The sequence below is a fragment of the Haemorhous mexicanus genome, chromosome 29 (genome assembly GCF_027477595.1).
Source record: "Haemorhous mexicanus isolate bHaeMex1 chromosome 29, bHaeMex1.pri, whole genome shotgun sequence".
Classification (NCBI taxonomy): domain Eukaryota; kingdom Metazoa; phylum Chordata; class Aves; order Passeriformes; family Fringillidae; genus Haemorhous; species Haemorhous mexicanus.
The window spans coordinates 3,012,835-3,291,164 of record NC_082369.1 but is presented as its reverse complement, the minus strand read 5'-3'; the positions used below and the strand labels follow the sequence as shown (position 1 = coordinate 3,291,164).

General features: G+C 52.6%; 8 protein-coding genes and 1 long non-coding RNA gene across 21 annotated transcripts; 5 read left to right on the top strand and 4 right to left on the bottom strand.

The window, feature by feature from the left end:
- Window positions 1-73,938: 73,938 nt before the first annotated feature.
- On the top strand, window positions 73,939-103,781 carry LINGO3 (leucine rich repeat and Ig domain containing 3). Its single transcript, XM_059870035.1, has 3 exons — window positions 73,939-74,032; window positions 86,807-86,910; window positions 101,527-103,781. Exon 3 carries the CDS (start codon window positions 101,560-101,562, stop codon window positions 103,372-103,374), a length of 1,815 nt encoding a protein of 604 aa, XP_059726018.1. The 5' UTR covers window positions 73,939-74,032; window positions 86,807-86,910; window positions 101,527-101,559; the 3' UTR covers window positions 103,375-103,781.
- Window positions 103,782-110,130: 6,349 nt separating this feature from the next.
- On the top strand, window positions 110,131-114,114 carry PEAK3 (PEAK family member 3). Its single transcript, XM_059870008.1, has 4 exons — window positions 110,131-110,272; window positions 110,941-111,068; window positions 111,421-112,055; window positions 112,553-114,114. The coding sequence occupies exons 1-4, from the start codon at window positions 110,166-110,168 to the stop codon at window positions 113,531-113,533; spliced, it is 1,851 nt and encodes a 616-aa protein (XP_059725991.1). The 5' UTR covers window positions 110,131-110,165; the 3' UTR covers window positions 113,534-114,114.
- Window positions 114,115-116,605: 2,491 nt separating this feature from the next.
- On the bottom strand, window positions 116,606-120,251 carry OAZ1 (ornithine decarboxylase antizyme 1). The gene is given in 6 exon segments (XM_059869708.1): window positions 116,606-117,046; window positions 117,154-117,239; window positions 117,703-117,875; window positions 117,981-118,067; window positions 118,069-118,126; window positions 120,058-120,251. Coding segments are annotated over 6 exon segments (651 nt in total). The 5' UTR covers window positions 120,174-120,251; the 3' UTR covers window positions 116,606-116,915.
- Window positions 120,252-120,536: 285 nt separating this feature from the next.
- Window positions 120,537-157,323, top strand: LOC132339529 (cilia- and flagella-associated protein 251-like). 5 transcript variants are annotated; one of them, XM_059869833.1, is made up of 7 exons: window positions 120,537-120,594; window positions 153,086-153,136; window positions 154,230-154,393; window positions 155,300-155,452; window positions 155,547-155,609; window positions 155,745-155,884; window positions 156,002-157,323. In XM_059869833.1, exons 3-7 carry the CDS (start codon window positions 154,297-154,299, stop codon window positions 156,650-156,652), a joined length of 1,104 nt encoding a protein of 367 aa, XP_059725816.1. In that variant the 5' UTR covers window positions 120,537-120,594; window positions 153,086-153,136; window positions 154,230-154,296; the 3' UTR covers window positions 156,653-157,323. The 5 variants fall into 5 exon arrangements, with proteins under 5 accessions (XP_059725816.1, XP_059725814.1, XP_059725818.1 ...); XM_059869831.1 differs by lacking the exon at window positions 120,537-120,594 and adding an exon at window positions 150,617-150,709; XM_059869835.1 differs by lacking the exon at window positions 120,537-120,594 and adding an exon at window positions 150,678-150,709 and having other exon boundaries at window positions 153,045-153,136.
- Window positions 142,747-147,407, top strand: LOC132339689 (uncharacterized). Its single transcript, XR_009489711.1, has 2 exons — window positions 142,747-145,594; window positions 146,498-147,407. It is a non-coding gene; the product is annotated as an uncharacterized LOC132339689 (long non-coding RNA).
- Window positions 157,324-158,178: 855 nt separating the features above from the next.
- Window positions 158,179-164,061, bottom strand: AMH (anti-Mullerian hormone). The gene is made up of 5 exons (XM_059869838.1): window positions 161,677-164,061; window positions 160,477-160,655; window positions 159,756-159,876; window positions 159,405-159,609; window positions 158,179-159,241 (listed from the first exon to the last, which is right to left on the bottom strand). Exons 1-5 carry the CDS (start codon window positions 162,224-162,226, stop codon window positions 158,326-158,328), a joined length of 1,971 nt encoding a protein of 656 aa, XP_059725821.1. The 5' UTR covers window positions 162,227-164,061; the 3' UTR covers window positions 158,179-158,325.
- A 134-nt stretch (window positions 164,062-164,195) lies between these two features.
- Window positions 164,196-176,350, bottom strand: SF3A2 (splicing factor 3a subunit 2). The gene is made up of 9 exons (XM_059869837.1): window positions 176,241-176,350; window positions 174,541-174,708; window positions 173,540-173,611; window positions 171,993-172,039; window positions 171,126-171,235; window positions 169,838-169,887; window positions 168,037-168,177; window positions 165,748-165,816; window positions 164,196-164,671 (listed from the first exon to the last, which is right to left on the bottom strand). Exons 2-9 carry the CDS (start codon window positions 174,664-174,666, stop codon window positions 164,339-164,341), a joined length of 948 nt encoding a protein of 315 aa, XP_059725820.1. The 5' UTR covers window positions 174,667-174,708; window positions 176,241-176,350; the 3' UTR covers window positions 164,196-164,338.
- Window positions 176,351-176,395: 45 nt separating this feature from the next.
- Window positions 176,396-184,314, top strand: PLEKHJ1 (pleckstrin homology domain containing J1). Its single transcript, XM_059869813.1, has 6 exons — window positions 176,396-176,554; window positions 178,502-178,569; window positions 179,611-179,677; window positions 181,315-181,405; window positions 181,589-181,652; window positions 182,113-184,314. Exons 1-6 carry the CDS (start codon window positions 176,440-176,442, stop codon window positions 182,176-182,178), a joined length of 471 nt encoding a protein of 156 aa, XP_059725796.1. The 5' UTR covers window positions 176,396-176,439; the 3' UTR covers window positions 182,179-184,314.
- A 1,075-nt stretch (window positions 184,315-185,389) lies between these two features.
- DOT1L (DOT1 like histone lysine methyltransferase) lies at window positions 185,390-270,790 on the bottom strand. Of its 9 annotated transcripts, none has more exons than XM_059870177.1 (29): window positions 270,625-270,790; window positions 253,759-253,802; window positions 251,344-251,418; window positions 249,072-249,135; window positions 244,908-245,136; window positions 242,380-242,474; window positions 239,720-239,782; window positions 230,383-230,438; window positions 227,162-227,241; window positions 225,585-225,653; window positions 221,126-221,232; window positions 220,054-220,095; window positions 218,052-218,135; window positions 215,737-215,971; window positions 214,864-214,977; window positions 212,516-212,607; window positions 209,639-209,740; window positions 208,944-209,081; window positions 207,963-208,088; window positions 206,587-207,068; window positions 205,810-205,933; window positions 204,917-205,063; window positions 203,546-203,672; window positions 201,623-202,212; window positions 199,696-199,817; window positions 198,322-198,386; window positions 196,478-197,437; window positions 194,743-195,340; window positions 185,390-192,297 (listed from the first exon to the last, which is right to left on the bottom strand). In XM_059870177.1, exons 1-28 carry the CDS (start codon window positions 270,703-270,705, stop codon window positions 194,778-194,780), a joined length of 5,076 nt encoding a protein of 1,691 aa, XP_059726160.1. In that variant the 5' UTR covers window positions 270,706-270,790; the 3' UTR covers window positions 185,390-192,297; window positions 194,743-194,777. The 9 variants fall into 9 exon arrangements, 8 of the variants coding, with proteins under 8 accessions (XP_059726160.1, XP_059726157.1, XP_059726163.1 ...); XM_059870174.1 differs by having other exon boundaries at window positions 199,696-199,901; window positions 270,625-270,789; XM_059870180.1 differs by having other exon boundaries at window positions 199,696-199,901; window positions 201,623-201,837; window positions 270,625-270,789.
- Window positions 270,791-278,330: the final 7,540 nt, after the last annotated feature.

Here is a 278,330-nt window from a genome sequence, read left to right as displayed (position 1 = left end):
TTGACAAGGGGAGGATTTGCTGTCTGGAGCTGGTGCAGTGCCAGCCTGGGCTGCTCTCAGGGCACAGCCTGGCCTTGTCCCCATGTCCCTGCTCTGTGCTGCTCTGCCTAGCCAAACCAAAGGGGGTCTCACCTCTCACATCCTGAGGGCCACTAGAGGCCATCCTAAACCTCAGAAAACAAAGCAGTAAAACGTGGAAATAGAAGAGAACATCAATCATAAAAGATTAACTAAAGCTCAGGCAGTTTTGAAGCTGGGCCAGCAGTTTCTTTCAGGATTGGTTGTCCTGTACTTGCACCCTCAGGAGTTTGGGGTGGTTTTTCCTGCTGGATTTGCTGCTGATGGAGCAGCTCTGCTGTAAGGAAAGGCTGAGGGAATTGGGACTGTTCAGCCTGGAGAGGAGAAGCTTTGGGGTGACCTCACTGTGGCCTTCCAGTGCCTGAAGGGAGCCTGCAGGAAAGATTTTGGAAAGGGAGAGAGAGACTGATTGATGGCTTGGAGGGACAGAACCCAGGGAATGGCTCCCACTGCCAGAGGGCAGGGCTGGATGGGATCTTGGGCAGGAATTGTTCCCTGGCAGGGTGGGCAGGCCCTGGCCCAGGGTGCCCAGAGCAGCTGGGGCTGCCCCTGGATCCCTGGCAGTGCCCAAGGCCAGGCTGGACAGGGCTGGGAGCAGCCTGGGACAGTGGGAGGTGTCCCTGCCCTGCCCTGCCCCAGCCTGGGCTCCCTTTAGTGGGATAATCCAACAGCACCTCAGCTGCACCAGGTATTGCTGTAGTTTCACAGCAGAGCATTGAAAACCTTTCCCTCTGCCCATTCCCTTCTGTCTGGCTGTTCAACTACAGATTAAATTCCATGCTGGATCCATTCCTTCTGGTGGAGGCTGCCAAGGGATAGAGGCTGAAGTCACACAGAGCAGTCTGGGGTGTGAGGGAAGAGAAGGGAAAGCCAACAAGGTACAGAGCTCCCAGGTCATCCCTCCTTAGCAACATGGAAACACAAAAGCCTTTGAGGGAGGAGGGCAGGGAGAGGTTGGCCCTTGTCACCATGCAGCTGAAAAAAACAAAGTGTTGGGGCTTTTCACAATGAAAGGGGCAAACATTTACTAGAAGGAAAAGGCAACAAGGAACAGAGGCAGCTCTGCTTGGCTTTATAATGAGATTTTCTGGTATATTTTACATCCGGTTTTTACAGATTTAACTAAAAATGGTCACCACAATGTAAGAAGGATCCAAAGCTGTTGGAGACTGCCCAAAGGAGGGACACGGAGCTGGGGAAGGGGCTGAGGAGAGCTGAGGGCACTTGGCTCCTTCAGCTGGAGCACAGGAGACTGAGGGGAGGCTCCTGGGGGGCTGCAGCTCCTCCCCAGGGGAGGCACAGGGCCAGGGGCTGAGCTCTGGGACAGGGACAGGAGACCAGGAAGGGCTGGAGCTGGGCCAGGGCTTGGCATGGAGCTCAGGGCAAGGTTCTTCCCCCCGAGGGTGCTGGGCACTGCCCAGGCTCCCCAGGGAATGGTCCCAAGGCTGCCAGAGCTCCAGGAGCCTTTGGACACAGAATTCACAGAATTCACAGAATTCCAGAATCACTGGGTTGGAAGAGACCTCCAAGCTCATCGAGTCCAACCCAGCCCCAGCACCCCAACTGAACCCTGGCACCCAGTGCCACATCCAGGCTTTGTTAAACACCCCCAGGGATGGGGACTGCACCCCCTCCCCAGCAGCCATTCCAGAACTTCATCATCCTTTCTGGAAAAAACTTTTCCCTGATATCCAACCCAAATTTCCCTTGGCACACCTTGAGGCTGTGAGCTCTGGTTCTGTCAGTTCCTGGAGAAAGAGCCCAGCCCCAGCTGAGCACAGGCACCTTCCAGGAGCTGCAGAGTGATCAGGGCACCCCTGAGTCTCCTTTTCTCCAGGCTGAGCACCCCCAGCTCCCTCAGGGGTTCCTCTCAGGGTTTGTGTTCCCAGCCCCTCCCTGACAGAGCTCTCAGGGGTGCTCTGGGTGGGGTTATTGGGGTGGCTGGGCAGGCACAGGGGCTGGATTTGATCCTTGAGGGTCCCTCCCAGCTCAGGATATTCCATGGTTCTATGATTCCATTTCAAAGATTCAAGGGACCTGGCAAACCTCGTGTTTAGCTTGTGAAACCAGAGCTTGGCTCTTGCTCTCCCTAAAGCCCAGCTGGTGCAGTGGCACATCCAGTCCAGCTGGGGACAAAGCAAAGCATGGCCCTGGTCACCATCCCTGGGCCAAAGCCCAGCCTTGAGCATGCCAGTATTTTAATTCTGCGAGGCTTCAATCCCTCCCTAATGAAACATCTTTCAAATGCTCTGCTAAAGACATGTATTTAAAATTAGGATCCTAGTGGTGATTTTATAATTAATTAGGACCATATGATCATAGAATGGCCTGGGCTGGGAGGGATCTTAAAGACCACCAAGTGCCACCCCTGCCATGGCAGGGACACCTCCCACCATCCCAGGCTGCTCCCAGCCCTGTCCAGCCTGGCCTTGGGCACTGCCAGGGATCCAGGGGCAGCCCCAGCTGCTCTCGGCACCCTGGGCCAGGCCCTCACAGCCAAGAATTTTCCCTAATATCCAATCTGTCACTACTCCCTCTCAGCTTGAAGCCTTTCCCCCTTGTCCTGTCCCTCCAGGCCCTTGGAAATTGTCTCTCTCCATGATTCCTGTAGCTGCCTTCAGGCACTGGAAGGCCACAATGAGGTCACCCCAGAGCTTATCTTCTCCAGGCTGAACATTCCCATTTCTCCCAGCCTTTCCACACAGCAGAACTGTTCAATCCCTCTGAATATCCCGGTGGCCTCCTCTGGATTTGCTCCAATTAAGCAGAAGTGAGAAACTCAGAGAGCAGTGACAATTCCCACAGTGGGGGAGTTCCCCTCGGCGTGTTCAACTCACTCATGGAAAACAGACAGTCAGATTTGATTGGAAAAAACTCTTCATTCCCCTCAGCTCCTGTAGTACTGAGATTGTGGGATGAATTAGAGCTTTAAATATCACCCTGAGCCTGGCTCTGCACAGCCCCTGCAGGCACAGAGCCAAGGGACAGATTGGGTGACACACGCTGCCTTGAACAGGCTGATTTTCACACCACCCCCTGCAACCAGCTCCATGTTTTTTCCAGCACATTGTGGAATAAATAAAGGTCTGAGTGAATTTGTTTGGAGAAAAATATAATGGGGAGAGCAAAGGTTTGTTTACTTTGAAGAACTTCAATGGAAAATACAGCATTTGGGGGGGAGGTTGGGTTATTGTGCCATCTTCAATTCTTTAATCTTTAATTCTTTTTATTCATTTCATATCAAAACATCTCTCATATGGAGGCTTCTCCCTGCCAGCAGTTTTGTTCCTGATTGAATCATTAACCTTGACATCTTTTGTGTAGAGCATTAAATTAATCTTTTTGCCATCATCTGGAATAATTAAAGTAAGGACACTTTGTCTAATGAGTTATAACAGCACAGTTCAAAGGGAGTCTTTCTTTTGTGGCATCACTGAATTAGCTGGATCCTTCCAGTCTGTTCCAATGCAATATAAAATGCCAGCCTGCAGGAGCTGATGGATCCCAGGATTATTCCATACCTGGCACAGACTCTGTGGAAAATTCAGTTCTGCTCTGCAGTTTCAAAGAAGGCTGGGATCCCTCAGCTGATGAGCCCAGCTTTGGGAGGTTCCACCAGGCCATGGGCCAGGTCCTGGCCTTGGGTCCCACCAGCTCCCTGCAGCTCCAGGCCCAGGGAAGAGGGGCTGGAAAGCTGGGAAAGGTCCTGGGAGAGCTGGTGACAGTGTCTGAACGGAGCCAGGTGGTCAAGAAGGCCAACAGCACCTGGCTGGTGCCAGCCACGGTGTGGGCACAGCCCCAGGGCAGGGAGTGACCCTGTGCTGGCGCTGCTGACACCCCCTTCAGTGCTGGGGTCACTGCTGGGGCTCTCACAGGACACTGAGGGGCTGGAGCAGGTCCAGGGGAGGGAACAGAGCTGGGGAAGGGTCTGGAGCACCAGGAGAGGCTGAGGGAGCTGGGAAAGGGGCTCAGCCTGGAGCAAAGGAGGCTCAGAGGGGACCTTGTGGCTCTGCACAGCTCCTGACAGGAGGGGACAGCCAGGAGTTGGGCTCTGCTCCAGGGAACAGGGACAGGAGGAGAGGGAATGGCCTCAGGCTGGGCCAGGGGAGGTTTAGGTTGGAAATTGGGAAAATTTCCTCACTGAGAGGGTTGTCCAGCCCTGGCCCAGCTGCCCAGGGCAGTGCTGGAGTCTTTCCTTTCAGCCCTGGAAGGATTTAAAAGCTTTGTGGATGTGGCACTTGGGGATGGGAGTCCTGGCTGAAAGATTTCTTTTTCACTTGGGTTTGTAGGGAGCTTGGCAATGCTGGATGAACAGCTGGACTGGATGACCTGAGAGGCCTTTTCCACCCCCTGTGCTTCTGGGATTCCTGGCAGCCCTCCTGAGTTGTCTCTCCCATGTCCCAAAGGTGTGAGACTTGTTTTCCCCCAAGTTCCAGCCAGGCTGATCCTCCTCCCCTCATCCCTGAATATCTGATTCCAGTTCTTAGCTGACTTTGCCCTTCCTTTCCCACCCTGGCTGCACTTGCTGAGATACCCATGCACCTGCCATGATCTCAGTCCTTGCTCTGCTGGGTTTGGTGCACTTGACATCTTTAATGTGCCCAAGACAAAGCACGAGCAAAGAGACCAACAGAGAACAGATCCATGGAATCACAGAATCCATAAGATTGGAGAAGACCTTTAATTGCTGATCCAAAACCACCATGTCTTGGAGAATCTTAAACCTGGCATCATTTTTGACAGTAGATATTCTCCCCTAAGGCTGGTTGAGAACTTATCCTATGGTTTTAGGCTTTTACCTATTTCCTTACCTTTTATCTGAAGAAAAAAGGGGGAGATTTTTTTTACTCTGAATGTTTCTAGTCTAGCAAATGATTTGAAATTCCCAGAAGTCTTGTCTTGACTCCTTGGAGGAGCCATAATTCCAACACCAACCCACTTTTGCTGGTGCCCCAACCCACAGAGGGCTGAGCCCACAGCAGGGACATGTGGGAGCTCAGCACATCACTCCTGATGTCCAGAGCAGAACCCTTGGGGGGGCTCGGGAGTCTTGGAATGTTGCCAAAAGCACTTGGTGGCTTCATTTTGATCCATCTAGAGATGTGCCACCGATGTATGAGGAAATGGAACCTGTGAGAATCACTCGGGTGTGAATGGTGAAGGGAAGATATCATTATAGGGTGAATCACAAATTTTGGGGTTTTGCTACAGGGGGGTTGTAGAGACAAGATGGAGGAATCAGGATGTGCCACCAGGCTCTTCTTTCTTCTTCCTGTCTTCCATCTTCTGCAGTGGTGTTGGCATTTGGGGATTGGTCTAGGGTGAGGGTGTACTTGGTGACGAGGGTGATAGGTATTGGGGACAAAAGGTAAATATGATAGACGTAGTTTTTGTTATAGAAGATGTGACCACCTTGGGGGTGGGCAGAGTGCCTTTGGCTGCCGTGCTGGTCAGATCCTTTGGGCAGAGAAGGGACTTTTTAGATAAGAAATAATAAACAATTCTGAAGACCGAAAAAGGGGGAGATTTTTTGTCCAGACTCATCTTTTGAAGCCCAGCGTGCAAGAACCATCCTGAGCGTGTGTGGGGGCAGAGACAGACAGCTGACCCCATAGGGACATGTGTGCAATGTTGGGATGTTGGGGACATAAAGACAGATGATGGACTTTGGACCTGGTTAGCATAAGAGATTTGATAACAGGATGCCTTGGCAAGAGCAAGCAGAACTTTGAGAATTAAATGAAGATAGCAAGAAGATGAAATCAGAAAGGTTTACCAGAAAAAGACAATCTCATTAAACTCTGCGAGCAAGAGATGTTGTAATTGCACGTTTGTGTATGTGATTTTAACCTAAACATTGCAGTAAACATTACCAGACTCCCCAAAAAGGTATCAAAGTGTTTGTATCCCACAAATAAATCAGATTCTGATCACCAAATCAGTCTCTCTTCATTGCTGACAGTGCACAACCTGGTGGCACAGACTCTTGGTTTGTGCTTTGGCTTTGCTTCCTCAGCCCTTCCCACCTCCTCAGCCCGTTTTTAACTCCCAGCTAAAACTGGAACTCCTTCATGGCTGTTCCAAGGCCCAGCTCAGCTCGAGGTGGGGCAGAAGGTGTTGGGATGGAGGGAGGGGCAGGTGGGGTTTCAGCCCTGCCACCCCTTGGTGATCTGGGACAAAGCCCCACCGAGGGCAGGCTCAGAGCTTGGATTTGATCTCTTCCAGCCATAACGATTCAGCTCCCAGGCTGGGACATCACAAAGACATTTGGGGGATTGGAGTGAAAATCGTGGGCAATGAAAAGAACAAAACCTGGTGGTACAGACACCTCCCAGATGTGAGTGTCCAATCCAATCCATTGTGCAGATCCAATTCCTGAATTTGTGACAGGTTCTTGCACTTCTGCTTCCTGTTCTTCTGCTGGAAATCAGAGAATTATGGAGTCCCAGAATTGTTTGGGCTGGGAGACACCTTAAAGCCCATCCAGTACCAGGGGTGGGAACACCTCCCACTGTCCCAGGCTGCTCCCAGCCCTGTCCAGCCTGGCCTGGGACACTGCCAGGGATCCAGGGGCAGCCCCAGCTGTGCCAGGGCCTGCCCACCCTGCCAGGGAACAATTCCTGCCCAAGATCCCATCCAGCCCTGCCCTCTGGCAGTGGGAGCCATTCCCTGGGTCCTGTCCCTCCATGCCTTTGGAAAGAATCTCTGTCCATCTTTCCTGCCAGCTCCTTCAGGGACTGGATGGTGTTAAGCTGTACCAAGGCAGGTTCAGATACTGGATATTGGATTTTAGGATAAATTTGTCACTGTTTAAAGCACTGATGAGGGTAGTGGTGCAGTCACCTTCCTGGAATTGCTCAGAAAAGGTGTGGATGTGGCACTTGGGGACATGGTTTGGTGGTGACCTTGGCAGTGCTGGGTTAGTGGTTGGACTGGATGATCTTTAAGGTCTTTTCCAACCTTAATTGTGTGATTTTGTGACCCTGTTCTATGTTTGTCTCTTAGCTCATGCTCAGGTTCTCCTGGGCCACGTGTTGTCCCTACAGACTCGTTCCGACTGGGAATAAATAAATGCAGAAAGCAAAGAATTCTCCAAATGCAAGAGTTCAGATAGCATTACAAAAAACTCACTAAGCCTTCCTTGAAATTAATATATGAACTGACATTTCTTGCCTCTTGCAGTTCTCACAACAATAATCCAGCAAAAGTGTAAGAAGAACAATCAGTCCACATTCTGCTTGTCCTGTTTCACCTCCCATTTTACATTTTTAAACTGGAAGGATTTTTTTGAGCCCCACTAAATGAAATATAAATGGAGTTCAAAGGAGCAGAGTGTCCCTAATGTGGGAATGATCCAAGAAAGAAGCAGGAAATGTCTTAAAGAACTCTCTGCAGTTTCTCAGTGTTATTTACTCAGGGGATAAAAGCACATCAAAGGATGTTTGTTCCTCTCTGGTTGAACATCAATCTGCCTTATATCACATTACTCTGAGATTCTGTTCACACAAACAGAAATTAGTCCAAGCAAATCTCTGCTCTGAGAGTTGCCAAATACATTTCTTCTGTTTCAGACAGCAAAGACTGAGGAAAAGTTGGAGATAAAACCTCCCATTTCTGTATTACCCTTCAGTTTGGCTTCCTATATGTACTTGATTTGAAATTAGTCATGATGAGGCCAGAACATGATGCTGGGTGTTTGTCCTGCTGACTGAAAAAGTAGAACCCAAAACCTGCAAGGAAGGCAATTCCCCTTCAACTTAAATCCACTTTTAATATCAAGAAAGTTGTGGGTGATTTTTATATCTGGAATCAAAGGACAGTATTAACTGAGTTTTTTCTTAGTTTTAAGGAAATCTGTGGAATGCACAGCTCTTAATCTCACTGCCATCTGAAACAATTGGTCAGTTCAGCAAACAAAACTAAATATTTCTACAAGGAAAAGTTTGTGTTGGCCCCGTGTGGCCCTTCAGGGATAGAAAGGACCCATCAGGAAACGACGACGTTCTAAACTCAAATATTTGCCTTGCTTTAAGCCTCCAGTGAATCTTGTCATGACATTGTCCTGGCAGAGATTTAGGGATGGGGAGGCCCCAGGGAAGGAGCTGCTCCTGCAGATTTTGAAATAAATGTGAAGGAATTCATCTCCACTCTGCTGATAATGAATTATCTGAGGCTCTTCTTGTCTCAGCCAAGGGCCAGCACAGCAGAAATCCCCCAGCTGTGCTGGAAAATGCAGGTGGACAGAAGAAATCCACAGCCCTTTCCAACCAATTAAATCCTTGAGGTCAGTAGGGAAAGAATCCAAAATCACAACGAGTTGTGCTGATGTCACCAGCTCAGCAATGCAGATAAATGATGATATTTTACCCAAGCAAGTTTAGAGCCAGTAAGGACCAATTTAGCTGGAGGCAAAGACTGTTCCTGGAGCTCCTGTGGGCCATGGCTGCACACACATGGATGTGCTTCACAGGGTCTGTGCTCTGACTGTGCTCATTCCTTTCCTTTCCCAGTACATTCCGTGCTGGGATCAGCTCTGCAGTGAGCAGAAGTATTTAAAACCTCCCTGCAGTGTGAAATTCCTACACAAATATAGAATTATTGCACAGGGAGAGAACGTGAATAATCATGGCAGTGATGCAGGAATGCACCTGCTGCCCTTCTCTCCTGGGAGAAGATCCAAGTTTAGCTGTGGAGTTTGGGATGTTTCAGAGAGGAACAAAACAGCTTTGATTCTGTCCCTCTGCCCCACTCTGATGAATCCCCCTTAGAGCAGCAGGGCCAGCTCTGTGTTCCCCAACAGAGCAGGGACAGGGACTTGGAGAGAGCCCAGAGGAGGGCACAGACAGGACTGGAGTGATGGAGAACCTGGTGTAGGGAAACACCAAGGGAATTGGGATTGTCCAGCCTGGACAGGAGAAGGCTCCAGGGAGAGCTCAGAGCCCCTGGCAGGGCCTGAAGGGGCTCCAGGAGAGCTGGAGAGGGACTGGGGACAAGGCCTGGAGGGACAGGACCCAGGGAATGGCTCCCACTGCCAGAGGGCAGGGCTGGATGGGACCTTGGGCAGGAATTGTTCCCTGGCAGGGTGGGCAGGCCCTGGCACAGGGTGCCCAGAGCAGCTGGGGCTGCCCCTGGATCCCTGGCAGTGCTCAAGGCCAGGCTGGACAGGGCTGGGAGCAGCCTGGGACAGTGGGAGGTGTCCCTGCCATGGCAGGGGTGGCACTGGGTGGGCTCTGAGGTCCCCTTCAGCCCAAACCATCCTGGGATTCCTCAAACAAGTGGCTGAGCCCACATGTCTCAGTGTTGGGGCAAATGAGCACCAGGCTGTGCATGAAGGGAAGGGGAATAAATGCAGCAGAGCAGGGATTGCCCATGGGCCAGGCTGAGATTGTCCATGGACCAGGCTGGGATGGATTGCCCATGGATCAGCCTGGATTTGTCCCTGGATGAGGATGGGATTGTCCATGGACCAGGCCAGCATTCCAGTATCCAAATCCTGTGCAGATGCAGCCCCCAGAGCCTGCTGGGGCTGCAGCCCAGGAGAGGGACTGGATTTGCCTCTCTCAGCACAGGAGGATTTGGCACAGCCCCAAAACTGAGGAATTTTCTTCCTTAATGCTTCACTGACCACCCCTAGGTCAGGGGAGTTACATGACCATTTCACAGCCAATTATGAAGAGATTTAATGACAAAGGGGCCTCCAGAAGGATTAGGAATCTTTTGTTACCTGGCTTCTTACTCAGCTCTGGTTCTGGGCTTGGGTGAACTCATTCCAGGTGGAACAGCTCCGGGAAAAGCAGCCAGAGGTCAGCAGGCTTGGCTGGCTGGAATTGTCCTTTCCCTTTGCCAGTGGATCCCTCCTTTTGCTTGGAGGGATAAATTAATTCTAAAAAGAACTCGAGCATCCTTTTGGTTTCCTTTCTCACCTAAAAAATCCAGGTGGAGCATCTTGGTTCCTCCAGCACCCTTGGGGAGAAAATACCCAAAATTCCCATTTATGATCCGCTGTGCACTGTGGCTGTGGCAGCAAAACTGCACAGATCCATTGGGACTGACACCCAGAAAACATTCCTGCAGCCTGAGGGGGAGGAGGTGTCTGAGGGTGTTGGAGCCCTGGCTGCTGGGAATTTCAGACTTTCTGTGCTGGCAGGCACTGACCCCCAAGAGAACACTGCATTGACCTGAGGCCGTGGAGAAGCTTCCAGAATGGAATGACAGAACTGGGATTGTGGGTGTGGAGTTTGGATAGAAGTGTGTGATATCACAGGGTGGGAAACTTGGAGCTGGAGGGTTTAGAATACAGTGATAGCTATAAAGCAAGATGGAGGTTTTAGGGTGGAGGCTGGTCCTTCTTCTCCACCTTCTTTCACCTTCTTCTTCACCTTCTTCTTCTTCCTCTTCTTCTTCTTCTTCTTCTTCTTCTTCTTCTTCTTCTTCTCCTCCTTCTCCTTCTTATTCTTCTTATTCTTCACCTTATTGTCCTTCTCCTTCTTCACCTTATTCTCCTTCCTCTCCTTCTTCTCCTTCACTTTCTTCTCCATGGGTTTGGGTGGTTTTGTGTAATTGGATAAAAAAGTGCACATTGCGGCCACGGGTGGTTGGTTATTGGATTAAAAGTAAAAATAATTTAGGTGTCATTTCTTAATTGGACAGTTTATCCTTAAAAGACCTTGTAACCAAAGACAGTTGGGCATTTTGTACCTTGTTAGTGAAATACTGCAGAACTCACTGCTGGGGGGCTGTAACACAGATAAGAAATAATAAACATCTAAGCCTGAAAGCAAAATATCATCTCAAGTGCCTTCAACCCCAACCTCGACTGAGGCAGAAAAAAGAAGCCCAAAACCAGCATGAGGGAATTCCTTGGAAGTGTCACTGAAGGCAATGAACCTCCAAGGCTCCTCCAGTTCTGCTGAAGGTCCCAGAAATGCTGTCAAGGATTGCCAGCGTGGATCCAGGGACCTCTGTGGATCCACATCCAGCCTGCTCCTCCAGGATTTGGGGAAAAGCCCTTCCAGTGAAGGATCTCAGACCTGTGAGTGTCTGCTTTCCACAGTATTTGACCAGAAAATTATGATATTCAGAGTTGCTTCAGTCCCAGAGGGGTCACTCCAACATAGAGAATAATGAAATAAATCCCTTCTTGAGAGTCTCATCTCTCCCACACATCCCTGAAAAATATCCTAAAGCTTCCCAAAAGCACCTTTCAGTGTCTTTAGAGGATGCACAAGAAGGACTGAAGTTTCAGGCCTGAAATTTGAAGGTTTTAGGCAAAAGTGCATTAATTTTCTTTTGAGAAGCTTCTTTTTATAGATAGAAAGCAATAAAACAGTGAGACAATGCTCTTCCAGAAGAAAGAGAGTGGTGATGTCAACCATTATGATGGTGCCTACACATAAATATATTTTCTCTAAGAGTCTTTACAGCCTTTATTTCACACTAATTACAACAATAAGGATTTTAATAACCAGCTACTCTGATGGCAACCTTGAAATTGCCATTTACAACACTGACTTCAAAGAGTGATTGGAAAAAAGCTGCTCCTTGATATTTCCATGCAAGTTTTCAGCAAGAATATCTGACCAAAATACAAGTATTTCTTTAACCTTCCCTCTCAGGATCTCTGCAAACATGACAATTATTACCAAACCTTCACAAGTTTACAACAAAATACTTAAAAGGAATTACAGGTGGGAATATAGCTCAAGGCTGAAAGGTTTTAGAGGTAAATTGTTCCTTGATTAAAACCTTGAAGTGCTCCCTTTTTTGGAGCATTTATTCACACATGGATCAGCCCATCACAACACCCTGAAGCTTTTCCCACATCTTTATATGTAAATTATTATTTTCTGGCCACTTACTGACAGTGGGATTTTGAGGATTAATTGTTCCTATGCTAATTTTAGAATTATTTTAAGCTCCTCTATCAGAAAAGCAGCTACAGTGAAACTGTGCAGAGTTGCCTTCAATAGGGATTATTTGCAGGTAACAAATATCTAGAAAATAAATTCTTGATTTATTGGGATTTTTTTAAAATTCACAGGGACAAAAACCCGGAGAAATTATTATACAGGAAAGCTTTGGGGAAAGAAAGATAATTTGATTGTATAATATTGAAAAAATATTTGATTACCAGTCTGACTAATTAATGGATTAAAGAAAATTATTTTTTTACCTGCTGTGTGAACCTTGATGGGAAGTAGCTCCTGAAATCCCCTTTTCCCCAGGCCATTCCAGGGGCAGCAGTGATATTACTGCTGGAGGTGGGAGAACACAAAAGTCTCAAGGCTCTGGTCCAGCAGCACCTGCCCCAGAACACAAAAGATCTCAGATTTGCATTTGTAAAGCAAAAATGATCCCGGGAGGTCCCAAACTGCAGACTGGAAGGGCAAGGCTGGGCTGGGCCTGGCCTGGGACCAGAAAATGGGAGAGAATCACAGATTTCCAGAGTCATTTGGGTTGGAATGTCAGGTTCCTGTGAATGGAATCACAGATTTCCAGAGCCATTTGGGTTGGAATGTCAGGTTCCTGTGAATGGAATCACAGATTTCCAGAGCCATTTGGGTTGGAATGTCAGGTTTCTGTGAATGGAATCACAGATTTCCAGAGTCATTTGGGTTGGAATTTCAGGTTTCTGTGATTTTAAGATTTCTGTGATTGGAATCACAGATTTTCAGAGTCATTTAGGTGGGAAGAGCCCTCCAAGGTCATCGAGTCCATCCTGTGCCCCATCCCCATCTTGTCCCCAGCCCAGAGCACCGAGTGCCACATCCAGGAATTCCTTGGACACCTCCAGGGATGGAGACTCCAAACCTCCCTGGGCAGCCCCTTCCAAGGCCTGATCACTGTTAAAGATACATATTATATATATATATATATATATATATATAGTTAGTTAGTTGCTTAGTTAGCTAGTTTTATAATTATATTTATATTTATTTCTATATAATATCTTATATATAGTTTATCTTAAATATATTAAATATTATAATATTTTAGAATATGTATCTATATTAGAATCCTGGCTTTTCACAAATATTAAAATAGATGCTATATGTATCACGTTACAGCAACTTTGCTATAAAAATATAGTTTTAATTTCTATTGTTAGCTAAACTTAGACACAGTAGTAAAATAACTAATATAAATGGACTTGTATTAAACACCTACTTAGTTAACTTTCAATAAACATAAGATGAAGACCCCTGCTACAGCCATGCCAACTACCAACACTTACCATGTGTTGAAAGTATTGACCAAAGCCCAAAAACTGGAGGTGATGGTAAGAACAGACTAAAACAACAGCCAAGAAATACATGTGCTCTAAAAAGTGTGTCTCCAAAGAGAACACATACTAAACAATTCTCAAAATATGCAAACTAGTTTAAGGAAAAGTTTTAGTATTGTTTATGAATATGTAACCAGCTGATACAATAGAAATAGTATTAAATAGTATTAATAGCATATCAAAAGTGTTTCTAGAATAACAAGTGTGCTCTTGGTGGAATGCCAAGAGGCACTCAACTGTAAATTTTTACTTTATTGTCTTTATCTCTTATTGTCCTTTATTAAACTTTTGCGTTTTACCAAGAGAGTAAACCTTGTTTACTCGGCTGTCCCCTCCTGTCAGGAGCTGTGCAGAGCCACAAGGTCCCCCCTGAGCCTCCTTTGCTCCAGGCTGAGCCCCCTTAGCTCCCTCTGCTGCCACTCACATCCCAGTGTTCCTCAAGACATTCAGTGAACTGGGGCCCTGGATATTTAGGGTGCAGAATTGATGTTTAATTCTCCATTGTTTAATTCTCCATCTCCATTCTCTCTTTGAAAACACCCTGTGCTGCACTGTGTCCCCATGGGCTCCTCAGTGGGAAAAACATGGAAAACACAAGGGGGAAGGTGTCACACAGCCAGGTGGCACCCCCAGACACAGCTCAGCTCTTTTCCCTGCAGGATTTCTTGGAAAGGTCGCTTGATTTGAAGGCAAGGAGGAAGGATGTGCTGCCATCCTCTGTGGGCACTTCCACCTCACAAGAAATGAGGTGTGAACTTTGCAGCAGCCCAAATAACCTTTCCCTGGTGGTTCTGAGGTGCTCTCAAAGCACTGGCAGGAATTTGGGGTGGCAGGGCTGTGTCTCAGGAGGTTCCCAGCCCAGCTGGGTCAGTGTGAGCAGGGGCTCTGCATTGTCTCACCCAGGGCCTTTCCAGCCTGGAAATAATACAGTTAAATCCTAGACCTGATTACAGATCCAAAGGGCTTTTCTGAAAGAAAACACCACAAATGCCTGGAGTTCTGTGGGATCACAATCCCACACAGGAGATTAAGATTTTTCCAAGTGCATTTCCAACCCTCCTTGTAGAAAGGCCCAGGCAATGGACTTGGATGTGGATGTGTGAGCACTGTCTTGTCCTGGAGGCCTTGAACCCAAACCCTGACCTAAAACCTGAGTTTCACTGAAATCTGTCACTCATAAGCCCAGCTCAGCCTCTCGTTTTTCCAAGTGTCACCTCTTTCCCTGCTTCATCACACTGGAAAAGGCCTCAAGCTGTACCAGGGGGTTCAGGCTGGATATCAGGAAAGATGTCTTCCCTGAAAGGGTGGTCAGGCAGTGGAATGGGCTGTCCAGGGAAGTGGGGGAGTCACCACCCCTGGAAGAGCTCAAAACACAAGCAGATATAGCACTTGGGGGTGTAGTTTAGAGGGAATAGGGGAATTTGGTCAAAGGCTGGATTTGATGATCTTGGAGGTCCTTTCCAACCTCAATGATTCTGTGGAACCCAGCCCAAGCCCCCTCTGTGTTTTACAAATATTGAAATTCAAGGTCTGCTCTGCCAGTGGTGATCCCCACTCCTCAGCAATCAAAGGTTAAGAGGGGAATAAGGAAGGGGAAGTGTGAAAAACACCAATCACTTGTTTTTTAAAATGTTAAAAGTTTAATGATATGAAAATGGTTATAAAAATAGCAATATAATTAGAGTAATAATAATATGGACAGTTTGGTTTAGGACAATATGAGGCAATAGAAACAAAGAGTTAGGGACATCTGGGTACCTTTTTCTGGGCAACATAAGCACCAAAAAGGACACAGTTAACAGAGGATTAACCCTTAAAAACCATAACCTGTTGCATATTCATACACCTCATCCATGATGCATAAATTCCATTCAAACACAGCATTCTGTCTGGGCAGTGTCAGCTTCTTCCTCTGAATCCTAACGGTGTGTTCAGGGCTGAGCAAGGTGGGAAGAAGTTCGTTTCTCCAGACAATGAAGCAATAAATTCTCTTTCTCTGAAAGATTCAGGTGTCCTGTGGCTGCTATCTCAGCATGAGTCCTTTCTTTAAAAAAAAATCTTACTTAAAATAGTTTCTATTTTAACATTTTGTTATAACCTAGAACTATATTTACCACACTACTTAAGATAATTAATACAACATCACTTTCTAACGCAGCACATATAATATTCTTTTGAATATTTGCAAAAAGCCAATCATAAAACATGCATTTTTCACAGGAAGTTTGGGAAGACAAAAGGCAAGAGAAGGGAAGAGCAGCCAGAGAGATGAGGCAGCTCAGAGGGAAGAACAACCCCCGAGGCATGAGGTTCTACTGGATGCTCCTGCCTTGGGGTGTGGTGAGCAGTGCTGAGTGAAGGTCAGGGTTCAGGGATCCCCGTGGATCCTGCACTCCCGCATTTCTGGCATTGCATTCCTCACCAGGGCTTTTCTCTCGGGGTGATTAACACCTCCTGATTGGGGCTTTGCTCTGGGAGGTTGCAGGGTGTTTTCTTCGGAGGGATTCCCTTGGTGGGACCTCCCTCAAGGAGCTCCAGGGATCAATTAGGATGTAGTTATCTAAATTGTGAGTGTGGTACCAGGCCCAGGCAGAAGATTTGCAGGTGTTCTGTTTATAACAGGCTCAGAAAGGCCCTGCCTCAGCTTAAATTACAGGTGAAGCAGATTCCCTCACCTGTTCCAGCAGGATGTATTCCCTGCAGGAAGGGGGAAATCTGTCTTCCCTTCTCCTCTCCATCAGCAGGAACAGCTCCAGATTTCACAGAGGGGCTCTGAGCAGGGGAGGGAACAGAACTGTGTCAGGGTCATTGCCCCCATGGTTTATGGTCTGGTTTTTAGGCTCCTGCATCTCCTTGCAGACATCCCCGAGCAGTCTGACCCCAGCAGCCCATTCGTGTCGCTCCAGCCCAGAAATTCTTGCTGAAATGATGCTGCAGGTGATGTAATGTTAATACAAATTATCTTCAACCCAAATTCTCTCCTTGGCTGAGCAGGAAATAGCACAAACTGCAGAATTTTGGCCTCTGTGTGACACAAACCTGTGCTGAGCTGTTTGAGGAAGGACAAATTCAGTGACCCCAGCACAGCTTTGAGCCCCTGCCCACACCAGATCATTCTTGGTGTGAGAGGAGTCAGAGGCCAACCTTGTAAGGAATGAGAGGTAACAGCAAAAATCCTTGGAGAAGGAGCAGCACCAGAGTTCATGGGGCTGTGAGTCACAGGAGACTCTGTGTGTGTCTGCCAGGGGGGTGAGAGGAACCAGATCATTATTAATGACCCAAAGTTTCACAACATTCATTCCTTCTAAAATCTCTTTTGCCACCTTCAAGGGATTAATCACCACAAAGGCCTGGGAAAGTTAAGTTCATGTTTTTCCAGATGTTGAGGAATAGAAAGGATGCCCTGAACCTGGAAGTGTCCAGGGCCAGGTTGGACACTGTGGCTTGGAGCAGCCTGGTCCTGTGGAAGGTGCCCCTGCCATGGAGGAGGTGGAATGGGATGAGCTTCAAGGTCTCTTCCAATCCAGAAAGTTCTGTGACTTTATAAAGGGAAGAAGATCTTTCTTTCAGTTTAGTCCTGGCAGGAGGACACTGAGGGTAGGAATGGCCTGTGGAGCTTTGGCAACTCACAGAGCTGCTTACTCCCTCCTTCCCTGGCTGGGGAGATCTCAGGTGAGCTAATGACCTTCCTCTTCAACTGTCACCTGGGCCACAACTTCCCAAAACATCCTGAGAAGAAAGGGACACACAGGGATCAAATCTAGCCCCTGCCCCTGCACAGCCACCCCAACACCCCCACCCTGAGCAGCCTGGGGACAGTGCAGTGACAGGGTTGGGGCTGGGGGAGTCCCTGGCATGGGAAAGCCTCATGCTGGGACCCCTGCTCGACCCAAAGCAGTGGGGAGCAGAACATTTCAGGCTCCAAATGCAGCTGCCCCAGGCTGCCTGAGCTCAGGGGCGTTGGGCAGCAGGTGGCTGGGCTGTGGCGTGCACTCTAGAGATGATCACCTCAGATTTTACCCCCAACACTTTCCCTTCTTGTCCGCTTATTTTTATCAGGGCTGGGGTGTGCTTGGCACAGCTGTGGGGCCATCCTGGTGTGGATGGGCAGGACAATCACAGAATCCCAGAATATCCTGAGTGGGAAGGGACCCTCAGGGATGATCAGCCCAGCCCCTGTCCCTGCACAGCCACCCCAACACCCCCACCCTGAGCAGCCCTGAGAGCTCCTGGAGCTCTGGCAGCCTTGGGACCATTCCCTGGGGAGCCTGGGCAGTGCCCAGCACCCTCACAGGGAAGAACCTTGCCCTGAGCTCCATGCCAAGCCCTGGCCCAGCTCCAGCCCTTCCTGGCCTCCTGTCCCTGTCCCAGAGCTCAGCCCCTGGCCCTGTGCCTCCCCTGGGGAGGAGCTGCAGCCCCCAGGAGCCTCCCTCAGTCTCCTGTGCTCCAGCTGAACCAGCCTCTCCCTGGGGTCCTGTCCCTGTTTTCCAGAGAGTTCTTCCACGTGCAGAGCTGCCCATGGAAGAGCTGTGATCCTGGTCCTGCTGATGGATCCTTCAGTGCTGGGAGACCTCACCTGGAGAAGATCCTCACCTGGAGTCCTTCCCCTCTCCCTGACCCTGCTCCTTCAGCAGCAGCCAGAGCATCCTCTGGGGGTTCCTGCAGGCAGATTTTTATGGGCATTAAGTTCTCCCAAGGATTTAACAAACCCCTGCCAGTTTAGAGCCTCAAAGCTGCAAGCACCTGGTTTAGATAGGCTGAGATTAGCTGAGTGAGGTTTTGTCCCCACGCTACAAAACAGGTGAGTTCAACCAGCCCAGAGCAGGGAGGCTGTAAAGCACAAAAATGAGAGCATTTACTGAGCTGAAATGAGATGAAAATGTCACTGACACCAAGGATTTCTTGGCATGCACCTCCATCTTCCACCTGTTTAATTAGGGCAGCACGGGCTGGTGCTCTTCAAAAGAGAGCTGTGACTACAAGAACCAGCTGTGTCACACCCGAGGCTCTCAGTAACACAGCAAGGCTTGGTACTGGAAATATTTCGTATTAAAGTGGCCTTTTTTAGGTTTTTTCCAGCAGGGATCATCCAAGAGCAAGGCAGGCCTGACGTGAGCAGGTTGGAATCCTCCAGCCCTCCCCAGGGCATCTTGGACTGGTCAAGGAGAAGAGATTTTTAATCCCAGGTCCAGCCAGCCCAGAGCTCCCCTGATGTGGGCAAGCCTTCCTTGGGCACTACTGAATACATGGGATATTTGAGGTCAGCCTCTCCCACCTGACCTGAGGAGGGTTTGTACCTTCAAAGCCAAGGCAAAGTGGCAATTTTTTAATTTGGGATTGGGAAATTCCCAAAGGATTTGGGAATTGCCAAATAGGATCAGTCAGGAACAACTGAATCCAGAATCCTTGTGTGGCCAAGGGGAAGAGATTTTCATTCCCAGCCAGCCCAGAGCTCCCCTGATTTGGGCAAGCCTTCCTTGGGCACTACTGAATACATGGAATACTTGAGGTGAACATCTCCCACCTGACCTGAGGAGGGTTTGTACCTTCACTGAGAGCAAAGCCAAGGAAAAGTAGTGGGGTTTAGCTTTGGGATTGGGATTTGGGATTGGGAAATTCCCAAAGGATTTGGGAATTGCCAAGTGGGATCAGCCAGGAACGATCAAATCCAGGATCCTTGTGTGGCCATGGGGAAGAGATTTTTATTCCCAGCCATTCCCAGGTCCAGCCAGCCCAGAGCTCCCCTGATGTGGTCAAGCCTTCCTTGGGCACTACTGAATACATGGAATATTTGAGGTCAGCCTCTCCCACCTGACCTGAGGAGGGTGTGTACCTTCAAAGCCAAGGCAAAGTGGCAATTTTTTAATTTGGGATTGGGAAATTGCCAAAGGATTTGGGAATTGCCAAATGGGATCAGCCAGGAACAACTGAATCCAGAATCCTTGTGTGACCAAGGGGAAGAGATTTTCATTCCCAGCCAGCCCAGAGCTCCCCTGATGTGGGCAAGCCTTCCTTGGGCACTACTGAATACATGGAATATTTGAGGTGAACATCTCCCACCTGACCTGAGGAGGGTTTGTACCTTCACTGAGAGCAATGCCAAGGAAAAGTAGTGGGGTTTAGCTTTGGGATTGGGATTTGGGATTGGGAAATTGCCAAAGGATTTGGGAATTGCCAAATGGGATCAGCCAGGAACGATCAAATCCAGGATCCTTGTGAGGCCATGGGGAAGAGATTTTTATTCCCAGCCATTCCCAGGTCCAGCCAGCCCAGAGCTCCTCTGATGTGGTCAAACCTTCCTTGGGCACTACTGAATACATGGAATATTTGAGGTGAACATCTCCCACCTGACCTGAGGAGGGTTTGTACCTTCAAAGCCAAGGCAAAGTGGCAATTTTTTAATTTGGGATTGGGATTTGGGATTGGGAAATTGCCAAAGAATTTGGGAATTGCCAAATGGGATCAGCCAGGAACAACTGAATCCAGAATCCTTGTGTAGCTGATCAGAATTTTCTACATTTTCCTCTTTAAAAATAAAAATGCTGCTTTACTGAAATCCAAGCTTTCAGCAGGATTGTGTTGGGTTCTGCCCTTTATATTCTGAATGCAAAGTCAAACATGCAAATAAGGCTGAAATGTTCCATTTTCACATGACAAGAACTTCGCATTTCCACTTCTCCTTTCAAAATAATTTTTGCTGTGAAAATTATTGCCTGATGTAATGAAGCACAATAAGGGCATCAAGGAGGGCTGTCAAAATGACAACAGAGTAACTCGGAAAAACTTTTTGAACACCACATTCCGTGCTGAATTTTTTAAATATGGCATTTCACTCCACACTGGAATGAAAAGAGAGTTTAAAATTACAGAAAAAAAAAAAGAAAAAAAAAAAAAGAGACATTTCAACTCCCACATAGGTGTAGCCTTAATGCATCAAACATTTCAAACCCCAGACTTTGATGGGGTGGCAGCAGGTATTCAAAAACAATTTCTGAAAGCTCTAAAATATCACAGAGAAAGTACCAGCTGGAGATTTTTAAAACCTTTTAAAACCTTGAAAATTTTTCTGCATTAAAAACCAGAGAATATTTGGATTTTTAAAGGATAATATTGGCTTTTTAAAGGACAAATGTCCTTACAAAAGTCCCCAGCCACGTCCTCAGCTGAGATTGCAGGATTCTCTTCCCCTGCTTGAAGCTCAGTTTCACTGAGAGTGAACTTTAGAGGTTTTTAAGCTCAGATAATATTTAAATTCATGACTTCATCTCTTAATCACTCTACAGCCTTGGGGAGGCAAAGGGAGTGGCTCCTGTGCAAGGCTGGTTTCCAGCAATACCCAGATGGAAACTTTTAATTTGCATTTTTCTGTTTCGTGTTAATTCCCTTCTATACGAACAACTGAAAATGGCTCCTTCCCTGAATGTATAAACACATGGAAATTGGATCAACTTCCAATATTGTCATGTAAAATGTCTGTAAATGTTTTTAAACATTGAAATGAAGTTTGTTTCACCAGACACTGAAAGAGTTTCTTGGGGGCTCAAAGATAAAAGAGCTGGGGGTGCTCCCCTGGACAAGAGAAGGCTCCAGGCAGAGCTCAGAGCCCCTGGCAGGGCCTGAAGGGGCTCCAGGAGAGCTGGAGAGGGACTGGGGACAAGGCATGGAGGGACAGGACACAGGGAATGGCTCCCACTGCCAGAGGGCAGGGCTGGATGGGATCTTGGGCAGGAATTGTTCCCTGGCAGGGTGGGCAGGCCCTGGCCCAGGGTGCCCAGAGCAGCTGTGGAGTGTCCAAGGCCAGGCTGGATGGAGCTTGGAGTAACCTGAAGGTGTCCCTGCCATGGCAGGGGTGGCACTGGATGGGCTTTGAGGTCCCTCCCAACCCAAACCATCCTGGGATTCTCTAAAAGCTGGATGAGACTCAAGGTTTCTCCTCCACAGCCACAGTGAGGTCCACAGAGAGGACAGAGAGCCCCCTGTGCCCTTAGGATGTCCCAAGGTCAGCTTTTCCAAGATGATCTTCCCAGTTTTAAACAGGAATTCTAAAGCTGCATTGCTGAGGGAGTTTTGCAGCAGCTTGAAAACGAGTGGGGTTCCTGCAAACCAAAGGAAAATCCCAAACAAAATGAAAACAACAACAGCAAAACTAAAATGAGACAAGAATTCCCTCAGCAGAAGGGCTTGGGAATATTCTCTGGGAAGGAGAGTGGCTTTTGGAGCCTGCAGATTGGCAGGGAGGAAAACTGAGTTTGAAATGTGTTGTCAGGGCAGCTCTGTGATCCTGGGGGTGTGGATTTCTCTGTGAGAAACAAAAACCTGTGATGGTAATTCCTGAGGATTGTGCAGAACGGGGGAAATCTGCAAACCAGAGGATCCTTTGGAGAGTTGATTGGGACAAATTGTGACACTGAGACTTTTTTTGTGTAATCCCCACTGTTCCCATCCCTTCTGAGCTCTGGAGCACCCCAGAACATTCCTTTGCTCTTTCTGCTCCACCTGGTTTTGGGAACACCCAAATTCCAGAGCTCTCCCAGGATTCAGCTCCAGGCCTGTGGCTCTGGAAGGGAACTTCAACCACCTCCTGGAGGAAATCCTGAACATTTCTAGGTAGAACTTGAGGCCATCTGACCTCACTCATGTCCCTGTGGGTGCCACAGCTTTGTCATGGTCACCTCGTACCACAGGTACTTGCTGGAGCATCCTTTAAAAGAAGGTACATTTGGGGTAGATCTCACAAATTTGCCTAAATCCGGCCTTAAACTCAATCCTAAAACTCAGCATTTAGACTTGGGGGTAAATTTCACATGCAATGCAGCAGAGGTGTCCCTAAAAAAACCTGCAGAACCCCTGGAATTCCCTGCAGGGGCTTTTAAAGGTTCCCACCCAGGTCTGGCTCTTCCCTCAGGCCCAGGAGTATGTGCAGTTGGAATGTCATGGATTATTCTTCCAGGCTGTAAAAGGAGTAGCTGGAGGTTTGGGAATTACCTGAGATAAGGCTGTGAAAGTCAACTGAATTTTCCTCTCCTTAATTGTTCTGTGTGGAGCTACACTGGCAGGGGATGGCAGCAGCCCTGAGTGGGATTTTTGGTGTTCCAGAGCTTTCCTGGATGTTTCCTGGAGGAACTGTCCTGGTAAGTGAAGCCCAATTTCAGTGGTGCATTAGGAGTGTGAGCTCCAGGACTGCAAATTCCACAGGAGCTTGTGCAAGAGCTCCCGTGAAAGGAGGAGGAAACTCTTCCTGCAATCCAACAAAGCTCCTGAGCACGAATTACTGAGCTGAACTAATGAGTTTGCTGATCCAAAGTGCCTCATCTGAGTTTTAATGGTGCTCGACACAAAAGGGTTATTTGGATTTATGGCAGTGTCTCCTCATCCTTGTGGCAGAGTAGTTTGGAAGATCATTTTTAAAACATCCCATCCCATTCATTAATGAAGGAAATTCAGTTTTTACCATGAGTAATGTCTTATCTGAAGTTGCAACAGAATAAGAAGGCTCTTTTCATATGGAAATCCTCCAAGTCTTTAGCATTTCTTCTTTACTCTTTGAGCTTGATTTACATTTCCCCAACAGAACTGACTGAAAACCCTGTTTCAGATGAGGAGGGCTCACCACTAATGGAATATATGGCTCTATAATATTTTCATCATTACATAAAGCCCACATTTAAATATCCTGCTCTTCTGGCCAGAACGCTTTGCTGAGCAGATGCTTCTTAATGAGCTCTTTCCAGTGACACTGAGGCCTTGGAGTTGATTTACAATGCATGAAACCCTGGAACACTTCAAGCTCTTCCCTCCCACAAGCATCAAATTGCACTGACTTTCATCTGCCATCCTATTGCCCAGCTGAGCCTTTCTTCTGTCCTTTCAAAGTTCCTCCAAATCCTCTCATATCAGGGACTATTCAAAACTCTCTCACATCAGAATAATTTTCTCTAAGCCATAATTTGCTGCCATCCCCCATTCACTCCTCACTAAATCTGTGCAGGAATTCTGCCTCTTGCAAGAATTGCTGGGCTCTGGAGCTGCTCATCTCTTTCCATGCTGAAAGTTTGCCTCTAAATTCTACATTTTGGGGATTTATCTCTTGAAACCTGGCTGGGAGAGCTGGGGGTGCTCCCCTGGACAAGAGAAGGCTCCAGGGAGAGCTCAGAGCCCCTGGCAGGGCCTGAAGGGGCTCTAGGAGAGCTGCAGAGGGACTGGGGACAAGGCCTGGAGGGACAGGACCCAGGGAATGGCTCCCACTGCCAGAGGGCAGGGCTGGATGGGATCTTGGGCAGGAATTGTTCCCTGGGAGGCTGGGCAGGCCCTGGCCCAGGGTGCCCGAGCAGCTGGGGCTGCCCCTGGATCCCTGGCAGTGCCCAAGGCCAGGCTGGACAGGGCTGGGAGCAGCCTGGAACAGTGGGAGGTGTCCCTGGAATGAGGGGAATGTTGGAATGAGCTGATCCTTCAGGTACCTTCCACCCCCAACCATTCCATGACCCTACAATGATGCCATGACTCATTTCCAACCAGCAAGAGAAGATTTCCCTGTGGAGATCTTCAATCACACAACTGGGACAGCACCACACTGCTCTCATCTGAGCAGCTTTGAGCCTCCACCTCCTCACCAGTGGTCCCTGGGCTAAACCAAGGATCTAAAAATGCCCATGAGATGTGGCAGCAGCTCTCTGGCCACAGAGAGAAACACAGCACTCAGAAACACACTGAGAAAATCTGTGAGAAGATCAGAGATAAGAATGAGAAACAATTCTTCTCTTCACTTGCTGCACCTGGTTTTGTGAACGTGCAGAATGTGTTATGGAGATTTATTTACCAAAGGGTGGTTTCTTAATTAGCCAGTGGTGTTTAGACTGAAGGACCAGTTAGGTCTACCTATATTCTAACTGTCTATAAAAACAATAAGTTTCTTAATAAAGATTATGATTAATCAACCTTCTGTGAATCATAGAGTCAATGCTAATTATTGGGGGGACGCCTCGGCGTGGCAATGAGGAGCTGTGGATGGAGCAGATTCCCATCCTGTGTGGAGCACTGGGCTCGTGGTTGCCATGGCCTGTGTTCTTCAGGATTCCTTCAGCACTTGTCATTTATTTGCTTTGCTGGAGTTGGAGGCTTTGGGAAATCTCCGAGATGAAGAGAGCAAACAGGAGCACAAACAGTGGCTCCTCCAGCTGGCTCTGGGATGCTCCCTCCTCCCAGGATCCTCATTCCCAGGGCCATGCAGAGAACAATGAGTGGTTCTCAGAGCTCTGTTTGGTCAGGGCTGAGCTCTCTGTATCTTTGGGGTGGTTTCAGCTTGACAGGCTGGGCCGTGCACCCTTCAGCCTCTGGTTTCACTGCTTTGGTTCTCAGGAGGGTGCATTGACTGCAGGGCAGCTTTGGAGGGAAAAGAGGCAACACCTTGCTCAGGGGAAAAGGCTTTTGGGGAGATCAAGGACCTGGTGGGAGCTGGGTGTCAGAACAGCACCTCAAAGTGTGGGACTGATGGAGGCCAGGTGAAGGTTGGAGTCAGGAATGACACGCAGCAGGGCTGGGACACAGGGGTTTGCTCAAGGCCACATCTCAGGTCCTCTCCCAGAAGAGGAGGGGTGAGAAGAAGATGTGCACATCCTGAGACCCCGGTGAGTCCAGTGCCCCCATTGGCAATGACCCAGGGGAGGTTTGGCATGGAGCTCAGGGCAAGGTTCTTCCCCCCGAGGGTGCTGGGCACTGCCCAGGCTCCCCAGGGAATGGTCCCAAGGCTGCCAGAGCTCCAGGAGCTCTCAGGGCTGCTCAGGGTGGGGGTGTTGGGGTGGCTGTGCAGGGACAGGGGCTGGGCTGATCATCCCTGAGGGTCCCTTCCTTCTCAGGAGATTCCATGGTTCCATAATTGTCACATATAATTTCCACCACCCACATTCATCTCTTGCCTCTCCTTTTGCAGGTTTCCTGGCCCAGAGTAGCTGCCAATTGAAGTACCTCAGAATACCTTATATTTCAATATTTTCCTTTTTTTTTTTTTTCCTTTCTATCCCTTTTCTCCCTCTTTTCTGTCCTAGCCAACAAGAACCACAGGAAAATTCTTCAAAACATGAGTGGTCTCAGCAGCTCCCTTTGGCCAGAAGATGTTATAAAACTGCTGCAGGTTTTTGTCTCCTCTCCAATAAATGATCTGAATCCCTTCATCCTGTGTCCACTCATCTCCAACTGAGGGTCTTCCACCCAAATTTTAACTTCCCAACTGGCCTTCCATTCAATATCTCACTGAAAGTCCAGGATGAGTTACATTTACTGCTTTATTTATGGTGCAATCAAAGGAGAGGGAGCAGTGACTGCTTTGCCAGGGCATAAAAAATCCCTCTTTCCTTTAGCCCTGGATTAGACACATTGGGATTGCCAGAAAAGCAAATGGTAGGAAACTCTGTCATCTCACATTTGGGTTTGTGGGGACCATGGGAAAGGACAGCAGAATTGCCCTGAGGATGGAGAAGCTTGAAATGAGCAGCAACAGCAGGAAAAGGGACCACAGAGGCATCAGCACCATGAAATGTAGTGGAGAAAGGAGATTTTTGCCAAAAGGCAGCTCCATGGGAGGCAGGCAGAGCTTCCGTGCCCAGATCCTTGTTGGGAGAATCCCGAGCTGCAGGAGCTCCAGCCCACACCACATCTGTTCCTGGATGGTGTCCTGGATGCCTTTGTTCCTTCTGATTAATATTCTTTCATATCCTGAAAATATCTTCACTGAAAGAGTGGCCAGGCAGTGGGAGAGGCTGCCCAGGGAAGTGGTGGAATCCCCATCCCTGGAAATAAGGCTTGGATTTGGCTGCAGGTTGGACTGGACAATTTTGGAGGTAATTTCCAACCTTAACCATCCTGTGTCTCTCTGATATCAAACTTAGGGGATTTCCTTATCCAAAAAGGTCAATTGAAAAGCAGGAATAAGGTCTGGATAAACCTCCCAAGCTGAGCTGCTGGTACAGGAGGGCTGGCACAGCACAAAGCTCCCAGTTGAGGTGACATGAAAGATTTCAGCTTGCCCGAGTCTGAATAATTGAGCTGACATGATCAGATCATCTTTTGATGGTCTAATTGAATTATTTGCGTTTCTGAAAGCTTTTCTCAGTGGAGCTAATGAGGTTTGTGTCTGTACTGAGCCAGGCAGACCCAGCCAGGGTTCCAACCTTCCTGTAACGGATCTAAACAGGACAAGGGCTCAGCCAGGAATTCTTACACCAATTATCAAAGGTTCAATTCAATTCCTCCCCTCTGCTGACTGCTCAGAACCTCGTCCCAGTAGGATTCCCTGTGACTTCCTTGGGATGTGGGATATTATTTACCTGGGTGTTTCCTGGGCAGCCTGAATGGCTGAAGAGAGAAGATGACTTTGCTCTTATGGGATCCAAACTGGTTCCCATGATCCCAAGGGATGAGTTCCTAAGCTCATGTAACTAAAAGAAGGTCAATGAGATAAAAGAAAGAAGATTTTTTAGAAGGAGAGTGGTGAGGCCCTGGCACAGCTATGGCTGCCCCTGGATCCCTGGAAGTGTCCAAGGCCAGGCTGGATGGGGCTTGGAGGTGGAAGGTGTCCCTGGCCATAGCAGGGGGTGGGTCTTTAAAAATCTTTTAAAGATTCCCTCCCACCCAAACCATTCCATAACTCAATGGACATTGTGAGCTGAACAGGAACCCTGCAGGAACAGATTCACTCACTTTTGTATTCTTGGAGTAGACAAAAGACAGCTAGATATAAAAATCAGCTTATTCCACCAGGAAGAGTGTCTACAGAGAGGGTGAGGTGCCAGTTCCAGCACATCCACCTGAACTTCTGCCCCAGGAGGCACTGAAAGTGTTGAAACCTTTGTGGTGGGGAGAAGTTTGCTCAGCCCAGAGTGCCAGCTCGGAAATCCACCTGTGTTTGCCTTTGGATGAGCTTTGTGCCATCAATCGCTCTGAAAACAGGGATTTACAGCCATGGGAACCCTGGGGGTGTGAGAGGAGGCTCACAGGTTCCTCCTCCACCTCCCAGCCTGATGGACACTGTCCCTTTGGCCACCCAAATCTCTGCTGGTGGAAGCTGGAAGTCGTGTGAAGCTTCAGCTATGAGGGGAGAGTAGAGGCAGGTTCCTCCAGGGTTACTACAGAGTTACTACTGCCACACACAGCCCTGTGTCTGTCTTGCTGTCATTGTCACTGCACCTTTGTCTGCTGCAAACTGAGCCCAGCCACAGCCTGGCCAGGATGGAAACACTGCTGGAATCAAAGCCAATGTTCAGGGAATTTCAGAGGATCCCAGAGTGGTTTGGGTGGGAAGGGACCTCAAAGCCCACCCAGTGCCACCCCTGCCATGGCAGGGACACCTCCCACTGTCCCAGGCTGCTCCCAGCCCTGTCCAGCCTGGCCTTGGGCACTGCCAGGGATCCAGGGGCAGCCCCAGCTGCTCTGGGCACCCTGGGCCAGGGCCTGCCCACCCTGCCAGGGAACAATTCCTGCCCAAGATCCCATCCAGCCCTGCCCTCTGGCAGTGGGAGCCATTCCCTGGGTCCTGTCCCTCCAGGCCTTGTCCCCAGTCCCTCTCCAGCTCTCCTGCAGCCCCTTCAGGCCCTGCCAGGGGCTCTGAGCTCTCCCTGGAGCCTTCTCTTGTCCAGGGGAGCACCCCCAGCTCTCCCAGCCTGGCTCCAGAGCAGAGGGGCTCCAGCCCTTGCAGCATCTCCGTGGCCTCCTCTGGCCTGGCTCCAGCAGCTCCACGTCCTCCTGCTGTTGTTGCCCAGGGGCTGCAATGGAGGGTCCCAAGGCAGCAGCACAGAGGGACAGAATCCCTCCCTGGACACTTCAGCCCAGCACCTGGGAGGTTTCTGGGCAGCCAATGCACAGCTGAGACCCCTGGAGGTTCTTGTCCACCCTCACCCCCAGGTCCTGCTCCCCAGGGCTCCGATTTCCCTGCTGCCAGACCCTTCCCTTCCTTGTCCTTGGTGTTGTAGCATCCCACTATCAGCTTCTCTGGGTCTGGATTGAAGGCACTTGAGACAGTAGTTCATGTTGGGACTCAGGTGTTTATTATTTCTTATCAGTAAAACACTCTCACTGCTGTGAGTTCTGCAGCTTTTCATTAGAAGGCACAAAATGGCCAACAATCTCTTGGTACAAGGGCTTTCAAGACTAAACTGTCAAATTAAGAACTGACACCTGGATTATTTTCCCTTTTAACCCAATAATTGATCCCACAGAGCTGCAACGCAGAATTTTCTGCCCACTTACAAAATGCCACCCAAACCCATGGAGAAGGAGGAAGAAGAAGAAGAAGCCCAGGATGACACCCTGTGCCCTCCACCTTGCTTCCATCCACAACATCCTAAAAATCCCAAACCCTCAATTTCTCACCCAGTGACACACCTACACTGCTCTCTATAATCTATTTCACACTTTTGTGGATTCCAGTCTGCCTTGAAATCTAGGAAACCTTCTCCATGGATGAGGGTCAAAGTCAGTGCTCCCCTGGGGGTCAGGGCACCCCAGAGCAGACAGAGAAATAATCCCTGTGCTCTGGGTTTGCACATCCCACAGAGATCTGGAACCAGCACAAGGACCAGACTGCAAAGTTCATGGAAACATCTGCCATATCCTTAAAACATGGGGAATTATCCCCTCCTGCCTCTCCAGAGAGCTCTGCTGCCTTGGAAAAGAGAGATCCAGCTGGAATTTTAAAAACCTCTTATTTACAGTATCAAGGTAATCAAGACAGGATCCATCACCTGACATTCTCCTCCACTGCAGAACCAAGAAGTTTTCCTTGTTTTTTTGTCTTTCTAGGAACAAAGTCAGTCTTTGGAACGCTCAATTTCAGCGTGAAAAGTCCAGATGGATTTTGACAAGAGCCTTGAAGGCTGTTGCAGTTTGTCATGGTTGTGATCTCGAGACATGAGTTTGACAATGGATCAGTGGGGAGTTTAACAGCATAACAAATGACAAAACCCATCCCCAGAAAATGACACCCTGAGGTAAATGGAGGCTTTTCTTTCAGAGGAAAAAAAAAAAAAAAAGCCTGGACAGGAAAGGTGAACCTTATCATCTTGTGCAGAAGAATTCAGAACATTTGCATGAAATTCCTGTTGAAATTCTCCTGAGGTATCACACTCCTATAGAGACCTGTCATTGCCAGGCACTCCACAGGGATTAGCAATTCCATGGGAAGGAGCCAGGGTGATTCTTGAGGTTTGAACATCAACAGCCTGAATGAATAAATAAAAGCAGATAAAGTTATGTTCTCTGAACAGGGCATGTTCCTGCATTTACAGCCCCTTGTTTCCACGTGGGCAGAGGCCACTGGATCTTTACAAACCAAGCCAGGTTTTCTCAAACTGGTCCAGGGGCTCATGGAGTGAAAGGTCACCTGGGCATACCCAAAGGGATGGTCCTGGAGTGCCCTGCCAGCACAGGGAACCCCCAAACCCTCTGTTCCCATCCCCAGCAGGAAGGGCTGTAGCTGTTACACAATTTATCTTCTGGTTTGATCTGCTGGCAGTGTCTGGTCAGAGGTGGGGGGGTCAGTGTGACCACAAGGGCCCAGGCCACTGATGAGCAGGAGCTCTCCTGACCCTTTTACCCAAAAATCAATGTTCCCATCCCTTCTGATCCTTCAGGTTCCCTCCAGACTGGCTTTTACTCTTTGTTTCAGAGACCAAACCTTCCAAAGCCTTTCCCACGTCAAGCCTCGACACCGAAGTTCCAGCTCTTTCTGTAGCTCCAGCTCTCCCTACACAGCTCCCTCCTCTCTCATTCCCTCCTCTCTCACTGCTCGTGGCTTCCCCAGGGACACTGCAGATCTTTCCTGCTCCTCAGCACTGCCTTTCATCTCCTCCTGTTCCCTTGGACCCCCTTTCCTTCCCACGTCAGCAGGAACACTGCAGCAAAGAGCCAGTGCCCTCCAGGCCACATCCAGGAGGTGGAATCATCTCTCCAAAACTTGTGTCCTTGGAAAAAACCAGCTGAGTGGAGGTGCTGGCACGGAGGGGACAGACCAGCCCCGTTCCATTTGCTGACTTGGCCCTTGCCTGGCCCTCCCCGGGGTGGGGACGCAGCGTGACAAAGGTGACAATGCAGGCAGGCCCTGCCTCAGTCAGCACTTTCAGAGAGGAGGTCACCTCTGCTCCAGCTCTGGAAGTCAGGTGGTGTTTGTTCCACGACCTTGGAGAGACCTGCTAGCAGGCTCAGGGCCTGGGAGAGCAGGACACTGGGAGCCAGGAGACAAAGGGAATTGTTGTGGTGGGATTTCAGGGTTTACCTCGGGTCCCTCACCTGATAATTCCCTGCCAGGTGTGTCAGTCACCTCTCCTTTCCCCTCCCAGCACTGTCTGTCAATCCTGGCATTCCAGAAGGGCTCCAGTGACTGGCAGATTCAAAGGATGCCCTCTACCCCTGGGGGGCACTGGGCCATCCAGGTGTCCTTTGTCCCTTGAGACCTCCCCTCCTGTACCTGGCTGGTGTCTCCCTACCCCTTCCCTGCCCTCTCCCCGGGGTTAAAAGGAGCAGCACCCACGGGGTCAGGAGTTCTGCTGGAGCTGGGGCTGGGTTCAGAGGCTGTGGGCCAGAACAAAGCTCTGGATCCAAACCCTCCATCAGAACCGACTCCTTCCCTTCCCCATGGCCCTAAAGCTTCTCCACAGAGGGAAACCTGAGGAGCAGCCCCTGATACAGGGGGAAGCTCCATCCCACCACCACCAGAGCTCCTGCATGCCTGGACTTGTCCCCACGTGCCCAGCTGCAGCACCCAGCCAGCCAGAAGTGTCTGTGGGCTGAAACACCACAGAGCCAATGTTTGGTTCAGCAGCAGGGCCAGCCAAGCCAAGGCATGTCCTGTCCTGCAATATTGGTCATATTCCCATAGGGGATGCTGGCAGGGACCTCTCCATGCTGTCCTCCACAGCCTGGCTGGCTTGGAGCAGCTGTTCCAGCCAGTCCCATGCCAGCTCCCACAGTGTGGGACACCTCTACATGTGGGACAGCCTTGTCCAGGACTGCAGAGCTGTTGTGGGGTGACCCAGCTGTGTGTCCTGACATCTCCTCACCTCTGGTGATCACTTGACTGTCCAGCTGGTGTGGGGCTGCCTCTCCAGCTGAGACACTCCATGGGACAGGGCCCCATCCTTAGAAGGGCAGGGTTAGACAAGTATTGAGAAGGAATTCCATCCAGATCCTCCTCGTGCTGGTTACAGATCATTGTGGGATGCCACAACACCAAGAACGAGGAAGAAAATCTCAGGCAGCAGGGAAATCACAGCCCTGGGGAACAGGACCTGGGGTGGGGGTGGACAAGAGGCTTGAGGTGTCTTGGCTGGGTGAGAAGCCCAAAACCCCCCTTGGGCTGGGTCCAAAGAAGTGCCCAGGGAGGGATTCTGTCCCTCTGTGCTGCTGCCTTGGGACCCCCCATTGCAGCCCCTGGGCAACAGCAGCAGGAGGACGTGGAGCTGCTGGAGCCAGGCCAGAGGAGGCCACGGAGATGCTGCAAGGGCTGGAGCCCCTCTGCTCTGGAGCCAGGCTGGGAGAGCTGGGGGTGCTCCCCTGGACAAGAGAAGGCTCCAGGGAGAGCTCAGAGCCCCTGGCAGGGCCTGAAGGGGCTCCAGGAGAGCTGCAGAGGGACTGGGGACAAGGCCTGGAGGGACAGGACCCAGGGAATGGCTCCCACTGCCAGAGGGCAGGGCTGGATGGGATCTTGGGAATGAGGAATTGTTCCCTGGCAGGGTGGGCAGGCCCTGGCCCAGGGTGCCCAGAGCAGCTGGGGCTGCCCCTGGATCCCTGGCAGTGCCCAAGGCCAGGCTGGACAGGGCTGGGAGCAGCCTGGGACAGTGGGAGGTGTCCCTGCCATGGCAGGGGGTGGCACTGGATGGGCTTTGAGGTCCCTTCCCACCCAAAGCATCCCAGGATTCTCACATCCCAGGATTCTCACATTCACTGGTGCAGGAGGCAGCTCTGTGTCCTGAGGAAGCCTCACTCTGCCCTTAAATATTAATGATGATGTTCAGTGGAGCTGCCTCACTCTGAGCTCACATCCAGGGCAACAGTCAGGCTTTTTTTATCTTCATGTGCCATCTGCTCTTTCATCAAATCATTTGTAAAGGAGAGGCCCTCACATTCAGAAAAATCATCTGATAAATAAACACCCTGTTACACGGTGATACCTTTTATTGGGCTGTTAAGTGCTCGAGCTGTGCAAGATAAATTGGTTTAATTAGTGGTAAGACATTCCTTTTTTAACATTTACATGAGCCTAATCATTATTCCTCTTGCATAGGCAGGCTCAGAATTTTAAGCAGACTTCTCTCCTGTGTGGCAAGCGCTGCCAGGAGGGTCCCATGAATAATTTAAGACCGCGTTGTCTTCTGGCCCTCAAAGAAAATACCAATATTTTACTCCCACTTTCTGAACTCCTGTCCAAGTAGGATCAATTGTCTTCCCGTGGGAGGTGGCTCTGCTGGGAGATGCACTGCCCAGAGTGGAATCTCTCCTTTTTCTGGGAAGATTTTACAAGTCTCAGGAGGAGCAGGGTCAGCCAGAACAGGGCAGAGCAGCCACAGGGACATCGAGAAGGGTCTGAACCTCCAACACTCCCACAGCAGCTCCTGCTCAGCCCCAGCAATTCTGTTCTCTTGAGGCAGCACCAGGACATTTATTTACAAAGGGCTGGGGACAACAAGGTCCCTCAGGTCACTCAGCTGCCACAGGGCTTTGTTGTAGCCTCTCCTGGGAGATGGAGTGTCCTCAGGGGCAGCTCCAATCTCTGCTCTGGGACAGGGACAGTGTTCCCCTGTTCTTCTAAGTTCTTCTAAGCCTTCTGAGGTTTACATTTTTGTAATGGAGCTTCTCAGACACTTTTCATGTAAATAATGATTGTTTTGCATTCCTTTCTGCAGGAAGAGAAATTTGATTGACTGTTAGTTTGACCAGTGTGGCTGGAGAAGTGGCAATTTCATCCTCCAATCCATGGTCACTTTTGAAAGGCCTATAAATATTGGAGTCAGAAATAAACTATTTTCTTTTTACTTTGGACGTTTCAGCTTGTGCTTGTCATTCATTTCATGTCCTATTGCAACAGGACAGGAGGTCAGGAAGGGCTGGAGCTGGGCCAGGGCTTGGCATGGAGCTCAGGGCAAGGTTCTTCCCCCCGAGGGTGCTGGGCACTGCCCAGGCTTCCCAGGGAATGGTCCCAAGGCTGCCAGAGCTCCAGGAGCTCTCAGGGCTGCTCAGGCTGGGGGTGTTGGGGTGGCTGTGCAGGGACAGGGGCTGGGCTGATCATCCCTTCCAATTCAGGAGATTCCAGGATTCTATGATTTGGCAGCTGCCTGTTCTGGCTCCTTGCATTCCCACAGGCACCAACCAAAAAGTGTTGAAAACTACAAACAAATTTAGGGACACTCAAGTTCCAAAGACCTTGGAAGTGCCCATATCCCACCCAAACCAGTGTCCTGCCTCTCGTGCTGGCCGCAGCAAGGAGATGGAGCAAAGCCCTTCCCTCATGGGAAAGCTGAGGAGCAGCAGGAAATGTTGCTCCTCAGGAAACTTTTCCTAGGAAAATCAATCTTGTTCATGGAAGCTTTTTGTCTTGGTTTGGAAAGCCAGGTGTCTGCTAAGGAAGGCAGGAGCCTCCCCTGAAATATAAAATGTAAACCCTCCCCCCCCACTCCAAATTGCCATAAAATTTAAATTAGGGGCTCTCAGGCAACAAATATGGGAGCAAGGAATAACAGTTCTGTAATAGGGAAGGAAATAAAAGGATAAAATAAACAATGCAGTGAACTGAAACACTGATGGAGTCAGAGCACAGCCTGACAGCCTGTGGGTCAGGGTGCTGGCAGCAGTCCCACTGGAATTGTGGCTCAGCCCTCCTGCAGTGCCAGGGGTGGTTCTGCTGGAGCAGGGATCCTGGAGAAGGGTGGAGTCTTCCCCTGAAGGTCCAGGGGAAGAGGCAGCTGTTTGTTGGGATGTTGGGGGACACAAGACAGATGATGGACTTTGGACCTGGTTAACATAAGGCATTTGATAACAGGATGCCTTGGCAAGAGAAAACGGAACTTTGAAAATTAGACCTGGATTGCAAGAAGATTCAATCAAATGGGTTTGACAGAAAAAGAAAATCCCATTAAACTCTGCAAGCAAGAGATGTTATTATTTGCATAAATTCATGTATGTGATTTTAACCTAATCATTGCAGTACACATTACTAGTCTCTCTGAAATAGTATATAAATGTTTGCATCCCACAATAAAATCGGATTCTGGTCACCGAGTCTGTCTCCCTGTCTCTCTCCATCACTGACAGCTGCTCCTCTGGGAAATCCAGTGCAGAAGCTGTGCTGGTCTTCCAGAACCTCCAGATTATATCTGGGTAGGAATGCTTGGCTCCTCCCTCTGGGCTCACATCTCCCAATGGGATGCTGTAGCCCTTATCAGTCGTGCAGTGACATCCAACAGCCTGTTATCAGCAGATGTCCCCTCCCAAGGGAGGAGTGGGTGTGGAAGAGATAAAGAAAACTGCCCACTTGACAAAAGACAACTGCCATCCAGATGGCAAATGGAATCCATCTTGCCTTGCAATCTGGGACACTTTTCCTAACAAAATCAATCTTTCTCAGAAGATGGAACATCCCACCCCAAAGAAGGTTTCTCCTGATTGCTTGCCTGGCACAGAAATGCTGATGGAGCTGAGTGCAAACTCCTTCTGGAGCAGAGATGGGTTGAGAGCACTTCCAGGGCTGGGGCTGGAGCTGAGCACGGGGCAGGGTGATCCCTTCCCTCGGGAATGGCTCAGGATCCACTGAACTTCTCTGCAAAGGTGAATGAGGATGCCTGGGAGGGAGCAGCTGAAAAGGAGATTGGGGCCTCACTGCTGCTCCAGGCAGCTCCTGGAGGAGAGGTGTGAGGAGGGTTTTTCTTAAAAAAACCCTGATCTGTGCCTTAGCTAAAGGAGGGTGGAGTTAAACTAGAAACGGAGGGGAAAGGAGAAGAAAGAGAAGGAAACAGTGAAAGAAATCACTTATAAGAAGTCGGAGGTGAGAAATAAAACCAGAAGAGGGACTCTCAGCTGATCACAAAGATGAAAAACCCACAGATATTTCAATTGTAGGGCAAGCAGCAATTTTCCTCTCTTGGCTCTGCTGGAAAGCCTGAGCCAGGGACAGCAGAGGGCAGAGAAGGGCACTGGGGAGGACATTGGGACACAGAGCCAGGGATGGCACCAAGGGAAAGGGGGGATTCTGCCCCTCTGCCCCCCCTGTGCTCAGGTGAGACCCCACCTGCAGAGCTGCCCCAGCCCTGGGCAACAACAGCAGGAGGACGTGGAGCTGCTGGAGCCAGGCCAGAGGAGGCCACGGAGATGCTGCAAGGGCTGGAGCCCCTCTGCTCTGGAGCCAGGCTGGGAGAGCTGGGGGTGCTCCCCTGGACAGGAGAAGGCTCCAGGGAGAGCTCAGAGCCCCTGGCAGGGCCTGAAGGGGCTCCAGGAGAGCTGGAGAGGGACTGGGGACAAGGCCTGGAGGGACAGGACCCAGGGAATGGCTCCCACTGCCAGAGGGCAGGGCTGGATGGGATCTTGGGCAGGAATTGTTCCCTGGGAGGGTGGGCAGGCCCTGGCCCAGGGTGCCCAGAGCAGCTGGGGCTGCCCCTGGATCCCTGGCAGTGCCCAAGGCCAGGCTGGACATTGGGGCTGGGAGCAGCCTGGGACAGTGGGAGGTGTCCCTGTCATGGCAGGGGTGGCACTGGAATGGGATGAGATTTAAGGTCCTTTCCCATCCAAACCATTCCAGGATTCCATGAGCTCACACCTGCACACTCTGGGAAGGCAGGACCCCATGGCCCTATCAAAACAGGATTAATGATCCCTCTCAGCAGAGTGAGGAGCTCTGTGTGTAAACAATTTTTATTTCCAGGCCCACCCATCCATCCCTGGCTGTTCTGGCAGTGTTTCCCCAGTGCAACTCAGGGATCAGCAGTTTCACCTGGCTGCCCAGGGACCCGAGCTGTCCCCTGGCCCGGCCTCCTGGGGACATCACCTCTGGATTTGTTCCCTGGCTATCAATCACTCTGTTCCCTCCTGGGCACTGTGCCTGGAACCACAGCAGTAAAACCCCACCATAAACTCCCAGCACTAAAGGGCCAGGATTCCTGCACTGACTGGGCAGGCTGGGAAATGGAAGGGCCAGATCCTTGAGATGCTGCATTGTCTGGCCAGCATCCAGCAGAAAAATAAACTGCTGTTTCATCTCCAGCCAGTGAATGGCCTCAATAAAAATCAGTACAATTAATCTCATTAATTGGGAAGATATAGGACCCAACTGGTAAATATTTATTGATATATATGAATATCTATTCCCAGCCCCTGGAGCAGCCTCCAGTGGGGTACAGAGGGAAGCTGGGCACAGCAAAGCGCAGCTGTCACCGAGGAGTGGTTTGGGTTATTTCATCCCCCAGCAGCTCCAGACTCTCCAGAGCTTCACCAAACATTGTTTTGATCAGGGACAGAACAGCCCACACCACCTCTCCTCCTTTACCCACTAATGAAAACCATCTCCAGCTAAATTAAATTCTCCCTCACAGCACACCCAGCCCTGAGGGCAATTAAAAAACGTAATGAATCTGCTTCTTTTTTTCTTTTCCTTTTTTCCTTTTTTTTTTTTTCAAGGCAGTTAATGTGAAGCAGCTACAAAGGTGAACCTTGTATCTTTTAAAATGACTCATGACTCCAAAAATGACTCCAAAATGGCTTTGGGGGAGGGGGGAGCACTGCTGGTTGGAAGTTCTTGCAGCACTTCCAGGTGCAGCTGCCCATGTGAAGGTGGGGAGGAAGCAGCAGGTGGTCTCTAGGGGACCATAATTCAGCCTTGCTGATGGAGATGTGCAGTTGTCACCTCTACTGAACTTCTCAATTCCCTCCCTGGCTGCCCGCACACGAGTCCTGCCAAGGGATGCAGAGAGAAGGCTGAAGGGCCAAGGTTTGGCACAGACAGGGAGGGGACAGCAGCTTTGGAGAGATCCCAGGGACACAGGAGTGGTCAGAGGTTGGAGATAACACTGAGAAAGGCCAGCAGGATCTAAGGATGAGCTAATAGAATAAATTAAAATTACATTTTTAACTTAGATCTGTTCATATTGGTTTCTCTTTGGTGGTGGAAAGGAATGGGTTAAAATGATAAGGGAAGGGAAGTAATTTTACAATGTCCAGCTCTTAAAACTGCCTGGAACCAAGGCAGCTGTTCACACACTGCAAAAACCACCCTGAAAGGGACCATTAATCCCATTTCTGTAGGAGCAGAGCTGTCCCTGGGTCTGGCCCTTCCAGGCTGTGAGCTCAGGGAATCCTGGAATGCTTGGGTTGGAAGGGACCTTAAATCCCATCTCATCCCACCCCTGCCATGGCAGGAACACCTTCTGTTGGATTATGGGATTTTCTTTTTTTTTTTTTTCTTTTTTTTTTCTTTTTTTTTTTTTTTTGAGTTTTTAAGATGCCTCTCAATTGCCCCATCCCTGGGTCAGAAAAGGGCATCATCCAACAACCTTCCACCATCCCAGGCTGCTCCAAGCCCTGTCCAGCCTGGCCTCGAGCACTCCCAGGGGTCCAGGGGCTTTGGGCAGGTGCCCCTGGCACAGAGTGGCTCTGCAGGAGGAGGGCTTAGCTGGGACACCCAGAGCAGGATTTGTCCCAGTTTCTGCATTTGGCAGCTTTGCCCCTCAGGTTCTGGGGCACACAGGAGCTGAATTCCCACCTGACTTGGTTTGGAAAGACTGGTACCTGCTAAGGAAGGCAGGAGCCTCCCCTGAAATATAAAATGTAAACCCCCTCCCTTCAAATTGCAATAAAATTTAAATTAGGGGCTCTCAGGCAACAAATATGGGAGCAAGAATAACAGTTCTTTAATAGGGAAGGAAATAAAATGATAAAATAAACAATGCAGTGAACTGAAACACGGATGGAGTCAGAGTACAGCCTGACACCCTGTGGGTCAGGGTGCTGGCAGCAGTCCCACTGGAATTGTGGCTCAGCCCTCCTGCAGTGCCAGGGCTGGTTCTGCTGGAGCAGGGATCCTGGAGAAGGGTTCAGTCTGCCTCTGAAGCTCCAGGGGCAGAGGCAGCTGCTGTTCCTCTAGGAAATCCAGTGGAGAAGCTGTGCTGGTGTTACAGAACCTCCAGATTATATCTGGGTAGGAATGCCTGGCTCCTCCCTCTGGGCTCACATCTCCCAGTGGGATGCTGTAGCTCTTATCAGCCATGCAGGGACATCCACCAGCCTCTTATCAGCAGGTGTCTGCCCAGAGGGAGGAGTGGGTGTGGAAGAGATGAGGAAAGCTGCCCACTTGACAAAAGACAACTGCCATCCAGATGGCAAATAGAATACACATTGCCTTGCAGTCTGGGACACCACCCACCCCTGCAGCCACAGCCGGGTCCTGCTGGCAGGGGACTCCTCCACCTCCTCTGAGCTGTGCCAAAGCTGCTCCCACTGCTGGGGGCTGGAATTGGCCCAGGGGAGGCTCCAGCTCAGCCAGGGAAGCGTCTGCAGGGGCTGCTCCTGTTTCCAGCACAGGGCAGATCCAGGGAGCTGGATTTCCCTTTTTATTTGCTCATTATCCATGTAGATAAAACAAGCTGGAAAGTGAAATAATTTTGTCCGACACTCTGCCTTGGCACCTCCCACGGTTTGACCCTCAGAGGAGCAGGAGCTGCTTTGTTCATTTGTTTTCCTTCCTCCTGAAGCCTCTTCCATGAGCTTGCCTGGACATGGGGGAGTCACAGCCCACATCTGTGCCCACCCTTGGGAAAACCAGCATTTGCAAGAAATCATTTTCCCAGCCTTGGGGGTTTTTTGCACAGCCTGGAGACCTTACAATGCTGGAAGAGCCTCTCCTGGTGTTAAACCAGGAGTTTTTCCAGGAGCACAGAGCCCTGGGAAGCTCTGTGGTGCTCCTGGTGCTGGTTCAGCATGCCAGGGTGGGAGAGGATCCTCAGGAGCAGCTTCACAACACCACAGGTGGCTGCCCAAGGACAGTGGGAAGGAGGAGGATGTGCATTAATCTGTGTCAACTGCTCTTTTTCCTGTGTCCAACAAATCAATAAATTCTGGCTGGAAATAAAATCATTACTTGCCTCCTCTTGTGTTCCAACTCAGCACAGAGCTGGGGATACCAAAGGAAAGGGATGTGGATTGTTCCAGCTGGATTTATGGAATGGCTGGAGAGGGCTTGGCATGGAGCTCAGGGCAAGGTTCTTCCCCCCGAGGGTGCTGGGCACTGCCCAGGCTCCCCAGGGAATGGTCCCAAGGCTGCCAGAGCTCCAGGAGCTCTCAGGGCTGCTCAGGGTGGGGGTGTTGGGGTGGCTGTGCAGGGACAGGGGCTGGGCTGGATGGTGATGGTGAGACCCCACCTGCAGAGTTACCCCAGCCCTGGGGCCAGCACAGGGAGGAGCTGGAGCTGCTGGAGAGAGTGCAGAGGAAGCCCCAGGATGGGCAGAGGGATGGAGCAGCTCTACTGCAAGAAAGGGCTGGCAGAGCTGGGATTGTTCACCTGGAGAAGAGAATCTCTGAGGTGAGCTCAGTGCAGCCTTCCAGGATCTGACAGGAGCCTGCAAGAAAGAAGGAGAGAAACAATTTCCAGGGGCCTTGAGGGACAGAAAAGGAAGGAATGGCTCCCCACTGACAGAGAGGGGGTGTAGATTGGATATTAGGAAAAAATTCTTCCTTGTGAGGGCAGTAAGGCCCTGGCTCAGGGTGCCCAGAGCAGCTGGGGCTGCCCCTGGATCCCTGGCAGTGCCCAAGGCCAGGCTGGACAGGGCTGGGAGCAGCCTGGGACAGTGGGAGGTGTCCCTGCCATGGCAGGGGGTGGAATGAGATGATATTGAAGTCCTTTCCATCAAAAACCAGTCTGGGATTCTGTGAAGAGCAACAGATGCTCACAGTGAGGTTTGAAGCAGGGAGCACAAGGAGGATTTTTCCTGCTCAAAAGAGCCAGGGTTGGATCTCTTGGAGCATCTGAGGGGAAAAGCACAGAGCTGGCTGCACTCCCAGTCGGGGACAGAGGTCCTGCAGCTGAGCCAGGCTGGAAAAGTGGTTTGTGCCTGTGAGCAGGGCTGAGCAGAGAGCAGCTGCTGCCCTGAGGCTCCCAGGGCTCTGCCCAGCAGGAATGCTGAGCTTTTCCCAGAGCCACCAGCACAGCCCGGCTGCCAGGTGTTTGCAGAAATGGAAAAAGGCAAACAAAGCCATTCAGGGAACAAATGAGGATAAATCCAGGCACTTCTACCCGCTCACAAACAGCCTGCCAGCTGAGGAGCTGAAATGCAAACCCCTGGAGAAGCTGGAGCATCCAGGCACTGCTGAAGCTGCAGTGCAGGAGTGGGGCTGGCGGTGCTGGAAGGCAGAGAAGGGGTGTCAGGGGGGTCAGAAGGGTGGAAGGTTGGATAAACTGGGCCAGGGAGGTGCACACTGGGGAGCCAGGTGGGAAACTGGATGCCCAGGTCCATGGGAATGAAGGATATCCAGGTGTCCATCCCTGTGTGCTCAGACTGGGACTCCAGCCTGCAGCAGACTGGGTTATAGCCAGAGCCTGACCTTTGCAGCCCCAATTAGCTGGGGAGGAGCTGTGCAGCTAATGAGCCAGTGAAGGGATTTATCTCAGCCCCAGGCACTGCCTGTAAATTCCTGGCACAGGCAGCAGCTCCCTATCGATCCCAGCAAGGCCAAGTGCTCCCCAGCATAAAAATCACAGGGAAATGGGATTTCTCCATGAGAATTCTTTGCTGCTGCTTGGGTGCCTGTGAGACCTCCTTGTGCCCAGTGTGTGGCCAAAAGCCACCTGCAACAGGTGACATTGGTGGCACTGGAGGTTGTGACAGTGAGAAATTGTCACCACTTGGAGGGGCGTGTGACCTGTGATGGCAGCAAACTGGTTAGGGGGAAAAGAAGAGAAGGAAGAGATCCTGACTTCCATAGGATTCAGTGGGAATTCTGGAGAACAGGGAGGAGAGAACCTGAGGGATGCACTGGAGCCCCTGAGACCAAAGGGAAGAGAGCTGTCAATTTTCCTGATACAGTTTGCAGGAATGAGGCACTGGGAAACACTCTGGGTATCTGCCCAGTTTAACTGGTTTTCTTGAAATAAACTGGTGCCAGAACATTCCAGAAGGGTCACAGGGAGGGAAGAGGGGTCTCAGTCTCACAGCTGGGGACAGGGGACACAGGGGCTGGGGAGCTGCAGAGGATTTAGAGCCCAGTGCCCATCCCAGCCCCCCAAACTCAGGAGCTCGGAATTGGTTCCTGCTCTGATTCCCCCTCCTTGCAGCCAGGCGTGGTTGGAGCTGCTCAGAGCGTGGGATGAGGAGGGGATAATTAGCCCTGAGCTTTCCTCTACCTGCAGGAGGCTGGAAGGAAATTCTGAGTCAGACCAAAACAACATTTAGAAAATGTAGCAGGCCCAGGCAGGATGATCAGTGGCTGGTAATGACAATTTATCTTGTCACATCTTGATACCTCCTGTTGTAATGTCCTCCCTGCCTGGTTTGCAGGGAAAGGGCAGCCTGTAAATCTCAGAGGCACTGGGAGAAACTGTCCTTCTCACTTCACAGGCTGGAGAGGTGCCTTGAGCTGGAACCTGGCAGGCAGAGGCACAATTCCACCAGAGAGCACCTTTGCTGGGCTGCAGGGAATTTGTTTCCATCCTCATTCAGCCCCAGCTCCACTCCTGCCAGGGAACAACTCCCACTGCCAGCAATTCCCACTGCAACCATTTGAAACAATCCTAGAACCCGTGATTCTCTCCAGGCTGATCATCCCCACGCTGGCACACCCAGAGGAAATTCATCTTGCACCATGGCAGATGCAGGAACACAAAATATTTCTTCCCTTGGGAAATCCTGCAAGGGTACCAGAGAACTGGGAACTGGAACTGGTACTGGGAACTGGTACTGGGAACTGGAACTGGTACTGGGAACTGGAACTGGTACTGGGAACTGGAACTGGTACTGGGAACTGGAACTGGTACTGGGAACTGGTACTGGGAACTGGAACTGGTACTGGGACTGATACTGGGAACTGGGACTGGTACTGGGACTGATACTGGGAACTGGTACTGGGAACTGGGAACTGGTACTGGGAACTGGGACTGGTACTGGGAACTGGTACTGGGAGCTGGTACTGGGAACTGGTACGGGTACTGGGAACTGGTACTGGGAACTGGGACTGGTACTGGGAACTGGGAACTGGTACTGGGAGCTGGTACTGGGAACTAGGACTGGTACTGGGACTGGTACTGGTACGGGTACTGGAACTGTACTGGTACTGGGACTGGTACTGGGAACTGGGGCTGGTACTGAGAACTGGTACTGGGAACTGGTACTGATACTGGTACTGGGAACTGGAACTGGTGCTGGGAACTGGTACTGAGACTGGCACTGGAACTGGTACTGGAAACTGGTACTAGGAACTGGAACTGGTACTGGGAACTGGTACTGGAACTGGTACGGGTACTGGAACTGTACTGGTACTGAGAACTGGAACTGGTACTGGGAACTGGTACTGGAACTGGTACTGGGAACTGGTACTGGTACCGGTACTGGTACAGGTACTGGACTGTACTGGTACTGAGAACTGGTACTGGTTCTGGGAACTGGTTTTGGGAACTGGTACTGGGAACTGGTACTGGGAACTGGGACTGGGACTGGTACTGGGAACTGGTACTGGGACTGGTATTGGGAACTGGTACTGGGACTGAGAACTGCTACTGGGAACTGGAACTGGGAACTGGTACTGGGAACAAGGATGAACAAAGCCCTGCAACCCACCTGGGAAGCAGAGTGGATTCCTTCCCATTCTGCAGACAAGATAAAGGACATTTTAAGAAGTTCCTGGGAGCTCAGCAAGGTCCCCAAAAAGGAATAAAGCCCAGGAGCTGCAGCTCCCGTGTCCAGGTTTAACTGGCAAATACAGCAGGTTCAGTCAGCTCCAGGGGAGTTGTTTCCATGATTTCCCCAGGAGATGCTGAGCCAGTCAGACAGAGGCACTGCTCTGCAGCAGCTTGAGCATCAAAGGAGAGAGGAGAGAGGGTTACAGGAGCGTGGCTTAATTCTGTCAGCTCAGAGCACGCACATGTTCAGCTCTCTCAGCCCGAGTAACTGATAAGAGCTCGTTTATTAATCCCTGGTAACTCAATCTGCCCTCCCAGCCCCAAGTGCTGAGCAGAGCTGATGCCCTCAGGAGCTGGAGATCAATTTAAATTTCCAGAGCCTCCGTCCCTGACTCACTCCGTAGTGCCAGTACTCCTCAGAATAAGCAGGGAGTGGATTTTCTGTCACATCCCTGATCCCAGCTCCCCTTCCAGCAGTGCTGGCTGCCACATCCTGCTGTGTTGGAGTCGTGGACAGGAGCTGTGCAGGGGGACACGTCTGACCAGCTCCCACCCCCTCCACCAGCACTGGGATGGATCCTCTGGGTGCTGCTGCTTCCATGCAGCCCCATCTGGAGGGGAGCAGGGACTCCAGGGCCCTTTGTGCTCATCCCTGGTGCTCACTGCAGGAAAAGCTCTCTTGGAAGTGGCAGCTCCAACACAGAGTCAAACCAGACTGGAGGGATGAGGAAAACAAAGGCAGTGACGTGGCTCAGGTGACACAGCCATAGAGGGGTGGGAGGCACACGGGTTAATGACTGCCTGCTTAATGGCCCACATGCAAATCCTGATTGCTGCTTCTGCAGGGGCCTCAGCGACTCCCAGCACCCCTGGACTGGCTCCAGCCCTCCCAGCTGCACCTCTCATGGGTCTCCTGGAGAATCAGAGCCCTGGAAGGGGAGCTGGCAGCAGCCCAGCACTCTGCTTCAGCAGCCCCCAAACACTGCTGACCATGAACTCTTTCATTCTGGCACTGCAGGTTCTGCTGCTCAATAAAAGCAGAAAAAAAAAAAAAAAAGCCATTTATGAGGGAACAGTCAATAAAGTGAGACTTGCTTATCACAGCTGGTTAGGAGTGGTTGGAAACTGCACCCTCTGGAATGGTGAGGGGTCACTGTTTCAGGACAGCTGCAGTGTCCTGGAGCTGGGGTCCCTCCTGCAAGGCTGGGACAGGGACCCTGACACGCTCAGACACCCCAGGTTACGGCCACAAAGCTGGAAAGTGGATGTGGTCACTCTTCCCTCCTGGCCTGCTGCAGCTCCTGGGGCTCAGTGTCCCCTGCTTTGCATTCCAGCAGTGTCAGCCCATCAAGAACCTGCTCTCAGGAGCTGCTGAGCCTGGGGGTACAACAGGAGAGGGTGCTGGGGCCACCAAAACACCCTGGTGACAGCTGAGTGCTGCTCAGAAAGAAAAGAAAGAAAAAGGAGAGGATGACAGCTCAGATGAAATGTTTGCATTTTTATTGAGGCTCTGAAGAGTCACAAACTCACAGCTCCTCTGCTCCCCAGCACTGCTGTGTCCCTCCCAGCTGTGCCCTGTGGCAATGTCACCTCAAGGCGGTCCCCTCGAGGAAGGTGACACCCTGATGCTCTCAGCGCTCATTGACAGAAGTGTCTCTTCCCCAGGTCTGTAGGGAATCTCAGCTCCTGGGAGCTGCTTTGCAGGATCAGTGGAGAGTGAAATGCCCAGGCTTGAGCTGCCGCAGGTGGCCAAGGTGCCTCCTGAGGATCCTCTGGAACAAATTCTTCCTGGCTGTCGCCACGGGGAGCTCCAGGGAGCTGCTCCCTGCACAGTCCGTGCCCGGGAGCCTCCTGTCCCTCTTCCCTGCCTCTTGGCTTTTCAGAGCCTCTGTTACTCGGATGTCTCCGGAGCATCTGGCCAGGGAAAGCCCTGCTGGGGTCGTGCTGCTTCCATCGTCCTTGTGACCGCCGGCTCGGGGACTTGGCTGCTTGTGGTGCCTCTGGCTTCCTCCCATCCCGGAGTCTCCCTCAGCAGCAGGAATCCCGGGATGCCTGCAGGAGGGACGTGTCCCGGCAGCGGGACCCCGAGGGTGGCCTGAGCCCGAGTGAAAGAATGCCTCTTCCCTGGTGACCTGCGGGCTCCGCGCCAGGGTGACAAAGCCGTACGGGGTGGTGACCTTGGGGAGGTGCGGCAGGGACAGAGCTGCCCAAGCGGTGGGGTCTGTCTTGGAGCAGGATGGGTTAAAAGAGGATGAGTTAAAAGAGGATGAGTTAGAGCCGTGCTCATCCTGCACCGCTGGGTCCCAGCTGCTCCTCCGAGCCGTCCCTTCCAGCTGCCCCGTCCCCTCCCCCGTGCCCTTGCCTGAGCATCTCTGCTTCTTGTGGCTGTCCAGGGGCGGGATGACAAACTGCGGGATGCGCTCGGGGGTCACCACGTGGAAGAAGATGTCGCTGGAGCCGCAGCCCTGCAGCGCGGGGGGACAGAGGGCCATGGTGGCCCCGGGGGCTGGCCGGGCGGCGCTGGCCATTTATGCTCCGCGGCCCCCCCCGGATGGTGACGCGCGGTGACGGCACCGCCAGGTCCCTGCCGAGGTCAGCGGCCGCCGGGGCACGGGGCAGGCGGATGGAGGGGACAGGTGAGGACACGGCGCTGCCGCTGTCGCGCAGGGCCACCGGCGGCTCAGTCACCCACGAGGCGGCGGAGCGGGATGAGTCACCGGCCGTGGGCATCAGGTGGCAGGGGCAGCCGGGAGCGGCAGACAAACACCAAACACTTCAGCTCTGTCTAGCAAAGCTCCCGTCGGGAAACGCTCCGGCCCACGCCATCCCCGCAGCCAGCGGCGGCTTCAACCACGGCAGCCCCGGTCCCTCCTCCAGCCCTGCCCGGGCTCCTTCCCGCAGCATCCCTGTGCTCCCATCCCGCGGGGCTGGGGGTGAGGGGGATGGATGCCGCGGGACAGAGAGAGAGGCTTGGGAGAACTTTCAGGGAGCTGTAAGGATGCGCTAACTTGTTAGTTAAAAAATCTGCAGGTGGTGTTTGTGAAAAACGCCAATCACTCGTTTTTAAAATTTTAAAGGTCTAATAGTAATAAAATGGTTATAAAAATCGTAATATAATTAGAGTGATAATAATTTGGACAATTAGGAATAGGACAATAGAAACAAAGAGTTAGGGACAGTCCGGGTACCTTTTTCTGGGCAGCACAAGCCCGAAAAAGGACACAGTTAACAGAGGATTAACCCTTAAAAACCATAACCTGCTGCATATTCATACACCTCATCCATGATGCATAAATTCCATTCAAACACAGCATTCTGTCTGGGCAGTGTCAGCTTCTTCCTCTGAATCCTAACGGTGTGTTCAAGCCTGAGCAAGGTGGGAAGAAGTTCATTTCTTCTGATAATGGAGCAATAAATTCTCTTTCTCTGAAAGATTCAGGTGTCCTGTGGCTGCTATCTCAGCATGAGTCCTTTCTTTAAAAAAGTATCTTACATAGCATAGTTTCTATTTTAACATTTTGTTATAACCTAAAACTATATTTACCACACTACTTAAGAGAATTAATACAGCATCACTTTCTAACACAGCACATATAATATTCATTTGAATATTTGCGAACAGCCAATCATAAAATACACAATTTTCACAGTGTTTTTCTACTTTGTTTTTCTGTTCTTCTCAAGGACGGTGTATGAGGAAGGTGTTTTTGTTAGTTAGCCAATCAAACAGAATCTATCCTATCACTCCCTAAAAGCAGCACGGTTCTCTTGAATAAAGCCTTTGCTTTCTACAACACTGCCTCCCACCTGCTCCCGTGTCACTCTCGGCACAGGAGTGACAAGGGGACAGCCCCAGGCAGTGCCCAGGCCATGGGGAAGAGGCTTTGTGCCTCCCGCAGGAGGGATGATGAGGAGGATGAAGCTGTCCTCTCGGCTTTGTGTCTCCCGCAGGAAGGAGGATGAGGAGGATGAAGCTGTCCTCTCGGCTTTGTGTCTCCTGCAGAGGGAGGATGAGGAGGATGAAGCTGCTCTCTCGGCTTTGCCTTTCCCCCTGTGCAGCGGGGCAGGCGGATGGGGAAGCCCCAGGTCATGGGGAAAAGGCTTTGTGCCTCCTACAGGAGGGAGGATGAGGAGGATGAAGCTGTCCTTTTGTCTTTTGCCTCCTGCAGGAGGGAGGATGAGGAGGATGAAGCTGTCCTTTCGTCTTTTGCCTCCCGCAGAGGGAGGATGAGGAGGATGAAGGTGTTCTCTCAGCTTCGTGCCTCCTACAGGAGGGAGGATGAGGAGGATGAAGCTGCTCTCTCGTCTTTTGCCTCCTGCAGGAGGGAGGATGAGGAGGATGAAGCTGTCCTTTCGTCTTTTGCCTCCTGCAGGAGGGAGGATGAGGAGGATGAAGCTGCTCTCTCGGCTTCGTGCCTTCTGCAGGAGGGAGGATGAGGAGGATGAAGCTGCTCTCTCGTCTTTTGCCTCCTGCAGGAGGGAGGATGAGGAGGATGAAGCTGCTCTCTCAGCTTGGTACTTCCTGCAGGAGGGAGGATGAGGAGGATGAAGCTGCTCTCTCGGCTCTGCCTTTCCCCCTGTGCAGCGGGGCAGGGCAGGGCTGGGAGGGTTTCCTGGCACTCTCCCCCAGCTAAGGAAGCTCCTGCACTCTCAGGGTGGCTTTGGGGTGGATCTTGCTGGGAAAATGATGCAGAGAGGAACAGCAGCTCCATCTCTGTGCAGGCATGGAGCAGAGGGCCCTCCCTTCACCTGGATCAGTCTCTCCCACCCCTGGGGGGCTCAGCAGGGCCGGTTCTGGCATCTCATCACCTTCAGCTCTTTGCACCCACACAGAGCAAGGGGAGAGATCTCAGATCAGAGCCTTGGCAAGCTCCAGGAGGAGACCTCAAACCAAGAGACAGTGAGTCCCCAACTGAAAGCCCTTAATTGAGGCCCCAATGCTGATGACAGAGAACCTCCAGTGGAGGGTCCTGGGCTGCCCCAGCAATTAGCAGGGCCAGCAGCTCATCAGGGTAACAAGCAGCACATGGGGCAGGCCCCATAAGTACCCTGATGGCCACAGAGGGGTTAAGCCAGGTTTGTGTCTGGTCTGGGCTCTATGGAGCAGCCCCCAACACAGGTCTGGGCACTGTCCAAGGGGTGGCCTGTGCTGGGGGCACTCTTGGGGTTGGGCTGGAGGCTCTGACCTTTCTCCTTCTCTCTCTTCAGATGAGGCCACCCACTAGCAGTGATTCCTTCTCCAGCAGGCTCCTGGGCCAGATCCTTCAGCTCAGCTTGGTCAAGTACCCAGTGAGTGATACTGAGTCTGGGGAGGGGTGGCTAAAACCTCAACACTGGCAGTTTCTGGGGGTTTTCTGCCAGATAACTTCTTTTCTTTCATTTTTTTACATTATTCAATATTAGGAAGAACTTGTTCCCTGGGAGGGTGGGCAGGCCCTGGCACAGGGTGCCCAGAGCAGCTGGGGCTGCCCCTGGATCCCTGGCAGTGCCCAAGGCCAGGCTGGACAGGGCTGGGAGCAGCCTGGGACAGTGGGAGGTGTCCCTGCCCAAGATAAGGTGTGGAATAGGTTGTTCTTAAGGTCCCTTCCAACCCAAACAATTCCATGATTTTTCCTCTGCTTTCCTCCCTATCCCAACTTTTTCTGCTTGGCCTTGCCTTGCTCCCCTTCAGCTGTTGGTGGCTGCAGCATTCCCATTTCTCTCCCTCTCTGGGCTGGAAGAAATGGGAGGGTTTTGGGACTAAAGTACAGCCCAACAAGTTCTGGCTGAAGCTGGTCCCAATTTCAGGACAGAGCAGAGTTTAAGGCTTTAATCACCTGGAAGTTCTCCCATGTGACTGATGACCCTCTCTTTGCAGCTGAAGCTCCTTCAGAAAGCATCTGTCTGGATTGGATTGGTGCTCCCTGCTGGGACCCTCAGGAACAGACTCTGCCCCCCACCCCAGCCCCCCTCCAGGCCTGGGCTCCTGGCCAGGAAGCGCCGGGGGAAGCTCCTGCGCCTGCTGCTCTCCCTGACTCCCACCAGCATCCAGAACTTCCTGGGCCACCTCCCAACCGACTGGGGCCAGAGCAACATGTCCAAGGGTGAGAGCTGAGGCCTCCTGGAACACCTGGAGGCTTTGGGGCTGGGAGGAGCACAGCATGGAATTCCTGAAAAGCACGGTGTTAGTTCTGGGTGTGGTGATTGTGCCTCCTGTGAATCCCTGCAGAGATCCGGGAGGCTCCCATCAACCCAGCCAGCAAAGCCAGCAAGAGGAAGAGGGATGATGTGGCTCTGGAGAAGCAGGAGTCCTGGTTTGTGGTGCTGGAGAGGGATTTGCCAGAGGATGACCCTGAAGACCTCTCGTATCAGGTGAGATCTTGGGGCTGCTGAGCAATTCCAAGGTGGTTTGGGCTCTGGGTGGGCCTGGGAGTGTTCCTGTGGAGGAGCTTGCAGAGGTTTCCTTCCCTGTTGTGGTGGTGTTCAAGGGCTCCTAGAACGAGGGAAGAGATGAGAATCTTGACTCCATGTTTCAGAAGGCTGATTTATTATTTTATGATATATATTATATTAAAAGAAAATTATATATTAAAAGGATAAAAGAGAGGATTTCATCAGAAGGCTAGCAAAGGAAAGCAGAGAATGATAAAATCGTGTGACTGCTCACAGCCTCGACACAGGTGGCTGTCATTGATCATCAAGTAAAAACAATTCACATGCTGGGTAAACAATTCTCCAAAGCAGCAAAACATGGAGAAGCTGAAGCTTCCCAGCTTCTCAGGAGAAAAGATCCTAATGAAAGGATTTTTCAGAAAATGTCTGTGACACCCCATCCCCTCTTTGAGGGCACAGGGTGTCCAAGGAGCCCTTGACCACCAGCCCAGCACTGTCTGAGAGCTGGGGGTGCCCCACTCACCCCTGAGGTTTCCCTTTGGTTGATGTCCCTGCAAGGCAGCACCTCTGTCACCCTTGGCTGTGGCGCCCAGTGCTGTTGGGACAGGACTGGTGTGTCTTCCCCAGGCTGTTCCTTCCTCAGAGCCCCCCTTTGCCTCTTTCCCCCCAGCCCTCGGAGCTGGAGTCAGACAGTGACGAGTACCAGACCCAAAATGACACCGACCTGGAGCTGGAGGAGCAGGGTGGGGTCCCTGTGCTGGAGCTCTCAGCTGTCCAGGTGAGTGCTCCTGCTCCATTCCTGGGGACAGCACCAACCCTGCCCTGCAGGGATTCACCTCAGCTGCAGGAGGAGGCAGCCTGGGCTTGCTCTGCTCTGAATTCCATGGATCCCTGATGGACTTTGTGCTGCTCTGACCCTGTCCCTGTGCCACACAACCCCCAGGGCTCCGTGTTGCCCCCAGAGCCGGGAGCAGAGGATCCAGCTGTGGCCAGAGGTGAGGGAGATGCTCCAGATGTGGCCAGTGGTGATGCCCAGGAGCCACGAGGCGATGGCAGCAGTGAGCAGGAGACTGACACAGCCTGTGACACCAGCTCATCCCAGGATGGGGTAAGGACCCTTGGGACAATCCCAGCCTGAGTGTGGGGCAGGGGAGGTGTCACAGGTCCCCTGGATGTCCCCAGGCTCTGAGCCTTTGTCCCAGAGCTCTGCTGCCAAGGCAAGGGGTTGGAGGGGCTCCAGTCCCCGTGCAGGGACACAGCCTCAGTCCCCAGGTGTTGGTGGGGTGGTGCTGGGTGTGCCCAGTCACCAGTGTGTGCCAGCAGTGCCAAATGCCAACTTCTGGCACCTCTGACCCAGGGCCACTGCCAGCAGGTTGCCACAAGCCTTTTGTGACTCCCTGCCCCGATATTTTGCAGCAGAAAATGGGAGGATTTGTGGGAATTCTTCACCACAAGCAGCTTCCCCCTCCCTGCTCTGGTCCCAAAGCACTGCTGGACGCTCTCCTCATTCCCAGGAAGCTGCTGCTGCCCTGGGAAGTGGAGGGTGGGGGGGTGGCTTTGTCCCCAGTGTCAGTGAGGGACAGTGCTATGGGAAAACCTTTTTTTCCAGGAAAACCAGGAAGCCTGACTTGTGCACCTGGACCTTCTGGGGCTGCAGAGTGCCTGATTCCCTGGGACAGCTGTGTCCCTGAGGAAGATGTGCAGTTAAACGCTGTGTTCATGTTGTTTGTGTCCTTTTTCTGAAGCTTATAATAAAATCACCCTATTTTTTCACATGAACTGGGCTCTCTTGGCTGTCTGTACCTGGAGCTGGCATTATGGGATGTGGGCTTTCTTCTGATCCTTCCTGGGGAATGGTTCCTCAGGGTGCCTGGGAGGGGGGTGGCTCTGGGAATGCTGGAATGGGATGGGAGGGGGAGAACTGAAGGTGCAGGGTGAGGCTGGGCAGCCCTGGGGCTTTCTACAGGGCAGCCCCTGAGCTGGGACAGCCAGGCTGCTCCCTGGTGCCTCCAGGGAATGTCCCTCTCTTCTGGCATCCCCAAGAACACTGCAATAACCCCTTGGAATAAACCAAGGAGTTTGACTCAGAGGCTGTGTTTTGGAGTGAGCACTCTGAGATTTTCAGTTGGTGTTTTGTTGGCTTTACCTGGGAGCTGTGCACAGAACTTCTCCCTCTACGTGGATCCAGGGAGCCATCCTCTGAGGAAATAGGGATGCTGGGGTCTGGAAAAGCAGGCTGGGATCAGGAACTGCCTGAGTGTGGCCCAGAGCTCTGGAGAGACCTGAGGTTGCCCAGTGCTGGAGCTGTTGCCTGGATCAAATCCCCTAATCTGAGGCTGCAAAGAGCAGCAACTCCTGTCACTGTCATATTTTCTGAAAAATCTTTGCCCAGGATCTTCTCCTGGGAAGCTGAGAAGCCTCAGAGGAAAATGAAAACAATAATTATCTGATTTGCTTCTCCTGTGTTTTGCTGCTCTGGAATGTGGTTTGGACATTGTTTACCAACAGGTGAATGCTTCATTGGTTTCATGTGAATTGTTGTTATTTCACGGCAAATCATGGCCCAGCTGTGTCAGGGCTCTGGAAAAAGTCACAAGTTATCTCATTATTATCTTTTAGCCTTCTGTCTGTATCCTTTCTCTATTCTGTAGTATAGTTTAGAACAGCATTTCTTTAATAAAATAGAGTATAATAAAATAATAAATTAGCCTCCTGAGAACATGGAGTCAGATTCATCAATCTTCCCTTCAGTGGGGGTCCTCAAAAACACCACAAACTCCTCCAAATGTGGGTGAGGGAGCAGGAACAGCTCAGGGCTTGAATCCCTTGCTCAGGGCATGCCTGGAGGCTGTGCCTGGCACCACAGCCTGGAGCTGGCTTTGTGTGGGAATCCACTGGGAAGACAATGCTCCAAGAGCTAAAATGAGCTGTGGCACCCTCCAGCAGGGCTGTGGGGCTCAGTGAGCTGAACCCTTGGGTTGGTTTAATCAGGGTGGGCCAGGCTAGCTTAGAAATTCTTGTGATTGTATTGGAATTTTGCCAGTACAGCCAGATGGAACGTGCCTGAGCTTGGCTGGCCCTGTGGTGTTTCAGCCCAGAGACACTTTTGGCTGGCTGGGTGTGTGGTGTTTCACCCCAGAGACAGTTCTGGCCAAGTGTCTGTGTGGTGTTTCAGCCCAGAGACACTTCTGGCCATGGGTGTGTGGTGTTTCAGCCCAGAGACACTTTTGGCCATGGGTGTGGGGTGTTTCACCTCACAGACACTTTTGGCCATGGCTGGGTGGTGTTTCACCCCAGGGACACTTTTGGCCATGGCTGTGTGGGGTGTTTCACCCCACAGACACTTAGGGCTGGCTGGGTGCTGCAGCTGGGCACGTGGGGACAAGTCCAGGCATGCAGGAGCTCTGGTGGTGGTGGGATGGAGCTTCCCCCTGTATCAGGGGCTGCTCCTCGGGTTTCCCTCTGTGGAGAAGCTTTAGGGCGATGGGGAAGGGAAGGAGTCGGTTCTGATGGAGGGTTTGGATCAGAGCTTTGTTCTGGCCCACAGCCTCTGAACCCAGCCCCAGCTCCAGCAGAACTCCTGACCCCGTGGGTGCTGCTCCTTTTAACCCCGGGGAGAGGGCAGGGAAGGGACAGGGAGCCACCAGCCAGGTACAGGAGGGGAGGTCTCAAGGGACAAAGGACACCTGGATGGCCCAGTGCCCCCCGGGGGTAGAGGGCATCCTTTGAATCTGCCAGTCACTGGAGCCCTTCTGGAATGCCAGGATTGACAGACAGTGCTGGGAGGGGAAAGGAGAGGTGTGTGACACACCTGGCAGGGAATTATCAGGTGAGGGACCTGAGGTTCTGGGGTAAACCCTGAAATAACAACACAACCCAAGTGTGTCTGTGCTTGCCCCAAGCCTCTGAAGGAGAAAAACCCTCTGAGAGGACAGAGGAGTTGAGCTGCCCCAAGGTTGTGCTGGTGTCCCAGTACCTGTGGGCTGCAGGAAGAGTGGGAGTTCAAAATCCCAGCAAGGGAAGGGGGATGGAGGGGTCCTGGCCCCAGACTCTGCTGGGATCAGGGATCTTAATGTCAGGTTTATTAAAGGCTGTCCTGCCTGTCAAAGCAGCCCCAGGGTGGCTTTTTCTGCTGGATTTCACTGATGTTTCCAAGGCCTTCTCTGACCGGTGAACTGTGGGAATAAATCACATGGATTCCATTTTCTTCATGGTGGAAAAAAAAAGGCTATTCCTTATTCTCATAACTTCATTCCTTCTTCATATAACTCATTTTAATGCAGTTTTACAGACTTCATGTGTGACTCTAATTGGTTTGTAGGTTTCTTTCTAATTACTTTTTTATTGGTTAGTAACAAGTTGTTATTCTGTGTTGACTGGTCACTCAAACTCTCAATGTGTGTCTCTGCAGGGAAATTTTGAAACATAGAAAGTTTTTATTTTTTGATCTTTCACAAACCTATCTAACAGTGTAAAAACAGTTTATAAAGGTGTAAGTTGCTTTTTTAGCAAGGAATAGATTGTTATGTTAATGAATGCTCACCACAAGATTGCTTTCAAGTGGGAACTTGCAAAATGCTGGCTTGACTTAGAAGAAATTACAGGCCAGCCAGAGCAGGCCTGATTTTATAAGGCTTTTCTTTATAATTTTTCTACCTTACTGCCACAGTGAACCCCTTAAAGGTGGAAATTCTGGACCTTTAAACCTGTGGCTGGGTCAGGACACCTCTCCTGGAGCTGCAGCCCTTGGACTCCTCCCTGGCCCTCTAAAACTGGCTTTACAGCTCTGGCCAGAGATCCAGCACTGGCTCCTTGTGCCTCTGCTCCAGTGGGGCATGGTTTGGAGCAGGCAGGGCTGTTTTTCTCTCAGGTTGGTTTTTGTGCACCATTTACAGTCCTGAGTGATGAAACTCAAGCATTCACAAAGCTGCAGTGCCTCATACCTGGTGTTATCTGCAGGCACAATAGCTCTGCTTTCATTACTGCTGAGTAACAGCAAGAACTTTTTCCTTGTTAAAGGTTGATAAAGGAGCTGATCCTGCAGCTCTTGGAGATTATTCCGGGCTCAGCATTAATTCAGGGGCTCCTTGTTTGTGTACAAGAGCTCTCCCCTACTCTGCAGCAGAAATTAATAAAATATCCTTCACAAGGCTCTCTCTGGAATCTGGGCTGGCTTTTCCTCTTGTTCCTGAGCTTTAGGAGCCCTGGGTGTGGGGATGAAGGGCAGGTTTGGCTCCTTGCCTGGGGGTCAGGCTGCAGAGTGATGCTGTTCTGTGCTGAGGAAGGAAACAGCCCTAAATCTGCCTCTGAGCTTCCCTGCAAATCAATTCTGAGCTGCCCAGGCTTTAAGCCCTGCTTTAGGAAGAAGAGACCTCCTCAGCTGAGCATGGAGGAGTCAATGGCTTGGAGCAGCAGCTGCAGAGCTCTGTGATCCCAAGGTCACCCCTGAGTCCAGCCCCAGCAGGGGGGTGGTGCTGTTTGTGAGGAGGAGGAGTGGGATGATGGCCCTTCGGGGGGTGAATGCTCAGCCTGGAGAGGTGCCCCATCACCTGGGGGTGGCACTGGCTGTTGGTGGCCTCAGGGCATCACCACTGAGCTGCTCAAAATGCTGTGTGCACGTGAGCCACGTGCCTTTGCAGAAGGATGGGGCTGGTACATCCCAGAAATGCAGGTTTGGGGCTAAAAGGCTGTTTGGGGCCATTAGTGGGGCTGCAGCCATGGGAGGGGATCTCTGTGATCCTTTGGGGACTTCTGGCCCCTCTCCAAGTCTGGGTGAAGCAGAGCATGGATGGAGAGCCTGTCCTGCCCAATCCATGAAGTCCCTCTGAGATCCCTTCCCTCCCTCTCCTCATTCCTGTTCTTCCTTCCTGGCCTGTGGGGTTTTTGCTGTTTTTCCCTGCAGTGTGAGGAGATGGAGCACAGGGGGTGGTGCAGCCCCCTTGGTTTGGCCTTGGAGGGTGCCAGGAGCAGCCTGGTGCAGCAGATGATTGAATTCTGGTTGGATGGAGATGCCCTGAGCCCTCCTTGGCATTTTCATTTCCAGGTGTGAAAAACACCTTCACTCTCCTGTGAAAATTTAAAAAGTTTAATAAAGGACAAAAGGAGACAAAGACAAGGAGAACAAAGATTATGGGATGCATCTTGGCACTCAGCCAAGAGCACACTGCTACCTTTGGGGATACCCCTTAAATACCTTTCCCTTCCATCAGCCTGTTGCATATTCATAAACCCTCATGCACAGTAAACTTTCCCCACACTAGTTTACATGTTCCAAGAACTCTTTAGCCTGTCTTCTTGGCTCCTCCTTTTAGGAGCAGGTGTATTCCTTGGGTGTGGCTTTAGTCCTTTTTTTATCACCTCCAGTTTCTGTTCCTCACTGCCTTCAGTCGGTGAGTGCTGATGGGTGGCAGATCCGTACAGGTGTCCTCATTATATTTTTATTGGATGTTATCCCATCCAAGCAGGCATTTTAACACAAAAACACTTATTTCAGCAATTTCACTGAGCTTAATTAACAACAGAAATAAAAACAACATCCTTATAACAAAGTTACTTTAACATCACACATAAAAAATCCATTTTAATATTTGTGGAAAGCCAATGTTATAATATGTACCTATAGCACAGGGAAAGGCTGTGGGATGTGCCCAGCTGAGCCTCTGCTGCCCCTGGGTGTCATCCAAGCCCAGATTTTGTGTTTCCCCCTCACCCTTTCCCTCAGTTCCTGCTGAGGAGCAGATTCCCTCCCTCCACTGCTGGAACCCAGGGCACAGGGAATGTTTCTCTGCCTGTCCTGAGAAGTCCTGACCCCCAGGAGAACACTGCTTTTAACCTTCATCCATGGAGAAAGCTTCCAAGACTTTGGGATGAATGGGAATCTCTGAGTGTGTGAAATAGTGGCATTGTTTATCACATGGTGAAAAATGCAGAGTTCTGGGATTTTAGTATGGAGGGGGATAGGAGACAACACGAGGATTTTGAGCATTGTCTGATCTCCTTGTTCTTCATCTCCTCCATTTTCTGCAGTGTTGGTGGCACAGAGTGATTGGTTAGAAAGAACAGCAATGCAGATGTTGCATGGACAGACAAATAATTAGTTATTGGTAGAAAGGTAGAAATAAAATACAGTCTAAGGGTTAACTGGACAAAATAGTTTTAAAATACCTTGGATCTGTGTCTGGTGACTTTTGGTGCCTTCTCTTTGTACACTGAGTCAGAGATGTAGATGGTGTGCAGAACTTTTGATAAGAGAAAAATAAACAACCTGAAGAGCAAAAAAACCAAAAGTCCTGTTTGTCTCTCAATCCTGGCACAGAACTTTTTTGGGGTTTCCCCATCAGGGGATCCACGGGGGGGGGGTTTCCACACTCCACCTCTGCACCCTCTGGAAATCTTTAGTCACCCCTGTTAGGAAAATTAATCCACAAACACCAGAGGTTTATGTCCAAAAAGGAGACAGAGGAGACCTTTTTGCTTTATTCGAATAAAGGCAGAGGCCATGGGACATTCCCCTGGGATCCCTCAAATTTTTGGAGGACACAGCCTCCTTTTCATCCCAATTTCCCAACCAGATTTCCCTTCTCTCTTTCCCCATTTCTGAGGTACTTGAGAGGTTCAGACTTTCCAAAACACCTGATACCAGAGATTCCCCTCTAATGCGTAACCCTCCCTTTTAATTTTTAATTCTTACTGAATTTAGGAGTTTTTCTTCCCCATTGTTTCTTTCATCTTTCAATGTCTAATTTCTTTTATCAGCAAAGTTTATTTGTAAAGGCAAATCTCTTTTTCCACTCATCAATCAGTGGAATCCTTCCCATTATTTCTTTTATCTCCCAGTGCTGGTTTTATCCACCAGCATCCCCACAGCTGGTTTGGAAAGACAAATCTGCTATTCCTCTCACCACTTTTCCCAGGGCCACGCTTTTCCAGGCCCCATTTCACAGAATCACAAAATGACCAGCTTGGAAGAGACCTTCATGATCATCTAGTCCAACCCATGCCCTAAACACCTTAATTAAACCACGGGGTGGGGACAGGGGGTGGCAGCGAGGTCCCCTGGGGCTGGGGCTCATTGCAGCCTCTCCTCCTTGGGCTGCTGGCTCTGTGCCCTGGCCTGGCCTAATTAGGCCTGACAGATTAGGCAGTCTGTTTTTGAACACATTTCCCTGCCCCTGCTGCAGCCCAGAGGGGCTGGGATGGTGGGAACTCCACGGGATGTGTGTCCCAGAGCTGAGCTCTGCACCCTCCTGCCCTCCAGGGCCTGTTTGGGCTGGGTGGCTCTGAGGGTGACACCAAGGCTGGCCCCATGTCCTTGGCAAGGGCCACCGAAGAGGGAGGCAGGTGCTGTGGCAGGGTGGGAAGGAGAGGGAGAGAAACTGAGGGGTTAATGCCATGTTTGGGGCATGAGGAGATGAGTGTGGACCTTGAGGGATGAGCAAAGGTGACCCTGACAGTCGGGAGCAGCGAGGACACGTGGCCCGAGCAGCCTGCAAAGGGCTCAGACCTGTGCCCAGGGAGCTGTGTGGGAACCAAATGGCTTAATTGAGGCGAAAACGATCATAATTAGCATAAACAAATCCAATTAGAAGCCGGGGGCGGGTTGCCTTGGGCCTGGCATGGGCAGCAGGGAGGGCTGGGGGTCCCAGGGCTGGGACAGGGGGTGGCAGGGGCGTCCCCCGGGGCTGGGGCTCGCTAGCATCCCCTCCTCCTCGGGCTGCTGGCTCTGAGCCCTGGCCAGAGCCTAATTAGGCTGGAGCGATGGATCAGGCAGGCTGTGCTCAGCCAGGGGGAGCAGCAATCGCTGCCACTGTCAATGGAGAGGGGCAGGAGCCCCATTCCAACCCTGCCCCAGGGCTGGAAGGAGCGTTTTGCTCTTCCCGATGAGGAGCAGAGGACAAACTGCTCCAGTCTGTCCTTTCTCCTCCTGCTGTGGGAGGGGGGACATGCTCAGCTGCAGCCCTGGCATGCTGGAAATGGTGAGGTTAAATATTAACTGCGAGATCTGATGTTGCAGCAGGAATTTTTTTCCTAGCAAAAAGGCATTCAAAGTGTTCATTTCCAGCAAAATCATCTGTATGGGGCATGATTTTAGTTACAAAAATTTCCCCTGTTTTGGAAAAATGTGAAACCACGCCACTTGTCACTGAGTTTCTCTTTCCTGTTCAGTCTCCTGCCCCTCCAGGAGTTATTCCTGGAGGAATAACTCAAATATTAATAAAATTATTTATTTTATTTTATTTAACTTTATTTATCAAATAAAGTTATTCCTGGAGGAATTCATCCTCAAATCCCCCATTCCAGCAGTGAGGGGCAGGCACTGAGCACCCCCTGAACCCAACCCCTGCCTCTTCCAGCCCCACCTTCTGTGCCCGACTGCTCCCACAGTGGGGAAAGCAGAGCAGCAGAGTGGGAATCTCTGTGCCTGCTGTGGTCCCAGTAAAACCAGTAGAGGCACCAGCAGGAGGAGCAGGCAGGTGCTTCTGCCATTCCTCTAAAGCTTTGGGGGCTCTCAGGGTGGGAGATCTCTGTCCTCACGGGATTGGGGTAATTTTGGGTCTCTCTGTGTGTCCTGCTCAGCCTCTGGTGGTGATCCAGCCCCTCCAGGTGCTGTCACCTGTGTGAGGCTCCTGCCTGCAGCTGGTGACTGCTCCCAGTGATAATCCTGCCTTTCTCTTCCCCCGTGACAGCAGCAGGAGCAGGGAGGCTGTGATGTGTCCCCGGGGAGCCCAGCACCAGCCCCAGCCCGGGGGGAGCTCCACCTGCCCCAAACCCTGCAGGTTTTACAGATGCAGGGGACAAACATCTGTCCCCACATCTGCTCATCTCCCAAAGTAACATGGATTCAGGGAGAGGTGCCCAGCCCTGGTGCCTGGGGAATGATGTTGGGCCTTTCTGGGGGCCCTGGGCAGGGACAGGGCAGGTGCTGGCTCTGCTTTGCTCAGGGATGCACAGGGAGGGACCATCCCCTGTCTGGAGTTGCCCTTTGGGGTTTTCCACATGCCAGGGGGGGATTTGCATCAGGGCTGACCCTGCTCCCTGTGGGTTATCTGGATCTGGGAGCCCAAAGGTGCCTCGGACCAGCTGAGCAGTGCTTTCCCCTGAGGAGGGCTCCAGCACCTGGGAGCAGATGGTGACAGCAGTGACAGAGCACTCTGGCCATCCCCAGCATCTCTGGGCACGGAACCATCCCCTCAGAGGTGCACAATTCCCAGCCCAGATATTTTTGGAGGGCTGTGAATGTTGATGTTTTCCACAGGCTCTGAGCCCACGTTTGTGTTGCTGCCCTTGTTGGCATCTCCAAGCTGTTGGTCACAGTTGGGTGGCAGCAGGAACTGGTGCTGCAGCAGATGCCACGGCTGGGCTGGCGTCCAGCTGAGGCCTGGAGAGTCACTGTGTGTCACACTGTGGGAAAAGGGATGGAAAAATGAGGGAAAATGGATGGGAAATTGAGGGAAAAGTGGTGCCCAGCAGGCCAGACCCCCCTGCAAACAGTGCTGTTGAGCAGAGCTGGGAGCTGAGCTGTGCCTCTCTCCCAGTGTCTTTCCAGCTCAAGCTCTTTCCAGTGAAAGCTCTGGGAGGCACAGCTGGGAAGGGCAGCATTAACATGCACATACATTAGGTGTGACTCACAAAGCAGAGTCATTTTCAGGTCTGATTATCCTCAGCTCTGCGCTCCCCAAAACTCACTGGTTTTGTTCCTATTTCATTAAAAGATGCTGCAAGGTATTAGCTTAGAAAAATGGGAGGTGACAGGGGAGCCTGGGAGCTGTGGATGGCTCCCCTCCCCACCCCACAGAGGGAAGGAGGGACGAGGTCAGTGCCATCCAGTCGAGCTGCTGGTGCCAATGTGCGACCTCCTGGTACCTGTGCCCTCCAGGGGCCTTCAGGTGGGGGGTGCAGAGGAGCCCCCAGGGCTCAAGGATGAGCCAGTCTAGAGAAAGGTTATTTATGAGAGTATGTAGTGACAGGGGAATGGTTTCAAAGTGAAAGAGAGGAAGTCTAGATGGGATATTGGGCAGGAATTGTTCCCTGGGAGGGTGGGCAGGCCCTGGCCCAGGGTGCCCAGAGCAGCTGGGGCTGCCCCTGGATCCCTGGCAGTGCCCAAGGCCAGGCTGGATGGGGCTTGGAGCAGCCTGGGACAGTGGAAAGTGTCCCTGCCATGGCAGGGGTGGAATGAGATGGTCTTGAAAGTCCCCTCCCACCCAAGCCATTCCATGGTTGCACTGAGTTTCTTGGCTCTGATTCTTGTTTCTTCTGCCTGCAGGGGAAGAGGTACCTGTGGCTGGTTCAGGGCACCAAAAAGGTGGGAGTGTAGATTGTCACCTGTCCCCTCCTTGCTGTGACACTCCCTTCTCCCCAGGGACCTCCCTGAGAGCTGTGGATGCTTCTCTGCCCACAGCAGGTGACTCGTGCTCCTGCTGTGTCCCCACATGCCAGCCCTGGGAAGGGGACAGCCAGGCAGGGTGGGGGCTGCAGATCACTGCTCTGTCCCCAAGGGACCCTGGCTGGCTCAGCATCACCCCCTCAATGCCATGGCTGCTTCCAGGAGCTCCCAGCACCTGCCCCATCCCTGCAGAGCTCAGTGGGCACTGCTGGCACCTCAGGGACTGCTGGCAAATGACCAGGGATGTGGCATTTGGTGACACAGTGGGCATGGCAGGGGTTGGACTCCATGATCTCAGAGGGGTTTTCCAACCTTTCAGATTCTGTGACTTGCAGCTCCCAGCTTTAGCACCAAAAATGCCAAGGGGGGGAAGGAACCCAAGGCCCACCTCGTTCATCAGCAGCAAGGAGCAGCTCCTCCCAGCTGGTTTCAGGTTTTTAATGCAGCTCCCAGCAGAGGCAGAGCATGATCTGCTGACACCACCTCAGCCCTCCCACGCTCCCAGGGAAAGAGGGGGCTCCTCTTCTGCTGCTTTCACTCAGGAGTGAGTTCTGTCCTTGGCTGTATCTCACTGGGGGATCAAAGGCCAGGAGCTTTGCACAAAGGATTGAAACAATCCCATTCCTGATGTTGATCAGTCATGGAAGCTCCTACATGGGAGGGACCCTCAGGGATGATCAGCCCAGCCCCTGTCCCTGCACAGCCACCCCAACACCCCCAGCCTGAGCAGCCCTGAGAGCTCCTGGAGCTCTGGCAGCCTTGGGACCATTCCCTGGGGAGCCTGGGCAGTGCCCAGCACCCTCACAGGGAAGAACCTTGCCCTGAGCTCCATGCCAAGCCCTGGCCCAGCTCCAGCCCTTCCTGGCCTCCTGTCCCTGTCCCAGAGCAGAGATTGGAGCTGCCCCTGAGGACACTCCATCTCCCAGGAGAGGCTACAACAAAGCCCTGTGGCAGCTGAGTGACCTGAGGGACCTTGTTGTCCCCAGCCCTTTGTAAATAAATGTCCTGGTGCTGCCTCAAGAGAACAGAATTGCTGGGGCTGAGCAGGAGCTGCTGTGGGAGTGTTGGAGGTTCAGACCCTTCTCGATGTCCCTGTGGCTGCTCTGCCCTGTTCTGGCTGACCCTGCTCCTCCTGAGACTTGTAAAATCTTCCCAGAGAAAGGAGAGATTCCACTCTGGGCCGTGCATCTCCCAGCATGGGTCCCATGGGGCTGGGACCATTCCCTGGTCAGTGCCCAACCTCTCTTGGGTTTCTGTGGCTGAGATGATCCCGAGGTGTTAGAAAGTCTCTTTTTTCCCAGCCCCTTGACCAAATAAGAAGCTGAGATTTGTTGGTTCTGCTTTTCAAGGTTGTTTATTTTCTCTTATCTATTCCATTCTTTCTCTGACCTGCTGAGGTCTGTCCAGCAGGTCGGGTTGTGGCACAGCCACTGCCCTTGGGGTGGTGTTGGCTTTTTATACCACAAACTACCTGTACTTTATTTACAATCATTTTCCAATACCAATCACCTGTGTTAGACTGTCTCTATTCTAAACCAATCCAGAAGTGTCACCATCCCAGCAGAAGGTGGAGGACAAGAAGGAGAAGGACAGGACATGCCCAGACTCCTCCATCTTGCCTCTTGAACCCCCATTCTAAAACCCAGAAAAATTCTACTTTTTCACCCTGTGACAAATTCACTATCGTTCTACTCAAACTCTTGTGGCTTGTAACTCCTCACACAAAGTTGGGAATTGTTTCCATGGCTAAAATCAAAGGCTCAGGTGTGTTTGACTCCGTGCCAAGGTCTCTGAGCCTTTGCCAGGGTCTGGAGTCCTCCAGGGCAGCCAGAGGAATGTCCTGGGTCAAACCTCCTCTGGGGGAAGAACCTTTCCCTGGTGTCCAGGAAGCCAAGGGGTGTCCTGGGGCTGGGGATTTCACCCTGAGTTGAAGAGTCTGAGGTGCACACCAGGGCTGGGGGAGGCAGCAGCCCCCAGGCATTTCCCCTCCATGCAGGCAGCCCAGAGCAGATGTCCTCCCACCAGCCGTGCATCATTCATGCAAGAGTGCTCCCTACCTGATAAATCATGTTGGGAGAGACAAGACACAATGGTGCTTTTAATTATAGAAACAATTAGCGAGGATTAATGACAGCGGTGGTGCAATGGTGTTGTTACTCCCAAAGCTGAACAAAGTTAAACAGTTTTTGTCAGATGTGGGGAGCACTGAGATCTGCCTTGGGTGTTGATGCACCTCAGCACCCACCTCTCATCCTCTCAGTGAGAGACCATTGGGGGCTTCCAGGGGCTTCAGTGGCTGAAGCCTTGGGGAGGTTTCTGGGAAGGGACCAGGCTGAGTGAGGGGGTGTTGTTCATGGGGGACACCAAGGTGGAGCAGAGCCTGGAGGTGGCCCAGGCCCCATGAAGGGGAGCAGGGACAGCTCAGCTCTATGTCACCAGGCCATGGCTAGTGGATGGGTCCCCCAGGCTGCTGTGATCTCAGCAAAGGTGCTGCTCCCCACAAACACCTTCAACACCCAGGGTGGCCCCGATACAGCTCCAGCACCAGCATCTCTGCACCTTTCAGAGCCAAGGATCAGATCCCCACTAACCATGGAATGGTTTGTGTTGGAAGGACATTAGAAACCATCCCATTCCACCCCTACCACGGCCAGGGACACCTTCTGCTCTCCCAGGGTGCTCCAAGCCCAGTGTCCAGCCTGGCCTTGGACACTTCCAGAGTCCAGGGGTAGACTCAGCTGCTCTGGGCACCCTGTGCCTCCCCACCCCCAGCATACAAAATTCCCACCTGCTTCCCAGACCCAGAAGAACTCCCCAGAACCTCTTTTCTGCCTCCCAGCAGCTCCATCAGCTGATCTTGGGGCTGGGATCCAAGTTTACTCTGTTTAGAAGACACCACCAGAGCCGATGGCTTGGGAAAAACCAGAAGTCAGCAGTAGCTTCCCTTTGCCTGCAGGCCTGGCTGCTCCCCACAGAGGAGGCTGGGAACAGCCTGCAGGGAGCAGGGACACAAACACGGAGTGACAGGAGGACAACAGACACGTTGGGGTCACCGGGGTGGCCAGAGCTGTCAGCAGAGGTGAGGTGGCACAAACCACAGCCTGGAGCCTCGAGCTGCCCTTCCTCCTCCCTCCTCTGCAGGAATCTGGGGTGGGATACTCAGGGGGATGCTGGGGCAGTGCAGGTGAGGCTGGGGGCTGGCAGGGGCTGCTCCAAGGGTTTGGCTGCTGGCAGGGGAGAGCTTTGGCCTGAGGGTGATGCCTTGTGAAGGGTGACCTAGAACAGAGGTTAGACAGAGTTAAAGAATGAAGCAGGGATTTATTAGGAGGCCTCCATAGATCCACCTTGGGCAGCGCAGGAGCCCAGCCAAGGTGACACCCCAGGTGAACCAAAATGGTCACAAAATGGACACCAGGGCACAGGGTCTCTCCCTTTGATCAGTTCTGCCCCATTTGCACCTTGCAGTTCATTGTCCCATTCCAGCCCCAGCCCATCCAGTCCCACCCTGCTTGTTTTTCACTCTCCAGCCCACGGGGTTTGTGCTCTTGGGCTGAGATTTGGATCATTTGTCCTTGGTCCCCAGCTGGAGCAGGAATTGTTTTGTCTCCCTGCTCTGTGCACAGAGCTCACCATCCCCTGATGTGAGGCCCAGACCCACCCACTAAAGCAGCACAGAGTCTGAAAAGTAGAAAAGCTCAAACCTGAAGCATCAAAGGAGCTGAGTCTGTCGCTCCCCTGCTGAATCCCCCTGGTACCTGCCCACGCCAGGACCCCGTGCTGGGAGCTGGGCTCAGGCACCCTCTGCCCTGCATCACCCCCACCCTGTGCTCAGGCCTTTCCCAGGAGCACCCCAAGGTCTGGTGCAGGATTTACCCCAGGGCAGAGCAGAGAAACTGGAGCAGAGCAAAGGCCCCCCTGAATTCCACGTGGCTCAGCGGTGGAGCAGGGACAGGACACCAAACAGGCTGGACCACGCTTGGCCCAGGTGCCTCAGTCCTGGCCAGTTCACCCAGCACAGCCTGGAAAACCCATTCCCAGTGCTCCTGCCTGCTGGGGGTGGCTGGTGGGGAAGGTTTATCAGTCCAAGCTGTCTCCTGCTGGATTAATAATTCACAGAGCGAGGCAGGGCAGCGACCTCCACCCCTCTCACATATCCAAGGAACTGATGTTGGAATGAGGAGCAGGGACAGGATGATGGGGACCCTTGGGCACTGCTGCCCATCCTGCCTAGGCCATGGGGTGCAGGGAGATGCACCAGGATAGCATCTCTGGATCCCTGTGCCAGGTACAGCTCTTGTTTCCAAACAGTTTTTCCTTCCATGGAGGATGTGGGCGGATTTGTTGCCTGTGGAAGTGAGACACTAATAATGCTGGCTGGGTGCCAGGCCTGTTCTCACCTCCAGTGCTGACAGCTCCCCAAAATCCTCCTGCAGCCCCATTCCATGACAGTCCCCCCACCCCAGAGCCCCAGATGGGGATGTGGGAACAGCCAGGAGTGCCCAGAGCCCAGCCCTGAGTGTGTCCTGCAGCCCCAAGGCTGCCAGAGGGGCTGGAATTGCCAGCCTGAGCCAATTCCCACAGCATCAAGCTGGAGAAATTCCTTCATGCTCCAGAGCCATGTCCAGCCACATCCAATCTCACTCAGCATCAGGGCAGCCAGAGCATTGCAGAACCTGCAATGGTCCCCACAGAGGGCACAAGGAATGAGGGTTCTTCTGGCAAGCAAAACACATCCAGCACTGTGGAGCTTCAGAAGAGACTCTGGGTATCTGGAGACAACTGGATTCCCTACAGGAGAAACCATCATCTTCATCCTGGTGTTGGCCTGGAGGCTTTGGAACCATGGAACCACTGAGGCTGGAAAAGATCTGTGAGATCAGAGTCCAACGATTAATGATGACCCAGCAAATCTGAAGCTGTTTCCTGCAAACACATTTCCTGATTAAAACTTTTTCCTTACCCGTGGCAGCCTCCCCATCCGAGCTCTTGGGTGGGGAGGGAAATTAATGATGTGTTCAGCCAGGAGAAGTTTCCCAAGTCTTCCTGGTTACTGAAGGATTCGTCAGAGATCCTCCCTCCCAAATTAGACCTTGTAGACCCCCCCAGCTGATGAATCAGCTCTGCCATCACTGCATCCCAGCATAATTTGTCTTTCAACCTAACAGCTCCCATCCCACTCCAGGGATGTGGAGCAAGAGTAGGCAGCAAAACAAAAACCCAGGACCCCTTGTGCTGGACTGGGGAGGGCAGGAAAAGATGGGGACAGGGGGAGTTTTGCTGTTTGAGTTCATATTCTGGACATGATCCATGTGAGGACAGGGAAGAAGCAGAATTTTGGGGATTGGCACCTCCTTGCTTCAGCATGGCCCTGAAGCAGGAAAGGGACTGGGAAGGGCACATCCCTCAAAACAGAGGGCACAGCAGAGGAAGGGGAAACCTTGAGAGCCTCCAGCAGGCAAAGGGACAGTGTATTGTCACCATTGTCACCTGCCAGCTCACCTGGGCACAGGTAAGGGGCTGGGCAGCTCCTGCTGGGAGGTCACACTGGGGTGCAGGTGCTCTTCTCCAGGTTGGTGCTGTGGATCCCTTCCTTCCCAACAAGTGGACAATCCTGGAGGTGCCTGGGATTGCACTGAGCCACGCACACCAAGTGGCAGCTTTTTTTCCCAAAACAACACCCCGAGGGGTGACTGGTGGGTCAGACACACTGCCAGCTGGGAAGGAGCCACCAGGAGAGGCTGGGGGGGATGTCCCTGCCTGGTGGCCCCGGTGAGGTCCCTCCTGCCCTGAGTCCAGCCATTCCTGAGCCATCCCTGGGTGAGAACATGGCCAGGCACAGGCACGGATCTGGGGGTTTTCAGGTGCACTCCAGTTCAGATTCCCTGGGGACAAAGAACCCCGACCATTCCACGATGGCCCCATCCCTGAGCAGCATCCCTGGGAGCTGATGAGGCCAAGCTGATGAACGAAGGGGATTAGAACGTGCTCTGTCTGCGGGTGGCGGTGACACAGGGACACGGGGACACGGGGACATTTCCATCTGGAAGGTGAAAAAAATGCCGTGTTTGCCGTCCGTGGCACCGCAGCGCCCGGAATTCTAATCGCTCTAATGGTATTTGAAAAGGAGCTGGGAGCTGCCGGAGGGATTCGATGCCACTCGCAGATAAAGGCAGGAGGGAGGGCGAGGGAGACGGGGGTGGCAGCGCGTTCCTTGCGCACGCTGCGGCTCAGGAGCGTGGGCTGGATCCCATCAGGAGCAATTTCCCCGCGGGGAGGCGGCGGAGTGGCCGCCCCCGGCTCCCCGAGGGTGGGGGAGCGCTGGGAGCCCACCGGGAACGGCAGCAATGGATCCATCCCTGAGCTGGTTCGGGGATCGGGAGGCGACCTGGGACCTGCTGAAACAGGAATTGCCGGATGAAAACGCCTGGTTCTCATCTGTGCGGCTGGAGGAGACTGAGGGGAGACTCCTGGGGGCTGCAGCTCCTCCCCAGGGGAGGCACAGGGCCAGGGGCTGAGCTCGGGGACAGGGACAGGAGGCCAGGAAGGGCTGGAGCTGGGCCAGGGCTTGGCATGGAGCTCAGGGCAAGGTTCTTCCCCCCGAGGGTGCTGGGCACTGCCCAGGCTCCCCAGGGAATGGTCCCAAGGCTGCCAGAGCTCCAGGAGCTCTCAGGGCTGCTCAGGCTGGGGGTGTTGGGGTGGCTGTGCAGGGACAGGGGCTGGGCTGATCATCCCTGAGGGTCCCTTCCAGCTCAGGATATTCTGGGATTCTGTGACTGTCCTGCCCATCCACACCAGGATGGCCCCACAGCTGTGCCAAGCACACCCCAGCCCTGATAAAAATAACAATAAGTGGACAAGAAGGGAAAGTGTTGGGGGCAAAATCTGAGGTGATCATCTCTAGAGGGCACCCCACAGCCCAGCCACCTGCTCCCCAACGCCCCTGAGCTCAGGCAGCCTGGGGCAGCTGCATTTGGAGCCTGAAATGTTCTGCTCCCCACTGCTTTGGGTAGAGCAGGGGTCCCAGCATGAGGCTTTCCCATGCCAGGGACTCCCCCAGTCCCAACCCTGTCACTGCACTGTCCCAGGGCTGCTCAGGGTGGGGGTGTTGAGGTGGCTGTGCAGGGACAGGGGCTGCACTGATCATCCCTGAGGGCCCCTTCCAGCTCAGGATATCCTGGGATTTATTCCCCACAGCTGATGATTTAATCCCTCGACCAGTGGGGCCAGCATTGCCCAGCTCATTGTCCCATCCTGGCAGCTGTGTGGTTTTGGTTTGCTCTGCTAATCCAGGAAGGTGCTGCAGGTACCAGGATCCACTGACCCAGGAGCAGCTGCCAGCCCTGGTTCCTCCTCCCCACTGTGATCCTTGGCTCCACACCAGGGTTTGCTGCTGCTGCCCAGCCCTGCCCAGCCAGGCAGGATGGCAGAGCCACCTGTGTCCCCAAGGGCCCCAACTGGCCTGGGAGCAGCCCTGGGACAGTGCAGTGACAGAATTGGGGCTGGGGGAGTCCCTGTCATGGGAAAGCCTCATGCTGGGACCCCTGCTCTACCCAAAGCAGTGGGGAGCAGAACATTTCAGGCTCCAAATGCAGCTGCCCCAGGCTGCCTGAGCTCAGGGGCGTTGGGGAGCAGGTGGCTGGGCTGTGGGGTGCCCTCTAGAGATGATCACCTCAGATTTTACCCCCAACACTTTCCCTTCTTGTCCACTTATTGTTATCTTACTTTTATCAGGGCTGGGGTGTGCTTGGCACAGCTGTGGGGCCATCCTGGTGTGGATGGGCAGGACAATCACAGAATCCTGGAATATCCTGAGCTGGAAGGGACCCTCAGGGATGATCAGCCCAGCCCCTGTCCCTGCACAGCCACCCCAACACCCCCAGCCTGAGCAGCCCTGAGAGCTCCTGGAGCTCTGGCAGCCTTGGGACCATTCCCTGGGGAGCCTGGGCAGTGCCCAGCACCCTCGGGGGGAAGAACCTTGCCCTGAGCTCCATGCCAAGCCCTGGCCCAGCTCCAGCCCTTCCTGGCCTCCTGTCCCTGTCCCAGAGCTCAGCCCCTGGCCCTGTGCCTCCCCTGGGGAGGAGCTGCAGCCCCCAGGAGCCTCCCCTCAGTCTCCTGTGCTCCAGCTGAAGGAGCCAAGTGCCCTCAGCCACTTCTCACATGGCTTCCCCTCAAGCCCTTCCTCATCTTCCTTGCCCTCCTTTGGACACTCTAGTGCCTCAATATCTTTCATTTTTGGCCAATCATCCCTTGGCCATGGGCTCTGCAGGGCTGGGCAGCCCTGGAGGGTGACACGAGCTCCATGTCTGGCAGTGCCATGCCACAGAGAGAGGAGGGGTCTGGGTGCTGTGCAAGCCCCCCTGATCCCCAGCAAAGAAGGAATGGCCTTGCAAATGGGATCTGGGGTGGCCTAATTTGTGCAGCAGAAGTGCAGCCTGTGCTGGGAGATAATTTGCTTGATCCTTCTCTGAGCAGGGAAGTGTTAGGCCAGGTTTAAGGGCTGCTGAGCCTGCCCCTCCTGCTGAAGCTGGCTGGGGCTGGATGCAAAACTGGCTCTTTAAAAAGGGAGGAAATGCTCCTTTGGTGGAATTTGTCACCTTGGGGTGGCTTCAGTGCCAGAGGGGACACCTGGACCCAGAGATGAGGGCTCACTTAGGGGTTGCAGGGGGAGGAAGGGCGGGTGAGGATCCCAGCACTGCTGTCACTTGAAGCCCAGGAAGTGAGAGAGGGGGAAGGTCCCTTTCCCTCCTGCTTGGATGAAAACCCTTCACCTGATGGTGCTTCTGCCTGGCACCGCTCAGAACAGCAGGTTCCTGGCCAAAGAAACTTCCATTGTTATTACCAAATATTTATTAAAGGTAACTGGGCTCAGTCACGGGCTCAGGCTGTGTGTGCAGAGCAGGGCCACCCACCCGGGGCTCTGGCAGGGAACACGAGGTGGGACTGTCCCCCCTCAGGGGTTCCTGCTCAGAATGAACAGACCTGAAGGGCAGACATGGAGATATTGGGGGGTCAGGGCAGAGACTGGGCTTTGGAGGGGGAACAAAAGGGTTTGGAGAGGGAGCAAGAGGGTTTGCAAGGGAACCACCCCAGCTCCATGCACAGCAGGTCACAGATGTCACTCGTGGTGTGGCAGCCCCCCTTCCCTGTGCCCCCCAACCCCACAGAGGGGCTGTGCCCCCAGCTTGCCATGCCTGAGTCCTGCCAGAGTGCACACCTGAGGAGAAGCTGTGGTTTTGGGTGTGATGGGGGACCAGGTCAGAGTGAGCCCATGGGATCTCCTGGTCCCACCTCAGCAGGGCTCTGGGAGAGGGTGGCTCCAGGCTGGATGGAGGGGACAACACAGGGTGGTGTCCCTGGGCCACGGTGCCCTCCAGCTGTGCAGTGTCACCCTCCAGTGATGTCTGGGGCACTGCAAAGCCTCTGGCCAGCACAGAATGAACCCCCAGCTCAGCCCTAGGGGCTGAATCCTGGGGACAGTGCTGTCCCCAGTCCCTGTGGTGTGGCTGGCTCTGCTCAGGGGCATTTGGGGCTGGGGGCTCCGGGCTGTCAAGCCAGGACTAGCTCCCTCACACCCTCGTGGCATCAGCCCAGCTCCCCAAAACCCAAATTCTGTAGGACCACGTGGAGTGGGAGCATCCAGCTGGCTCCTTCGAGGAGCCCATCGAGGTTCCCATTAGGCAGAGTTAATGGGCACCAGGAGCCTGCTCTCATCACGTGGCTCCCACTGCTGCAGCCTGAATGGGGACAAAAACCTCCCGGGCTGTCCCTGGAGCTGGCAGCGCTGGAGTGCTGCATTCAGGCTGGCAGGGGACCAGCGTGGCCATGGCAGGAGGGGCTGGCAGGGACCCTGCAGGCAGGGAGAGGCTCTGGAGCAGCAGGGAAAGATCCCTCACTTCACCACAGAGGGCAAACTGGGGGCAAAAGGGACTTGACTTCTCACTTTGTTGGAATTAATTTTTTCCCCTTGGCACGTTTCAGTCAAAAACTCTATGAGATTTTGAGCGTGTGCCAGAGCAGCTGTGATTTTTTTATTTCTCTCACACTTCTTTTTTTTTTTTCTCCCCCTAAATCATTTTGCTGAGTCTGTGTGAAAATGCCCCAGAAAGCAGCAAAACTTGTCAAGACACTCCCAAGAGTTGGCTCACTTGGAACAGCATCTCCAAAGGCAGGGACTCTCCCTGGAGCACGGGCAGCCTCAGGGTCCTGCCACTTCTGTGTGTCCCCCCAAACTGGGGCACAGTTGGACTGGCTGGTCTTGAAGATCTCTTCCCACTGTGTTGATTACATGATTCCATGATATTTGTGTTCCCAGGTGGCCCCAATCATCCCAGTCCTGATGCTCAGCAAGATTTTGGAGGTTTTTGGTGGTTTATGGGTCCCCATCCTCACTTGTGGGGGTGCTGGTTTTGTTTAGAGCCAGGCTCTTGGGACAGAGGTGACATGTGGGGGCAAAGCTCCCTAAGGAGGGGTCTGGGTCCCATCTCAGCACCCCAAATGCCACAGCCCCTGGCAGGGACCTCCTCCCCAACCTGTCCCTGGCTCCTGGCCTAAGATCCCTTTGGATTTATGCTCATATTGAAGCCAATTTGAATTAATTGGAGCATGAGACCAAGGGCCCCATGGGAGTCTCCAATGTCCAGTGCCAGACTCTGGCTTGGGAAAGCAGAACTGGTCACCTCAGCCTGGTGCTTTTCCTCCACAGCTTTGTCCTGTTCCTTCCCTGGAGCCCAAAATGATGCCAGAAGGGCACTGGAGTTAATGGGTGGGACAGAGAGCCCACAGGGGGAGCAGGGCTGAGCCAAAACCCACGGCCCAGGCTTGAACCACAACCTGCCTTGGTTTTCCCCAAAATAAAATAAAATAATGCCATGAAGGGGGCATGGTAAGACAGAAATAACTTGATTTTCTGGTGAGGTGCTCGGGGAAGGAACAAGGACAAATCAGCCCCCTCCAACCTGGGGCTCCTCCAGCTCCCCCATCACATTTGTCAACTGTCTGCTCCCCCAAAATCACCTCTAACCCAGGCCAGCAGGCAGGACAGCATCTTCCACCAGGCAAAATCAGCTCCCAGCACCGGGATGGGGAGCTGTGTGGAAGCAGCAGCAATTCCCCCCATCCTTGATTAAAACAGCGCAGCCTGCGGGGCCAGGGCGGGGGGGACGCTGCTTAATTGACTCTGTGCTTTTGATACAGCAGCTTAATGACTGTGTTCAAATTAGCCAGAATCACCTTTTCATCCTGGGGAATGGAAATGAGACAGGGATTGCTCTGGCACACCCTCCCCCCCACGCCAGCCTCATAAAAATCCATCCCCAACTAAACCGGCCGCAATTTTCATGCCTGGATTTTTCATCTTTTCCTAAGGAGATAAGTTGATATTGTTTAAAACAGCAATGAAATTCCTTCCCAGCCACATAAATCTCCTGGTTTTAACTGCAGATCCAGGGCTGAGGCTGGGGATGAAGCTCAAATGGGAAAGCCCGAGCTGCGTGTGCCTGCAATGAAATTATAAATCCACATCCCGGAGCAAGCAAGCAGCAGGAGGCACCAGGAACCTCCATCAGCAGAAGCGCTGGGCTGCAGCAAGGGATGGGATTGGGAGTGGAACCGACAAGGCTGGGAGAGCTGTTGGCATTTCTCCTGACAAAATCCTGCACAAAGAGAGCCAGTCCAGGTGAAACCACAGCGTTGGACCCAGCTGGTGCTCAGTGCTGAGCCCCGTTCCTTCCCCCTGAGCTCTGCCCTCAGTTTCCTCAGCTGTAAAGTGAAGAAGATGCTGCCAAGTCCTGCTTGAAAAGCGCTGTCAGACGCAGCAAATGTCACCAATGGCTCAGGTGGTGCTTGGTCAGCTGGCACACAGCACATCAAGGGCACAGGACACTCTGCATCAGCTGCCCACTGAGGCCAGGGACCAGCAAGGCTAAGGCTGGCCTGGACTGACCAGTGATGAGTGGAGAGGAGCAACAATTCCACCCTGCAAGTCAGAGCCAAGGAGGGAATTGGCCTCTGCCATCCTCAAAGCCCAATTAACCAAATCACCACAGCTCAGGAGGCTTCGGCACGAGCAAGAGGAGCAAGAGGAGAACTCCAAGGAGGAATAGCAATGGTGAGTGCTGTCCCCATGGGGGGTGGGGATGATGCTGGGGGGCTCCAGGTCATTGTCCCGTGAGCTGGCATCTCCTGGCACTGCTGCCAGGGACAGTGGAGCCCAGTGTGGGGGCACAAACACAGGAGCCCTGCTCAGGCTGGGGGCTGCACTCATTCCTGGGGTCACGGATCTGTTTGTGCCCTGATTGCCCCAACTTCCCATGGGATGGAGGGGAAATGGCTGTGTTCGCCCACAACCACCTCCACCTCCAGTGCAGAGGGCAGCTCAGGGTGAGGTGGCCCCCAGACCCTGTCCTGGGGCAGGCAGGAGGAGGCAAGCAGCCTGTCATGGGGATGGGGTGGGAGGGTATCTGGGGGTGCTGCTCGGGGGCTGAGGGACCCCAGGCAGGGTGGCAGGTGGGTACCTGTGGGTGCTGGCATGGAAGAAGCCCAGGCAGGGCGGTGTGGGGGTACCCAGGTGCGCAGAGTGGGGCTGGGGGAGCCCAGGCACGGTGGTCGGGGGTACCCCACGACGCTGGCATGACGTTGTGTACCCCAGGCAGGGTGGTCGGGGGCACCCCACGGCGCTGGCATGGGGTCGGGGACCTCAGCAAGGGCACTCCGAGCCTTGGACATCCCAGGCTCCCGGGGGAACAGCTCCCCTTTGCTCACGGCTGCGCGGGGAGGAGACCCCCGTGCCCTTCCCTGCCTTCCTCCGGGGCTGTGCCCGTTCTCCGCCCGGGGCCGCGCATCGCCCCCGGCCCCGTCCCTCCCCCGGCCGGGCGGGGGGCGCGGGGGGCGGCTCCGCGCACGGCCCGACGCGGCTGGAGAGGCGCTGCCGCCGCCGCGCCGCCCCCGGGGACGGGCCGGGGCCGGGCCGGGGTCCGTCCGGAGCCGCCGCCGCGCCGCCCCCGGGGCTGCGGCTCTGCCCGCGCCGCCGCCGCACCATGGGCAGCCCCGCAGCGGCAGCCGAGCGGTGAGTGCGGGGTCCCGGGGCCGGGGAGGGTCGTGCCGAGCCGCACACGTGGCGCCGGGGGGCGGCCGCCGAGCCCCCGCCGCCCCTGGGGACACGCAGCCTCCCTCCATCCCTCCCTCCATCCCTTCCCCCGGCTGCCCGGCTGTGCCCACCGCCCGCGGCCGCCAGGCCCCTCCGCAGCCCCCGCCGTGCCCGGGGAGGGGGCTCGGCAGGGCGGGCGGCGCCGGTGCCCCCGGGCAGGGTCGCACCGGGGGTGGCGGTGGTGCCGCCTCGGCGCCGGGTCCAGCCCGCCCCTGCTCCGCTCCATCCCCCGGCGCTCCCGGGGGTCCGGTACCCGCAGTCCCCCCCCCGGTTTGGGCTGGCGCCGCCGCTCGCAGCCCCTTTCCCGGCACAGCCGAGCGGGTCCGGGCATCGCCGGGCGTCGGGAAAGCTTTTCCCATCTCCTCTCGCTGCTGTTTCCCCCCGGGCGCTGCAGGTCCTCACTCCTCGCCACCCCAGGGCCCTTCCTGCCTCTTCCCCGAGCATCCCGGATTTTAGGCGGATTCTCCTGTCGAAAATTCCGAGGGTTGGTTTAGCCGCGGATGTTACCGGGTTGTGTTTCTCGGGGAAATGGAGCAGGCAGCAAGCGCAGCATTCCTGGCTCCTCTTGCCGTGCTGGAATAGCAGCCTTTGCCTCTTCCCACTCTCCATCCAGAGTACTTTTGTGCCAGTTCCTTAATCTACTTGCAAAGTGGATTTGAGCTCAAACCTGACAAAAGGTGCTCCAATTCCCGCGGCGGTCGCACAGGCAGCGGTTGCAGAGGAGCTGCTGCTTTTTCTGTTCCTACCCTCAGATGAGGTTTTTGGGAAGGAGAAAAGAGCAACCGGGAAGGCAGAGGATGGCAGGAGAAGGCAGAGTGCCTGTGAAATAGATGGAGAGTGGAGCCGTGCCGGGCTCTGCAGCCTGGCAGCACCCAGAGCACAAACCCAGCCCTGGGGAGTGAGGAGCACCGGAGCCAGGGTAGAGGGAGAGGGAAGTGACCAGGATTGGGGATGTTTGGTGGCCTGGGGACACCAGCCTGGGCCTAGCAGAGCTCCTGGCTGCTGCTTGGTTTTGTGGATGGTCTCTCATGCACTCTCACCCTGTCTGGGGATGTGCAGCTTGCAGGATGGAGACCCCAAAACCCAATGCCAGCCCCAGTGCAGGGGTGGCACCATGGGAAAAGCCTCATCCAGGCAGGGAAAGTTCCTACAGTTCTCTCCATCAAAACACGAGGCATTAAAACCAAAAAACCTTCCAAGAGCAGAGCTGCCCAGCAGTGATGTGGTCCTGTGTGGGTTAAAATCCCAAATGCAGGCGTTGAACCCTGCAATAACCCTTTGGGAAGTGCAGGGCCCTTGGGGTTGCTCTGCACCCCAAAACTCCGTCACCCCTTTTAGGATGGAGATGGGATAAAATCCCAGCACCCTGGGGCATGGCACAGAACGTGGTGCACGTCCTTTAAATGGGAGAATAATTGAAGATGAGTAGGAGAGCTGCCAGCTGGGCAGCCTGGGGCTGATCTGGTTTAATTTTGCACTGATGTTTTTATCACCAATGGTTCTGTGGCAGTCACGGAGGGGAGGCAGAGGATCTGCTGCCTCTGGCTGCTGGAGGACAGGTGGAGCTGGATGGGTTGTGGCCAGAGCAGTTTGAAGAGGTGATTTTTAGTCCACCCAAGATTTCTTATGGTTTTCACATTGCAAAAACCCCACTCAGGTGTCTGCAGCCTTTCCCGAAGTGCTTGGGTTGTGGGCTGATCTTGGGGGGAAGATGCTTTCCGATGGCCATCCTGCAAAACAGCTGGAGGAGCATCCCGAGAGCAGGGAGCAGGAGGCAAAGCAGCTTCAGGAAAGAACTGGCTTAAAAATCAGTAGATTTTGCTTTTATCCTGCCCTGTTGGAGGAGGGAGCAGGAGGGCAGGAGGAACAGGGGCTGGGCTGTGTTTCACCCATCCAGGGCATCGGCTGAGGCTGTGCTGGGCAGAGCTGGGACATATCCCAGGCTCAGCCTTTCCTGCCAGGCTCAGCCTTTCTGGGGGATGCGCTTTTGCTGATCCCTGGCTGAAGATAGCAGGGCCAGGGGCTTTTTTCCTATTTCATGGTGTTTAGAGCTCAGGAATGTCTGCTTTTATTAGCTGTGCTAATCCTGCCTCACCAGAGAACTCATCCCTGGCTCCAAGGCCCAAACCTAATCCCTGCTCTTCCCTCCTGGGCCTGAATTAAACCCTGGACTCCCAGCCCGGCGGCACAGAAGGACTCGGCGCCGGCTGCACTCAGCATTTAAAGGTTCTCAATCCACGTGTTTGGGATGGATTTTTCCCAACTCCTGGCTCTCAGATCACTCCTGTTCCCCCCCCCCCCCAGCATCCCACCAGAGAGCAGGTGGCTCCTCTTCTCTCCGTGAGGATCAGGAGCTGCCATAAGGCAGGAGGAGTTGGGCTGCTCTGGCAGCTCGGAGCCGCGTCGCTGCTGCGTTCCCATCCCCGGGATGGGGATGTGGAAGAGGCAGAGGGGTGTTGGAAGCCCTGGGAATGCTGCTGGGAATGTGAAGCACGTGGCTGGGTGTGCTGGGCGTGGGCAGCGGCGATTCCCTGCCGCCGGTGCGTGTGGGCAGCCCGGGTGGGACTCCTGGCACCAGCAACATCTCCCCACGTCCCCAAAGGCACAGCTCTGAGGGAAGGGAAGTGGGAGCCAAGTGAGGCCATCCCTGGGTTTGTCCCCAGTGGCACTGATTCACCACGAGGCTCCAAAACCTCTCTGTGTGCATGCTGTGCCTCAGTTTCCCTGGCTGCAGGGGTTGTGGGGTGGAGCCTGGCTTTGGCACAGACCCTCAGCTGCCAAACTGCTGCTGCCTGTGGGGGCTGTGGAGCAGTGATGGGGTTGTCTGAGCAGGCAGAGGGAGCATCAGGGAGCATCCTGCAGGGTGTCTCCGGACCATGGGGCTGCAGGGAGGGTGGGAGGTGCTGCCTGAGCCCAAGGGGATGCTCTGGGAGTGCTGGAAAAGCCCAGAACAAACAGGTGAGGGCAGAAATGATCAGAACAGAGATGTAAGAGATGAAAAGCAATAAATCCCACGAGAGCACTTGGAAACGCTGCCGAGAGCCACAGTGGCTGTGGAAGGAAACAGAATGGGCTGTGGGCACCCTCAGCTGACAAACCTCTTTGTGAAGTTTTTGTAGGGTTTACCTTGAAACGCAAAGCAGCTGCTTCCACGAGGTTTGGCTCAGGGGTTGTGGGAGCAGGGATGCAGGAGTGGGACAGGCTGGGCCAGAGCCTGCTCAGCCACTGGCAATGGAATGTGCTGGGTTCTCCTTCGGATCCCATTTGAGCCGTGGTGTTTGGGGCTGGAGCTGGACCCCCACGGGTGCCCCAGGTCTGTGGGGTGTCAGAGGTGTCCCTGTTCAGGAGGGGCAAAGTGGGGAAATGGCCCTGGTGGTGGGAGAGCAGAGCCCTCCCCAGACCCAGGCAGGGGCTGCCATTCCCTCTTTCCCACGTAAAATGGGCACCAAATTCACCCCAGAACAGCCAAACAGCAAAGATTGGGATGGAGAATTTGGGCAAACAGAAACAGCTTTACCAGGGATGGGTTAAAAACAAAGCCCAGAGGGTCTGGGCTGTGATCCCCAGGCTGCTGTGGTGCCTTGGCATCCACAGGGGCACCCCAAGGCTGGGGCAGCCCGGGAGCAGAGGCAGGATCCGTCTCTCTGAGTGTGCCCTCCTCTCTCCTCTGCCTCAGCCCAGCTCTTCCCTGCTTCCCTGCCTTCCTCCCCCTGAATTTTTCATGCCACCACGAGCTCAGCTGTGGCTTGCAGCCCCATCCATCAGGAGGGTTTGGTTTTCAAAGCTGTCCCAGCTCTGCCCAGCTCAGATCTGGAGCGCCGGGGCTCCTTGTTCAGCTCCCGATGTGCCAACCAAAATAGCAGCGGCCACACACTGGAGTGGAGAGGAACAAGTGTTACTGGGAATTAAAATGACAGATCTCAGCATCAAGGTCTCCGAGGGTTTGTGCTTTATTAAGCAACAGTGAGTTCATGGGAAAGGACTTTGACTCAGAGCACCGGTTGTGTCTACAAGAAAAGAGAACCAGCGACTATATTTAGGCTCAGGCTGTTGTGGGGAGCCAGGGCCAGGCACTGAGGGAGGGGAGCTGGGCATCCTCAGCTCCCTGGGGATGAGCCCTGGCCCTGCAGGGCAGAGTGGGGAGCAGGAGGTGGGTACACCTCAGCTTTGGGATTGTGGAATCCCAATGGTTTGGGGTGGGAGGGACCTTAAAGCCCATCCAGCCATGGCAGGGACACCTCCCACTGTCCTAGGCTGCTCCCAGCCCTGTCCAGCCTGGCTCTGGGCACTGCCAGGGATCCAGGGGCAGCCACAGCTGCTCTGGGCACCCTGTGCCAGGGCCTGCCCACCCTCCCAGGGGTGGTGCTGCAGAGGAATAGCCCTGCTTCTCCTCCCTGTGCAGGGGGCTGCTTGGGGGTCCTGCACCATCAGCCATGGCCAGGGGGGTGTGGAGAGCTCCTCTGAGCAGGACTCACCCTGGCTGGGACTTGTCCAACATCCACTGGGCTCAGAGAAAAGGGGGACCACGACCCTGCTGTGTGGTCCTCACGTGGCTCTCTCTCCCTTAAATGTGGTTTCCTGCTGATGGGGGTGATTTAACAGATCAATGTTTTCTCTTCTTGCCTCAGGGTCTGCCTCTTCCCACCGCCCCCTCCTATTAAAAATTCATTGTTTCTCCCAGATACCGTTGCTAGAGGGAGACAGGGAGAAATAAAGGAAGTTCTTGGAATGGAGAAGAGAAAATATTCAGTGGGAAGGGAATTGAGGAAAAATGTAAAGGAAATATTGTCCCTCTCTGGGTGTGTTTGAGCCCAAGCTCTGCCCCTGGCATGGCACAGGACCCTGATGTTCCCAGAGAGTTGAGTGGGAACTGGGGGGACTTTGGGTGCTGGGGACAGTCCTGCTCCTGCCAGGGAGGTGCTGCAGTGTCACAGCACGTGTCACAGTTGAGACAGCCACGATACACAGAGTATCATCAGACAGTTTCAGAAGGGTTCAACCCCTACACAGTAAAATCACATCACTTCAGAGGGCAGCGAGCATCTGCCCCTCTTGTTCTTCAGCCCAACTTTTTACACCCCTCATGTCCCTGCATTGCACCTGTGTGTCCCTTGGGTGCTTGCTCAGCACACCTGGGCGCTCCATGGCTCCTTGCTGTCAGTGCTGCTCACAGCTCCCCACAGCTGCACCCACTGGGGATGAGGCTGGGCCAGCCCCATCCCAGTGACCCCAGACTGTCCCTGCAATGCAGCCCCTGCTGGTTTCAGAGCTGGGAGTGTGGCACATGGTGGCTCTTTCACCCAGCAGGCACAGGAGGAAAGGAGGAGCAGGAGCAGCCGTGGGGACCTGCAGTGGGGCTGTGCCTGATCCCTGACTCAGTTCCCATCCTCAGCATCTCCAGAAAGCTCCCCCCAGGCCTGGACTGCTTTTCCTCTCAGTTTGGCTGCTGTTTCAGTGCAGGGGGATGAGGGGCTTCATCTCTAGGCTGAGGTGGCCAGGAGGGTGCTGGTGGCTGCTCCGTGGGATCAGCTCCCCTGGGCACCTGGAGCCAGGGCTGTGACAGGAGCTGCTGGGCCAGGTGCCACCAGCAGGGATGGAGCAGGGACTGAGGGGATTCAGGCAGCCTTGGGAAGGCTTTTTTCCATCTTTTGAAGCCTCCTGAGCACAGTCCTCACAGTGCTCCTCACAGGGCAGCAGCAGCAGAGGTCTGCAGAGCAGGGGAGCTAAAGGGGCTCTCCCTGAGCATCCAAACTCCCTCAGCCACACTCCGTGGTGGAACAGCTCATCTTAGGGGAGAGGATTTGTTTTCCCTCAGGAAATGATGCCTCAGGTTTGAGCTTTTCTATTTTTCAGACTCTGTGCTGCTTTAGTGTTTGGGTCTGGGCTTCACATCAGGGGATGGTGAGCTCTGTGCACAGAGCAGGGAGACAAAACAATTCCTGCTCCAGCTGGGGACCAAGGACAAATGATCCAAATCTCAGACCCAAGAGCACAAACCCCGTGGGCTGGAGAGAGAAAAACAAGGATGGGACTGGATGGGCTGGGGCTGGAATGGGACAATGAACTGCAAGGTGCAAATGGAGCAGAACTGATCAAAGTGAGAGACCCTGTGACCTGGTGTCCATTTTTGTGACCATTTTGGTTCATCTTGGGTGCAGCCCTGGCTGGGCTGGAGGGTCCATCCTCCACAATAACCCCTGGAATGACTTCCAGAGCACTGGGCACGGCTGGGAGGGACGCTGGCATCACCCACTGCACTTCCCTGGGAGCAGCCCAAGGCTCCCACTCCTCAGCAGGCCCTGGAATAAGGACTAATGAAGGCAGGATTATTTCCTCCCCACTCCATTAGTCACACTTGGTTAACATTCCTGCCTATGGGAAAAGGTCACAGTTTCTCTCTCATTTATGTCACTCCACCTTCCATTTGCAGTTGCAGGGTTCTGCTCCTTTTCCATCCCTAATTAGTGCTCAGTTACAGGGGCCCTGCCCCAGCCCCCTACCAGGCACAAGTCCTGGGCTGCCTCTCCTGGGTCTCCCTGTGGAAAACTGACCCAAGAAAAGCCCTTTTTTTCCTCTGGCAGCACAGAGGGAACCAGATGGACTTTCCTTCAAATGAGATTTAAATGGAAAAACACAAACTAGCTCTTTGTGCCAATATTGAAGGGTTGGTGTCCAGCTGTCCTGAGCAGGGGGAAGGTCAGCCCGGGTGATCCTCTGGAAAAAGAGGCCAAAAGCATCAAACACCCTCATGGTTTGCTCCTCTGGCTGCACCACTGAGAAGGGGTTGGAAATGATTCCTTCAACTCTTCTGATGCCTTGTGAAGGCTGACCTAGAACAGAGACTAGACAGAGCTAAGGAATGAAGCAGGGATTTATTAGGAGGCCTCAGTGGATCCACCTTGGGCAGCACAAGAGCCCAGCCAGGGTGTCACCCAAAATGAACCAAAATGGTCCCAAAATGGACACCAGGGCACAGGGTCTCTCACTTTTATAAGTTCTGCTCCATTTGCACCTTGCAGTTCATTGTCCCATTCCAGCCCCAGCCCACCCAGTCCCACCCTGCTTGTTTTTCTCTCTCCAGCCCACGGGGTTTGTGCTCTTGGGCTGAGATTTGGATCATTTGTCCTTGGTCCCCAGCTAGAGCAGGAATTGTTTTGTCTCCCTGCTCTGTGCACAGAGCTCACCATCCCCTGATGTGAAGCCCAGAGCCACCCACTAAAGCAGCACAGAGTCTGAGAAATAGAAAAGCTCAAACCTGAGGCATCATTTCCTGAGGGAAAACAAATTTCAGGATCTTGCCTCTTACCTCCAGGGTCACTTTTACATCAAGCACCAGCCTTGTGGCAAAGCAGTTTGGCCCCACTGCCTTCCCCTGCCTTGCTCAGCCTGCACCAACATCTGGAAACCTCTGGAAATCCAGGTCCTGATTGTTGTTGTCACAGTGACAAATGGGGCTGTGATCTGTTGGGTCAGGCTCATCCAGCATCAGACAAAGCTGCCAGGATTTTGGGGTTTCTTTCCATGCCCTGAGGGTCTCTCTGGCTCAGGCTGTGGCTGCCCCTGAGTTCATGCTGGGCAGAGCTGTCCCTGTCCCTGTCCCTGTCCCTGTCCCTGTCCCTGTCCCTGTCCCTGTCCCTGTGCAGGGATCACTCCATGGCCTGGGGACCTGTCCCTGCTGCCTCAGTCCTGGCTCAGCTCTCTCCACCTCAGTGACTTTCCCAAGACTCCTAAGAAACAGATTCTTTTTCCCCCTCTGTTTCATTTTTAGCAGCTCTGCCTCATTTCTCCCTCCATTTCTCTCCCTGGGGTCATTTCTGGCTCTGCCCCCCAAAGTTGGGAGATGCTGTGTCCCTGTTGTGCTGCTGTGGAACTGAATTCTTCCTCCTTGCTTGAGCATTTTCCAAATTTTCCCATTTACTTTTGCAGAAAGAAACTCTTTGGGGGGCTGTCACTGAGAGAGGATTTCAAATGAGCAGCCTGTGACACCTCCCCATGGTAATGTGTCATTTTTGTTGTTGATATTTCAGTAACTAAAGGTCAGCTGGAAGCTCAGCTGGCTGGGAAACCTGACATTAATTACACTAATGAGCAAAAGTCTCTGGCTTAATGCTCCTGGATACCCGGGCTGTGTGACACTGACCAGATCTGGGGCACTCTCAGGTGTCCTGGGATCCACAGAATGGTCAAATCCCAGAAGATCCTGAGCTGGATCCCTCAGGGATGATCAGCCCAGCCCCAGTCCCTGCACAGCCACCCCAACACCCCCACCCTGAGCAGCCCTGAGAGCTCCTGGAGCTCTGGCAGCCTTGGGACCATTCCCTGGGGAGCCTGGGCAGTGCCCAGCACCCTCGGGGGGAAGAACCTTGCCCTGAGCTCCATGCCAAGCCCTGGCCCAGCTCCAGCCCTTCCTGGCCTCCTGTCCCTGTCCCAGAGCTCAGCCCCTGGCCCTGTGCCTCCCCTGGGGAGGAGCTGCAGCCCCCCAGGAGCCTCCCCTCAGTCTGCTGTGCTCCAGCTGAAGGAGCCAAGTGCCCTCAGCTGCTCCTCAGCCCCTTCCCCAGCTCCGTGTCCCTCCTTTGGGCACTCTCCACCAGCTTTGGATCCTTCTGATCTTGTGGTGCCCAAAGTGCCCCCAGCCCTGGAGGTGAGGCTGCCCCAGGGCAGAGCAGAGTGGGACAATCCCTCCCTGGGCCTGGTGCCCCCCAGGACAGGGTGGCCCTTTGGGCTGCCAGGACACAGCAGTGACTCAGATCCAACTTGGGACTGACCAGGACCCCCAGGTCCCTTTCTGCAGAGGTCTGAGATGAGCCAGATCTGCTGTGATGCATGGAACAGTTGCTGTGCACATCCCAAGGGATGCTCCTGCCTTAGAAGAGCTCAGCTTGGGCACCTTGGTCTGGTTCTCTGGATGTCTGCTGATTTCAGGACATCTGGGTCCTCTTTGGCTTTGGGATTTGCTGATGAATTTCTTTTTTCAAGGGGATGCCCTGTGCAGAACTGGAAGCTCCTCGATGGAGAAGCAGGTCCCATGTGGTACCCAGGGAGAGGGGAATCCTCCCCTGGCTCCTTCACTGAGTAGCCCTGAAAAGAGTATAAAAAATTCAAGTTTTGAGTAAAAACACACAAAGCACAGGAGCAGAAGGTGACAACAGCCCTGGTGGCACAAACATACAGAGGGCCAGGGAGCTGTGCTGGTGTCACCACGTGGGACTGAAGGAGGTTTAGGCACTTCACCCACGTGCTGGTGGGTCCCGTTTCACAAGGATTAAAATGTATTTGCACACAAAACCCCCGGAGGTAACCTGAGACAGAGGCTGCTACGTGAGCCAGGAGCTGCCAAAAACAAATGCCAAGACCATCAGCTCGTTCCCAGGGCTGGGAGTGAGGGACTCACCTGCCAAGCCAAACTCAGGTGGTCTCTAAGTGAGCTTAAATTCCACATTCCCCATGCTCAGGCAGGGCTGGGAGTGAAACCTCTCAGGGAGAGCAGGAGAGGCTGCTCAGGGCCAGGACTGCACTGGGATTTACAGGAGCACACGGGGATGGAGAGCTCCATCCCCTGGGCATTCCTGGCTCTGGGGTGTGGCATGGGTGTGATCCCTGTGTCCCCTGGGTTTGATCCCTGTGCCCCCAGAGGTGTGATCCCTGTGTCCCATGGGTGTGATCCCTGTGTCCCCTGGGTTTGATCCCTGTGCCCCCAGAGGTGTGATCCCTGTGTCCCCAGAGGTGTGATCCCTGTGTCCCCAGGGGTGTGATCCCTGTGCCAGGGGTGTGATCCCTGTCCCAGAGGTGTGATCCCTGTGTCCTCAGGGGTGTGATCCCTGTGTTCCCAGAGGTGTGATCCCTGTGTCCCATGGCTGTAATCCCTGTGCCCCATGGGTGAGATCCCTGTGTCCCATGGGTGTGATCCCTGTCCCAGAGGTGTGATCCCTGTGCCAGGGGTGTGATCCCTGTGCCAGGGGTGTGATCCCTGTCCCAGAGGTGTGATCCCTGTGCCCCCATGGGTGTGATCCCTGTGCCCCATGAGTGTGATCCCTGTGCCCCATGGGTGTGATCCCTGTGCCCCCAGAGGTGTGATCCCTGTGCCAGGGCTGTGATCCCTGTGCCCCATGAGTGTGATCCCTGTGCCCCATGGGTGTGATCCCTGTGCCCCCAGAGGTGTGATCCCTGTCCCATGGGTGTGATCCCTGTGCCCCAGAGGTGTGATCCCTGTGTCCCATGGCTGTGATCCCTGTGCCCCATGGGTGTGATCCCTGTGTCCCATGGGTGTGACCCCTGTGCCAGAGGTGTTATCCCTGTGTCCCATGGCTGTGATCCCTGTGTCCCAGAGGTGTGATCCCTGTGTCCCATGGGTGTGATCCCTGTGCCCCATGGGTGTTATCCCTGTGTCCCAGAGGTGTGATCCCTGTGCCAGAGGTGTGATCCCTGTGCCCCATGGGTGTGATCCCTGTGTCCCATGGGTGTGATCCCTGTGTCCCATGGCTGTGATCCCTGTGCCCCCAGGGGTGTGATCCCTGTGTCCCATGGCTGTGATCCCTGTGTCCCATGGCTGTGATCCCTGTCCCAGGGGTGTGATCCCTGTGCCCCCAGAGGTGTGATCCCTGTGTCCCCAGAGGTGTGATCCCTGTGTCCCAGAGGTGTGATCCCTGTGTCCTCAGGGGTGTGATCCCTGTTCCCCAGAGGTGTGATCCCTGTGCCAGGGGTGTGATCCCTGTCCCAGGGGTGTGATCCCAGTGTCCCAGAGGTGTGATCCCTGTGCCAGGGGTGTGATCCCTGTGCCCCATGGCTGTGATCCCTGTGTCCCCTGGGTGTGATCCCTGTCCCAGAGGTGTGATCCCTGTGCCCCCAGAGGTGTGATCCCTGTGCCAGGGTTGTGATCCCTGTGTCCCATGGGTGTGATCCCTGTGTCCCATGGGTGTGATCCCTGTGCCCCCAGAGGTGTGATCCCTGTGTCCCCAGAGGTGTGATCCCTGTGTCCCATGGCTGTGATCCCTGTGTCCCAGGGGTGTGATCCCTGTGTCCCCAGAGGTGTGATCCCTGTGTCCCATGGCTGTGATCCCTGTGTCCCAGGGGTGTGATCCCTGTGCCCCATGGGTGTGATCCCTGTGTCCCATGGCTGTGATCCCTGTGTCCCAGGGGTGTGATCCCTGTGCCCCATGGGTGTGATCCCTGTGTCCCCAGAGGTGTGATCCCTGTGTCCCATGGCTGTGATCCCTGTGCCCCCAGAGGTGTGATCCCTGTGCCCCCAGAGGTGTGATCCCTGTGCCCCCAGGCCCTGCTCCTCATTCCCCTGCCGTGGAAAGCTCCTTTGCCAAAGGCTCCCCAAGCCTCTCCCAGCAGGAATTAACCCCCTGGTTGCTGCTGCCCCCCCAGACGCCGCCTTCCAGAGCCAAGTGAGGTCTGCAGCAGGCACAGAGCAGCTGCTGAGCTGCAGCAGCAGCGTGGGTGTGCTGAGCGGGACCGCCGGGGACATTTGAGGGCTGTTAAGCAGGATTTCCACACAAAAGGAGCTCTTTAAATTCTCTCTTCCTTTGCAAGAGGCAAATTAAACTTGGTCCGGAGAGCTCAAAGCAATTCGGTAAAACCACAGCGAATCATTCGTTCAGCATCTGCTGCATCAGCGCTGGGAGCATCTCCCGACCCCCCAGGACCCCCAGAATCCCCGGGGGGGGACACGGGGCTGGGGGTCCGGCCAGGGGCACTTCTGGATGAAACCTCCCCGGATTCGAGGCCTCTTGGGCAGTGGGACCCCCCTGGGTGGGTTCAGTGCCCTCCTGCACCTGATTCCCCAAGGGCGCTGCTGTGTTTTCCCTGCTCCACCCGGAGCTACCCTGGCAGGGCTGGGCTTGGACACTCCCCTGGTGGGGAGAGGATCCTTCAGGGCACCAAGTGTGATAAAATTTTATATTTATATGAAATAGAAATATATAATATTTACATATTTTAAAATATACATATTATATATTTTGAAAAATTAGTCAATATTATTATATTTTATATTATATAGTGATGTATATTTTCTATCATAATGTATATTCAATATAGATAAATATTATATATAACATGCAGATAATAATATAATATAATATAATATAATATAATATAATATAATATAATATAATATAATATAATATAATATAATATAATATAATATAATATAATATTATATTATATTATATTATATTATATTATATTATATTATATTATATTATAATATAATATAATATAATATAATATAATGTAATATAATATAATATAATGTAATATAATGTAATGTAATATAATGTAATATAATATAATGTAATGTAATATAATATAATATAATATAATATAATATAATATAATATAATATAATGTAATATAATGTAATGTAATGTAATATAATGTAATATAATGTAATGTAATGTAATATAATGCTTGTTTTATATATAATCTATTGTGAATATATTATAGAATATTATAAATATATAATAATTTGTATTAAATAATATATAATATTTCTATATTTACAGCTCAAACCAGGCAAGCTGCAGTGGTCAGGTCTCACATCTGGCTGGAGCAGCTCTGAGGATGCTCCCCCTCTCTGGGAAGTGCCTGGGTGCCCCATCCCTGGCCTTTGGAGGAGTTTATTTGGGATTTCTGTGGCAGACACGGGGGAGGGTGACTGACAGTGCTCTCCTTGTGCTCTCTGTGCAGAGGAGCCGAGGCTGGCTGTGCTGGACACTTCACCATGTGAACATCCCCAGGCTCCAATGCCTCAGCAGATCCCCATGTCGGAGCAGCCCTGGACCTGCAGAACGGTGAGAACTCCCTGGGCTCCAGTGGGACTGGGGGTTGTGCACTGGGACACTCAAAATCCAGCTCATTTTGACCTCGTGGCCACCCCTGCTTGGTGGCATTAGCCCCCTCCTTGTCCCCAGCTCCTCGTGCAGCAGGAGCACTCAGCTGGTCCCGTGCAGCAGCTGGAGATGTCCAACCTGTTGTCAGCACCCCAGAACGAGCCAGAGGAAGCTCAGACAGAGCTGTGGTGTGAAACCTTGGGGTGCTGAGCTCAGGCACTTGCTCAGGGTTGTGGCAGGCAGGAGTGGGACCCCAGCCTTGGTCACTGTTGGACTGTCAGCCGTGGCCGTGCCAGGATCCATGTGCAGCAGTGGTTTGGGGTTTGGATGGAGTTCTGGGATTTGGGAGTTCATCAGCTCAGAGAGGAGCTCTGGAGGCTTTGCCCCTGCTCTGCTGTCCAGGTGCCAGACAGGGACTGAAGCCACACAGCCCCACCATCCCCCTTCCCTTCCCCCATGGAGATTTCTGGCTTTTGGGATCCTCCTGAGGCTGCACATGGGAAGGAGCTGAGCTGCTCTCCTGGTGCCCCAGCTGATGCCCTGCAGCCACAGATCTGGGACTGACGCCAGCGTGTCTCGCTCCAAATGTCACTGCTGCCACATCAGTGTCACCCTCCAGCCCGGGGGGGTTTAGGGGTGGCACAGCTGGGCCCCCCCCGGGCTCTGCTGATCTCTGGGATCTGGCAGTGAGGCCAGGAGGGATCTGGGGTGGATCTACCTCTCCCCTCTCCTCTCCAGGATGATCCCGGGGTTTGTTCCCGCTCCCACCTGGCGCCGGGGCTGGGTTGGGATGTCAGGAGCTGTTTCACCCCTGCCATGGGTTGGGATGTCAGGAGCTGTTTCACCCCTGCCATGGGCTGGGATGTCAGGAGCTGTTTCACCCCTGCCATGGGCTGGGATGTCAGGAGCTGTTTCACCCCTGCCATGGGCTGGGATGTCAGGAGCTGTTTCACCCCTGCCATGGGTTGGGATGTCAGGAGCTGTTTCACCCCTGCCATGGCATTTTGCTCTCGCTGCTCTCGTGATCATAATTGAGATGGCAATAAAATCTCCAGTGAAGCAGCAGCTGTAGACAGATCTTAAAAAATGCTCTCAGCTCGGGACTGATGCTGAGCAGAGCTGGGAGGGGGAGGGAAAGCTGTCACTCCATGCTGCTCCTGGCTGGAATTCCCACTCCCAGCAGGGTTTCCAGCAAACTGGGGGCTCCACCTCTGCCCCCTTTCCCCCCTGCCCCCGCAGAGCTCCGAGCTGGGCTCTGCAGAGCTGAGCAGTCCTGCTGGGACCAGGCTGCTCTCCAGCCACAGCTGCCTGTCCCTGCTGGCCTCGGAGCAGGCAGCTGTCCATCAGTCTGGCCTGTCAGTCTGCTCCTCTGCCCACATGTCCAGCAGTCCAGTGGGATTAAAGCCTCTGGAATGATGGATCACCCTGCCGAGGTGCAGAGGTTGGCTGGGAGCAGCCAGGACTCTGAGCTCCCTCTCCAGAGGGCAGCTGGCCTTGCTGGGCACCCCTGCCATGGATGAAGGCTGCCATGGGGCTGAGCCCTCAGGAGCAGGGTCCTCCCTGTGGCTCAAGGCTGCAAAGAGCCTTTGTTTTATCCAGGAGCTCGGAGAGGGGACTGGGACTGCCCTGACTGGTGTCAGCACAGCTCAGGTGAGGGATTAGGAGGAGATTTTGCCATCAGAGGTCCAGCACTGGCAGCTAGTGACAGTGATCAGGGTGTGATTTATGTGCCAGCCCCCCGAGGGGCTCAGGCCAGCCTTACTGAAGTGCTGAGCTTAATGAAGGAGCTGATCTAAGGAGGGCTGGCACGGCTGGGCCGGCTGGACAAATGAGGTCGTGTGCTGGGGCAAAGCCCCTGGGAGGCAGCTGGCACTGAAATCACTGGGAAATCACTGTCAGCAGCAGGGCAGGGATCTCCTGGGCACTGAAATCACTGTCAGCAGCAGGGCAGGGCTCTCCTGGGCACTGAAATCACTGTCCAGAGCAGGGCAGGGCTCTGCTGGCACTGAAATCACTGTCAGCAGCAGGGCAGGGATCTCCTGGGCACTGAAATCACTGTCCAGCAGCAGGGCAGGGATCTCCTGGGCACTGAAATCACTGTCCAGCAGTGGAGCAGGGCTCTCCTGGGCACTGAAATCAATGTCCAGAGCGGGGCAGGGCTCTGCTGGCACTGAAATCACTGTCCAGAGCAGGGCAGGGATCTCCTGGGCACTGAAATTACTGTCTAGAGCAGGGCAGGGATCTCCTGGGCACTGAAATCACTGTCAGCAGCAGGGCAGGGATCTCCTGGGCACTGAAATCACTGTCCAGCAGTGGAGCAGGGATCTCCTGGGCACTGAAATCACTGTCCAGAGCAGGGCAGGGCTCTCCTGGGCACTGAAATCACTGTCAGCAGCAGGGCAGGGCTCTCCTGGGCACTGAAATCACTGTCCAGAGCAGGGCAGGGATCTCCTGGGCACTGAAATCACTGTCCAGCAGCAGGGCAGGGATCTCCTGGGCACTGAAATCACTGTCCAGAGCAGGGCAGGGATCTCCTGGGCACCGAAATCACTGTCAGCAGCAGGGCAGGGCTCTCCTGGGCATGAAATCACTGTCAGCAGCAGGGCAGGGCTCTCCTGGGCACTGAAATCACTGTCCAGAGCAGGGCAGGGATCTCCTGGGCACTGAAATCACTGTCAGCAGCAGTGGGGCAGGGATCTCCTGGGCACTGAAATCACTGTCCAGAGCAGGGCAGGGATCTCCTGGCACTGAAATCACTGTCCAGCAGTGGGGCAGGGATCTCCTGGGCACTGAAATCTCTGTCCAGAGCAGGGCAGGGATCTCCTGGGCACTGAAATCACTGTCCAGCAGCAGGGCAGGGCTCTCCTGGGCACTGAAATCACTGTCCAGAGCAGGGCAGGGCTCTCCTGGGCACTGAAATCACTGTCCAGAGCAGGGCAGGGATCTCCTGGCACTGAAATCACTGTCCAGCAGTGGGGCAGGGATCTCCTGGGCACTGAAATCACTGTCCAGCAGCAGGGCAGGGCTCTCCTGGGCACTGAAATCACTGTCCAGAGCAGGGCAGGGCTCTGCTGGCACTGAAATCACTGTCCAGAGCAGGGCAGGGCTCTCCTGGGCACTGAAATCACTGTCCAGCAGCAGGGCAGGGATCTCCTGGACACTGAAATCACTGTCAGCAGCAGGGCAGGGATCTCCTGGGCACTGAAATCACTGTCCAGAGCAGGGCAGGGCTCTGCTGGCACTGAAATCACTGTCCAGAGCAGGGCAGGGATCTCCTGGGCACTGAAATCACTGTCCAGCAGTGGGGCAGGGCTCTCCTGGGCACTGAAATCACTGTCCAGCAGCAGGGCAGGGATCTCCTGGGCACTGAAATCACTGTCCAGAGCGGGGCAGGGATCTCCTGGGCATGAAATCACTGTCAGCAGCAGGGCAGGGCTCTCCTGGGCACTGAAATCACTGTCCAGAGCAGGGCAGGGATCTCCTGGGCACTGAAATCACTGTCAGCAGCAGTGGGGCAGGGATCTCCTGGGCACTGAAATCACTGTCCAGAGCAGGGCAGGGATCTCCTGGCACTGAAATCACTGTCCAGCAGTGGGGCAGGGATCTCCTGGGCACTGAAATCTCTGTCCAGAGCAGGGCAGGGATCTCCTGGGCACTGAAATCACTGTCCAGCAGCAGGGCAGGGCTCTCCTGGGCACTGAAATCACTGTCCAGAGCAGGGCAGGGCTCTCCTGGGCACTGAAATCACTGTCCAGCAGCAGGGCAGGGATCTCCTGGGCACTGAAATCACTGTCCAGCAGCAGGGCAGGGATCTCCTGGGCACTGAAATCACTGTCCAGAGCAGGGCAGGGATCTCCTGGACACTGAAATCACTGTCCAGAGCAGGGCAGGGATCTCCTGGACACTGAAATCACTATCCAGAGCAGGGCAGGGATCTCCTGGGCACCGAAATCACTGTCCAGCAGTGGGGCAGGGATCTCCTGGGCACTGAAATCACTGTCCAGCAGTGGGGCAGGGATCTCCTGGGCACTGAAATCACTGTCCAGAGCAGGGCAGGGATCTCCTGGACACTGAAATCACTGTCAGCAGCAGCAGGGCAGGGATCTCCTGGCACTGAAATCACTGTCAGCAGCAGGGCAGGGCTCTCCTGGGCACTGAAATCACTGTCCAGAGCAGGGCAGGGATCTCCTGGCACTGAAATCACTGTCCAGCAGTGGGGCAGGGATCTCCTGGGCACTGAAATCTCTGTCCAGAGCAGGGCAGGGATCTCCTGGGCACTGAAATCACTGTCCAGAGCAGGGCAGGGATCTCCTGGCACTGAAATCACTGTCCAGCAGTGGGGCAGGGCTCTCCTGGGCACTGAAATCACTGTCCAGAGCAGGGCAGGGATCTCCTGGGCACCGAAATCACTGTCCAGCAGTGGGGCAGGGATCTCCTGGGCACTGAAATCACTGTCCAGAGCAGGGCAGGGATCTCCTGGACACTGAAATCACTGTCAGCAGCAGGGCAGGGATCTCCTGGGCACTGAAATCACTGTCCAGAGCAGGGCAGGGCTCTGCTGGCACTGAAATCACTGTCCAGAGCAGGGCAGGGATCTCCTGGGCACTGAAATCACTGTCCAGCAGTGGGGCAGGGCTCTCCTGGGCACTGAAATCACTGTCCAGCAGCAGGGCAGGGATCTCCTGGGCACTGAAATCACTGTCCAGAGCGGGGCAGGGATCTCCTGGGCACTGAAATCACTGTCCAGCAGCAGGGCAGGGCTCTCCTGGGCACTGAAATCACTGTCCAGCAGTGGGGCAGGGCTCTCCTGGGCACTGAAATCACTGTCCAGAGCGGGGCAGGGATCTCCTGGGCACTGAAATCACTGTCCAGAGCAGGGCAGGGATCTCCTGGGCACTGAAATCACTGTCCAGCAGCAGGGCAGGGCTCTCCTGGGCACTGAAATCACTGTCAGCAGCAGGGCAGGGCTCTGCTGGGCACCTCTGGGCAAACTGGGACCAGTGCTGGCACTGGGGGGTGGCTGCACGTCAGCATCCCAGCGCTCTGCACGCCCCCGAGCAGCGTCATCATCATCATCGTCATCCATCAGCGCTCTGAAAGGTGCCTAATTACAGCCTCTGCTTTCCTGTTCCCTTACTCATCCTCCTGCCCCAGCACCTCCTTTGTTACCCAGCTGCTGGGCTGGAGCTGCCTGGGTTGGAGCAGTGAAGGCACAAGGTCCCTTCCTGTGACAAGGTCTCACGTCCTCCCTGCTGCTCAGAGCCCCTGTGGGTGATTTGTCCCCCCCAGCAGGACGGGACACCCCCAGAGGTGTCCCCACCACACCCTGGTGCTGTGCCTGGGGATGTCCTGCCTGGTCATTCCCTCTGTTCCTTCCCAGGTGGCTTCAGCCACGCTGCCCTTGGTGCTCTCAGTTTGCTCCCAGGCTGTGTTTCCATGCAGAAGGTGAGGGATGAGCTCAGGAGGGAGGAGGAGGAGGAGGCAGCTGCAGAGGAAGGAGCAAATTCCCCTCTCTCATTTAATGCTCTGTATTTGTGTCTCTGTGGGGGCAGGAGCCCTTGCCAGGAGCTTTTCTCTGCCTGTGGCTGTCCCTGGCTGCCCCATCTGTGCTGCTGGGGCTCTTGTGGGCTCGTGCTTTGTACATCCAGCAGCAACAAATGTCATGTGGACCCTACAGCTGAGGTGCCAGGACAGCTGCCAGGGGTTTGGGTTCCTTGTCCCTGCTCCCAGGCTGGGGACAAACCTGAGAGCAGGCCAGCCTTGGCCATGGTTTGGATGGGCACCTTTGGGCTTGGGGGGACCTTGGCAAAGCCCAGCTGTGGTGGGAGAGGACAGAGCTGGGTTTGCAGTGGGAGTCTCCTGGGCTGGCACCCCGCTGCTGAGACCTCTCCTGGCTGGGTCAGTGCTCAGGGACAAGGACACCGTGGGGCTGTGGCCAGCACCCAGTCCTGGTGACAGACTGGGATGGGACAACACCAAGAAGTCCTGGCACCATGGGCCATGGGCTGTCACTCTGCAGTTGCCTCCCAGCCCCTCCTCATCCTGCCCCTGATGTTAATGAGCTTCTGCAAATTAAAAGTTCTCACTTGAGCCCTCCAAAAATGGGCCCCTGCTGTCCATGCAGGGACCAGAGCCACTGTGTGGAGTTCAGCTCCAGGGCTCCTGGTGCAACAGTGGAACAGCTCAGTGGCAGCTGGGTGGTCTGGGGTGCAGCTGAAGAGGGGGAGTCAGGCTCAGCCTCTGCTCTACTCCTGCAGGTCCTGAGGCTGTTGAGATCCAGGTCAGGATCCCTCTCAGCCACCATTCCCCAGCAGCAGTCAAGATTCAGCTCTGGCTGTGGTTCAGTCAACGCGCCTTGGGTGGAAACGAGCCCAGCACCCACCTGCCCTGCCCCCCTCCCCTACTTTTAGAAGAGTTATCCACTTTGGTAGAGAAATAGAGATGCTCGTGGAATATTAAACACCTCCCTAAAGCCCCTGTTGCTGATGAGTGGCTTCTGCTCCTCATTGCCTGCTGCAGGCAGTGACCTTTCAGAAATGTTGTACGTTGTGGTCGTCTCCAAATGTCTCCTCTCCTGGGAGCATCTTGTGGAGATAGAGATTCAGACATGATGTCTGTCAAGAAGAAAAGCAGATTGTGGCCAATCTGGGGCTGCCTGTGCAGTGTTGCCTGGGCCACGTGCTCGGGAATCATAAGGTTGGCTCTAAAAATAAGCGGTGGCTCCTTTCGGGTCGTCTCCTTGGTGCCGTGGCTCATCAGGGAATCCTCGGTGCTGGGAGTTCCCACGTGGGAGAGGAGTGGAGAGTCCTGTGGCCACAGCTGCTGAGGACTCAGGCTGGGATCCTGGGGTGGGAAGACACCGTGGAGACACCAGGGAAGGAAGGGCAGATCCTGCCTCCCTGGGAGCTGCTCCGGCGCCGCTCGGCCGCCCCGAGACCTGGGGCTGCTGAGCAGGAGGAGCCTCGTGAGAGGCAGCAGCTGCCACTCACCAAAATAACTCCCTTCTGTGGAAGCTTTTCATGTTCTCCAGACAGCCCTGAAGTCACGCTTGGGGATGTTCAGTGGTGACCCAGCCAGCCCCTGGCTCCTGCACAGGCAGCTCCTTCCACGCCCCCCTCCCCTCCTGTGCCTTGCCAGCCACATCTGCTCTGCCTGAGCAGCCTTGAGAGGGACACGAGGGTGACATCACCAGCACGGCCACCACAGGGCTGTTGGGGATGGCCACTTGGCCACCTGGTGGCCTGAGGACCCTCAAGGTGTTCCCCAGGTCCTGTGGGGTGGAAGATGCTCTGCAGGGCCCCTGCTGGGTGCCCTCAGTGCCCACCCAGCCACTGGTCCTCCCTGTGCTCCTCCAGCCCTGCCCAGCCCAGCCCTGACCCAGAAAAGTGTGCTGAGAGCCTCAGAGCCAGGAGAATTTGTTTCCCAGCCAGCCCCTGATGGGATTAGGAATAACTCTCTCCTGGATAATTCTCCATTAGGTCTGGTGATTGATTTCCTTCTGTCTTACCCCCAGCTCTGTCCTGCTCTCCCTGTTTCAGCTGGATTATTTATTTTCATGCTTGGCTTGCTAATTGCCTGATCACCAGAGCTGAGGCTTGGCACATCCCTGGCCTCCTTTGACCCTCCAGTTTCTGCCTCTTTCTTTCTGTCTCAGTTCTGATTTAATCCCCTCCACGCCCCAGCATAAGCCAGGATCTTTCTGCTGCCCTGTGCAGAGGGAGAAGCCTGCTGGTGTCACCCCAGGAGCCAGGGAAGGTCCAAGGGAAGCTCCTGAAGCTCCTCCCATCACCCCTATCCCCCCCATGCCCCTCTGTCCTTTCTGGGGTTTTGCCAAGCTCAGTGTGGCTCCAAACCCACTGACTTTGCAGACTCGAGGCAAGGGCTGAAATAAAGCTGCAGGAGCTTTTGGGTTGTTTCTGGAGGGTGGCACAGGTCACCTTTGGTCATCACTTCAGTGCCCCTGGGAACTGTGCTCTGCTCTGAGCCGCAGCAGCAGCTGGAAAAACACAGTTGGATTCCCTGAGTTCACATTTGGGCATCAAACTGGGCTCTGCCAGCTCTGAACGGTGCCAGGACACCCCCCTGGGGATCCCCAGCAGCCCCTGGTGGCACCATCAGTGTGGGTGGTGTCACCAGTGAAGCTCAGCATGGAGCAGACCCCAGGGACCCTCATTTTTTGCCATTTCAGCCTACAGTCCTACAAGGGGAGGGGTGTTTTTGCAAGGTGTGACAGGGCTCAGGGTTTTCCAGCAGGGAAGAAGGAGCAGACGTCTGGACAGGCTTTGGCACAGAACTGGAGCTTGGGCTCCTCTTCAGGTCTGGAGGAGCTCTGTCCTGGGGCAGCTCTGGCTGCAGTTTTCCCTTCCCCATGGGCAGAGCTTGGAGCCAGGGAATTGTTGGCATCAGCACCCAGAGTGCCCCTCCTCTGCTCCGAGCTCCTGCCAGCAGCTCGGGGAGGCTCGAGCCCTTGGAGCCTGCTTGGTCCAGCACAGCCCTGCTCTGGCAGTGAGATCTCATCCTGCTCACACCCCAGGACAGGGAAGTGTTATAACCCTCTTTGAGCCAAGTCTCATAAGCTCTTAGAGGCCTGTAACACACCCAAGATAGCTCAGCTATGCTTGGAAGCATAAAAATTAACAAGGTAGCTTCTGTTGCAGTGTTAGAAACAACAAAAAAAAGTTTAATAAAAAGCAAAATAACAAACAAAGAAAAACCAAGCCAAGTGTAAAAAGTCCTTGCTCCTGATAAAACACCTTACAAAAGTGGTTAGTTTCTTTGTTCATTTCTTTTTCTAGTAAATTGCCTAAGCCAGACTTTTTAGCTTCTGTCCAATTAGCTATCCTTAAGGTAAAGTCCCTTAGGCCTATGAAGTAGCTTTCTCACCTAATTGAAGAGAAAAACTTCTAGGCTTCTTTCCTTTTTGAAAAGACAAGAGATAGTTTTGTCCCTCCATCAACAACGAGCACATTCCTGTCGGGAAGCACACGGAGCTTGTCCTGGTGGAGAGTCCAGCAGCAATCCTGGCAAGCTGTCAGTGAGCTGGGGAGCACCACAGGGATGCTTGGGCTCCCCATCCCACCCCAGCCCCAGCTCCAGGCAGGGGCTGAGCAGGCTGACAGTGTCTGTGAGGATGCTGGCACAGCCCAGCACGGTTGGCATTGCCTTCCCTGGCACGGAGCTGGGCTGGGGACAGCAGCCAGGGAGCAGGGATGGCGTGGGGACACTCAGCTGCCAGGCAGGGCTGGGCAGTGCTGGGGTGTTCCCAACAGCACTTGGCTGCTGCTGGTGTTTGTAGGAGCCCTCTCCTGTCTCATGCCAAGTTTGGGACACACTGGCAGTAGCACGAGGTGCTGGCAGCTCCCTGATACCCATGTGGCAGAGCACTGGGGTAATCCCTCCTGTCGGTGTTTTCAGGGTGGGCATCCCACAGTCACGTTCTGCTCCATTTGCTCCCTCCCTGCTTTGGGGTCTCCACGCTCTCCTGGGGTTCCCTGCATCCTGGAAAGATGCAGCAGCACCCCCTGGCCCCCACCATGGGCCTGCAGCAGCAGCTGTGGGGTGCTGGAACGAGAGCAGCTCAGCAGGAGCATTTTACATCCTGCATGTCAAGGGAAGGATAAGACCTTGCTCTGACTGAGGTGTTTGTGCTCATGGGATGTCTGAGCAGGGGAACCTGGAAATTGCAACCTGGACTGATTTTTTGGTCTTTATTCACAAAAAAGGGAGAAATAATGGCAGCTGAGGAGCAGTTGCTCTTGGAGGAGCTGGCAGGGCCAAGCTTGTGCCAGAGGAGCAGGAGCTGTTGGAAGAGCGGAGCGGGAGCCAAATCCCACCTGCAGCAGTCGTGGAGTCCCAGAATGGTTTGGGATGGAAGGGACCTTAAAAACCATCTCATCCCACCCCCTGCCATGGCAGAGACCCCTTCCACTATCCCAGGCTGCTCCAAGCCCTGTCCAACCTGGCCTTGGACACTTCAGGGATCCAGAGGCAGCCACAGCTGCCCTGGGGAGCCCCAAGCCAGGGTGGCTGGAGAGCAGCAGTTCCTCTGTGCTGCTGGTGCCTGGGACAAAACAAGCTCAGTGGTCACAAATCTTGGTGGGGAAGTAGGGAATGAGGCAGGGAAGGCTCCAAGGGCTCACAAAATTGTCAAATCGTCCAAAATTGCTCTGCTCTGCCTCCCCCATCGCAGCCCCTCAGCCCCGGGCTTTGCTGGCTCCGTCCCCAGCGCTGCATGCAGCAAGCTTGTTATTTTTAAAAACAAATTAAATGAGGAGAAGAGCCTCTATCTAGGCCTTGCTCTGGATCTTAATTGCCCTGGCTCCCCAGGGGCCGGGCGAGCCCGGAGAGCGCTGCACAATCGCCGTAATGAGCTATTAATAAACAGCCCGGCTCCGCCTGGCTCTGCCCGGCACGGAGCGGGACCGCGGGTCCCCATGTCCCTGCGGGGACACAGCGGCTCTGCAGCTCCTCTGCGGGATGCCCTGGGGCCGGCAGAGACCCTGGCAGAGCCAGCCTTGCTCCAGAGCTCGGGTCTGCCTGGGTTTGCAGGGAATGGCTCATCCAGGTGTGGGGTTTGCTGTGGGGGCAGTGGAGCATCCATGGCTGGGGCTGGAGAGGGAAGGTGAGCCCAGGACTGGGGGGAAGCAGAGCTGGTTCTGGACAGGGAAGATGAGCCCAGGGCTGGTTCTGGACAGGGAGGGTGAGCCCAGGGCTGGCTGATGCTCTGGCTCTGGACAGGGAGGGTGAGCCCAGGGCTGGTTCTGGACAGGGAGGGTGAGCCCAGGGCTGGTTCTGGACAGGGAGGGTGAGCCCAGGGCTGGCTGATGCTCTGGCTCTGGACAGGGAGGGTGAGCCCAGGGCTGGCTGATGCTCTGGCTCTGGACAGGGAAGCTGAGCCCAGGGCTGTGGCTCTCGCTCTCCATCTGCCAGGGAAAACAACTCCAGTGGGGCTGGAGCTTTGCTTAGAGGATCAGGTGGCCGGAGTAGGAGCCAAAAGTGGAGTTGGGTTACTCCAGGCTCATCCATAATGAACACGGGGCAGAGCCTCAGGCAGGGAGGGGAAGGGCTGGATCCCCCCAGGGCTGGCAGGGAGACACCATTAAAGAGGCCCCAGGGCACATTTATTTAATGTAGAGACTCTGAATAGGATGAAAAAGTGTCACAATAAATGGGGAGGGGTTTGTCCTGTGGGTTTGCAGGTCATGCTTGGGGCATCCTTCCTATGCACCCCCAGGGCAGAGCAAGAGTGGGGCCTCCAGAACCAGGGGGACCAAGGGGAGCTGCCCCCTCCTCACCCCAGAGCTAGCTCACGTTCCTGGGGCCACCAGCCAGGCAGAGCCTTCACAAAGTGGCTGCCAGGCAGCTCCCCAGGTGGCATCTGGGGAGCTCCAGTCCCCAAAGGGGGTTTGGTGCAAGGAGTGAAGCTGAGCAGTGCTGGAGAGAGGGGAGAAGGGGGCAGGGGCAGCAGTGGGGTTGGTGGTCCCACACCCCTGACCCCCAGCTGCACCCACAATCCTGTGCTTGTGTGAAATGGTGACACTTCCCTCTTGCTTTGATTCGTTGTAAGGAAAAGGGAAATGTGGCAAAATTAAGACACCCAAAATAAAAGAAAAAGGTGTCACAGAATCAGAATAGGAGGTTGGAAATCCCTCTAAGATCATCGAGCCCAAGCCCAGCACTGCCAAGGACACCGCTGTCCCTCAGTGCCACATCCCCACGTCTGTAAAAGATCACAGAACCCTGGGGTATCCTGAGGGGCAGGGATGCTCAGGGATCATCAGTGCAGCCCCTGGCCCTGCACAGACACCCACCAACCCCACCCTGAGCAGCCCTCTGAGCGCTCCTTGAAGATCTCCCATCCTTCCAAAATTGCACCGAGCAATGGGTTTAATCCCAGGGGTTGCTCCTCTGGGATAATGGGATCAGGACAGGAAATTGCCCATGGAGATGGCATCCTTCCCTGAGACCTGAGCACAGAGAGGCACTGACAGCCCCCTGAGGCGGTCCCATGAGCCACCAGCCCGTGGGGACAGGAGGGAGGGTGACACCAACCTTTGGTGTCCTTTATCAGCGCAGAGGGTGTGAGGAGCAGGACATGCTGGGCTGGGCTGGCTCCTGCTGTCCCTGCTCCACCAGTGTCACCTCTCTGGGGGATCTGGGGTCCCCATCACTCTCCTGCTGTCACCCCCTAAGCCAAGCAGCAGCCACCTCAGAATGGCACTTTTGGGGACCTTTTAGGCACTGAGGACCTATGTCACTACAGGACACGAAACAACACAAGCACACACACTGCTGCTTTCAAGGTGAAGAAAAAGGGGAAGTTTAATTTTTGACTCTAACATTTATAGATTTCCAAAAGTGACAGTGGATTGGAGGGTGAAAGTGCCACCTCTCCAATGACACTGGACAAACCAACAGTCCATCAAATTTCTCCTCTTCTATAAAAGAATGCAAAACAATAAGTTATTTACACAAAGTGTGTGAGACAGTTTGCAACAAGAATCAGGGTGACAGACCTGCAGTGGCACCAAGGTGGGGCACTGCAGCCACACCTCGATGGCTTTGAGCAGCCACAGATGTCACATTGTCCTCTTCCTTCACCCCACATCCTGCTGTGCTCCCACAGACAGGTTTGGGGTCAGCCCAGAGGGGCAGAAGGGAGTGTGAGAGGGGCTCCCTGGAGGTCAGAAGGGCTGGAACCAGCCCTCAGGGACGGCACCCCCGTTTGTCCCGGTGCTGTGGGAGCGATGGCACAAAGCCCCCCACGCTGGAGGTGTCAGTGCCCCACTCCCTGCATCTCCCCAGGGGCTGGCTCTGCTCCTGGTACCCCCAATATTCTCTTGCCAGGCTCTAAAACACCCTGCAGCTCCCCAACCGAGCAACTCTGCCACTTAATTAGGTTAATGACCGTGCTTCATTAAGGAAAGGCGGCTGAGGAGTTTTCGTGGCGTTTCCAGGCAGCCTGGCAGATTTGGGGCACGGATGGGGACAGAGCAGGAAAGGGGAAGCAAAGAAAAGGGAAAGCAGCAGCGAAGTGCTAATCCCTGGAAAGGAGGGCAGCCGGGGCAGGCGCCGCGGGGTCGGGGTTAATCCCTCCTGGGCAAAGATTGTGCCCGGGGCTGACTTAATCTGGGATCCGAGAGGGAGGGACAGGGACAGGGACAGGGACAGGGACAGGGACAGGGACGGGGACGGGGACGGGGACGGGGACCGCGCTCCTATGGGCCCCCTCCAAGCCGGGGGCCTGGGGATAATTTGTGCCACTGGATGAGACCTCACACCAGGAGCAGAGGGCCCAGCTGTGTCACCAGAGGGGATGGGACATCCCAGCTGTGTCAGGAGGTCGCAACGTCTCTGCCAGCATCTCTTTGCTCCTGCCCAGCCCTTGGGGTGTCTGTGCATTATCCCAGGGTGCTCACCACCCCCTCTGCCCGTGCCTGCAACATCAGGGGCACAGGCGGGGATGAGCCAGTGGGAGCAGAGGCTCAGGTGTGGGTCTGCAGCCCTGGCTCCTCTCACAGACCTCTCCCCCTGCCTCAGTTTACCTGTTCCGATGGAGACTGAGGCTCGTTTACCCCAGCTTTGCACAGGGCAGGATCCCCAGGTTGCACGGTCGGTGAAAGGGATCCAGAGGGTTTCCTGGAGGGAATGGGACCTCATCAGCCCCAGGGGCTTGGGGAGCAGTGTCCAGTCCCAGCTTGCAGACAGGCGATCTGTGGGGCCGGGTTCTGTTGTATTGTGATTTCAGGGTTTACCCCAGAATTTCGGGTCCCTTCCCTGGTAATTCCCTCCCAGGTGTGTCAGTCACCTCTCCTTTCCCCTCCCAGCACTGTCTGTCAATCCTGGCATTCCAGAAGGGCCGTCAGTGATTGGCAGATTCAAAGGATGCCCTCTATCCCCGGGGGGCATTGGGCCATCCAGGTGTCCTTTGTCCCTTGAGACCTCCCCTCCTGTACCTGGCTGGTGGCTCCCTGTCCCTTCCCTGCCCTCTCCCCGGGGTTAAAAGGAGCAGCACCCACTCGGGTCAGGAGTTCTGCTGGAGCTGGTGCTGGGTTCAGGGGCTGTGGGCCAGAACAAAGCTCTGGATCCAAACCCTCCATCAGAACCGACTCCTTCCCTTCCCCATGGCCCTAAAGCTTCTCCACAGAGGGAAACCCGAGGAGCAGCCCCTGATACAGGGGGAAGCTCCATCCCAACACCACCAGAGCTCCTGCACACCTGGACTTGTCCCCACGTGCCTAGCTGCAGCACCCAGCCAGCCCAAAGTGTCTGTGGGCTGAAACACCACACACCCAGCCAGCCCAAAAGTGTCTCTGGGGTGAAACACCACACACCCATAGCCAAAAGTGTCTGTGGGGTGAAACACCACACAGCCATGGCCAAAAGTGTCCCTGGGGTGAAACACCACACACCCAGCCAGCTAGAAGTGTCTCTGGGCTGAAACACCACAGTGCTGCTGTTTGGTTCAGCAGCAGGGCCAGCCAAGCTCAGGCACGTCCTGTCCGGCTGTGTTGGTAATTATTCCAGTTGGGTACGACCTTGTCCCCCCTGACTCCGCTCTCTCTCTCTCTGTCACAGGCGCATGGCAGAACGGCAGTGAGCCCCTAGACCATGCCCCACACAATGACATGGTGGCTCCCGCTGCTGGCCCTGCGCGTGCTCCTGCTGTCCCCGCGGGCGGGCGCGTGCCCCGCGCGCTGTGAGTGCGCCCCGCAGCTGCGCTCGGTGCTGTGCCACCGCAGGCGCCTCACCGCCATCCCCGAGGGCATCCCCAGCGAGACCCGCGTCCTGGAGCTCAACAAGAACCGCATCCGCTGCCTGAACCCCGGGGACCTGGCCCCCTACCCGCTGCTGGAGGAGCTGGATTTCAGCGAGAACATCATCTCCAATGTGGAGCCCGGCGCCTTCAGCAACCTGTTCAACCTGCAGACCCTGCGGCTGCGCGGGAACCAGCTCAAGCTCATCCCCCCGGGGGTCTTCACCAAGCTGACCAACCTGACCCTGCTGGACATCAGCGAGAACAAGCTGGTCATCCTGCTGGACTACATGTTCCAGGACCTGCGCAACCTGAAGAGCCTGGAGGTGGGTGACAACGACCTGGTGTACATCTCCCAGCGTGCCTTCTCGGGGCTGCTGGGCCTGGAGCAGCTGACCATTGAGAAGTGCAACCTGACCTCCATCTCGGCCGAGTCGCTGTCCTACCTCCAGAACCTGGAGGTGCTGCGGCTCCGGCACCTCAGCATCTCTGCGCTGGAGGACCAGAACTTCAAGAAACTCTACAATCTCCTGCAGCTGGAGATCGACAACTGGCCACTGCTGGAGGAGGTCTCCCCCACCAGCTTCCAGGGCCTGAACCTCACCTCGCTCTCCATCACCTACACCAACATCACAGCCGTGCCCGCCGCTGCCTTGAGGAACTTGGTGTACCTGCGGTACCTCAACCTGTCCTACAACCCCATTAGCACTGTGCTGAAGGGCTCCTTCAAAGACCTCATCCGGCTCCAGGAGCTCCACATCGTGGGCGCTCTCCTGGTGTCTGTGGAGCCGCAGGCTTTCTCCGGCCTGAGACAGATCCGGCTGCTCAACCTCTCCAGCAACTTCCTGTCCACGCTGGAGGAGAGCACCTTCCACTCGGTCAACACGCTGGAGACGCTGCGGGTGGACAGGAACCCCCTGGCCTGCGACTGCCGGCTCCTCTGGATCCTGCAGCGGCGGAAGACGCTCAACTTCGACGGGCAGCAGCCCATGTGCTCCTCGCCGCCCGAAATCCAGGGCAACGCCCTGCGCGACTTCCCAGACTCGGTGCTCTTCGAGTACTTCACCTGCCAGAAGCCCAAGATCCGGGATCGGAAGCTGCAGCACGTGACGGCGCGGGAGGGACAGTCCGTGTCCTTCCTGTGCCGCGCCGACGGGGAGCCCGACCCCTCCATCGCCTGGGTGTCCCCCCAGCACCGCATGATCACCACCCGCAGCACGGGGCGGGCCACGGTGCTGCCTGGGGGCACCCTGGAGATCCGTTTTGCCCAGGTGCAGGACAGTGGCACCTACATCTGCATCGCCAGCAACGCCGGTGGCAATGACACCTACTTCGCCACGCTGACGGTCAAGGGGCGCCCGGCCGACGGCGCTCACCACGCCAACCGGACTTTGTACCTCAGCGACTTCAACGACACCTTCCACAACAACACCCAGGTCTTCTTGAAGTTCACCTTGGACCTCAAGACCATCCTGGTCTCCACAGCCATGGGCTGCATCACCTTCCTGGGCGTGGTGCTCTTCTGCTTCCTCCTTCTCTTCGTCTGGAGCCGCGGCCGGGGGCAGCACAAGAACAACTTCTCCGTGGAATATTCCTTCCGCAAGGTGGACGGTCCCACCACCACCACCGGCCAAGGAGGGGCCAGGAAGTTCAACATGAAGATGATCTGAGCCTCTCCCAGAGGAGAACCATTTTCTGCAGCGCGGCCCTGGGCACGGCTGTGGCAGGACGGGGCTGGGAGGGCTGTGGGAGCGCCGGCCGTGTCCGGGAGCTGGCAGAGTGACCTTGCTGTGCTGGGACATGGCTGGAGACAGAGGTGCCACAGGCCAGCAGGGTCAGAACCATGGGGACCTCAGGGTCGGGGAGGGATGAGCCCGATATCCCAGCCCTGTGGAGAGCCCTCAGGGCTCAGGGGCTGTCCCAGGGGCTCCTGATGTAGCGAGGTTTTTGCTACCAACTATGCATTTCTTGAGCCAAAAGATCAGCAGTGTTTGGGCCTGGGAGAAAAATGCTTCCTGTTTTCCCCCCACCCTTTCCCTTTGTTTTGTAAGGGACTTCTCAGAAAACTTTCCTGGTAGTTGTTTGTGGTTCTTTTCATGTTGTTGGTGGGGGTTTTGGTCCGATTTTTTTTTTTAATGAATTTCCAAGAGAAATGTCTTCCGGGGCAATGTGGGACTGGGGAGGTTGTGCCCAGCTCGGGGGTCCCCCGGCCCCTTGGCAAAGACAAACCCCCCCCTCTCCCGGGCACAGATGTGCCTTGAGAGCTTTTCATCCGTGGATTTAAGATCCAGCATCTGCCAGTGTGGGTGCCCGGGGACGCTTCTGCACAAGCAATAATAACCCTCCGGGGCCAGGCTCTGAGGTGTCAGCAAGAAAAAAAAGGGAAAAAAAGGCAAAATGAGGCCAAGATCGTTAAAATCAGGAAGAGCAACCCCAGGGTGATGCAAGGCCCCCCTATCTCTGCATCCAGCTGATGCAGGGTTGGGATTCCTACGGGTTCAAAAGGCACTTTTGGGCTAATTTTCTTGGAGTTGCAAAGTCAAAATCTGCAGGAGAGCAGGACCTGGCTCATCCTGTGAAGGGAGGCCCTACGGTCCAGGAAAGAAGAGGAGAGAAAAGCTGGGAAGAAGCAGGCCAGGAGAACGTCCTGGCTGACACCTCCATCCCAGATCCTGCACCCTCCCGCGCTGAGGACCATGGGTCAACGTCCCTGGGGCTGTTCCTGCCTTCCCATCCCACCCCTTCCCAGGCTTTGCCCTGGCTCTGCCTCAGGGCATGGATTTTTGTGTGAGGGAGAAGGACTAAGCTGGAATGGAAGAGCCTGGATGTGACCTGGAGGATCCAGGGAGTTCATTGCTTCCTCCTCCTCCTCTTCCTCTTCCCATGTGCACCCTGGGAGTTGCTGCAGGTCCCACCTCTGTCCCCATTCCTGCAGGGATGTTCCCGACCTGGATGTCCCTTCTCCAGCCAGTGATGGTCAGGCTGGGAGCTGGAGGGGGCAGCTGCCCGTTCCCTGATGGGCATCCCAGAGTGGCACCGGAGCATCTGAGGGGTCGGGAGCTTTGTGGGGCACAAGTGGCTGCTCAGAACATCCCTCCAACCCTGTTCTGCTGCCACAGAGTGCCTCCATCCATCCCCCATCCATCCATCCCCCATCCATCCATCCATCCACCCATCCATCCATCCATCTGTCCATCCTTTATCCATCCATCTATCCATCCATCCATCATCCATCCATCCATGTCCATCCCCCATCCATCATCCATCCCTCCATCCATCCCTCCATCCATCCATCCATCCATCCCTGTCCATCCATCCATGTCCATCCATCCATCCCTTTCCATCCATCCATGTCCATCCCCCATCCATCCATCCATCCATCCATCCATCCATCCATCCATCCATCCATCCATCCATCCTTCCATCCATCCATCCATCCATCCCTGCCATGGGTCTGTCTGTCCCTGTGGCCCCTCATGCCCGGTGTCCCTCGCCCCCAGCCGTGCATGCCGTGTCCTCCCCGGGTCCTGTTTGGTGTCTGGGGTTTTTTTATCCTTGGGGAGGGGGTGGGAGGGTGGGGAGGGGGTCAGGCATGGACCCTCACAGTGGGAGCAAAGGGCAGTGCAGACCTGGCACAGTTTTCTATGTAACAAGCATGTGAGATGTATTTGTGAGCAAAACAAAAAAAAAAAAAAAAAAAAAAAGGGAAAAAAGGGACTTTTGTGGCTCATTTGGATTTTTCTCCCCCTTTTCTTCCCTATGTGCCTTGATAAAAAAAGGCAAAACCAGTGGGCATAGCCTGAGCAGGAGCTGGAAAGGGCAGGAGCACCAGAATTCACAGCTCTGAGCTCTCCAGACCTGCTGCAAGCTGGGAAGCTCCTGGAATTCCAGCACACCTTCCCCCGTTCCTGGGGCTCTGCTGGAATTTGCAGCCACTGAGTCCATCCCCACCATCAGTCCCACAAACCCCACAAAACAATGTGAAACCTCCTGCCAGAAGGTGCCAAAGTCCATATTAATAACTAATAAATGATTAATGCACGTGTGCTAACGGACTGCTGCTGCTATTAATCGATTATTAATTATTAATGCCGTGTTTAGAAGGGTGCAAAGGCAGCACCTCGAGTCCTGCTGGCAGGAAAATTGGGGTTTGGGGGGGTTAAAAGGAGTCACATCCATCCCAGAGTGCACACAGGGCGCCAAATCTGGATGGGGCTGGAAAACTGGGAACGTGCCAGGGGAAACTGAGGCACGGGTGGGGGCACTGCAGTGGGGCAGGAGCCAGTGGGGAAGAGGAGGTTGTTGTTCCTCCACAGAATGAACTTCCAGTGCCCTCCCCATCCCCCCAGCCCCAGGGCACAGCCTGCCCCCTCCAAGGCCACCTCTGCCCTTGACACAGCTGCCACCGCTGTCCCCACCATGGGCTCAGCCAGCCCAGGGTCCCCTTGCCCTAAGAGAAAGAGAAGCTGTGAAAAAAGTTGTGGAAATGGTGCCTTGGAGCATCCAGGGGTTCCAAGAGATTACAGAAAGTCCCAAGTGCTGCCTGGAAAGATCAGACTCAAACTGAGTGTTTCCATGGACCAGATCATCCATTCCAACTGCAGGAACTGCCAAAAAAACCCAAAAAAATGCAGATTTTCATGGTCTCTCTATATATTAACACCATTTTGCTTGGAAACTCCGAACAGGACCACATCCACCCTGAAACACGGATATTTTAAACCACCCCATCCACTGATTTTTGGGGTAAAAACATCATTATTTTAATCTGTTACCCTTTGGAGAGGCCACATCCTGTGAGCTGCACCTGCCACGGGGCAGTGCTGTGTTTGCACCAGTTTTATATGAGGGGGCCACCTGTCCTTGTGTCCCCCTCAAAGGGGGCAATGCCCCTCCCCAAATGCCCCCATGTCCCTTTGGCAGGCTCAGTGCCTGCCCTGTCCCCTGCCAGCCCCAGCTCTCCCAGCACAGACTGGGCTGGCACTGGGAGCAAAGCAATGCTGTGAATCAAAGGTGACTCCCACGAAGGGGAGAGAATGATTAGGAGAATTCTATGGATATCAGAAGGTGAATTAATTACTTTATTATACTATACTATATACATTTCATCTAAACTGGATCTGCCAAGCACTCGCTTTGCACACAACTGTTTACACCACCCAGAATCTCGTGACTGTTAGCTGGCAGTCCCAACACACACACACAGTTGGCCCTGATAGGCCAAGGAAACAAAACATCTTCACTTTGGATAAACAATCTCTGTATTTGTCCTGGTTTAGGGCAAATTTGGGAGAAAACCTCCAAAGGGGCCCCTCCAGAAAGCAAACAGCCCCTCCCCCCAACTGATTTGGGAAGAATTCCTTGGAGAGAAGTGGAAAGAACCTGTTTATTTAACAGGCACAGCATCCCCCAGCACACAAAATGAACAATATTGGAGGACACCACTCTGTCACCACTCTGAAAAAAAGATGACAAATTCAGAAAGTCTCTCCTGGGGTGGTCGCTCTGTTATCAGTCCCTCTGGCACTGGGGCAGCTGCTGCAGCCACAAGGTGCAAACTCTCCGTGTTTGCCAGGGCCCAGTCTGGAGCAGGCTCGAGTGGTTCCAAAAAAGGGAAAGGAAAAACAGTCCAGGGAAAAATTTGGACTGCTTGGCTAAACTGACTAATGAGCAGAAGCGAAAAGCAAGAGCAAAGCAGGAGCAAGAGCAAAGCAAAAAGCAAAAGCAGCACTATCTACTGCCCTGTCTCTGTGTCCCACCAGCCATGGGGGAGCAGCTGATAACAAAACAAAACAAAACTCACTCTTCAGAGCCAGTCTTGAAGGCACAGAACACAATATCCAGCATAAACAGAACACACAAATGGGGATACAAACATCATAATGTCACCCTCGGACAATATTGTATTCTACTTTGGCACAACACAGGCACAGCAAGTGATAAGAATTGTGTTTTCCCTTTCTCTGAGGTTCAGAGAATGTGAACCTCAGAAATCCTTGGGAAGAATTGTGCCTTGCTTTTCTCTGTGAAGAGAAACGTGGCAACAAAGCAACGCCTCCATCTGCTGGAGAAACGAGCCCTGGGCCACTCAGCCAGGAATTCCAGCCCCCAAAAACTCCCTGGGGCCGGGGAGGCTCCCACTCCCTCCCCACCACGCCAGGGGGGTGGCCCCGCTTGCCAAACTGCGAGTCTGCAGCCCCCACGGGAGAGAGCTGCCGTGGCAGGAAGGAGGAAATTGGGGTTTTTCTCTCATTTCCTGCTTCAAGATGCATTTCGTGGCACAGGGAGGTGAAGGGTCGAGGTTCAGCTCCTGCCGGTGGGAGCCAGGACTGAACCCCCTGCTCCTTTCGGGGGGTGGTGCAGGATGGAGATGCTGAGAGAGCACCCGGGAGGGTTCAGTGCCCCAGGGATCAGCCCTGAGCTCAGCTCGGAGCATCCCCACAGCACCCTCGGGCTGCTGAACGATGTCATGGCAAAAAAAACCCAGAAAAAACAACAAAAAAAAGACGATTAGAAAAGTGCCATTTTCCAGTGGCTGCGATTAAAGATCCTATCTCCCACTGGGAAGAGAAACCAATTTCCTTACAAAGCAAAAAGGCTGGAGCTAAGAAAAGCTTCCCTGCATTAGTGCCCCAAATCCAGGGGGGAAAGAGCTCAGCAGCTCCTGGAGCAGTCTGCAAATGCTGTCAGGGCCATCAGGGCCATCAGGGCCACCAGGGCCACCAGGGCTGTGTCCTGCAGCTGATTTAGCCACCTGAAACAGGCAGCAGAACCCACCAAAGGATCCAGGGATGCTCCATGGCTTGGAGAATTAAATCAGAATTTTGCACAGTCCTGCAGATGTTAGCAAGAGGAAATGACCATCCTTGTTAAGGACTTGGGTGGCTTTTAAACTTGGCACTTTCTCCTTGGTTGGAATAAGACAAATGAGAAATTTCACAGCTAAAAGGTAATTCCTGGCTGCCCCTCTTTCCCTGGCCACCTCTCTCTAGCTTGGCAGGGTCACAGGCATGGCAGGAATTCTGTAATTTCATTCCCACCATTTTCTGGTACTTCTTAAAGGTAATTTTATTCATTAAGGAAAAACAGTGATGCTTCTAACAAGTTTTTTGTCTGTGAGGGTGAGCAGGCCCTGGCACACGGTGACCAGAGCAGCTGGGACTGCCCCTGGATCCCTGGCAGTGCCCAAGGCCAGGCTGGACAGGGCTGGGAGCAGCCTGGGACAGTGGGAGGTGTCCCTGCCATGGCAGGGGTGGCCCTGGGTGGGCTTTGAGGACCCTTCCAACCCAAACCAGTCTGGGTTGCTGGTGCAACATGGGCTGGACGGGGCAGGCTGACCCCTCCCAGAGCCCTGCACCTCCTCCCTGAGCTGGATCCAAGCATGACTCAGCCCCACAGAGTTTTTTATCAGCTCTCACACACGGCCTCAGCACCCAGAAACAGCCCCAGCCAACAGCCACAACCCCTGGCTGGCCTGGGAAATACAGAAATAAATGCACAGGGAGGGAGCTCTGGGCTCTTCTGCAGGCTCCCAGCACCCCCAGTCCCACCCCAGCCCCCAAAACCCTGCTGAGGTGCCTGGACCCAGGGTCCTGCTTTTCTTGGGCTCAAGCAGTGAAATTTTCTGTTTTCCTCATGGAAACCCACATTTCCCAAAGGCTGCTCATCCCAACCTCGCTGCCCCCCGGAGAAACCCCTGCAGCTGCCTTCCCACAGCACCCACAGTGGCACCACTGGTGACTCAAAGAGTGAATAGAAGGGAGGAAATATTGAAATATTTGGGCTTTAGAGTGTTTAAAAAATGACTTCATCCTAGAGGGGACAGACACCAATGGGAAGATTTTTTTTCAGCTGAGTTGGGTCACTTTGTGCACTTTTAGCATCTGTAAAGCTCTGGGAGACGAAAAAAAAAAAAAAAAAGGGGTTTTTTCTCTAGGGCTGGGCTCCTCTCAAGCAATGGCTGCAGGAAATCCCAGCAAAAAGACAGATCACAGATCAAAGAATATTCTGAGTTGGAAGAGAAGCACAGGGATCATCAGCTCCAACTCTTAAAGGAACTGAACCCACAACCTTGGCCCATGGAAGAAAATGAAAATATTCCTCCTTGCCAACCCAGCCAGAGGAAGGGGAATTAATTCTGTGACTTGAGGGGGTCTGGAGGGGCAATCCCCTCCTCAGAGCAGCTGTCACCCTTAAAGCCAACTGTGGAGCCATCCAGGACTGAGGAGCAGCTGAAGGGACACAACCCCACAGGTGGCACTGACGGTGACACAGTGACCACGGGGCAATGCCAGGGGGCTCTGGGGGCTGCCGGGGAGCGAGGCCAAAGCCCGGCTGAGCCAAGCCCAGCTGAGCCAAGCCCAGCTGAGCCAAGCCCAGCTTCCTCGAGCCGAGCTCGGAGCAGGTTTTGAAAGCACATCCTGCCCGGCCGGGGCGCAGCGCAAGGCGAGCCCCGAGCGCCATGGGCAGCGCCAGGAGGGGCTGGGGTGGGCAGGGGGAGCTGCTGCGGCTCCGGGATGTGCAGCTGGAGCCCCGCGGGACCCCCCCACTGCCAGGGACACCTGACAGGTACCGAGGGCTCTGCAAAGGGGAAGGAGCTGCTCAGCACCAGGAGCTGCCGCAACCCAGCGCTTTGTGGGGTCCCGGGGGGCACTGGGGAGTTGGGGGCACCATCTGGGGTTGCTCAGCCGGAGCTGAACTTTGGATATTCAAGCAGAACTGGGAGGTTTAGACAAAGCCACCGTGGTTTCGGTATCGCTGGTGGCAGCAGAGTCAGAGCCCAGCGCCGGGACAGGGAAGTGAAACCAGCGGCTCCATCCTGGTGCCCTCCGCCTTCGGGCTCCCTCTGCCCCCTGCCCATGCCCAGACCCCTGTCCTGCCCCCCAGGCTTGGCTGGGGGTGTCAAAGGCCTTTCCTGCTCTTGTGCCACACCTCTACCAGCGTTGTGTCCTCCCTGGGGTCACCCAGCGGGGACCGCAGGTGCCACATCAGGCGCTGGGTGTGTCCCGTGCAGGTGGGAACCAGCGCGTGTGGAGCCCCCGGGGCAGCTCCCACCCCCAGGATTTCCCAGCGCGGCAACTGGAGTCACTGGGCCACCAAACTCCCCGTGTTTCTCCCCAAAACCACCCCGCCAAGGCTCCCCAGGCCGCTGCTTCCCCTTTTCTGCGCGTCCCTCCCCTGAGCCGGCAGCGGGGGCAGCGGGAGCCCGGGGGTGACGCTGGTCCCGGCCCGTGCAGGGCCCGCTCCGCGCTCCGCAGCGCCCGCCCGGACCCGGCTGCCCCCGGACCGGCCACCCCCATGCCGGACACGCCGGGGGGCTGCCCCCCTCGGTCCCCCAGCTCAGCCCTCATCTACAGCAACGTGGGTGAGTGACCTCCTGACCCCGCCGTGCCCCTGCCTGCCGACGTGTCACCTCGGGCAGTGGCACTGCTGTCCCTGTCCTCCCTCCCGTGTCACCCCTCTGGCTGGTGCTGGGTGTGGCTTTGGGGCTGGAAATATGCGGGGAGCAAAGAACAACGTGCTGTACTCCCATCCTGCTCACCCCATCCTGCCCCATCCCACCCCATCCTACCCCATCCCATCCCACCCCATCCCATCCCATCCCATCCCATCCCATCCCATCCCATCCCATCCCATCCCATCCCATCCCATCCCATCCCATCCCACTCTTCTCTTCTGTCCTGTCTGTCCTGTCACGTCTGTCCCTCCCTCCCCAGGAAAGCTGCGGGCCCACCTCGTTCCCCGCAAGGCCAGCCGAGGGGAAGGCGCTGGGAGACCCCTCTCCCAGGCCGAGCCAGACCCCCTGCCTCCCCCACTGCCCAAAAAGCAGCTCCAGCGAGCCGAGTCCCTCCCGGAGCCGGCACCATCCCAGCGCGGCCATGACGACCCTGAGCCACGGGCTGGCAGCATCCTGTACAGCATCCCCGCAGGGCAGGGGGCTCCCCCGCGGGACAGACCCCCCTGGGCAGCCAAGAAGCCCCTGAGCAAGTCCCAGAGCCTGGGGGAGCCGCTGGCCCGAAGCAGCGCCCAGAAAGCCCCCTCAGGCAGCCTGAAGGAGCTGACATTTGGGACAGCGGATGCGGAGCTGGGGCAGCTCCTGGAGAGCCCGGCCGGGGTCTCCGGGGTGGTTTTGGGGTGCCAGGAGGCCTCCCTGGCCCGGCTCTCGGCTCTCCTGCAGGAGGAGCTGCTGGGGCCCGAGGAGAGGCAGCAGCTGCTGGAGGCAGAGCTGGTGGGGAAGCGCTGGGCAGCGCTCGGTGTCCTGGACCCCCAGCCCTGCTGCCAGAGCGGGGACGCCTGGTACTTCAGGGTGGGCTTCACCTTCGAGCACAGCCAGCTGCAGTTTGCAGCCAAGGTAAGGGGGAATCGGGGTGAGAGGTCTGGGTGGTCAGAGGGAGCCAGGAGATCCAGGAGCGTTGGCTTTTCCACAGAACACAACACTGGGGCCACTTCCCCTTTCTGCAGCCACTTCTGCATTTGCTGGATGACACAGTGCTGCTGGCAGGGGCTGGCTGATGAGGGTGACACTTCCCCTAGGGTCAAGGGACACGTCAAAAACGGCCCTGCTGGGGGACATGTCCTGCTAACTCAGCCAGAGGGGCCAGCACGTGCAGAGGAGAGGCTGGAGCAGAGCTGGCTGCCCAGGAAAGCAGATGAGAGCCCAGCCCATCTGTGGCTGCACCACCCTCATGTCCCAGCTCTGGCTCCATTCCTGGGTTCAGAGGGTGCAAGGGGACCCCAGCACCACGTGTGGGTCACAGCAGGGCTGGTGACCCTGTGCTGGCAGGGTGGCCCAGCCCAGGACTAGGCTCTATCCTTGCACAGCCAGCCCTGTCCTATGTGTCCCTGCAGGTCCCCAAGCCGTGCTGCTCCAGCCTGGGGGTGCAGAGCTCCCTGGGGACACACTGCAGCATCCAGCGCCTGCTCGGCCGCTTCACCGACCGCCTCCCTCGGGAGCTGGTGCTCCCAGGAATCCCTGGAGCACAGAGCCAGGGACCTTCCAGAGAGGAGCCAGCCTGTCCTGCCCCGCAGGTGCTCCTTTGTGCCGAGGTTCCCCAGCAGACCCTGGCAGACTTTGTGAAGGGCTCCCACGCTTTGCACAGGGCCAGCCCCGGGCACTACGAACGCCTGGGCTGCCTCCTGCTGCTGCAGCTCTGCATGGGGCTGGAGCACCTCCGGGGGCAGAACGTGGTCCAGGGTGACCTGTGCCCCGAGAACCTGCTGCTGGTGCAGTGCCCCTGTCCCCCCCAGAGGCAGAAGGAGCCGCTGGGACTGTCCCTTCCACGGCTGCTCATCAGCAGCTTCTTCAAGGTGCAAGAGAAGCAGCGACCTTGTTCCAGCAGCCAGGAGCTGGACTGGAGCCAGGCTCTCGCTGCACCCTCCCCTCCAACAGCAGCTGAGCTGAACTTGGGCAGGCTGATCTATCAGATCTTGCACGTGGACATCTCCCTGGAGAATATTTTGGGCTTCAGAAGCAAAAGGCTTCCCGAAATCCCCTCGCTGTCCATCTACTCGGCGGGACTGAAGCGCTTGGCCTCGCTGCTGCTGCACAGGGATCCTCACCAGAGGGTGTCCATCCAGCAGGCCAGGGCCATCCTGCAGGTGCTGCTCTGGGGGCCACGCCAGGAGCTCTTTGCCAGGAGCAGGAAGAGCCTCGAGCTGCTCCAGAGCTGGCTGCAGGTCAAGAGGGCTCTGCTGCTCCTGAGGTTTGCAGAGAACTCGGCTGGGGCTGGGGTCAGCCCTGGCCTGGAGGAGTGGCTGTGCTGCCAGTACTTCCAGGGGGTCACTGAACACACCCTTTTCCAGGTCACCCAGCTTCTCTATGCTCCCTAAACAACCTCCAGGTCAGCCCACCCAAAGGTCTCCTCAAAGCTCACGAGGGCCCGGCCAAACCTGTCCCTGCCCAAACCTGTCCCTGCCCATGGCAGGGGAGTTGAAACTAAATTATTTTTAGGGTCCTTTCAGCCCAAATCATTCCATAACTCTATAAAATCCATCAGTTCCTGAGAAATCCCAGTAGGTCTTCACTGGGAAGGCTCTGCAAACCCAAACCCACTCCCCCCATAGCCCATGGATGATGAAGTGTGTAAAACCACAGAGTGTGGGTTTATACCCTCAAACAATCTCTCGTGAGTCCCAAGCACCAATTTAGTGGCTGATAATCCCAAATAAAGTTTATGGGGTTCAGACTTTGAACAAAACCCCCTCAGAGCCTTTTTGCAGCTACCAGGTTTCTGCTGTTTTAAATAACTCTCAAAGTGACCCATCACAGCTCACCCTTCTCAGCAAAGGAGAAACAACAGCTCCTTCAACCTGTGCTTCCCAGAGACAATTTGTGACTCAGTCACTAATAAAAATGACATTTTAAAGGGAAAAATATAGCTTCAATAAAACCTGGAGCCAAGCCTCTCAAACACTGGTCCTTTATGTGCTTCTCTGCCAGCATTACACACTCCAGGGATGGATCCAGAGGGAAACACAAAGCCAAACTGCCCTGCCTGGTGGTGATTACCCAGAACAGCCTCCATGGGCTCTGGTGAACAGCTCAGGTGAGTTCATGGGCACCAAAGCAGGGCTGTGGCATCTGCTCCTTGCTGTGAAACACCTGGCAGCACAGGGGACCTGGACCCAGTCCCCAAATCCATCCAGATGTCAAGGGATCAGCATGGTGAAGGTCATCTAAACTATTCCTCAGCAATTATTAATCCCCTCACAGCCATCTAGACTGGGTATCAGGAAAAATTCCTTCACTGCATCAGCACAGGCTGCCCAGGGCAGTGCTGGAGTCCCCATCCCTGGGAGCGTTCAAACAACATGTGGATGTGGCACTTGGGGACATGGCTTAGTGGTGATGGGTGATGGTCAGACTCAGTGGTCTTAGGAGGCTTTTCCAACCTAAACAATTCCATGATTCAGTGACTCCATCACCTGACAGCAGCAGGGCTGTGCACACACTGGGACAGAGCCTCCCACAGCTGCTGTGCCCATGGATGTGGCAGTGGCTCCCCAAGCAGTCACTAGAGCCTGGGGCATGGCTGGAGTGAGGAGGATTCCTCCCAGGAGTCCCTGAGCTCCAAAAATACAAACATAAACCAGAGCTGAGACCCTGCAGAGAGCAGCTCAGTCCCAGCTCCATGGTTGGTTTGCTCCCACCTGGAGCAGCACCCAAATCCCCCGGTGCAGCCTCCGTGCCCAGGCTGGACCCCATCAAGCCTGGCACAGAAACGGGGCTCAGATCTCATTCCAGGTGTCCCGGGAGAGCCCAGCCCTGCTGTCCCTTGGTCTCCTGCAGTGTTGGCCGTGGCTACCAGAGGGCAGTAAAGGCCATGGCACAGCCTCTCATCCCGGGGAGACAAAGCCAAACCCGCTCCCCTGGCTCCTGCCCGGCAGCTCCAAGGCCCTCCAGCCCCCCAGTTCTGGTTTGCAGCCTGGGTGACCCCCTCCCCTTCTGCCAGGAGCATCCAAAGTCAGTAGAACGTCCCACGGAGGCAGCACCAGGCACATTCCACACTCCTGTCCCTGGGGAGAGCAAACATGGCACAGGTACCACGCTGCAGAGGAAAACAGGGATTTCTCCAGATAACCAGAGCAGGAGTTCAGCCCTGTGCCAGCGTGTTGAGAAAAACAAGGACACCCTCCCTTGGTCATGCCACCACCATGAAATCCTGCCCAGCCCTTGTCCCTGCACAGCCACCCCAACACCCCCAGCCTGAGCAGCCCTGAGAGCTCCTGGAGCTCTGGCAGCCTTGGGACCATTCCCTGGGGAGCCTGGGCAGTGCCCAGCACCCTTGGGGGGAAGAACCTTGCCCTGAGCTCCATCCCAAACCTCTCCCAGCCCAGCTTTGGGCAGTTTCTCAGTGTCACTGGCCTTCCAAAAATCCCTCCAGGACATGCACAATTGTAGGGCCAGGAGAGAATTGGGAAGAGCCAATTAAAGAGCCCAGCAAGAGCCCCCACTTAGCAGCACACCACTGCTCACACACCCCCAGGTTACTCTGTGCTGCATCTCTGAGCAGTTTCAGGGAATATTTCAGTGTATTCCATGAGATCCCAGCACTGCTGAGCCCAGGGATGGGCTGTGGGGGAAACTTTAGGGCCTCACTCACACATTTCACAGCACTCAGATCTCCTAGGGCCCCACTCAGAGACTTCTACTCACACCCAGGAGAATCTGGTGAAATAAACCCATCCCAAGGATTCCCTGCCCCAACGTTTTATACAGGAGATTCATCAGCTCCAAACAAGCCTGCAAGTAGTGAAAACCATGGAAATACCACACTTTAAAGCCCAGCCCCTTTAGAGACTTATTTGTTGTAACTTCAGTTCAAGGTTTGTTAATTCCAGCATCACAAGGAGCCCCTTTCCCGTTCTGCTCACCATCCTGAACACCAAGGGGAGTCTGTGGAGCCCCAGCACAGCCCCCTCCTCTCCCTTCAACCACCATGTGCCCCCCAAGAAGCCAGCCCAGCCTTGGTGACACCCCTGAGCTGCAGGAGTGCCACAAACCTTCCCAGCTCCCAGCCAGAATTCCTGGAGTCACCTGCACACACTGGAAAGGCTGCACTGGTACAGGAACACTAAAATTCCAGGAATTTAAGTTGCATATTTGGTATTTAAAGCAGCCACGGGTTGAGACTTCCCAACCAAATCACACCCTGAATATCCTACAAAACACTGGCAGAGCAGGCAAGCACTGGTCCTAATTAGCACACCTGCTAATTACTCACTCAAAGTAGACTTTTCCAGGATTGCTGGATTATTCCAAGCCCTGTCAGAGCACACCCATGAGTTCCAGTCAAGCAAAGAACAAGCAAAGCCTTTCCACACCTGCAACTTTAATGGTTGGGGCAGTTCCAGAGCCACCTCTTCAAGAGTGCAAGTCTTTAAACAGCTTAAAACCAGCAATAAAAAGTAAAATATAAATTTTTATTTAGAATTAAAGCAAATACTTCAGTATCACAAACACAATATTAAACCTCAAGAAATATACTGCTAAATTTGGAGGGAGCATTTATTTTTGCACAACCACGACATGCGCACAAAATCCAGAGAAAGATGTGGAGTCTGAAATTTTCAACATCTCACCACCAAAGCAGCTGGGTCACACAAGGTTTCGTACAAGAGTTAAGATAGACTGGAATAAGATGTTGACAAAATTTCTACAGAATCATCTTTATAGACAACAAGAAAGCTCTAAAGAGGCAAACATTGCAATCTAGTCTTCTTCTGCTGAGTCTCTCTCAAACGTGTAGGCCATGAAGCAAGCATCTGGTCTCTTGGGGACAAGGGGATGCCCTGGTCTCACAATCTCAAAGCCCAAAAAGCTGAAAGTACGGAGCAGTGCAGCTAGAAAATAAAGCAGGAGACAGGTTTCACCCATGGGATACTGAAAAAAACCCTTAAATTTCCACCAGAAGGCATTTTGTGTCTCTGGAGGCGCAGGAAACACCCACCTCTGTCATCTCTGTTCTTGTGGAAACAGATAAACACGTGCTCAACTCGGAGCTGTTCTTCAGCAAACTCGAGAAGAACTGCAAAACTGCAAGAGAAACACCAAGGGTTCAGTGCACAGGGAATGTCCTGGGAATGTGGGATGGGAGGGACCCAAAGGGATCCTCCAGGCTGAGCCCTGGCCCTGCACAGGCACCCCAGCAACCCCACCCTGATTGTTTGAACATTCCCAGAGCTCTGGCAGCATGTTCTTCTTCAGAGAGTTCCGAGGCCCTGAGAGCCAACCCAAGGAAGAGGCACAGGTTGGAGCCTCACACCACCAGATCCCTGAACCCCAGGCACAACTCAAGGGCAGGACTCCTCCGTGGCACAAAAAAGCTGAAGGAGCTGCAGTGACACTCAAGGGCCTAAACCAGCCTGAAATCCCAGATTTTGGGCTGGCTCTGCCTGCAGCCCTGAAACCAGGCTCACAAGAGAGCATCAAACCCCAAAATTAAACTTTAAAAATACAAAGAGCAAAGTGTTCTCCCATCAAGTTTTCCCTGACCCACCTGTCCTTGCTCCCCTCAGGCAGAGCACCACTGGGAATTTCAATGTAGAGGTTGTTGTTGTTCAGCACTGCTCTCCAACTGATGTGTTTGGCATCTGTAAGCCTTGACTGGACATTGAGAATTCTTGTCCTGTTGTTAGGTGTTAGTTCTTCTGTGACATTCAGCCGATTATCCTGCAGCAGGGACAAGAGCAGAGTGATTTTCCTGTTCATTTTCAGAGGAATTGAGGCAGGGAATGCTGTCAAGCTCATCACCAGCTGTTTGCACCTCATACTCACCGAATAAAATAAATTAGCTGAAAGATTGTGATCCCTCTGACTATTCCCTCGCCCACCTGGGATCTTCAGGGGTGGGTGAGGGACATCAGGAGCACCACCGAGGCCCCGGACCCAGGTTACTACAGCAATCAAAGGGAACCCTGGAACTGCAAAGGGAGCATGGTTACACAGGCAGGAGGCCTTGCACAAAGCCCTGGCACCTGCAGGATTTAAACAGTGTTAAAAAACCCAAACCTAGGCCAAAGGACTCCTCCCACTGCGAGTGGGAAGACAAAGGAAGCTCCACACCAGGGACAGTGCCCAGGGAGCTGCCACTGCAGCATTTTGAGTGAAAACTCCCTTGGAGATGAAAAATACTCAGGGTGAGCGAGCCAGGTGTGTTTCTGTGCCAGGACAGGCCTGATGTGAGCTCAGGAGAACCTTTCTGCAGGAATGTGCTGGATTCTGCTCTCCTTGTTCTGAGACAGCACAAACCCCCAGCCCAGCAAGGCAGGGATCACTTTTCCCTGGGATATTCACCACCAGACCTTCCCAGGAAATTCCAGGGAATCATCTCCACCTCCAGAATTTTATTTGAGCTGAGGCCACACCTGAACCTCTGCAAAGCCTCCAAACCTCTCCCCATTAAACTCCTCAGAGCGATCCCACAACGCTCAGCACTCGAGGAGAAAAACATTGTATTTTTGAAGATGCGAGGAATATTTTTAAGTTTCTCCCCATCCTTTTCAAGGCTGTTTCACTCCTCCCGTGGCAGAGCAGCGCTGGCCCCTCCCTCTGCACCATCCTTCACCCGCAGGCTCCACTCTTGAGTTGCGTCATCTCAGCAGATGCAGCAATCGAGGCCCTTGGGGGAATTTTCACAATCGTCCTGTCTCCGGGTGCCAGCAGCAGCCACTGCAGCCATTTGCAAATCCGAATAAACAGCTACAAAATAATCCACCATTTTGCACCCGAGTCGCGGGGTTTGGATTGGTTTGGGGTTTTTTTTTATTTCTTTTTTGGTTTGTTTTGGTGGTTTTTTTTTTTTAATGAGCTTGAAACTTGTGATGAATAATCCGTGTTAGAAAGGCTGGGAATGGGCAGAGGTTAAATATTATGTGCTGGAACGTAAATTATATTTATATTTTAATATGAAGCAAGGATAATAACTCTGAAGTTTTATTAAAAATACAAAATCTGTGCTAACTGAATGCGTTATTTTAATTGATTATCCAACCCATTATTTTAAGCTCTTTGAAAGAGACGTTTTTCTTTAGTAGCAACATTATTTAGTTTTATCTGAAAATGACTATGAACTATATATTTTTAATTTGCCTTACAAATAAACCTTTAAAAACCTTTTTTAAAGGTGTGTGCTGTGGCAATCTTCAATAATTTCACGTTTCTGCCACAAAAAGGTGGTGCAGAAGGAAGGTTTGCAGCCATAAATATATTTTAGCGATGTTTCCGTGCTCTTAGGGGAAAAAAAAAAAACAATCTTTAGCTCGCAGTTAAACATAAAAACGTTCAAGAACTCCTTCCACAGTCCACACACGAGGTGGAAAGGGCAGATCGATGTCCTGAGCATCCACCGCTCCACACCAGCCACCTTAATTCAGGTATTTTCTTCCTTCCCAGCACCTGTGGGGGGTGTTTAATCTTTCGGTTGAGTTTTTAACCAACAGCTCTCGTAACACTCTTACCCTCGATTCGTTTTGCGGAGTATCCACGGTTACATAAGGGGATAACGCCTTCAATCCCTCAATATCTTTGCCTAATTGTTGTTTTCCCCTCGCCCCCCCCCCCAGCCCGGCTCCTGCCTCAGCCCTGCCCGGAGCCTCTCCCAGCCCGGGGGTGCCCTCGGGGGTCCCTCCCAGGGCCGGTACAGCGCTGGGGCCTCAAAATCGCCTTTTTTTGGTGCTTTTTCCACCCTCCCCTACCGCCTTTCCCCGCGCGGCGGGGGCCAGGCCGCCCCTCCCCCGCGGGCCACGCAGCGTCCCCCGCCCCTCTCCAGCCACCAGGGAGGCGACAAAGAGGACGAGGAAGGAGGCAGCGAGGGCCCAGCGGTGCGAGGGTGAGGGAGGCCGCGGCGCCTCACCTGCTCTGTCCGGTACTGAGGCTCAGCACAGCGGGCATGATGGTGCTTTTATTCCCCTCTTTCTCTCTAGCGAAGCAGTGGCTGTTGAGTATCCGTTGCAGGGAGGATTTCACCATCCGGCCGCTCTGGTCCGAACCCCGAAACCCTCCGCCGCCTCCGCCCCCCACTCCCCAGGCGCTGCTACACAAAATGGCACCGCGGCCTCACTGCCTCCTTATATACCTTCTCTCTGTCACGCCCCTTAAGAGACCACGCCCCTAAGCGCGAGCCACGCCCTCTCACGGCGAGACGGCTTCTATTGGATAGTTTAGGTGTCTATTAGGCCATCTCGCTGTCTATTGACTGAGTGGAGCGAGGGGGGCGGGACATCGGCGAGGGGGCGCTGCACGGGAGGCGGAGGTAACGGCGCGTGATTGGCTGCGCGCGCCACGGGCGGGGCGGGGCCTGGCGGGGCATCGGCCGGCGGGCGCTCCGCAACCCCTCACTGCCCTCGGAGCCGCCGGTTCGAGTCCCGCACCCGCGCCCCGCCCGGCTGAGGTAACCGGGGGGGCCGGGGGAGGAGCGGGGTGTGAGCGAGTGCAGGGAGGGAGAGACGTGAAGAGTCATGGAAAAACACGGGCACGTCCGTAGGGTGCAGCCCTGGGGCTGGAAGCAGCGGAGGGGCGGCCACAGGACCACCTGTGGGACCCCCGGGGGCATCCCGCCCGCAGAGCTTCGCACAGAGCTCGGTGCTGAGGGAAAGTTTTAATTAAAAACTAATTATAAATCCACCACCAGTAGTGCGGTGGGTCCCTGAAAAGTCGGGCTCTGGAGTTGTGAGCTGGTTTTGTAGGGAGTGTTTGGGCTGGTCTCCTTTGGCCTTGCTGTGGTTTATGGATTTATAGAAATAGGGATGGGGAGTAGTTGGTTTGTGGGTGTAGAATGGAATAAGGATGGGAAATAGTTGGTTTATGGATTTATAAGGGGAGGGGGAATAGTTAGGTCAAGGATTTATAAGGGAATAGGGATGGGTAACAGTGAGTTTATGGGTTTATAGTGGAAAAGGGATAAGGAATGGATGGTTTATGGATTAATAGGGGAATAGGGATGGGAAAGGTTGGTTCATGGATTTATAGTGAAATAGGGATGAGGAAAAGTTGGCTGATGGATTTATAATGAAATAGGGAAGAGGAAAAGGTTGGTTGATGGATTTATAAGGGAGTAGGGATGGGAAATAGTGTATTTATAGGGGAATAGGGATGGGGAATGGTTGGATTGTGGATTTGTAGTGAAATAAGAATGGGGAAGAGTTGGTTAATGGATAATAGGGGACTGGGGGTAGGGAGTGGTTGACAGTGATGATCTTTTAGGCTGAAAAGGTTTTTTTGCTGTGCCTTCACTAAGAAGTGGGTAAATTCTGGTTGTTTGCACAGCAGAAGTTGGACTCGTCCCTGTAACGGCCAAGCCATGCCCTCTGCTTTCCATCTCCTGCCAGGGGCTTGGAAATCCGAGGCTCGGGGATGTGGCTGGGTCTTTCTGTAGTCCCACAACAAGAACAGTCAGAGGAAAGGATGGGAATTTGGAAACAGGACCCCCCCACTGCTCTTCTGGATAGGATTGATGGAAACAGCTTCATGCCTTGGGGGTGAGGGTCAGCCCTCAAAATCCAAAAGCCTTCAAAATCCATCTTGAAGGAGGAAATGTGCACAAAAAGCTAAATAGGTTGTCAGTCCCGTGGGTTTGGGAATCAAATCTTTGGCTGAGCCATTTCTGATAATTTCAGCCTGAAAACCAAGGCAGAGCCACATCCAGGGCACATCCTGAGCAGTAGATTTTATCTTGTATAGAAAGAGAATTCAAAAAAATAGTATAAGTGGTGGTGTTTGCAGGCAGGGATGCCTTGTAAGTTAAGTGGGGAAAGGTGTTTATAGTACCAAATAAAACTGCTTAAGAGACATTGTAATGGTTTTAAAAAATCATGGTTTTCCATTAAAAAACTTGTAGATGGCTGCTTTTCTTTTTTCTTCATCAACTCGGGCTGCAACACACCTGTTTTATTGCCTGCAGCTACCAGAGCTGCATTTGGCCACTTCTTAGGGGGCTTTATTACTACCTTATTTTTATTTGCTTGAAAATATCCCCATCCAGGAGCTCTGAGCACAATGGATTGATCAGCTCCACTTTGCAGAGGAATCGTTGTCTAAATCTGCACCCACCTTTTGTGTCCTGAAGTTGCTGGGATAACCCAGGATGGAACAAAGTGTCAAAATAAAAAAAGTGCCAAAATAAAACAGTGTTTGCTCTCCTGCAGCTGAGAGGAGAAGCCTGGCCTGGCCAGCAGCCAGGGAAAAAAAATCTGGGAGTCCTGGAAAGTAAAAGGGATGAGAAGAAAGTCCTTTTCCTGCTGCAGGCATCTGCCCTTAGCTCCCAGAACACGACATAAGCAGAGCTTGTGCTCACCTCAGCCTCGAGGGTGTTGATTTATGGAGGGGAAACTCTTCTGTTTAATGCATTGCCCAGAGTCCAGCCTGAAACAATGGGAGAGCTGCAATTCCGGAATATCCGGAGCACATCAGAGGAGATTTAGCAATTCCTGGTTTGTGTGTTGTGGTAGGCAGGTTTTCCTGCTGGGGGCTGAAGGTGTCAGGGGGTGGAAGGGCCACGTTAGCATTCAGTGGTAGATTTCATTATTTCCAATAATGGCATTTATTATTCCTGTAGTAATCCTCCTGTAATTCCTTATAATGGCTCTGTGTGAGCAGAATCAGCGCTGCAGCTGTTTCCTCTTCCCTGAGAACTGGGAACAGCTTTGCCCTTTGAATCCCTGTCACCTCCATGGTCCATCACTCCATTTCACAGCTGAGTGCCTGGAGAGCTCTGCAGAAGCCCAAGCAACCTGTGCTGGGTTTGTGTTAAACACCACGGGGGATTAGTTCCAGCTGCAGTTTTGCTGAGATAGCCCAACTTCCACTTTAGCAGGGACACCGATTCAGAAATCCTCACACAGAAGCCTCTGACTCACAATTTCGGGATTATGGCTGAGGCAGTTGGAGATGCTGCCATCCCCAGCTGCTTTTTGCCATGACTGCCCTTCCTGTGGCAGAGTAACTCTGCAGCAGGGTTGTTGCTCCAGCTGTGTTCCCAGTTTGGCATCGCAGTCCCTGGCATTACCTAATTCAGGGGTCAGTGAACCCTGACAGTCTGAGCAGCCCAGCTCTGCTGTGGCACAGCAGCTTTCAACACACAGGGAAGATTCACAGAATCCCAGAAGATCCTGAGTGGGAAGGGACCCTCAGGGATGATCAGCCCAGCCCCTGTCCCTGCACAGCCACCCCAACACCCCCACCCTGAGCAGCCCTGAGAGCTTCTGGAGCTCTGGCAGCCTTGGGACCATTCCCTGGGGAGCCTGGGCAGTGCCCAGCACCCTCGGGGGGAAGAACCTTGCCCTGAGCTCCATGCCAAGCCCTGGCCCAGCTCCAGCCCTTCCTGGCCTCCTGTCCCTGTCCCTGTCCCAGAGCTCAGCCCCTGCCCCCCTGTGCCTCCCCTGGGGAGGAGCTGCAGCCCCCCAGGAGCCTCCCCTCAGTCTCCTGTGCTCCAGCTGAAGGAGCCAAGTGCCCTCAGCTGCTCCTCAGCCCCTTCCCCAGCTCCGTGTCCCTCCTTTGGGCACTCTCCAACAGCTTTGGATCCTTCTGATCTTGTGGTGCCCAAAGTGCCCCCAGCACTGGAGGTGAGGCTGCCCCAGGGCAGAGCAGAGTGGGACAATCCCTCCCTGAGCCTGGTGCCCCCCAGGACAGGGTGGCCCTTTGGGCTGCCAGGACACAGCAGTGACTCAGATCCAACTTGAGACTGACCAGGACCCCCAGGGCCCTTTCTGCAGTGGTCTGAGATGAGCCAGAACTGCTGTGATGCATGGAACAGTTGCTGTGCACATCCCAAGGGATGCTCCTGCCTTAGAAGAGCTCAGCTTGGGCACCTTGGTCTGGTTCTCTGGATGTCTGCTGATTTCCATCTGGGTCCTCTTTGGCTTTGGGATTTGCTGATGGACTTCTTTGTTCCTCAGACCCTTCCCCAGCTCCATGTCCCTCCTTTGGACACTCTCCAACAGCTTTGGATCCTTCTTTATTTCTTTATTACATTGCATTTTTACAACCATTGCAAACAGAGAATCTCATCCATCACGTTTATCCCAAATGCTGTGCAGGTGTCCTCAAACACACCAAGTCCTCCTCATTCAGCTACCACAGCCTTCCCCTCTCCAACAACTGCATTCCCAAGGACTCTCCCAGTCCCACAGCCAGGAGCTGGGGTCAGTTCTCAGCTGTTGAGGGAGCTCTCCAGAGAGCCCCAGCAAGTCCCAGTTGCTCTGTGCTCTTACTCCAAGCAGGTCACAGCAACTGGGCTGCCTGAAACCTCCTGGGAAAGAGTCTTGTACAGCCTGAGTTACTCAATAACCAGAGCAGTTAATGAGGAAAGGACAGAAGCACCAACAAACTGATCTCTGTTAAGGATCCAAGTTGAAATTGTTTCAGGCTGAGAAAAGCCAAGGTGTTGATTTTCCCAGATTTTCCTTTCTTAGTTTCCTTCTGCTTTTTATCCTCTTTTCACAAAAGGGGACTGAAACAATAGTTAAAATCACCAGTCAGTGATTCTTTGTCAAGTTGTTATGGGTTTTACTTTCTGAAATAGTCTGGAAGATGAGTTTATGGTGGCACAGGAAAAAACCAGATTAAAAACTGTTGTGAACATATTAGAGCAAGAAACGGGTGTGGCATAAGTAACTGTCTTCCTCTTCCCTGTGTTTTCAGGTGTGCAAGTGTTTGTGATCAGATAACACAAGATCAGTGCTTAGAAAGATGTTCAGGAGCTGAAACACTCATAAATCTCCCAAGGTTCTGAAATCCTGCACGTCGAAACCACAGCTCTGTAACATCATTTATTCCAAGAAGGAGAGATAAACCCTTCTGTCATTCAGGTGATTAAAGCAGGATTAAATCACACAGCTGCAAAAACTGCTGCTTCTGCCTGGTTTTCTGCCACTGATAGAGCTGAGGCTGCTCCTGCATCTGTGCTCTAGAGGAGCAGCAAAGCTCCAGGGAGGGGGAATGGGACAAAAACCCTTTTTGAAGAGTAGCAGAAAGCCCTGTGTGTTTTGTGCTGTGCTGCATCACGCTCTCAGGGCTCTCCTGGAAGGTGGAAATGGATGTTTGTGGCATTTAGCAGCATCAGGGGAATCCATCCTGCTCTGATTTGCTGACAGGGAAGAACATGAGAGAAAAGCATGAGCTCCCTTCCAAAGCATGTGCACTCCATGCATAGCACTGCCCATTTAGTGCCTCCCCAAAAATGGGAATGAAATACAGTAATTTATTGATTTATTGAAGCAGGCTTTCAAATCAAGGGGATCTGATGCCTTTTCTCTCAATTCCACTGCAAGAAGACTCTGCTTGTTCTTGCAGTTTTGAGAGGTGTTTGTAGATGCAGCCAAGCAGCAAAACAGGACAGAAGCTGAGGCAGAGATGTCCATCAGGACATGTTTTCATAGAAATCATTGTCTGTGATGACTTCACCCTCTCATTTAGCTGATTTTAGTCATGGAATAATTTAAATGTTCCTGTTGGTCGGCTCTCTGTGGAGACAAGGGACAGCCAAAGCTAGTGAGGCATTATCAAAACACTGGAGAGTAATTTTTCCACACTTATCAGACCTATATTTTATAAGTCTTAATAAAAAATGGCTCTTAAATCTTCCCCTCTCCTTCCTTAGTACTTCTGCTTCATCTCCTCCCAGGTAACAGTTAAGTACCAGTTATCTAATTTTAAATACTCCCCCACTAAATCACTCTTTAGTGTGTCAGAATCTATTCTGATCTTTGTGGGACAAGTAATTAGAACACCTTTCCTAGCTGGAAAAACTCTCATTTTCATTGTCATCCCCGTGAGAATGGTTTCATTTGAAGGTCAGGCTTTCTGCAGACCCACTTGTGCTGGAAGGAGACTCTGCCAAATGAAGCCAGAATTTTTAGGTGTTTACCAGCACAGGGAAGAATTTATTTTTCCAAGATCTTTGTGAGATACTGAACTAGAAGAAAACACTCATCAGGCCAACAAAAAAAAGCCTGTGCTCTCACAAAAAAAAAAAAAAAAAAAAAAAAAAAAAACCTTTGGATCTCTGTTTTTCCACTTCAAAACAGCTGGCATGGAGAGGGATTGAATGCAGATGAGGTAACAGATGTTTAAAATGCTGTAAATTCTCATTTATCTGAATTAAGGGTGGAATCCAACATCAGCTGGGCACCTGGGAAAGGCTGAGTTGTTCTTTTTGAGTTTGCAGGATCAAACAGAGCAGTTTCCACATAAAAAATAATGTGGGGCAGAGGGAGGAGGTTGAAGTGGGAACAGGAAATCAGCTGGAAAGGGGCTTGGCCAAGAGCAGGAGCCACAAGGAACACTCAGAGGGTGGCACCTGATGATTTCTGGGAAGTGTGCTGGGGCACTTTGATGTTATGGGTCTGCAATTTAGGGATAATGTTCCACAACACTGATCCCTGTATTGATTTTTCTCTGGCTGTTGCTGCCAGTTATGAACAAATGGCCCTGAGGAATTTGGAGGTGGTTGCAACACAATGGAGTGAAAGACATTGCAACAGCCTTCCCTCCCCACCCCATTTTCTGTTTCGTTTCTGCTGGGCCAGAGGCAGCTCAGCCCCAACCCCTCTCCCGAGTTACCCAGAGGTGATGGAGGTTGGATTATGCTCTTTTCTGAGATTTTTCAGAATTTTCTGAGATTTTTCATGCCCTTTTCTCAGCTGCCCAGAGATGGGGCAACTGAGAGGCGTTTTAAAAGTTTTTATTCCATTTTCAGCCTCATGTGAAGGGTGAGACAATACAGATGTTATAAATCAGAAGCCATCTATTTCCTAATTACAATACATTTTAAGCATTTCTTGTCCTATTGTCTTAGCTACACCATGCTGTAAATACCTTAAAGCAAATCATCTAAAATTACCCTTCATGGGTAAATTTCTTCATTTAAAGAATTTTCTACAAATCCATTTCCCACATTGGAGCTCTTTGTCTTGCTGAGGAGTCACAGAGGAGAGTTAATTTGGGGAGGGAGTGAAGCCCTGTCCCTCCTGTTTGTATGGAAAGGGTGTTGGGGTCCTGAGCACACCCTTTGCAAACCCCTCACAATCAATCCCATCATAATCAGCATTTCAGGCTCCCTGGAATTCCTTCATGAACATTTTCCTTCCCCTCTCTTCCTTGCTGGAGCCTGTGTGGTGGATTTAGGAGTTTATTTTTTGTTTCCATTCCCTCCCACCCAGAATCCACCACCATTCCAGGTTTCCCTGCAGGACAATCCCCTTGCCCAGCCTGTGCTGGGAAGGAGAAGGGGAAGGGGAATGGGACAGCCTGGCTTGTTTTCCTCCAGTTCCTCTTGTGCTTGGCTCAGGCAGCCTCAGGGATGAGGAAGTGCCCGGTGCAGCTCTGCTTTTGTAACCCCTAATTTCGTTTGGAAATGTTATCCAAACAAACAGCTGCCAGCAGGATGAGCGTTAAGACCTGTGCAGAGGCTGCTCTGTCAGAAACCAGCTCAGAGGGAGCTGTGCCTGCTGAAACATCTCACCCAGCAGCTCATTAACGTGGAGATACTCAAAGGAGACTTCCCCCCCCATTAGATCCTGCCTGTGATAAGAGCATTAACGAGCATATTTTCCCATAAATAAAATGAGCAGGCCTGGAGGGCAGGGAAGGTTATTTTGCCTGGAATCAGTTCTATCCCACACTCAACCCTTGGAGAACTGGGGCTGAGGGAGCCAGTTCACCCTGAGAGCCAGAGACCAACAGGCTAAGGTGGATTTCTTCCAGCTCTGTGTGCTTTATTTGGGGGATAATCCACATGGATTCTGTCACTGGCCAGAAATCCCTGTGCTCAAGGCCAGGACAGCCCTTGGGGTGCTGCAGGAGGAACAGGAAGGTCCAACTTTGGTAGAAAGTTTCTTTTGCCAGGCTGGTTTTTGAGCTGCAGGAGGGACAGGAAGGTGCAGCCTGGGGAAAGCTGCTTTGGCCAGGCTGTTTATTGAGCTGCAGGCGGCCTCGTGCTCTCTGCATCCGTGTCTGAACCAATATTTACTCAGGGCTCTGTGTACTGGGATTGTCAGCAATCCCTGCAGTGAGAGCAGGGCTGGAGCCTGCCCAGCTGAGCAGCTTCCCTTGTTTACATCTTTTTTAAAAATACTCCTGACTTCCAGGCTGCGGAGAGGTGGCAGCGTGACAGCTCCGGTGAGCACCAGCCCTCCCTGCAGCAGACTGCCCACCCCAGAGCCTCTGCAGACAAAAATCCCCTCTGGAAGGGGCTGGACAGCAGACCCCCAGCCTGGGCAGGCCTTGGCATCTCCCCAGGGAGTGACAAACCTGCTCTGGAAGTGACAAACCAAAGTCCAAAGACTCAGTGCTCCCTAAGGGACTGGCACTGCCATTAGAGGAGCACCCAGGCTGCCACCACACTCAGGAGTGGAGGCTTTAAAATGAAAGCAGCTCTAGTTCAGCACCAGAATGTTCCAGTTTTATTTATGAAGCTGTTCTAGATACAGATTAACTTCCCCTGCCTCCTGTTGGTCATTAACTCTGGGAGAAGCTGAGGTTTGAAGGGTTCATTGCCCCAGCAGAGGGGTGAGCAGTGCAGTGTTTCACAGCCACGCTCCTGTGGTGCCTGTCCTGGTGTTTCCAGAGAAACCAGACTCCAGGGAGCTGGTTATTCCCATGTGTCCTGCTCTGTGTGTCACACAGCCCCCCTGACTCCTCTTTGGGAGAGCAAACCCCACTTCCAGCAGAGCTGAGCACGTGCCCTGAGCTCTTAATGGGAGCAGCAGATTTCCTGATGTGCTGGAAGATAAAGAGGTGGCATAAGGAAGGTAAAGACCCTTGAAATTACTGCTCAGGCTTGGAGCTGTGACCTACTTAGTTTGATTTCCTGCTCACAGTGACTTTTGCCAGCTACATCAGGTGATGAGCTGAAAATCTCCCTCCTCAGAGGTGTGTGGAAGACTGGGAATGGCTGTGAGTACTGGAAATAAACTGGACAGGAGCTGAGATTTCATTGTGAAATCTGTTTTCTGGGGTATTTAGCACCTTTCTGATTCCCCTTATAAATGTTTGTCTGTTTTTGGGTCAGAGTTTCCCTGCTGGGTTGTCCAGTGAGTAAATCCTTTCAGATTTTGGTGGTGCTCTGCCTTCCTGCTCCTTCCCTGCTCTCTTGTTTTACAGCACTTTCATTTCCCAGCTCTCAGTTCCTTGTTCCTCTCAACACTCCTGTGTTTGTTTGGCTTCACACACAGCCTCACCTGGCTCCAGGATCATGGACTGGCCACTCTCAGCCCATCTTCAGCCTCCTTGGGCTCTTTAGGGAGGAAAATGTCACCAGGAATCCTGGAAGGAACAGGATGTGACAGGAAGCAGTGGCAGTCAGCAGCTCAGGCCTTAGCAACGTGCACAGAGCCACCACTCTGCAGCTCTGCTAAACCCAGGCTCAGGCTTAACTTAAACCTGATCCCTGCAGGGCAGATCCCACAGCATCCCTGGGGCCACGGGTGTTGTTTTTTGTTTGTTTGGTTTGGTTCTGGGGGGTTTTGTTTGGGTTTGTTTTTGTTGTTGTTGTTGTTGGGGGGGGGGGGGCTTGGGGTTTTTTGTTGGTTTGTTTTGGGGTGTTTGTTTGTTTGTTTGTTTGTTGTTGTTGTTTTGGGGTTTTTTTCTTTTTTTGAGGTCGGAAGAGATCTTAAAGATCATTGAGTGCAACCTGAGCCAGGTTTGTGTGTTCAGGCTCCCCCTGTGGCCCTGTGCTGCCCCTTTGGAGCTGTGATTCCAGCAGGAACCACCCGTGATTGGGAAGCTGAGGGTGGCAGAAGGCAGAGCTGAGGTGGGAGCTGATCTCGCTCTGTTGCTCCCTCCCTTCTCTGGGGAAGATGGACTGGGGGGAGTTTAGGTCACTTTGAAAAGTCTCTTTTGTAAATAATGTTCCAAAGCAAAATGTGCCTTTTAACCTAAATTATCTCTCCTATTCCTATCTCAGCTCCCCTTTTTTTTTTTTTTATTTTATTGATCTCCTTGTCACCTTTAAAAGTATGGGAGATCACTTTGGCACTGATAATCATGTTTAATTCTCTTTTCTGTCCCATCTGGCTTATTTTCTCATGGTTTCCTCACTGTTTGGCATTGTCAGGTTTATGTTCTGCAATTTTAAGCTTTTAACTGTGATCAGGAATAATCCTGCTGGGGCAACTGGATGCTGTTCCCCATGTTATGTGGCTGCAGGATATCAGTTTATAGAAAACTGGATTTATTTGATCATTGTCAGGGTGATGGACAGGAGCCACCCCCGTCCTTGCCATGACACAATGGCACCAAAACTCTGGTTATTTGTAGAGTTGCTCTCAGTGTCCCTGGGACCTAGAAAACTCTGAATTTTAACAACAAGCCTTTCCTGAGGCTTCCATGTAAATCAATGCAAGTAAAGTTAATTAATATGATTAATCCTTCATCGTTCTGGTCCAAACTGTGATCCCAAGGTTTGGACCAGGGTGTTCAGCTGCTTCAGGAGGTGTTTCCAGGTGACTGTGGGATGTGCAGGGTCCTTGGGGTCCCTGCTGGCAGCCAGCAGCAGTTCTGTGTCCAGCTTTGGACAGAGGGGGCAGAGGAGCCCATTTTGGGTCACAGGTGGGGTTAGTTGCCATTCTAGGACAAATAACCCAGGATCCTGCCCTAAAAAAGGAAAGGATTTTCAGGAACCCTTCCTGACAAAGCTGTTCAGAAAACCCTTCAGAGAGAGGGATGCCAACCTTTCCCTACACAATCCCTTCCAATGCTTGCTGTGTTTAGAATGTGTTTGGGGTTTTCCCCTTAAATCCATGGCTGCTGTTCATCCCTCACTTCCCACGGGCAGGAGCAGATTCTCTCCAGTCTGTCCTCACTGGATTCAGCCAGGACACATCCAAAGTCTTTTCTTTCATCCAAAATAGTTATTAGTTCCAATGAGGCCTTTTTCCATGACTTTTTTTCCCCTGAACTCCAGGTATAACAGCTCTGACGCATTGGGAGGAAACTGGGATTTGGGAAAACACGCTGAACTTCATTTTCCTTGGAAATCAGCTATTGTTGCAGCTCTCCCAGACCCCTCCTTGACAGAATGTTTTGAAAAGCTCCCATTCCCAAGGCATTCCCAATCCTTGGGTTGACTTTTCATCTGGGAAGGTTTCAAGAGCTCTTGGTGCAGCTTTATGGGGTCATTGAGCATTCTCCACCTGCAAGGTTTGGCTTCCCAGTTTGGAGACTTGGATGTGGAATGTGTTTGCTGTTGGAGGGGTAGGGCAGGGAGGGACCCTCTGAGCCCAATCCTGCTGTCCACACGTGGTCCAAGGATTCATAAAGGCACAGAGCTCCCTCTTCAGCCCCCAGTGTGTCCCTTGCACAAGCTGGGAGCTCTCAGAATAACAAAGCTCCTCTTTAATTCCAGTTTTATTTATTTTAGCCATTTTCTTCCCCCAGCTGGTTTCATGCCAGCATTGTCTTCATGCTTAAATTGGCATCTTGGCTCTCTCTTGGTGCTTTTGTGTGTAGCAATCCAACCCCTTTGTTTTGGTAGGCAAAGCAAACTGAGACTTTCCTCTGTAAATCTTCCTTTCTGCTTTCCCTGCTTCTTGTCAAGGAAGCCTCTCAGCCATCCAGAATCATTCCCACACAAGTTATTTACAGAAGGCATCTCTCCACGACCACCTCAGTGCCATCACCTCTTAGGTAAAACCCAAGTGTTTCTAAATTCATTTGCTGGATGTTGCAAACGGAGCTAAAAAAGCACAAACACCCAAGCAGAACAAGGAGGGAAGAGTTTGGCACATCTACATGGCAGGGTTAGGATTTGACAAGGATCACAGAATCATGGAATGGTCTGTGTTGGAGGGACCTTAGAGCCCATCCAGTGCCACCCCTGCCATGGCAGGGACACCTCCCACTGTCCCAGGCTGCTCCCAGCCCTGTCCAGCCTGGCCTTGGGCACTGCCAGGGATCCAGGGGCAGCCCCAGCTGCTCTGGGCACCCTGGGCCAGGGCCTGCCCACCCTCCCAGCCAGGAATTCCTTCCCAAGATCCCATCTGAATGTTGGATCCTCACACTGGATCCTGTGATCCCTGTGGGTCTCTGCTGTGATGCTCTGCTGGAAGCTGCCTCCAGTGCTCTGGCAAAGGGATCCAAACCAGCCCTGGCTGAGCCCCTGCCTCGGGAGGATGGAGGTGGAAGGAGTTTGGTGGAAGGAAAACCTCACTCTGCACCACAAAAATGTTGCTTAGAGATCTCCCAGCAGGAGGCTGGGTCTGTTTAGCTCCTGTGCACTCATCTTTGCTAAGGATTCTTGTGGGGTTTTTTGTGGAAACTGGGGGCTTTTCATATTTCTTCACAGCCAGAGCTAGGGGTCCTCTTGGCTGGATTCCCACAAGACCAGAGGTGCTGTCCCTTCAGCCCTGAGTGCTCCCAGAGGGTTTAACAGGCACAGCCCAGGGAAGAGGAGCCAAAAGGGGCTCAGAAATGGTGCCATGACTTGATGTGCAAGAGCAGCAAAGCTGCCAGACCAAACCACACCTCCTGCTGTCCTGCTGGCCCCAGAGATGGACATTTCAAAGTTCTCTTTGGTTCAGAAGTCTGAAGCTCTTACTTGGGGCAGGTCTGGGCTATAAAATTTATCTTTTCACAGGTTTGACACTGGGGGAGGGGATTTCTAAGGACCCTTTCTCCTGGTGGGGGCTGAGGGTGAAGCTTGGAGTGGGGGATGAAATTCCTCCCTCTGAAGAGAGACGTGGGACAAGGACTGCAGGGACAGGCCAAGGGGAAATGGCTTTCACTGCCAGAGGGCAGGGCTGGATGGGATATTGGATGGGTGAGGGTGGGCAGGCCCTGGCCCAGGGTGACCAGAGCAGCTGGGGCTGCCCCTGGATCCCTGGCAGTGCCCGAGGCCAGGCTGGACAGGGCTGGGAGCAGCCTGGGACAGTGGGAGGTGTCCCTGCCATGGCAGGGGTGGCACTGGATGGGCTTTGAGGTCCCTTCCAACACAGACCATTCCAGCATTCTTTGAAAGGAGTTGGATGGGAAGGGAATCAGGGACCAAGGGGAAAAAGGATCCTGGCAAGGCTTTGCTTGACTTGGAGTTCACCCCCCTGTGCTGCAGGACTGACCCCACTGCCAGGTCCTGCTCCTGCCCCACCAGTGCCCAGCCCCCTTTGGGCTGTGGGGGATGGTGCTGAGGGTGCCCAGGGCTCCTTGCTCCCCTCTAAAGCCTCTCCCCAGGTGGTGCTGGGATCCATCCTCAGCACCAGCACACCCTGTCCCCAGGGAGCGACCCTTGGGTGGGGCAGGGGTCTCCGTGTGAGTGGAGGGGCTGGATCCCAGGAGAAATCGGGCACAAGGCTGAAGCAAAAACCGCTGTGAAGTCGCAGTGGCCTCCTTCCTCCCCCAGATTCTCTCTGCACCACAACAGAAGATGCCCCTAAACCCCAAACCCTAACCCACGGGTGCCTTCTCCTGTGCCACATCTGCCCCGTCCCCTCTCCCGTCCCTGGGCAGGGCAGGGGCTGTGCCCGGGCTGCCCGGGGCTGACTCAGAGCCGGCTCCAGCCATCCCCTGCCCAGGGAGCGGAGCTGCAGCATCTCCCCCGCTCCTCCCGTCCCCCGCACCTCGGCACCGGCGGCTGGAGCAAGACACGACCGGTCCCTGCATGTGCATCGCCTTTGTGTGCCGGGGATGAGCACCGACTGCTGCAGGGAAGCGTTTGAACCAGAAAAACCATGCGGGGCTCGATTGTTCCCTGCATCCGTGGAAAATTACTCCTGTTCGCTCTCCCCTTTGCTCCAGCAGCTCCAAAACATGCGGGGAGGGAAGGGGGAGGGGGAGGAGGAGGGAGGTGTCTGTGCCTTTGGGGTCGGAGCTGCCGCTTTTTTCTCTCTCTGCATCGAAATGATTAATTCTGAAAGCTCCTGCCTTGGTGTCACTGGGGCAGGCAAAGCAATCAGAAAGCGTTTTGGGCCCAGCCGCTTAAATGGCACTGGGGAAAGAATGGGAAGAAACGAATCCCCGCCATCCCAGCGACGCGGCTCCATCCCCCATCCCTCCCTCCCCTGCCCATCTGGCACAAGGAAAAGCAGATGGGAGAGGTGCCCGTGGCGGAGTGTGCTGGTCCCACTCCCGCGGGGGCTGTGCTCCATCCCTGAGCTCCTCTGGAGCTTCGGGGACACTTCCCTGGGCAGGGGAGGGCAGCAATGGACAGGGACAGGGACACACTCCAGTTCCCAGTCGCCATCCTGCAGCCTGTGGGTCCATCCCCCTTCCCATGACTCCCATCCTCCAGGCCTGCCCGGGCTGCCTCTTCCCCAGGGGTTTTTGCTGGGCTGCTCCGTTTTCCGTTCATTGCCTTTTTCAGACCCTGCTTTTTAAACCCGAGTTTTTGGCTCATTTGCTCGCCCACGTCCCTGATTCTTTTCCTTCTTCCTTTTGCATTCCCTCCTCCCCGTGCTCCCAGTGCTGCCCAGCTTTTCTCTTTACCTCCCTCTCTCACTCTCGTTGTATTTTCTTCTTGGTCCTGCCAACAACCTTCTGGAATGTAAGGAAAGGAAAATCCCAGGCCTACACAGCTGAGAAGCTTCCCTTAGGAACTGAGACTGGCTGGAATGACTTTCTAACTCCGTTTTCCTAAATTCTTTTTGAACCATGCCTTCCCTTGCCCCTGCATTCCCAACTGGATCCCTGGAGCTGTGGGACACACCCCAACCCCAGCTGCACTGCAGGGATGGAGATGGGAAAGCTCAGGGCAGAAACAGGAGCTGGCTCTGTGCTGGACCTGCTTTTGTCCCTAAAAACCAGGGAAAATCAGATATTGAAGTATTGACTGAGCAGTTGCTGCCATAGCCAGGCACTTCCAAAGGAGGAAGGCAGAGGCTTGGCTGGAGTGTTGTGAAAGGATTGAAGGGAAAGGAATGGAGTTACAGGCTGGGGGGATCAGGAATGATTCCTGGTTGTGAGAATGTGAAAGTGGATCATGGATGATTCCAGGTTGTGGGAATGCAAAGTCTGGATCAGGGATGATTCCTGGTTGTGGGAGTGCAAACACTGGATCAAGAATGATCCCTCATTATGGGGGGGGAATGCAGACCCTGGATCAGGGATGATTCCTGTTTGTGGGAATGGAAACATTGGATCAGGGATGATTCCTGGTTGTGGGAATGCAAACACTGCCTCAGGGATGATTCCTGGTTGTGGAAATGGAAACATTGGATCAGGGATGATTCCTGGTTGTGGGAATGCAAACATTGGATCAGGGATGATTCCTGGTTGTGGAAATGGAAACATTGGATCAGGGATGATTCCTGGTTGTAGGAATGCAAACACTGGATCAAGGATGATTCCTGGTTGTGGGAATGCAAACATTGGATCAGGGATGATTCCTGGTTGTGGGAATGCAGGCACTGGATCAAGGATGATTCCTCATTATGGGAATGTGAAAGTGGATCATGCACAGTCGTTCCTGGCTCTTGCAATATTTTTGCACCTGAGGGACTGGGGTTGGGCTCTTTTCCTTGTATTTTTGCCTTTCTGATTTGTTTTCTTCTGCTTTGAAATCCCTCTCATGCCCCTGGTACCTCCAAAATTCGGTGACAGCCTCTTCCCAAGGAGGTGGAGCATTCCAGGTCCTCAGCAGGGGCTGCCTGTGGGATGCTCCAGGGATGTGACAGGAGCCACCTGACTGCCATGGCAATTCCCTTCACTCAAATTCAGCTTTGTTGCAAAATCCTGACTCTGACAATGACCAAAGGAAAGAGGAATTGTAGAATCATGGAATGTCCTGAGCTGGGAGAGACCCATAAGGATCATTCAAGGAGCTGGAGGCATCTCCCTGTACAATCAGGAAGCTGCTCCTGACTTTCCTCTGCATTTCTTCACTTTTTTTCCCAAAACCTTGAGCTTTGAGTTTTCTCTGCAGTACCCAGGCCTGGTCAGGCCAGCAGGGAGTGGTGTTGAAAGTGTTTTATTTCAAGTTCTTTACAGCATTTGTGAAACTGCTGCTGAGCTGGAGAAGGTCTGCAGTGACCTCCTCTCCCTCCTGGCCTTTGGATTCCTCACTTCCCTCTTTTCCCTGGTAGTGGGGAGCTGCTCTGTTTAGTGGCTGGTGAATTCCTCATCAGAGGCATCCCCAGCAGCAGGTTTCTGTGGCTCTTGGAGTCCAAATTCCCTGCTTTGCTCTGGAATTATGGTGTGAGGAGCCAGGCTCAGCAGAGCTCTCTCCAACCAATCTCTTTTGCCAGCAGTCTCTCACAGCAAACTCCCTTCTCCCTTCTGCACAAACCCAGCAGCCTCTCCCTCCTCACTTCTGGAAATTCTTCCACTCAGGGATCAAGAATTGGGAGCTGAGCTCATGGGACCAGTTAGTTCTGGGATTGAAGCAATCCCACAGCATTTTTTCCATGTGAATAACACTGAGAATCCCTTTTTGGGCACACGTTGCCTCCCACCATGGGCACTGTTACACTGAGGGGGATGAGCAGGGCAGGGAAACCTCAGCAAAACTGGAGAAAGGTTCCCCTGGCAATGGGTGGGGTGGAAGTGTGTCAGTCCAGAGTGATTCTGTCAGTTCCACCAGAGTCAGAGCAGTGTCTGTGTCACCGACATCGTGGCCTTGACACTTTTCCATGTGGGATTCCAGCCTGAAGGACACAGGTCATTTAAGCAATAAGGAATTTCATGGCAGTGACCTTCATGCCAAGAGGCAGAACTCAGGGTAGGAGCAAAACCAGCAGCTGGAGGTTGGATCTAGGCTGCATCCTCCCATCCTGTGCCCGGGAGTTTCTTCTTTGTTTTCTTGCTGCACTTCCATCTTTGCCTCACTTAGTTTGTAAACCCCCCTTCCTTTGCACATCTCTGTATCCAAAATTGGCAGAAGTTCCTCAGCTTTCTCACTTATGCCATTTTCTGGCCTGTTTATATCCCATAAATCATGTCAGTGATGAGCTTGGCATGGGATGGGGAAGATTTTCATGGCAGGATCAGTTTCTCCCCTTTAATTAAACATTACAGGTTCCTCATGAACCCTCCCCCTGTGAAACTTTTTTGAAAAGTTTTAACAGAGTAATTTATGGGGAATCTGTTTTGATGTGCAGATCTGGGCCCCAGTTCTAGCCTTGCACACAATGCCAGAGCTCCTGTAAATCATCTGCCTTTGCTGGATATGCCCTGGCACTGGGAGTCAGGGGGTAAGGCTGGGCTGGGCAGAAGAGTGACCAGCTAGCCCAGCTTTGGGCTCTGGAGTCTGGATTTGGGGTCTCAGGTATGAATTTGGTGGTGGGTTGATGGTTGGACTTGATCCTAAAAATCTTCTCCCACCTGAATGATTCCGTGGTTCTCTGGTCCTGGGACAGAAGATCCCAATGGTGAAGATCCCAGCAATCTGCAGACCAGATCCCAGAGTCTGATTTCACAGACCCTTCCTCCTTTGGGTTTTAAACCCTTTTCCAGAGTATGGAACACTTGGCTCCCACAGCAAAGAGATCCAGGAGTGCCTTCTGCAGGCTCTGAAATCTCTGGGACAGGGACATGACTTCAGGATGGCTGGAGCTGGGCCAGGGCTTGGCATGGAGCTCAGGGCAAGGTTCTTCCCCCCGAGGGTGCTGGGCACTGCCCAGGCTCCCCAGGGAATGGTCCCAAGGCTGCCAGAGCTCCAGGAGCTCCCAGGGCTGCTCAGGGTGGGGGTGTTGGGGTGGCTGTGCAGGGACAGGGGCTGGGATCACTGATCCCTTCCCACTCAGGAACTCCAGGATTCTATGGAGGGACCTTGGCTGGATTTCAGCCTGTGACTTTCCAGTTACATCTGGACCCAAATTTCTGTGCTTTGAGGATTAGAGGGAAACAGCTCCTTCTCCAGAGCTCCCTGGGGTTGTTGTTTCTCTTCCAAGCTGACATTTCCCTCTCTTCAGCCTTTCCTCCCGGGGAAGCTTTGCCATTTACACCATTTGCTCCCACACCCATCCCTTTTTCTTGCTTTTCTGTCCCTTTCCAAGGGGACCAAGAGCTGCTGGCAGACATGGGGGGAAGGGGCAGGGGCTTCCTGCAAACACAGCATGATCTTTCCAAGCATCAGTCCTGCACCACAGCAATTCCCTGGCAAAGCTTTTTGCTGCCTTAAGCCCCGAGCTGACATTTGCACAGTGACATCCTCTGAGGCCTCTGTGCAGCTTTGGCTCCTTTACAGCCCAGTTCTGCAGAAAAGTTATTATTTTTTAAAGAACCAGCGTGGTTTTGGTTATAAATTGTGCTGTGACTTCGCCCCTCCTTCTGATAACTGTAACAGGTAAACTGGAAGGAAGGATAAGCATCCCTGGGAGGGGTGATTTTCCCATGGGAGTGGAAGAGGGAGATGCAGGGCCTGTGCCACATTGGCAGCGAGGCTGTCCCTGCACCCCCTTGTCCCACCCAGGGACATGGAAATAGAGGACAAAAATGGGAAAGGAAATTCCCCCAGGAAGTTCCCTTGGGCACAGCAGAAGTTGTCCCATGTGATGGAAACCCCAAATTTCACCTCCTGTCCTGCAGCTGCCTTGTCCAAACCACGGTGTCCAGGGACAAATCCCACATTGCTGAGGCAGGATGGCTCCAGGCAGCTCCCAACAGGGACAAGATGCCCTCTGAGGGGTGCCCAGAAGTTATTTTTTATAAAACCCCAAAAGGCTGACCATGTGTAGGATCTGTTCTGCAGACCCAGCCCCTGTCCAATCCCACTGTGGGTGTCAGATCCTTCCCAGCCCTTTTCCACAGCAAGTTTTTTCTCCTGTTATTCCCTCGGCTCTGCCTACTTCATCCTATTTATAGAATGCCTTTCATTGGAGTCTCCAGGCTTTTAACCTTTATTCTTGGAATATTATTCACTTCTTGGACCTGCCACGGAGCAATTACTCACCCAGGCTCCTCCCCAGCCTGAGTTTAAAAGGAATTCCCACGGGGCAGCTCAGGGTGTCGAGCTCCCCACAGCCAAAATCCCAGTTCTTCTTTGTGCCATGGCCTGTCCTGGCATGTCCCAGGTTCCCAGCCTGGCTCTGCTGCTCATTCACCTGCAGAGAGGCTTTGATGTTTCTCTGGTGAGATCATTCACCTCCCAGTGCAGGAGCAAAACACTCCCAGGGGGATTCTGGCGCTGCTTTCTCCAGGTTTCTTCCTCATTCTCTCTGTCTTGGTTTGAACAGACAGGTGTCTGCTAAGGAAGGCAGCAGCCTTCCTTGAAATGGAAAATGTAAACCCCTCTTCCTCCAAATTATTATAATTTTGAAATTAAGGGGCTCTCTGGCAAAGATATGGGAATAGGAATAACAGTTATTTAGTAGGAAAACTAAAAATACAAATGTAATAGTACAAACAAAAGAAAACAAACCCCTCACAGAGTGAGAGCAGGCCCTGCCCCTGTGTGTCAGGGTGGTGGCACAGTCCCATCCCAGGGGGGCTCAGGGTGGTGGCACAGTCCCATCCCAGGGGGGCTCAGGGTGGTGGCACAGTCCCATCCCAGGGGGGCTCAGGGTGGTGGCACAGTCCCATCCCAGGGGGGCTCAGGGTGGTGGCACAGTCCCATCCCAGGGGGCTCAGCCCTCCTGCAGTGCCAGCTGTGGTTCTGCTGGAGCAGGGATCCTGCACAAGGGGGGAGTTTTCCTCTGAAGGTCCAATGGAAAAGGCAGCTGCTCCTCTGGGAATGCAGTGGAAAGGCTGTTCTGGTATCCCAGAATCTCAGATTGGATCCAGGTAGGAATTCTTGGCTCCTCCCCTGGGCGGAGCATCTCCCCATGGGATGATGGAATTTGATCAGCCCTGCAGGGACACTCCCTGGCCATGGACAGCAGAGATCTCCTGGAGGGAGGATTGGCTGTGGGAGAGACAAAGAAAACTGCCCCATGGACAGAGGAGAACTGCTCCAGCTCTGACAGATGGGAATAGAAGACATACCCACTAACATCTTCCAACCTAAGACATCTTCTCATCACCTGCTGGGCCAGCACTGTGTCTGTCTGGGAATGTTTCAAAAACAGGTGGATGAGGCACCTGGGGACATGGCTCAGTGGTGGCCATGGTGGTGGCCTGATGGTTGAACGTAATCTTAAAAATCTTCTCCCACCTCAATGATTCCATGGTTCTCTGGTCCTGGTTACTGTGAGACAGAAGATCCTAGTGGTGAAGATCCCAGCAATCTGGGGGGGTTTTGTCCCCCAGCTGGATTTGGATTTTGTCCCAGCCATCTGGGGATGGCTTCTGTGAGTATGAAAAGGACAAATTGCCCCTTTCCCCCAGAATTCCTGCAGTACCTTCCTGGCCTTGTGGAGGGTGGGGAGGTTGTTGGGGATGGGTGTCCCTCCCTGGCTTAGGTGGTGTTTGGGATCCACCAACACCACAAGGGGCTGGTGGGGATGGAGAGGTCTCATGGCCCACTTCTCTGCAGGGCAGAGGGGGGTGGAGGAGAGGTGACTTCTCCTCTCCTCACTTTTGCTGTTGAAATCCTTGGGTCTCTAGACCAGGAAAGCACCTGCTGCACTGCAGGGGCCTGAGCCTGGCTCAGGGAATGTGTCCTGCAGGACCTGGCTCCTCCCTGAGCCTGGAAGATGTGGTGTTTGGATTTGGGGGATGCTGATGCTTGAGACTCCTACAGCATTTCCTATGGAAAAACCTCCTCATGGATTTCAGTGTCTCATCTGGGGCCTGGCTTGGGACTCAAGGAGGGAATTCTTTCAGGCTGTGGTGGGTATTTCAGTGAAACAGTCAAAGAAAACAACAGAAGGATTCCACTGGTTTTGGTTTAGCTCCCCCCAGCTGAGGCAGGCTGGGCACAGGTGGGGAGAGCAGGAGGGAATGGGGAAATTGTGGGTAGTGGTGCCTAAACACCGGTCTTGGAGCTGTGTTGGAGACTTAATGTCCCTTAATGTCCCTTCACTGGAGCCCAAAGGCACCACCTGAGGGCAGCTGAGCTAAAGTGGGGCTGGGAGAGGACACAGAGCTCCTGCCACGGCCCTGCCAAACCCCCTTCCACTGCTCTGCATCCATTTCCTTCCCAGGATGGAGCCTACACCGGGATCCAGGTCCTTGCTCCTCTTGTTGGCATCTACAAAGTCATGGAATCTTCACTGGCCACTTGAGGAGTCCCAAGACAAGAGATCACAGAAACCAAAATGGTTTGGGCTGGAAAGGACCTTAAATCCCATCTCATCCCACCCCTGCCATGCCCAGGGACACCTTCCACTGTCCCAGGCTGCTCCCAGCCCTGTCCAGCCTGGCCTTGCCAGGGATCCAGGGGCAGCCCCAGCTGCTCTGGGCACCCTGGGCCAGGGCCTGCCCACCCTGCCAGGGAACAATTCCTGCCCAAGATCCCATCCAGCCCTGCCCTCTGGCAGTGGGAGCCATTCCCTGGGTCCTGTCCCTCCAGGCCTTGTCCCCAGTCCCTCTCCAGCTCTCCTGGAGCCCCTTCAGGCCCTGCCAGGGGCTCTGAGCTCTCCCTGGAGCCTTCTCTTGTCCAGGTGAGCACTCCCAGCTGTCCAGCCTGGCTCCCCAGGGATGTGAGGGTACTCTCAGGGACAGATCCTGGCTGCAGGGACACTGAGCACTTTTCTGCTGGGAGAAGCCTGCGCAGCAGCAGTTCCTCTCCTGCTCTTCTGCCCACTCCTACACCCATGTTGCCATGTTTTAATAATTCCATCATCACTCTCAGAATTGTTACCACCAGAACCTGCAGGCTCCTGCCTCAGCTCCTGGGCACGCTGCCCTTCCCCTGCATGTCTCTGCACCTTCCTGCCCCATCCTGGGGCACATTTCATTCCTTTGTGCCTTTTTGCCAACAAATACCAGACTGGTGTCGTATCTGATCATGGGAACCACTTCAGTCTGTGTTGAACTCTGTGATCCAAGGTGTGATCACAGCCCTGCCCAAAGTGCAGCACAGGCTGTGTGGGAGTGAGGGTGCTTGGGCAGGAGGGAGAAGAGAAGGCTCAGTTCTCACATCTCCATGTGGTGTTGGTGAGAACACAGCCTAAAATCCAGGGCAATGCTCCAGGCTGGATGATTCCTAAGCTCAGGAGCTGCCTGGGTGGAGGTTCTTGTCCAAATCCCTTGGATCACCTTCCCCCAGCCAGGTGGGCAGAGCCACTCCAGGTCCATTCCTGAAACCTCTTCTCTGTCACTCAGTGAAAGATTCCACCTGATTTTGTATTAATCACAAGCTGGTGGATGCAGCCTGGCTTTTGTAGGACATTTGCTTTCTCCGGGTGCTGGCAGGGAGCTGAGGAGGAGGAACAGTCCTAAAGCTGGGCCTTTTGGATGCCTGTGAGCTCTGGGATTTCCTTCTAAATCTCCTGTAAGCCCATGAGAGCTGGGGGTGCTCACCTGGACAAGAGAAGGCTCCAGGCAGAGCTCAGAGCCCCTGGCAGGGCCTGAAGGGGCTCCAGGAGAGCTGGAGAGGGACTGGGGACAAGGCCTGGAGGGACAGGACCCAGGGAATGGCTCCCACTGCCAGAGGGCAGGGCTGGATGGGATCTTGGGCAGGAATTGTTCCCTGGCAGGGTGGGCAGGCCCTGGCCCAGGGTGCCCAGAGCAGCTGGGGCTGCCCCTGGATCCCTGGCAGTGCCCAAGGCCAGGCTGGACAGGGCTGGGAGCAGCCTGGGATGGTGGGAGGTGTCCCTGCCATGGCAGGGGTGGCACTGGATGGGCTCTGAGGTCCATCCCAACCCAAACTCTGACTCCCTGACTCAGTGGAGCTGCCTCAGATGTATCCAGCTCCAATCCAGCACCCAAAGCCCAGCCCTGGCAGCTGTGGGTGTGAGGGGTGACCATGACATCAGACACAGCCACATCCCTGCCCTCACTGCCACACTGGTGGGCCCTGCCCAGCTCTCCCAAGGGCTTTGTGTTTGTGCTCCAGGCTGGAGGAGACATTTCACTGCTTGGCTGCTGCTTCAGCCCAAACCAGGCTGTCTCTGGTGTGGTGGAGCTGGGTCCTGGCCTCCAGGGCCAGGCTGATGGCAATCCAGGATCCAGGGTCACGTCAAGGAGGGCTGAACCTCTGTCCCTCTCCCATGCCTTCCAGTCATTCTCTGGCTTTCCTGCAGGTTGGTGATGCCTTGAGGAGATTCAAGCTTTATTTTAAACACAAATCTTGTTGTTTGAGCAGGATGTGTCTTAGGAACAGATGTCCAGCAAGGACATATTGGGGAAGAACTGGAAAACATTGAGAATCCTGAGCTTTGTCATCTCCTCATTGCACTGGGATGGCCAGCACTGGACAAAACCTGGTCTGCAAGGGTGGTGAGCAAAAATGAGAGAAAACTGACTCATTAAGAGTGTGGCTTTGGAAAGGGAGTTTCCTGCTGTTTGGAGTCCTTGCTGGTTTGGTTCTTGCTTGTTCCCATTACATAATATATTGCATTTGGCACTGCTGTGTGAAAGTAGGAAGAGGGGAAGCTGGAGCAGAAGGAGCTTCACTCAAAAACTCATCTCCAGGTCCCAGCCCTTCCTGTCCCACTATAAATCAGACGAGTTTGGACACCAGCTACAATTTTGGAGAGGTAAAGTCATCATCAAAGTTTCCAGACCTCAGAGAGATGACAAAGCCCTTCCATGAGGACCCCAGCAAGTGCCTTAGAGGGACAAAGAGCCCCAGAGCACAGTCTTGGTTTTGGCAAGGGGATGAGGAAGGAACCCAAACCCCTCCAGCCTTCCTAGAGTGTCCCAAAGGAACTGAGAAATCTGTGGTGTGAGGCAGGGAGGGGAGAGCAGAGGGGCCTGGCAGGGTGAAACATCTGCCCCTGGTGTCTGGAGGCTGCTAAGTTTTAATTTGGGAATTTCTGGTCTGATAACAGAGAGAGAAAATGGGGAACAGGGTGGGAGGCACATAGAAACTGGGAAGCCCCAGCTGAGGTCTGGAGGTGGGTTGGAAGTTCCTGCTATTTCTGCTGTCCCTGCAGGACTTTGTCCTGTACTTTGTGGTGCATTTTTTACTGTTATGACCCTTTTAAGACCTGAAGCCTGCCTGGAACATCTCCTCCCTCCCCATGTCCTACAGCCCAGCTGCCAAGTCTGGGAGCATCCCCATGGCACAGGGATATTTCTCTGGACATGGATTTGTTGCTTCAGAACCGGCTGCTCAGTCCTGTGGGGCCAACCTGGAGCCCTGGGAAAGGTGGTAAATCCACCAGGACCTGCTCTCCAGTGGGTGCCATCATCCCAAAGGGGCTGGTGGTCTGTGGGAGGAGCTGAGGAACAGCTCCTTATTCCTACAGGAGGCAGAGCCCTCTGGTTCCTGGTGCCCTGGGTTGTTTGCAGGTCTCTTCAGAGCACAGGGAAGCAGCTCCTTCACTGGGAATTATTTGGGATCTGCAGCCCCCAGTGCCGGAACCTGTCTGGGTAAATGCACCAACGCTCCATCCCTCAGGAAGGCCAAAAAAGGGGAGGATTTGTGATCACTGGGATGTTAAATATTGCCAGGCTGTTCCACCCAAAGCTTCACTTCCCATAAATCTCCCTTTGCCTCAGTTTCCCGTGGCACGGCTGTTCTAGACTGTGTGCCACAGCCCCAGCCCTTGGCTGGACAAATATCAGGGCCACCTTCCCAATCCCAAATGGCACTTCCAGGGATAATTCCTTGGAGTGAAATCACATCCTCCTATTCTCCTGGGAGTGACAAACTGCAAATCTTTAAAGAGAGCAGTGATCAGCCCTGAGTGGTGCTGAGCTGTGAGAAAAGGGATCATGGAACAATTACAGGAAGCAGCTGAGACTAAAAGTAGGATTTAACAGGATCTGGATCTTCTGTCCCCCTGACCTGAATGAGCTCCTGCTGCCAGGGAAAAGAGCAAAACCTCTGAGATTTGTGAATTGGAGTTTTTAGGGCACACGTGGATTCGAGGCTGGGCAGAGAGGCTTTGATGTGGAGCTGCTCCAGATAGCTGTGGGTCATTCCAGGGGCTGATGGATGAGCCCATGGATGGCTCTCCCTCCACTGTCACTGTGGTGTTCTGCCCTGGCTGGTGGCCTGGGGGTGTCCCTTACCCCTCTGTGGTCCCAGTGACATTGACAAGTTGCAGGAGATCCTGGAGCCATCCCCGGGGCAGGGTCCTGTGCTGTGCTCAGGCTCAGACACCAATGTCACAGCAGGATGTCCCTCTCTGTTGCCTCTCTGCTCTTCACAGACCCTGCAAAGCTCATTTCACGCAGCAGCACATCCACAGCTCCTGACTGGTGACAAAGGTGTTCCATGTGTGTTTTGTGTCCCTGCCAGCCCATGGATAGATGGATCTTGTCACCATGCTGGGTGGCCTGAGCTCCAGCCAGTCCTGGGAGTGAGATCTGTGACTGGACCACAGTGACCTGCAGGGACCAGGACCAGAGAGCAGGACCTTGTGTGCTCCTTGTCCTGCTCAGCTCTGCAAACCTGTCCCCAGCAGGATTCCTCCATCACTGGGAGTGATTGAGACATCCCCAACCCTGGAGGTGACCAGGACAGGGCAGTCAGGGTGGGTGTGTGTCCAGCAGCACTGCTTCAAGGATGGATGGATGGATGGATGGATGGATGGATGGAGGGATGGATGGATGGATGGATGGATGGATGGATGGATGGATGGATGGATGGATGGAGGGAGCTGGGATGGATGGATGGATGAATGGAGCTAGGATAGATGGATGATGGATGGATGGATGGAGGGAGCTGGGATGGATGGAGGGAGCTGGGATGGAAGGATGGAGCTGGGATGGAAGGATGATGGATGGATGGAGGGAGCTGAGATGGATGGATGGATGGATGGATGGATGGATGGATGGATGGATGGATGGAGGGAGCTGGGATGGATGGAGGGAGCTGGGATGGAAGGATGGATGATGGATGGATGGATGGATGGATGGATGGATGGATGGAGGGATGGATGGAGCTGGGATGGATGGATGGATGGATGGATGGATGGATGGATGGATGCTGGATGGATGGAGGATGGATGGATGGATGGATGGATGGATGGATGATGGATGGATGGATGGATGGATGGATGGATGGATGGATGGATGGATGGATGGATGGATCCAGCTCAGGGCTGGGAAGCCAGAGGTGACATGGAAGAGTTTTTCTAAGACATGTGGTCCCTTTTTCCATGCTCAGCTGGAGGAATATGTTAAGCAGCAGCATCTGCTCCCAAAACCCTGTGGTTGGGTGTCCTCTCTTCCTGGGGAAACAAAGAGCCATGATTTTTCTGGCTTGCATTCCCTCCAGGCTAATAGGGTAAAAGGAAGAAGGTCCTCCAAGATCCCAGACTCCCAGACTCATTTATGTTGGAAAAAACCTCTAAGACTCTTGAGTCCAACCTGTGCCTGATCCCCACCTTCTCACCAGCCCAGAGCATTGAGTTGTTCTGTTCAACCACCTCCAGGTATTCCTTGGTGACTCCACCACCTCCCTGGGCAGTCCCTTCTAATGCCTGACCACCCTTTCCATGAAGAAATTCTTCCTGATGTGCAGCCTGAACCTCTCCTGGAGCAGTTTGAGCATTTCCTCTTGTCCCATCTATGCTCCGAGCTGTGGTTCATTAAACCAAGGTGGTACCAGCCCAGAGAGCTCCCATCTTCCCTCACCAGTTCCACACCACCTCAAACCCAGGAGAGGAGACAGCAGATCCCCTTGGCTGTGTTTTCCAGCTTAACCAAATCCCTGAAGCCATGAGGAAGGGCCCTGGTGATCAGAACAGGCATCAGAAGCTTTGCAGGCTCATGATGTGCAGCCAGCCCTCCCGGGCATGTGGAGCCTGCCCAGGTATCAGCTGTGGGAATCAGCTCATGCAGAGGATGCTCCATCTCCTGCTGGCTCCCTCCAGCTCTGCTGAAACACCTGGGGATGTGGAGCTACAGGAACATCCAATCTGCTCCAGGCCTTCCATCATCCACACCTCTGCAAGGAGATGGCTCTGCTTGGCAGATCTGAAATCTCCATGCTGACAGATGGGATCTGACAGGAGCAGCACAGCTGGCAGACAGGAGACATTCCTTCCCTTCCTGAAACCTCCCAAGTGCTCCTCAATAACGCCAGTGCTTGGGAAGCTCTGTGGTTCCTGCAGGAATCATCTCCCAGGTGGATGTTTGGTTCCTCAGGGGAAGGAGGCAGCAGCTGTGCATCAGCACAACCATTGCACAACCCCCAGCTGGAGCTGATGGATCCAGCTGAAAGAGGAATTTTGGGTCAGTGGAATATTGCTGTCAGCACTGGGCTGTGCCCAGGTTGCCATGGGGACACCTGTGCCTTTAGGGTTTGGGTCGTGCAGGGAATCAAGGTGCTCTTTCACCCCATTTCCTGGAGAATTTTGGTGTTTCTGTGATCCTCTCTTCCACCAGCCCTGCTCTGAATGCATCCCCAACCACATCTGAGGGAAGGGTGGAGGGCTGGGAGACACCAAGCTCCTCCAACAAGCCTGTGCAGTGCCTGGGTGAGCTCCATGTGCATCTCCAGCAGGACTTTGGTGCAGCAGTGGGGGACCTGCCCTGTGCAGCCTCAGACCTGTGGCCCCAAGGGACAATGCCAGCGTGGGGGTGACACAGCTGAAGCTGGGCATTACCTGCAGAGCTGTGCTGTGCCCAGGGCACCTGGCTTGGCAGACAACAGCCAAATTCCCATCTCTAAAATCCAGCCAAGAGCCCAACCCTGCCCAGGTTAGAGGGTAAAGGCTCCAAAGGCTGCGAAGTGTTTTGGAGTCCCAAGCCTTGGGAACATGGTCAGGCAGGTTCTGATGGAGCCAGGGATGAAATCCAAGGGGAAAAAAAACCTGCAGCCAGCCTGGTGAGCAGTGGGAAAGCCACCTGAGCAGCCAGCTGGAGCATCTGCCACCCCTCATACCCGTGGCAGGAGGAGACAGAGTCAGGCTGGGGCTGGGGGCTCTGGCGGGGGAGGGAATTGTGAGAATTGAGAGAAGATCCATCCCCAGAACCAACCTGTGCCAAAAATACTCAGTGACTAATTTTATGCCTTTCTGATTGCCTTTTAACTGTGAGTTATTAAAAATGGGGAGAAGGGAGATGATGTCTTGGTGGGAGGAGAAGTGAGTGTTGCCATGGCAGTGAGGGGATGCTGCAGCACAGCCTGGACCACAGTTCCTGAGGATGGAGGCTAGGAGGCAGCCCGGGAAGCCAGGGAAGAGGGGCTGTGCCATCCAGCCCAATCCAAAGTCACTCTTTGGCCCGGACGCTGCTCCACTGCCCTCCCTGCTCCCCCTCCTGGCTCTCTCCTCCTGGATCCGGAAACCCCAGCCGGATCGGGTTTCCCCCTCCCCGAGCTCACCCCGTCCCAGAGACACTTTTGTCAGGCTCAGGGCACGGAAGAAGCCGGGATTTGGGGGGGTTCAAGAGATTAGGAAAGAATTTGCCTCCGGGAATCTCTTTCCTCCATCTGCCCGGGATAAATTGTGCGATGGAGGTGGAGGCTTTGCAGCTCCACGGGGAACTGCTCCGAGCTACACGTGTGGAGGCAGAAACGCTGCCGGCCCCTCCCCGCTGCGGGAAGGGGGTGTTGAAATGTCCTAGGAAGGGTGAGGAGAGCTCTCGATCCTCTGGCTCCATGTAAGGATGAAGTGGGAGGGTGTTTTGCCGGAGCTCTGCGAGTGCAGACGGTGCCGGTTCAGCCCCTGGCATCTTTCCTGGAAGGACCAGCTCAGCCACGGGAGGCAGGAGCAGGGAACAAACCTGGGGGCAGCACGAGAAACGTGATTAACTGGGAGGAAAAGGGATTTTATTTGGCCTGTTGATGATTTTCTTCTTTCATCACCTCCCTATAAAGCAAATGCCATGCCAGTGAACAGCTCTGACCCTGCTGGAATGGGAATACAACCGGGAAAACTCTCCCGAGGGTGTGCCCAGCACTCTGGCTGCTCTGGGAGCTGTGTGCAGCTCCATCCCCCCTCCATCCCTCCGGCTTCCACGGCACATCGTTCTTCCCTCCGTGTGCTCAGTCCTGTCCCTGCCAGAGAGGGCAAATCCCTGCCCTGGGGAGCAGAGGCTACTCCTGAGCCCCCTAAAGCAGGACCTGGATCCAGCCTCGCCTGGGCAAGGCAGTGCCTGGTTTATTCCTCCTTTAGATCTTGCTAAAGAAAAATGTCAATACTGCAGGTGGGAAATGTTACAGTCTCAGGGACTTGGGGGTTTTTGTGGCTGAAGCCTCTGCATAACAGCAATGTCCTCAAAGTGGACAGACTGGTCCCAGGCACTGCTACTCCACATCCCTGGCACAGGAGCTTCTGCCTGAGGCTGTTCCTGCCCGTGCTGAGCTGAGGGCTCGGGATAACCCCCACAGGCAGGGCCGGAGCCCCAGGGTGTTTTGCTGCTCCCCACATGGGATTCTTCATCTCTTCCCTGTATCCTGGGGTGGGTGAGATGGGACATTCCCTCTCTCACCTGTCCAGGAGGTGCCTGTGGCTGTGACAGGCTCCTGGGGACAGGAACGGGGACATCAGAGGGGTGGGAGGGCAATGGACCTCTCCAAACACTGCAAAATGGGATTTTCACTGGGGTTGTCTGAGCACTGCTGCCCCCAGGGGGATTTCTCATCCTCTCTCCTTACCTGTGCCTGGCTCCACCTCTGCACCCACAGCACTCACATCCATCCATCCATCCATCCATCCATCCATCCATCCATCATCCATCCATCCATCCATCCATCCATCCATCCATCCATCCCCATCCATCCATCCCCCATCCATCCCTCCCCCATCCATCCATCCCTCATCCATCCATCCATCCATCCATCCATCCATCCATCCATCCATCCACCCATCCATCCATCCATCCATCCATCCCTCCATCCATCCATCCATCCATCCCTCCATCCATCCCTCCATCCCTCCCCCATCCATCCATCCATCCATCCATCCATCCATCCATCCATCCATCCCCCATCCATCCATCCATCCATCCCCCATCCATCCATCCATCCATCCCCATCCATCCATCCCCCATCCATCCATCCATCCCTCCCCCATCCATCCATCCATCCATCCATCCATCCCTCCATCCATCCATCCATCATCCATCCCTCCATCCATCCATCCATCATCCATCCATCCATCCCTCCATCCATCCATCCATCATCCATCCCTCCATCCATCCATCCATCATCCATCCATCCATCCCTCCATCATCCATCCATCCATCCATCCATCCATCCATCCATCCACCCATCCATCCATCCATCCCTCCATCCATCCATCCATCCATCCATCCCTCCATCCATCCATCCATCCATCCATCATCCATCCATCCATCCCTCCCCCATCCATCCATCCATCCCCCATCCACCCATCCATCCCTCCCTCCCTCCCACAGCTGGCTCACACACCCGGGGCCGGGGGCCTGTCCCCTCCCCGTGCTCTCCAGGGGTGTCACAGAGGGACAAACCCCTCGCAGGTGCCCCGAGAGCCGCAGCCCGTGCCCGGGGCAGCCCCTGCGCTCGGGGCCGGGGCTGAGCTGCCTTTTGTGGCGCTCGGGCCCCGGTGATTGGGCGCTATTTTGCTCCGGCTCCCTCCGGCAGCTGTTGCTGTTCTTTACCCGGGAGAGCCGGGGCCGCCCGGGGGCTGCAGCCGAGGAGGAGGCGGCGCTGACCCCAGGTACGGATTTCTGGGGCTTTTTAGCCCTGAAGTGGGGCAGCCCCCGGGCAGCCCTGGCCACAGCCCGGCTCTCTGTGGGGAGCGGGAGCCACGGGGCTCATCCCCGGGCGGGGGTGACAGGGACAGCGGGGCAGGCGAGGGGACTATTTTTGGAAGTTTCTTTGACGTGAGTCAGCGGTGAAGGCGACCTCGGGAGCCCGTGCGGATGAAGTCCCAGCGGCAGCAGAGCGGAGCTGATTATTTGTTAAGTGCCTGCGATTTTGAGCCTTTACGGGCGGATCTGGCGTGCGGGGCGGGAGTCCCGGAGAGGGATGGGCGGGAGAGAGGGATGGATGGATGGATGGATGGATGGATGGATGGATGGATGGATGGATGGATGGATGGATGGATGGATGGATGGATGGATGGATGGATGGATGATGGATGGATGGATGGATGGATGGGAGCGCTCCTGGGCAGGGGCACAGCGAGCAAGGACTTGGGGGCTGCGGGTGACCAACCCTGCCATGGGCAAAGTGTCCCTGGCACTGTGGCCACTCCTGGCGCTGTGACCAGCCCAGCCCTGCTTGGCCTGGCAGTGGCTGTGCCTGGATCACCAGCCCAGGACAGCTGTTCTTGCAGGTGACTCGGCCCGTCCTGCCTGGGGACAAGGACCCTGCGTGGGCTGTGGAGCTCCAGAGTGCATCCACACCCTGCCAGGGCGTGGAGCCCCATCTCCTGGCCAGGGGGGACAGACCTGGACATGGACCTGGTCAGCTCTGGGGCCAAGTTAATGCCTTTGGGGCTCGTGGCAGGGAAGGACACCTGCCTGCCCCTGGGTCTGGAGGCTGTTTGGGCTCCTCCTTCAGGGGTGGAGGCATGGGAAGAGTCTGGCACTCTGTGACAGGGCACTGGGCTCAGCTGAGGACTGGGGAGCCCAGCAGGAGTGTGCTGTGGGCACAGTGTTAGATCCTTCTCGGTTTGGTGAGGGTCCCCCGAGGTGTCATTGTCCCTTTGTGGTGTTGGAGAAAGACTTGGGATGCCCTGAGGCCACCAAAGGGCTGTCCAGGTGGGCAGGGAGAGCTCAGAGACGGCCAGGGAAGGACAGGAGGAGAAGTTCCTTGTTCTCACCATGAGCCATGGCCACTGGTGAGGTGTGTGAGACTCTGCAGGACACAGCTCAGCCTGGCAGAGATGGTTCTTCGTGGTGGCATCCCTTCAGGTGTCACTTCAGGGCACTGAGGGACACCTGTGTGACACCAGCCCCATGGGAGCATGGATCATGGCCAGGCAAAAAGGAACAGAGGCTCAGGCCCTCCTTCACCTTCCTGGTGCTCATCTGTGCCCCAAACCAGGGTGAATGACTGAGAAGATCAAAAACAGGGCAAGCACATGGGGGGAAAACACTCTGGGGAAAAGTTCCTCAGCTTTGTGCTTTCCCTGGGTCTGGAACCCCCCCAGGCACCATGAGAGTCCTGGGGCAGCTCCATCCCTTCCCAGCAGAGAAAGGACCAGACTTACATCTCTTAAACAAACCAAAGACTCCCCTTATTTCCTCTTGAAAGCAAAGACCTTTCAGATCATGGCCAAAAGGTTTCCTCATATTTATCTGTTCTGCTTCCAGCATTGCATGGTAGGTTTCATCCTGGGTACTGGACTCTTTTTCTCAGTGTTCCACAGAGGGGAAATCAACTAAATCTGGCTCAAAGGGGGCAAAAATTCTTCCTTCTGGGGAGGATGTGGCACCTGAGGCACTGGACTCGGAGATTCCAAGAGGGCTGGGGCCAGTGGTGCGGGGACCTTGTGGTGCCTTCCCCCCCTGCAGCTCTCCCAGGGCAGAGAAACCCCCAGGACCCCCTCCCCAGCCCTTCCTGGTGTCAGAGCCCTGGGGACCCTCAGTTTGCTCTGCCACTTCCCAGCTGGGAGAAGCCCTGAGAGCCCTCCCTGAGCTCCCTTGAGCTCCTTCTGGAGCTCTGGTTCCTCCATGGTTGCTGGGCCTTCTCCTGCTGCCAGGCTCTGGCCCTCCAGTGTCCAGCCTTGTGGTTTTGGGGTGTCCAAGCACACCCTGGGCTGCTGGTCCCCCCGTGTGCCTTGGCAGGGAGGTCGCTGTCCCTTTGGCTGCCACTCCCCTGGGATATGCAGGCTGGTGACCTTTTGGGGCTCAGAGTCCCAGAGCTCCCCTTGCACCACCTCGATGCCTGGGGGGGTTTTGCCTGGCTTGGGACACCTCTGTCCAAACACGGGTGGCACGGGGACACCAACGGGGGAATCACGGCCAGATGTCCCCTCTGTGCAGACTGGGGGTGTCCCCGAGGGGCCCACACCCCCCAGCCCCTGGTGATTCCCACCTCCCCAGGTTTGTCACCTGAGGAGCTGAGCTGTGCTTGTCTGTGACAGATGGCAGCGCCCCGGTGAGCAGCGACAGCCAGGGGAGAGCTCGGAGCCCATGTGAGTGCCCGGGGCAGGGAGGGGGCTGGGGGGATCCTGTGCCAGGGCAGGGGTGCCAGGGGAGATCCCTGTGCCTGGGGGGATCCCTGTGCCTGGGGAGGGGGCCTGGGGGATCCCTGTGCCAGGGATGGATCCCTGTGCCAGGGCAAGGGGTGCCAGGGATGGATCCCTGTGCCAGGGCAAGGGGTGGCAGGGATGGATCCCTGTGCCAGGGCAGGGGTGCCAGGGGAGATCCCTGTGCCTGGGGGGATCCCTGTGCCTGGGGAGGGGGCCTGGGGGATCCCTGTGCCAGGGATGGATTCCTGTGCCAGGGCAAGGGGTGGCAGGGATGGATCCCTGTGCCAGGGCAGGGGGTGGCAGGGATGGATCCCTGTGCCGGGTCAGGGCAGGGGGTGGCAGGGATGGATCCCTGTGCCAGGGCAGGGGGTGGCAGGGATGGATCCCTGTGCCAGGGCAGGGCAGGGGGTGGCAGGGATGGATCCCTGTGCCAGGGCAGGGGGGGCAGGGCAGGGATGGATCCCTGTGCCAGGGCAGGGCAGGGGGTGGCAGGGATGGGTCCCTGTGCCGGGTCAGGGTCAGGGGGCCGGGCTGGGTCTGTCCCGCAGTGACATTCCGCCCGGCAGGGTTGCAGCACGTCCATCCCGGGGCAGCCCGAGGTCCCCCAGCTGTCGCTGTCACTGATCCGTGCCGGTGGGCAGCTCTCTCTGGTGGCACTGACCAACGCCCAGCCCGGCCACCAAAGCTCGCTCAGCACCGAGCCCGGGGCACAGCGCGGCTCCCTCCGCTCCCCGCACACCGACCCTGCCCTCGGCGGATGCTGCAGCCCCACCCCAGCCCCGGGGGCTGCTCCGGGGACAACCCAAACACAGCCTCAGTCGCCAGCCCACCCACGTGTTAGCCGGGGCTAACTGGTGGCTAAATCCAGCTTAAAGGACATAAAATACTCCGCAGTTTTAAGGCTGTTGAGGGGAACACACGCCCCAGGTGCTGCAGGAGCCGGGTTGGTGCCTCTCGCTGGGGCAGCCCCGGGGACCCCCGGCGCAGAGTGTCCCTGTCCCTGTCCCCACAGCCACGCTCCGTGCTCTCCCCGCAGGGAATAGAGGAGGAGACCCTCTCCGAGCAGGACCGGGACCAGCCCGAGGCAGAGCCAGGAGCCGGACATGCCAGAGCCAGCCCCGCTCGGCGGGGACAGGAAAGCGGCCGAGAAGAAGCGGGTGGAGAAGGTGGGAGCCAAGGGCAGCGCTGCCGGGCCGCCAGGTGGGTGTGTGGGAAAAGCCTTCCCTGCCCCAGGACGGCCACCCTGGCCCCCGGTGGCCACAGGGCAGAGCCCCCTGTCCCCGGCCAGCCCGGGAGGCGCTGTCTGGCCATGGAAAGGGGAAATCAGTGGGGAAATCGCTGACACGGGGATGGAGATGGGGCTCCTCAGCCGCCTGCCAGATCCTCCTCCTCCTCCTCCTCCTCTCCACCCCGCCCAGATTTGCTGCTGGAGGAGGAGCACGGACACAGCTTTTCCCAGTTTGATCACCAGGATACTCTAATGCCACCATGGCCCAAACCCCGCGGTCTCAGCCCCTGGAACACTCTTGTCCCCACTCCTGCAGTTCAAACACGTGGCGGGAGCAGCTCCTGTCCCTGCCTCTGCCCCCTGTCCTGTCCCCTGCTTCTGTCCCTATCCCTGTCCCTCTCCCCTGCTCCTGTTCTTATCCCTGTCCCGTCCCTGCCCCCTGTCCCTGTCCCCTGCTTCTGTCCCTATCCCTGTCCCTCTCCCCTGCTTCCGTCCCTGTCCCTGTCCCCGTCCCCGTCCCCGTCCCTGTCCTTATCCCTGTCCCCGTCCCCGTCCCCGTCCTCGTCCCTGTCCCCGTCCCCGTCCCCGCCCCTGTCCGTGTCCCCGTCCCCGGACCCGTCCCCGTCCCCGGACCCGTCCCCATCCCTGTCCCCGTCCCCGTCCCCGGACCCGTCCCCGTCCCCGTCCCTGTCCCCGTCCCCGTCGCCGTCCCCGTCCCCGTCCCCGTCCCTGTCCCCGTCCCCGCCCCTGTCCCTGTCCCTGTCCCCGTCCCTGCCCTGAGCGGGCTGTGCAGGAGGATGTTAAGAGCTCTTCCCACCCCCAGCTCAGAGCCCTTTGCCTCTTCCCAGTTCCCCCAGTAACATTTTCCCACGGCCCAGTCCCCAGGAGCCTCCCTGTGCAGAGCAAGGCGGAGCCGCCCAGCCTGGACCCCGCGGAGGAGCCGCTGCTCTGGGAAGGGCTCACCCTCAACAAGTGCATCCTGGTGGCCTCCGTGGTGGCCCTGCTCAGCGTCACCTTCCAGGTGCTCCAAGGTGAGTCGGGAGCCGGGCGGAGCGGGAAGGGGCGGCCAGCCCGTGCTGCCAGCTCCTGTCTCCTGTCCCCTCCTGTCCCCTCCTTGTCTTGCAGCGCCATGCTCCAAGGAGGGACTCGCCCGCGGCCGCCAGGAGCCTCCGCCCCCTCCCGTTCCCGGTGGGTCCGACCCTCCGTCCCTGCCCAATCCCCCGGGTCCGGCCCGAGACAGGACCGCAGCCCTGGGAGCCCCCGGCTGGGATATCCCGCCCAAGCAGCCTCAGCTGACAGTGGCCTGTCCCTCTCCCCTGCCAGAGGCCGTGAGCCCCCAGGTGGAGATCCCGGAGGCGGTGACTGCCCAGCCTGCGCCGCCACCGGAGAGCAGCGCGGTGGAGGATGATGATGATGATGAAGACGGTGACGATGAGGATGACAGCGAAGCTGACAGCAACCTGGTACGGGTCAGGGTGGCACCTGCCGGGGCAGGGAGCAATTTGTCCCCAGGGGGAGGGATGGAGAGGGATCCCGGTCCCCTGGGCTGCATCTTCAGTTCCTGGTCTCTGTCCCCACAGGGAGAACCCTGGATCTTCAAGAAATGGTTTGGCCGTGCAACACCAGAGGATGAGGACAAGGATGGGGACAAGGTTGAAGACAAGGATGAGGACGAGGATGAGGATGAGGACAAGGAGGAAGAACCTGCAGATGTCCCTGAGGTGCCAAAGGCTGTGACAGAGGGGAAGAGCCAGGAGAAGAAGGTGGAGAAGGAGGAGGAGGAGGAAGAAAAGAAGGAGAAAGAGGAAGAAAAAGAGGAGAAGGAGGAGGAGGAGGAGGAGGAGGAGGAGGAGGAGGAGGAGGAGAAGAAGAAGGAGGAGAAGAAGGAGAAAGCTAGGGAAGGCCGTGCTGTCCATATGGAGCGGAGCAGCCGGAGGGAGGCACGAGCCAAGGACAGGACAGCGGGGGACAGAGCTGGCCGAGCCCCCCGGGCCCCCAGGGAACCGGAGCAGCAGCCCCAGAAAAAGCGGGACCGGGAGAGGAAGGAGAGGAAGGAGAGACGGCGGGAGCGGGATGAGTCCAGGAGGGAGGGGTGGAGGGGCCGTCCCGGCAGGGCTGACGGCGGCCGGGAGAGCCCGAGGCGGGACTGGAAGCAGCAGAAGGGCAGGAAGCCCTGGGAGCCGGCAGCGGGCAGGGACGGCAGGGCCAGGGAGGGCAAGAGGCGCGACTGAGGCCGGGGTGGGCGCGGGGCTGGATGGCGCTGGATCCAGGGGGCTCCAATCCCACCCCTGCCTGCCCTCCAGAGACACCCCCGGACACAGGCAGCACACCAAGGACCCCCGAGCAGCAGCAGAGCAGCCCAGGAGCCTGGCACGAGCCTCCCCAGGGACTTAGGGTCCCTCTGGATCAAAGGCAACCTAAAAGGACTCATGGAAGGAGCTTCTTTGGGCCTCCTGCCTTCTCCATCCCCACCCAAAACCCCTCTGCAGTTCCCCTCCTCGTGGTTCCGGGGATCCCAGTGAACAGAGTTGTGTCCAGACTGTGCAGCTCTTGGGTTAATGGTTTTATTGAAAGCAAATCAAGAGAGAAGAATAATCTGGGTTACAGAGCCAGGCTGCAGCCATCCTCAGAGGGACATCAGGGACATCAGGGACAGACCCCAGCCGACCTCAGCCAGCCCAGTGCCATCGCTGGGGGTGGCCCAGAAGGTGCTGGTGACAGAGCAGGGCTGGAGCCCTTCACCCAGGGATCCCTGCGGGCCTCGCCTTCTCCGAGTCACTTGAGGAAGGAAACACAAGAGCAATATCACACAGCCAGAGATGTTCACAGCCCCCACCTATGGCAGGTTTCAGTATTTGCTAAATCAACAGTGGTTAAAATAAACTATTTTCATTTTTAATAAGGTATTCAACTGGATGTTTTTTAAAAATAGGGTAAAAAACAAAGGAAAACAAGAAAAGCCCTTGTCTCTGGTTAGGTGTTTTGTCCCTGGTTAGGTGTTTTGTCCCTGGTTATGTGCGTGTGTGTTTCTGGGTTAATCCTGCAGGGCTGTGAGATGGGACTGGTGGGCACCAACCTCCAGCCGTGCCTCCTCCTGGGGACGCTGCAAAACCCGAGGAGGTGTAGCCAGGACAAGGCCAGGAGCTGCTCCCCGGCTGAGGCCCGGGCTCAGCTGGAAGATGATCTGGGGCAGGCGGCCCGTGCTGACGCCGGCGGGGACACGGAGCAGGTGCTCTGGCAGCCGTTTGCTCCCGCTCCCATTAATGGTGTGAGCAGCCCGCGAGGTGTAACGGGATCGCTCCCTCCCTCCTCCCCTCGGCAGCGGGGTCAGCGCGGGGTGACGCAGATGTGACCTGGCCGGGAGCCCCAAGGCACGGCCAGCGGCTCCTCACAGAGAGCCGTGTGCCCAGGGCAAGGCTGGTCTCTGCGAGGGGATTTGGCCTCTTGCTCTGCTGTCACAGATGGAGCCGTGTGGCCAGGGGCGTCCCGTGATGGGCCGTGGGCTGGGGAATGGCCAGAGGATGCTACAAGGCTTGGAGGAAGCAGCAGCTGCCCTTCCCAGCCACTACAGGAGTGGAGAGTGAGGGATAAACAAGAATGGTCCTGCCTGGATCTGCCAAGCCTTGTCCTCCCCCACGGCCCTGCCGTGCCCGTACCCAGCGGAGTCAGAGCCCGCGGGCACCTCGGGCACCCTCAGCAGCGTCAGGGGCACATCCCAGTGGGACACGGAGCAGCCCCAGGGACGGGCATAGATGAACCCAGAACCAGAGCGATGCTAACGAGCCAAACCATGGGGAAAGGACACACGGGAGCTCCTGTCTCGGGAGAAGCACCAGATCCCGAGCCGGGAGGGCAAACCGGGAGAGGGGCCGGGGTGGGGCGAGCGGGGAGGCCGGCGGGAGCCTCACCGGCAGCCGCACTCCTCTGCCACCATGTTGGGGAACTTGCGGATCTCCAGCCCGTCCGAGGAGAGGCTGATGATGAGCTGGTCCGAGTAGCGCACGGGCACGCAGCAGGGAGCCCTGCGCAGCGGCGAGCCCTGGTCCTGCATGCCCAGCAGCAGCACCGTGTGCGAGAAGTAGCTGGGGATGCGCGCGGAGAGCGGCAGCCTGCAGGGCCCCTCGCAGTTGTTGGCCGCGTACACGGTGGGCATGATGACGAAGTGTCTGTCGCGCAGGTCGATGGTGAGCTCCTGCAGCCGGCAGTGCGCCTGCTGCCGGGCGCTGCGGTTCTGCCGCTGCACCTTCCTGCGCTCCTGCCAGCGCGCCCGCACCGACTGCAGCGCCTTCAGCAGCAGCAGCGTGCGCAGCTTCCGAGAGCCCGGGCCCCGCTCGGCCGCCTCGGCCTGCCCCGGCTCGGCGGGGTAGTAGCAGAAGGTCAGGAGGTGCTGGAAAAGCGCCGCGTTGGCTTGGAAAGCCGGGATGTCCCTGAGCTCCTGGATGACCACCTGCAGTTTGCCCATCAGCAGCTGCAGCACGGTGCCCTCCGGCTGCCAGTCCCCCAGGTGCTGCTCCAGCACGGCCCCGCTGTCCTGAGGCAGCAGCAGCACCGAGGGCTCCTCCGACTGCACCAGCCGCTCCAGCGCCGCCTCCTCCGACAGGTTGAGCAGCTGGTGGGGGAGGGTCTCCATCATCTCGAAGTCGAGCCAGTGGTGGGCACTGGGCTGGGGGGGCGGCTCGCTGGAGGAGCTCAAGAGCTGCCGGATGAAGCGGGTCAGGGCTGCCAGGAACTGGGCGCTGCCCCCGGGCGCTGGGGAGGAGGTGTTGGTTGGGCCCGGGGCGGTGGGGGTCGGCAGCTCCTCGGTGCCGGCCTGGGGTGGGCTGCAAGGAGAACACGGGGAGAGTCACGGGGGCCCCGTGTAGCCCGGGGATCCCACCAGGCTGTGCCCTACAGCCACCTCTGGTCCCACAGCTGGGGCTGCCCCTGTCCCATTTCATCTCCCAGCCCCTGTGTTCTCCCGTGCCTGCAGCGACGGCCACGGACCTGAGCTCTGGGTACGGAGCCGTGTCCACCACCCCCTCAGCAGAAAGGTAGGAGGATGGGGCCAAAGCCTCCTCTTCCTCCTCTTCCTCCTCCTGCTGCCGTGACTTGGCCAGCAGCAGCAGCACCGGGGTCATCCGGGTGAAACATTTGTCATCGGAGCCGAACAGGAGCTGCTGCACCTCCGTGCGGGGCAGGGGGGCACCTCCTGCGGCCACCAGAGGGGAGGACGTCGGTCTGGGGTCTCCTGCATGTCCTGCACCACCTCTCTCGGGCCTGAGAGGACGCCAAAGGCCCAAGCGAGGACACGAGAGCAGGGATGCTGCTGTCCCCAGGGTGTGCCCCCGTCCCTACCTCCCGCGCCGCCGTGGATGGCCAGGGAAGCCGAGAAGCGGAGCCGCTCCGCGCTGCGGGTGACCGAGGCTGCGGCGGCTGCCAGGGCCAGGTACTGCGTGTCCCTGGAGAGGCAGAGCCTCTGCACCGAGGCAGAAACCACAGAAGGCCCGAGGGAGTGAGTGCGACATCACGGGGGACACACTCACCTGAGCCCCACTGCGGTCCCTGGTCCTGGTCACCCAGCCCGCGGTGGCCCAGGGAGCAGCGGCAGGGAGGGTGGGGAGCACTGGGAGCTTCGCCCCCAGCCCCAGAGCTGCTCCGGGGGCCGCGGGGTGCCGGGAACCCAGAGAACCCCCGAGGGGCAGGGTTCAGGACCCCAGAGCGGGCTCGGTACCGGGGCAGCCCCGCTGGCCCTGCGGCTGCCGCGGACAGGGTGAGAGCTCCATCTTCAGGCACGGCAGGAGCAGGAGAGGGGGCGGAGATGCTGGGCTGGGGACGGCAAAGGGACTGGGAGGGTTGGCCAAGGGGCTGGGAGGGTGACAAAGGGGCTGGGAGGGGATTGTGAATGGATTGGGAGGGGGTGGTGAATGGACTGGGAGGAACGATGAATGAATTGGGAGGGGATAGCAAAGGGAGCTGGAGAGGCTGTTGAATGGACTGGGAGGGATGACAGCGGCTCTGGGCAGCAGAGCCGGGACAGCCCCTCCCGCGCCCTGCTCCCACCAAGGCCAGGACCCACCTGGTCCCGCGGCAGCCCCGGGCCGGTGGCCAGCAGCTCCTGCGGGTGCCCGGAGCCCCGGCCCTCCCGGCGGCCCAGGTAGAAGAGCATCACGGCCGCCTGCAGCTCTCCCACCGCCCGTCCCACCTCCGCCTGGAAAACCAGCTGGAACCGCAGCTTCACCTGCGCCTCCCACTGCACTGCAACGGGGGAGACACGGCCGTGAATCCCCTCCGGCGCCGCGGGGCTCCGGGGGTGGGGAAGGGGCTTCGGGCCGAGCACTGTCCCCGTGAAGGGACCGGAGCCGAGGGGGAGAGGGGACGCAACAAATCCCGTCCCCGGCTCCGGGGAGATGGAGAGCGGGACACACCCCGCACCCGGCGGGCAGGGAGCTGCCTCCCCCCAGAGCCCGTGGAAATCTGCTCTCCGGTGCCTCGGGGACGCTGTGGCCACCGCCCGGGGAAGAGGCACCTCCCCGCTGCCCGGCACTGCAGAGTGCAGCTGAAAATCCAAAGCCCAGGTGAGGCGGAAGATTTCAGGATGAGAGAAACAATCACTGCCCTCTCGTTACGGATTAAATTGGAGGCTGTAACTCCCTCTCCAGCAGCGGGATCACCCCCGGGATGGGACAGGGGAATGTGTGTTGAGGATTTCCCATAAGGCTGAAGCTACAGGAGCTCCACAGCCCCAAGGGTGGAGATCAGCACATGCCGGGCTCCCGGCACAGCAGGAGCAGCTGGGTCCGAGCCCCTCCTTTCTCCCCAGAGCTGGGAGGAGACCCAAACCCATCCGCCGTGTTAAGGCAGAAAGTGAGAAACACTGATGAGAGCAGAGCAGAAGCCACCGAGAATCACAATGTCCTGAGCTGAAAGGGAATCACCAAGAACCACCAGTCCCACCCCTGGCCCTGCACAGAGTCCCCAACAATCCCACCCTGTGCACCCCTGAGAGCAAGTCCCAAACACTGCTGGAATGTGGCACTGGGTGTTGGTCAGAAGCGGGGACAGATGGCAGAGCCACACTGCCATCCTCACCTCCTTCAAAACATGCCCAGAAACATCTCACTCCATCACTTCCCTTATTTTAAAGGGAACCCAACTCCCAGATTTAATTCTGTGTTTAAATCCCTGACCTCGGGCCAGCAAAGAGCACCACCAGCCCAAGCCCTGCATCCTCCCCCTCCCTGTTCCACCTCGGAGCCCGCAGGGCTCTCCCACCAACCTTCCTCCAGGTGCAGGACCAGGAATCTCTCCAGCCCCGGCTCCAGCACGTGCTCGTGGATCCTCTGGAGGGGATGGGGAGCAGCCCCGGCCTCCCCGGGCCGGCACAGCCCGAAGGTCCCCGGGAAGTTCCCGTCCCAGCTCCGGCGCCGCCTCAGCAGTTTGATGAAGCTGCTCTCGTAGTGGCTGAGCACTCCCACCACCTCCAGCTGCCTCGGGCCGGTCCCGTCCTGCTCCATCCTCACCCTGCACACGGGCCCTTCCAGGCCCCCGAGGGGCCAGGGCTGCGGGCTAGAGCGGGACCAGCCCGGGCCCTCCTCCTCAGCCTCTCCCTGCGGGCATTTGGCTCCCGGCTCGGGCTTGGAGAAGAGGCGAGTGGCAGCAGCCCTCCTGGACCTGGGTGTCTCCTGTGAACTTCCATTTCCCACCTCTCTCCCTTCTGCTTCCAGCAGGCTCAGCTCCACCAGGGAATCCCTTCCCTCTTTCCTGGGCAGAGCTGCAGAGGGGAGCAGCAGCACCAGGCACAGCAGGAGCCTCCTGAGAGCGCTCATGGTCCCACCTCAGCTCTTCCCAGGAGCAGCTCAGGATCCCAAGCCTCGGCAGGAAGAGGGAGGACAGCTCTCCCTTTTAACCACGGGTGGCCTTGAGTGGCCGAGGCACAGCCACCTCCCCTGAGCCGCCCCGGGGCTGTCGCGCCGCGGAGCAGCGAGGGAGGTGGCAAAGAAACTTTTTTTTGTTCTATTTTTGGGTCTGCAGCTCGTTTTGGAAACGTGCAAAGATCGAAGCTGTTGCACGCGCTCGTAGGGATGCACGGCCTTGACTTTGGATGTTTTCTAAAGGAGGATGAGTGTCTGGAATGGGATCCTCATGGGGACTGGCACGTACGACCCCATCAGCACTGAAACACCGGGAGAGGAGAGAGCCAGGGCAGGAGGAGGGGGACAGGGGAAGATAAAGGGCTGAAGTAAGTAAATGTATGGAAAGCATTCCTTCTTCTGGCTGGAAAACCTTCACCCTGCAGCTCAACAGGCTGCCCTGGAAAGGGCTTCATCCTGGGAATGAGAATCACAGGAGGCAGCAGCAGCCTGAGGACTCTGAGCACTCAGTACCTCCCTTAGAGTCTCACACACACCATTGTAAAGACTTTTCCCTCCATGAGATGCCCAGCCCCACTGGAACAGCTGAAATTGCCAATGCCACCTGTCTAAACCATCCTGGAAACCCATCCCAAGAGAGTTCCTGACTTTGGGGAAATGTCCCAACAAAAAAGTTCCAGACCCTTCCCTGAGTTTCCAAGTATTTGCAGTCTGGAGCTCAGGATCATCAGAAAAGGATGGAGCACCCAAACTGGAGCAGGACATGGACACAGCGAGGCCTGGAGGAGTCTGAGGTCACCTCTGCAGGGGCTGGCAAAGGCCAGGGAGCTGCTCCAGGGCTGGAGCCAGGCTGGGAGAGCTGGGGGTGCTCCCCTGGACAAGAGAAGGCTCCAGGGAGAGTTCAGAGCCCCTGGCAGGGCCTGAAGGGGCTCCAGGAGAGCTGGAGAGGGACTGGAGACAAGGCCTGGAGGGACAGGACCCAGGGAATGGCTCCCACTGCCAGAGGGCAGGGCTGGATGGGATCTTGGGCAGGAATTGTTCCCTGGCAGGGTGGGCAGGCCCTGGCCCAGGGTGCCCAGAGCAGCTGGGGCTGCTCCTGGATCCCTGGCAGTGCCCAAGGCCAGGCTGGACAGGGCTGGGAGCAGCCTGGGACAGTGGGAGGTGTCCCTGCCATGGCAGGGGTGGGATGGGATGGGATTTAATGTCCCTCCCAATCAAACCAGTCTGGGATTTTTAACTGACTGGGACCATCTCAGCCCAGCAGCAGAGGAAGGCTTTGATTCCCCCATCATGGGGGTGCAGCTGCAGGGCTCCTGTGGACCCTCAAACAACCAGAACTGGTCAGGAACCCCAGCCCTGGCCATGCCCTCACCCACTGAGCCCCCAGGACCCCCCACTGACCTCCCAGTTCAGGGTCAGGAACCTGGGAAAGGGCAGATGGCAGAACTGCTGCTGGTGCTGCTTTTTTATGGGAACCAAGTGATGTCTGGAAGGAAACATTCAGGATAAATAAACCCACAGAGAACTAAAAACTTGCCTGAACAGAGCTGTCAGTGGGAGGAGGGCACACAATAAAATCATGAGACAGCAGGTGCTACACCATGGTACTGACACTTAATGAATTACAACAATAAACTAAGACTTAATATCAGTAACAGGAGCCCTTCCATGTCCCCCTCAGTGAATGAAGAGAGATGAAGGGCTTTGGTTGAATCAAAACTGATTAATGGGGGGTAATTAATGGGACACTCAGGCAGCCTAAGGGGGATTCCTCAGGCCAAGACAGCTGATGGAAGGAGATGCCTCGAGATTTCCAATCCTTTGCCTCCTCTTTGGAGAATTTCCAAAATAGAACCAGCTTGGGAATGTTTCCTGTATCTAAGGGGTGAGGAAAGCGAAGCCACAGCAGCACAGGAAAGCAGAGGAAAAGGAGAAGCAAAAACCTTTTAATGAACCTACAGAGTTCAGTCAGCTTTCCAGAGGTACAAAAAGGATCTGTTCCCTGAATAGGGAGTGAGCTGCAGTTACAAAGACACAAATCCCAGGGGATGGAATCCAGGAGGGGCTTCAGTTGGAGGGAGGGGGAGGGGGGATGGTGCCCGGCCCCTCCGTGGGGAGCGGCGGCCGCATCATGGGGGGCAGGGGAGCAGGGGGGGGCACCCCGGGCGCTGGGGGCAGCTGGGGGGGCACTGGGGGGGGTGGCACCGGCCCCGAGGGGGGCATGGGGGGCAGGGCCATGCCCCCAGGGGGAGGGGGGGGCATAGAGTCGGGCAGGGGGGGCCGCGGGGGCAGCCCGTTCATCAGGGGAGGGGGCGGCGGCCGCTTGACGGTCGGGGGCCCCGGGGGGAGGTTGGGGGGTGCTGGGGGCTTCTCCATCTTGAAGTGGAATTGAAGGAAGAACTGGGAATGGGAGAGAAAAGGGAACAATTAATCAGGGATTGACAGAATCCTGGAGCACCCTGAGCTGGGAGGGACCCTCAGGGATCATTGATCCCAGCCCCTGTCCCTGCACAGCCACCCCAACACCCCCACCCTGAGCACCCCTGAGAGCTCCTGGAGCTCTGGCAGCCTTGGGACCATTCCCTGGGGAGCCTGGGCAGTGCCCAGCACCCTGGTGACAGCTCTGCCAGCACCCAGGAGCTGCTCTCTGCCCCTCAGAGCACAGCTCAGGCCCCTCCTGTCACCCATGTCCCAGCCCTGGCAGCATCTGTGACTGGCACCAGTCTTGCCTCAGATTTTAACTCCTCTGGACTCTGAGCAGTGAGGTTCCTGTGAGGGTGGGAACCCCCCCAGGCACTGCTCCCCAGATACAGGGGAGCAGCCCCAGTCCCAGGCTCTCTCAGGCAGGTGTGTGCAGGGAACACAGGGCACAGAGCCAGGGAGAGGACACGGTGCTGCACATTTATCATGGAATCATTAGGCTGGGAAAAGCCAAACCTAACCCTAAGATCAACAAGTCCAGCCATCAGCCCAGCAGCAGCACCACATTCACCACTAAACCATGGCCACAAATGCCACATCCACGTTTTTGAACACTTTCAGGAGTGGTGACTTCACCACTGGCCTAGGCAGTCTGTTCCAATGCCTGACAATGCTTTCAGTGAAGGAATTTTCCCAGTATCCAACCTAAACCTCCCCTGGCACAGCTTGAGGCCATTCCCTCTGCTCTCTTCTCCTGTTCCTTGGGAGCAGAGCCTGACCCCCCTCTGGCTGCACCCTCCTGTCAGGGAGCTGTAAGAGCTAGAAGGTTCCCTGGGAGCCTCCTTTTCTCTGGGTATTTATGCCCCATCCTGCTGCTGCTGCTGCTAAAAACTGAACCCTGAGATCCCACACAGGAGGATCTCTGTCAGCTCTCACTGTACAGGTGCACTGAGGGAATGGAGATTTGAACAGCAGAGGCAGCAGGACAGAACTGATGTCACTCTCTCAAGCTGCTCTGCTCTCCTTAAGGACAGACATTACAAAACCTCAGTTACCTGTTTGGTTTCTCTGTTCCAGTGAGTCCAAAACTTTCCCTCTGCTTTATCAATTTCTCTGCTTGGCACCTGCACCAAAAGAGAACACAGAGCTATTCTTAGCAGCACCAGATTAGCTCAAAGGCCCTTTTTAGCCCCAGAGCCTGAGAGATAAGCACAGTTATTCCAGGCCTTGCAGGGCTGTTATTAGACAGAGGTGGGGGCAGGAAAGAATTAAGTTACTTCCCTATCGGTCAAGGACAACCAGCAAAAATCCCTCCCTGAACATCTGCACAGAGGCTGAGGAGTGAAGCCCAGGAGGCTCCTGTCTGTGCCAGACACTGGGAATTCAGAGCTCCCCAGGGCTCAGCACAGTCTGGTTTTCATGCCAGAGTCCTCCACCAAACCTCAGTGGGGTTTAATGACTTCCAGCCATGTCCTCCTGACCCCCCCTTCCACTCCATTAACCCCTGAGGGTTAGCACAGACATCAGAGGGTTCATCAGGAATTACAGAATGTCCTCACTTGGAAGGGACCCTCAAGGATGATCAGCCCAGCCCCTGTCCCTGCACAGCCACCCCAACACCCCCACCCTGAGCAGCCCTGAGAGCTCCTGGAGCTCTGGCAGCCTTGGGACCATTCCCTGGGGAGCCTGGGCAGTGCCCAGCACCCTCACAGGGAAGAACCTTGCCCTGAGCTCCATGCCAAGCCCTGGCCCAGCTCCAGCCCTTCCTGGCCTCCTGTCCCTGTCCCAGAGCTCAGCCCCTGCCCCTGTGCCTCCCCTGGGGAGGAGCTGCAGCCCCCCAGGAGCCTCCCCTCAGTCTCCTGTGCTCCAGCTGAAGGAGCCAAGTGCCCTCAGCTGCTCCTCAGCCCCTTCCCCAGCTCTGTGTCTCTCCTTTGGGCACTCTCCAACAGCTTTGGATCCTTCTGATCTTGTGGTGCCCAAAGTGCCCCCAGCACTGGAGGTGAGGCTGCCCCAGGGCAGAGCAGAGTGGGACAATCCCTCCCTGGGCCTGGTGCCCCCCAGGACAGGGTGGCCCTTTGGGCTGCCAGGACACAGCAGTGACTCAGATCCAACTTGCCACTGACCAGGACCCCCAGGGCCCTTTCTGCAGTGGCCTGAGATGAGCCAGATCTGCTGTGATGCATGGAACAGTTGCTGTGCACATCCCAAGGGATGCTCCTGCCTTAGAAGAGCTCAGCTTGGGCACCTTGGTCTGGTTCTCTGGATGTCTGCTGATTTCCATCTGGGTCCTCTTTGGCTTTGGGATTTGCTGATGAACTTCTTTTTTCCTCAGACCCTTCCCCAGCTCTGTGTCCCTCCTTTGGACACTCTCTAATGGCTCAGTGTCTTCCTCACATCACAGGGACCACACACAGCACTGATGGTGAGGCCACCCCAGTGCAGAGCAGAGCAGAGCAGAGCAGGACAATCCCTTCCCTTGACCTGGCAAAGGCAGGAAGGAAACTCTCCCAGCTTTCCCAGGATTCCTCTCTATCCTAAATTGGAAATAGGGGGACTCTATTCCCATCTGTCAGAGCTGGAGCAGTTCTCCTCTGTTCATGGGGCAGTTTTCTTTATCTCTCCCACAGCCAACCCTCCCTCCAGGAGATCTCTGCTGTCCATGGCCACTGAGTGTCCCTGCAGGGCTGATCAAATTCCACCATCCCATGGGGAGATGCTCTGCCCAGGGGAGGAGCCAAGCATTCCTACCTGGATCCAATCTGCCCTGGGAACAGCACAGCAGCCTTTGCCCACTGCATTCCCAGAGGAGCAGCTTTCTGCTCCCCTGCATTCCCAGAGGGAGAGCAGGCCCATCTCCAGCACCCCTGGAGCTGCAGAGGAAAACTCCCCCCTTGTGCAGGATCCCTGCTCCAGCAGAACCACAGCTGGCACTGCAGGAGGGCTGAGCCCCCTTGGGATGGGACTGTGCCACCACCCTGAGCCCCCCTGGGATGGGACTGTGCCACCACCCTGAGCCCCCTGGGATGGGACTGTGCCACCACCCTGAGCCCCCCTGGGATGGGACTGTGCCACCACCCTGACACACAGGGGACAATGCCTGCTCTGACTCTGGCAGTCATTTGTTTTGTTTGTTTGTACTGTTGCATTTGTATTTTTAATTTTCCTACTAAAGAGCTGTTATTCCTGCTCCCACATCTTTGCCTGAGAGCTCCCTAATTTCAAAGTTATACTAACTCAGAGGGAGGGGGTTTACATTCCCATTTCAGGGAGGCTGCTGCCCTCCTTAGCAGCCACCTGGCTGCTCAAAGCCAGGCAGTGTCCCAGGTTGCCCTGGCAGGTCTCACCTTGAAGGCGATGGTCTCGTAGGGCTCTGCTGCCATCAGCAGGTACTGCCAGCGCCGGTCCGGGGGCTCGATGCGCTGCTCGTAGGCCGACATGAAGCGGTGCCGGGGCATGATGCTCTCAGCTATCTCAGGGTAATCGATCTGGGGGGGCAGGGCAGCATTAACATCCCCTCCTCTGCACCCCCAGCTCTGCTCAGAATCACAGAATCATGAGGTTGGAAGAGACCTCTGTCACAGGCGTATTTTATGAAAAATCCTTTCCTTAGGATTTTTTCTCCTGAGAAGCTGAGAGGCCTCAGAAATGAAATGTAAACAATAATTATCTGCTGCTGTGGAATGCAACAGGTGCATCTGGGATTGGTGCACGTTGGTTGCTTCTAATTAATGGCCAATCACAGTCAGGTGCTCGGACTCTCTGAGAGCCACGAGCTTTTGTTATTCATTCCTTTCTATTCCTTGCTAGCCTTCTGATGAAATCCTTTCTTCTATTCTTTTAGTATAGTTTTAATATATCATTTTCTTTTAATATCACATATGTCATAAAATAATAAATCAACCTTCTGAAACATGGAGTCAAGATTCTTATATCTTCCCTCGTCCTGGGACCCCTGCCAACACTATCACAAACAACCCCTCCTCTGCACCCCCAGCTCTGCTCAGAATCACAGAATCACAGAATAATGAGGTTGGAAGAGACCTCTGAGATCATTGAGTCCAACTTATGCCCTAACACCTCACCTAGACCATAGCACCAAGTGCCATGTCCAGTCTTTTTTTAAACACATCCAGAGATGGTGATTCTACCACCTCCCTGGGAAGAGCATTCCAGTACTTTATTATTCTTTCAGTGAAAAATTTCTTCCTAATATCCAACCTATCCCTTCCCTACCGTAGCTTGAGACTGTGTCCTCTGGTTCTGTCAGTGCTGCCTGGTGGAAGAGACCGACCCCACCTGGCTCCAACCTCCCTTCAGGGAGTTGTAGAGAGCAATAAGGTCACATCTGAGCCCCCTCTTCTCCAGGCTAAACAGCCCCAGCTCCTTCAAGCATTCCCAGCCCCTCACCAGCCTTGTTGCCCTCCTCTGGACAAGCTCAAGCATCTCAACATCCTTCCTAAACTGAGGGGCCAGAACTGGACACAGCACCCAAGGTGTGCCCGCACCAGCACCGAGTACAGGGGAAGGATGACCTCCCTGCTCCTGCTGGCCACACAATTCCTGATGCAGGCCAGGAGCCATTGGCCTTCTTGGCCACCAAACACATCCCCCAGTGTGGAGCATACCCAGAGCAACCCCCAGTGCAAAGGAAACAAAGAGCAGAGGAAAGGCTGAGAATCCCAGAATGGTTTGGGATTAAAGACCCCAAACTGAATTAGGGGAAATTTAGGAGACACGTTGGGAAGGAATTGTTCCCTGTGATGGGTGGGAGGGCCTGGTGTAGGTTGTCCAAAGAAGTGGTGGCTGCTCCATCCCTGGGAATGTCCAAGGCCAGGGTTAGAGCAACCTGGTCTCATGGAAGGTGTCCCTGCCCATGGCAGGGGGATGGAAATAGATCATTTTTAAGGTCCCTTCCAGCCCAAACCCTCCTGTGATTCTCATCTCATTCCTCCTCAGACTCCACATTCCTCTCTCACTACACAGCCTGAGAGCTGAGCTCAGGGATTTGCTCAACACAATCAGCTGCAGCACTAGGAAGATAAGGCCTCCTTATTATTATTGATTTCATGGATCCTGCAAAGAACTGCTCATTTAGCAGCAGTGCTACCTGGCAAACCCTGAGGAGAGTTTGAACCCCGCCCTTACCTGGAAGAGAAGACTCTGCTGGCCTGTTTCTGGGTCTCTCTGTTTGGTCACTGTAAAAAAGAAAAAAGAAAGGTGAGAACATGCCCCAGCAGGGTGAGAGCAGCATTAATCTGCCCTGGGAAACACACAAAGTTTCCAACAATCAAATATGACAAGATTTTTCTCCTGTTTATCAAACAAAATGTCACATTATCTTTAATCAAAGCTACTTCTGTGAGGCTGGGCAGGCCCTGGCACAGGGTGCCCAGAGCAGCTGGGGCTGCCCCTGGATCCCTGGCAGTGCCCAAGGCCAGGCTGGACAGGGCTGGGAGCAGCCTGGGACAGTGGAAGGTGTCCCTGCCATGGCAGGGGTGGCACTGGATGATCCCTAAGTTCCCTCCCAACCCAAACCATTCTGGGATTGTGTCACTGCCATGGGCAGGTTTGGGCCCCTCACCCCAAGAATGACACTGAGGGGCTGGAGCATGTCCAGGGAAGGGAACAGAGCTGGGAAGGGGTCTGGAACTCCAGGAGAGGCTGAGGGAGCTGGGAAAGGGGCTCAGCCTGGAGCAAAGGAGGCTCAGAGGGGACCTTGTGGCTCTGCACAGCTCCTGACAGGAGGAGGCAGCTGGGGGTGTCAGGCTCTGCTCCCAGGGAACAGGAGGAGAGGGAACAGCCACGAGCTGTGGCAGATTTTAGCTGGATATTGGGAAAACTCCTTCCCTGAAAGGGCTGTAAAGCATTGGAAGGAGCTGTCCAGGAATCACCACCCCTGGAAGTGTTAGAACACCTGTGCATGTGGCACCTGGGAACATGGTTTAGTTGTGGCCTTGGCAGTGCTAAGTTTACTGTTGGACTCGATGGTCTTAAAGGTATTTTCCAACCTAAATTATTCCATGATTCTATTCTAATGGAGCTCAGCTGCTGTGGGGCAAAGCACTGGTGAGATTAAAAAGCCAAATTTTGTACTGAAGGCCAAAAAACCATGAAAAACAGAAAAAAACCCATGAGTTCTGCATGGAGTGAGTGATTTACAGCATTAATGAAAGGTGCTGCAGCACAAGAGAAGGAGGAGATGAAATGCCATCATCTCCCTGGCAGCCTGAGACACACCCATCTATCATTGAAATGGTTCTTCCTGCCTGTCAGCCATAAAGAGATGTTCCATGAGCAATTTAAACAATAAAAAGACTCCAGGAAAGGGCCCATATCTTATTCATGGGCAGAGCTGCTCAAAAGACTAATGAATAATTCACATCCCACCAGGCAGGGACTGCCCATCAGGGACCTCCTGGCCACCCCGACTCACCTTTGTAGCCTGGGCGCCCAATTTTCACAAATTTCTTCACTTCCACTTTGACCTTCTCTGGGGCAGGCTGGGCAGGGGCTTCCTTGGCTTCCTTGGCAGCTCGTCGGGCCCTGGGGATTCATTCAGAATTTAAGGGTTACCTGCCCTTCTTTCTAAAGGAAACCCAGGAGCAGTTTGAATCCCTCAGCACAGCATTCCACAGGAATCATCCTCCCCCTAGCTAAAGGCTGCCACTCAACCATCTGATCCACCCTCACCATGACCTTGAGGCCAGGCTCCACAGATGGACTTGAGAAGACTTTAATTCTTGAAATCAACATAAAAAAAAAAAAAAAAAGAAAAAGCAAAAAGAAAGCCAAACCCACAGATCAAGCAAAGCAAACTGGATTCCTTAAAACAAAACTTACAAACTTCTCCAAACCTGTATTGACAAATCCAGATTACAGAATCTTGGAATCTCCTGAGTTGGAAGGACCCACAGGGATCATCAAATGCAACCCCTGGCCCTGCACACACACCTCAACAATCCCACCCTGAGCATCCCTGAGACCATTGTCCAAATGCTCCTGGAGCTCTAGTAGGCTGGCAGGAGGGCCTTCTAACTAGACTCAGACAATTTGCCTTTAAAACTCTTTCTCCCTCTTCCTTCAGCAATTTCACAAGTGGATTTGAACTTTAGCTTAAAAGGGAGATCTTCAGCACCATTTTTCAAGCAGATCCAGGCTGTGCCTCCTGGCTGCATGAGGGACCACAGAAAAAGAACAATCAAGCAGAGTGCAATGAAGTTAAACAACTACAGACACCCAACATCAGAACATTAAAGTGCTTCAGTAATGGAGAATGAAGTTATGGTAGAGGATAACTTACAAATTGGTCTGATGCTTCTTCCCCTGGGTATGTGCTAAGTAACTCCCCTGAAACAAAAACCAGGATAGAAGTTAAATGAAGCCATGACTGGAACATTCCTGTCACAGGGTGATTGCATCACTCCCTGAGAAGGGTGTTTTAATCCTCAGCACAGAGGAATCTCACTCCAAAAGTGCAGATTGCTCTCAGCTGCTCAGCTGTCATACTGTCTTGGGTTCTAAGATATGTGTGTGTTTTATTTCTTATATGTTAGAAGTGGGGCAGCCATTTTTTCTTAATTGGGCAGTTTACTTTATCTCTTCTACAACTGATCTTCCCTCTGGGGAGAGATCTTTTGTTATGAATCTCACTACATAACTGATAAAATTACATCATCTCATTGAGAGATGTCCTGCTCAGAGGAGGAGCTAAGCATTCTTACTTAGATATAATCTGAGATCTAGAACACTAGAAGCAAAGTTTCTCTACTAGATTGTAAGAAGAACAGCTTTCTTTTTTACTAGATTCTCAGAAAAAGGCCAAGCTCATCTACACTACTACTGAACCTTCAGAAGAAAACTACACTCCTCAACAAAATCACAGCTCACACTGTGTCAGGTTTAAGCACCTGTCCTAGACTGCAAGGCAATGTGTGTTCTATTCCCATCTGTCAGAGCTGGGGCAGTTCTCTCCTGTCCATGGGGCAGTTTTCTTTGTCTCTCCCACAGCCAATCCTCCCTCCAGGAGATCTCTGCTGTCCATGGCCAGGGAGTGTCCCTGCAGGGCTGATCAAATTCCACCATCCCATGGGAGATGCTCCGCCCAGGGGAGGAGCCAAGCATTCCTACCTGGATACAATCTGAGACTCTGGGATACCAGAACAGCCTTTCCACTGCATTCCCAGAGGAGCAGCTGCCTTTTCCATTGGACCTTCAGAGGAAAACTCCCCCCTTGTGCAGGATCCCTGCTCCAGCAGAACCACAGCTGGCACTGCAGGAGGGCTGAGCCCCCCTGGGATGGGACTGTGCCACCACCCTGAGCCCCCCTGGGATGGGACTGTGCCACCACCCTGAGCCCCCCTGGGATGGGACTGTGCCACCACCCTGAGCCACCCTGGGATGGGACTGTGCCACCACCCTGAGCCCCCTGGGATGGGACTGTGCCACCACCCTGAGCCCCCCTGGAATGGGGCTGTGCCACCACCCTGAGCCCCCCTGGGATGGGGCTGTGCCACCACCCTGACCCACAGTGGGCACGGCCTGCTCTGACTCTGGCAGTGTTGGTTTGTATTACTGCATTGTTTATTTTCCTTTTTATTTTCTTCCCTTGTTATTCCTGCTCCCATATCTTTGCCTGAGAGACCCTAAATTTCAAATTTATAACAATTCAGAGGGAGGGAGTTTACATTTTCCATTTCAGGGAAGGCTCCTGCCTTCCTGAGCAGACACCTGTCTGTTCAAACCCAGATACCATCCCTCACATCTCAGCAGTCACTGCCCAGGTGCTGAAGCTCCTGTAATTCCCAAGTTGCTGCTGCTGGGATCAGGACAGGCAGGTGCTCCCCTCACCTCATTGTTGTGGAGCGTCAGGCAAAGCTTGCACTCGTAGGAGCCCAGATGATTTTTCATAAAATAGGGGTCCTGGGAAAAGAATGATGGAGAAGTTATGAGCAAAATCCATTGGCAAAGCAGGAGAATAACCAAAATACTGCAGAGTTCTGCACTGGAGAAAGTGATTCTTCTCCCTGAGGCTGCTGGGCACTGCCCAGGCTCCCCAGGGAATGGACCCAGTCCAAGGACAGAGCTCCAGGAGCTTTGGGACAGTGTTCTCAGGGCTGCTCAGGACGGGGTTGTTGGGGTGTCTGTGCAGAGACAGGGGCTGGGCTGATGATCCCTAAGGTTCCCTCCCAGCTCAGGAAATCCCAGGATCCTGTAGCTGAGTTCACATTTTAAATTACCAGCACAAGAGAGCCTTAGGAGGAGGAAACAGAGTGAACCAACAGCAGCTGTGTGCACTGGTGACAGAATCCAGCAGGAAACACCACAACCCAAACCAGCCCTGGGGAGACTGGAAATAGATTGATACACAAGAGCTGGCACCTCCTTGTTACTCTGTCACAAATATTCCCTATTCAAGCCCCCTCCTGTCCACAAACAGAAGTATTTAAACCCAATCCACACCTCAGCCTGGACACAAAAAGGCTCTGGGGTGACCATGGAGCCTAAAGGGGCTCGAAGAGAGCTGGAGGGGAACTTTGGAAAAGGGCCTGGGGGGACAGGACAAGGGGGAATGGCTTCAAATAGACCAAGAATGGGTTTAGATGGCATATTGGGAAGAAATTCTTGGCTGTGAGGGTGGAGAGGCCCTGGTGTAGATTTCCCAGAGCAGCTGTGGCTGCCCCTGCATCCCTGGAAGTGTCCAAGGCCAGGCTGGACAGGGCTCGGAGCAGCCTGAGATAGCTGCAGATGTCCCTGGATGAGCTTTAATGCTCCTTTCAACCCAAACCACCCCATGATGCCACGGCTGTGACCCTGCACCGTGTCCCCCGGGCTGTGGGGGCTCCCTGTACCTTGTTGATGTCGATGGTCTCCAGGGCCAGCTGCCGCAGCCGCTCCCGCCGGTCGCGGTTGCTCTCGGAGGCCGAGGCCACGCCCCCGCTGCCCGTTTTACCCCCGGGCCGGTGCTGGAAATCCATGGCGGGGATTCCTGGGCTTCAGCTCCCGCAGAAACGGACAGTCTGGGAAAAGAAAGTGATAACTGAACCAGAGGAGTGTTCAGCCCCAGCAGCGAGGATGGGGGTGACACCCAGACATGCCCCGGGCACACACCATGGGATGCAATCCCACACGGAGCACATCTGGCACCACCAACTCAGGAAAGCAGAGCAAGAGGATCCAGAAAATCCCCCCGGAGCCCTTCCCATCTCCTCAGCCACTCCCAAGCCCAGCTGGGCCCCAGCGAGGCCAAGCAGCCCCACCAGAGAACCCCCAAGACCTCCAACAGGAGCCTTCCTCCGTCACCTGAGGCACCAACAGCCCCAGAGCTCCCCCATGTCCACCAGCAGATCTGCTGCTCCCCCACCACCCCCCAAAGCCCTGGGCCACCCTCCCACCATGGGAGGCTCAGAGCCCCCCAAGCCCCCCAACAAGGTCAGGGGCTGTGAGCAGTGTCCCCAAGCCCCAGGTGACCTGGGTCCTGCAATCCCCCCTGCCCACAGCAAGGCCAGAGCCCCCCCAAACCTCCTCACATAGAGCCCTAACACTGGAAAGACCTTTGGGGAACCCACAGAGCACCCAGTTCTCCCAGTGTCTCTCCCCCAGTCCCAGTAGCTCCAGTCCTGATTCTCCAGTCAAGGCCCCCTGACTCCCACTCCTCTGATCCTCCCCATACTCCCAGTCCTCCCTTGGCCCTACCCCAGTTTCCCACTCACGATTCTCCAGTTCTCCCAGTCCTGTCCTGATCCTACCCCTGGTTTTCCAGCCTGGATTTTCCAGAGCACCCAGCTCTCCCAGTGCCTCTTCCCCAGTCCATCTCCTCTAACTCCAGTCCTGATTCTCCTGTTGAGGCCCCCCCAAATACCCCCAATCCTGCTTCTCCTGGTCCTCCCACTCCTACCCCCATTTTCCCCATCCTGATTCTCCAGTACCCCCAGTCCTCCCACCCATCTCACCCAGTTCTCCCAGTCTCCCTCCAGCAACTCCAGTCCTGATTCTGCACCCAGGGACCCCAGTCCTGCCCTCCCGATGCTCCCAGTATCCCCAGTGCTGCTCTGCTCCTACTCCAGTTTCTCACTCATCATTCTCCAGTTGCCCCAGCCCCACCACCCGAGTTCTCCTAGTCCCTCCTTCTCCAGCATCCTCAGTTTCCCCAGCACCCCCAGTCCTCCCACCCAGGACACCCAGCTCCCCCAGTACTTTTCCAGTAACTCCATCCCAGTTCTGCACTCGAGGCGCCCCAGGTGCCCCCAGTCCTGCCTCGCTGATCCTCCCAGCAGCCCAAACCCTGCCTTGGCCCTACCCCCAGTTTCCCACTCATGATTCTCCAGCTCCCTCAGCCCCACCACCCAAGCCGCCCAGTTCTCCCAGTCCCTCCATACCCTACACTCCCAGTCCCTCCTCAGCCAGCTCTCCAAGCCCTTTCTTACCCAGCAGTCCCAGTCCCTCCTCACCCAGTTCTCTCGGTCCCTCCTTACCCAGTTCCTTCATACCCAGCTCTCCCGGTTTCCCAGCCCCAGTTCCCCCAGTCCTGCCCAGTTTCCCCTCTCCGTACCTGCGCGCGGCCTCGCTCTCTCCCCGGCGTATGCGGGCTCCCGCCGCCCTGCGAGCGCTTCCGGTGCCGCTGAGTCCGCTTCCGGTGCCGCTGAGGCCGCTTCCGGTGCCGCTGAGTCCGCTTCCGGTGCCGCTGACGGCCCTTTCCGGTGCCGCTGAGGGCGCTTCCGGCGGCGCTGGCGGCGGCCCCGGGCGGGGCCATGGGCCGGGGCGGGCCCGCCATGCGCTACAACGAGCGGGAGCTGCTGTCCCTGGCCCGCCAGCCCGCCGAGAAAGCGGCCGAGATCCGCATGAGCGTCCCCAAGAAGGGCAACGGTGAGCGGGAGTCCGCGGAGGGGCCTGGGTGGGGAGTCAGGGCTGGAGTTACTGGGGTGGGAGCAGGGCAGGACTGGGAGGATTGGGGGGGGGCGGGACGGGGGGTACCTGAGGGGCCCTGAGTGGGGAATCAGGGCTGGGAGAGGGACTGGGAGAGCTGGGGGTGCTGGAGAATCCAGGCTGGGAAAGTGGGAGTAGTGGGCGAGGAGGGCCTGGGAAAACTGGAGTGGTGAGACTGAAGGTACTGGGGAATCACCATTGAGAAACTGGGCTAGGATCGATTCAGGACTGGGAGAACTGGCGGAGGCAGGTGGAGGGGGAGTAAGCTTGGAGGGTGGTGTGGGGAGGAAGGTGAAGGTGGGTCAGGACCGGGGGATCCTGAGGTGCCCCGGCTGCAGAATCAGGAGTGGGGATACTGGGCAGGGACTGGAAAAGAGAGGCTCGGTGTCCTGGATGGTGGGGCTGAGGGAACTGGAGAATCTCGAGGGGGAAACTGGGAGTAGGACCAGGGAGGGACTGGGGGTACTTGAGGGGCCCCGACTGCAGAATGACAACTGGAGTTACTGGGGGGTAAGGCTGGAGAGGGACTGGGGGAGCTGGGTGGGAGGATTGAGGGTGCTGGAGGATCCAGGCTGGGAAACCAGGGCAGCGCTGGGCACAGGGGCTGGGTGGGACTGGCTGTGTTGGTGGGCAGCACTGGGAGCGCTGGGCACAGGGGGTGGGTGGGACTGGCTGTGTTGGTGGGCAGCACTGGGAGCACTGGGCACAGGGGCTGGGTGGGACTGGCTGTGTTGGTGGGCAGCACTGGGAGCGCTGGGCACAGGGGGTGGGTGGGACTGGCTGTGTTGGTGGGCAGCACTGGGAGCACTGGGAGCACTGGGCACAGGGGCTGGGTGGGACTGGCTGTGTTGGTGGGCAGCACTGGGAGCACTGGGCACAGGGGGTGGGTGGGACTGGCTGTGTTGGTGGGCAGCACTGGGAGCACTGGGCACAGGGGCTGGGTGGGACTGGCTGTGTTGGTGGGCAGCACTGGGAGCACTGGGCACAGGGGCTGGGTGGGACTGGCTGTGTTGGTGGGCAGCACTGGGAGCACTGGGCACAGCGGGTGGGTGGGACTGGCTGTGTTGGTGGGCAGCACTGGGAGCACTGGGCACAGGGGCTGGGTGGGACTGGCTGTGTTGGTGGGCAGCACTGGGAGCACTGGGCACAGGGGCTGGGTGGGACTGGCTGTGTTGGTGGGCAGCACTGGGAGCACTGGGCACAGCGGGTGGGTGGGACTGGCTGTGTTGGTGGGCAGCACTGGGAGCACTGGGCACAGGGGCTGGGTGGGACTGGCTGTGTTGGTGGGCAGCACTGGGCACAGGGGCTGGGTGGGACTGGCTGTGTTGGTGGGCAGCACTGGGAGTGCTGGGAGGCAGGACTGGGGACAGGCAGACTGGGAGGGCTGGAGTGTGGGAATGGGGAGCACAAGTGATGGGGTCCAGTCTGGGTGTGGAGGGAGGTTCTGGGGTTGGGCTGGGGCCAGGGAGATTTGCCATTTCCAGGGGATCTGGGGAAGAAACTCTTCCCTGAAATCTCCCAGCAAAATTCCCTTGCAAACCAGCCTGGAGTGTTGTACTCACTCCCTTGTCCTGAGCCTTTCCTTCTCTGAGGACCTGCTGGACTTTGTCCCCTGGAGATGACACCCAAGCTGGCAGCTCCAGGCAGGGCTCCTGGGATCTGGAGCTTTTCCTGGAGTGCCTGAGGCCCTGTGCTGCTGCTGGGAGCTCTGACTGCCCAGGAGCTGCTCAGGGGCTCTGTCACCCTGAGGCCACTTTGTCACCCCGAGGCAGTGTTTGGGGTGGGTGCAGGGGGTGCTTTGGTGGGCTCAGTGCCATGCTGAGGGCTGGCAGGGTGCCCTCTGCTCCCTGTGCCTCAGCCCTGCCCTGCTCCCCCGTGTCCCTGCAGTGCTGAAGAAGCGCCTGGTGAAGCTCGTGGTGAATTTTCTCTTCTACTTCCGCACTGATGAGGCCGAGGTAGGGATTGGGCCTCTGGCTGGGGTTTGTTTCCCTCCTCCTTTCTTCTTTTTCTCTGCCTGGATTGTGTGGGCTGGGAAAATGGTGCAGGGACAGAGCTGGAGCAGGGCCTACCTTCCCTCTTCCACCAGCTCAGCAGGGCTCCAGGAGAGCTGCAGAGGGACTGGGGACAAGGCATGGAGGGACAGGACCCAGGGAATGGCTCCCACTGCCAGAGGGCAGGGCTGGATGGGATCTTGGGCAGGAATTGTTCCCTGGGAGGCTGGGCAGGCCCTGGCCCAGGGTGCCCAGAGCAGCTGGGGCTGCCCCTGGATCCCTGGCAGTGCCCAAGGCCAGGCTGGACAGGGCTGGGAGCAGCCTGGGACAGTGGGAGGTGTCCCTGCCATGGCAGGGGTGACACTGGGTGGGCTTTGCCATCTCTTCCAACCCAAAAAATTCTATGAAATACAAGATAAATCAGGTTTTCAGTCCCTTCCCTGCTGTCTGATTTGCTTCTGACAATTTGGTTCACTTGGACAAGGATTTCCTGTGGTTGCTCTTGTTCATGGTCAGTGTCACCCACTGTCCCCACGTCCCTGAGTAGTACCAGGTGGATTTTTGTTCATCCTGAGCTGCTCCAGTTCTGCTCACACTGTTAACCCCTTGCAAGGCTCCAGCACAGCCCTTACACAGCTCAGTGTTGGTTATTCTGGGTGTCACAGTAAATGTTTCATCTTTGATCTTAAAAGCAAAAGTTTTTCTCTGGTATCACAGAGTGGTAAAGACCAGGCTGAATCTGAGCCAGTAGAGGTGATTAACACTTAATTAACAAATGCAAAGTGCTATAGGTGAGACAGGCATGAAAAGGTTGATTAAAGGAACGTGAAATATGGAGCAATCAGACTGAATTATTTAAAAGCAGCACCAGCTTGTAAAAGTTGCTTTAAAGGCTGCAGGGAAGCACTGTGGGTTAAACCCTTGTGGTGTTGGGGCCTCTGTGGGTTAAACCCTTGTGGTGTTGGGGGCTCTGTGGGTTAAACCCTCTCTCCTTGTGTTTTCCAGCCCATTGGAGCTCTGCTGCTGGAGCACTGCAAGATCACCAAAGAGGAGGAGAACGTCTTCTCCATCAGTGAGTGCTGCCTGTGCAGCCTTTGCTTTCCCCTGGTGGCACATGGGGAAGGAAATGTTGGACTGCTCAGTTCCTGCTCTCCCTGTTTCCCTGGTGGCACTGGGCTCAGCTCAGCCCTTCCCCTCCTCGCTGGGGTCACTGCCCCCAGCCCTTCTCCTCTCCCTCTGTGGGGTCAGGCTCTGCTCCCAGGGAACAGGACGAGAGGAAATGACCTCCAGTTGTGCCCAGGGCAGGTTTAGGTTGGATATTGGGGAAAATGTACTCACCAGAAAGGTTTGGAAGTACTGGCACAGGCTGCCCAGGGCAGTGGTGGAGTCACCATCCCTGCGAGTGGTCAGAAGATCTGTGGCCGTGGCACCTGGGGACAGGGGTGAGGGGTGGACCTGGTGCTGCTGGGCTGATGGTTGGACCTGATGATCTCAAAGGCCTTTTCCAGCTTTACCAATTCCTCAGCCTTTCCCCTCCTCAGCTGCCAGCTGTTCCTCACTGTGCCCATGGCCCATCCCGAGGAGATCTCAGGGATATTGCATGGCCCAGCCTGTGGGGTTTGCACAGCTGCACGTGCAGAGCAGCACTAAGAGCAGCCAGGCCCCTGAGTGCCTGTGCAACCCCTGGCAGGGGGAGCTTGGTTATTGACAGATCTGCTCTGTGCTGCTGCATATTTTCCCAAAAACACCCTGGAGAGAGGCTCAGATAAAGCTCCTCCAGCCCCATCCTCCCCTCTGTGTGTCCTTGTGCAGCTGCAGCTGGGCCAGCTCCCCTGGGAACAGCCTTTCATCCCCTGTGCCAGAGGTATGTGGCCACAATAACAGGATGTTTCTCCAAGGCCATCCCTGTATCTTTTGGCCTGGCTGCCAGGCACAGCTGTGGCTCTGCTCTGTGCTTCCAAAGGGCCCTCAGACAGCTTGAACACACTGAGCCCACAGCACCACGTGCTGGATTTTGGGGCTTTAGGGATGTTGGGAGCTCTGGTGGGGGAGGATTCCTGAGCAGGGTTAAACCCAGCAGTACCTGGTGCTGGGATGTGTCCACAGCACGTCCCCAGGTGTTTGGCAGCAGCAGCCCTGAGGGTCTGCTCAGCAGAGCTGGGGACAGGAACTGGGGGCATGTCCTGGCTGTGTCCTGGTCAAGAACTGGAGTGACACCAGGACCTGCTCTCCATGGTGGCAGTGCCATGTGAGTGCCACATTCCCAAAAGCCTCCAGCAAAGGCACCTCAGGGCCTTCTCCCAGTGCAGTTTAACTCCTTGGTTGGCTGCTCCCTGTAGGTATCCCAGTTCCTCTCTCAGGGCTGTTTCCCACTTGGATTTAAATCCTGGTGTCTTTGCAAGGGGCCTCAGGGAGTCAGTCCTGGATCTGGCCACGCTGGTCCAGTTCAGGTCACACTCAGTTTGGGAAGTTGCCCTTCCCAAGGTCTCTGGCTGCTGTAAGCTGGGAAATGCTGTGGGCAGCTGCTCCAGGCACCCAGAGCCACCCAGGGAACGGGAGAGGGGCTGGAAGTGGGGATGGCAGATTCATTCCCAGCTCATCTTAGTTAACAGAGCTGCTAATTGTGGCCTGGCAGAGTGGGGAGGGAGTTAGGGGAGCAGCAGCAGCTCTGCCAGGACGTGCCTGGAGCCTTTTCCTTGTCCTTGGCAGGTTTCATCGAGGAGCCAGAGAGGAAATACTGCTTCGAGTGTGCCACGGAGGAGCAGTGCCAGGAGTGGGTAGAGGCACTCAGGAGAGCCAGGTGGGCTGAGCCCTCAGAGCCAGGGCAGTGCTGGGGGCTCTGGGCTGTGTTCTGGGATCAGGAACTGGGAGGGCAGTGCTTATCTCCTCCCAAACAAGCTTCCCTCCAGCTCTAAATAGCATCTGAAACTTGCCCACATCCCTCTCTGCTCAGCCCTTCCCGTGCTCTGTTCCTGTCTTGCAGCTACGAGTTCCTGAGGAGGAGCCTGATTTTCTACAGGAACGAGATCCAGAAGATGACAGGGAAGGTGAGTGAGGCCCTGCAGGGCACTGCTCAGGTGTGACTGATGGCTTGGGGTGGCAGCAGGGGCTGTTGCTGCCAGTCCTGCCCAGGCTGTGTGTGGGAAGGAGATCCCAGATCCCATAGGAAGCCATGGTCTCCACAGCCAGACCTGAGCACCTTGCCCTGGGTGCTCACTCCAACCCTGCTGCACACGTTCTGGTGCTGGAGTGGCCAAAGGCTTGGAGCTGGGCAGGTCCAGAGCTGGCCTGGCCTCCCAGGGGCTCTCTGGAGCAGTTCACATCACCCTGGGCAGATCCATGGGTGGAGATGCTGCTCACCCCTGCCAGGTGCCAGGAGCATCCCAGCTCCAGGGAGGGAGGTGGCTGTGGCTCCCCTGGGCCTTGGCTCCCTGCTGTGTCCTGTGTGTGCCAAGGGCTGCTGGGCTTTCTCTGCATCTCACCGGTGCCTCCCTGTGCTCCCCACAGGACCCCCTGGAGCAGTATGGAATCTCTGAGGAAGCTCGTTTCCAGCTGGGAGCACACAGGCAGTAACCCTCACCTGCTGCAGCTGCCTCCACAGCAGCTCCCCACACTGACCACGTGACTTTTTTATTTATTACCCCAATCATTTTGTATTTTTTTAAAGGAATTCGTTGCACATTCCCAGTGCCCCAGCTGGGGGGGCTGAGCTGCTCTGTGGGTGCTGCAGTGGGAGCAGAGCCCCCAGCCCTGGGGTGGGCAGAGGCAGGGGCTGACAGAGCTCCCAGCTCCTCCAGGCCATGCTGGGGCCACCCAGGCCAGCTCCACCTTTCTGCTCAGCTTCCCTGGCTCAGGATCCTCCTGCAGGCTCCCAGGAGCCAGCCCAGGGCTTTAAGAGGATGTGACTGGTGCATTTCTGGGCTCCAAATTAACCCCCTCCTGCCCTCTGGGGAGGAGTGGGAATTCCTCCAGCTCAGCCCCAGCTCCAGCTGATGGAGAGGGGCATCTGCAGCCCTGTGCAGCCATGGCCTTTTTGGGGTCTTCTTTTCCCTCCCCTGGGCAGGTGCTGCAGTTCCTGGGGGCTGGATAAGCCCACCCAAAAGAGCAAAGCTGCAGAGCACGAGGGAACAAAGACAGGGAGAGATCCCTGTGTGATCCTGCCTGCCTGCAGAGCTCTGCAGTGATCCAGCTTCCCAGGGAGCAGAGGCAGATGGAGAAGCTGGCAAAGGCAGGAGCTGCTCCCTTTGGCTGGAGGATGGAGCTGCAGGACATGCACCTGCTCAGCCAGGCATTAACCCTTCATTCCCTGAGCCACTGCTGCAGCTTTTCTCCCCTCTGTGTGTCCCCTTTGTCCAAAGGGACAGACCAAAAACCTGTGCCAAGGTCACAGTGAGCTGCCAGGGAACCAGGGCTGCCTGTCCTGGAGCTCCTGCAGGGAGGAGATAAGGATTAGGAACAACATCCCCATAGGATCAGCCCTGGCTCTGGCTGCACCAAGGAAAACTGCCCAGACATGAGGGTTGGAGGACACTCCCCACACCCAGGGCTGCAGCAGACCCAGATTCTTGACTGCCTGAGCATCTTCCCTGGAACCAGCCCGGGAAAACTCCCAGGAAAGGCCCCTGGGAAGGTCCCAGGAGTCACTGTCAGAGGCTGCTGGCAGCAGGAACGGGGCTGGGGCTGGGGCAGGGCGGGGGCTTGGCCTGGCCTTGGGGAGCTGCAGCTCTGGGCGTTGTTCCCACCACCTGCCCAGCCCAGGGAGGGGGTGGAGCAGCCTCTGAGCTGGGCTTGAAAGGAATTTTGGGGTCTTTTTGTCCTTGGCTGGGAGTTAATGCCCAAACCAGAGCCCACACTGCAGCCTTTGGTATCCTGGTGTTCCCTCTTTACCTCATGCAGCTGAGTACCAGCAGTGACACCTGTCACTGATGCTTTAGTTTTGATCTCAAAGCTGAGGTTTTTCCTTTTCCCTTGAATCATTCCAGGTGCTTGCTCCAGAAATTACCAAAATCAGCAGAGGGGCAGCTGCCCTGTAGGATCAGCTGAGGGCAGCAGGGAGGGAGCAGAATCCAGGGGGGGTTGCAGACAGATGGCAGCTCCAGGGGAAGCAGCAGTGAGGGATTAAGAGCAGGAACACACAGGAGCTGTGCTTTAGGGAATCAGTGTCCTTGGATGACTCCACAGGGCATTTTAATCCTGCCCAGCCTGCATTTTTACAAACCAGAGCGGAGTTCTCAGCTGGGCCTGCCACCACTGTAGCAAATGTGTCACCTGTGCCTTGCAGGACACCTTTCCCCAGGTGCAGCTGCCACCCTCCAGTGTCACTGTGCAGAAAATGGGCGTTTTATTTGCTGTTCCAGGGAACAGTTGGGTGAGCAAGAGCAAAGCCCAACACTGATCTGAATGTTCATCACCAATGACATTTCTTAACTGAATGTACAACAAAGCTGTGAAGAGTTGCCAGGGCCAGGCCAGGCCCAGGGACTCAGATCCATTGTAGGGCAGGGCTGGGACACCGGGTGGGGTTTAGGGAGGGAGGTTGGTACTTTGTAGACACTTTGAAATTTGCATCAACTGCTGGTGACTTACAATTGTTCATTTTTCACGTTCTGATGACTTTGCTTGTGTTTCAGCTGGAGCCAGCTCCAGGCTCCCTGAGAGCCATTTCTGTGTTGTACAGTGAACATTCCCAATAAATCCTGTTTTAATCTTTGTGGTGGTCACAACTGTTCTACAACACCACAGCCTCCCTGGGAGGGGTGGCTGGAGGCAGCCCAGGGCCTGCCCAGGGATACCAGGGGTGGTTCCTGCTCAGGACCCAGCTGGGGATGGCTCCACCAGGGGCTTTGGGGAGGCTTTTTCAGACAATCAGAGACTATTCTGGGTTGGAAGGAACATTTAAAGGTCAGCTAATCCAACTGGTTTTGGTCCTGGAGCCAGGCCAGGGGCAGGTGCCAAACCTGTGTAGGAAGAGGAGCTGGGTCAGGCAGAGCCAGGGGCTGGGGGCTCTGGGTGAAGCTGGGGCTGTGTCTCCTTTTAAATCCTACAGGGACTTGGCTCGGGAAGTGTTTGTGGCCTCCAGCTCCGAGGTTTAAGCAGTGCCCTGGCTGCCAGTGGGGTTGGTGCACTGGTGCCACCGCTGGCTAAAAGGGAACAAAGCTTGGATGGGCTGGGAATCATGGAATTGTTTAGGTTGGAAAAGACCTCTAAAAAATCGAGTCCAACCATGAGCCAGCACTGCCATGGCCACCACTGCCCTGTGTCCCCAGGAGCCACATCCACACTTTGTTCCAATGCTCCTGGGGCTGGTGACTCCAGAAGTGCCCTGGGCAGCTCCTTCCTTTCAGTGAGGAAATTTTCCCAATTTCCAACCTAAATCTCCCCTGGCCCAGCCTGAGGCCATTCCCTCTCCTCCTGTCCCTGTTCCCTGGAGCACAGCCCGACCCCTGGCTGTCCCCTCCTGTCAGGAGCTGTGCAGAGCCACAAGGTCCCCCCTGAGCCTCCTTTGCTCCAGGCTGAGCCCCTTCCCAGCTCCCTCAGCCTCTCCTGGTGCTCCAGACCCTTCCCCAGCTCTGTTCCCTGCTCTGGACCTGCTCCAGCCCCTCAGTATCCCTTGATGGGCCCAGAGCTGTCCCCAGGCCCTGCTGTCCCTCCCCAGTGCCAGCACAGGATCCCCAATCCCCAAACCCCAGAGCTGAAGGTGCTGCCTGGTTCAGGGATCCCCACAAAAGCCCCAGATCCCATTTCCCTGTGACTGCTGAGGCAGTGAAAGTCCACACGAGCTCGGTGTATTAAAATACAGACACTTTAATATAAAGACAACTTCAAAGCATCGTTTCAATTACAAATCAAGGGAGACACAAGAAATTAAGTGGAGGGAGGGGAGCAAAACCTAACTCTTACATTGTGGAGAATTAGAAAGGCTGGGTGGAAATATATATATTATACATACATATATACACACCAGAATTCACACTACTGCTAGGCAGGAATGAAAGGAATGACAGAACAACTTACCAGTATAAAAAAAAAATCCAAAAACAAACCAACCAAAAAAACAAAACAAAACAACAAAAAAAAAGATAAATTAGGGGAAGTTTGAATTTTAAATAATTCAGTTTAATAGGCTAAACTATATAAACTAATTCCTATTCACTAGGAAACATCCCATACCACTGTCCTAAGAAAATGGGTTTTTCTAAAAATCCATTGAAAAATGGATTTTTATTAGTAGTTAAAAGTTTACTAATCAATTCCTGAGCAACAGCAACCTCATCATCTACTGCTTTCCCCATCCAAGTCCCACTCAGCGAGGGCAGGCTCTCACTCCTAAAAAGTTTAAGTAGAACAGAGACCTAAAAAGTTGGGTTTTAATTGGAAATTGATCACTTCAAAGATTAATAGGTTAAAAAAGCCAAGCAGGATGGATCAACCCATTCCACCTTTTCCTCAATAACTCCAGAGACAAAACCTTTTAAAAAATTATTTGACTGCACCAGAAAAGCAACCAGATGTACCTCGAGAAAACCAAAGGATCACAAACCTGAGAACTTCAGGGTTAGCATTGTCAAACTTGGAATTTTCAGATGAGATTTTGTTTTTACACCATAAAGAACTCAAGGATCCTCTTCAGGAAGAAGGTCCCAAACAGTAAAAACACTGGAGAATTATTTCCCAATTTTTCTGTCTCGGGTTCAAACCCTGAAGTTCCCAATAACAGCATCTTTCAATGCAATATTTAGTCTAAATATATATTTATATATTTATAATGTATAAGGATAAATAAAATATGGCACAGCAACATTTTGAAACAGCTTCTAGTGAAAACCTGATCCGCAAATGGAGCGGAAAATGGAGGGAAAAAAAAAAAAAAAAAACTTTAAAACCAGTAAGACTTCAAATATTCATACACTGACTGCACTTCTGTACTCCCAAAACTCCAATTCCTGTGATTTTTCCTCAGTGCTGCAAAGATAGTTCACAAAAACACTGTGAAGTTTCTGCTCCCCAAAAGCATTTTGGGTTCACAGCCCTGCCCAGGGCCCTCCCCTGCTCCCAGTCCTGAATCCCCTCTGGGCTTTTGGCTCAGGCTAAACAAGAAAAGCAGAATTTTCCATGACAGCCAGCCCTGGGAGTTGGGATCGTTCCAGGGTGGAGTTATCCAGGACAAAACACACAGAGACCCCTCAGGTTTGCAGGGCCTGGAGCAGAGGGAGAATTCCAGCACCAAAATCAAAGGGGTCACACAGGACGTGACCGAGTGTGTCACCTCAGCACCAGTGACAGGAGAGCCCAGACCCTGGGAATGGCAGCTCCAGGAGCAGCTCCTGGGGACAGTGACCTTGGGCCAGGCACTGCAGGTGGCCCCAGGGCTCAGGGGAGCTCCAGCCCTGCTAAGGAGGGAAGGAAGGGCCCAGGGAGGGCTGAGCAGGGAGGGGAATCCCCAGCAGCAGCCTGAGAGCAGCTCCCAGCACTGGGAGTCCCAGTCAGCTGGAGCAGGGCAGGGGGCCAGAGCATCCTGGGGCCACAGGTGGCACCCCCCCTGTCACCTGGACTCTCTTCCAAGTGGAAAAATATCCACTGGTAGCAGATGCTGCTTCCTGAACACACAACCCCAGCAAGAAGCAAACCCCAGGCTGCCTGCCCACGGCCACAGGAAAGGACCTGGAAGGGGCAGCCCAGGCTGAGATGGAAACAAGGACCCCAGGCAGTAAATTCACTGTGCTGGGGAGCACCTGAGCTGTGGTACCCCACAGAGCTGGGTGAAGGTGCAGGAGCAGCAGGTGAGGCAGGTCTGGCTCTCACCCATCTCCTCCCAGATATGTCTGAACAGAATCAGAACAGTTTGGGAGGATTGGAAAGCACCAATAAAGGTCATTTAGTCCAACCCCAAAGAAGGCTGAAGTGACCCCAGCACACGTCTCAGAAGGAAACCTGTCCCCAGGGGTGAGGGCAGGACACAGCCCCAAGCAGCCCTGGAGCAAAGCTGGACACGTTTCCAGGTGGGATGGAAGAGCTGATCAGACTGGAAACCTCTTCACTCCCAGGCTGCAATTGCTCAAGTGACTTCCTCAAGGATAAATTTGACTGAAGAAAGAAGACAGTGACTCAGCTGAACTGAGTGTGACCCAGAGCTGGGCGAGTTTCACACTAAGGAGTGTCAAGTCCTGGGGATTTGGAATCTCTGGATTCAAAAAGAGATGAGTAAATCCATTCATGAGCAAGTGATGTCACCTTCCTGCCTGCAGGACCTCAGGGACTGTGGCTGTGACCCCAGACTCAGACCCTCCAAGCTCAGCCTGATCCCAGCAATGAGGGGGAATCCCACTTCCCGTGCCAGGCTGAGCCCAGAGCCCAACCCCAGCCAGGAGCAGAGGGAGCACAGAGCCTGAACTGGAAGATAAAGTGCTGCCCCAACAGCAAGGAAGGTAAAGAGATGGAAGCACAAGAATTTCTGATCTGTGTGGTGGAGGAGACACAAATTCCTGGTGATCAGAAGGAACTGGAGATGCCAGGACAGTGAGGAGGTGCTGCACTCCCTGCTGCTCCCCAAAAGCTGCTGCCCTCCTCCTCCTCTCTCCCACTGCATCCACAACTGAAGGGAGGTGAAGATGCTCCCTGGTTGTCCAGACTGATCCACGCCTTCCTGCAGGGAACAGCCTCGTTTGTGCCAAGCCTAGAGGGGATGGAGGGACACCTCCAAGCCCCTTTATCCCCTACACCAGCTCAGATCCAGCCTCCACATCCTCAGCAATGCTTTCCCACTCTCTCCCTCAGCAATCCAGCTGCTGGGTGTCTCCACACCCCTGGCTGATGGAAGAAGAATTGCTGCTGAATTACTCATCTGCAGCAAATCCCAAATTTAGGTGCAGTGCCTTTGGAGCCCTCCCAGCACTGTGGGTCCCAGGGGAGCCAGAGGTGGCAAATGCCCAAGGAAGGAAGAGCCCACGCAAGCCTTGTTCCTCAAGGCTGACATTCAGCAGCAGGGACAGGTTTTCCTCAGCACAGCACTCAGGAAGTTCCATTTTTTTGGCAGCAGGCTTGCTCCAAGATGTGTTTTTGCTTCCTGGCGAGTCCTTTGCTGGCAGCAGGGGCCTGGAGGAGGGGGAATGGTGTGACAGCCCCAGAAGGACTGGACCCAGCACCAGCAGCAGAAATTCTCTTTTTTAGAACTGTTTGGCTTTGATTGCTCCAGAGGATCTTCAATTATTGCAAACAGGTTTCAGCTCCTGGCTCAGTGTTCCAGCAGTGGGGTCACAGCTGTGGCCACATGGATCCAAGGTCTGCCTCCAGCCAGGTGAGAGCTCTTCCCAATGTGCAGACAGAGCAGCAAGAGGCTGGCCAGGAGCTGGACTCCAGGAGTCTCCAGGTCCCTTCCAACTCAGGATGTTCTGTGAGTCCAAGATTTTAAGTTGAACTTGCCCCAGCTCATGGCAAAGCAATAAAAGGTCAGGGAGAGGGAAGACAAAACCAGGAATCTCTTGGCAAAAATCTCCCAGCTCAGCCAGTGCTGAGGCACCGGCCCCAAAGTGTCCCCTTGGCTTCCCTCAGTGCTGAGCAGGCCCCCTCTGGAAGCACAACCTGGGAATCACAACCAGCAGCAGTTGCAGCGCAGGGCCTGGGGTGGGGGGGACACCAGCAAGGCTGGAGCAGCTCCAGATCCCCCCAGGGTGGGAACAGAGGGCACTGGGATGGCAGCAGGCAGGGGGAGGCTGAGGCTCAGGCAGACTGGATCCCCTCCCAGGAACCCCAAAGATTCACTCCTGGGTCTGCTTCCCCTCCTGGGTGTGTCTGGAGAGTCACAGAGTCACAACTCCTGGGGGGTGGCAGTGGCTCAGGCACAGGTGAGTGCTGAGCTCCAGGGGCTGTGCTGCCCATTCCTGAGGCTGCTCCTGAGCCAGCCCTGCCTTGGGCACTGGCTGGCCACCAAGGCAGTGACAAAGGTGACACTGAGGCACAGACAGGCTTTGCTTTTCCATGGCACCCAGCACAGAGCAGGGGACAAACTCCTCCCCCAAAGCCTTTGCTCCAAAGGGTCCTGGAATCACAGAATTGTTCAGGTTGGAAAAGATCTTTCAGATCAGTGAGTCCAGCTGTGAGGTGACAGTGGCCAGGCCACCCTGACCTGTGACAGCTCAGCCTGGCTCCCCAGAGCTGCTGGATGCAGAGCACATCATTCCCACCATGCAGGGAGTGTCAGGTGCCAGCAGGGAGGGTGACACAGGTGACACAGGTGACCCAGGCCTGGAGCAGAGCACAGAGGGTTCCATGGGATCTGTGGGTTGGTTCCTTCTCCAGCAGGAATCCTGGGAGTGCCTTGGGCACCACCCAAGCCAGGACAGGGATGGCAGCTGAGTTTTCTTCCTGGATTTCTGTGGTTGGAGGTGAAGGGAGGCACAAGAGCTCCAAGGGGCACCAAATCCTGGTCCCTCTGCAGGAAAGCATCTGATCAAAGCAGGGAGATGAAAAGCTTCTACTTGAACTTCCTCCTCTCTCTCTTTCACCAGAGATATAAATGATGGGGGAGAGGTAATTAGGAAATTAATTAAGGCTGCTGCCCCTTCAGCAATCACTCATTTACAGTCTCCAGAGGCCCCAGAACTCTGCTGTGTGCTGGGGCAGAAGCTGGAGCTGCCCAACTCCCAGCTGCAAAACATCTGGGTTACTGTGCTCCTGGATTCCAGGACATTCACTGTGTTTGGCTCCTACGAGAAGCTACTGGATGTTCCTCTCCCCCTCTGAGCATTCCTGCCCTTCTCCAGGCTCTCCTTGTGCTGCCAGTCCCTCAGCAGGACACACCCCGTCCCACACAAAGCAGAAATCCCAAAATACCCCCAAGGGGCTTTCAGTCCCTTCCCAGAGGATAAGGAGGCCAAGCCAGAGCCCAGAGGCTGCACAGAGGCTGCCATGGAAGACACAGCCAGGAATCCACAGCACAACTGCACCTGCTCCTCAACCTCCCCAAGGCTGCCCAGGGTGAGGCACAGAGCTGAACCCTGCAGAGGGAGGGAGCAGCCCCTGAGCCCCTCCCCAAACACTCCCAACCCTGCTGGATCCAGGAGGGCCCAGGAGGGCCCAGGGACCTCACTGCCCCCAGAGCCAGAGCAGCTCTGTGACCCTGGGGGGCTCCCAGGGGCTCCTGCCAGTGCCTGACTGCTGCAGTGGGAGACTCACCAGGGAGCACTCGAAGGGATTTAAGGACAGGGTTGCCCCTCTGAGCACCAGGGGCAGTGGGGAGGTGTTTTCCAAAGCCTGAATGTGATTTTTTTCCAGTCATTTTGCTGTTGCAATCCCCTTTCTACTGTAGTTTTTTAAATTGGTGCTTGGCCCGGCCTGAACTCAGACCAGCCTGATTTCTACTTAAATGGATCCTCCTTCTCCTCCTCACCTTGTGCACTTGAATAAATAAGTTTTTACAGGTTCATTGTGCATTATACAAACTAAAACCAAAGGAAATAAAGTGTAGGAAACTCAGAAGTTTTCATCACAGCTCTATAAAATCAGCCCTTCCTGCACACACGACACCGAGTCACGACGCAGGTCCCTGCCCCAGGGGGACAGTGACAGCACAGGCAGCCAGGTCAGGGTGTTTTTGTGAACTACCCTTCGAGAACCTACTCAAAAGCAAAGGAACACAAAAGCAAAATGCACCTTGTTAATCCATGTACACGGCCAAGCTGGGTCAGAGTCAAGTATCAAAACCCTACCAACGAAACACGTCGTGCTTGGAAGGAAAGAACAACGAGCTGAGCAAACTCTGCAGCCTGCAGCAGGACAGAAACACAATGTTCAGTCTTCCCAAAACTGGGGAAAGGGCTGCACCAGCGCCAGCCAGCACACACCCTGCTCAAACACCAAGGCCAGCCCCAAGAAGCGAGTTACCAGACCAGCTACCAAAATTCACAGTGACCCCAGCGCCACCAGCAACTGCAAATGGCCCAGGGAAGGAGTTTGGATGGGGCAGGACTTGGATGTCTCCTGTTCCAGCTGTGCCTGCCCAGGCTGCTCCAGAGGGGAGCACAGAGCCCTCATTAGTCACAAACTCAATTAAAACCCACCCAGTTAAAAAGGGCCTGGCTCAGTCCGAACCAAACCCCGGGGGGAGAATTCCTTCCTCTGCCAGCCCTGGCTGCAAACCAAGAGGATTTTGGGATATGAACAGTCAGGGGAATAAATAATCTGCAGACCTTTAAAAACTGGGTTTGGCATTGGTCAACCCCCCAAAATCAGCACCAAGGATTCAAACCAGAGGCACAGTTCTGACGGACAAAATAGCACCGAGGAGGCTCTTTTACATCTCTGCTGGTGTGCCAGTCCTTTAGTATTCAGAGAATTTAATAATAATAACTTGTATTTATGAATCTAGGTGGAATAAAATAAGTCAAAATTGTTTTCACTTTAAAAAAAAGATAAATATTTTATCTAAACTATCAACAATACAAACTGGAGCTTTAAGCATTTCTTTTGCCTTTTTTTTTTTTTGCCTTTTTCCTTTTTTTTTTTTTCTTTTAGTCAGATTCACAGTAAATGTTTGCTCTGTTGTTTAGGTCTTTTTTATGGTTTTTATTTTGTCCAGTAGTAAGAGTAGAAACCCCTGCACAGGCCAGGTGAGCACCTTTCAGTGGAAGCCGAGTGAAGTTGGTCCACGTTGTCCTTGCATAGGTCACATTGGGTTGAGGTAGAAATCCTAGTTACCTGCACAACAGGAGGAGAGGAAGAGACTCATCTGAATAAAAGGCAAAAATCTGCTGTGTTGTTAGATGTGTCAGTCATTCCTACATTGCTCCAAGACCTCCTCAGATGAAGCAAATCTTGACCCAATCCCAGTTAGAGGGAAGGATGGATGTTCCAAGGGACGTGTGGCCCCTCCAAATGCTGCAGTTTTTCAAGCTGTGGCTGTGTTGAACTCTGTCCTAGGGACTGAAATCAAGTGAGGGGAAAAGAGTAAAAAAGGTATTTCCCCCCTCAGTATTTTACCTTTTTATAGTAGAAGTTATTTTGCTTTGAGTTTTGTTATTATTGTGAGGGAGGGACATTATGAATCACAGAAAGTTTTAGGTGGGAAGGGACCTCAAAGCCCATCCAATGCCACCCCTGCCATGGCAGGGACACCTCCCACTGTGCCAGGCTGCTCCCAGCCCTGTCCAGCCTGGCCTTGGGCACTGCCAGGGATCCAGGGGCAGCCCCAGCTGCTCTGGGCACCCTGGGCCAGGGCCTGCCCACCCTCCCAGGGAACATTCCTGCCCAAGATCCCATCCAGCCCTGCCCTCTGGCAGTGGGAGCCATTCCCTGGGTCCTGTCCCTCCAGGCCTTGTCCCCAGTCCCTCTCCAGCTCTCCTGGAGCCCCTTCAGGCCCTGCCAGGGGCTCTGAGCTCTGCCTGGAGCCTTCTCCTCTCCAGGTGAGCACCCCCAGCTCTCCCAGCACAGAAGCAAAGCAGATTATTTCAGTCCCTAATTCCTGGTTCCAGCCCTGGCACCCCAAGGACTGAACACATCTGAACCCATTTCTGCTCTCACAGAAATCCAGGGCACTGCTCCAATACCTTGGCTAAAAGTCACAGGGCTTGGGATCACAACCACCTCTGGCACCACCAGTTCTGCTCCTGTGCTCCCCAACCCAGCTTTGACACCCAGCCACTCTTCTACAAGTCCTTTTTGTGCTTTGCCTCCATTTTCAGTATTTTTCAGTGACAGGGACTGTCACACCTGATGGATCCTAGCCCAGCATGGTCTCAGTTCCAGGTAATTTCAACAGAGATTCTCACACTGTCCTCACACACAGACCCTCCTCATCATCCCCATCCTCTCTCCTTTTGGGGTTTTCCAAGCCCACCTCTCTGCTGGCACACAAAGCCCTTGCTCAGCCTCCCTTTCCTGCAGGGAAGGACCTGGCAATACTTACGTGCCTAACCCAAAAGCCTAACCAGGGGTTTGTGGTGTCTGAGGAGGAATTTGAGGAGGAAGACACTACACACAATGCACAGAGGCTCTCTCAGGTGTGTTGTAATCGAGTTTTATAAGCAGCAAAGTGTGTTCAACCACGTTTGTAGCTTTGGTACCAGTGGACAGCAAAAACATCACAGACCTACAAGGAAAGCAGGGAGCCAGCTCTGGGGCTGGACACGCTGGATGCACTTGGCAAGCACGAGTTGGTACAGCAGGATTGCCACAGAGTGTTTGCATGAACCACAGGACCCAGCTCTGTGGTGGTACAGTTTATTCTAGAGACAGTTCAATAAATACCTGCTGCAGGAGAAATGCACACAGCCTCCAGAACCCTCCTCTCCTCCAGCCTTTGTGGAGAGTGGAGCCCACTTCCCTCTGCACATTCCCTGTGCCCCCAGGGCTTGTGAGCAAAAATAAAACATCTGCTGGGGCTGTTCCTGCTGGCCCTGGCAGCAAGTCCAGCACAGGGAAGTGACAGGGAGTCACAGCCCTTCTCTGCTACCTGTGGCCGTGTTTCCAGTGATGCAGGGGACACTGACTGCACTGCAGGCCCAGGGAATTTGCTCTCCAAGCAAAGCTGAAGCTTATAACCCAGAGATTTTTAACTTTATGACTATGTAGAGCAGCTGTTGTTGACTGGCAGTTTTTACTGACCACCACATTGTCACACAGAGTCACAAAGAGGCACCTTTGGGCACCTCAATGCTACAGACAAGGGCTGGTTTGGGATGAACAGGCTGTGCAAGAGGGGAGGGGGATCAGATGGGCAACACCCACTTCCAAAAACTGCATAAAACCACATGGAAAATAGAAATTTCCTCCTGTTCCTACCTCCAGAAAGAATATTTTCTCTTTCTATGAAGAGACCTCAGCCTGAACATAACCCTGAGCCAGAGCAGAGTTACCCCTGTGAGCACTCCTTGTCGAGAAATCCTGACTCCCAGAACAGAGAGCACCAACACTTCCCATCCTCTGCCACCAGCTGATTTGCTCCCCACATTTTGAAGATTCCTCTCCCCATTTTAGAGGTTCCTCTCCCCATTTTAGAGGTTCCTCTCCCCCGTTTTAGGGCTCATTCTCCCCGTTTCAGAGGTTCCTGTTTCACGGAGCCCGGCCCCGACCTCTCTCTGCAAAGGAAGAAGCGTCAGTGAGCATCTCGCACGCAAACTCCTCTGGTTTTGTGTCTGGCCTTACCTTACAAAACAAGAACTGTTAGCTAAGCAAGCTCTTTATCGTGGCTTAACCCCCGAAAGGTGCGAAGCATAAGGAGGCTGCATGCCAAGGGTCACCCACATAGCGGCCGTGCCAGCGGCGTTGGGCTGCGGGAGCACGCGGGGCAGGGGAGGGTGGTGCACGGTAAAGGAGGGGCGGGAGGGTTTGTGCTGGAGAGAAGCCAGTTTGAGAGACAAAGAAGAGTTAGACTGGACAGGAGCAGAGGAGGAGGAGGGCAGGAACGTCTCGCCAGGAGGGATGGAGGGCAGGTTCTGCAGGAGAGCAGGCTCGGAGTTAGAAGCGAGTAAAGGAGGAGGGGGAGGCAAGGACACGTTAGGAGGGGGTGGAGGGGGATGGAAGACAGATTGCACTGGAGCTCTGTTGAGGTGCTGAGCAGGTCTAGTCTCACTAGATGTTACTAAATTAGAGGAAGAGGGTGGGAAGGATGAGGATGAGGTGCTGGCAACAGCCTGCAGAGGGTTTAAGCTTAGCACGGTGCTGCTAGAGACAGCACTGCTGCTGAAACTGGCTCCAAACTGATGAGGAGAGGAGGCAGAAGGCACCGCATGGTTAAAAATACCTGCAAACAGGAGAGAAAAACTCAGCTTCAACAGATGGGCTTTGTACAGTCTCAAGTGACAAGAGAAACAAAACAAAAAAGAAAAAAACATAAACAAGCAAACAAAAGCAAAATTATAATAAGTTACAGCCCCATACAAAAATATGCAGCGTGAGAAGGCAGCAAGCAATGAAGAGATAATGGTGCAGGCCAGGAGGTACAAAAGGTTCCACTTACCTTTCCTACTGCCAACCTCTAAAGGCCACGAGGAAAAATGGTCAGAGCCAAGAACTGTCACTTCTATACCACACAGGCAGAGTTGTGATGAGATTAGAAGTGATCTTTAGAGTTGCTTATCTGAAGACTCAAAGTGCTGCTCTTCCCTCCCCACCCTCCTGCTCCCCCACTTACAGGGCAGCAGAGGGGAGGTGTAATTCCAGCAAATCTACGTGCTGAGAGATGTGAGAGTTAGGATTTCCCGACATGGTGCCTGAATGATTATGGACAGGTAAGAAAAACTGCCCTAGACACTTAGAAATGGCAGGTTCAGCCTATCTTCTGGTCCTGCCAGCTTGTCCCCGGTGTGGGCCACAGAAGCCAAGCCTGTGCAGAATCCCAGAAGTGCAAGGTGCATGTGGCATTGCCCTTCCTGGCCAAGAAATGCTCTTCATGTCCATTCAAGGGCCAGAATGCTACAGGACTCCCAACACCAGCTCCTCTGATGTTCTGCTCCTCCTGGATCGTGCTAAATCCATTCAAGGCCTAAACTCAACCTTTACTCAAGTTGACAAGTTAGAGATCCTCAACATGGTACCAGGACAAGTCAAATCTGTTACCTGCAGGCAGACCTAAGCTGGTTCCAACACAGCAACATCTGAACAAGCAAACATTATCAATCACAAAGTCTGGGTGTATTGTTTCATTAAGGTGGTACAACAAGCTCATCTAGCAGACAAAGCTCATGAGATTTCACTGTAGGGAACTGAAATCATCCTAGCAATTCCAAGAGAGAGAGAGAGAGAGAGAGAGAAAGGAGACTGGTTATGTGGGACAGATCTGCTTCCCATCCTGCAGAAATGAAAGGGTTTCACCCCTGGAGAGGCAGCGTCAGACTTTCCTTTAGGCCCTGTCTTATACCAGAGAAAGAGTTCTGCCTACCTCCAACTGTTCCACCTGTAACCCCAGGAGAGAAGTTCCCCATAGTGTGAGAATTAGTCAGTCTGGTTGCAGCTGATGACACGTGGACCAGACTGGCAGCAGCTGGCATTGAATTAAATAAGGACTGCAATACTGAGGAATTTGTCACCGAGTTGAGGTTTGCTTGCAAGGCCATGGGGCCGAGGGGGAACTGTGATCCAGTGGTCAGAGTGTTGAGGAAGGGATGGTGCGTCGGGACAGACGGCGCTGGGTTCCCTGCTGAGGAAACAGCAGTAGAAAGGCTTTTACCATTCAGAAGGCCACCGGACGAAACAGCAGCAGAAATGAAAAGGTTGTGGCCATTTTTGAACTCCACGTCTCGGTCCCTTCCCTTGCCGGCCTTCCCGTTGTGCTGCACGGAGTTTTTCTCCACAGCCCCCCCCGCGCGGGCGCTCAGCTCGCTGAGCTCCTTGCCCTTCACCCCCGGCCGGCTCAGCTCTTCTCCCTTGGTGCCCAGAGCTTCCAGCTGCCTCTTGTTCAGGAACAGGTTGGTGTCTGACACCCCCAGGTCCTTGCCTCGCTGCGAGGGGAAGCCCAGGGAGCAGTTGGGAGCCGAGCCGTCCCCAGCTTTGTGAGGAAGAGCGGCGCCGTCCATGAAGCCGTGCAGGCCCAGCTCGGAGGACAGGCCCCCGTTGTAGCTGAAGCCATTGGGGGGGTTTGTGCCAGGGCTCAGCCCGTCCGAGGGCACTGCCAGGCTCTTCCTGGGGTGTCCTGGCACCTTGGTGTCCATGGGCAGCCCGTCCTCGGAGGGCGGCCTGAAGGCAAACAGGGAGTTCTGGCTCAGAGCTGACACGGCCTGCAAGGGGCTGTCGGTGGTTTTGGTCAGGTTGATGTCAGATATCGGTGAAAAAGTCGATTTCCATTTGCTGCTGTTCATGCTCTCGTTGCTTTGTGCTTGTTTCCTCCCCGATAAGCTGCCACCTGGTTGGGATGGGAAGGTTTGCAAATGTCAATAAACAGCATTCACTCAATCTGCCCCTTGAGAACGAGGTTTTATAGAATCACAGAGTCCTTAAGGCTGGAAAAGACCCTTAAGATCATCAGGTCCAACCATCAACCAGCACCACCACCATGGTTATCACGAAACCACGTCCCAAAGTGCCCCATCCACTGGTTTTTTGAACACTTCCAGGGACATGTTTTGAACACTTCCACCACTGCCCTGGGCGGCCCCTTCCAATGCCTGACCACTCTTTTAGTGAAGAAATTCTCACAATATCAAATCTAATCTTCCCCTGGCACAGCTTGAGGCCATTTTTCCCTGTCCTGTGCCTTGTTTCCTGGGAGCAGAGCCTGATTCCCCCTGGCTGTCCCCTCCTGTCAGGGGGTTGTAGAGAGTAAGGACTCCCTGAGCCTCCAGGCTGAGCTGCCCCAGCTGCTCCTGGTGATTCAGACTCTTCTCTGGGCATCATCCACATTTTTTATCCTTCAAAACCCTCGTTTTATCAGTCTGTAATTCTGTTTCTGAACCAAAGACAGAAATATTTGTGAAGTCACCTAAAAGTCCTTAAAATTCAGTTTAACCCTGTGGAAAAGTCTGAGAACACTGATCTGCTTTTCCCCTTTTATTCATACTACAGATCCCTCCTCAAACCCTGAGTCAGTGAAAAGACTGGTCAGACCTTTGGCGACCTGTGACTACAAAAAGAAGTGACCCAAAATCTGTAATTAGCAGCCACCTGGCTTAATGATGATTAAGAATGACACTTGGTCCAGCAGCAGAGAGAAACATCCCACTGACTGTCAGCTTCACCCACGCCCAGGCCCAGCCATTGCCACAAACAATTCCCATTCCTCACACGTACCATTTTCAACAGTCTTCTGTGGAGATTTGCTTTCCAATGATATTGTTGCAATTTTCCTCTCAATTCTAGTGGGAAAATAGAAAGGTTATAGCACCTATAGAAACCTTCTGTTGCACATTTCCCCTATCAATCTATACTCATGATCAGGTCTTATCAGATAAGAGAGTAAAAAACAACTCAGCCCCAGTTTTGTGTCACTAAAGGAGTTTATAAGCATCCAAAAACCCACCACAAACTTTAGGCAGGAGCTATTACAGAATTACTGCTCTTTGACAGGATTAGTGCACATGCAGAGAACTTTGTTATTTTCTTTTAAAACAAGAAGCAGACCACATTACTATAGTGGTTATTTTCCACAGTACCATAGGATGGTTTGGCTTGGGAGGGACTTTAAAGCTGATTTCATCCCTGCCATGGCAGGGACACCTCCCACTGTCCCAGGCTGCTCCCAGCCCTGTCCAGCCTGGCCTTGGGCACTGCCAGGGATCCAGGGGCAGCCCCAGCTGCTCTGGGCACCCTGGGCCAGGGCCCTCGTGGGGGCTCCTGCCATCCCTGGGCTGAGCCCCCTCCTGTCCCTGGCTGCAGCCCCTGACCTTGTGCCTTCTCCCACTCCTGGCTGAATCAAGGGGAGGAGAGGGGCAAACCAGGCTGGCTGGGGACTGCCAGCAGCACCTTCCTGGATTAGCAGAGCAAACAGAAACCCCACAGCTGCCAGGATGGGAAAATGAGCTGGGCAATGCTGGCCCCACTGGTCGAGGGGAATAAATCATCAGGTGTGGGGAATAAATCCCAGAATCCAGAATACCCTGAGTCAGAAGGGACCCTCAGGGATCATTGATCCCAGCCCCTGTCCCTGCACAGCCACCCCAACACCCCCAGCCTGAGCAGCCCTGAGAGCTCCTGGAGCTCTGGCAGCCTTGGGACCATTCCCTGGGGAGCCTGGGCAGTGCCCAGCACCCTCGGGGGGAAGAACCTTGCCCTGAGCTCCATGCCAAGCCCTGGCCCAGCTCCAGCCCTTCCTGGCCTCCTGTCCCTGTCCCAGAGCTCAGCCCCTGCCCCTGTGCCTCCCCTGGGGAGGAGCTGCAGCCCCCAGGAGCCTCCCCTCAGCCTCCTCCATTTCCCAGTCATTTCTCCAGCAGTTATCTCCAAGGCCAGACCCTGCCAGCTTTGCAAACACAGCAGCAGCAAGAGCAGGTTCCCACATTCTACTGAATACCTTCCCTGTTCACAGCTTCAGCCACATAAGAGGTTTGGGTTAATGGGATGGGCCTTTAAGCAAGGAGAACAAAGAGACTTTAAACACACCCCTCCTGCTGAGAGCAGCTTATCAGCCCTGAGAGAAACCCTATCCTGAAACTGTGCCTGTGCATTCACCTGCTGCTATTGTGCTCATCCTCAGAGCCCTGCTCGTCATCCGATGTCAGGGGGGAGTAATGGACACCGTTGCTCTGAACGAGGGGCTTCTCTTTTTTCAGCACTGGGGGCTGGTCATTGTCCTGGTAAGGAACAGGAGAGTTCTTCAGGGAGTTTTCAGGAGAGGAAATGGCTGTTATTTCTAAGGGCTGGTTAATGTTATTGACCTGGGTGAAAAGGAAAGAAAGCAGTTACACATGAGAGGATCCCTGGAAAGGCACCTTGTTAAGGATTGCAATGCAGGTTTAACTTGCTCTGGGACATCCAACAGCTGCTGGTTCAGCACTGCTGCTGCTGCCTTCCACCTCCTGCACCAGAATCTGGGGTGAAAGCTTAAATGCAACTTGGAGAAATAGCTAATTTTTATTCTTTGATTTCATGTTTGACATCAGAAATGACAACCTGGGATAAACTTTTCTTCTCAAACTCCACTGCAGGATCACATGCACACAACTCTCTAGCTGGCTTCATTAGCAAGAATGCCATATGCTTCTGGCACTCCTCTGCTGTTTAGTCAATCTTAGCTTCAACTATTTTCAAAATATTGAATCTACAGCCTCAAAAATCAACTTCACTGCAGAAACAAGCTCTTTGTCATGAGGGAAGAGATTATTTTTAATTTTTAATGCTCCGACAGCAAAGAGCTCTTTGAAGACATTCTGCTTATACACAAACTGTTCACCAACTTAGTGAAAACAAGAGGCAGGAATTGCTGCAAAGAGCCTCCATGGCAATTCCAGCTCCAGCCTGGGAGCCTGGAGCTTATCCCTTGTGGTATCCCCAAAGGCTGAGTGCCCAAGATGCACCTGGCTGCAATAACCTCTGCTCTATGGTCCTTGTCTCCTGTTGTCCTTGATTAAACTTCTTAAACTTTCACAGGAGAGTGAAGGTGTTTTTCACAGGCTGAAAATCCTTCCTTTATTAAACTTCTTAAATTTTCACAGGAGAGTGAAGGTGTTTTTCAGACCATACAAAAGGCCCTTCTGCCTCTCTTTGCTGAGCTTGCCATGGTGAGTGTGGTGTGTGTGGACTTGCCTGCCTTGCCTGAATGCTCACCCAAACAGCTTTTCCACAGGAGATGCTTACTGGGGAACTATAGGAATGAGCCCCCTGTGGATGGAGTGACAAAACTCTCCTTTGTCCCCTTAGAAAGGAAATGAGCCCAGAAGTTTCTCTCCTCAGTTAGGTGAACAGACATCTCACAGGACCTGGGGGACTTCACCTCAAACTTAAGGATGGCCAATTGCACAGGAGCCAAAAAGTCCTGCTTGGGCAATTTACTAGAAAAAGAAGAGAACAAAGAAACTAATGGCTTTTGTGAGGTGTTTTACCAGGGGCAAGAACCTCTTGCACCTGGCTGGGTTTTTCTCTGTAAAGAGTTTTGTTATTTTGCCTTTTATTAAAACCTTTTTGTTTCCAACACTACCACAGAAGCCATCCTGCTGATTTTATACCTTCTAAGGTAGCTGAGCTATCTTGGGTGTGAAATAGATCTCCAAGAGCTTATGAGACTTGAGGAGACCCATATTTCAGGGAACAGGTAACAGCCACCACCCTCTTTGTTTCCAACACTACCACAGAAGCCATCCTGCTGATTTTATGCCTTCTAAGGTAGCTGAGCTATTTTTCAGGGACATCCCATATTTCAGGGAACAGGTAACAGCCACCACCCTCTGAAGCAACACTTTTTGTTTCCAACACTACCACAAATCCTGTTGATTTTATGCCTTCTAAGGTAGCTGAGCTATCTTGGGTGTGAAATAAATCTCCTGGAGCGAGATGAGACCCGGCTCGAGGAGACCCCTATTTCAGGGAACAGGTAACAGCCACCACCCACGCTGCAATGCTGACTCCCAGAGCTCTCCCAAAGCCCAGCTCATGCCCTTACCATGGAGTTGATGTTGAGGGGTGACCCCGAGGGCTGAGTGAAGAGCCCGGCCAGCGAGGGCAGGGCTTTGCGCTTCGGGGAGACGGCGCCGTTCCCGCTGGCACTGCCCGTGTTGGATCTCTTCCGCCGGCCCCGCTTCTTCCCGTCCTGCCCGTGGGCCGGGCAGCTGCCGGCCACGGGGCTGTGCTTGCTGCAAGGGGATTGTTTTACATGTCCTGTATTAGGAGAGATTGTAAAGATGATTCTCCTCTTGGCCTCGTTCTCAGGATCTGAAAACGCTGCATCACACTGCGGCTCCCCCTTTGTTCCTTCGGCAAAGATCTTCTGGGCCTCTGCACTCTGCAGTCCCCCTGCCAGGCTCTGGGCCGGGCCACCTAAGCGGGGGCTCGAGTGCTGCTGAGCAGGGGAGTTCTGCCCAGAGTTCCTCATCATTAGCAAAGGATGTTGTGGAGTGGAACTCCGAGACCCTACAGAGTTAAAGAGACTCCCAGAGTCGTCCAGAGCTGCCTGATCAACACTATGGTTAAGATGGGCTGGGCTGTTTGTAAGATTTCCATTGACTGCCACGGAGCCAGAAGAGTAAGAAAAACCTGTTGAAAGGGAAAGTATAGATCATTGCTGGGGCTGAGCAAGAGAGAGGTCACTGAGAACAGGGCTGGGAGGGCCAGGAGGGAATCCAGCTCTGCCTGGAGGACAGCCAGTGGCCCTGGAGTACAGGGGAAACACAGGGCTGCTTTTCCATGGGGCAGTGAGAACGTGGCTCTCTGGGTGCTGAGGTGCCAGTTGGAGGTTAGGGACTTCCACTGCTCTCTTGCCAGTTCAGGAAAATTCACCTGGTACATGGAGGTACCCACAGAACACGTGCTCCTCCCAGTTTTACATGGAGTTAGAGTTACAGCTTTGTTTGAACTATTACCCATTTTGAAATCAGAGCTCCTCTCCTCTCAACTCCTTCCTTTCATCAAGGAAATGGATGGCCAGACTCAGTCCTTCCCTTCCCCAAAAAGAGAAGGAGTTTGCCATCCACACAGCCCACCTCCTCCTAATTCAACAAAAGGCTGGGACTTAGGGAGTGACAGGGGATCTTCAAAGATAGAGTGGCAGAAAAATTCCACAAGGAAGGAATTCTTGGAAGGGAATTCAGTGTTTGTCATGGGGTATCAGAAATGGGCTTAGGGCTCTAGGATGGCCTGAGCTCTCTAAACGAAAAGGGAAGAAGGGAACAACATGGTAATGGTTTACAACAAGGTGTTTTTAAATACTTCATTTGTTTTATAGATAAATGCAGCCAAGCCCTTTGCAAAACAGATACTGAAACAACCCAAGCCCCTCGGGGTGGTAAACACTGAGAACAAAAGCCCTCTCTGGCGAGGGATCAGCTGTAGAACCTACTTTTCCTGGCCCATGGCATTCCCAGGGTAGCTAAAGACCATGATTTCCACAGATGAGTGATTCAGAAGCAATGTTTGCACCTTAAGGGACCCCCATCCTCTCTCATTTGAGCTTTTCCCACCCAGGTTGTTGTGCCTTTACAGCTGCTCACGAGGCACCTCCATAACCTGCACCCAAAAATTCATTCTGCTATCTAAAGACCCTGTAAAATAAAACTTTTAGAGCCAGATCACCAGCTCAGGACACAGCTGTGTCACCAGCTGCAGACACTCTGCAGGTTTGCCACACTATAACCTGTGGGAACCTCTGGATCCCCACAGAATTCACAGAAGCAATTGTTTATTTACAAGTAAAGGCACACCAATCCAGCCCTTTATCCAGATGCACATCACAGCATCATCCATGAGCTTCTGGTCTCACCCACAGTTACCCAGCACTCCAGGGCCTGCAGCACCCGGCAAGAAGTGCTTGGAAAACTCATCTGGGTGCTGCCCCCAGACAGGAGCAGCTGAGCACAGGTGAGGCTGTTACCTGAGGTAGCCAAAGCCAGAGGCTTGTTTCCAGCAGCATTGCTTATGCCATTATGAGAACTAGCACCAATCTGCTTTTCAAGTGTTGATGAGTCTCTGCTCTGGTGAACTGGGCTGGGTGTGCTTCTCTGGGGAGAGAAAAAGGCATTTCAGGAAACAGCATCAGAAATCTCCAGCTTAAACCAAATTCACATGCATTAGAACATCTGCCTGGGAAGTGGCTCTGCTTCCTGTATGCCCCAGATTCAGCTTGTTTTGAGAAAAGCATGGATCAGCATGTTATGGCCCCAAATGCAGTGATTAAATATGCTGCAGTAGTACCTCACACACAGCAGGCACCATGCAGAGAGGGAGCTCCTCATCACAGGATATTGAGACTCAGGACAGCTCTGCCAGGAGCAGGAATGGCTCAGCCACTGCTGCAGCACGCAGGGGACTGATGGTTGCATCATGTCCCCAGCCTGTGCTCTCAAAGCTCCCCAAAACAACCCCAAAGGGAACATGAAGTGCATCAGGCCATGTTCTCTGGGACATTCTCTGAGGATGTTCTCCTAAACATGGAAAACACCTGAAATGGCAGCCTGAACAAACAGGGAGGTGCCACCCAGGGCTGGCACTGCCCTAAGGACACCCAGAGCTGAGCAGACTCTGGTTCTGCTAAAGCCAGAAGTCTTCAGCTGGAAAAATGCAATGGGTTCAATTCTGTGAAGCAACTCCAGCTTTCCCAAAATGGGAGTGAAAGACAAGCCATGGGTGGATTCTAACTCAGAGCTCTCAGCAAAAGCAGCAAATGCTTCTCAGTTCTCTGCTGCAGCACTTCTGTGACAAACTGGTGTGAGAAACTGGACCAGGGCTTCCTGAACTCCTCCTCCACTCAGAGAGGGAAGGACTTGTCACATCTCTAAAAGAGATGGCCCCAGCTTTCTGCTACTCTCATGTGAGGTACCCCAGCCCCAAGGGGCTGTTCAAGCTCTCCCTGCACACGTGTGAGGAGAACAGGCAGCTTTGAGGTCTGAGACAGAATTCTCTCCCAGGTTCCTGCAGAAAGCAGGGCTAAGAACTAATTGACACATGCAATTCTCTGCTTCCACTGCCACAAACTCTCAGGCTTTTCACCCAAACACACATTGCAGACTAGGCTCTCCTGAGGCATTTCCTTTACTCTCCTTCCTGACTGAACCCCCCCTCCACCCCCCAGAGAAAGGAGATGAAAAATCTACAGGATCCAAGAGGATCATCCCCCAACAGCCACCCCGAGGAGCAGAGCTCCAGGATGAGCAGCCCATGGCGGATCCTGGGGCACAGCACCCCATTCCTGCCCACTGGGATTTTAATTTTATTTAGGGATGGAAATTGACAATCCCTTACTCACCACCTTCTCAACACGGCTAGGTAGGACTACGCTGGCCAGAGGGATACTAACAGGGAGTTTATTGGGCTGCACTGTGCTCAGAGGAATACTGATAGGGAGGCTGGTGATAGTTTCTCCATTACTCACAGAGGTTCTCTCTCTCAAAACCTGTAAAATCAAAAGAGAAAGCAAAGTTTTTACACAGGATATTGAAAAGGTTTTTAAGGTGATGATAACCTGCTTGTTTCTATGAGTGTGTCTTTCCCCCACTCCCCTTTTTTTTTTAAGGAATTTTTTAAGGAATGACTGTACATCAGACAGGGCAGGCCTGGAGCAGCTTGGTTATCAGCACCAGGCTCCTGGGACAGCAACATCCACAGCACAGAAATGGGGAAATTAAGGCCACTGCTGGCCCCCAGCATCAGGAAAAGGAAGCCTTAGGCAAGCTCATTTCCCTGTGTTTTGGTTCGAGCTCTGTGAAAAGCACTCAGATGTCAGATTTTGTATCTTGAGGCCCTCTGTAGCAGCCAGATGCATTTCCATGGCAACCTGCTACTGCAGGGCACCTGCTGCTCTGTGAGCCCCAATATGCTCCATGGCTGCACCAATTACATGGACCATATTTTTTACTCTTTATTTTTATAACTATGAAAGAGCCTTCTTTCCCAGTTCAAGCAGACACGTGCCAGATCAAACAGCATTCCCACTGCATTCCTGGTGCTCAGAAAGAAGCACATCTTTCTTTCCCTCTGACCAGCTCTGATTTACTGCATCACACCCCTGTATTTTTGTATCATTTCCCATTCCAAGCTGGCCACAGAAAGCAGCATTTCTGCATTTTCTAGGCCATTCCTGCATTTTGCAGTCTGCCCTTTGCTGCCCCAGGATCAGCAGAGCAGCAGCAGATCCTTTACCTTCTCTCCTGCACTGGGTAAGGCCGCGGGGGAGGAGGGCCGAGTTTCCTGAGGACTCAGCTTTATGCCATTTGCAATTCCAGGGCTTGGATATGTAAGGCCATTCTCTTTGACGTGCTCAGCTCTGGAAGAGAGATGTACAACTGTCAGGATGCAAAAGCCAGTGACAAGGAATTCCTGTACCACACTCAAGGCACTGTCCCACCTTATTGACCCCATTGGCTCTTACTGCTCGTTCTTGTGAAACAGAACTTTTTAAAACAGATCAACCTCCACTCTGAAAAAGATCTTTTCCCAATCTAAATTACCAGTGCTACTAACACTACCTGTTGCAGTAAGGTAGAAAAATTATGAAGAAAGGCCTGCTCTCCTGGAATCAGTCAAGCTAGCACCTTGCAAGTTCCCATGTGAAAGCAATCCTGGTGTGAGCAGTTCATTAACATAACAATCTATTCCTGGGTGGAAAACAACCAGCACTTGTATAAACTGGTTTTAGATAGAAAAATGAAAACTATCTCTCACAAACAACTTTCCCTGCATGTACACACCAGGGGTTTGAATACCCAATTAATACAGGGTAACAACTTGTTACTAACTAATAATAATTGGCAAGAAAACTCCTAACCAATTGGAGTCACACACGAGGCCTGTATAAAAATGTATAAAACTGTATAAAAATGAGTTATGTGAATAAAGAAGGGGCTTTTTCCACCATGAAGAAAATGGGAGTCCATGTGATTTATTCTGCTGTCTACCCTCCCTCCCCACCCCTCTCACCTCTGTATCTCATTAGCTGTGGCTTTTCCATTGACTCCGTGGTCCTGATTCAAGTGTCTGCGCAGGGCGATTTTAGCAGGGGAGAACCTGGTGTAATCAGGGAGGGCCAGGCTGGTCACCTTGTCTGCCTTCTGCCTGCTGCTGTGGTTGGGGGTGCAGGGCACAATGTCTTGGTCCAGGTGGGAGCTGGGGTACTGGGGGGTGTTCTGCTTGGACGAGGGCCGGCTGAAGGCGTGCTGCAGCTCGTAGGGGGTGGCGTGGCCGTTCATGGACAGCTCGGGGCTCATGCCATTGATGTGGGGCATGGGGAACTTGGAGCACTCCAGCTCCAGCTGGAACCTGCCCTGCTCAGCCTCGGGGTCACGGCTCAGGTGGCTTTTGCTGTGCAGCTGCACTGGCAGGGGCTCCTCTGAGGGTGTGTAGGACTTGAGCTGCAGCAGCTCCTGCTGCCGCTGACTCTTCTCGAGTTCCACGATGCTGATCTTTAAATAAAAAGGAAAACAAAAATTAAAGACTACACTTCATATTTCTATCACATTATAGAGTTTTGCTTCCAAAGTCTTCTAAGTAAAAAAGTGTCTCTGCTTCTGGGAACAATGCAGAACAACAGACCCAAAATTTGAGAGAAAATTTCTGCTTTGAGCTTAAGACCAAAAGGCCCAGGTGAGAGGAGTGGTTCAGAGATCCTGAGAAAGAACACTTCAGATCTTAAAACCAAAAGGAAAATATCTCAAACTTACAGAGAGAGTGTGAAGTACCTCAGTACTGCACAGTGACTTTGTGCCAAGGCATCCAGCAAAAGCTGGAATAGCTCTGGAGCCAATCTCACAGGGAGAGAAAAGCTCTTCACACAAAGCAGCTCAATTTCTTGCAACTATGGGAAATGTCACTCTGGGGCAAATGATTCCCACCCTATCCCTGGAAGTGTCCAAGGCCAGGCTGGATGGGGCTTGGAGGAACCTGGAATGGTGGAAGGTGCCCCTGCCCATGGCAGGAGTGGAATGAGATGAGCTTTAAGGTCTCTTCCAACCCAGACCAGTCTGGCACCCTGTGATTCCTGAACTGAGACATCAGAGCACATCTGAAAATCATCAGCTTGAGAACTTTAATTCTATGTAATGATAAACCATGATTCCTCCTTCCACAGCATCACCAAGGAATAAGGTCATGGTACCGCTTTTACAAGTTATCCACATCCTTATTTACTAAAATCCTCTAATAGAAAGCTCAATCTCTGGGGGAATAAAAAAAGAATAAATAAAAAAGCAGCACCTGGCTCATCCTTTCCCATCATGTTTAGTGCAACACCCATAACTGGCCCATTGCCCAAGAGCCACCCCAAACTGGTGACTCTGCATTAGTTTCTTGCTCTCTACCTGCAGTTCCAAACAGTGCTTTTGCTTCTCAGAAATCTGATTCTTCAAGGCCTGCTTCTCTTTCAGCAAGTTCTCCAGTGACAGCGTTGACCAATCCAGCTTCAGTTCTTCACAGCGAGCCTTCAGCTGCAGGGACACACAGGGACAGGGACAAAGAGGTCAGGACAGAGCTCTCAGCCCTGCACAGCACCTGGGTCCCAGCTGAAAGCAGGAACTTTGCACTGAATGTGCAAGAACCCCTGAACCCACTGAGTCCTCCAGCTTTGTGCTAGGGAGTGTGGCACTTTCTAAAACTGTTCTCACCCACCCTCACTGCTTCCACACCCAGATATTCCCCTCACCTACCTCCTGAGGAGGCTCAGCCTGGAGCAAAGGAGGCTCAGAGGGGACCTTGTGGCTCTGCACAGGAGGGGACAGCTGGGGGGGTCGGGCTCTGCCCCCAGGAACAGGGACAGGAGGAGAGGGAACGGCCTCAGGCTGGGCCAGGGGAGGTTTAGATGGATAAAATTTCCTCACTGAAGGGTGCTCAGGCATTGGCACAGGTTACCAAGGCAGTGGTGGAGTCCCCACCCTTGGCAGTGTTCAAACAACAAGTGGCTGTGACATTTGAGGATGTGGTGTTTTGGTGACCATGGCGGTGCTGCTCCTTGATGGATGGACTCAAAGATCTTAAAGGTCTTTTCCCACATTAGCAGTTCCATGATTCTCTAAGTTTGAGTTACCAAGATAAGCACCACAGAGCAAGCCCTGCACAAACTCCCTGCCCAGCCAGACCCAGACCCAGTGACATCCAGAGTTGTTTGGGGACACAGCTGGGGCCAGAGTCAACTGCCAGTTCAGGATTTGATTTGCTATGGGGTCAATCAAAGGTAAAAAAGGACTCCTGTAGGTTTCCCCCCATCATCCCTGAGCAGCTGGGTGATGTTTCACCCCCAGCTTGTGCCCTGTCCTCAGCCCAAGGACAGCATCCCCTGGACCCACCAGCTGCAAGCTCTGGTTCCTGAGTTCACTGTTGTCCTTCTCCAGCTGTTTTGTCTGTTCTTTCAGCTGCTGGTTGTGAGCAGAGATTTCCTTCTGAGCCTGGATCAGGTCGTTGTACGTCAGAGCTTTAACTCCCAGCTAAAAGGTGAAGGGTGAGATCAGTCAGTGAGGCCCTGACACCCTCATTCCTAGAGACTGTCCCATTCCCAAGTGACACTGAGGAGATCTGCAGAGCTCTGCAGCTCTCAGGACCTCCCCCAGCATCCTCCAAGGCACTTTGTGGCTGCTGGGGGACAACAAGGAGGGACACAAGCACCTTGGAGCTGCTGTTCCACACTTCAACTGTAAACCTGGCATTTAGGCCTTGCCAGCCAACAGAACTGTCTGTGGAGAGCCCCCACATTTTCCTCCTGTGCTCCTGAGCTAGGTTGGCAGCACAGAGTTTGAGCAGCAGAGGGTGAATCCTTCACCAAGCCCCACCTGGCTTTGGGTTGTCCCCTTCCCTGGGCACCAAGCACACAACAATTCCAGCAACAAACAGAAAACATCACCAGAGAGTGACACATTGCACCTTTCTGAGCCTGATCTGCTGCAAAGCAGGGACTGAAGAGCTGAGACTGCTCTGGTCTCACTTAGCTGGACCAGGAAAGTTTGCATGCAGCTGATTGAGAAGCATCCCCCCAGCACAGAGGTACCTCATCGAGCTTCTGCTGGAACAGGCGCTTGATCTCCTCCTTCTGGGCCTGGCAGTGCGTGAACAACTGCTGGGCTGTCCCCAGCAGCTGAGCATTCTTCTCCTGGAGGAGGGAAAAACCACACTGTGAGCACCAGCTGCAGCATGGGCCATCACAAGGAGATTTGTGGAGCACTTTAGGAGAGATCCTGGATGCAGGAGAGCTCATCCAGTCCTGCCCCAGACTCCTGAGAGCCTGGATTTGTTGGGTGTGATACTGGTGGAGTTAGGTCAGCTGTAAAGAGCTTTTAGGTAGTAAATTTTGGACTAAATTTAAGTAGGTTTTTCCTCCTGTATGGTAAAATACAATCAAGACAGTCTTAGAAACTCATTTTTATCCTCCTAGTGCATCGTGAAGCAGCAGCAATAATCACATCCCACAGAGCAGAAATAGAACTGGAAAAGATTATCTGCATGAAATCTGCTCCCAAACAGGGAACTGGTTAAAATCCCCAGAGCCCCAGCTGAGAGTCTCCCTGTGCAATACTCATGGAAGAGATGCAGTAAATGAAAATACACTGGGGGGGAGGCAGGAACAAAGTCCTAAATAAGCCAGACCAGCGTTCCTGCTTGTGCCACCATTATTTCAGCAGGTCACCTGAGCCACTCCCAGCAACTCCCTGCCCAGGACATTCCTTACCCAGGTCCCTGCTCCCTCAACCCATGGCCATGCACAGCAAAGGGCAGGACAGGACTGGCTGAAGAGCCTCATTTACCCAGCCCCAAATGCAGGATTGGTGCAGCAAGCACAGGAGCTTTGGGATTATCCTGTTCTCTACCTTGTGCTGCTGAGGCCAAGCAGGGATTGCACAGACTGAGCCACTGCTCCAGGAAAAGTGGGGGAAAAGGGCAAAAAGCACCTTGATCCTTTCCAACCTTCAGAATTCCATGGCTGCTATTCCAAGCAGGGAAGCAGCAGTGCTGGAAATTGCCCATGGGCAGGAACACACAGACCTGGCTTGGGAAAAGTCCCTGCAATGCTAAAGGGGCTGCTCTGGGGGATGCTGGAAAATCAGGTTTGTTTCCAACACCAGGCACTTCATTCAGCTTCCCAGGCACTGCAGGGGCTGACAGCTCCATCTAAGGGCACTCTGGGAAGCAGCAGCTGATTTATAAACCATCATTACAGAGAGATTTTTATTGTGCTTGAAAACCTTCCTGTAAGAGGGAGTGACTGAACAAACCATTCCCAGCCCCTCACCCACCAGGTTCTGCCTCTGTCAGGTTTAATTTGCCATTAAAAAATATTTTCATACTGAATTCCTCATTTTAACTTTTAGAAGTGTGGAGCAGCTGTTGGACACCAGCACCAAGTGATGACTTCTCCACAGCCCTGATTCACTCTCTGGGCAGGGCACAACCCTTGCACAGCATCATTTCATTTGTGCAGCAGACAAGTTCACTTCATGCTGACTTTCCTGACAAGTGCAGAACAAGCAGAAAAATCTGCTACTTAAGGAAAAAGATGAAAGTTCTAAGTGCTGATTGACTGTGAGAGCAAATGGAAATAACCACAGAAAAAGATGTTTCCATGAACACCAGAGCAGCACCGACCACTTCTCAGGAAGGAATGGGGTGGCAAAAGTTAATTTCCCTCTTCTGGAGAGTTCCCAGTGTGCAAAACACGATAAAAAAAAACCTTGTGGCCTTTTTTCTGATACTCTCAAAAAGACTACAGAGCAAAGGAAAGCTTCCACAGGGAATGCCAAAAGCTGGACCTGGACAGAATTCCAGACTGGTTTGGGTTGGGAGGGATCTCAAAGCCCATCCAGTGCCACCCCTGCCATGGCAGGGACACCTCCCACTGTCCCAGGCTGCTCCCAGCCCTGTCCAGCCTGGCCTTGGGCACTGCCAGGGATCCAGGGGCAGCCCCAGCTGCTCTGGGCACCCTGGGCCAGGGCCTGCCCACCCTGCCAGGGAACAATTCCTGCCCAAGATCCCATCCAGCCCTGCCCTCTGGCAGTGGGAGCCATTCCCCCTTGTCCTGTCCCTCCAGGCCTTGTCCCCAGTCCCTCTCCAGCTCTCCTGGAGCTCCTTCAGGCCCTGGAAGGTTTTAAGTGGAAGTTCAAGTTAATTTCTGAGCATTATGGGGAAAGCTCCTCCACAGAAGCAGCAGAACAGACTGACCAGTGCTAATTGCTACAGCAGTGAAATCATTCCTCACTGAGACAAAGCAAGTCAAGGAGGAGTTCAGGCAGGAGATCTCCTCCCTCTGCTGGTGGCTCCATGGCAGACAAACACCCCAGTGCACAGCCCCAGGACCCTCCTTGCCTTTCCACCTTCTCCAGTCCATGATTTGGGACATCTGGGACACTTTGCCCATCAGTGCAACCCAGCCCATTGTGATATCAGTGCCAAGGATGCAGTGCTAAATCCCCACACCAGTGATGACACTTTGGGTTTTTAATCCATAATTCTATGAACTATGGTTCATAAAATCCTGAAATTGGTTTGGGCTGGGAGAGACCATCCCTGGCAGTGCCCAAGGCCAGGATGGACAGGGCTGGAGCAGTCTGGGACAGTGGGAGGTGTCCCTGCCATGGCAGGGGTGGCACTGGGTGGGCTGTGAGGTCTCTCCCAAGCCAAACCATTCCAGGATTCTCTGATTCTAAGCCAGCACTGTCAGGAGTCAGAGGGAACAGGGGAGGTGCAGCTCTCTCATTTTGTGTGACTTAAACACACAAAAAATGAGTTTAGCAACAAAATCCCCTGGCAGTTGTTCAGCCTAAGCAGGACTGGTGTAAATGCACCCAATTCCCAACTCCAGCACCCTTCCCCACATCCAAGGAACTTCAGAGCCTGGTAATTTTGTTCAGAAATGTGAAAAAGTGAGACCCACCTTTTCCTGCTCCAGTAACTGTTGCAGGCTTGCTTTGTACTGAGGAGTTTTCATGTATGCCATGAACTGCATGTACTGGATCTTAAAGGAGTCTGCAAAGAAATCAGAGGAGGAATTTCAGCAGGGTAAATGCCATGTCCCTGTTTGCCCCCATTTCCTCCCTGGCCACCTCTCCTCACTTGTGTCTCCCTTGCTTTAGATTTGGACCCTAAGTCAGACAAAGCCACTGAGGATGGATTTAGGAACGTGCTGGAAAATCCTCTCCTGGCACAAAAGGAACTCTTGGATCCATCAGGTCCAAGGGAAGCCATGACCCTATCCACCCTGCCTCAAAACATTCCACAAAATCACTCCTTTGATGTAAATATCCCTCAAAAAAAAAAAAAATTACCATTTTGCCACAAAACATCCCTCAAAAATCATTCTTTTGTCAAAAAATAACCCTTCCAAAAAAAAAAAAAAAAAAAAAATCACTCCTTTGCCACAAGGTATCCCTCAAAAGTCACTCTTTTGCCACAAAATATCCCACAAGAACATTCCTTTAAAATTTACTTGTGCCACAAAATAACCCTTCAAAAAAAAAAAAAAAAATCACTCTTTGGCCACAAAATATCCCAAAAAATAGCCCTCAAAAAAAGAAATCACTCTTTTTGCCACAAAATATCCCTCAAAATTACTCTTTTGCCTCCAAAAATCACTCTTTTGCCACAAAATATCCCTTTATTCATTTTTTTTTCTCTCTCTTCCACCAGGAAGAATCCCTTCACCAGGATTTTTCTCCTGAGAAGCTTCAGCTTCTCCATGTTTTGTTCCTCTAGAATATAACCTGGGAATTGTTCATCCAAACATGTGAATTGTTTTAATTAATGGCTAATCACAGCCAGCTGTGTCAGACTCTGAGTCTGTCCCAGGTTTTTATTATTCTTCTTGTCTAGCTTCCTGATATTTCCTTTCTCTTCCTTTAGTATAGCTTAAATGTATCATTTTAGTAATGTAATATCATATGATGTAATATGATATATTATGGTATAATATGATTTAGTATGATATGATAATATAGTATAATATAAATAATAGAATAGAAAATAAATATAACAAAGTATAATATAATATACTATAATAGTAGCATAATAAAATATTAATATGATATGAATATGATATAGTATGTTAATAAATTATTATTATTATGTAGTATTTTAAAATGTCATGTACTGTAATGTAATTTAATGTAATGTGACAATATAATTAATATATTATAATTATATAATAATTATAGTATAATATAATATACTATAATATAGTATACTATCATAACATATACTATCATATACTATATTATGATATTATATGATTGATATGATATATGATATAATATATTATGATATGATATGATATATTATATAATATCAACTTTCTGAAAACTTGAAATTAATTCTCATTTTTCACCTCTTCTTGAAAACCCTCACAACACCTCAACAGAGTGCTGTTCCCCAGGATTAAAAGAATGGTTTCATTTCATATAAAGCTATTTCTGACTCAATCCAGCCTTGCTGCCTGTTGTGCCAAAGGAGAGCTGAAACACCATCACAGAATAAATGCAGAGTGAAACACCAACTTCAGCAGGGGGGACCTGTGGTGCTGCCCAAGGATGTGTCTCAGGTTCTCAGCTGTTCTTGGAATGGCTCTTGAGGTATCAAAAGTCTTTTTTCTTAGCTTCACATTCAAAGAAGAAGTTGGGATTCCTTGGCTCTGGTTCTCAAGGTTGTTTTCTTATTTTTAACTATTCCATTCTTTCTCTGACCTGCTGAGCTCTGTCCAGCAGGTCGGGTTGTGGCACACTGACCATCCTCAGGGCAGTGTTATCTTTTTGTACAAAGAACTACCTGTACTTCATTTACAATATTTTCCAACACCTATCACCTATGTCAGACACTCTGTCTCTACTCTAAACCAACCCAGAAGTGTCACCATCCCAGCAGAAGATGGAGGACAAGAAGGAGAAGGACAGGACACGCCCAGACTCCTCCATCTTGCCTCTTGAACCCCCATTCTAAAAACTCCAAAATTCTACTTTTTCACTTGCTAATAAATTAACCATTATTCTATTTAAACCATTATTTAAACTCTTGTGGCTTGTAACTCCTCACACAAAGTTGGGAATTGTTTCCATGGGCTAAAATCCAAGGCACAGGTGTGTTTGACCCCTTGCCAGGGTCTCGAGTCCTCCAGGGCAGCCAGAGGGATGTCCTGGGTTCTGACAGATGTGGGACAGGCAGGGGAAAGTGGGAAGGAGATAATTCCCCTCCTGCCCCATAAAAAAACCCCAAAGGGGGGTGGGCAGGCCTTACCTAGCAGCTTCTGTAGTGCAGGGGGGGTGGGTGTCACCAGGAGCTGGTTGGACGAATGCCGTTGCACTTTAGGAGGTAGTTGGTAAAATGGGCTATGAGGTGACTTGTAGGCATCTGGAGAGACACAAACACAACCCCAGGTCAGCACTCAGTGTTTGGGACAGGGACAGGAGCTTTGGCACTGAAAACATGGCACAGAATCCTGGCATTGGTTTGGGTTGGGAGGGACCATCCCTGGCAGTGCCCAAGGCTGGATTGGACAGGGCTGGGAGCAGCCTGGGACAGTGGGAGGTGTCCCTGCCATGGCAGGGGTGGCACTGGGTGGGCTTTGAGGTCTCTTCCAAGCCAAACCATCGTGGGATTCTGTGATTCTAAGTCAGCATTGCCAGGGAGGGCACAGAGGGAGATTTGGAATGAGATCCAGGAGCTTAGTCCATCAACACAGAACTCCAGACACGTCCACACACTGCTCCAAAGTGCTTGGAAGGGTGTCTGTGATCCATCCTCAGAGCAGCAGCTCAGAGTAGCACACAGCCCCAGCTCCTGGCTGAGTACCCACTGACAGACCCCACCCCCAGCCCCATCCATGCATAAATCACCATCAGTCACCATTAATCCCACCCCCAAACCATCAGTACATGAATGCCATCACCATTAACACATTAATCACCATCAATTCATTAATCCCACCCACGTCCCCATTAGCACATCCATCACCATCAATCCCACCACCACCACCTCAAGGGCACCCCTGCTCTGGTGACAACAGGGAAATTCTGCCACAAAATCCAACTCAGCCTGGACACAAAGGGAAAAGCAGCACATCCAGAGCTCCAGAGAGTTATCCAGGCTCTTCCAGGCCCCTGCACTCACCCTGAGGAGAGGATGAAGATGTCTGGGAGACAGTCTGAGCATGCAGAAGTTCTAGTGCAGTTTGGTTCTTCTTGGTCTTGCGCTCGGTGCTCGCCGTGTTCATTTTCTTGGGGCGCCCTCGTTTCCTCCCTGCCATTTTCCTGCCCTTCTTACTCAGCTTCTTCTTCCTGGCCTTGGAGGGAGATGGCTTTTTAACAGAATTTGCTGCAGCTTTTTCTTCTTCAGCACCAGAATCCTGAGAGATTTTGAAAAAATTTGGTCATTTCTACCTCCATGTGCAGCATTCCTTTTCAGCAAACAATAATAATGGTGTTATGTTTTTATTATTGAAATATATTTCTAATATGATATATAAATGGTAGATCAGAAATAATGGTGTTTTATTATTATTATTAAAATCTATTTCTGATTTTATATATATATAGTTATATACATTATATATCTTATCAGAAATAATGGTGTTTTATTCATATCAATAAAATATATTTCTGATATGGTACATACGTGATATATCAGAGATAATGGTGTTTTCTTTTCTTTAATGAAATATATTTCTGATATGATACATATATGATAGATCAGAAATATTGGTGTTTTATTATTAATGAAATCTATTTCTAATTATATATATCAAAAATGATATATCATATCAGAAATAATGGTGTTTCATTTTTATCAATGAAATATATTTCTGATATGATACATAAATGATATAACAGAAATAATGGTGTTTTTTAATTATTATTATTAATGAAATCTATTTCTGATTATATATATATATAAAAATATCATATCAGAAATAATGGAGTTTCATTTCTATCAATGAAATATATTTCTGATATGATATATAAACAATATATCAGAAATAATGGTGTTTCATTTTCATTATTGAAATATATTTCTGATATGATACCTATATATCAGAAATAATGGTTTTTTATTATTATTAATGAAATCTATTTCTGATTTTATATTTGTGTATATATATATATCATATCAGAAATGATGTTTCTGAAAGGAAACTGTTGCATTGTAGACACTGTGGACTTGCTTGGGATAAGAGTTGTGCTCATTCTCTTCTGGACTTATCCATCATGGGAAATGGATTTATGGAACATTTTTAAAGTTTAACAGAAGGCTCACACAGTGTGTATCTGTATGTAAACTTTGAAATAAGAAATGCTGGCTTAGAAATGCCATGGAATAGGACAGACATTGCTGAGAGAGAAATGCAACTAGAAGTAAGTTTTCAAAGGTAGCTTTACAAAGTAGATTAAATACTTTAGAGAAATAGAACTGTGAAAGATGCATTGTAGTGGGACTCACGAGGGGTAATTTCAGATTATTGGCTTTAAGGCATCTACAGCATGGTGTGGCTAAAGCTGATAGGCCAGGAAATGTTTATAATAAATTGTAATTAGGAAATAGTTGGCTTCTGATTGTGATGGCATGAATTATAACATCTGTATTGTCTCACTCTTCACATGAGAGTGAAAATGGAATAAAAGTTTTCAAAACCCCTCTCAGTTGCCCCATCTTTAAGTCAGAAAAAAAATCTAGTCCAAGAATTCATTAAAGAAAAAAAAAGCTGAGGTAGGGGAACTTCAGGCAGGGCTGGATGGGATCTTGGGCAGGAATTGTTCCCTGGCAGGGTGGGCAGGCCCTGGCACAGGGTGCCCAGAGCAGCTGGGGCTGCCCCTGGATCCCTGGCAGTGCCCAAGGCCAGGCTGGACAGGGCTGGGAGCAGCCTGGGACAGTGGGAAGTGTCCCTGCCATGGCAGGGGTGGCACTGGATGGACTCTGAGGTCCCTTCCAGACAAACTGTTCTGTGATTCTGTTACATCTGTACCTGCTGTCTAACTAAAGCTGATTATTCATCCTTCCCTGACTTCCCTACATTCTTCAACTGAATTTCACTCAAAACTCAGAGCACTACCAATACTTTATATTTTTGGCCATGAACAGGCAGTACATTTCTCACAGCATTACCCAAGAAAGGAAATGAGTCTTTGCAGAAGATCAGCACACTCTGAGCTCCATTCAGTGGGCTGTGACTCAGGGACAGCTCTGCAAACTCCTGCTGGATGCAAGCGAGGGTGGACAACCAGCTATTCATCCTGCAACACCTTTTTTTTTCTTCCTTCCAGAATTAGTGGTGCAACTCCCAAGTGCAGCTTTTATTAACTCACTCCATCACATTTTTGGGCACAGCAACAGCTCCAGAGTAAAACCTCCCACAGAGGCAGGCTGCTCCTGACTCAGAGCACGAGCTCAGGCACAGGAAACCCTCAGCACCACAAGTGCAGGATGCTCACCTTGTTCTCTTGGACCTTCGTTGGAGTCGTTGTGTTACTTTTGTTTTCTCTTTGTTGACGACGTCTAGCTGCCTCTTGTTCCTCCTGGGGACAAGGAGGGGACATTTCACCATTTCCTCAGGTTTTAGCACTTTTTAATATAGATCACCTTCTTTCCCAGCTTCGTTTTCCACAAGAAAAGGGAACAAAATTCCCCTTGGCTCAGCCCACACTCAGGTGTGAACAAATCCTCTTCCACTCCAGAGGGGATTAAATCTCAACCTCTTCCCATATTCTCCCCTCCCAGCCCCTGCTGTATCAGGTTTCATCATCATCATCATCATCATCATCATCTGATTATTATTATTGTTGTTGTTGTTGTTGTTATTAATATTATTAATATTATAATTATTAATATAATTAATCGATATTCTTTTTAAATTGTTAATATTATTAAAATGAGTGTTGTTATTCTTATTATTGTTATTATTATTTATTATATATCATATGTAAAAATTATGGAAACATATATATTAAAATATAGTACATATACATGATTTTGATTAAATAACAATAATAGCAATATTAGTGGTAATAATATTAGTAATACTACTAATACCACTAAGAATAATAACAATAACATTATAATACTATTATATCAATAATATATTAATATTATATTAATAGTGTGAATATTATTAGGATTAGTGTTATTATTATTACTATCTTTTATTATATAATATGTAAATTATATGGTAGAATGTATATAAAAATAAAGTATGTATACTTTATTATGATTAAATAACAATAGCAATAATACCAGCAATATTAGTAATGTTGATAGTAATATTAATACTAAAACCAATAACAGTACAAATAACAGCAATAATGAATAATGAATAATGAATAATGAATAATGAATAATGAATAATAATAATAATAATAATAATAGCAGCAGCTTTCCTACATCCCCAGCATTTCATGGTGATGCTTTAAAAATCTTCCACGACTGGAAATGGCAAAGCCATTAATCATCATCTTATCAAATTCAGCCAAGTTTATTGAGGTGACTAATAAAAAAATATAAAAACCAGCAACTTTTCAGGCTGATTTTCTCCCAGGCTGACAGGAAATTTCCCTGTTCAGAGAAAAATCTCTTTTTCTCTCAGAAAAAAAAAAGAAAAACTTCTTTCAGACAGGAAATTTCCAAGAGCTCAGTCAAAGCCTTTCCTGCACCTTCCAGGTGAGGTTTAATCTGCTAAATATTTCAGGCAATCCAACACTCCTTTGATTTAAGCACATTATCAACCAGACCAGTGGCAGGTTGAAGTGTGAAAAGCAGGGAAGGTCAGAAGTACCCTGATTTTTATATTTTTTCCTCTAAGAAGTCTTTTTTTGCCCCAAATTTGAGTGGAGCCATCTGAAACAATTCCCTTTCAGGGCCCCCATGAGTCTGTTCTTACAGAGCCAGTCAGCCTGAGGATGAACATTCACCTGAAATTTTAAATTAAGTGGCCTCACTTAATTCTCTTCCTGGGAATCCACTGATTATTTCAGGTTAACCCAGCCCTGCACAGTCCCAAAAACTCTCTGGCATTTGAATTCCACGTGCAACAGCCCAGGCTGCAGCAAATGACAGCTCACTCAGTGCCTCCAATGGCACATCCCAAAAGGAACATTCCAGAGCATTGCTCAGCCTCATTCAGGAGCTGAGCACTGGGACAGATTCAAACCATCGTTCCCTTCTTTAATTCCAGTTCTTTAATGAAGAAATAGCTCATTACAGACCTCCAGTGCAAGGTAAAAGCACCTTGGGGCTGCCCCATTAATTCTCTATTAGAAATCCCTTGGACATGATTGAATTAGTGCTTGATGGCATCTGAGACTTCCCTTCAATTAGCTCCATGTTCTTTGCCTAGCAAGAAAATCTGATTTCCAATCAATTCTGTCCACCTGTGATTCAATTTCTCACAGTGGCTGCTCCCTTACTCAGAGTTTTCTACAGAAAATGATTGAAACTTACCCTGAGTTTTGGATTTTTGAGACTAGAAAAATAGTTTTCAAGCTGAAAATAGAAAGAGAAGAGAGTCATCCTCAAAACCATGACAGATGAACACAGAAGAATAAAATATTAGCTGAAAACAAGTGCAGAACTGCAGAAATTCTGACTGCTTTGCTTTGATAAGCTACATCAAGAAGCCATTTCCATTCATTCTTTTCAGGCAGCCAGCCTGTTGTGTAACAGGGCATAATCCAACCTCTACAAGGTTTTATCATCCTCCACCACTGCTGCCTTGTTTTAAAGCTTTGTGTCACATATCTCCCCTCAGCACAGGCTGATTTTCAATGAAGTTATTTGCACTGGAGCTGCTGCACCCTCGTACTCCACCATTTATCTGCACTCTGGCACATTCCTGAACAAAAGCTTTATTAGACTGCAGCAGAGGAAGGAAACCAGCATTTCTATCCCACTGCAAAAACCTTGGGGTGGGATAAATGATTTGTCCACGAAAAATTTCATTTCCAAAGGGTTTGTTGGGTTTATGAGAGGCTTGGGGGCTTTTTGGTGAGGGGTTGGTGGGTTGTTTTTTTTTTTTGGGGGGGGGGGGCTGTTGCATGGGTTATTCATTGTTGTTGGTTGGGTTTGGGGTTTTTTGGGGTTTTTGGGGTTTTTTTTAGTTTTCTTTAATTAAAAAAAAAAAAAAACAGTGAATGCATCATCATTGTTATGGAGCTTGGGCTGCTTCTCCAGCAGCTGAGAATTCTACTAAAATTGAGATTTACTGTTTGAATATGACTGAATGAAATGGCCTGTGCACCACAGAGGAATCAAAGCCCCACTGAGTCTTTCCTCTGTGAGGAAAGGACAGCAGCAGAGCCCAACTCTGGGCAGCTGCAGAAGGGATTTTATCAGGGAACCTCTGCAGCTGCAGTAACCCAGCACTGCCCTGAACCCCAGGGGTGTGGAGCCCTGAACAGGCAGTTTGCACACCCAGGTGTGCAAACCCACAAGGGGCAGGAGCACAAGGCCAGGCAGAAGGATGTGGAGCTGCAAGTGCTGCCAGGAGCAGGGCACAGGCAGCCCTGGTACTCACTATGGTTCTGTCAATGGTGTGCAGGTAGTAGGAGACTGGCTTCCCCGTCCAGGACACTGAGCCCTTCAGTGGTGACAGCTCCACCACCCTCATGATAGTGCCAATATCTGTGGGGGAGAGGGGACACTCAGCTGAGAGCAGCCAGGCACCACGTGCAGCACTCACATGCCCTCTGAACACAGACACACAGTGCTCTCTCTCAGGTTTTTTCCTGGAGAAGCACAGAGGGAAAACAGCTCTTATCTCATTTACTGCTCCTGTTCTGTTGTGAACATGTAGAATGGGCTACAAGATTATTTACCTAAAAAAATTCAATTATTAGATTCCAGTAATAGTGTTTTAATTCACTGATCAATTAGATCCACATATGTGTGTCAGGACTGTCAGCTGACAGTCACAAGTTTTCAATAGTAGTTAAAACTTAGAGGTAATTATTATATAATATAAGAAAAAGAATATAATTAATCTAATATAGTATGATATATTATAATATAATATAATATATATATATAAGAAATGTAATTAATATATATTATAATTATGATATAATATAAGAAATGTAATTAATAAAATATAATATGTGAAAAGAGAAATCATAATATAATAAAATGTAATTTAATATAATATATACTATATTATGTATTAGATATTATATAATATGATATACTAGATATTCTATGACATTATGTGATATACTATGGCATTCTATGATATTATATACTATGATATAATATACTATGATATGATATAATATTATAAAAATCTCTTCCTTATAGTATATTATAAGGGAATAGAGTAGAAATAAAATATAAAAGAAATATAATATATTTAATAAAATATACCATGCTATTATAAGATAAAATATATAATAAAATGTAATTATGTAATATAATATAATATGCTATAATATGCTATAATGTAATATAATGAATATGATGTAATATGATGTATTATGATATGATTTACTATGATATAGTAAACTATGATATCATACACTATGATATGATATAATATGATATAGTATGATACAATATGATAAATATTTTCATTATAGTATAATATATAATAGAATAGAGTAGAAATAGAATATAAAAGAAATATAATATATTTAATAAAATATACCATGATATTCTAAGTTAAAATATATTATAATAAAATGTACTTATGTAATGTAATATAATGAATTTAATGTAATATAATGTAACATGACATGATATACCATGATATAGTATACTATGATATAATATAATATGCTATGTGATATAATATGACATAGTATGATATATTATGATATAAATCTTTTCATTATGGTATAATATAGTTTTAATAAAGCAAATATTCAGCATTCCAAAGCCATGGAGTCAGGTGCCAATCATTTTCCTTCGTCAGGGGTGCCCTGATTTTACAATAACCAACCCAGAGAAATCTGGTTTGCAGATCCTCCAGGAAAACACTGCTGGGAGTTTCAAGGGAATTTCTTCCTGTCTGCTACGTGCACCCCACAGGAAACAACATGTGGGATGTACCTTGGAGCCAGCCAGCCCAGGCTGAGGTAGTTCTGGCCAGCAGAGCTGTGTCCCAGACAGCTTTTCCAAGGAACACCACATGTGTGTGACAGGGATGAATTAAACAGCCCAGAACGTCACCAGCCCAGCCCCTGTCAGCTGCAGCTGCCCCACATTTGGACTGGGCACAAACATGGTTTGGGTTTGTTTTCTTGTCTCTATTTGTTTTGTTCTCCAGGATAAATAGTTTGGGGATGTGCCTTAAACATTCCCACATCCACTGAGCCAGTGGCAGGGCTGCAGGAGAAATTATGGCACGTTTCTAATTAAACAAAAATGACCCAGAAGAGGCCAAAAGCAAGGTTTGGGATTCAGCAACCTCAACCACTACTTTAACCACATTTTAATGCTTGTTTTCATTTGTCCCAACTCTTTCCACGTTTCCACTTCTTCCCACAGATGGAACCACTAAGGACAAAAGTAGAATTAAGGGAACCGGCGCCTCCTTCTTAAAGCTTGATCTTTCCCAGGGTTTTGTAGAAATTATTTAAATGTTCCTATCCCAGATCACAGTGTCTGACAGACAGGTGAGACGTGACTCAAGGCATGCTCAGGCACCAAAAAAAGCCTTGATGAATACAAGTGTTCTGGCAAACCTTGTGGGGCAGCACAGAGGCAGCAGAGCAGTGACAGCCCCTGCTCCATGTGCAGGACCCTGGCCAAGCTGGGGATGGCATTGCCCTGGGAGTGTCACTTTATTCTCACAATTCCCCCTGTTTGTAGCAGACTAAGGTCTTTCTTTCAGGGCCTTTTATCTGAATCCCTGGAAGTTTCCTACTGGCAAAACCTGTTGGCTCCCTTTTTGCTAGAGCCTCTCACCCATCCAAACTGCAATTAATCATCTCAATATAATTTTAACATCAGCATTTCCATTCAGCATTAAAAACCAGCTGAGATCTGAGAGTTCAGCGTTCTAGAAAACACTCCCAATGAATCCAGGCTGGGCTGAGAGCTGGGGTGGGATAAAGGTCTGGCCCAACGGGCAGAGGTACCAGGGCTGCTCTGAGGTGAAAGAGCAGAAAATGCTGGCCTCAATCTCCCAAAAACAGCAGAGAGAGGGGAATGGGCAAAATCCAGGAAAGAAAAGGCTTGAGAGGCCAAAGCCCTGTATTTTTGTGGGCAGGTCTCATTGAAACATCTCCAAATGCATTCTTGGATTTCCTCAGCTCTGGTGGGCTCTGCAAGAGAGCCCAAGTTTCACTCAGGCTCTCTTTGCCTCATCAGCAAACTGACAGCCTGGTCCCAGCTCTCCCAGTTGTTCCAGGAGCATCACTCCACCCTTTTTCCCTTTCATTTTCAAGTCCATGCCCCCAAAGAATTGGCAGTCCAGCACCCAAAGTTCAACAAGGTTCCAAACCACCAGAGGCCTCAGAACAGAATTTCAAATAGGAAAGAAAAGTGCAGGTTTGGGTGCCTGATGTGTGGGACATCCACAGGAATTTCAGCTTAAAAATAACTCCCAAGGGCACAATTTACTTCATGACAGTCCGAAAATTACTGTTCTTCAAAAGCAGTTTGGGCCAAAATCAGACAGAGATTTGGAACTCAGTGAGTTGCTTGCCATGTTTGCACAGGGAGGGAGTGAGGGGGGGTTGATTTAAGGAAAATTTAGCACTGGAAACAGTAAATACATGTAAAGCCCAGCTTGGACTGCTCTCATGCTTGAGAAATTTCATTTTAAAACCTGAACTGGAAGGGACCCACAAAGAACATCAGTCCAGCTTCTGCACAGACACCCCAGGTTCAACAGTGAAAGTCTGACAAGGTCAAAACCAACCACAGGGAATGTCCCAAAACCTCCCTGAACTGCAGCTCATGTCCCTGCAGGGCACAAGGCTGCCAAACATTGAGTCTGGCCTGCTCACAGGAGAAGGAAACCACGACCCTGTGCTGGCACTGAACCAGACCCAGGGCCTGGGTGTGTCTGGGAGAGGTTTGTTTGCTCAATGCACAGCACAGGAGATGTTCAAAGTTGAACATTTCACACAATCCTGGAATGGTTTGAGTTGGGAGGGACCTCAAACCCCTCAAGTGCCATGGCAGGGACACCTCCCACTGTCCCAGGCTGCTCCCAGCCCTGTCCAGCCTGGCCTTGGGCACTGCCAGGGATCCAGGGGCAGCCCCAGCTGCTCTGGGCACCCTGGGCCAGGGCCTGCCCACCCTGCCAGGGAACAATTCCTGCCCTTCAGGCCCTGCCAGGGGCTCTGAGCTCTGCCTGGAGTCTTCTCCTCTCCAGGTGAGCACCCCCAGCTCTCCCAGCACAGAAGCAAAGCAGATTATTTCAGTCCCTAATTCCTGGTTCCAGCCCTGGCTCCCCAAGGACTGACACATCTGAACCCATTTCTGCTCTCACTGAAATCCAGGGCACTGCTGCAATACTTTGGCTTCAAGTCACAGGGCTTGGGATCTGCAGGGGGCTCTGAGCTCTCCCTGGAGCCTTCTCCTCTCCAGGTGAGCACCCCCAGCCCTGCCAGCCTGGCTCCACAGCCTCTAAGGCTCAGGAATCCTGCCTGGTGGGATTGACCTGCCTGGATTTAGGGTGTAGGGAACTCCCCTGTGAGTCAGGGCTGCTCTTTGTGGCTGAAGGAATGAATCACACCCTTGAACTCCTGATTTCTCTGCAGCTCAGGGACACGCTGATGGAACCAACACCAAAACACAGCAGCACAAACCCCATCAAAAGTGTCTGCTCCTCTCTTTAAATTGATTCTAAATTGATTTGAAATTGTCCTCTCCTCTTTTTAAATTGATTTTAAGTACCTGTGACTTGGTGTGCCCTAACAATCCAACAGCATTTTCTACTTAAACAACTCTAAAAAGCAGTAACACCCCCCAGACATTTTCAGATAATGAACATCCACAACTGTAATGAACAATAAAAAGGGCAATCATACCACTCAAGTTTCGACTGTTAATTCTAAAATTTAGAGGTGCAAAAGGTTTTGAGGACACAATTCTCCCACCTGGAAAAAAGAGAAAAAAAACCCAAAGAGCAGAGTCAGCTCCATTATTTGTTCTAGAAGTAACTACTAATTAAATATAACCCAGTACAGAGCCCTAAAGAGCAGCCCTATAACACTGCCCCTTGTATAGCATTAAAAATAAATAAATCCCTTAATTCTCATTCTGAGAGCCCCAAGAAAGCAAATCCATGATTCCTGCCAGGTGACACCTCAAGGATCATTTAAAATGACAGATTTGAAAGACTTGGGGGAAAAAAAAGAGCATGTTAATTCTCAGTGGCAATCTAAAGAAATTTCAATTATCTCCATCCTACTTGGGATCTTTTATGCACAAACCCCAAAAGCCCTTTAATTTAGAGGCCACTAATCTCCATTTCATGGGTATTTGGGGTCATTCAGCAGAGCCTGAAGCACACTCTGGGAAGAGAAATCAGGTTTCATCATTGTAAAGGGTTCTTGAAACATCTCCACCTTCCCACTGCTCCCAAGCCATCATTAAACAAGTTTGAAAACTGAAAAACAATCCAGTTAAATTAAAGAAAACAGCTCAAGTTTGGGGGTTTTATGGTTTGCAGCAGAGCCCAAAAGTCACATTATTTATTTCAGCACAAAGCTGTGCCATGGGAAGCCACAGCTGCTTTGTTCACACCACATATTTTTCTTTTCAGAAATTGTTATTTCTGTCTTTTCTGCCACAACCAAGTAAAATTGTTACTTATCCCAGTGGTTAAGAGCAAAGAAAAGACCCCCAGGGCAATGGAGAGGCCAGGATGGGGTGAGGAGGTGTCCCCAGGCTGCAGTGTGGCTCCTCAGCAGCACCCAGTGACACTGTCCCAGATTTTATGGAATTGTGGAATCATTAAGGTTGGGAAAGATCTTTAAGATCATCAAGTCCAACCATCAAAGTCCATCCCACCAAACCCTCTCCCCAAGTGCCACATCCCCACAGGTTTGGAGCATTTCCAAAATCAGGAGTTAATACCCAGCTTAAATGAGCCAGCTCTGAACAGAAGTGAATTCTGTATGGAATTACAGATTGGCCTTCCAAAGCTGTGCCTTGCAGCCAAGAGTCATGCAATGGGTTGGGCTGGAAGGAGTTCAAAGCTCACCCAGTGCCACCCCCTGCCATGGCAGGGACACCTTCCACTGTCCCAGGCTGCTCCAAGCCCTGTCCAGCCTGGCCCTGGACACTTCCAAGGATCCAGGAAATTTGGCCTTGGCTGTTGGGTGTTTGGTGGGCTCCCAAAAGAGGGAAGGATGGACCAGCAGCTCCTCCCATCCCCACCCTGCTCCAGAGTCTTCCCAGCAGAGGGGATGCTCCAAGGAGCCAGGCAGGTCTGGGCAGACACAAAGGGGGGAAGAACAAATCCCACTGTGCTGCAGCCACTTAACCCAAGGCACAGAACAAACCCCAAAGCCTGGTTTTGCCAGCTGGAACCGAGCCCCCTCCCACCCCAGCTCCCACAGGAATGAGGAAACAAGGAGGAAACATTTCCAGTTGGATTTACCTTCCTTCATGTTGGCAAAGCGCTCCTTCAGCTGGTGATCCACCTCGGGCCCGAAGGCAAAATTATTCACAAAAATAACACTGCAAAACAAGGATCCAGGTAAAGATCAGGGAGCCAGGAACACCCCACCAGGACCCCCAGTCACAGCACAGCCACTTGGAGCCCTGCCAGCCACTCCTGCCATGGACAAACCTGCTTGTCCCCAACTCTACAGCTCCTGTCACCCAAAACATGGAGAGCAACACTCAGCTCTTCATCCTGCTACTTCTTGGTGGGGACTTAAAATCTCCCAGCAAAGGATCAAAATGTATTTTAGAATCATAAAATTGTTTGGGTTGGAAGGGACCTTAAAGCTCATCCAGTGCCACCCCTGCCATGGCAGGGACAACTCCCAGTGTGCTCCAAGCCCTGTCCAGCCTGGCCTTGGACATTTCCATGGATCTGGGGCAGCCACAGCTGCTTTGGGCAATCTGTTTCAATTCCAGCTCCAAATTCCCCTTAATGCCAGAAGACATCTGAGAACATCTTCCCTGTCCTAAACCCAGCACTTCAGCCCTACCCACAACAGAGGAATTACATCTTTGGGTCTGGGTTAAGAAATTCAGTGAGGGGAGAGGTTGTCCCTGGAAAAAAACCAATCATATGGAAACAAAGAAATCTGCACAGAGGTAGAATCCCACAAATGACAAAAGGGCTTAGGAAAGAAACAGAGCATGGCACAGATTAAAAAAGAACCACCCCTTTAGTTTAAAGGTCTAATCAGCCTGCCAGGCTGATTGTCCCTGGTGCCCATCTGGTGACCAGGCTGCAACCAGAGTCCCCAACACTTCTTGGAAGTGGTTGAGCTCCCTGCTGAATGAACATGTCAGGGCTGGCATGGAGATCAGGGCAAGGTTCTTCCCCCCGAGGGTGCTGGGCACTGCCCAGGCTCCCCAGGGAATGGTCCCAAGGCTGCCAGAGCTCCAGGAGCCTTTGGACACAGAATCACAGAATTCCCAGAATCACTGGGTTGGAAGAGACCTCCAAGATCATCGAGTCCAACCCAGCCCCAGCACCCCAACTGAACCCTGGCACCCAGTGCCACATCCAGGCTTTGTTAAACACCCCCAGGGATGGGGACTGCACCACCTCCCCGGGCAGCCATTGCAGAACTCCATCACCCTTCCCATGGAAAACTGAAAGAATGATAAACTTTTCCCAATTATCCCAACCTATATTTTTTTCCTAATACCCAACCTGAATTTCCCTTGTCACAGCTCGAGGCTGTGTGCTCTGGTTCTGTCAGTTCCTGGAGAAAGAGCCCAGCCCCAGCTGAGCACAGGCACCTTCCAGGAGCTGCAGAGTGATCAGGGCACCCCTGAGTCTCCTTTTCTCCAGGCTGAGCACCCCCAGCTCCCCCAGGGGTTCCTCCCAGGGTTTGTGTTCCCAGCCCCTCCCTGACAGAGCTCTCAGGGCTGCTCAGGGTGGGGGTGTTGGGGTGGCTGGGCAGGGCCAGGGGCTGCACTGATCATCCCTGAGGGTCCCTTCCAGCTCAGGATACTCCAGGATTCTATAAAGTGTTAAATCCATGCTGGCCTATTGTTCCCACATGAAGAACTGATTTCTTTGCAGGAAAATTCCCTTCCCAGTGCCTCCACACATGAAACATGTTCAACAAGGACACAGGGAGTTTAAGAGCAGCACTCAAAGCTATTAAAAACCACGAATGAAAAAAATGTTTATGCACCAAGGGAAAAAAAAAGTTATTCTTGCTACGCCTTGCTCTTGGAAATTTGGGAAACCCTGCCTGGCAAGTAAAGCTAGCAGGGGTTTCTTCCTCCTCCTCCCCATGTGCCAAAAAAAAAAAAAAAGGCCTTGCAAAGGAGCCAAACATATTAATGGGACTAGAAAACATCCAGGAGAGGAAGGGGAAAAGCCAGAGCCTGCAGATGTGTTTTTATAGTGTTCACTGGCACAGGATGCTGTGAGTGCGTGCCGGGCACAGGAACCCGAATCCCCTTGGGCTCAGCCCTCCTTCCAGGAGGTTTTGCCAAGCCACAGGCACAGGGATCCCCTGGAACACACAGGGAACCATGGCCTGGGAGCAGCCCCATCCCTGGGAGTGTCCAAGGCCAGACTGAAGAGGGCCTGAGGTGCAGGAAGCTGTCAGAGGTGGCACTGGATGGAATTTAAGGTCCTTTCCAACTTAAACCATTCCAGAATTCCCTGATCCTGCCCCAGAGCGAGGTGGAGCAGCACTGAGACACACAGAGAGTGCCATGCCACACAAACCAAACATCTCCCAGCACTTCTGGGTGCAGCCAGAGCTCCTGCAGCCAAAAATTTCTCAAAAAAATTTAAATTAATTCCGAGGAAAGTTGCCAGGGCAGCAGAGGATTGTGCACTTGGAATAACAAGCAACAAAGCCAAACCCAAGTGTGCTGCAAGGCTGGGACAAGTCTGTCCACAAATTAAAAGGCACCTCCAGAAGAAAGTGAGGGGCAGAATCCTGCAGGAGTCACCAGCCTGGGAGACACCTCCTGCAGGCTCTCACAAGCAGAGCTTTGGGAGCAACCCAGAAATTGCCACAAGTGTCAAGGCTTTCAGAGCCCTCTTTGACAACTGCCTTCCATTCCCCCACATAACAGGGTGGCCCAGAAGGTCATATAAAAATAAAGAGGTTTTTTCTACCCATAAGGCTTGAAAGAATGCAAAGCTTTAAAAATATAGATGACTTTTATTGCTTTTAACAAATTTACTCCCTTTCTGCTCCCTCAGAAAGAAGCCCAACCCTCTGTGCAGTGCTCCACATAAATAAATCTTCAAGACAATTAGTTTAAATGAACTTTCAATTTAAGTTGAAATAAACTCACTTGGGTCTTTTCCTTTTTATTAGAGGGAAAGTGAGCCTGTGTGCCCCAATAGCCAAGAGAAAGAGTGTTTTGCCAGAATCCCTGATATGAACTATAGGGATATGCAAAACAAATGGAGGTTTGTGCTCCTCTTACAAGCAGAATTTATCTTGGATACACCCTTGTATGGAATATCATGGGACATGCACTCAGAGCCATTCTTCTAGTCAGAAAACAGGATCTAAAGAGGCCACTGTAAGAGTTGGCAGATAGACTTTGGGGATTTGCTATGGAAATTCTATATAAAAAGCTGGCCAGCCTCCCAATTTCCATTATACAAACTCCCAAATATCCCAGCTCAGAAAGCAGCATTCAAGTGCTGTACTGTACCTTGTGTTTGCAATCCTCTCCCTCCATTCTTCTGAGAGGAAGTCACCTCTTTCCAGCTGAAAACAAGAGAAAGAACAGAAACCCAGAGGGGTTAACAGGGCTCCCTCCAGAGAGGGACAACCAGACTGCACCAGCTCCCTGACCCCACAACAACCAGGGACAAGTGAAACCTTCTGCAAAGCCAGAGGTGCAGCAGGGAAAGCTGCCCCTGAGGTTTCCCCCCCCCTGCTCCCACCCTCAGCCCCTCTCCTGGGTGGGTAGAAGAGGGAAGGGTTCTGCTCCATGGAGAAGCCAGAAGTGCTGGCACTCACTGCAAAACTGCCCAGCAAATGCCTCCTGAAGGCCCCCAGGGCTGGTGACCCCCCTCAGCACAGGGAGCTGAGCATGGATTGGGAACAGCTTCTGCTGGGAGCCCTGGCTCCCAATCCAGGCTCTTGCTGCACTGCATAAACAACAATCTGATTTTTGTGCTGCTAAATATAAACCCTGAGCACTTCTAACACTTTCAAGTTGGAAATGAAGTAACATAAAGGCCTTGTTTGAAAATAAGTACAGTAATGACTTCAGTGGTTGTGGAGCACCTTTCTGGTGACACCACATCAAGCCCAGGTGACACAGAGCTCTGGCACAGACTGAAGCTCCCTCAGTGCTGTTCTGGAAATGAGAGAGGAGCCCATGGGCCATACCTCTGCTGTGCCACAAGCCAGGCAGGAGGAGGGCTGGGGGAGGAAGATAAAGAGGAGGAGAGAAAAAATAAGGTGCAAGTCTCTAATTGATGCTGATGACAGCCTTTGAAGGTGATGGTTTGTGCCAGAACCTCAGGAACATCAAAGCAGCTGCTGAGGATCCTTTTCCTGCACTGATTTCTCTGTCTGGGAAGGAGGGAGGATTTCACATGGCAGCACTAATTCCCATTAGTGACAACTCCAAAGTGCACACACTGGAACAACTTCCACCCCTCAGGGCTGGGAGCATCCAAAGGGAGCTCCTGGTGCCAGGCAGGGACACAGGGGAGGTGACAAACCTGCCTCAGCCACTGTGAAGGACAAAGCCACAGGTGCCAACAGGAATGGGGCTCCTTCCAGGAGGAAAGGAAGGGGAAAACTACCAAAATGTCCTGCTGCCACACAAGAGGGCTGAGAGAAGTGGACATTCAGGGTTCTCAGGCAAGAGAGCAAGAACTTTGCCAAGAGCCTGAAGTGCTAGAAACTGAAGAGAGCAGGCAAGATGAGCTCAAGTTATTCAGAATTACCTGTTCTACCAGTGGGCTGAAATCAGAGTCAAACCAGAATTACCACCTGTGATCTCCCACCTGCTGGGAGGGGAAGCACCTTTGACATCCCTGCTGCAATAAAACCAAGGATAAGCTGGAAGCTGAACTCAAAGAGCCAACCCAAGGGCATCTTGCTGGGCACTGTCAGAATCTAAGCCAGAGACTCAACATCAAAAAAGTTTTAAGAAGAGTTTTTTCTCATATAAGGAAAGAGTTTTTCTGGATGCCTATATGTGGACACCACCTCTTGAGTGATTTTAGGAGATAATTTTGTCTCAGTCATATCTATTCTTGTAGTGAGCAGCTCCAAGTTGAGTAACCAAGACAAAGTCAAAGAAATCCCACGTGACAGGCAACAGTGTTTATTTCCTAACAACTTTTGCAAGTCAGCTTCTGGATGGCATCCTCCACACCACCAGCTTCTAAAGTCTCCAAAGGGTTTTCCTACACTAACAGGGAAAGAAAAACATTGGGAAAACCAGGAACCACAAACATCACAGTCTGCAAGAGAACACAGAAGCAGAGTAACATGAAACTATTTTGAAATGCTAAACTTCATAATAAAGGTCTTGAAATCCAACCTATGTGGCTGTAAGGCCTCACTGGGGTCCAGTTTCACTGTGTGTTTGCCCAGTCTGGGTGGTTAGAAAAGCACTTATAACCAAAATCTCCAGGTTTTAACCTGATATCACCCATGGAGGATGAACACTTTGCAAGCCAGAGCCACTTAACAATTCAAATGAAGCACAGCCCAGCTTAAAACACATCTATTTTTGTGTGGCACTGCTTCCCCAGCTCATGCTTAGCCAAGAGCCAAGGGAAAAACTTCACCAGGAAAAACACTGGAGTACAGAAATAATCAGATGAGCAACTGTGGCTGGGAGAAAATGGGTTGTTTTTTCCCTCTGGAAGCAAGGCAGTGATCCTGGATGCTCCCCTGCAGCAGGGACTGAGCTGCCTGGCCCTGTACCCAGCTCCTCACCACTGTGCTGGGCACTGATCAGTAAGGGATCACTAAGAGAAGGAAAGGAGCTCTTTACCCATCAAAAATCCCCCCAGAATCCCACTCAGCTCGGTGTGCAATAATTTTGAGAGTGAAAGAAGAACTGGGAAGGAAAATTCAGCTGATCAAGGCAAGTCCAGTCTGCTGGAGCAGCAGAACTGGTCCATGCTGGTCACTCAGGGGGAAGGGGACACATCCACAGTGACAGCCACAGGGCCACACTCAATCTCTTCCTCCACTGTCCCCTCCCTCACCCTGTTCCTCCTCTCTCAGGAACCTAATCTCCTTAGTGAATAATGAATGGAAGGGACCATCTGTAACACAGATATTTTCATCTGATTAGACAATGCAGGGGATGCTTTATCTAACAGGATAATGAGCTCAGAGAAATCGCCTCCAGAGCTGCTGCCTGCATTGCTTCTATATTTAGAAGGCAGACCAGGTTTTATTCAGGTTTTTCAAACAGCCACTGCAGGAATACACTCAGCAGCATCTGATTCCTGTAACTCTTCCTGCAACTGCATGGAAAGCAGCAGGGCCCAGCCTGGGGGAGGCAGCCAGAGGTACACAGAGGGTGTGAGTTCAAGTGGCTACAGAACAAATCAGGCTTCAATTTTGTGTGGAAACATGGCTCAGGAGGGGTTTTTTATATATACTTGTGGACAAAATAGGGTGGAAAAACACCTGGACAATTGGGGATTATTTTAAATAAACTGGGCCTTGCTCTCCAGAATTCATGTCCAAGCTCAGAACTTCCAGCACTAACAAGAACAATCCAATGGGGAAGGCCAGGAGCTCAATTTCAAGGCTGCAGAACAATTTGGTGAGGGGACAGTGACTGCCCTTCTCTCCAAGGATCTCAAACTTCATTGCTTGCAGAGTTTGGGGCGTCCTGGGGTTGCCTTTGATTACATTCCTAGCAGCTTTCTTTTCATGGCAGCTGAAAAAATCCTGCTGGGAGGATTTGGGGCAGGTTACAAAAACATCATGAGGTTCTGAGTCCCTTGGACTGCTGCAACAGGCAAAAAGGACACAAAATCTTTCTCAGCAAGATTCTACCAGCTGGCAAGGCTGGAGATGGTCAAAAGCTACAGAGATCATGGTTGCCCAAGTAACAAGGAACTGCTGAGATGCACAAACCCAAACAAGCAGGGAACATTCTGCAAAAGTCAACTTTTCAGCAGATCACCTTTCAGGGAGAACCCTAAATCCATTGGAATTGGAAATCTCTAACTCTGCTGGGATCTTGGCTGGTAAAATAACCTAAAAACCCAGCATGACCCTGCAGGGCATCTCCAGGATTTATTGCTGCCTTATGCACCACAGGTTTCACTTTTACAGCAAGAGAGAAACAGCATCCACAAAGTTCAGCCAGAGCTGCAGGTGGGATCCAAAATTCTTCCCACTGAACTCCCACCAAGCCCTCCCCTCCTCCAGCACTTGATTCTTCTCAAAACACAAAACATCATGAGGTTCTGAGTCCCTTGGACTGCTGCAACAGGCAAAAGGACAGAAAACCTTTCTCAGCAAGATTCTACCAGCTGGGAAGGCTGGAGATGGTCAAAAGCTACAGAGACCATGATTGCCCAAGTAACAAGGAGCAGAGCAGGAACTTGGGAAGGTCAGGCCCCTGTGTTGGGGAGGAGGGCTGGGCTCTCAGGGAGGCTCTGTGCTGCTGGAGCCATAAATTCACAAATTCAGGATGCCTCAGTGCAAACACTTGGCTCCCAAAGCCCAGCATTTCTGCCTGGAAAAGTACACATGGTTATTTTTAGGTCCTTGTTCTTTTCAAAAATAACCAGAGGCACGAATCCAAACCTCCAAAATGTGGCATCATTTCAAAGCCACAGGGGACGTTTGGAGGGATTTTCAAATGCCAAAACAGCAAATTTCCTGCTGAAATGGGGAGGTCAAAAATACCAGGAGCAAACAGCTGGCTCATCCTGCCCTGAGAGCAGCTCCTAGAGCAGGAGGTTTTCAGGTGCAGGTGATGTCAGTCACCATCACAAAGCAGCTCCTGGGCACTGGAACTCCCACACAGCTCCCTGCTTGTGCTCAGAACAGGAGAAATATTAAATAAAGCAGGCAGAAAGGCACCCCAAATTCAGCACTGATGCTCAAAACTCACCCCTGATCCTCAGGGCTGAGCCACCTGCAGGCACCAGAAACTCCTGGGGTTTCCTGGGAGCAGACAGAGGCATCCATCCAGCCCAAATCCCACCTTTAGGAATGCTGAGTTTGACAGCCACTGCCACCTCCTAAAGAAGCTTTTCTGGAGCAGGGCAGGAATTCTTTTATAACAACCCTGAGTAAATAAACACAAAACTAAGCCTGGTTCTCAGCAGAGTCCAACATGGGACTGCACCAGCTCCCAACTGCTCTGAGCTCAGCCTGGGATCCTTCAAGTTGTGCTTGTTTTGTCTCCAACATTTAGAATTTTGGGATCTCACAAAGCATTTTGAAAGGACAAAGTTTTCAGAAAGACAAAGATAACAGGCTTTCCATCCCTCTGTGTCCTCAGGTACAGCATGAGCAAGCCTGCTCTGTGTTGTCTTCTCTGAGTAAAAGGGAAGCACAGGCACTGAGAACCCAACAAAAACCTTTGGAATTTTGGGACCTCACAAAGCATTTTGCAGGGACAAAGTTTTCAAAAAGACAAATATGTTGGGCTTTCCATTCCACACCTTCCTGTGTCCTCCAGCAAGTCTGCTCTGTGTTTTCTTCTCTCAGGAAAAGGCAACAACAGGCCACAGGCACTGAGAACTTAACAAAAACTAAAAAACACCAAAACTTTTTCCAAGGGGAGCCCAGGAAGAGAAGAACTTTGTGCTACTCAGCAATCTCAGCCTCCTGCCCCAGATACCTGAGCTGGCTCTGATTCTGAGGCCACATGAGGATATTTACAGTTAGAAACCATGAAAACCCATCTGCCTCTTAATTGTCATGCAGGGTTTTAATTGGATGGCTGCACATATGCAGGAATTCCCCAAGAAAGACTCGCTAATTAGCCAGGCCTAATGACCTTCCCAAAGTCTCCTGCTTCCTTCAGACAAGTTTACTTGAAAAGAGTGAGGTAAAGTTAATCTTGGAAACTTCTGAGCTCCATGGGAAGAGAAAGGAGAAGATAAAAGGAGTTGGAACAAAGGGACATGTGGTGGAAGTGGGACATTCTAGTCCAAAAAGCTGAAGGAGGTGATGATGATGAAAAGCTTTAGAGGAGGAGGATCCTCCCCTTGGAATGCAGGAGAGAAGAGCAGCAAAGAAGCTGATTTTCCCTAAAAGAGCAGGAATTGCACATTCCCAAAGAGCAGGGATGTAAATATTCATTGAAGAGGATTATGAGACTTGGTGACCAACAACAGCTGGAGATCAGGAGCCTCCCAAGGCAATGCATGAGGAGCAAATCCCTCCCTCTCCTGGCATGCCCAACGTGGATCTTCCCCCCTCCAGCTGTGGCTCTGCAGCCTTGGGCATCCAACACCCCCAGGACACTTTGCCACCTGCAGCTGGGGAACTTTAATGTGCTTTTCTCATCAAGTAACTACAGAACAAATGAAGCTGCAATTTTGTGTGGAACATGGCTGAAGTGGGTAGTAATTTTATTTTTTTTTTACAATTGTGGACCAAATATATATTTTCTATATAATTTGTGGAAAAACACCTGGACAATTGGGGATTATTTTAAATAAACTGGGCCTTGCTCTCCAGAATTCATGTCCAAGCTCAGAACTTCCAGCACTAACAAGAACAATCCAATGGGGAAGGCCAGGAGCTCAATTTCAAGGCTGCAGAACAATTTGGTGAGGGGACAGTGACTGCCCTTCTCTCCAAGGATCTCAAACTTCATTGCTTGCAGAGTTTGGGGCGTCCTGGGGTTATCTTTGATTACATTCCTAGCAGCTTTCTTTTCATGGCAGCTGAAAAAATCCTGCTGGGAGGATTTGGGGCAGGTTACAAAAACATCATGAGGTTCTGAGTCCCTTGGACTGCTGCAACAGGCAAAAAGGACACAAAATCTTTCTCAGCAAGATTCTACCAGCTGGCAAGGCTGGAGATGGTCAAAAGCTACAGAGATCATGGCTGCCAAGTAACAAGGAACTGCTGAGATGCACAAACCCAAACAAGCAGGGAACGTTCTGCAAAAGTCAACTTTTCAGCAGATCACCTTTCAGGGAGAACCCTAAATCCATTGGAATTGGAAATCTCTAACTCTGCTGGGATCTTGGCTGGTAAAATAACCTAAAAATCTCCAGGATTTATTGCTGCCTTATGCACCACAGGTTTCACTTTTACAGCAAGAGAGAAACAGCATCCACAAAGTTCAGCCAGAGCTGCAGGTGGGATCCAAAATTCTTCCCACTGAACTCCCACCAAGCCCTCCCCTCCTCCAGCACTTGATTCTTCTCAAAATGCTGATTTTTCATATGACTGCCTCTAACACTGGAGTGGAACTCACGAGTTCAGCTCTGCTGATGACAGATTATTTCAATTGTTCTTACTTAGTCTCCAATATTTGGAATTTTGGGATCTCACAAAGCATTTTGCAGGAACAAAGCTGTTTTCCAGAAAGACAAAGATGCCAGGCTTTCAATTCCACATCTTCCTGTGTCCTCCAGCTGCATCATGAGCAAGTTTGCTCTGTGTTTATAGGTGTGCTTAACAGTCACCTATAGCAGATGCTTCTAAGGAGATCCTAAAGAAAATAAACTGCCTGGCAAAAGTCTGTTTGATGAATAAAAACTAAATAAAATCTGCCCTGTGTGCCTCCTGTAAAAGCCCAAAATCTGTTTCCAAGCATCACTCCCAGGTGACAGGAAACCAACTTTCCTTCAGACAAGAAGTGCTGCAAGTGTTTAACTCTTCCCAAAAAAACCTCACATTGTATATTCAGGGAAATTTTACTCTAAACACTGCAGAAAACAGAGTTATAAAAGCCAAAGAACCTGGCAAAAATAAATAGCTTTGTTTCAATATAGCACCAGACTCTGTCACTTGGAATGCTCAATATGGAAATGCTGCCTAAGGCAAGCAATATGCTTCCAATATTTTAGTCCAAGTTCCTCTCCTATTCCTGAAATTACCCAGCCCAGAAGCAGAGCATCCTCAGGAATAATTCCTTTCAAGTCATGCCAGCTGGGTGACACAATGGAAAAATGCCATATGGCCACTTCAGGGAAAGGAAAGCACTCCCAGTGCTCCCACAGCAGGAAGGAATTATCAATCCTGCTGCAGAGCAGGCCCAGCATCCCTGGGAGGGAATCCCTCTGTCCAGAGCAGGAATGGCAGGAGGGGGGTGCCAGGGGCAGGTGGGACCATCACCCTCCCATGCTGCTTCCCCAGGGAGAGCTGGAGCAGCTTCTCTGCAAGATGAGGGCACCAAGGGTGCCAGCAGACAGAAAATTGGGAAATAAAGACAGATCAGCTCCAATTGATGCCACAGTGCTGGGATCCACATGGATCACACCAGCCCAGGAACAGGGCAGGGAGGGGAGGAGGGAGAAGGGAGGAAGGAGAAGGGAGGAAGGAGAAGGGAGGAAGCAGAAGGGAGGAAGCAGAAGGGAGGAAGCAGAAGGGAGGAAGCAGAAGGGAGGAAGCAGAAGGGAGGAAGCAGAAGGGAGGAAGCAGAAGGGAGGAAGCAGAAGGGAGGAAGGAGAAGGGAGGAAGGAGAAGGGAGGAAGCAGAAGGGAGGAAGCAGAAGGGAGGAAGCAGAAGGGAGGAAGGAGAAGGGAGGAAGCAGGAGGGAGGAAGCAGGAGGGAGGAAGCAGGAGGGAGGAAGCAGGAGGGAGGAAGCAGGAGGGAGGAAGCAGGAGGGAGGAAGGAGAAGGGAGGAAGCAGAAGGGAGGAAGCAGAAGGGAGGAAGCAGAAGGGAGGAAGCAGAAGGGAGGAAGCAGAAGGGAGGAAGCAGAAGGGAGGAAGCAGAAGGGAGGAAGCAGAAGGGAGGAAGCAGGAGGGAGGAAGCAGGAGGGAGGAAGCAGAAGGGAGGAAGCAGAAGGGAGGAAGCAGAAGGGAGGAAGCAGAAGGGAGGAAGCAGGAGGGAGGAAGCAGGAGGGAGGAAGCAGGAGGCAGTTTCCCAATCCTTGCTCACACCTGGATGCAGGACACATGGGCCAGCTACAGCCTCTGAGCAGTGACCTGGCTTCCCTGGGATATTTGGGAATATCCCTGATCCACCCAGGCTCTTCCCTGCCCACAGGAAAGTGGCAGAAGCAGGAATAGATGTGTTTTCAAAACTCCCAGTGGGTTCCTATTGTACATCCATTTTCTGACTGGGAAGTGATTAAGCAGAGAGCAGATTTTCTTAAGGACAATTACAAAGGGGAAGAAAGGGAAAATGGAAGGAAGGAATGGAAAGGACAGGACAGTGCATGGATTTGCACATGCCTCACACCATCCCTGGAGGGCAAAACATCCTCAGACATAAAGAAACATCAAATTCCAACACAACCCTTGCCCCAGGCAGGAAGATCCCTCATAATGGCCCAATTGCTCCTCCTGCTCCAGCTCCACCTTCAGAGCATCCAATTCCAAACCCTCCCAAACCAGAACCACCCTCCCCTGAGAACCTCCAGCCTGTTCCCTGCTCCTGGAGCTTCCAATCTCCACCCACCCAGAACCTCCAGAACTGGGCCCAGGTGGCCACACCTTCCCCTGCCTGCAGAACCAAAGCTTCAGCTTTCAATTCCAGCAGGAGAGTTCAGAACCCCAAAAAGGAACTGCCACACCTGGCAAAAACCCCAATCCATGAAGAGAGGGAGAGGAAAGGGAAAGGGGATTTAACACAAACAGAAGACTCATGGCAGCCCCAGTCAGAACAACATTTCAGAAGAACAAATCCTCCAAAAGTTTCTGGAAAGACCTGGAAGTGCTCCCAAGAACACCATACCCCACATCAGGCAAGACAAAGAGTCTGGAAGGATAAATTGGAAACATCATCCCCAGGATCAATACAAGAACCAGGAGCAGCTGTGCCTCAGCTGCTGGAGCCTGAGGAAAGGCTGGAGGGGACTTTACAAACTCTGCACAGGGGTGTGGATCCCAATCTGCAGCTGAGTGTCACTCACTGTGTATTCTGCATGTTTCTTCCCATACCATTTCATCCATTTTCTGAACTCTCTGTCCATCGTCTGCAAGAGGGAAGAAAACCAAAACCAGCCATTAGAACACCTCACATTTCCAGTTCCATCCCAGCAATGGAGACACAGCTCTGAAGCACTCATTGATCCCCAGGAATTCTGTCTGGTTGGAGGTTTTTAGCCATGAACATTCCAAGGACAGGCAGACACAGAGCTCCTGCTGTTCAGTTTCCTCAAAAAACCCAACCCTCACTTTTTTAGGGCCAAGGCAAAGCTGGCATCTTCACCCCCCCTTTCCATGGAAGTTCCATGTTCTAAGAAAAGCCCTTACACTGCCCAGCACTAAAAATAGCCCTGGCTTAAGTTGTGGTGCATAATCCCACCAGGAGGAGGGGGGTGAGCCCAGCCTAAGCCCAGGGAGCAAAGGGACAGGCAGGACAAGGCCAGGTCTGCTGGGGTCACTGAGGAGGCAGAAAGCAGCAGGCAAAGCATCCCAGCAGCAAAGAGGGAGAATCCTGCAGCAAAACTGCTTCCCACAGCAACTGGAAGTGCTTCAAACTGCACCCAAACACACCAGGCTGCTGAGCAGGGAGGGCTCTGCTGGTTTTTATTGTCCAAAGAAGGGAGAAAGGAACAAAATTCCATATCCAGGCAGTCCAGGGCCTCACACATCCCCACACCACCCTGCCAGCAGCCTGGCCCAGCTGATCTTTAGGATTTGGCCCATATTCGGAGGGGAGTCTCCCTCCCTGGAGACATTCCAAAGCCACCTGGACACATTCCTGTGTCCCCTGCTCCAGGTGACCCTGCCAGAGGTCCCTTCTAACACCAGCTACTCTGTGGTTCTGTGTGAGAAGCCAGCAGAAATTCTGATCCCACTAACAGCTCAAGCTGGTGGTTGATCAGCTGCCCCATCAGCAGCTCAACAAAACTCTGTGTGCACAGGCATGTTTTATACTCAAAGAAACTCCAAAGCTGAGCAGGAAAACTCAAAAATCCCCTGCATTTTTATGTAGGAATTTCTATTTTAATTTATTAAGGCAATTTCACTAAAATAAATCTGGAACATTCTTCCTGTTTAGGTGAAGGTTTTCAAATTCTATTATCATGGTACCCACAGATGTGGTGCCTCAGCCAATTTAACTGCAAACTCAACCCAACTTCTTCCACAAATATTTGGAGGAAAAGTGGGCCCTAACAGAGGCACAAGGCAGCTCCACAACTCTGACACTGCAGCAGCTCCTTGGTTGTTAAATCTGACAGGATTTAACCAGGGAAATAACACAGAACATTTTGTTCACCCAGCAATCTCATGGAAGACTGAAGGTACCCAGCAGTGATTACCCCAAATTCTCCATTTGTGGGTCATTCATTGGTTTGCTGTTTGCACACTGACAGGAAGGGGCATCAGTGAAAGTGAGAATTTCACTTTTCCTCATAAAGCTGATCTCTAAGTTTCATGGTAAACACAGAGGGGATTCCTGGTCTTGTAAATGCCCCAAAGCAAAACCAGGATGTTCACAGAGAGGGACTGCAGAGCCCTCCAGGTAAAAACTTCCACTCAGTCCTGGCAGGGGAAAGAAACTAGATTTGTAGGTCCTTGACTGATCATCCTCACCACTGTGTTTATGCATTTTGCCCACATCACTGAAAAGAGGGATCAAGGAGTTTTATTTATTCCCTCCCTCCATGAGGGGTAATTTTCCAGCTGTTCAGGCTGAATCTGTGTTTTTACAAGTCAGAGGGATCAGTTTCTGTTCAGGCCATGAAGAAAGCAAACTCCTTGTGGTAAGCCATGACTGACCTTCCCTGTTTGCCTTGAACTCATCATCTGTGTGAGTCCCATTGGCACAGAATTAGAAATGTAAAGAAGCCTTACATAAATATTAAAATATACTAAAGAAGCCTGACTAAACTTGATCATACAGTCATGGAATGGTTTGGGTTGCAAAGGACCTCAAATACCATTTAGTTCCACACCCTGCCATGGGACACCTCCCACTGTCCCAGGCTGCTCCAAGCCCTGTCCAACCTGGCCTTGGGCACTGCCAGGGATTCAGGGGCAGCCACAGCTGCTCTGGGCACCCTGTGCCACCCTCACAGCCAAGAATTCCTTCCTAATCTCTAAAGCAAATCTCCCCTCCTGCAGCATCAGGGCATTTGATGGTTTTCCTCACAATGGTGCCTCCTAAGCAGACACCCAGCACAGGCTTCAGGAGGAATTCTGGTGTTTAATCACTGAGAAAGGGGCACCACCACCACAGGCAGAGACATGGCCTTTAAAATACTGAACAACTTATTGTCTGATGAATTTATTCCTGGATTTGCTGCATGCTGTGGCCTCTGGGAGCTGCATTAGAGCCATTCCAGACATGGAATGACTGCAGGTATTTGGGGGAAGCTTACACCCTTTGGACAGACCCTGGCATTACTGTTAAAAGAGCTTTCAGGGCCTGAAATCACTGCAGAAAGATGCTTCTGAACACCCCAGACTGGACACACTGCTTTCCTCAAGCCCATCCTTGCACGGCTGATATTGCACAGCTCCAGGACAGGCTGAGCTGAGCAGCAGACCCCAGCAGGGCTGGGATTCTGCCTTTCCTGCAGCAGTGAGTCCCTGCCCCAGGCAGCACCCCCAGCTCACTCACCTCAGCATACTTGGCTGGAATATCAGCTTTCTCCACTCCGTAGTGATGTTTGCAGTTGGTGGCTGCAGCCACCTGAAGCACCACCTGCCCCACACCTGCAGGGAAGGAACAAAAACCCCAGAGCTGAGAGTCAGGGAAACCAACCACTGCCAGGGCAGAGAGGCTGTCAGGGCACACAAAAGCAGCAGGTGAGCTGGGGACTGGCCAGGGCTCTGACACCCCCACTGGAGGCACTGGGCACTCCCAAAGTCATTCCCACTGCCCAGGTGCTGCTCAGCCCCCAGGCAGAGTGAGGAACAGCTGACTGATTCCTGGGGACAGCAGATTGAAGTCTCTGCCATGGGCCTGGGACCCAGCCTGCAGCACTCCCAGATATGATCTTCTGTAACCTTCCTGGACAAACAATCGTGAGAATCTGGGGAGGTTTTGTTTCCCTCCAGATGGAAAAGAGTTTCTGAGCTCTGATGTCTTTCTAAAGGTCTCATCTGAGCATCAGCCCCTGACAGGAATTTTAGTCAGTCCCACTGAGAGGGGAAGTAGAGGTAAGAAAATCACTGAAGATCACTGTATATATACATTTATATTATATTATATTATATTATATTATATTATATTATATTATATTAATCATGACATATCATATCATGACATATCTCATTATATTATATCATATCATATTATGTTATATCTTTAATTTTTAATTATTCTATTAAATTATGCATATTATATATTACATATAATATAGATTATTATATATACATATGTAATATGTGTATCTATTATTGTAATTATTTATTTATAATATATATTTGTATATTTTCAATATATTATATATCTTATATGTAATATAACTAATATTATGTAGTATATCATATTATTATAACGTACTATATAATGTATTATGTATATTTATTATATATTATATGTGAATATATTATATATTTCATCATATGTATACCATATTCTTATACTTTCTAATAGCATACTACTAAATATTAAATTATTCTACAATCTATTGTTTTACTATGGAGAACATACACAAATATCCAGTATTTAACTGTTAATGTCCAGTACATAACTGTTTAATATTTGCATATACTTTCAAATTGAAAACACATTTTTTTTAAAATCTATTTTTCCCCAGAAGTCCAGTATCACACATTCTTGTTTGGGTTTAATGTGTTAATGCTTCAGAACACATCAAGCAAGAGGGGAAATTCTTGTTACTCCTTTCCTGCTCTGAAGCAGATTTACCAAGAAAAAGAACATTTTCTTACTCAGTGTCTCTGTTGCACATGTGCTTGAGTCATACCTGGTTTCCTCACCAACTAGACACATCAATTTCCTTTTAAAACTCGACACTGGTGCAGATGTGGGTTAGATTTTGTGGGTTTAACAACTGTTCAAGTAAACTACAAAAGCTTTCTTGACACACTGACAAGTCAGAGGCAAAAAAAAAAACCCCCTAAATTTTCAGATTCCACACCAAGTGTTTCACATAGAAAGGGTCAAGAAATCAAATTTTCAGATACAAATGGGCATAAAGTAAATTCAGTGAAAACAGATGAATCCTTAGGAATGCAACTTGATGGGTCAAATATCATTTTTAACATTGCTTCTTCTTCACAAGTGTATCCAACAATACCAACACAAACAAAGGGGTTTGTAACAAGGCTTTACTGCATTGCAGGCTGATATTTCACTGCCACCAGAAAAGAGGTCTGGGGGGTTTGTCTGGTCCATTTAATCCTGGCATAAAAGCAGGAGCATCTTTGGGGATTATCTGGAAAAGATGCTTGTGAAAAATGCATATTTTATGATTGGCTTTTCACAAATATTCAAATGAATATTATATGTGTTATGTTAGAAAGTGATGCTGTATTGGTTTTCTTAAGTGGTAAATATAGTTTTAGGTTATAACATAAGGTTGGAGTGGAGACTATGCTGTGTGGGATAATTCTTTCTAAAGAAAGGACTCTCACTGAGATAGCAGCCACAGGACACCTGAATCTTTCAGAGAAAGAGAATTTATTGCTCCATTATCAGAAGAAACAAACTTCTTCCCACCTTGCCCAGCCCTGAACACGCCAGTTAGGACTAAGAGGAAGAAGTTGAAGATGACCAGACAGAAAGCTGTGTTTGAATGGAATTGATGCATCATGTATGAGGTGTATGAATATGCAACAGGTTATGGTTTTTAAGGGTTAATCCTCTGTTAACTGTGTCCATTTTCAGGCTTGTGCTGCCCAGAAAAAGGTACCTGGACATCCATAACTCTTTGTTTCTATTGTCTCATATTGTCCTAATCCAAATTGTCCAAATTATTATTACTCTAATTATATTGCTATTTTTACAACCATTTTATTACTATTAAACTTTTAAAATTTTAAAAACGAGTGATTGGTGTTTTTCACAATGTTTATCCTGTAACACAGCCCCCAGCCCTGGTTGGCTTCCCAAATATGAGTTTCTTAAAGCATAAAGGAAAAGAAAAATCAAAGGAGAAAAAGGAATTATTGCTCACTTACCACTGCCCAAGTCAACGAACAAATCATCCTCTGTCATTTTAATCTCATCGATCATTTGGGCCACCAGGTCAAAGGAGGTTTCTCCGTAGACCTCGGGCGAGAAGGGCTCGTAGTTGTTGAGCTTCTCGGGGTCGGTGACCGAGTGGTTGTAGACCTGCTGCAGGATGTGCCGCAGGAGCCCGTTGGAGGGACGCGTGTTCAGCTTCATGGGCTGCGTGGTCCCCTTCCACTGCAGGGACAGACGTGGATCTTGAGATGGTTGGACCTCCTACCTCATACAGAGTCCATCACAGCCAACCTCTTTACCACAGCTTGTCAGGACCCAGGACATCCCTCCGGCTGTCCTGAGCAGCCAAGACCCTGCCAGGGGTCTCGGGAACCCTGGTGCAGAGCCCAAAATAACTGTGGTTTTGATTATGACCCATGGATTATAACCCAAGTTACCAACCTTAGATGAAGATCTGCAAGCCACAACAAATTAAGCAGAATGACAGTGAAGTTATCACAGGGCAAAAAAATAGATTTTTGGGGTTTTTAGAATGGGGATTCAGGGGGGCAAGATGGAGGGATCTGGGCATGTCCAGCCTTTCTCCTCCTTCTTCTTCTTGGCCTCCATCTTCTGCTGTGATGGTGGCACTTTTAGATTGGTTTAGAGTAGAAGCTCACTGTCTAACACAGGTGACAGGTATTGGGAAGTAATTGTAAACACTGTATAAGTAGTTTTTAGTATCAAAAGATAACACCGCCCCGGGGGCAGGCAGAGGGCCCTGGACTGTCCTGCTGAGCAGGACAGGAGAAAGAATCTTACAGATAAGATACAATAAACAACCTTGAGACTGAGAAATGAAGAGCTCTGAGTCCTTCTTCAAGCACCAGGCTGGGAAAAAGGACTTTCTAACTTTTCTTGGGGTCACTCTGACAAGCAAGAGACCCTGACAACAGGTGACAGACAAACAGCCCCTGCTGAAGAAACCCTCTCCTGATAACCTCTGCTAAGAAAACCCCACATCCCTCCTGGCAGCTCTAAGACACTCCAGAAAATGTTTGGACATTGAAGACTCAGAATTGTTTGCATTTTGAAAATTGTCTTATGGCCACTTTTAATTGGTTTTGTCTTTTTGTGTTGAGTTTCTCGAGGCATTAGCTGGTCAGAGTGACCCTGAGATGGGTTAGAAAGTCTCTTTTCCCAGCCCAGCCATGGAAGAAGGAGTCTGAACTCTTCAGTTCTCCTTCTCAAGGTTGTGAATTTTGTGTCTCATCTATAAAATATTCTCCTGGCCTGCCAAGGTCCTTTCAGCAGGTCAGACAGAGGCACTCTGGCTGCCCCCGGGGTGGTGTTATCTTTTTCTATGAAATACTGTGTGTACATTATTTACCACAACTTCCCAATACCTATCACCTATGTTAGACAGTGAGCTTCTACTCTAAACCAATCCAAAAGTGCCACCATCACAGCAGAAGATGGAGGCCAAGAAGAAGGAGGAGAAAGGCTGGACATGCCCAGATTCCTCCATCTTGCCCCCTGAACCCCCATTCTAAAAACCCCAAAAATCGATTTTTCACCCTGTGACAAACCAATTATTATTCTGCTTAGACTTTCATGGCTTGCAGATCCTCATACAAGATTGGTATTTTTTTCCATGGGTCATAATCAAAGTCACAGGTGTCTTGGGTTGTGTGCCAGGGTCTCTGAGCCCCCTGGCAGGGGTTCTGACAATCCAGGACAGCCAGAGGGATGTCCTGAATTCCAACATCAGTTGATCCTCCAGAAAAGCTTTCTTAATAATATAAAAAATGGGGAGTTGTGGAGGCCCTAGGGGGCATTCCCTGAGTTACACCCCCTTTGCTCCTTCCCCTGTTCCTATGTCTGTCCCTGTGTTCCTGAGCCATTCCCTCCCATCTCCCTGACTGGCCCTTATCTTTGTACTGCCCCAGACCAGGGGCAGCCCCTAGAGAGGGAAAGCTCATGTGCATGCTGGGACCTGAACATCTCACCACACATCTTTATGCAAAGGCCCTTTTTTGCTTCTTTACCCTGGACTTTACTAGCAGCAATTAAGGCTGCAACAGGTTGGCTCTCAAAATTATTGTGTGAATATTAGGAAAAGCTTGAATGATCGTGAGAAACAACTGCTCACTTTGAAAATTTAAAAAGGTTTCTTAAACTTTGGCAAAAATACAACAAAGGACTACACACCACGTGGCCAGTTCATCTTCAAGCTGGATGCTCAGTCTTTTAGACTCCGGGGTTGCATCAGCCAGCCCTGGCCCTTCCCAAAGTCTGTCAGTCAGCTCTTTGCCATTTGCAGTGGAGACTGCTTTGTAACTGGATTGCAGGTCAGGTGTTCCTGCCTCACCCCTGAGCACCCCCAAGCTTTTCCATTCCCAACTGCCCCATGCAAGGGACACATGTGCAGCTTCTTTTACCTGGCCTAGACAGCCCAGGCTGATGCTCACAGCACAGGGGGGAAAAGGGAACTGTGGGGAGAACAGAGGGCATCTAAACTACAATAACATAACTGTACATCACTAAAGCTTTTCTTAATATTCACACAATAGTTATCTTTTAATTGCAAGAGCCAATCATCTCATTATCCATCTATAACAGTGATGAATAACCCAACCCAATCCAAACCTTTCTGTGACTCTGCAGAAATTGCACACCAGCAGTTGCTCTGCACTTAGTCACCCCTCAATTAACAGGTAATTTCACAGGTGATAAAGGGGAACTTATAGAGATGCCAGAAACAATTGTCAATGTAAAGGACAGCACTTCGGGGTGGGTGTAAAGGTTTGCTCACTGCTTTTTTCTTTGCTATCCCCACTGAACTGATGTTGACTGCCAACACAAGAACAGGTTAATTTTGCTCCAGGAGCTGTCACATGGGAGGGATCAGATGCACTCAAACTGGGAGTGGCAGGAAAGAGATGGAAATCAAGCTTCCTTTCTTCTTCAGAAAAAAACCCATGCTAAGCAGAAAAGTTGTTAAGTTTTAAAAATGTCTACCTCTCCCCTTGATAAAAACAAACCAAAAAAGGGCAATTTCAGGGCCCCTCCTAAACTTTCCTGTGAGATTCAGATGGGAAGGAAAAAATTAAAGCCATCAGGTTTGCCAGTTCAGATAGCAACTGCAAATGCTGAATAGCTGCTAATATTTACCTATTAACCAACACAGACATGAAGGAGCCTGAATCCAAATAAGCACAAGTTTTTAAGACCCAAAATATTAAGAAAATCCCAGCAAAAAAGGCTTGTTGCCATAATACTGCATATTTCAAATAATTCCCAGAAGCGGAAAAAAATCCACCTATGCTTTCAAATTAAGCAGAATAGTAACATTATTCATTGCTCAGGTTTTGCTTCCTCCAGTTCAACCTTTTTTGGGGGTAAGAGAACCAAAAAGCTCATTAAATTGGCCTGAAAAGAGATTACATTCTCCTTTAGCCAGTGATCCCACAGGCCAGAGCAGCTGAACTGTGGCAAGGAAATTCCTAAGCCATGGATCACTTCCACAACACACAGGAGAGTTCATATGGATTATTTAAGTACCCATAAGTCACAGATTTCCCTGTGCAAAAGTCAATCTATATGAGAAATCCCTGTGTTAAATGTAGAGAAACCTTTCCTTCCTCCTAAAGGAAAGTCAGCTGTTTCCATGTGCCAAAATAACAGTGCCAGAAGTGCACAAGGAAGAGCAACAGCTCTGAATTTGGGAACAAAAAGTGATGTTTAATTCCCTTTTTCTCTGTAGGAATGTCCCTCCAACACTAACTCCTTGACTGCCCAGATGTGATCAAGAAAATAATATTAATACCAAGTTAGAGACCCCAAAAACTGGAAGTGCTGGATATTGCTGCTGTCTCAGGCTGTTCCTGGAACACCACATTTGTCACACCTCAATTAACAGGTAATTTCACAGGTGATAAAAGGGGAATTTAAAGAGATGGAAAAACCGATTGGCAACGTACAGCACAACATTGAATAGAGTTGGGGTGGGTGTAAAGGTTTGTTCACTCCTTTTTTCTTTGCTATCCCCACTGAACCGATGTTGAACTGAGGAAATGCAGAACTGAGTCAGTCACAGCTTTCTGCTGCTGTTCACTCCCTGAATTCAAAGGTGGCACACAAACCCATGGCAGCTTTGTGCCAAATTCAATACTCACCAACTGGTGGATGCTGTCAATGGCTCGGTTGTACTTGTCACACAGTCTCTGCATGCTCTCAAAGCTGGGGGAAGAACACAGGGACAGCTCAAAACAGGCAAGTTTGAAGGTAAAACCTTGTGCTTTTCCATCCTCTTGGCTAGTAGGTATTTAGGGTTTGCTTCTCTCAGAATATGTAATTACATACATAGACTCAGGACTTTGTTTGTTGATTTAAATAAAATCCCTAGTAGACCAGGAGTACATGACAAATATTAGTTCCTTTATTTAAAGTCATATATGAGTACAGCCCTTTTCCTGGTAAACTTCTGTATTCTCAGAACCTCTTCTCCATACTTTCAGCTACCCAGAAATTAAAGAGCTGTGTACATTTTTCTCCTTTTTGCTGTCATCTCTCCACAATAATCAGTCCTGAGACAAGCAGATGCTTTTCCAGAAATTCACCCAGGGACTGGAAGTGCAGACAGAGCCAGCACACAGCCTAAAGCATCACCCATCAGCAAAGCCTGGGGATTGCTCCATGGGCTGCCTGGGATTATGGTCAGCCCAGGCAGATGCCCTAATGACACAAGCTGAGAGGATTAAATCAATTCATCTCGGGCCAGGAATGAAAGTATATTCCTGGGAACATCAGTGGTTATGTAACCAGACCCAGAGAGCAGCAGCAAAAACAACACAAGGAGTTACAGGAGTGACACTAAACCATGGGCACTCCCAAAGCTGGGAAGGGATGGGGGGCCAGGGGACATCAGAAGGGACACTTGAGTCTCTTGGGATCCTCAGGGTCACTACACTGGCCAGGACACCTCTCCCATGATCTCTCCCAGCTGCCTGTGCTTGTTTCCAAGCTGGGAAAAGCAAGGCTGCCATGGGGTTGGTCTGCATTTCCATAACCTGCTGCTTCTCCTTCACATCCCTGCCTCAGCCCATCTGCTGCCACGGATTTTTCCAACAATTTTTTTTCAAAGGAAAAAAAAAGACTGAAATCATTATCAGAATTCCAGTTCATGACTTTCTTGAAAAGCTGCAGGAAGATAGTGGGGGATGACTTTGGGGAACAGAGGGGTTTTACTTTTATTCAGCATTCTTGCCAACCACACTGATGGTCCCCAGTGAAATACACCCAGTGAGGATGTCAGAACCACAAAAACACAGTAATGCAGCTGCTGGGAGTAATCCACAAATCCAAATTAATGGATTTTAATGACAAAGGATGCTTGACCTTGAACATTCCTTTTGCATTTTCCAGGAGGAAGGCAGGGATTAGCAAGTCTTTCAATGAAACAATGAAAATTGAGAGAAGAGGAAGAAATACCTTAAGTAGATCATGACAGAAATATCTAGGGCTGGGGAGGTTTAGGCTGGGTCTCCCAAGGGTGCTGGGCACTGCCCAGGCTCCCCAGGGAATGGTCCCAAGGCTGCCAGAGCTCCAGGAGCTCTCAGGGCTGCTCAGGGTGGGGGTGTTGGGGTGGCTGTGCAGGGACAGGGGCTGAGCTGATCATCCCTGTGGGATCCAGCTCAGGATATTCTGGGATTCTACTCACAGCAGTGCAGTTTCATCAGTAAACTTTCTTCTAACAGTTTGGTCATTCTGTGCACTTGGATAAATTCAGTCTTCCCCATGAAGGCAACCAGGGAGGTTTTGGTAAACTGCAGCTTGAGCATCCTCCCTTTCCCTGGTGTCAGTGGAGCCAAGTCCATGCACAGAACCTCAGAAGTCTCCACAGACACAGCACAGGTCAGGATCTGCCTCTCCCAGGAGGGGAATGTCCCATAAGAGACATTCATCCTGAACTCCATGGAGCTGAGGCACCTCAGAACCCCTCCAACTGCCCACAACACTCCTGGGAATTTCACCTTTGAATTCAGCCCCCAGCCAGCAGGAAGGGGAGGAGGGGAGGGTGCAGCTCCCACTGACACCCAGCTCTGCCATGGCCTGCTGAGAACAGGAATTCCTGGTTGCTACAGGAGCAGGAACCACTGAGGTTCCCAGCCTGGCCCTGCTCCAAGGTGCAGATACCAATCATTGTTTCACAGTGAGTAATTCAATGTACAGCAGAGCTGCACTGGAGCTCGTGGAGTTTCCAATTATGTCCTTAATCCAACTGCCTTTGCCAATGTTGCTGTTACACATTTCCTACCAAAATAACTCCAGCAGAGCCTGAAGCCAGTTCTGAGAGAAAACTTCAGTTGGTAGTGTCTAAGAATAACCAGTTACACACTGGTTCACTACACCCTCCACTCCTGCTGGGAACAAAAACATTCCTCTTACCTTTTTGTATCATAGTCAATTAAAACATAGTTTTCCATGGCAAGCTTGAGATCTGGGATTTCTTCACAGACCCACCTAGAAGGAGAGAAGAAATAATGAATAGAGGTATTGCCAATTAAGTGTAATAAGGGCATTTGTCTCAATTTGGACTGCTTTACAGGAAGAGAGGACACTGCAGCAGCCCTGGGAGCTCAAAGTAATTCAGGAATAAGGCAGACATCATGGGAAACTGCAACAGTTCACATTTGTACTGAATAAACAGCAAGATGTCTGTAGACACTGGCAGGAGCATAAAGCTTCAAAATGAGGTGATAAATATATTCCACGTGTCTAAAAATACTCAAAGTCATGGCTGATGTTAATCTAACATAAAATGCAGAAGTGCAGCATTTCCAAAGAATTCTGATGCTGCAGGAATTCTTTGACAAGGCTGAATGTGGAGAAGACATTTCCCACAGCAGCCCAAAAACCCAGACACAAACCACTCAGTGCCCAGATGTTCTCTGGGGAGTGCCTAAACTGCTCTCACACCTTACACACCCAACCTAACCATATTTTTAGAAGTTATTTTGATAAAAGACCCCTTTGATAGTCTGAATTAACACAGCCCTGTGTGCTGTGGCCATCAGAAAGGGGAAGCACATGCCCACTTGCAGTGCATCCAACAATGGCAGCTCACAGGAGAGAGCTTCACTTGTGGAATGGAGGAAGATTAATTCCCTTCAAAGGCAATTTAAAAGCCACAGAAGCTTTGCACACAAATTTCCTCCACAACTATCAAACTGGAAAGCACTGTCAGCATCAGAAAAACCCACATCACAGGATGAATTCCAATAGGAATCACAGAATTTCTTCCTTGTGAACTTTGCTCCATTCTTCACTATTAAAATAATGAATAAAAAAAAATACTGAAGATCCAACAGTTCTGTTCCTTCTGGCTGATTCACACATGGTTAATAACTACACAGGCCAGTGAAAACCAGAACTTGGACATGCATGGCTGGCCCTCCTCTGGTATCTCACATCTCCCCTAAAAGCACCAGGGCTCAGAGGGGGTGGCTGGAGCGGTTGGTGCTTCTTAAATCCCAGGAACAGGCAGTCAGCAGCTGGATCCTTGTGTCCAGGGATACTCCCAGACTCCACTGCCTGATGAGATAAAGGCTTCCCTGCATTCTCTCACCACCACTTTCACAACACTGTGGGCACTTTGCACGAGAGCTTCTGACACCGAGCTCACTCCAGCCTGGCTGAAAGCAGTTGTGAAACATTACCTGACCCAACTGCTTCCTAAGGCAGCTTCCCTTTGCCAGAAAGCACCAACCACTCCAGCCACCCCCTCTGAGCCCCTTGAAAAGGGCCTTCCACACCCCAAAACTGATGCCCCCAAACCCCACAACACAGGATCTTATCCCCACCAGTCCAAGCAAACTGGCAGCACCAGCAGCAGTGCTTTGTAGACAGAAAAAGAAACTCCTTTAGGAGAAAAATGTTCAGCTCCAGCCTCATTCCACATCCTCTGCCCCTCAGCCCATGGGAAATGCTCTGATTTCAGGCACATGAGTGATGTTATCAGGCAATTGGCTCTCTCACACTCACACTGGGAGCACACAAGGCTCACTGCTACCTTTGCCTTTGCCATCTGTGACCAGATTTTGAGCTCAGGTGGTTCTGCAAGTACAGCACCTCCACCCTCACCTGTATCTGCACCACCCAAGCACTAAACCCTGCTGCAGACACAGCCCTGAGCTGAGCCAAGGGCAGCCTGTGAGGATCTAAAACAGTTAACAAGAGCAGCTTTGTAACGGGGATAACTCATCCTCATCCCTCAGGTGTTTGGGGAATTCATGTAGCATTTATTAAAAGTTGTTCTTTGGCAAGTCCCCTCCTAATCCTGCTGAAATAACAGCCAGTCACGTCCTGAGAGCCTGTGTTGGGAAATCCTCTGACTTCCTGCTCCTCTCAGTTGTCTTTCACCTTTATCCTCCCATTTTCCCCACGCTGTTCCAACTCTATCAGCAGGATTAAGAGCAATGCTACAGGGAGATCACTGCCAAACAACCCAAATGCTGCAAGATCACAGCAACAGGGGAAGCAGAGAGGGTGGGCAGAGGCAAGATCAGGACTGTTCCCTTAACCTTGTCTGTCCACAGCTCAAATACCAACTGCCACAAGTATTAAAGCTGAGCACCACCACTCATTTTTAACTCTGTTCACAACAGAATGGAATATGGCAAGATAAAACAAAAATCTCTTTGGCAGGGAGCTCTGTATTGCAACAAATTCAGCTTAGAAAAATAACTCAGAGCTGCTAAGTGGTAACTGCTGCCCTCCTGTGTGCCCTGAGCCCAGCCATCCCTTCCCAGAGCTGCAGTGAGGCACAGGAAGGGTCCCAGGCAGGCTGCACCCAGCACTTACCGAATTGTCTCAATAATTTCATGAGCAGCATCGTGGTGTTTGTCCTGAAATTAAACAAACAAACAAAAAAAGACACATCAGGTTCTGTTTGTCAGGAGTTTACAGAAATTAAAAACACACTGTTATTTAGGATACAGGTGCCAAGCACACAGGGAAAGGAGTGTTTGAATTCCACCCATGAAAGCCATCAACATGAGCCCTCTAAGGAAAATAAGGCTTAAGGAAATAAATTTCTCAAGTGTCTCTGACTGAACTGCCATTCTACTCATTTCTCTGTCATTCCCTGCAGTTAGGGACTGTGGCTGGGGATTATGGGACTGAAGCCTTTGGGATTGCTGGGATGCAGCAGGTACTTGCCTGCAAGTTCCCAAAGAACAGCTGATTCCCTTGGCCAGCATCTGGCACAGGCTCCCAGCTCCAGATGGGCAGTGAGATTCTTGCACAGGGAATGGCTTTCCAAAATAAAGCATCCAATAAACAGTGGGAGCAGATGTCAGTGCAGGAAAAACAGCCTCAGAGCACACAGCAAAAGGCCTGGATATGCAGCCCTGCTCATGAACTGAAAGCCAAAACACACCAAACCCTGAGCATCACATATCCACACCAGGGCGAGACATGGAGGTTTGCTGATTTCATTGGGGAGTTTATTCAGGAGCAACAGAAACACAAATTATTACAATGTCATGCTAAAAGAGCTCTTGGAGCTGCATTTATATGCACCATTGTACAAAAAAAGTTCTATTTTAGGGAAGCCACAGGAGTTCCTCATACACATTAATGTATCCAGCCTCAGTTACCAGAGTCCATCTGCACAAAGCTGGAGTTATATTTAGACATTTGTTTCTGCAAGTAGCTTTGACCTTTTAATTAGGAGTCTTGTATCTACAGCCCTTCCAGAAATACAAGTGCAAAGGCTCCCTCAAATCATTTCCCTTGCTCTGAGCTGCAGAAATGTCATTTCTGTAGAGTTACCAGGGGAAATTCTGTAGCAAAGGGCAGAGACAGGTAACAAAGCAGAGGACTGGGGGCAGGGGAAGGAAGGAAAGGCAAGAAGAAAACCACTGATGGTTGATAACAGCAAATGGTTGGATTATCTCATTTTCAAGACATGGAAGGACATGATCTGAGTCAAATGGAAGCATTTTCCACCATTATCTCAGCTTTCCTATTTTCAGGAGGAAACACATTTTCCCTTGTATAACCACTTCATGCTCTGGGATCAGCCAAGCCTGCAGAAGTTCTCATTCCAAGAAATTTGTACACAGCCCTTTCAAGACCTAGTTAAAAATCTCAGGACAAATAGGCAAGAATCTCTGAGGTCTGCCATCCTTCCAGTGCCTTAAAGGGGCTCATAAACAGAAGGGAGAGGAAATTTAAATATGGGGAGTTAGTGATAGAACACAGGGAATGGCTCCCAGTGCCAGAGGGCAGGGCTGGATGGGATCTTGGGCAGGAATTGTTCCCTGGCAGGGTGGGCAGGCCCTGGCCCAGGGTGCCCAGAGCAGCTGGGGCTGCCCCTGGATCCCTGGCAGTGCCCAAGGCCAGGCTGGACAGGGCTGGGAGCAGCCTGGGATGGTGGAAAATGGAACTAAATTATATTTAAGGTGCCTTCCAACACAAACCAGTCTGGGATTCTGGACTAAAGCTATGAGAGCACACAATTTTATCAGAAAAACAGCTCTTCTTTTCAGATGACAAAAAGTTAACCCCAAATCTAGAAGTCACAAAGAAGGCTAAGCCAAGAAAATCAAATTATTCCAGCTACAACACAGAGAAGGAAAAACAGCCAACAACAGTAGCCAGGACATTTGGGATGGAACACACAGAGCCTGGAGCTGAGCACTGCCCTGGCCACATTTAACAACCTGCTGCTGCCCAAACAGCACAGAACAGATCTGGGGCTGTGCTTCTTCCAGTCTCCTGGGCTGGGACAGCCCAAACCCTACAGAAAACAGCAGCATTCATAACCCAGTCTCCCAGGAATGTCAGGTAATTCTTTTGAGAAGTGTTGGCCTAGAAACCAGGGAAACAAACTAAAACCTGCTCCTGCCTCTCAGTGCACAAATAAAAGAGAAATGTGCTTTCTCCTCTTTTCTCTGTGCACTGAAAGGAGGGGACAAGGAGGGAGGAGAACTTCTCTTTCTTCTCATTCCTTATCTGCCAAGTGTAAGAATACCCCAGGACAGCAGCTCATCCATAAACATCTCCCAGAAATGTTCATGTTTCACTCCATGCAGAATTATCCCAGCAGAGCCCCCCTGGGCTGATCCAGCTCTCCCAGTAAACTGTGTTCCTGCAGAGTCACAATTTGCTTTATCAACATAAGCACATTATACCAGGAAAGTGAATTCAGGCTTATTCTGGCATAACCATTTCCTGGGAGGATGTTCCATTCCCCACTGCTGGGGTTGGACACTTGCAGTGAGAGCAGAGCACATGAGAGACCCCTGGTCCTACAGGTCTTCATGAAAACACCTCTAGAAGTGACTAAAATGGTTCAAATAACAGATTCTTCAGTCTTGGGTTAAAAAGGAAAAAAATCAATCTAAGAAATAAGAATAATAAATCACAATTCAAATCTACAACTCCAGATCAGCCAATTTAAGTGACTTTGCACAACCTCACGTGAAACCTCCAGGCAGAAAGGGCCTCTGAGCTTAGTTTGTGACATTACCAAGGAATAAAGAAATCCAAACCAGTTCCACATCTACTGCTGCTGAACTCCCCATGCTGAAACACTTCCCAAGTTTACTTCACTCTCTAACAGACTTTGGCTGAGCACAGAAGCTCCCAAGGTCTCAAGCAAATCTTGCAAAAAAAAAAAAAAAAAAAAAAAAAAAAATTTTTTTTTTTTTTTTAAATCCAGTAGGATCTCCTACATTTCTTCAAAGCAGAGCTGGCTGTGGAAAATTGAGGGAAGGGGGAAACATATCTGAAGGGACTACAGAGCAGCTTCTCTTTTCTTAGACAAACTTCCAGCTCCATTTCATCATTATGGTTGTATGATTTAATCAGAAAAGACATTGAACAGCAACAAGCATCACATCTGTGTTCAGGCAACTGGTTATGGCACCAAAAGGCAAATGGAATAGAAACTGTTGGATTATGCTCTTTTATGACCCAGAGATGAGACAACTGAGAGGTGTTTTAAAAACTTTTATTCTACTTTTAGTCTTGTGTGAAAGCTGAGACAACACAGATGTTATAATTCACACCATCACAATTAGAAGTTAACTATTTCCTAATCACAATACATTAGAAACATTTCTTGACTTAATCAGTTTTTGTCATACCATGATGTAAATGCCTCAAAGCCAATCTAAAATTACCCCTTTTGGGTCCCAGAACAATGCACCTTTCATAATTCTATTTCTCCAAAGCATCTAATCTTATTTGTAAGGCCACGCTTTGAAACTCATTCCTAGTTCCATTTCTCTCTCAGCAATGTCTGTCCTATTCCATGGCACTTCTAATTCAGCATTTCTTATTTCAAAGTTTAAATACAAATACATCCTATGCAAACCTTCTATCAAACTTTAACAGTTCTCTACAAATCCATTTCCCACAGAACCCCCCCAGATCCTGACCCTGCTGCATCAGCACCCAAGCAGTGCAGTGGTGCAGGGCAGGGACAGCAGAGCTGGAGCAGCAGCTTTCACCCAGATCCTTGGGATGGATGAACACTGAGCCCAGCAGCCTGGGAGGATGGATGGTGGTTCCTGCTCTGCTGATCAACCTCACCCTGCTCAGCCAACAGCCACCCCTGCAGCCCCAAAGGTGGCCTGAAGCTTCTCCCCTTCAGCCAGGGGTCTGAGTTGGGAGGTTTTGGCACAGTTCAGGGTGTTGAGATTATTTTTCCCAGCTGCAGTGCCCATGACTCAGGTCGCAGGCAGGTTGTGCTCGTGTGTCATGCTGGACTCTGACACCCACAGGGCTTTGGCAGTGGAAGCTCCTGGGGAAGAGCCTCCCACACACTGCATCGATGCTGGAATCCCATGTGCAGGAGCCTTTTGGCCCAGGCTCAAGCAGCCTCTGTGTTCTGTTCCCAGTCACGAGATGAGATGAGATGATGCCACCACGGTGCTCCCTGTCACAAAGAGCAGCTCCATTCACCCTCCTCCTGCTCCAGGCTGCTCTCCCTCCCTCCCTCCCTCCTCCCTGCACTGGAGGGGATGGAGCACACTACGTGCTGCTCCTGCCCTGTGTGTACTTTCCAATGTTCCTGTACTTATGTTGCCTGAGAGGCCCTTGGAATCTTCTGAGCCACATAAATGGAAGCTTTTCACAACCAACCTTATCTCTTTAATGTGGAAAGTATTTAAAGTAAAGAGTTACAGTCTGCAGTAATTATTGAGACTGCCCAAAGCTCTTCACAACAAGATTTAAACAAACCAAACTTAAACACACATTGAGTTATTGCAGCCAACCCTCTCCAGCTGAACTTTTCACAGAGTTCTGGTCTTCAACCTAAACGCTGAATTTTAAGTTGAAACGTGAGTTCCCAGAGAAAGTTACATAGTTTTTGCCAAAATATTTCATTGGAAAAAATAACAGAAAGAAAGCAGACACTTTGTCAAAAGTCATGTCAAAGAGCATCCAATACATTCTGTGGAAAAGTGGAGCACAGTTTCAGCCAGCAGGACTGAACAGCTTCACCCTTCTGATTCTTACAACAGGTTTCTCCAACCACACATTCCTACAACTCTGAGCACAGAGTTTGGAGCCAGGAACAGCCCCAGGGCTGTAAGTGAGCACACCAGAGCCCCCAGCACACAGAGCTCCTGTCCCACACATACAGAGCTGAGTTCTTCTACAGACACCAACTCCTGTCGCCCTTCAGGCCATGGAGGTTGGACCACAGAGCAATTTTAAAGAGTTCCATCTTTCCCTTCACCTCCTCATAAAAAAGACCTTCTGTATCTTGCAGATATGAAAAGCCCTAATATGTCATTTGAAAGCCAAATAAGACAGTGCCCAAAAGCTCTTTCCAAAAGTGTATATTGAAGCAATCATTATCCTTTTCCATAATCACATTCTTTGTTTGTTAAATCAAATTTTAAAATCACCAATATGACCAGAACTCAGTGTGCTGGGCACTGCCCAGGCTCCCCAGGGAATGGCTCCAAGGCTGCCAGAGCTCCAGGAGCCTTTGGGATGCTCAGAGCTCCAGGAGCTCTCAGGGATATTCAGGGTTGTTGGGGTGGCTGTGCAGGGCCAGGGGCTGCACTGATGATCCCTGAGGGTCCCTTCCAGCTCAGGATATTCAGGACTCAGCAGCACTCACAGCTCTTCCTCTGTGACCAGGGTGAGAAAACTAAAGCAGCCCCAATAACACCCCGATAATAGCCCCAAGAGACCACAGTGTGCATGACATGATCAGCACCAGCCACAGCTCACTAATCTGTGCACAACCTTCTTCTACAAAGCACCAATTCCTACTAAAAACAGCCAAATCAGACATTTCTACAGAATACTCTGTAAGAGCAAGGTAAGGCACAAATGAGAGTTGGCAACATTTTTGCCACAAGTTGGCTGTTGGAAGAGTTTGTAATTCCCCCTGAACACAAAGCCCTACACCCCTCCTCCAGGTGTGGCTGCTTTGGTTACATCAAATCTTCAAACTAACATCTCTTAAGATACTTAAATGGCAAGATTTTGATTTAATTCTGTGTTCCAGCACAATATCCCAGACTCCTGGGTGTGTTTGTACAGAACAGTTAACCCCCAGTGCAACAATCCATAGTGAATCTATAACCTAAAGCAACAACTTTGAATGTTCTGGTTTCCATCCTCAAACACAAAGAATTTGTTCAGTTAAACTGGGCAGCCAGCACTGCCTGGAGGCAAGAAACACCACCCCAGTGCCCTTCCAGATTTTCTTCTTTTTTTATTTGAGTTCTTCTTATGAAACTGTGCTTGGCCTTGGGGTAAGCCTAAATTGGGGCTTGAGGGTGAACACCATATTTTTCTAAATTTTATTTCCCCACATGCCAAGCTACACCTCATCCAGGCTGCACAGGGCTTGGAGCACCCTGGGATAGTGGAAGGTGTTCCACACACCAGGGGGTGAGACTGGATGAGTTTAAGGTCCCTTCCAACCCAAATCTGGGATTCCATGATTCTCTGAAAGAGGGATCTTTGTGAGATCTGATCATCTACATAGCACAGGTAGTGATGAGTACCCCAAAAAGCCTGCAGACCTGAGCAGCAAAAACAAAAACATGGCTTGAAAACACAAGTTCTTGCACAAAAAAAAAAAAAAAAAAAAAAAAAAAAAAAAAAAAAAAAAAAGGAAATACAGCTCAGACCCTTCAATCTTTCATTCTCCCAGCATCATACAGAGACTTTTATGACTCTTTATCTCCTTTTCATAGGCAGGAACACTTCTGGGCATAGCTTTGGCTGCCCAGACTAAACTGTCCCACAGCAAAGCAACCCTTGCCCTTTCAGAGCCAGTTCTGGCTCACCAGACCATGCTTCCTCCCCTAAAAGCAGGCCAGGTGACCAAAGCAGCTCTTCAGAAATATGAAAAGCAGCTGTGGTCAAGCAGGGGCAGAGCAGAAGGGACAGATCTCCTACAGCTTTCCCCAGTCTACCAGATGTGTGAAAAACAAAGCTGAAACAAGGCAGTTACAAATAATTCAATGGCAACCTTGTGTACCTTTTAATGACCTCTCTGGATACACTTCCAGCCCTCCAATGTAACACCAGCCCCTCCCAAATCCTGGACACTGACCCCACTCATGGATTAACAGAAATCATAGGGATTTGCCAAATTCTGATCTCCACATGACCCATTTAACTTGCAAAACAAAAGAGGTCAGTCCCACCAGCCCCTGGGTTTAAACAACAGCTTGGTTGCCTGCAGTGGCAGCTCTCTCCCCAGGCAGCAGTCCATAAATCCAAAGGAGAGGATGTTACAGCTGCAGACAAGATGGTTAGCAGAGATCAAAAAGATGGATTAGGAAAAGCCAATCAATCTTGCAGAAGGCTGGTGGGACAAGTGCCTCTTTCAAGCCCCTTGCTTCCTTCCATCTGGGGAGGATGATAAGGGTTTCTCTGGACACCAGGAAAGGCAACAAGAGCCACTGTAGCTTCCCTGGGAGCCAGGAAAGATCCAGCATTCTGCACAGCACACAGATACCCTCACAAACCAGGGATTTCAGCCTGTCACAAGTTTGTGTTCCTCCTCCCACAGGGTTTCATTTCACTTAACTCACCTAGAGAGACCCACCAGCACAGTCCCCCAGCCCAGGGCAGCTCCATGGCCAACACACCTGAACACTAGAGGGTCACAAGAGTCTCTGAAAAGCCAAAGCAGTTCCAGTCACTGCAGCAGCCAGGAGCTGCTCAAGAAGGGAGGATCTCAGGCTCCATCCTGCCAGCTCTGCCTTCCACCACTCTGCATTTTCAGGTGTTTGCCTTGTGCTCAAATGCCAGCTAAGCCTTGAGTAAGGGAAAGCCTGCTCCTTGCAGTACTCCATATTGGACAGCAGGACTCAGTTTAATGTTACCAGATTTTATCCCAAATCAAGATTGTGCCATTTTAGCTTCCTTAGTAACAACCATAGCACAGTACTCCTTACCGAGAGAGACAGGGACCAAAAGTCTCCTCTGAACCACCCAATTACTGTCACTCCCTTAATCAAGAAAGCAAAGGGACATTCACAAGAATACATTTTTATTAGAATGTATAAAAAGAGATCTCCTGCAGAGAACACCTTGTAACCATCCAGTTTCAGGGAAGAAAAGACAAGAGAAGGAAGATCTCCCAAGACTGCATTTGGAAGCCCATCTCCCACACAGCAGGAGGCAGACAAGCCTGAGGTAGTTTCAGCAGTTTCTAGGTTACTGTCACACAAAACCAACTGGAAAACAGAGTGGTCACCACGGCCTCCTTAATGGCTACATAAGGACATTTAAATAAAAAGAAAAGGCTGGTCCAAGGTCCAAAATAAACTAACAAAGGAAACAGGCATGGAGAAAGAAGATCCAAACTGCTCTGGATAATCATTTAGCATGGTTGCAACAGGGATTGCACTTTCACTGCTGCTGCTTCAAGCACAGTAACAGTTTTGCCTTTGCACACAGCAATCCCAACTGTTGCTACGGACACTGCACAGATGCAGGAGGGAATGGTTCCCCTGGTAGTGCAGGAGGGGCTGGGTCAATCCATTAACATGCAATCAGCCTGCAGGAGTGCTGGAGGCACACAGGACTGCCACAGCAAGATGAGCCAGACAAAAGAAGAAATTCCACTATGCAAAAAGCCAGTTAAAAATAATGTTTATGTTAGAATTCATAACATAATGTATTTTAACATAAACAGAATACAAAAGGGAATGCAATGATTCTGGTAAAACAGTGATTCACTGGTGTGTCCCACTGCCCTCCCAGGTGGGTTTTAAGCAGTGCACACCCTGCCCACACCAAGGCAGCTGCAGGCAGGGGACAGGTGCTGTGGTGATCCCGTGTGCACATACATGAGAACCCAGCACTGCCTGTCTGGGACAGAGGGAACTGCTGGGCTTTCACTCCCTGGAGCAGAGGAAGGCAGCCCTGCCACCATTTCACAGCCAGTTCAACCCCACCCAGCCACCTGCCCTGCCACCACTTCCCTAAGTCACCTCTTGCTCTGGGCCAGCAGTGCCTGTGCTCTCACACAGCAAAGGCAGGGGAGGCCTGAACTAAAACCAAACCTTGGTGGGGTTTTGGCTCAGTTCCCTTTCAACCAGCCCAGTTCACAAACACTGCTCCAAGGGTGAGAGCAGCTCAGCACAAGGGAACAGAGATGACAAGAGTCACTTCTACCTGCAGATGTCCCAGCCACAAAGCTGCACCTCCCCAGGAGCCACAGCTGTGCTAGCAGGGAAATACCCCACCCCTGCAGCACAGGAGAGCACAAGACATCTCTGATCACCCACACTGCCACAAACAGCCCTGCACACAGAACCCAAGGGAAGGAACCAACACACAGCCCCCAAATTGCTGGTGCTGAAAGCAGCCACCATCTCCTTCTCAAGACCAGGGTCTTCCCACACCCTCAGTGGGGAAGGAAGGGGAGGAAGCTCATGGCACAGTCTGAGCCCCATCTCCTGCAGGGAAAACTGGTGAGACAACAGCTTAAATAACCACTATATAGTCTGTAAAGATAACTCAGTCCTGGACAGCTCAGAAATTCTGCTCCTACTTAACACACATAAATATTCCACATAACAGAAATTAGCAGTAAAATTCTGTTGTCTTTCTGAAGCTCATTGCGTGTGGAGTTTTAATAGGTACAAAAAAAAAAATATATATATATATATGGGTTTTCCTTTATAAGCTTCAACTTGTGGAGCAGAGCAGTGATCCAGCAGAGGTTCTGAACAGCAGACATCAACTTCCAGCCACCAACCATTTCCACAAGCCATTTTACTTTAAAGACTTATAAATGACCCTCCAATATTACAATGCATTCTTCACAGACTGCAGAATTTCAAATGAGTGTTTGCTGTAATGAGCAGAGGTGGAAGCCAAGATCCACAAAGACTCCAAACCCAGCTCCAGAGGTCAGAGGCCACCCTGAGCCAGCACCTGATCTCACAGGTCTTGTGGGATGTGGGAACCAGAGGGAACCACCTGCAGCCCAGTAGGAATCCCACTGAGGAATGAACGAGAAGCCTCAAAAGCTCACAGTTGTTAGGATTTTACAAGTGTCAAATAAAAATATTGCTGAGCTCCAAAAAGTAAATGACACATTATTGACAAAACCTCAGGAAACTGGCCTTCACAGGACACAGAAAATCAAAAGCACTATTAAAACCCATTCATTTTTATTAAGAAACTTAATTCAGAACTTTTTGTAGGATTTGGTTCAGAAAAGTTTTCCAATGTTTCATTTATCTGTCTTCAGTAGTTCCTTAGACTTTTCATCCAACACTACAAAGTCCATTCAGTGTAAATGTTTAGAAAACTCTCATTCACTCGTGAAATGAAACAAACCAAAATACTCTGAACAGGAACTTTTTCATTATTCACTGATCTGCTCCTGTCTATGAAACCATCATTTCCTGCTGTAAAATATACCCATCCTCTTCCTATGCTCTAAAAATAGTTCCTACTTGATTCAATAGCTCTAGCAGCATGTGGCCAACTTTTCTATTCAGTTTTATTTCTTGTTCCTTTTCAGAGTTAGTTTTGTCTTTAATAATTACCATGAAAGTAAATATGTTCACAATTCCTAACATGAACTTTTCCTCCTTCTGTGGATCCTTCTGTTAGGAAGGAGAAACTAATTGAAGCAAAAATACGTTGAGACAATTTATGATTATCAATCTGTGATAAAAGACACAAAAAATTCACCCCACCCCTGGTCCTTGTGTTGATCACTACAGGGCAAAACTTTAATCAGACAGTTAAAGGTTAACTCAAAGCAGGAAGAAAAAAAAAGCAAATCAATGAGAAAGGGGGAAAAGAAAGAAGGAAGAGTACAAAAGTAGACATATGGATGTCTGGGGAGAAGGGTGATTAAATCCCCCATAAATCTCACATACCAAGAGGTAAGATATTTTGCCTAAATTCCCAGAGGCAACACAATTCAGTCCCGTATCTGAGACTTGAAAGGATAATCATCTCCATATATAATAAGGCTGCCACGAAGGACAAGAGCTGGAGCTGCATGTGGGGGCATGGATTTCCCTTGGCACACTGAAAGCTTTCAGTGCTGTGTCCAACTGGAGCTGATGGGTGAATTTTTAGGTAGATAAATTTGAATTGCCTGGGCTGGAACTTTGGCCTGGACAGGAACATTAATCCTCACTCATCTGCTGATGAATGAAAGGGAGAAAACAAGCAATCTTGGACAGCTACTCTGTCTTTCAACAGTTGCCTTTCAGATAAATCAGTTATATAAAAAAATAAATACTAGTGTGGTCTTTAAGATGCAAGACAAGAGACCAACTTTCACTTTTCAAACTGGGCAAAAAAATGTCTGCTAACTGAACTCATGATTTATCTTGTATCCAACGGGTCAGGGCTTGGAACAAAGGAGTCTGAGAACTGAACAAGCACCGATTGTCACTCAGGGCAAGTTCTACTTCAAAGGGTAAAGCCCAGAAGGAAACTGCTCTTCTGTGCTGCCCACGTGCTGCACAATTAACGCTGTAGGGCTCTTGTGCCCCCCAAGAGCACATCCCTGAGTCCCTCTGGCACTGGGGAAAAGGGCAGGAAAATGATGTAACTGTGCCAGCTCTGTGATCTGCTGGGCAGCAGAGAAACCCGAGTGCTTTTGAAATGACTGAGTCAATATTTCCCAGCTTCACACTGCGTGCTCTCCCCACTCCAGGTGTTTTTACAACTGGGGAGGGCAGGCAGAGAGAGAGAGGTGCTGAGAAATCGGAACTGCGCTCAATGTTCAAACCTTTCCTTCAGCAGACAAGCTTTTTCTAAGTGATTAGTCATCCCCACGAGCATTTCCCAACAAGCTGAAGCAACAGGGAAAACCCCCGGACTCTGCCGAATTTCTGGGCCATTACTCAGGGGGTGAGGAGGTTTTTGCCTGGCAAAGGCAGAGCAACAGTTTCCTCCTCTGCCTCCTTTGTAGGGCCGGCTGCCCCGGGCAGAACCTGACTCACATTTCACAGAGCAGGGCGGGGGGCCGCCTCTGAAAACACTGCAACATTTTTTTCCAGCCCAGATATTTCCAGCGATGCCGTTCCCAGAGCTGCCCCACACACAGCCCCACAGGGAGGATCAGGGGGGCTTCACCTTCCCCCTCCAGCTCAGGCTGGTCCCAGGGAAAAGCCAGGAGCACGTGAAAAACGTGTTTTCCATCAGCTCATCCCACAGGAGGGCAGTGGGGTATGGAATAAGGACCCCAGGGGATGGATCTGTGGCAGAGGGCAGGATGCACGGGACCACCCTCAGCAGCAGGGCAGCTCCAAGCCCAAGGGAACAATTTAGGTTTTCTTTAGGTTCTTCCCAAAATCATCTACAGCACCATTCTATGGCACTCCCACACCTGCCTCGATGCCTGGGAAGTCAAAACCAGGCATCACAGAACCTCTTCCCAGGAAAGCTGAGTGACACTAACAAAAAAGAGGATTAAATTCTCAGACAAGATTTGTTATTCATCTCCACCGGTGATCTTTAATTTCAAAGGTGACAATCCCCGCTGGGCTGTGATTTTCATTAACACTCCCTGCCCTTGAGGTCTCCCTGCACAGCACATTCCTTTGGTGACAGAATGGTACCAGCTGGATCTCGACAGTAGAGTTAAAAAAAAAACCAAATGCCACACCCTGCACCCTCCCACCTCTACAGAATCTAGTAGTAAGAAGCTTGTATCCTATTACTCCCAGTAGCAGCCACACACACACCTCCAGGTGCAGGGGGATGTTCTGACAACACTCAATTAGAAAATGAGAATTTTCTTGCCATCACAGCTGAGCAGAAAGTCAGCAGTAACGATGAGGAACACAAACAAATAAATTAATTATTCAAGCCAGACTTCTCATTCCAGGTGCTGATATGGAGGTTTAAGCTCCAGCAGCTCAGGGCAGAGGCACCTCAGCCCCATAAGATGTGCACAGTGGCACAGCCAGGACTGTCCCCTCCTGGCACAGAGTCAAAGGCTGGAAGAAGGGAAGAAAATTGGTAGATGAAAAAAAGTGGTATTACCATATGGTAACTAGGGCAGAAGATAAATTCTTGGCTGTGAGGGTGGTAAGGCCCTGGCACAGGTTGCCCAGAACAGCTGTGGCTGCCCCATCCCTGGAAGTGTCCAAGGCCAGCTTGGACAGGGCTTGGAACAACCTGGGACAGTGGAAGGGGGGTGGAACAAGATGGGCTTTAGGGTCCCTTCTGAGCCAAACCATTCCATGATTCTGTGATCCTACACCCAGAGTACAACCCTACTGGGATCCCTAGGGGCTGCAGGAGTTCCCAGGTGCTGTCACAGCTCAGCCCCCTGGCCCTTGCAAGTCCAACACGGAGAGGGGAACACAACCCACAACAACCTGATGCACGTGGACACCTGCAAGGCCTTCCATGGGAATGCCACCCAGCAGGGATCACAGCACAACAGGCAGATGGCTCATTCTGGACCTGGAAGGGACTTGCAGCCTATTGAATAGTAGCAGGCAGCAAGTCACCTGCAGCCAGCAGGGCCAAGGACACAGTGCCACAAGAGCCCTGCACAGGCAGGGCCTCTCTCAGCACCTGGCTGTGCCTCCTGTCCCCGCTGACACTGCCAACCTGCAGTGCAGGCCTTAAGGAGAGCAAACGAATGAAGCACAGTGTCCTTCCTCTCTTTGACACACTGCAAACAGGCTTTTCCACATTCACCAACTCTCTGATGCTATAGGGTGCAGCCCAGCAAACATCGATTTTGGGGACAATTATCACCAGCTCTGTTGCTCAGCTCTCTGTGCAAGCAATCTCTGGTGCCACAGATATAACAGCCTGCCAGACCAGACTGTAGAGCTGATCCACCCCACAACATCCCACCCCTTTCTCTCTCCTGCACACACAACACCCTGCCATTCTACACAGGAACTTGTCAGGAGTTCAAAGTACAACCTGAGACACCTCACAGATCAGGCAGGCCTTACTGTGGTATAAAACGAAAAATCTTCACATTTAAACCTAATGCATATTCAAATTTAACTATAGTAGAAGTCAGAGACAAGAGAATGAACCATTTTAAGAAAAAATCTCAGGGAAAAAAAAAAATATCTGCAAGTCTTAAAACTACACAAGGGGACTTCACTCCTCACACCCTTCAGATCTAAATGATGAGTACCAAGTTATGCTTAGCAACACTTGAAGCATGACTGAAAATGCCATCCTCTACCAGCAGTGGCCTACTTAAGACCGATTAGATCCAATAACTCCGGTCTCTCGCCCAAACAGTTCCTTTATCTAGGCCTGTATCTTTCGTACTACCAATATTAAAATTTAACACCATATCCCCGAGTGTCTTGTCAACCTGGCACCAGCAAAAAGTGGGGCAGATACGTGGGAGCCGAGGAGTTAACCAGCACACAAAAGAGTACACTCACTTCAGCTCTGATTAAGCGGGGCAGTCACAAAAACAGAGGTCAACATCAGAAAATATTTTGTGAGTCATGAGGAGAGATTACTCACCATGCACTATTCAACTTACTCATCACAGTGTGGCACGGCCAGCACGGCTCACCACGGCTTCATTAGGGCACCGTGGCCTTTCCTTTGAGGCGGCGGAAGGCGGGGGAAGGAGCCGCACTTTCAGTTTTGTGTGGAAGCCAGTGGGAGGCTGGAGCTGCACCACCGCCGCCGCTCTCTCTCCTCCCACGGCCCTAATTAGACTCGGAGGGAAATACATGTTTCACATCAGCCTCCCCGGCTCTTTTAGCATCCCAAAAAGCGCCGGGTTGTCAGCCGGGCTATTATTCGGACTCAGCAGTCTGGAGAGACCCCACTTTTCCTATTATACACGAAATAAGCAGCAGCCCAGCAATAAAAAGACACGGTATTAACCCAGGCGTCCATTAATAGGAGAGACCAGCCTTCAACGCAGCAACACTGACGCCGCTAATTTAAGATGTAGTAAGAGCATAAAAATAGCCAAGTTACTCAAGGCAGGGTTACATCACACCGCGGAGCCCGGGCACGCAGCAGGTTCACACTACAGAGCCTCGGATGTTGGGAAAGATGACTCCGTGCCACTGCTGCTGCTCTCACCAAAAATAACCTGCCGGGACCGTGAGTTTCCCGTTCCCTTTCCCTACAGCCCTCCTCGGAAAACACATCTCAGAGTACAACAGGAAGCAACCAGAACGCTGCTAAATAAAACTCCTTGAATCAGCGTGGTGTGGTTTTTTTTTATTTTCCCTCTCCTCAGCTATCCCACCTTGCTTCCTCGGAACCACGGGCGGTGAAACTAAGAAATGTTCTGCTTACGTCAAAGCGAGCCGAGCTCTCCCGGCAGCTCGGGGCCGCGCCAGCGCGGGGAAAGCGCGGCTGCAGTTCAGCAGAGCACGATGTCAGCAGGCCAAGCGCTGCCACGGACACAGGGATTTGTTTGCAGAGCCCCGGGGTTCAGCCGGAGCAGCGGCCAGCGCCGGGGCGTGCGTGTGTGCGAGCACGCCTTGGCCGCACCGCAGCGCTCCGCTCCCCGGAGCTCCCCGGGGCGCGATGCTGCTCGGCTCCCGGTGAAACATCCACTCGGGAATTACTCTGGAAAGGCTGGCAGTGCCAAGCGGACGGTTTAAGGGCAGGATGTTTGGGGTTCGTGGTATTCCTCAGTATATCGGGGGATCATAGCCCCCTCCCCCCCGCCCACCACCACCACCACCATCCGCATTTCTGATTAACTGAGAAGAAATTCTATTTATTCTGCCATCCTGAAAAACAGCTGCTCAAGTTTTCCCAAATCAACTAAATCCTTATTTCCCATGCTGCAAAACACACGTTTCACCCTTAAAATAAAGGGCGGGGGGTTCGGTTTTTCTGTTTTTAAGCCGGTAGGAATTTCTGTGAACAGACATAAAACCATCCCTCCCTCCCAGAACAATCCCTATCCCTCGTAATTTTTAACCTCCGCTTCACACAACCCGCTCGGAGAGGGGGGTGGAGGAGACACGAGTTAATATTTGGCGAGGAAAACCGAACCCGGTCATCGCTTGTACTTTCAGTTTCTGACAATTTGAGCAGAGCGCGCGCCCGCCAACACTGACAGAGCTGCCCAAACAGGAAAGGCTGCGTTTAACCAGTGTGGGCTGGGAGACACGCCGGGAACAGCACTGCATGGAGGATGTTTTGGAAAAGCACGGCTACAGCAGCAGCCCCGAAAGGCAGGCGGCAGATAGGAGCAGGCAGCCGTCTCCCCCTGCCACGAGCGATATATTCCTAATCACTCACACAACAAGCGATTGCCAAAGCGAGCAACAACATCAGCAGTATCAGCTGCCCCAGCCTGTGCGTCCCAGCGTGTTCTCGCCGGGAAACGGCTCACGTACAACAGCACAGCCTGGAACGCAGGGATAATCAACAGTGCCTGCGCCAAGTAAACATATAGAGAGACGTTTTGCCTTTGCAAACTGTGCTCCGAGGGGCTACACGCAGTTAGGGAGAGAAATTGCTCAAGGGTTGATAGGAAGCCTACACACATCCAAAAATACCCTTCCCGGAGCCTTTCGCCTCTCGTGGGATTGTCACTAATTTGAACATGGACATTGTTATCAAGGTCACACATCGCTCGTCCGGGCTCGGGAGAAAGTCAGGCAAGTTAAGGAAAAACGCCGCTCGGTAGCTAAGCAAGGACAAGTGACATTTTTTTTGGAAGCACGAGGATTGCGGCTGGCTCGAATTCTACTCGGGATAAATAAAAGGGGAGCTCCAAGGGCACGGCTGGAGGGGAACTGGCGGCAGCCCCAGACACCAGCGCTGCCTCCAGACCCACAAGCGCCGCTGGCCGCTGTTTATTCCCACTCTGCGGCTGGTCCTGGGGTCCCCACGACCACCCGAGGCCATCCATAATTTAAGCGCTATTCCCCCATCCAGAATCCCTGGATTCCACCCCGCTCGCAGCAGCACCGGTTATTAACCAGTTACACGAGCCCAGCGCGAGGAAAACACGAAAACTTTTCATTAAGCAGTCCTCCTCCTCCCCGCCCTTCGGTTTAGTCAACCAATTATAAAATGAAATTGGGGATTTGACTTCCAGGCGAGCAGCGGCGGCACCCGGGGCCGGGGCTCCGGGAGGGCTCCCGCACGGGGGGCGATCATCCCGACGGATCCCGGGAAGGGCCGGCGCTGAGGGATCGCCCGGCGGGTGCCAGGGCCGGGGCAGGGCCGGGGGCGCTGACAGGGCGCGGGACAGGTGCGGGGCCGGGCCATACTCACGTAGACGGGCAGCGGCCAGGGGTACACGGCGGGCTCGGCTCCCACGGGCGACTTCAGCCGCAGCTCCAGCCTCTCGCCCATGTCGGCAGCCGGAGGACGAGGCGGCGGCGGCCCCGCACCATGCTAGAGGGGCCGGCCGGGGCGGGGTGCGGCGGCCGGGCCGGGCCGGGGGCGTGGGCGCGGTGCGGCGGGCGGGGGGCGGCGGGAGCGGCGGGGAGGGGCGGCCGGTGCCGGGGGGGCGGCGGGTCCCGTCCCTCCCTCTATTGTCGTTGGCGGCTCGCGGGGCTCTCGGGCGCCGCCGCCATCTTGGGCCGGCGTGAGGCGAAGCACAATGAGGCGCCGGGGCCGGGCCGGGCCGGGCCCGAGCGACGCGACAGACGCGGGGAGGGGGCGGGCGGGGAGAGGGGCGGGCGCGGCCCAGCGGTCCCTCCCCCCTTCCCTTCCCTCCCCTCCCTCCCCCCTGTCCTCAGCTGCCCCCGCACCGCGCGCGCTCCCGCGGCCCTCTCGCGCGCGCGCACCCGCAGCCCCCCCCCCCCCCCCCTCCCACGCGGGATGCGGGCGGGGGTCGCGCGCGGACGAGGGGGGGGGAGCGAGCGGCGCACGCGGAGACGGGACCCTCGGACAGGGCGGTGTGACACAGGGGTGGCACCCGGCATGGAGAGCAGCACCGGCTGCTGCGCCGTCAGACACGTGTGACAGGGCCAGGGTGGCACACGGCACAGGAGAGCAGGATGGGCTGCAGTATGACACGCGTGTGACAGGGACAAGGGTGGCACATGGGAGCAGGATGGGCTGCAGTGTGACATGCGTGTGATAAGGACAAGGGTGGCACCTGGGAGCAGGATGGGCTGCAGTGTGACACGCGTGTGACAAGGACAAGGGTGGCACATGGGAGCAGGATGGGCTGCAGTGTGACATGCGTGTGACAAGGACAAGGGTGGCACCTGGCACACAGGAGCAGGATAGGCCACGGTGTCATACGCATGTGACTGGGCCAGGGGAGCACCTGGCACACAAGAGCAGGATTGGGCTGCAGTGTGACACGCGTGTGACAGGGACAAGGGTGGCACCTGGCACACGGGAGCAGGATAGGCCATGGTGTCACACGCATGTGACAAGGCACGAGTGGCACATGGCACATGGGAGCAGGCTGAGCTGCAGTGTCACGTGTGTGATGGTGCAAAGGTGGCACATGGGCACAGGAAGGGACGGGCCACATTGTCACACGTGTGACAAGGTGAGGGTGGCACATGGGAGCAGGAGGGTCTGTGGTGTGACACATGTGACATGGCAAGAGTGGCACATGCGAGCAGAACAGGTTGTGACATGACGTGTGACAAGGCCAAGGTTGGCATGTGGGCACAATAGTGAGACAGGCCATGTCACATGCATGATGGGGAGAGGGTGGCACATGGGAGCAGGATGGGCTGTGGCCTGACACAGATGACAGAGTGAGGATGACCCATGGCACATGGGAGCAGAATGGGTTGCACTGTGACACACGTGACCAGGCCAAGGGTGGCACATGGCACACAGGAGAAGGATTGGCCATATTGTCACATGTCAGATGGTACAAGGGTGGCCATGGCACTCAGGGTCTGTGTGAGGGTGGAGCACTCATGTGACAGCACAAGGCTGGAACCCTCCATGTGACAGCACCCAGCTGGCATGGGACATTCATGTGGCCTTGCAGGGCTGGGTCACCCATGTGGCCGTGTAAGGCTGGCACACACATACGATGGCACAGGGCTGTCACACTCGTGATGGCATACAGCTGGCACATACGTGATGGCACAGGGCTGTCACACTCGTGTGAGGGCACAGGGTTGTCACACACATGATGGCACGCAGCTGGCACACTTGTGATGGCACAGGGCTGGCGCATAAGAGGACACAAGGCTGGCACACACGTGATGGCACAGGGCTGTCACACTCGTGTGAGGCCAGGCTGTGCTTATGGGTCTCTGGAGCAAGCCCCCAGAGCTCCTGGTGCACACAAGTGCACACAAGTGACCTGCGAGCTTTGCCCGGTGCCACACGGTGACAGTCACCGTGGGGGTGTGTCACACGTGGGGGCACAGGCAGGGACCCCCATTGCACACGGGTGTGTGTGCCAGGCTGTGCAGGGAGCTCTACACAGCTCCAAGGAGGAGCTTTACGGGCACAGGGGAGCAGAGCTGAGCCCTGGGCACAGCAGTGTCCAGTGGGGGACAGGGGGACACAGGGATGGAGGGACATGGGGACGGGGTCCATCAGCCACAGACACCACCACTGAGTGCCGAGAGCAGCATCGGGAGCTCTGTGGTGGCAGCTACAGCCTTACAACACGGTGTAACGTGGGAGTAGGGCTGAGGGCACCCCAGCCTGGCAGCGACAGGACCGGGAAGTGTCCTGGGTGGGGGCTGGGAGCGGTGACATCTGGGTGGGGGCTGGGAACTGCATCTCTATAGAGGCCGGTGATGGGCTCAGTGACACCGTTTGCATGTCTATAGGTGCCCAACAGGGCGATAAAAACAGGCCCGAGCTTCTTCCTTCACAGCCTTTCGGGTGATAATTTCCCTCTTCCGGGGACATGCGCATGCCCTGGGGTGCAGGGACATCTGGGGGCCCTGCCACCCTGTCCTGCACTCTGAGGGAAGAGCACCCAGCACCACCACAGCACCCACACTCTCTGCTCACACCGCATTGCCCAGGGGGCCAGGGGACAATGACACCGTGCCGGGTGCTCACCATGCTCCATCTGAGGGTTGGGAGCCAGTGTCTGCTGGGGATGAGCATCCCTGCAGGGACAGGAGCATCCTGAGGAGGTGCCCTCAGCCCAGCTGGGCATGGCTGAGCCCAGGCTCTGACCTACAGCCGGGTCCAGCCGAGCCAGTTGGCACCTGGAAGGAAAACCAGTCCTTCCCAATAAACTGGTGGTGGAAGTTCTGCTGGAAGCTACTGCCCTGCCATGCCAGTGTGGGCTGGGAATTTTTCCCCCTGTGGTTCCTCACTTTCTCAGCTAGACAAGTAAACACAGCTTGGGGCAGGATGCTTTTGCCATCTGGCTCTCCTGGCTGTTGTTCCCAGTTTATTAATGCCATCACTCTTTTATGGTGCTGCAGAAGATGTGGCTCAGCCATGCTGGGGAGCTTGGGGGCCATGGAGCTCAGCTTTGGTGCCCGTGTTGGTGCCATCACATCCACTCTGCTCCTGCTCTGGGATGTGGCTCCAGGGCCAAGCAAAACCTCCTGCATTCAGTGAAGCCCTGTAAATCCTTTGGGATGGAGATGTGGCATGGAGACATCCAGTGTTTGGGCTGCAAACTGGTGTCCTGGCTGGGGTCACTGCCACTGCCTGTGGCCCTGTGCTCCTCAGGAAGGCAGGGAATGCACCATGCCTGAAATGCATCCAGAGCCAGCGAGTGCCAGTGCAGGATATTCTCTGCACAGGGATTTTGTGCATTATTTAACAGCTGTATTTTTGACAGGTCTCTGCCTTCAGCAGAGACAGGAGCTGTTTATTGGGGGCAGCTGCACAACTCTGTGATGGGGGCTGGGATGTGCCTCTGCTCCTGTCCCCATGGCTGCTCCCTAATCCAGAAACTGCTCCAAGGCTGGCTCCAGACTCATCCACTCCCCTTTTTGTATCCTTTTTCTCCCTCTTAAACGTCTGTACGTGCAGAAAGCTCCATAGCTAGGAACCCTTTTCTAAAGAAAACACTAAAATCATCAAGTCAGCAGTGCTTAAACTGCTCTGACTGCCTCTTAAATAATCAATTCATTTTTAATTAGCTTACCACAAAAATTCCATTAAATTTAAATAAATAGACATGGCAGGAGTTCTCCAAGGCACAGCAGGCTCCATTTAAAGAATTCTCTTTGAGTTCGTTAGGTTGGTCTTTAATCAGTTTGTCGTCCAAGTCCTTGTGTGGCCCAAGCAGGCTCCTGGGCTGCTAATAAAGAGTAATGGAAGCTTCCAGGATTTCCCAGATGAATCCCAACCATCTGGCCACCATGCAGGGGTTCAGTGCTGGAGCTGATGGCTCCTGGCAGGTATTGAGGAGTGGGTCATTTTTGAAGCACCTGCCTGACTCAGGACATCTTTTCACTGATTTCTTTGCGTTTTACATCTGGAAGAAGAGAGGGAAGCAAGAAAGGGCAATGCCCTGTTTTCTGCTGGTTCAGTGAGCTGAACTGACCCCTGAGAGGTGGGAGAATCCCCGAGAGCTGGGAGCCACTCTGTCCCTTGGACAGCTCTAGATTTTTGCTTTTTTGGGTGTCTTAGGGGTCTATAAGAAATCTCAGGAGGGACTTCTGACCAAAACATGTAGTGACAGGTCAGGGGAAAGGCTTCCAAGTGCCAGAGGGCAGGGTTAGATGGGATTTTGGGAAAGAATTCCTCTCTGTGAGGGCAGTGAGGCCCTGGCACAGGGTGTCCAGAGCAGCAGTGGCTGCCCCTGGATCCCTGGCAGTGCCCAAGGCCAGACTGGACAGGGCTGGGAGCAGCCTGGGACAGTGGGAGGTGTCCCTGCCATGGCAGGGGTGGCACTGGATGGGCTTTAATGTTCCTCCCAACCCAAAGCATTCCCTGATTCTCTTCCCACTCACCCTGTGCTCTCCTGCAGCTCCTCTCTGCACTGCACCAGGACACGCCGGGTGCTGCCAGGGTTCCAGAGGCTGATGATTTTCCAGGGACACCGGGCAGTGACCTGCAGCATTGGCCCTTCCAGAGAATCAAGAATCCACTTCCAAATGAGCAGCAGTTGGATTTTTCTGGTGTGGAGGTTTGTGGGGGGGTGGGGGAGAGGTTCTCATCTCCTCCCCAGGTATACTGGTCCTGCTGCATCCCCCAGCTGCAGCTCCTGGCTCTCCAGGCTGGCACAATTGAGAGCTGATTTTTTTTTTTTTTTTTTTTTTTTTTTTTTTTTTTTTGCCACCACTAGATGAACCAGTTTGGATAGGGAGGAATGGGAAAGCTCTGCACTACTCTGCACACAAATCTGCTCCTGTAGCACTGGAAAAGAGATTTTTCCCTGTCAAGAGTGTACAGTGGGCAGCTGGTACTCACAGGCAGCTGGCACAGCCCCTCCTGCCCTGCTCTGGCACATCCCACCTCTGCTCCCACACAGCCCCAGCCAGGGATCCCCCAGAATGGGGATTCTGCCTGTGCAGGCATGGGGGGACACAGGGAGGGCATTAATGCACCAAGGACACTTTGCACAGGCAGTGCTCTGCCACTCTGTGCACAAACCATGTACAAAGGCTGCTCTGGAGCTCATCCCACACTGGGGTTAGTCCCTTGGGAATGTGGGGTCAGCTTCTATCATGTTCATGTGTCCATTGACCCTCAGGCAGGGCCAGTGCTTGGCACAGGGCCTTGAGGAGCACATCAGCTCCTCTGATGTGAACCTGCCTTCCAGCAACACCTCATCTTCACTATTGACCCAATTTAGCTGACAACAACAAGCTGGATCACGAGGCAGGTTTCTGCAGGCAAGTTTGTTCCCATCAGATGAAACATCCCAAGGGGAGCCTTGGTAGTGGCAGGGCAGGATGCAGGTGGTCCATAGCCCCAGGGATGGAGGCTCTGATGGCCATGCACAACTTCCCTTTCTCTCATGCAAAATGATCCACGTGCAATTTTCCAAGCCCCACTTTAATTTCTTGGGGTCAATCCTTCATGGCACCAGGGAGTTCCCTTCCACATGATGGAGCAGCATGTGTCCTTTCCATCTGTCCTGCCAGCTCTCTGGGCAAAAGCTCTCCAGGGATGCTCTGGCTGCAGTTGCCACAACAACAGTGATGCAACAGTTTCCTCTGCACTGGGAGTCCTGTTGATATTGAGGACCTGGGGTGGGTGAGGCATCAAAGCTATGCTGGTGCCAGTGGAGGTCCAGGCAGGATAAAGCCACTTGTGGTTGTCAGTGTCTCCCTTTTGGTCCTGGAACTGGTCTCAAACTGGGTTTGAGCCCAGTTTGGGAGCTTTTTCTCCCTAGGGAGACGTGCCTGCCACTGCTGGAGCCTCCCTCACACAGTGATAGGAGCACTGTACATGAGGAGCCAGAGCCCCAGATTCAGCAAGGAACGAGATGGACAAAACCAGGGGCACCGCCTGTGCCAGGCACAGCTGATGGCAGAAGAGTCACCTGCTCAGCCCCCCAGAGCAGCCCTGAACCCACAGAACTTATCAGGAATGTTTTCACTGTGGCTCCCTCCCACACAGCCCTGGGGGCTTCCCATCAGTTCTGCTTTGCCAGGGGAAAACAAACCCAGTTTGGTCCTTTTAGGCTCTGCTCGAGCTTAAGTCAGCCCATGCTGCAGTGCTGGCTGTGTCTAACCCCACACTGCCAGAGAGCTTCTGGAGAGCCCCTGGTGCCATCCAGGGAACCTCTGCCCTGCCCTGGTCCCCGGCAGAGGGGACAGAGAGGCCAAACCAGGTCCCATGGGTGGGATGGGGTGTCCCTGCTGCTGCCTCCCACCTCTCTCGCCCTTTTTTGCCCTCTTGTTTGGGGGCAGCCGGGGCTGGGGACATCCTGGCTCCATTTCTCAGGCAGAGGGAGCAGTGCCCAGCTTTCCCCTGGCTCCGGGCTCTTCCCAGCCTCCACCTTGCCGGCCCGGCCCGCTCCAATGCTCCAATGTGCCATCGTTCGCCATCGTTCGGGACGGATTCCAAGCATTCTATCAGATGTGGAATTTGTGAGCACGAGGCGGGTGTTCAACCCTCAGGCTCCATCCAACCCCCATTTCAGAAAGGAATGTGGGGGGACAAAGGCTCTGGCTGGGTGGGGGCGAGGGGACCGTGCCAGCTGCACGTGCAGCGCTGCCAGACCCGAGTCACCCGCCCGGGACCCGGAGCGCCCGAAGGCAGCCACGGCACACGGAGTCTCCTGAATGGGTCCCTTGTCCCCGCAGCGCCGGCTGGCCACGTGTCCCGCCCCGTGCCTGGCCCGCGGGGACACCGGCTGTCCCCGCACCCCACCCCACAGCTCATCCGTCACCCACGTCCTAATGTGGGGGTGGGACCGTATTTGGGTCACCCTTAATCTAAATGTCAGCGCCCATCACCTCCCCCCGAATGCGGGGCACCCATCACCCCCAACCAGACACCACACGCGTCACCCCAGCACCACACACGGGGCACCCGTCACCCACAGCGGGTGCCCGATCGGGAACCCACCGCCCCATCCAGCCACAGTTCACCCATCACCCAAACACGGGGCATGCATCGCTCCCCCCACCTCCCCCCAAAGACGACAACCCTGCCCCCGACACAGGTCCCCCACGCGTGTCCCCCGGCCCGGCAGGTCCCGCCGTGTCTCCCGGGCCGCAGGCGCCACCTCGCGGGGACGAGCAGGGACCGGCGGAGCGGGGTCTGTGCCGGGGCAACGCGGACACCCCGACACCGGCACCCCAGGACAGGGCACCCCGCATGGCGGACCCCAAAAAGGGCACCCCGGCATGGGGCACCTGGATATGGGCACCCCAATAGGGGCACCCCAAAACTGGCACCCCGGTAAAGACATTCCAACACAGACACCCCAATATGAGCACCCCAATATGGACACTGGAGCATGGGGCACCCCAGCATGATGCACCCCAAAACTGGCATCCCAAAATGGGCATCCTGTCACGGACACCTTGGCTGCAACATGGGGCAGCCCAATATGGGCACTCCAGAATGGGCACCCCAAAATGAGCATCCTATCGTGGACACCTTGGCATAGG

Excerpts from the sequence above, each read along its gene's own strand:
- LINGO3 (XM_059870035.1), top strand. The coding sequence starts at position 101,560 with ATGCCCCACACAATGACATGGTGGCTCCCGCTGCTGGCCCTGCGCGTG.
- PEAK3 (XM_059870008.1), top strand. The coding sequence starts at position 110,166 with ATGGGCAGCGCCAGGAGGGGCTGGGGTGGGCAGGGGGAGCTGCTGCGG. Across the intron at positions 111,069-111,420 it reads CCTCATCTACAGCAACGTGG|GAAAGCTGCGGGCCCACCTC; the intron begins GTGAGTGACCTC and ends CTCCCTCCCCAG. Across the intron at positions 112,056-112,552 it reads AGCTGCAGTTTGCAGCCAAG|GTCCCCAAGCCGTGCTGCTC; the intron begins GTAAGGGGGAAT and ends GTGTCCCTGCAG.
- LOC132339529 (XM_059869833.1), top strand. The coding sequence starts at position 154,297 with ATGCCAGAGCCAGCCCCGCTCGGCGGGGACAGGAAAGCGGCCGAGAAG. Across the intron at positions 155,453-155,546 it reads CACCTTCCAGGTGCTCCAAG|CGCCATGCTCCAAGGAGGGA; the intron begins GTGAGTCGGGAG and ends CTTGTCTTGCAG. Across the intron at positions 155,885-156,001 it reads GCGAAGCTGACAGCAACCTG|GGAGAACCCTGGATCTTCAA; the intron begins GTACGGGTCAGG and ends CTGTCCCCACAG.
- AMH (XM_059869838.1), bottom strand. The coding sequence starts at position 162,226 with ATGAGCGCTCTCAGGAGGCTCCTGCTGTGCCTGGTGCTGCTGCTCCCC. Across the intron at positions 160,656-161,676 it reads GGTCCTGCACCTGGAGGAAG|TGCAGTGGGAGGCGCAGGTG; the intron begins GTTGGTGGGAGA and ends CCCCCGTTGCAG. Across the intron at positions 159,877-160,476 it reads CGGGGCTGCCGCGGGACCAG|AGGCTCTGCCTCTCCAGGGA; the intron begins GTGGGTCCTGGC and ends GCCTCGGTGCAG.
- SF3A2 (XM_059869837.1), bottom strand. The coding sequence starts at position 174,666 with ATGGATTTCCAGCACCGGCCCGGGGGTAAAACGGGCAGCGGGGGCGTG. Across the intron at positions 171,236-171,992 it reads AAGAAGCATCAGACCAATTT|GGCCCGACGAGCTGCCAAGG; the intron begins GTAAGTTATCCT and ends ATGAATCCCCAG. Across the intron at positions 169,888-171,125 it reads TGGGCGCCCAGGCTACAAAG|TGACCAAACAGAGAGACCCA; the intron begins GTGAGTCGGGGT and ends TCTTTTTTACAG.
- PLEKHJ1 (XM_059869813.1), top strand. The coding sequence starts at position 176,440 with ATGGGCCGGGGCGGGCCCGCCATGCGCTACAACGAGCGGGAGCTGCTG. Across the intron at positions 178,570-179,610 it reads TCCGCACTGATGAGGCCGAG|CCCATTGGAGCTCTGCTGCT; the intron begins GTAGGGATTGGG and ends TGTGTTTTCCAG. Across the intron at positions 181,406-181,588 it reads GAGGCACTCAGGAGAGCCAG|CTACGAGTTCCTGAGGAGGA; the intron begins GTGGGCTGAGCC and ends CCTGTCTTGCAG.
- DOT1L (XM_059870174.1), bottom strand. The coding sequence starts at position 270,705 with ATGGGCGAGAGGCTGGAGCTGCGGCTGAAGTCGCCCGTGGGAGCCGAG. Across the intron at positions 212,608-214,863 it reads TGCACTACAGAAGCTGCTAG|ACTCCTTTAAGATCCAGTAC; the intron begins GTAAGGCCTGCC and ends ATTTCTTTGCAG. Across the intron at positions 195,341-196,477 it reads TACAGGTGGAACAGTTGGAG|GTATTTTTAACCATGCGGTG; the intron begins GTAGGCAGAACT and ends TCCTGTTTGCAG.